Source organism: Ips typographus, linkage group LG7 (genome assembly GCF_016097725.1).
Source record: "Ips typographus isolate SLU linkage group LG7, UJ_Ityp_2.0, whole genome shotgun sequence".
Taxonomy (NCBI): domain Eukaryota; kingdom Metazoa; phylum Arthropoda; class Insecta; order Coleoptera; family Curculionidae; genus Ips; species Ips typographus.
Window position 1 is genome coordinate 6,341,348 of NC_138428.1, and position 213,387 is coordinate 6,554,734.

General features: G+C 35.5%; 12 protein-coding genes, 4 long non-coding RNA genes and 1 pseudogene across 33 annotated transcripts; 9 read left to right on the top strand and 8 right to left on the bottom strand.

The window, feature by feature from the left end:
- Window positions 1-1,197: 1,197 nt before the first annotated feature.
- Window positions 1,198-33,887, bottom strand: Larp4B (La-related protein 4B). 7 transcript variants are annotated; one of them, XM_081983694.1, is made up of 10 exons: window positions 33,544-33,887; window positions 32,707-32,848; window positions 29,047-29,219; window positions 28,839-28,984; window positions 27,081-27,471; window positions 21,483-21,719; window positions 20,995-21,424; window positions 13,588-14,477; window positions 5,947-6,148; window positions 1,198-5,896 (listed from the first exon to the last, which is right to left on the bottom strand). In XM_081983694.1, the coding sequence occupies exons 1-10, from the start codon at window positions 33,670-33,672 to the stop codon at window positions 5,721-5,723; spliced, it is 2,916 nt and encodes a 971-aa protein (XP_081839820.1). In that variant the 5' UTR covers window positions 33,673-33,887; the 3' UTR covers window positions 1,198-5,720. The 7 variants fall into 7 exon arrangements, with proteins under 7 accessions (XP_081839820.1, XP_081839818.1, XP_081839825.1 ...); XM_081983692.1 differs by having other exon boundaries at window positions 28,839-28,987; window positions 33,544-33,886; XM_081983699.1 differs by lacking the exon at window positions 33,544-33,887 and adding an exon at window positions 32,987-33,133 and having other exon boundaries at window positions 28,839-28,987.
- Window positions 33,888-34,215: 328 nt separating this feature from the next.
- Polr3E (RNA polymerase III subunit E) lies at window positions 34,216-37,231 on the top strand. Of its 2 annotated transcripts, none has more exons than XM_081983706.1 (9): window positions 34,216-34,393; window positions 35,117-35,291; window positions 35,347-35,532; window positions 35,577-35,842; window positions 35,896-36,100; window positions 36,151-36,258; window positions 36,310-36,410; window positions 36,462-36,787; window positions 36,934-37,231. In XM_081983706.1, the coding sequence occupies exons 1-9, from the start codon at window positions 34,325-34,327 to the stop codon at window positions 37,064-37,066; spliced, it is 1,569 nt and encodes a 522-aa protein (XP_081839832.1). In that variant the 5' UTR covers window positions 34,216-34,324; the 3' UTR covers window positions 37,067-37,231. The 2 variants fall into 2 exon arrangements, with proteins under 2 accessions (XP_081839832.1, XP_081839833.1); XM_081983707.1 differs by having other exon boundaries at window positions 36,891-37,030.
- An 82-nt stretch (window positions 37,232-37,313) lies between these two features.
- Jarid2 (Jumonji, AT rich interactive domain 2) lies at window positions 37,314-57,353 on the top strand. Of its 3 annotated transcripts, none has more exons than XM_081984055.1 (8): window positions 37,314-37,641; window positions 40,097-43,527; window positions 44,121-44,486; window positions 51,197-51,447; window positions 51,498-51,696; window positions 51,750-51,958; window positions 52,013-52,208; window positions 56,221-57,353. In XM_081984055.1, exons 1-8 carry the CDS (start codon window positions 37,556-37,558, stop codon window positions 57,114-57,116), a joined length of 5,634 nt encoding a protein of 1,877 aa, XP_081840181.1. In that variant the 5' UTR covers window positions 37,314-37,555; the 3' UTR covers window positions 57,117-57,353. The 3 variants fall into 3 exon arrangements, with proteins under 3 accessions (XP_081840181.1, XP_081840182.1, XP_081840180.1); XM_081984056.1 differs by lacking the exon at window positions 56,221-57,353 and adding an exon at window positions 55,882-56,184; XM_081984054.1 differs by having other exon boundaries at window positions 51,750-52,208.
- A 2,299-nt stretch (window positions 57,354-59,652) lies between these two features.
- On the bottom strand, window positions 59,653-63,065 carry LOC145732032 (solute carrier family 35 member H1). Of its 2 annotated transcripts, none has more exons than XM_081984059.1 (7): window positions 62,628-63,065; window positions 62,364-62,578; window positions 60,757-60,829; window positions 60,451-60,703; window positions 60,218-60,396; window positions 60,026-60,170; window positions 59,653-59,975 (listed from the first exon to the last, which is right to left on the bottom strand). In XM_081984059.1, exons 1-7 carry the CDS (start codon window positions 62,838-62,840, stop codon window positions 59,824-59,826), a joined length of 1,230 nt encoding a protein of 409 aa, XP_081840185.1. In that variant the 5' UTR covers window positions 62,841-63,065; the 3' UTR covers window positions 59,653-59,823. The 2 variants fall into 2 exon arrangements, with proteins under 2 accessions (XP_081840185.1, XP_081840184.1); XM_081984058.1 differs by having other exon boundaries at window positions 59,653-59,978; window positions 62,628-63,061.
- Window positions 63,066-63,234: 169 nt separating this feature from the next.
- On the top strand, window positions 63,235-63,956 carry Blos4 (biogenesis of lysosome-related organelles complex 1 subunit 4). The gene is made up of 3 exons (XM_081984061.1): window positions 63,235-63,409; window positions 63,461-63,763; window positions 63,822-63,956. The coding sequence occupies exons 1-3, from the start codon at window positions 63,332-63,334 to the stop codon at window positions 63,900-63,902; spliced, it is 462 nt and encodes a 153-aa protein (XP_081840187.1). The 5' UTR covers window positions 63,235-63,331; the 3' UTR covers window positions 63,903-63,956.
- A 373-nt stretch (window positions 63,957-64,329) lies between these two features.
- On the top strand, window positions 64,330-90,328 carry Duox (dual oxidase). Its single transcript, XM_081984057.1, has 15 exons — window positions 64,330-64,742; window positions 66,089-66,169; window positions 69,084-69,433; window positions 69,498-69,702; window positions 69,757-69,923; window positions 69,980-70,216; window positions 70,271-70,462; window positions 70,519-70,772; window positions 75,589-76,756; window positions 80,276-80,585; window positions 80,645-81,019; window positions 84,437-84,880; window positions 87,191-87,579; window positions 89,869-89,997; window positions 90,056-90,328. Exons 1-15 carry the CDS (start codon window positions 64,688-64,690, stop codon window positions 90,182-90,184), a joined length of 4,485 nt encoding a protein of 1,494 aa, XP_081840183.1. The 5' UTR covers window positions 64,330-64,687; the 3' UTR covers window positions 90,185-90,328.
- LOC145732037 (uncharacterized) lies at window positions 66,433-69,104 on the bottom strand. Its single transcript, XR_014178928.1, has 2 exons — window positions 68,712-69,104; window positions 66,433-66,618 (listed from the first exon to the last, which is right to left on the bottom strand). It is a non-coding gene; the product is annotated as an uncharacterized LOC145732037 (long non-coding RNA).
- Window positions 87,602-89,645, top strand: LOC145732036 (uncharacterized). The gene is made up of 2 exons (XR_014178927.1): window positions 87,602-88,143; window positions 88,886-89,645. It is a non-coding gene; the product is annotated as an uncharacterized LOC145732036 (long non-coding RNA).
- Window positions 90,329-94,220: 3,892 nt separating the features above from the next.
- Window positions 94,221-97,259, bottom strand: LOC145732033 (uncharacterized). The gene is made up of 2 exons (XM_081984060.1): window positions 96,908-97,259; window positions 94,221-94,997 (listed from the first exon to the last, which is right to left on the bottom strand). The coding sequence occupies exons 1-2, from the start codon at window positions 97,041-97,043 to the stop codon at window positions 94,318-94,320; spliced, it is 816 nt and encodes a 271-aa protein (XP_081840186.1). The 5' UTR covers window positions 97,044-97,259; the 3' UTR covers window positions 94,221-94,317.
- Window positions 95,071-95,825, top strand: LOC145731608 (uncharacterized; annotated as a pseudogene).
- A 9,838-nt stretch (window positions 97,260-107,097) lies between the features above and the next one.
- On the bottom strand, window positions 107,098-190,237 carry fry (microtubule binding protein furry). Of its 2 annotated transcripts, none has more exons than XM_081983475.1 (34): window positions 190,029-190,237; window positions 189,793-189,966; window positions 188,913-189,147; window positions 185,615-185,983; window positions 185,217-185,562; window positions 179,025-180,180; window positions 176,095-176,236; window positions 175,839-176,036; window positions 175,570-175,782; window positions 175,338-175,514; window positions 175,093-175,260; window positions 167,524-167,843; window positions 167,049-167,472; window positions 166,837-166,994; window positions 154,713-154,838; window positions 154,286-154,653; window positions 154,011-154,230; window positions 149,627-149,790; window positions 149,429-149,574; window positions 145,845-146,131; window positions 145,687-145,788; window positions 145,347-145,634; window positions 144,784-145,293; window positions 140,622-140,854; window positions 140,371-140,568; window positions 139,838-140,318; window positions 131,219-131,655; window positions 131,036-131,164; window positions 130,748-130,923; window positions 127,310-127,502; window positions 126,978-127,250; window positions 118,839-119,027; window positions 118,494-118,788; window positions 107,098-107,425 (listed from the first exon to the last, which is right to left on the bottom strand). In XM_081983475.1, the coding sequence occupies exons 1-34, from the start codon at window positions 190,066-190,068 to the stop codon at window positions 107,289-107,291; spliced, it is 9,072 nt and encodes a 3,023-aa protein (XP_081839601.1). In that variant the 5' UTR covers window positions 190,069-190,237; the 3' UTR covers window positions 107,098-107,288. The 2 variants fall into 2 exon arrangements, with proteins under 2 accessions (XP_081839601.1, XP_081839599.1); XM_081983473.1 differs by having other exon boundaries at window positions 131,009-131,164.
- Window positions 120,075-121,193, top strand: LOC145731889 (uncharacterized). Its single transcript, XM_081983881.1, is given in 3 exon segments — window positions 120,075-120,408; window positions 120,467-120,670; window positions 120,673-121,193. Coding segments are annotated over 3 exon segments (1,059 nt in total).
- On the bottom strand, window positions 123,050-123,432 carry LOC145731627 (uncharacterized). Its single transcript, XR_014178835.1, has 2 exons — window positions 123,294-123,432; window positions 123,050-123,118 (listed from the first exon to the last, which is right to left on the bottom strand). It is a non-coding gene; the product is annotated as an uncharacterized LOC145731627 (long non-coding RNA).
- Window positions 183,929-184,896, top strand: LOC145731625 (uncharacterized). Its single transcript, XR_014178833.1, has 4 exons — window positions 183,929-184,154; window positions 184,211-184,382; window positions 184,440-184,680; window positions 184,738-184,896. It is a non-coding gene; the product is annotated as an uncharacterized LOC145731625 (long non-coding RNA).
- A 509-nt stretch (window positions 190,238-190,746) lies between the features above and the next one.
- Window positions 190,747-211,801, top strand: LOC145731619 (inositol polyphosphate-4-phosphatase type I A). Of its 7 annotated transcripts, none has more exons than XM_081983479.1 (14): window positions 190,747-190,947; window positions 191,153-191,320; window positions 191,798-191,872; window positions 194,025-194,198; window positions 194,271-194,471; window positions 194,536-194,690; window positions 194,742-195,062; window positions 199,396-199,598; window positions 199,650-199,785; window positions 199,832-200,372; window positions 200,421-201,145; window positions 207,415-208,102; window positions 211,010-211,145; window positions 211,206-211,801. In XM_081983479.1, the coding sequence occupies exons 2-14, from the start codon at window positions 191,173-191,175 to the stop codon at window positions 211,336-211,338; spliced, it is 3,636 nt and encodes a 1,211-aa protein (XP_081839605.1). In that variant the 5' UTR covers window positions 190,747-190,947; window positions 191,153-191,172; the 3' UTR covers window positions 211,339-211,801. The 7 variants fall into 7 exon arrangements, with proteins under 7 accessions (XP_081839605.1, XP_081839606.1, XP_081839607.1 ...); XM_081983480.1 differs by having other exon boundaries at window positions 199,650-199,782; XM_081983481.1 differs by having other exon boundaries at window positions 191,153-191,290.
- On the bottom strand, window positions 197,403-198,081 carry LOC145731622 (uncharacterized). Its single transcript, XM_081983489.1, has 2 exons — window positions 197,923-198,081; window positions 197,403-197,816 (listed from the first exon to the last, which is right to left on the bottom strand). The coding sequence occupies exons 1-2, from the start codon at window positions 197,974-197,976 to the stop codon at window positions 197,409-197,411; spliced, it is 462 nt and encodes a 153-aa protein (XP_081839615.1). The 5' UTR covers window positions 197,977-198,081; the 3' UTR covers window positions 197,403-197,408.
- On the bottom strand, window positions 203,946-204,787 carry LOC145731624 (uncharacterized). Its single transcript, XM_081983490.1, has 2 exons — window positions 204,340-204,787; window positions 203,946-204,281 (listed from the first exon to the last, which is right to left on the bottom strand). The coding sequence occupies exons 1-2, from the start codon at window positions 204,677-204,679 to the stop codon at window positions 203,962-203,964; spliced, it is 660 nt and encodes a 219-aa protein (XP_081839616.1). The 5' UTR covers window positions 204,680-204,787; the 3' UTR covers window positions 203,946-203,961.
- Window positions 211,802-213,387: the final 1,586 nt, after the last annotated feature.

Here is a 213,387-nt window from a genome sequence, read left to right on the forward strand (position 1 = left end):
TTGTCTTAAAAAAGTCCAAAATATCTAAGAAATGTTCCAAAATGTCTAAAATGTCTAGAAAATTTTCAAAAATGCCTAGTAAATGTTTGAAGATGTTCAAAGTGTCTAGAAATTGTTCCATAATGCCTAAAATGTGTAAGAAATGTTCCAGAATGCCTAAAATGTTTAGGAAATGTTCAAAAATGTCTAGAAAAGGTTCCAATACGTCTAAAATGTCTACAAACTGTCTAAGTTGTCTTATAAAAGTCCAAAATATCTAAGAAATGTTCCAAAATGTCTAAAATGTCTAGAAAATTTTCAAAAATGCCTAGTAAATGTTTGAAGATGTTCAAAGTGTCTAGAAATTGTTCCACAATGCCTAAAATGTGTAAGAAATGTTCCAGAATGCCTAAAATGTTTAGGAAATGTTCAAAAATGTCTAAAATGTCTAGAAAAGGTTCCAAAATGCCTAGAATGTCTAGAAAATGTTCAAAAATGTCTAGAATTTCTAGAAAAGGTTCCAAAAAGCCTAAAATGCTTAGATAATGTTTCAAAATGCTTAAAATGTCTAGAAAATGTTCAAAGTGTCTAGAAATTGTTGCACAATGACTAAAATGTCTAAGAAATGTTCCAAAACGTCTAGAAAAGGTTTAAAAATGCCTAAAATATCTAAACACACACCCGTCAAGTTTTACACTTGTAGTTCCAAAACAACGTGGTCTAACATGGGCTTAAAAATTTAACACGTAAAATCCTATGTTGCGCGTTAAAAAAAACGCACTGTATGAAATAGTTATGTTCGTTTTTAAAAACCAAGCTGAATTTGCATCAAATGTCAATCACAATTATCCTACTCCCACAAGTGACCTTCCTTATCCGAAACATAGGCTAGCATTGTTTGAAAAAGGTGTATATTATATGGGCATCAAATGTTATAATAAATTAAATGTTGATATTAAGATTACTGTAGAAAAAATGTTTAAACGAAAATTAAAAACGTTTCTTATAGATCTCGAACCATATAGTCTTCAGGATTATTTTAGTTAGGCACATAAGATTGGGGTAGTTCTTTTTTTGTGTGGGTAATGTTTTTGTGACGTCATTTCAGTGTATTTTTGTTTTATACATCTTTGTGTAACTCAACGTAATTATGAAATAAAGCATAATAATAATAATAACTTGACATTTTTATGTGGGATAGTTAAAGAAAGCAAAAAATTTCTTCCAAACATTTTAATAGTAGTAATTTTTATACACAATCTTAAGACGTACAACTATTTTATATATTATTAAGTCATATCACTGTCTAAAGTCTCTATAATAATATAAAACAAAAATCGTATCTCTAGAAGTTAAAAATGAAAGTAATTCCTCAAAGTGAAAAACAAAGAGAGAAGGGCGGCCTAACAACATATTTTGAAAGCCTTCTAATGCATCTTTGTGTGAGGGATTTGTAGTAAAAGTGTCGTTAGAAACCGTCCCGCTTTTATATTGGCTATTAAAAAACAACAAACATAAGAATGGAAGTAAAGTGGTACTAAACAATACAATGAACTTAAATAGTATTAACACACCCCCAAGGAGTAAGAACATAGGAGACACTCGTCAGAACTTAATAAAAGCTAGGTTAAAGCGTTTTTTTTTTTTTGGGGCGCGTTTCTATAATACACACTTTCCGCTCGTCTATATGACTAGTTTCAAATTTGATAGGTTCGTATAACTGAGTGTAGAAACGCGCTTTTTTCTCTTTAAAATATGTATACTCTTCGGTTGGTCTCGTATGTTGTCGTTTGAAAAGGGTGTGCAAAGGAGCACACAGAAAAGTAACAATTCTTAAAAATATACATATAATCATAGCTAACAGTCTTAACGTAAGATTTCTTTTTTCGTGCGCCGATTCGCCGGCGCTTTTGTGATTAAAAAGAAGAAAAATGGACGCTAATCTGTACCGTTGCTCCGACACCTAACAATTGTTTTTTTCTTTTTTGTTATAAATATATACAAACACAGCCTATAAACAACGATATTTTGGCCCTCAAAACTTTTTTTTCGCCTTTTTTTTAGTCTGTAAGTAGAGGGCCAAACTATAGTATAATCATTAATATTCATTTACGATAATAATTATTATTATTACAAGATTAAAACCATGGGTGTAATAGCTATGAAGAAATTTCATTCTAAAAAAAAAACAACTAAAATAATTATAGAGTGTGGAAATAAAAAAGTGGTAGGAAATAAGGAGCGATATAATAATAAGGCCGCGACTAGTGCAACGACTAATTAAAATAACTTATAGTTAACCGCTAGGATACGGTGAAAAGGCACGAATTGCGGGTTAAATAATTTTTCCTAAGAAAATCCAATTTTTTAAAAAAGTTTCACCGGGTGTCCTCTGCATCAGAAATGAACATCGCAAAAAGGCTGCAATCACTCAAATTATTAAAGAAATTAATTACCTGTCTTGTGCCATGTTTTAATATTTACAGTGTTGTCACGTTTCTCTGCATTTATGGCCCACTGCTGTAAAAAGTCAGTCAGGCAAGCATTAAATCTAGATACTCTAGACAGAAGAATATTTCACTACTTACTTGTCAATATTGAAAATTGGCAACTCTGCCTACATATTTTAACAAAAAATATTTGTTATTTTGTTCCTCACGTTTCCTGCTCCGAAGTTTTTCGATTTACTCGTTTAGCACAAAACCAATGTATTGTCATACTGTTTCAACTCCTTTTGATGGAGCAGGATACAGATATATTGGTTTTGCACTAAACTTGCCAATCGAAAATGCCATTCAAATATTCTGATTTCAGCACCTTTTAATTATAAAGTGTGTCGGTTATATGGGGAAAGTTTTAGAGAATTTTATGTGAAACTTATTTCCGGTTTCCAAATTAAATTATCTTTCACCGTTTTCCGGAAAATTGGGAAAACGTCAGAGGCTGCATTTTAAACACGAAAGCCAAAGAGTTTTGAAAGTAAGACATTATTACGTAGAACACGATGACGTAATTAAAAAAAATCTATCATCATTGATTTCCGAGATATGGATGATAACTTTGTAAATTCTTATGGCCGCCTTCAAGATGGCTTACAAAGTTATCATCCATAACTCGGAAACCAATGACGTACGTCATCGTGTTATACGTAAAAAAGTGCCTTAATAATATCTTACTTTCAAAAATAGTGCAAAATAGTAAGTTGGGCTACCCTGTATACAGTTCCAGAGGGAAATTGACCGTTCAAAGTCAGGATTCAGTTTTATTAACCTTTTTTACGCATTTTTTACTCTTTTAACTTTTTCTGTAAATTTACTAGTTTAGCAGATATTCCACAACACTCATTTTGAGGACTAGAAACTCGATATTTTCTTAAAAAGTGCCTCAAAACTTTAATTGTCCATATTTCGGTTAGTTTTTGGCCTACGGTGACGTTGAACCATTCAAAAAATCCCTTTTTTCCTCCTCTTTCCAGTGGTGTGCTCCAAAATCACTTTCGCCCTAGCATTAGGAAAATTTGTTAAATCAAATTTAGGCGAAAATGCTGCTATCTTTGGCTTTCGTGTTTAAAATGCAGCCTCTGACGTTTTCCCAATTTTCCGGAAAACGGTGAAAGATAATTCAATTTGGAAACCGAAAATAGGTTTCACATAAAATTCTCTAAAACTTTCCCCATTTAACCGACTCTGTACCTCTTACCGTTTTCGAGATCCCAATACGTGTAGAAGCAATTTGGGACACACTGTACACGGCCAATGTCCTACGTCAACCGTTCTTTAAAAAGGTCGCGTAGGCTGCGAATTTGAATTTTCGATACTGCGCAGTTTACCTCCGATTCTAGTGTGCTGTGCATCACGTGCTCCCTGCCCACCAATGAAATGAAACTTCATTTATTATGTCAAAACAATATTTTTTATCGGTGTTGCCAATAGTTGCGTTTGTTCCCTACAATATTGTGGTTCAAATCTAACTTGAAGGTTCATACTTTCATTAATAGTTTAGTATTAATTATTCTTTGTATTGCAAAACTTGATTCGTGGTGTCACGTGATTGTCAATATTGACATATGAGGAAAATTTTGGTCAGTACTTGACTGAACTCTTGAAAAGTAGTACCAAACGGAGCAGGCAATGTTGCAATGCAACGTCATTAACCGAATTATTGTACTTGACATGTTTTTAAAGAAGCTGAAGTTTTAATTTAAGATAATTGCTGTATTAATGTTGATAAACTTCCAAAACTTTGCAGTGTTGCCATATCCTGTCAAAAATCAAATTTGTCAACCTTGTTAATGATGCAAAAAATGTGAATAATTAGGACAAGTTACCAGTGGCATTCTCTATTTCGTTTTGCAGTAAAAACTGATGACTTGACAAATTTCTGCTGCAATGTTGCACCTAGAAAACCAATTTTTCTGTTACAAATAACACAATATTTTATAACTTTGCCGTGTTGTCATGTCTTTTATTTGATTGTTTGCTGGAATAAAGATTGTCGATAATTATTAGGACACCCGGTACATTTGGTTAACAGGAATAAATCCGAAAACCACTACAAACCAAATTGTTTGCTCCAAACTACGAGCAATAATTCGTCTAATAAATGAAAAGAAAATGAGAGCTTTGAACGCCTATGATGGCCTGTACAAAACGAAACTAGGGAATATAGAATCTGTCATCGGAAAACGCGCGGTCGAGCAACAGAACAGCGCGCGCAAGCGCATATCGCTAACTACGCCCTCTAGCGTAGACAACAACGGTTTTGATGTAAAAACAGTTGCAGCCTGTCAATCACCAGAGGGCGTTTTTCAAACAGGATGTCTGTTTAGGTTTTTTTTTTCCGTTTGTAGTTGCATTCTGGAAAGCAAATTTTGTGTGATTTACGCACACTAATCAAACACCCTGTAAAACAAAACCTATCAACAAAATTTCAAAAATATTCAACGTTACACCTAGATAGTTTTATAATTCCGTCTATACAGCTTAAACACGATAAAATGGTAATAATAGTAGTCGTTTCTGTCAAAAATAATCCTTTAAGACGTATTACTATTATTATTTAGTCGAATCATAAGGTGAATCAGCCTGTACAACAACCACGCGTTACACACAAGAAAATGGCGTATCCATTAAAGTTTAGAAGACGGCCGCGCGAGGTCGGCACCATCATTCACTTAAAAACAAAAATATCAACAGCTGGAAATGTTATTAGTGGCGTAATTTAGCAAACAAGGCGGTGATGCCCTTAAATTCAAACGACTTTCGAAAGCGGTGTTGCCAACAGTGTAAAGCACTTGCAAATACTAGATTTCCCATTAATTTTGTTGCCGTAAAGCTGCAAAAACACCGCCTGTTTTGACACCAAAAATATGCTCAAAAACATGTAAACCTGTACACACCGACCTCGTAAAATACGAAACGAAAACGGCCGAGGAAAAAAAAATCTGCTTAAACTTTATGAAGTAGAATTAAAGAGCTCGACCAATCACAGACTCGCTTGCTGCGCGCGCCGAGACCCAACTTGAACTGCGCCACCGCGTTCCACAAACGTTTTTCTCCTACAAGTTTTACATTTTAGTTTAATCCGGCCGGCTTTAGGAACAACACTTTTTGCCGCTCATACAGACGCGCACACGCGGAGCTTTGGTCCAGCGACACATAGAACGCGGCCACTCCCGTAAAAAAAAAAAAAAACGAAATTGGAATACGATTGGTCCGCGCGAACGGCAATGCCACGCCCACTTACTTGGGCGTCGCGGCTGGCACAAAATCGCGCAGCTGCGATTGACGCACTTCCGGTTTCCGTCTACCCGGACGTTCGTGTGTGGACGCCTGGCGTCCGTTGTTGTTATTGTTGTTGTTGTTTCGAGGCCCTGTCAATGTTGCAGCTTTCTGCGACTCGCCTTTATAACCTATATCTGTGCAAATAGTTGGAAAATGACACCTATAAAAATACAATGGAAATTACCTCTGGTTTCTCTAATACTACTATCACGTTCGGCTGGCTGCGATGCCTGAGAAGCACGGGCCGTTGTGCCCACTTTGGGGGCGGGAACCGTTTCGGGCGCGGTTTGGGATATCGTCGATTGTTTCGACGCCTTTGCTTGACTGTCTTTGTGATGTTGGGCGGCCTGGGCGTAGCTCATGCGCGGTGGATGACCCTGCATATCCTGTTGATTCGCAAGAACGTTATTACCAATCAAAAAAGTAGCTTTATTGTCGGAAACTAAAAGTCATTGACAAAGCTCTGAAATACAAAAACAGCAAAAAAAACAACATACATAATTATTACACTACACATACAATATTGTTACGGTTTGGGCCTACTATGCTCGATACTTCTGAACGAGCGCTCGCTTCGGGATGAAACCGATGCGCCGCAATATCTGGCCGGGCGCGTGTTAAAGTAGGCCACAGTTAGGAAGCGCCACACCTGGAAGAATCTTTGATATTCGAGGCAAATCGCGAAGCGTTTTGCGGTCATTCTAGAACGTAGTTTGCGAATATAAAAGAAGCGGTGTCGACGACGGCGGAGTAGTGTAGTGGTGTAATTTGGGAACGCGGTAAAGTTTAAATAGTGGAATAATTGTGGAATTGTAGTAGTGTTTTTAGTAGCTGAATTAATTATTGTACGCAGTGTTTTGAAGTGTAAATAAATTTATTAATTGTTAAACTTCATCCTTGTCTATTGTTCACTTTCAGAAAGGGTAAATATCTAAGTGAATATCTTCCAAAAAAAAAACATTTACTTATTAGCGCTTCTATTTCAGTCATTGTCAATTTGACAACCATAGAAATTTATTTGATTTGTTTACTATTAATTCTTTTCCGTTTCTTTGTGTTGTTAATCATTTATAAAGTTTTCTATTTACAACACCACCACAGTTCTTTTAAGAGCTATTGTTTCTACGCTTTTAACATTCTGTAAGTACTTTCATAATATTATTATTTTTTTATGTTGGTTGTCACGATCTAACCAAAATTGGCACAATTACTAACAACCTGTTTTGAAAAAAAAGTGGGAGTGTCTATTATGATTTTTATTTAGCCAGTTGGTTTTTCCTAAATTCGGAATTACTTACTATTACAGTATTTTTTTAGAAAATGCCTGGAAAAATTCTCTACAGACAAGCCCAGCAGTTAATTCTTAACCTTTGTGAATATTTTGAATTGGAAAAAACTAATGGAGGACCTTTAGAAGCTTTATCATCTGTTCAGGAAGAAAATAAGAAATTTTAAGACCTTACATATTCTTACTGATGTATTTTTTGATACTAGAAGGTTGCAGCTGCTTTGAAAATTTCCCGCAACACTGTTTATTCGATTCGGGAAAAGCAAGCAAGTAATCTTATGATTTCCTCACCTAAAAAACGTAAATCGAGACGTTATCGACGGGTCAATACCACTGATTTATCTGAAAGCATTAAAATGGATGTTCGAAATACATTATATGATATGTACAACGATAGTATGTTAATAATAGTAAAACATATCTACTTTTGTAAGAAACATCTATTAACATTTCATTGTTTCCAGAGACTGCGATTTTTGGGTTGCATTATAGATTTTTCATAAAAATCTCTTCAAACATATTAATAATAAAGTCATAGAAAAAATAAAATAAGCGTCTAAAATGTTTTCCAGCGGGTTTCCAACCTGAAAATCAGTTATGAGATACTACAGCATCACTCAGAATGTCTTATTGAATTTTTAATTTGTTGTATTTATTTTAGAGAAACATGTAACCATCCAGAACCTAAATCAAGAGCTTAAAGTTAAAAAATTACTACATATTGGTGATACATCTCTGCGAATTTTGGTAAATAAATTAGGTTTCAAATTTAGACGGAATTCTATGATCCAAACGCAGACTTCTCATAAATAAAAAATGTTATTTCGGTCAAGATATTTTTGATTTGCTTTGGTATAAGGTTGTTTTAGTGAAAATTTGCAGCCAAAGATCTCTACTTTCTGACTGACAAAATACGCAAAATTTTAAACGTGACGAAGCTTTAGACACGCCCTTTTCTATAATATGAACACAACAGGTTTGTTGACGAAAACTTGATTTGATTCATATGATTATAAATGATGTATCCTTGGGTAAACCCACTCCGCGAGAACAGTACACCTCACAATTATTAAAATAAAAACAAAACAAAAAGGCAGTTACTCTGTATAAGAGAGGAGAAAAAGGATCAAAAGCACAAACAGTGCTGCTTGGTCAATTTATGGCAGAACAAGGCGCCTTAAGAACTGGAGTAGAATTCGTCCAAAGAATAATACGCCCCGTCAAGCAAAAACCTCTCAGCCTCACGCCTAAATCCATGCGCAGATGGTTGGCCTCTCACGTGGAGTGGAAGGTTATTGAAAAGTCTCTTGCCACCGTAAATAAGCGACGACTTAATCTTGTGTGACGAATGGGAAGCCTCAAAACGAATCTACTGAGCCGGAGCCCTCGGACAACTGACCCACAAACTTGCCACGGACAAGGCAAATCGTCTCTAAGATTAAAATGCAGCACAATGTGAGGATAGCATGTTCAATGAAGAGGGGTCTACATGAGGCCCTGTATCCAACACGACACAAGCACCTTAATGCTCGCTTCTGCAGGAGAATCACATAATTGAAGCGGCTTCGAGAACAAACCCCCCAGAAAGCTATGCCGTAGCGGATATGGCAGTCAATCAGTGCATAGTATGCACTCCTAGATACATCATGACAACCCGACGCCAATCTAGAGCACAGACCTTCCACATGTTCAGCGAATCGAAACGAGTCGTCAATAATAAGACCAAGAAACTGGTTCACTCCAGGGGCGCACAATGGCTCACCCTCAATAAAAATCTCCTGCAATGAGCATCCAAAATGTAGGATCTTGGTCTTACTGATGAAGTTGGAATTGCACCAATGTTTGATTATGGAGAGGTCACCATCAATAGTGGCAGTCAATGAATCGGCGCTCTTGCCGATCCAAAGAATGGTCGCGTCATCAGCGAAAACAGTCCGTTAAAAGGGAGCGAAACAATATCATTGACGTATATCAAGAACAGCAAAGGTCCAAGAACAGAGCCCTGAGGGACACCCGAAGTTAACATTAACTCTACAGAACCATGGCTCCCGATGAAGACCTCCTGGCTCCGGCCGGACAACAAAGAGCGAAACCACAACAAAGAAGCGGCTCGGAAGCCATAAGCTTCAAGCTTCCAAAGCAAGATCTGGTGGTCTACGCAGTCGAACGCCTTCGACAAGTCGCAAAATACCGAGTTCATGCGACCATACAGATCCTGAAGAAAAGAAAAAATAGCATCATTCGTGTCCATCGCTGGCCGGAAGCCAAACTGAGATGGGCTGAGAAGCTCATGACGCACCAGAAACGACATCATCCGCCTCTGGCCCAGCTTTTCCAGCACCTTAGACAGTGCCAGAAGCAGGGCAATCGGTCGATAGTTAGCCGGGTGGGAGCGGTCACCGGACTTGTAAAGAGGAATAACCTGAGCCCTCTTAAGACATGATGGGAAAACTGCCTTGGAAAAGGATGCGCTGATTGCATCGGCGAGAACAGATAAAACATTGTCAGGCAGCGCAGAAACAACCCTCATAGAAATCCCATCAAATCCGGCACAATTTGACAGTTTAAAAAATTTCAGTATGTCCCCAGCGAGGGCAGCCTCCACCCCGCAGTAAAATGAGTTGAACTCATGTGGCTGAATATCACTAGGTACAGCATACATGTACAACTCATCCATTTAGATTTGAAAGTGATAGTAAATGAACAACTCTGTTAACTGGGTCTGGTGCGATATAGGTGCCACCGTATTTTTATTTTTTTGATGAAATTGATTATTCAACTTAGTTCTACCCAAAAAAGGGTGGATGAAGCTGTTTTTTTGGAAAAAGAATCGTAAAAAAAAACGCTTTGAAAGTGGTCAGGTTACACCAAGTCTAGGAAAAATTCCTCCCCCTTACCACTCGAAATGTGCAACGTTGCCAAACCGAAGGTTCAAGAAAACGATATAAGATGTTGGGTTATGCCAGCAAGGTAGACCTGTGGGGTAGAAAAATGTGTGATGTAGTGTTGAGTAATTTTGTCAGTTTGTAAATACTAGCTATTTATCCTATTGGATTCATTATTGGCGCAGTCATTCGAACCTTTACAATGGATTCCGATACTAAAACTATGATGGACCGTTTCGTTAAATTATTGGAAGCCCAACAGCTAAAAGTGCAACAACAGACATACCAAAGTCAGATAAGGGAGCTTATTACATGTCTTCAAGAGAAGGGAAGAAACACACCTGCGACTTTAGACGTCAATTCGTTTGCAAAGCGTTTTAAAAAAATTTATTTACGACCCTAGAGGTGGTTGCACGTTTCCAGAATGGTTTGCCAGACACAAGACTACGTTTGACGGGGAGCGAAGAAAGTCCTCTCGGATACTGAATGCGTAGAATTATTACTACAAGCCTTTGTCGAAAGTGAGTTCAATCGCTTAAAAGCACGTATCCACACGAGTGTACTTTCAATGAGGTCAATATTTCAATGACGTTATGATATACTCATGACGCGCCCTATGAATATAAGCATAGCTAATGTTATTGATCTTACAAACTTCAATGGTGATCTATTTGAATTCAACGAACTAACCATAGATAAGTTCAAACTTCTTCTGGCAGCTCTATATACAAATCAACCAGCTTTACAACCATACCGTGCGATCATTTTAAAGGAAAGCGAAGTTGACAATGCCAACATAATGAAAGTCAGAGATTTATGTTGTGCACATGCAGAACAGCTTGTAGTAGCTGCCTCTTGAGGTCAATGCAGTTCGACAACAAAATTTAAGGAATCAGAAAATGAAGAGGGGACCTATCAGGGAATGTTAATGATGAGTGTCCATTTAAAGACAGCGAATGCTTCTACTGCAACAAGATTGGTCATATTGCATCTGTGTGTAGGTCAAAAAAAACAAACAATGTTCATCTTATACAGATAAATGACGTTCATTTTGAAAACTGTTCATATCGGCGATACTTCGACATCATGTTGAACGGGACCACAGTATGTATGCAAGCTGACATGTCTAAATTAACGTGGATACCTGGAAGAAAATTGGATCCCCTGCAATGAACGAGCCGATTCAAGTTAGAAAGATGAAGAATTTTGGTACTTGCCAAGTCATATTTAAAGCTAACAGCCAAATTACCACTGAACCTGTAATTGAAGTCAATAATATTACAAACTTGGCAAACACAAAAGTGTTGGTTGATCTAGGCCTGATTTCGTGGACATCACTACCACTGGCAACGTCACTTCAGGTGAATAAAGTTCAAGTCGAGACGTTGTTAAGCGATTTTCCGGACCTTTTTAGTTCAGTTACAGGGGCTTGCAATAAAATGAAAGTTTATCTGTATGGTGAGCGGGTAAATGGGGTTATTCGCAATATTATTGGTTCAGAGTAATCAAGTTCAAGAGGACAAGACTCAACTGGATAATCTTCGGTTAGAGTGCGTACAATCCAATTCTAATGGCAATGAAGTAGTAAATGATAGTGAGGTAGAAGACTTGGAAAACAGTTGTTCTGAAGAAGTATTTCAAGAAGTACACACATCAACGCTTCATCCTGATGATGGTTTGAAAGATTGCGATTCTGGCAGTGCAGCTCCAGATCATATGGTCGTAACATTAAGTAAAAGGGGAGGAAATGTTGGGTTATGCCAGCAAGGTAGACCTGTGAGGTAGACAAATGTGTGATGTGGTGTTGAGTTTTTTATTTTTTTTTTTTATTTTGTCAGTTTGTAAATAAAAAGTTTTATAGTATTGGACCCATTATAGGACGTTTAACATGAAGGGTTTAATCGTTAAATAGCTTAAAAATTAGTAAAATAAGTAAGTATTTTTTACTTTTTACATACAAAATGACACTTTACTATCTATAATTACTGTTAACATATGTTAATATGTTAATGTCCGATTAGTACAAGCGGCAATATTTATTTTTTGTAAATGTATTGAAAAATATGTATGGCTAACCTAGTGCTAACCATAGTGGCCGATTCATATATGTAAATATAATTATTAAGATCTCAAAAAGAGAAAAATATGAAAAACTTCCATTTTACGAAATTAAAAATTAATTTTTCTAATTTTGGCATATAAAGTGACACTTTTTAAAACTGATTAGAGTGACAAAACGTTTTACTTTATGTAACTGGTTATGAAAAGTTCATTTCATCACTCCCTGTTATTATGCATTTCCGTAGAAACATATGGGCGACATCCATCATAACATGTCGTTGTCACTGTTTATACAAGGTGCTATGAAAGTGAATATTTGTGTTAAATCACTTTAAAAGATGGTTTTTACCGCTTTTTGGTCAAAATTAGAAAAAAATATGTATGCAACACGTTTCGAAAATGTCTTATTGTGTAACTCATTCAAATTGTAGGACCTCGCTGCGCTCGCCCTACAAACATTCATTCGTTACACAAAATCAATCTTTTCGTAACTGGTTACATAAATAGCTATTTTAGAATAACTTTTCTAATTTTGAACAGAAAAGCAGTTCTGTTTGACAACGTTGCTAGGGTTGTTAGGCACCAAACAAAATGTTCAATATACACGCCGGTGGTGTTGGTAGAGCTCGAATCAGCTAAGAAAAGGCCACAGGCGTCATCAAACGATGATGTCACGATCTCTGTACGTCTCGCTTTAAATATTGCTGCTCTCGTTACTTTCCAAGTTGTTGCAGCCAGTCAGTGGTGTGCTATTATTTTATCAGTAAAATGAAACGTTTTCTTCGTTTTTAATAAAGAAAATAAAAGACAAAAAGTTTTTCAAAGGAATGGAAACTCCTTCTGCTTCTTTCTTCATAAATTGTAAGACGTTACTGACGATTTCACGGCTTTGGATGTGTATGATAACACCTTTCCTTCCAACCTTTTTGGAAGACATTATGACAAAATAACGTTTTTCATTCATAACACTGTGTGAACTTCAACTGCGACCCTCAACAATACAACCAAAACACCAGACTAAAACGGAACCTAACCTAACCCCCTAAGTCTCCCTGTTCGCCACTACATTTTTTTAAACTTGGCAACACCGTTTAGAGTGCCGGCTAGTAAAAGCATATAAAAAGGTCCATCTGTCCCTGGCCGCTGCCGCATCTGTTTTAATTGTGTCCAAGTAAAAACCGTACTACGTTGCCAAGTGGCTTTTTGACCGCTTAACAATTTATTTTCGGGAATATTTTAATAGGACGCCTCTGATTATATCTAATGCGACGGCAACTGTAGAAGGAGAGAGAAATAGTTTTAAAAACTGCGTCATGGATGATGCGGTGGCCTTTTCTCATCTGATTCCAGCTATACCGACCAAAAACAAGTCATTTATGTTTAGTATGGAGAATGCCAAAAGAAAGAAAATAACGTGAAAATGTGAGTTTGTCCTGCGCGAAAGTCATTCATCCACCCTTATTTTGGTAAAAGTTAAATAAACAATCTGACATAATTTCATCAAAAAAGAACTAAAAATATTGTGGCACCTAAATCGCACCAGAACCCTGTTAACTGATAAGGGTGGTCAAAAATTAAATTATCGACTTACCAAAGGAGGTGGAGACGGAACAGGAACTGGCTGGGGTCCTCCTCCGCCTTTCGAGTCCTGGCGTGTGTATATTGAATGTGCTGCGACCGTGGTGGGCGTAACTGCGGCCGGTTTGGCCTGAGATGCTTCAGTCTGAACCACTGTGGTCATGGTAGCAGCATTGGTTGTCGTGGGAACTGGTGCCACGTCCCTCTCACACCCGTTGAGCAGCACGTCGTCCGTCTTTGTCGATTTGTCCGACATTGTGCACTTGACCGGCGCAGCTGCATTACTCGCGGATCTAATATGCGGAGAAGTGGGTGGAGTCAACGCCACACTGCTCAGTTCCACGACGGCTGCGCTTTCCTCAGTTTTCGGTGAGCTGCTTCTCGGCGACGGCGTCTCTTCCTCCTTCTCTGGCTTGCCACGCCCCTTCACCACACCTTTGACTACGTCAGCCAATCGGTTTTCACCCCACACGGTGGGCGTAGCCTCGACCGTTTGAGTGGAACCTTCGCTGGTAGTGTGATTAGGCGTGAACGAACCGGGCTGGTGGGTTGTCGGTTTTGCTGACGATGTTCCATTGGAAGCGTCCAGGCCTGGAAGAGGAGGAAATGCTTCTTCGACGAGGTCAAATTTAGACTTGGCGAGTGTATTGGAATTTGCACCGAGAACCGGAGCCACCGCCCCTTGCCCGTTAATTTGGTGAGCGGGGGTGATCGGGCCGTTTGTAGTCACTGCCGGATCATCGTCCCGCTTTTTTCGACGGTGCCTCGGCGCTACCACCTCTTTGAGCGTAAAAGTGTTGGCAGGTGGAAATCTGTACATATCTACTTGTCCATTATCCGGGTGGATTACCGGCTGTATCGTTCCCACTGGCACGAGCATCCCAGACGAAGTCATTGGATCTCCTAAAAAAACAGATTTACTGTTATACAGGGTGTTCTAAATTAAGTGCGCACCATTGCCAACTTTTTTATTATTGAAAATAGAAACTTGTGGCATTTTTGCGCTCACTAAAAAGGCAAAAACGCATATACAATTAAACATCGCGTTTTCGACTTATTTCTTCAGAAAATGTTAATTTTTTAAATGGAATGACCTATAAATTTTTAGCCACATCGGTAGACCATAATTTTCTCTAATAAAAAATTTAATATGAACATAAGTCATAAAACTTGATCTAACCAAGGTATCAAGGTATGACATTTTAACATTTAATAGCAGACTTAAGGTACAGGATGTACGGATAAATATTAAATTATGCGTTTGAAGTTAACTATTTGACATTAACAATGTCTGACGCCTTTTCAGTGAGCGCAAAAAATGCCACAAGTTTGCTAATTTAAACAATTTTCTATTTTCAATAATAAAAAAGTTGGCAATGATGAGTTAATTAAGAACACCCTGTATAATGGCAACAACACTCTCTAAGTATGCTTCAGCATATCTTATAACGATTATTTGGCGGAGTTAGGGACAAATAAGTTCTACCAGTATTTTAGAACTGATACCCAAAATTTAAACGTCATTTATTCACATTTTTATGAACAGACCGATCTAACTCTTTGTGGAAATAAACATTAATAATTCTCGCTTACACTCATTCATACACACAAAAAAACAACTTTTTGTGGTCAGTGGGTCATCATTCTATGCGTTCTGTTGCAGTCTAGCTGTGGGCCCGACCGTACGTTTGTTTGTAATTAGTTCATTGTTATGTGTTGTTTTAACCTTTTTATTACATGTTTATGTATTGGTGCACTTACATGTTTGTAACATCTTATATGAATTATGTGCATATTTTAAGACAGTTCGAGGTAAGCGTTTGGTCCGTACATGTTTCACCACCTTACAGAACATTTTATACCTTTTAGCCCTGATGAAGATATATGTTTAATATATCGAAACGTTGGCCAAGAACTGGTAGAACTTATTTGTCCCTAACTCCGCCAAATAATCATTAAATATTCACATATTTGGGACGCCACTACAACGATCTATATCTTATAACTTTCAGCATTTTTCAAAAGATGTACAGGGATGACCATTTTTTTATTTATCTTGATATTTAAATGAGTTCCATACTGATGAAGACATTTTACACCAAATAAGCCTAGAACTGGACACAGAATCCAAATAACAAACGAAAAAAAATTACCATCCTGTTTAAAAAATCATAAGTTTGGGTTGTTAGTAAAATTTGGAACAAATATAGCCACAAATATCTACAAGATTTTGTATTTTGCAATTTTTGGCTAAAATCCAAAACAGACAAGGGAAAAAGGGAAGCAATTTCAGTCAATCCACTCTGTAGATAGTGGCCTAATTTGCTTGTTTTTTTATATGGAAACTGCCAGAACCATTATAATTATTTAACCAAGAAGTGTGTTAATGAAAGCGATTAAGAATCGAAATGCGTACGAAACGAATTAATAATCGGGATGCTATGGAACGCGTTAATAAAATTGAGATTATTAATCGCCAATTAATATAAGAGTTGGTTACAAAATTTTTCTAAAAACTTTGAAAAAAAAACTAATTGTCAGTTGTATTGGCGTTTCAAGATAAAAGATACTCCCTGTGGTGATCAGTTTTGAAAACAGTTTTGGGCAATCTAGCTGTCATTTCTCCGTTTGTTTACATTGATTTTGGTTAGGAATTTAGCACTGGTTTCATCATGACTGTTTCCAAACTGATCACTAGAGGGAGTACCTCTTATCTTAAAACGTCAATACGCAACACGGCAAACCGAAATCATAGGCACCCTTGACAGTGACAGTTAGTTCTCTGGGTAATGCTGAATATCAACTAAATAATGTGCGTCTATTTATCTCTGTTTAATACAAATAAAGAAGGATAGAACTATACTATGAGCCTATTTAGTTGCTTATGATAAAATCGTGAATTAAAGTAAAACAATTGAAAAATCATGCATTCATAGGACTTATTAATAAACGATCTTGTATTCGTTATCGTCCATTAAAAAAGGCTGTTAATACATGGTTACCGGGGTCTTTTTTTAATGGGAGTTTGATGCGGCAAGCAAAATATCGCTATCCTCTTTTGTTTTCTTGTAATTGTCAATGTTTGAATTTTTGACATTTTGGACGAGTCCCTGTAACTTCGTTATTACAAGAGTTTGGGGAAAATATAATTTAATAATAATAATTTGCGGCATCAAACTCACCTTGAAAAAATACCAAGGCAATGCCTTTTTGATTTTTAAATTTCTTAATGGTTGGCCACCCTGTACAGGGTGCTGCATTTTCGATGGTTTTACGGGGTACAGAGAAAACGGTAATAGATAGAAAAAAAGTAGCATACATGTTCTAATCTCTTTTTCTGAGCTGAGATGACTGGCGAAAAGTGGGCTGCGCAAACTTCTTTTGTTTCAAAGATACGGGGGGTTTTTGAAAATTGGTCATTTTGGAACCTCCTCTGTATTTCATTTGCTATTAAAGTTATCAAAAAAGGAAAAACGGTTTCCGGTAGAAGTTTTGACGTAGAATCCAATGGCGTAGTCAGTTTTTTTCTATTCCGTTTAGTTTCTGACATATGACATTAAGTTACATTTTTTTAAATGGAACACCCTATATATTTTAAGTTCATTTAATTCTGTTGATTTTTACTTTTTCAACGGTATATTAAAACATATAAGTTTGTAAACGTTAATCTTGGAAATTAGAAAAAAAACGTTTCCTTAACAAAAAAGCGCTAAATAATATGTATAAAAATACCTACAGTCGAAACAAAATTTGGCATGTTCATATTAATATAACACGTTTTTTGAACTTTATTTTTCAGCATATTTCTGGAATCCTCATTGAATTTCCTATCTAATGACATAATAAAACATTTCAAAATCGAGTTCAGTCAGGGAGAAAAACGATGTCAGAGTTTGAATTGCAAAAAACACAGTTTGAGAGAACAGTCAGGGACAAAATAGCATGTAAAACCCATTTGAAGTCACCGAATCGTGTTTCTAAGCACATTTTTGGAATCCTCATTAAATTTCCTATCTAATGACATAATAAAACATTTCAAAATCGAGTTCAGTCAGGGAGAAAAACGATATCAAAGTTTGAATTGCAAAAAACACAGTTTGAGAGAACAGTCAGGGACAAAATAGCATGTAAAACCCATTTGAAGTCACCGAATCGTGTTTCTAAGCACATTTTTGGAATTCTCATTAAATTTCCTATCTAATGACATAATAAAACATTTCAAAATCGAGTTCAGTCAGGGAGAAAAACGATATCAAAGTTTGAATTGCAAAAAACACAGTTTGAAAAAACAGTCAGGAACAAAATAGCATGTAAAACCCATTTGAAGTCACCGAATCGTGTTTCTAAGCACATTTTTTAAATCCTCATTAAATTTCCTATCTAATGACATAATAAAACATTTCAAAATCGAGTTCAGTCAGGGAGAAAAACGATATCAAAGTTTGAATTGCAAAAAACACAGTTTGAGAGAACAGTCAGGGACAAAATAGCATGTAAAACCCATTGGAAGTCACCGAATCGTGTTTCTAAGCACATTTTTCGAATCCTCATTAAATTTCCTATCTAATGACATAATAAAATAAATAATACATAATAAAGCGTTTCCTTAACAAAAAAGTGCTAAATAATATGTATAAAAATACCCACAGTCGAAACAAAATTTGGATATGTTCATATTAACATGTTACATGTCGTTTATAAACAGTTTTTTTAACTTCCACCTTAAAAATAGTAGAAAATAGAAATGGCCACTTTTCTTATTAAAGTGACGGTAGAACTGTTTGTAACTTAGATTTTTTAATAAGATTTATTAAAAATATTTAATTTTCTGATGTGTTAGTTTATATGATTTCCGATTTTGTTTGGTATTTTAAATATTGGCCTTTTTTTAGCTTAGCAAAGGTTTTTTTTTAAATAACAGGATTAACCTCTACAAACTTATACAGGGTAGTCCGAATTAATTGTAGGATACTTAAAGGGTAGAAAGTACATGAAAAATAAACGCCAAAATGCCTAAACTAGGGTCGAAAAGTGCCACCTAGCGGAGCTAGCAGGCTTTAAGAGTGTGCCCCTAAAATCAGTTTTTTAATTTTAATTCCTAAATGAAAAAAGTTACGCGAATGAAATTTGGCATGCATGTTCACCATTTTTAAGTAACCATTTGGGATTTTTTTTTGATTTTTAAAAATAATCTGAACAGATACGAGAGCCGTTCAAAAAGTTTGACAAGTTCAAATTTCTTTTAGTTGTGTTTTTTTGGCATTCTGATATGGCACATGTGGTAGCCCATACATTGTCCTAAAAAAGCTTGTCTTGACATTTCTTTTTATTTTGCACAGTTTTTCAGATATCGTCATTTTTTTAAGCTAATGCATGATGAAAAAAAGTTGCACTAGAAATTAAACTGTATTTTTTACCTTCAAAATGACAAATTAACGTTATCGTAATAAGAAAAGATAAACTAAAACTAGAAGATAAACAGTAACGCAAATTAAAACTAAGTAGAAATTGAATTATTATTATTACAGTGGCCGACACAATTTTTGTAACACCAGTCAGACCATTAATTTCACAATGCTTATGCTTTTCTAGTAATAGAAAAAATTCCCATAAAGTCCTAGAACGTCCACTTTTTTCAATAGCTTCATTAAACCTTTTGATGTTGGCCAGTAATAGCCGTGTTTGAGTTGAAGCCCCGCATGAAGGAGCAGAGCAAATATGACGAACCCCCATTTGCACAGTCATACTTTAAGCCAAGATTAAGTTAAGGGTGGTTCACACTGTGACAATACAGGTGAAAAAATGACAGCCTGAATCACACTTAACTTAGGCGCGGCTTAAAATACGACGGCGTGTTCGGCAGAGTCGTCACAACGCGTTCATCTAGAATTACAAAGTCGTAACTGCCAAAATGAAACTGTACAAAAGAATTGCTTTTTTGGGATTAACACAACGGATATTTCTTATTTACCAAGAGGAAATATTCGTAAAGGTCAAAATTCATATGTAGTTACTGTTTTTTTTTAAATATTTTTAGTATTATATACAAAAGAGCGTTCTTCCAAAAGGAGTTTATATGCATATACGACTTTGTAATTCTAGATGAACAAACGGTAGAAAAATGATAGGATCTAAAAGATGAGGTGATCTAAAAGTGATAGGAATTATGATGGGGCTTCAGGGAGAATTTACAAAATATTGCTGTTTTCTTTGTTTGTGGGACAGTCGTGCAGTAAATGAACATTTCGTAAAAAAAAATTGGCCGGAGAGGAGTGCATTTCAACCTGAATCTCAAAATGGATCTTGTAGATCCAAAAAATGTTCTTTTGCCTCCTCTTCATATAAAACTCGGACTGATAAAAAACTTTGTGAAGGCTATGAATAAAGATGGTAAAGGATTTAAGTACCTGAGACAAGTGTTTCCTCAGTTAAGTGACGCCAAATTAAAAGAAGGTATTTTTATTGGACCGCAAATTAGAAAATTGATGGGAGATGTTCATTTCACGGAAAATCTCACCTTAGAAAAATTGAGAGCGTGGAACTCATTTGTAAGAGTGGTGAAGGGATTTTTAGGTAACAATAAGGATCAAAATTATGAACAAATAGTTGAGGAACTTTTGGAATCTTACAAATTGCTTGGTTGTCGAGTGTCTTTAAAAATTCACTTTCTTCATCACGCAACTATTTGGTGCGTTTCAAATAACTTTTTTGAATATTTGTATTGTTATTAGATTTCAACTTATTATTAAGTAGATACAGTCGCTATAGAGATTTAAATTACTTGTAAAATATATTTTGTGATAAATAACATATGCATTATAATACCGTTCTACGCTTGTGGTTTGTTTAACGTAACAAGAAAACCTTACGTGCTACAAGTTTTTTTTTTGCTGTTTTCAATTCATATTGGTCCATTTTACCATTCTATGCTATTCAGCTTTTTGTTACAAAAAAAAAAATATTTTTTTTGTCGACCAGTGTTATTTAGGGGCACACCTTTAAAGCCTGCTAGCTCCGCTAGGTGGCACTTTTCGACCCTAGTTTATAAGGCACTTTGGCGTTTATTTTTCATGTACTTTCTACCCTTTAAGTATCCTACAATTAATTCGGACCACCCTGTATATTGTAATACACCGTTGAAAAGGTAAAAATCAAGGTCATATGTCAGAAACTAAACATAATAGAAAAAAACTGACTACGCCATTGGATTCTATATGAAAACTACTACCGGAAACCGTTCTTCGTTTTCTGATAACTTTAAAAGCAACTGAAATACAGAAGAAGTTTGTGCCGCCCATTTTTCGCCAGTCATCTCATCTCAGAAAAAGAGATCAGAACATGTATGCTCCCTTTTTCCTATCTATTACCGTTTTCATCGAAAATGCAGCACCCTGTACATACAAAAACAGCTTGAACTTACCAATCGACGAAATGTTGGCGTTAACAAACGGTACGCCTGGCGGCTGATATTCGTGAGTGGGCTCGAGTGTGGCCCTCGGCGCGTTCTCGTTAGCCGCCATCTTGGAAGACGTTTTACCCGCTCCATAGTTGGGCTGTTGGTGCGCGTGGTGCTGCGAGTTGTGGTACTGATGCGGCTGGCCGGAACCCGTCACCCGTTGATTGGAATGTGACGGTCCCTGATCGTTGTTGCCGCTCCCCGACTGTTGCTGTTGCATCGGGGGACGTTGCTTGTTCCTAGGCCGGCTCTGCGTCGTCCGATACGTCTGATGTTTGAACTGTTGCGGAGCCAGCCCGTTCACTTGGAACACGCTGCTGATGTCGAAGAAACCGGTGGCCGACGGAGGCCAAGCTGCCATATAAGGATTAGGATATTGGTGCTGATATTGAGTCTGTAAAGTGAAATTCCTCTTAACAGTGTTCAAATTAGCAGAACAGAATGTAACGTACATATAACAGTTGATTGAAGGGAGCAGCGGCAGTTGCAGGGTTTACAGTCGTTTGACCTGGTGCGCCATTGGCATAAACGAACCTCTGCTGACCTGGGGGAAATGCAGCAGGGTCGAACACGGCCTGTGGCGGTGGCGTTAACCGAAATCCATTTTTCGGAGGAGCTGGCACGATGGAAGGTCCGATGGTCGTCCTACACATCGGTTTTGCTTTGATGCGAGCCATTATAGGCCGACCCTGTATTAAAATTATCATTTTTACTTGGATTCTTTTGGCCTTTTGTCAAACTAAACTGCTCGTCAAAAAGAATGGGACAGCAAAATTTTTGCTCTTTTTTGAGCGGCTGCTTCTTCAAATTGATTTACTTGATTCCAGGGTTCAGAGGATATACAGGGTGTCCCACGACGAAAGACCTCGATTGATATTGGAAAAAGTATAAATAGGAGAGTTTTGAAAATTTGGTAGGATACTGATGTGGGCATGCCCAATCCAACTAAAATATTTTCAAGATGGTTGCACTTCCGCTTATACCGGAAGTCGATCACAACTTTCTTATTTTAAATAGAACACCCTATATATTATTACATATTTGGATTCCTCACAAAATTCTGACCAACTTTTGTATAAAATGCCCTATGTCTATCTCTAGCCGTTTTCGAAATATTTGATGTTTTTCCAAAAAAGTGACAGTTGCAACGCTCAACATATTTTTGTACTATGTTAAAACCGTATTTCATTTTGCAATGAAACTTTGGGATATTGTAAATGAAGGATCGTTTTATTATACTGAGGGTGCGTAACGACTCATTTGTATACAGGGTCGTCAAAAAAAAATCATAAACTTGCCACTAAAAAAAATGAAAAATCTCAAGTTTTTTAAATGGAAACCCCCATTTTTTATGACGGAATCATTTTGAGCATTAAAAATTACTATAAGTTTCAATTTACTTGCCTATACCTAAATCCAACCCATTTCGTTTTATTTGAGAATAAACATTTTTTATTATAAAAATTCCAGATTTCTTGAAAATTTCTCTCTCTAATTACGTGTAACTGACAGAGAAACGTAGATAATTGCATGCGTGAAGACAGTAAACGAAAAAAATACCAAGTAGGCCATATTTTCAGTACCGTCGACAAAATTAATTGGTATTGGATTTTGGCAACAGCGTACTGAAAATATGGCCTACTTGGTATTTTTTTCGTTTACTGTCTTCACGCATGCAATTATCTACGTTTCTCTGTCAGTTACACGTAATTAGAGAGAGAAATTTTCAAGAAATCTGGAATATTTATAATAAAAAATGTTTATTCTCAAATAAAACGAAATGGGTTGGATTTAGGTATAGGCAAGTAAATTGAAACTTATAGTAATTTTTAATGCTCAAAATGATTCCGTCATAAAAAATGGGGGTTTCCATTTAAAAAACTTGAGATTTTTCATTTTTTTTAGTGGCAAGTTTATGATTTTTTTTTGACGACCCTGTATACAAATGAGTCGTTACGCACCCTCAGTATAATAAAACGATCCTTCATTTACAATATCCCAAAGTTTCATTGCAAAATGAAATACGGTTTTAACATAGTACAAAAATATGTTGAGCGTTGCAACTGTCACTTTTTTGGAAAAACATCAAATATTTCGAAAACGGCTAGAGATAGACATAGGGCATTTTATACAAAAGTTGGTCAGAATTTTGTGAGGAATCCAAATATGTAATAATATATAGGGTGTTCTATTTAAAATAAGAAAGTTGTGATCGACTTCCGGTATAAGCGGAAGTGCAACCATCTTGAAAATATTTTAGTTGGATTGGGCATGCCCACATCAGTATCCTACCAAATTTTCAAAACTCTCCTATTTATACTTTTTCCAATATCAATCGAGGTCTTTCGTCGTGGGACACCCTGTATATCCAGTGATATATATCATGATAAATGTCATGATATATATCTTGATATTTACAGCTTGATATATATCCGATATATTCGATATTTTTATTAATTGAATAAAAACCGGTTTCAGTTATTCAAAGCATCAAAAAATTATTATATTAAGTATCAAGAATATTACGTAAGCTTTACTGAACGATGACAAAGTTTGGTTTTCTAATTTGTCTGATATTAGTAAAGCTGTTACTGTGTGTCGAGAAATAGATAGTTTTCAGAGTCGCATAATAAAAAGTTTATTTTTTTTGTATAGAAATAATATAAGTTATTATAAAAGGATTTGTGTTAAAACAAAATATAGCTTAAGTAAGCATAAAACAAAACAATTTTTTTAGTTTTTTATATTTTTTATAGCTAAGTATATAAAGATTGAAAATGATATATAACGGATATACAGGGTGTCCGGAAAATACGTGTACAACGTTTGACGACAGACTCCTGACGTCAAAATATGTCGATCTAAGCCGACTTAGTTATATCCAAAATTGTCTCGTTTAGCCGGTAGAGGGCGTCAAAAATTTGTAAAAATATTGGTTTTTTACTAAATTACGTGAAAACCTGCTAATGGATTTTAATGAATTTTAGTATGTAGACTAATACTATAAAATGACGTTTTCTAGTAGTATAGTCACCGGCTGTAAATAAGTGGAAGTGTTATAAAAGTGATATAATACGTCAACATTTCTCCTCATTTTTTATATGAACGGCGTTATAACAACCCAGATATTTTTGTCGAGTGACCGGAAGTATTTTGAAGCTATTTTACCTCTTTAATATTTCCCGGTGGATGAGCTGTTTCGCCCGGAAAAAAAATTTACAATTACCTGCATACATCAAAGTAGGTATAATAAAGTTGAAATTATTTATTGTAAGAAACTAAGTAAACCAAAAACATTACTTAAGCAAATGTGTAAAATGACCGCCATCTTGCTGAATACACTTATCAATACTCTTTAAGAAATGAAATTGTACCCAATATTTTTACAAATTTTTGACGCCCTCTACCGGCTAAACGAGACAATTTAAGGCGATTTAAGTCGGCTTAGATCGACATATTTTGACGTCAGGAGTCTGTCGTCAAACGTTGTACACGTATTTTCCGGACACCCTGTATATCTGATATATATCCGATATATATCATGTGATATGATATTTATATAAATATCATGATATTTTCAAGCCCTGCTTGATTCTAATAATTTTTTTGAGGATTAAGGATAGAAGGTATTTTCTTCCTCTTTCTTTTGACCTAAATGATCTTTTTGAAAGGTGCCACGGATCCGAGTATACAGGGTGTGACTGAGGTTCAGTCAAAAAATGAAAAATTCGGTATAACGCCATTTCTCGCAAAAAAAAAATTTACGTTATACAATAGCCTTAATCGAGTCTTGCGGTCAATATCTCTAAACGTTTTCGCCAGTTTGGCGATTAAAGGCCGTTTACAAAATTTATTGCAAAATTTTTAAAATATGGTTACTTTTGATTCTCTTGGTTAAAATTAAACAATTTCCTTAGATCTTTTGTGGAAGAAGAGCGGGATTAGCAAGTTTACACTTAAAACTACCCAATTTAAGTAAAAAAACATACACTGCGAGATACAGGGTGACCCAAAAAAAAATTTGAAAAGAAAATCATATGTTTTATTATAAATCTTAGCATGTTTAGTCATTTTAATGGAAAATAATGATATTGGATAGAGAAGCACATTATTTGTTTAGTAATCCCATTCATATAGACAAAGGGGCGTTTACGATACTTATTGAATTTTTTTTAAAATGTGGTTATTTTTAATTCCCTTGTTTTAAATTTAACAATTTATTTCTTTAGATCTTTTTCGGATGAAATACGACATTAGAAAAATTGCTCTTAAAACTACCCAATTTAAGTAAAAACTTATAAACTGCATTTATACAGAGTGAACCAAAAAAACTCAAAATAAAATCTTATGTGCATGCATTTGTAGACGTGTGTTGAGTACCATAGCAACACGATATTGTCAATAGTGACAATTTATTTCGACGCTTCGAATTTTTGGCATCGAATGACATTATTGATGTCATGATGGGGAATTGATGAATGGAGTAAGTGTATGTTCACGGATGAATGTCGGTTCAATTTGTATGAATTTGACGGGCGATTAATGGTATGGAGAGAAAGAAATGAACGATATATGGAAGAATGCATGGATGCTAGGGTTGCTTTTGGGGGAGGTGGAATTACAGTTTGGGGCGGGATTATTAGGAATGGAAGAACAGATTTAGTCATTTTGATTGAGGATAGTATGAATGCGCAGAGGTACAGGAATATGTGTATACGTGATATCGTTGATCCCTTTTCTCGAAACTTTGGGAACGGTTTTATCTTAATTGACGACAATGCTCGTCCACATCGAGCCAGAATCGTACAAGAAATTTTGAGAGAGAACAACATCGAACGAATGGAGTGGCCTGCAAGGTTACCGGATATGAACGTAATAGAGCACGTATGGAGTAGAATGAAATTGAGAATAAATGGCTCAGAGCATGAATTTCAAAAATTGAATGAGTTGGCAGAAATGGTGAGGGTTGAATGGGAGGCAATTCCCCAAAATTTGATTGCAAAGTTGGTGGATAGCATGCCAAGAAGGGTTGCGGAGTTGCAACAAACTGCTGGGGGACCGACAAGGTATTAAGAACAAATGGGTTTGTAGCCCGCAAAGTCATCGGATATGAATGCTGTGGACTTGGTTTTTTTAAAATTAAAAACCATTATTTTCGATTAAATTTACCGAATAAAGATACATGTTTTATTTGTATGGTAAAACATTTGATTTATCTTTTGTATGATTTTTTAATCCACTCTGTCTATAAAGGTTCGCGGTTTATAAATGTTCACCTAAAATGGATGAATTGAAATGTAATTTTGCTAATCTTGTTTTAAATTCAATAATTTCGAATTTTTTTAATATTGTAAACCCCTTAATCGCCAAACTGGCGAAAACGTCTAAAGATATGAATTGGATTACTAAACAAATAGTGTGCTTCTCTATCCAATATCATTATTTTCCATTAAAATGACTAAACATGCTAAATTTATGATAAAACATATGATTTTCTTTTCAAATTTTTATTGGGTGACCGACCCTGTATCTCGCAGTGTATGTTTTTTTACTTAAATTGGGTAGTTTTAAGTGTAAACTTGCTAATCCCGCTCTTCTTCCACAAAAGATCTAAAGAAATTGTTTAATTTTAAACAAGAGAATCAAAAGTAACCACATTTAAAAAATTTTGTAAACGGACTTTAATCGCCAAACTGGCGAAAACGTTTAGAGATATTACCGCAAGACTCGATTAGGGCTATTGTAAAACGTAAAAAATTTTTTTGCGAGAAATGGCGTTATACCAAATTTTTCATTTTTTGACTACACCTCAGTCACTCCCTGTATACTCGGATCCGTGGCACCTTTCAAAAAGATCATTTAGGTCAAAAGAAAGAAGAAGAAAATACCTTTTAATCCTCAAAAAAATTATTAGAATCAAGTAAATCAATTTGAAGAAGCAGCCGCTCAAAAAAGAGCAAAAATTTTGCTGTCCCATTCTTTTTGACCAGCAGTTTATCTGCGCAAACTTATTAAATCAGATTTTGGCTTACGCTGGACTAATCATTTACCTGAAACTCTTTAACTTCCTCGCGCAGAAAACGATAGGCCTTTTGAGCGTCCTCATCCGACTCGAAAGTCACATACCACGAACTGTTGTGAGCAAACTCGCAGGAAATCACTTTGGGACAGTTCTCGCCCGCAAACAAATTCTTCACCTCTTCCAGTGGCGTGCTGTCGGGAATCTCGCGCAGTATAACGATACAACGCTTATGATTGGGCCGCACTTTGACGCCTTCCTCATCCACTTGGACGTTGGGCGACTCTCGCAATACCTCGGTGATCAGCTTGATGTCTTTGGTCAGCTTCTTCACCTGGTTGAAGTTCGCCACCGTCCAGATCGGTACGTATTGGTCGTTGTCCATTTGGGACAGCAAATATGTGTCATTGGCCAGATTTTCGCTGCAAATTATGTATTTCTATTATTTTTTTGGTGGCTTTAATTGTTAAGTGAATATTGATAAGACATTTTCTCTGGAACAACTTCTTCTCCATTTAACTAACCATGTAACTATTACCATTTCCAAGATACCAATAATGGATCATCCTGAAAGTTACCATCTACGCTGTAACCAGCATTGTGGCAAGCAATTCAACTAATAATAATAATAACAGTCTTTATTTCGAATTGTGATTAGGATAGAGTACAATGTACATTATCAACTAATACAAAGGAAATAGCGTCATGGTAAACTATGAACTATGTAGTACTTAAAGATACTTATATACATTTTCTGCGATTTTTCCCTAAATACAGATTTCAGAGAATAAGCAATATTTATTTAACAAAATAATCCTCTATAGTGTAGGGTTCTAATTCAATTAGTAAATTTTTTACTTCTTTTTTGAAACTTTTGTCCGTCAATGTTTTCAGCCTGTCTGGTAGGTTGTTAAATAGGCGAATACACATATATTTTGCATTCTTCTCAGTGAGTGTTAATCTATGTTTTGGACAGTTTACATCTTTTTTTCTTGTGTTGTATGTATGATTGACTTTGATGTTAAATAGGTTTTGGTTCTTTTTAAGAAAGATGAGACACTCATATATATAAATTGCATAAACTGTCATTATTTTATTTTTTTTAAAGATGGATCTACATGAATCTTTGTATTTCATTTTGAACATTAATCTAATTGCCCTTTTTTGAATTACAAATACATTCTGTATTGAAGTATTTCTACCCCAAAACATAATTGCATACTTCATAATCGATTCAAAGTTGACAAAGTACAATATTTTAAGGGCCGCCAGGTTTAGATACCCGGAGACAATTCGAATTCCATAGCAAATTGAGTTTAACCTGCCTAGCAGAACATTTATGTGATCAGACCAATCTAGGAATTCATCAATCTGCACTCCCAAAAATTGTACCTTGTTTTGTTGAAAAAATAATCACACTTGTTTTTTCCATATTTAAAGCTAATTTATTTTTTTTTAAGCCACTTAGAGGTCCTAATAAACAGATCTTTTCCAGACTGAATTAAAATGCTGATTTCCTCTTGACCTACAAGTAAATTTGTGTCATCTGCAAAGTTGACAATTTTTTCATTTTCTTTTGCTATAGAATTCAGATCGTTCATGTAAATTAACTAACTGTCAAAGGATTTGACCTGCTGTTTTGTTTTAATTGTCAGATTTGAAAATCAAGGATCTTTTCTTCCAATTCTTTTTATCAATAACAATTCCTGATCTAAAAGCAATGTTGCCATACCATATTTAAGTGTAAAAACATAAAATAAAATCCCAGAAAACCAGTTACAATACTCACCGAGAGAAATAATACTCCAGTTGTTGCGATAACATCTGTTTCAGTTGTGGCAAGGGATAGGCGGGGGGCTGTTGCTGATGAGAATTGGAGCCTTCTGGAGGGCCTTCCTGGGCCTCACTGACCCCGTTCATTACGGGGCCGGACGCCTGCTGTATTGACCAAAAAAAACGCTGAAAAATTCTTGAAACTTGACAAACCAAATACTAACCGCCGAAGGCCCCGCTGTCGCTGTTAGGTTATAGTCGTGCGAATGATGATGGTGGAGAGCCGGCGTAGTGCCGGGGGCGCCCTGTAGGGCAGCCCCCGACTGATCAGGGACGGCGCCTGCAAACGCCGCCCCCGAATTGAGTTTGCCAATGTCCCCATTCATGTACACGTAGCCTGCGAAAGAAATAACCCTCTTATTACTCAGCACTGCTACTAAAGTCTCCAAAAATTATTAAATAAGAAATTCTAGTTAATCCCCGTCAAGGGTGTACCAAAATAGAACACAGGCTTTAAGTTATTAACCCAGTGATCGATACGACAAGGTAATGGTTTGTTTATAAGTGAATGTACTTCCGAAAATTACCCAGGCCATTTTACCTATGGTCCTATTGTTAAAATACAAAGAAAATCACGCGTCACTAAACCTTCAGGTAAAAACCCAGTCCGAATTGCAAATATTATGCATAAAATCTCCCTATACTTCAGTCTGGTTAAGAAAACAACTTTATCGTTATGACGCAGACCTTGATAAGAACTAGATGCTACCAGGGTATTCTACAGTAGAGCTGCAGTTTTAGTACTTGACACTGCAATTGAGATAACTGGTCTTAGTAGATAAAGTAGTAATTTTGACCAGATAAAAGCACCCAAACAGCAGCATTCCATCCAAGTTAGAAGAGCAAACAGTGAAGGAGATAATTGGGGGATATTTCTGAGAAAATGATTTATCAGTTTATTACATGTCAATGTCTGGAGATTAAGGTGGAACTGTTATCAACTTAGTCAAGTGTTTTATCCTGCCAAATTCTAATACTCACAAATTATTAAATTTCTAGCTTTAAAGGGTTTCAAGTTATTTGCCAGTTAACAATATGATTTTTAACTTAATTATATAAAGTACAATAATTACACCAAAAGTAATTTGATTTTAAAGGGTTGCTTGAACCTTCAGAAAGACTCATTTTGAGAGTCCATTGTCCCAAAGCAAGAGAGAGTTGTCAACATATCAACACTACATTCTTGAAACGAGGGAACAGAGTTATCAAGAGAAAAACCTGTAGAATGTGACAGAAACTCGCTATTGTCAGCTTCTTCTGTCACATTCTATCAACACTTTTCTTGAGAATTCCGTTACCATTAACAACTGACTGAATATAGATCCTAACCAAGCTGTTCAAATGGACAGTTTACAGGATTTTCTTTCAAACATGACAGTTTTTGAATTAATCAGGGTGGCCCACTGGATCCACTGTATAGCAGCATGAACTGACCCTGTATTAAACTAAACCTTTAATCAGTGCAACAATGAAGACAGGCCCTCAATAGTTAAATTTAAAATTAGTCCAGTTTGACAACTAACTGCAACAAATAGCACTATTTAAAACGGTTTTTTTAATGTAGCAATTATTACAATAAAAGAAAAACAGAAATATTCCAGAAATTGCAATTTTCAATATGTTTAACATAATATCCTTTGTTCACTATAGTGGCTATGAGGCTATGGAATTAAAAGTGAAATTGTGTGCAAATGTTTATGTAAATTTCAAAGTTACTATTGGATAATAGGCAGTTAAGGACAAGATGTAGAAAAAGAGTTCTAATTCAAGTTTAAGTAAAAAATTTAATAGTAATACTCCTGTGGCTGAGCCGAAAGCCACTTTTTGACCAATCACAAACTACCAACAGCGCTATGTTTTAGACAAATTACACAGAACAAGTTAAACTAATAGGACAAGTTTCTAACTTTGCTAAAACACCAAAAATGCCCTTAATACCAAAAGCAGATTAAAGTACTTTTTTGTCACTTGATGACCAAAGTTCTAACACTACTTTGAAACAAACTAAAAACCTCAACATATGGGTGTAAAACTAGTCCACAGTATTTTAAATACTAGTTCTGGGGGTGAGTCAGTAACACCCTAATATTAGGTTATAATTTCTAGAGACAATTGACAGCAACTTCACCTAGATTCCAGCTACAGCAATCAATAACAACAAAAACAAATCAACACTTGTAAAGAACTGGAAGAATAGCACAAATCTGTCAAATCATTCAGTTGGGCGCCATCATTTTTCTTAATGATCTGGGGTGGTAAAACAATAGTCGACCACAAAGTAAAAGTTACACACACACAATCAATAATTAATTTAGAGTATAAAACGGCGTGAATACATACCATGCATGGTATCAAAGGTGGTGATAGTTGCAGGCAGCAAAAACGGAACCTAACCTTATTTTCGAAAAGTGATGGGTGTAATATTTTACGTCAAGGTCATAATTTGCACTGGATCTATCAACTGTTTGGGTTTTGATTTTTGAGGGGTGTCGGAAAAATCCTTTGTCGTCGGTCCGTTTAGGTAGGGAAGCAAGCTTCAACCACCACCCTTAAATGGTCACAAAACGATTCACTAATATAAATTGATTCTCTGGATCCCGGCTGTTGATGTAATATTTATTGACAAAATGAGGAGCTGGGGGAAGCAGTTACGTGATTTGCTGCCACTCTAGGTAGGACACGTAGACGTCGCGGGACTCAGAAAAAAAGGGGCGCCTTCAAAATTTTGTGGTTCACACCGAACGGTGACAAGGTGCAGTCTGGACGGCGCAGGGCGCCCACGGACGCCCGTCGGCTTTACGACCAAAATAAACCACCCAACGCGACGTAATTTCGCCGATTTTTCAGCTACGAACCATGCGGCCGCCCGTTCAACTGCAACTTGTATCCTTAACGGGTGGCACGGGGTATAGATCGGGTGCCGCAGATGTTTTCGTACCCGCGCCCGTTTTACGCGAACCGCCCGAATCGAACACAAAGCCGTCCAATCTTCGAACGCCTAAACTACGCAAACAATATGGATTTTAGGGCTTACCGCTTGTAAATACTTTTGCAAAATTTCGACACAAATTCACACCGTACTGGCAAAATGGCCGTCGCAGGGGCACATGCCACACAAATCTAGAAAACTGTCCAATCAAAACAAGGCGAAGCAGAATTTTGACCGTATTGACTTTTGACAGACGCCAGATTGAACCAAATAACACTACGCAACGTTGCCGCGCTGGTTAAAATCCATTCACCATCACTCAATCACAAATAGTTGTTTCTCATGCTTGAACAAATAAATAAAGATAATAAAACAACATAACAGGATGTTTAAAAGTATTTTTAAAATGTGAAACTTTTTAAACTCTTTAGTTTCTTATTAAAACAACACAAAAATTGTAAACACTGGTAAAACAAACGCGGTAAAAGTAAATCTAGGCAATTAATTTTGAATTTACAGAATGCATTGTTGTAAATTGTTCATTTGATTTTGATCAGAGACTTTTATATTTGAAAATTCTAACAAGACTACATTTTTCGGCATAACATTGGGAATGTGATGTTAGGTAACTGGATTTTACACGGCCATGTTTAGATGGTTTAGGTAAACCAATGGTAATATATATGGAAAGACAATGATAAATTTTTGCATTGATTTTTAGCAAACTAGTGACTGTTAAACAAAATAAATGGTTTTTGCTAGGGGTCTACGTCAAAGTAAGAGCGTTTGGCAACGTTGAAGCATTTGTCAGTCAATTGAACGGCGCAGTATACGCGGGAAATTTGACTGGGTTTACACAATTCACCCACATTCCAACAATAACAAACGCACTTACCGTCCAAACCATGTGAAGCAGGATACTCGTTAACTTCGGGATTCCAGCTGGCGTTGGAGACGTCCTGGACGTCGTTAAAATACGCGCTGGACGTGGACGGCAGAGCCAAGTGAGCCGGAGCTGCTGCTCCCGGAGGATTCACCTGCAAGACAAAAGAAAATGGCAAAAAGTCGTAGGGAAAACTTTGTCGAAACAGACAAAGAACACGTACAACCACAAATATGGACCTGCGAACGTAAACGATCTTTCCATTCGTTCTCGCGATTATTGGCATACTTACGGACTGAAATTATAATGCGGACGAACATATTTCTATACAGTCGATTGCTGTTGCGAGGGAAAGTATGAGTACAAACTCGACTTCCTGCTTATTTTGCTTCAGCGTTTTATTTTAAACAACACCTGCGCAACTTTGTAGTCAATGCGGTGATATTGCAAACTTTTTCTAACACTTTGATGGGATTAGCGAGGAGGACGCAACGGCGTCCCGGAGTTGGCTCCCGCATTTATCGATCGGTCGTAAAAGCAGCCGCCTACACCCTTTTGTTTAAACAAACCAACCAAAAATTTACAGTAAAATACCACAGCTCTAATTATACAAGCAGACCCATAAATCATTCAGTCAACCCAGAACCCCATTCATCCCAGTACAAAATCGATTTTTCGCCCTTCGAGAATGTTTGTAAACACGCCAACTTATTCGTTACCGCTACTACAACTATTTCCAACAACAACAATCATAAACAAATGTAATAATTTATTATAAAAAAAAACAGCGACAACAACACTGAGAAACATAACAAAAGGGCATATAATCCCTAAACATATGGAACCCACCTTTTGGATTATGTAGCATCGGGGATTGAACGCGGTGCAAATATAAGTACCGTCGGCGTCTAAGCACGCGGTCAAAGGGTCAGCGGAGGGCCGGCACGGGGTCCTCGGGGGCCCTTTGCGAAAAGGCATCTGGGCGAACCGCGAACGTCAGGGGCCTAAGGCATGCCGACCTGTTGAGTGGCGAGCGAAACGCGCGATCAGCTGATTGTTGAAAAAGGGTCGGCGTCGCGGCGCCGACGTCGATATACGCGTGGACGTTCCCGTGTGCGAGACGCGACTTTAGCTACGTCGGAATTTATTTGTTCACTCATTTTTATGTTCTTAAAGGGCTTTGCCAAAACTGTCAACAAAATAAACGGCGTCAGAATAAAAAATTAATCAAAAATGGCGTCTGATGTAGGTTTTAAAGTTTTAAAGCAAAGACTGACAGTGGTCACGTGATCGTGTAATTTACATAACATGAAAAAACCACGTGAGATCTCTTCAAATTGAGTGTGAAATAAAATTTTCAGTAAAAACATAAATCTTATTGAATATATTGAAAATTGAAATAATCAGTTGTGCCTGTTTTTTCAATAAAGCACTTTGATTTCCATTTGTTAATTCATTATCAAAATTATAGGCTAACTTTACTGCGTTAACGTCATCGAGCATCACTGTCAAAATATTTAACAACAGCTAACTTCACGTACGTTTTGATTTTACATCTGTTTCCTTGCGTTTGAACTGTTTTTAAATTTTCACGTAATTTCCAACATTTCGGGCGTTTTCCAGGTATTGCATGGACGAGGCAGGGCCCAGTTTGAAGGGCGCAGCCCCGGAAGCTGACAACGATCCGGTAGTACGTGAGGTAAGTAATTCTTTAACATGTCCTGCCTTTTGGAGGTTAGACCATGTGGGCCTTGTTAAAAATTCCTAATTTTTCCTAATTTTCTGTCTGGAGTAGTAGTTTTAGTTGTCGTGGCTTTATTTGCTTGTTTTCGATTTAATTCAGCTTATAATGAATCAAGTATGTCACTAAAATATTGAACTGCTAGACCTTAAGAAATAATTTGCTTTTAAAAGGTTATTTATAGTTTGAATAAGCTGGATTTTTTACTTTTTATTGCACTTTACAGTTCCATTTTTATCTATTAATAACACGGTATGCCACAAATTTTTACACATAAGTAGGTATCCTAAATATTGTGATATGTTTTCTATGTCTATGATTGATAATTACTTATCAGTGCATTTTCTTATGATGGTTTAATATTACAGGTGTAGACCAAATATTAAATTATGCCAAATATTAATAAGCTTAAACTAGTAATTTTTAGCTCCCAACATGTCAGTCACATTGTTAGCTTGTCCTCCAGCTGTCAAAACTAGCTGAATAATTATTACTATTTATAGCTTAGAAATTCAATAACCTGTCAGAAGAGCAACATTGGTATCAGTCTTTTTTTAAAATAGAGAGAGCTAGTAGAGCATTACAATGACATAATATGCCAAAATCGTAATTTGAACAACTGTCAAATGACAGTTAGATCACATAAGAGCTGCTCATCAAAACTCTGTTAATTTCTTTTAGATTCCTATAATACATTCGAAAAAACTAGAAGACATGCTCTACTTATTTCAATTTCCCAACAAAAGAAAAAAAGGTCTGCAAGAACCGCATATAAGAAAATGCAAGTTCAAACCAGACAACAAACAGGTGACTTTGGAAATGGGTATTGACACTGAGTGTTCCAATTTTGATGCTGGTAATTTACTATTTTCAAACTGTCAAATTGGAATTTAATAAGTGAAAAAATGCAGGTCGCGCCGAACTGATAGCTCATGAAATAGATGGAGATTCCTCCTCAAACAGCCAGAAAACGATTTACTTTGAAAACAACATTGTTGATAAAGTTTTCCTTAAATCTAATCGGTGTCTTAGGGATGAAGCCAATTATGCTGTGGCAGCATACAATGGCAGGGAAATTCATTTAACTGGAGTCAAAGGTAATACTAACAAAGTTATTGACTGACTGAAAGTGTTTGGTCAGATGTATTCCAGTTTAGACCCCACTTTCCCTACCTGGACAAGGGACTGAGGAAAAAGAAGGACGTTTTAAACATGGCCAATGAGGATGATGGGGAAGAGGAAGAAAAAGCGGGCCCTAGCAACGCGCAACAAGTCACCGTGAAATTCAAACACCAAGGAGAGTCAAAAACCTCACAAGAATTGACTTACCAAGAACTACAGTTGCAGAGAAATCAAGAGGCTTGGATCGACCTTAAATGGCACACAGAAGGCAGTTCTGCTAGTGACGTCAGTATTTTTTTCAATCTTCCTCATTAGAGTAGACTTAAAATTTTTTACAGGTTGAAAGACTGAAATTGATCTCAGACAGTACTGATGAGACTGGACAGGCTGAAAACTTGTCCAAGGAAGAATACATGAAACTGTTGATTCCTGAAGACAAAGAACAAACTCCCTTAGAACCGACCCTGCCCAGTCACGTGCTTTCTTTGCATGCTTTAAGGGATCTTCCACTTTTGCAACAGTGCAAACTGCTGCTTAAAGAAGGTAAGAAGTATTGATGGTGATTCAAATACTAATATTAATGTTTGTTAAAGCTCAAATAATCCAGTTTCATCAAATAATGCTTCTACTGGCTGGAGTTGAAGGCATTTCTGCTGATTCTTTAATAAAAAGCCTACTGAAAGTTGCTGTCCTAGTTAGAGGTAAGTTTCACTGGATCTTATTAACAAATTATGAATTGTTAAGGTAATTAGGAAATTGGGTGATCAAATCTGAAGTGTTGTATCCAGACAACACATTTTCAGCCACCAGTGGCGTACCAGCCGAGTTGATGTGCAGGGCCCGAGATTACATTGTAAGACCCTAAAAAATCCACAAAATAAACTTTTTTAAAATAAACTTTCAGCTGTACTTGTTTACGAAACATCAATACGTGGAACGCACCAAAGTGTCGTCACTATTAAAAATCCCCGCCGAAGAGCTTAAGGAAATTTTTGCGGGCATTTCAAAGCTACAAACGCACAGTAAAGGTTGGGAACTGACTTTGCCTACTGACCACGATTTCATGTCGAAACACGCCGATTTAGTTCAAAGACAAAACTTGTTTTGGGAACATCGATTTCATCAACTTAGCCAATTTTTGAATCAACCTAGCAGACAAAGGCGGAAGAGCAAAAGCGCGTCAGAAAGCGACGGTGGAGGGGGGAAAACTAGGACCAGCAGCATTAGTTGGTAAGTGACGTTTATTTGTTTATTATTTAAGGCTTAGGGCATTTTTAACTGTCAACAGAATTTGTATTAATCATGACAATGGCAAAAATTATCTTTTCAATAGGAATACGATTTTCGATTAACATACTGTTTGTATCTACATCCAGCTCGGATAACGAATCAGGAACGGAAAGTAAAGGCAAATCCCCAATTTTGTCGCGGAAAAAGATTCGACACGACAGCTGCAGTTCCGGGGCTCTGGTCAATGGGGCTATGCCCGACAGTGTTGCCGCATCTTGAACGAAAACTTGGGTGATTTTATTATTATTATTAATTTATTATGTATTGTTGCCGCTTAAACTGACTGTTGTTGATTATAGAAATAAAGTGTAAATAATTTTGTTACAGGTGATACGAATGCCGTATTGTACGATATTTAATAAATGAATTTTTTCTATAGTTTTATTGCATTGTTTTTTCTGGTACATTTGGCAACGTTGCCCGTGTACGGCTGTCAAACGTCAGTCAATCATTATTGCGTTTGGGATGCAAATGAAAACAAAATGCCGGGGTCAATGTACTATAACGTAATAAAGCCAAATTGAAGCGTTTCATACTATTTAGGGCAAAATCCACTTTTTAGACCTGTTTAAGTGAGTGCTCGTAAGGTTTCCACGTACGTTTGGTGAAAGTAGGGCTCCGCGTCGCGTTTTAGTGCAATAAACTGTTGGTAGAAAAATGTGTGGTTAGGTGTTTGAACTGGGTTTTGGGGACACACTAAAATTTTGCATGTCGTCCTGCTCCTCCACCGCCAAAATGAAGCGAAAGCGGAAGGAGGCTTGCCCTTCTCCTATTCTGGATGATAGTCCCAAAAGGTAAATGCAATTTTTACGGTTTTCTAATGTTTATCTCTACTATACAGGGTGTCCAGTTTGTAGGAGATACAAAGTTGTTTATACAGTGTGTGTTTTCTTAAAAATCAGGGATTTGTTTTCTGGGAAAATGCTCGAAAACGTCAATATTTATTTTTTATTTTGATTTGATAATAAACTAATGTATACAGTGTGACCCAAAAACAAGTTACGACTGTCAACTTACATGTCTAACCTAACCTAACTTAACAGTCTGATAATTCCACTATCAGACTGTTAAACCATTTAACAGTGTGTTAAACATAAACTTCGTATTCACCATTGTGAATTGACGTCTAACATTTAGTTAAATCTAACTAGGTATGTAAAATCGGCTTGTTAAATCCGTAACAGAAGGTTAAACAGGAAGGGAAGAAACTAGGGTTATGTTTAATATTTACATATTCATATTCATAATATTGCCTTTTCCAATTTTTGTCGCCTTTTTAGAGCGGTTTGCTGATTGATTATTAAAGTCATTATGGACAGAATGGATAGAGTAGACTTTCATCTGTTAGATTCATCAGAAAGTGAAGATGAAATGATGGTGAGAGTAGTGAGACCAATTATAAGACCAAGAAATAACTTATTATCGGAATTAAATGGTAAAGAATTTAAGAATAGATTTAGAATGAATAAGCACTCCTTCAGACCCCTTGTAAATTTATTAGAAGGCATTGAGGATGATCCCAGAACCAAACTAAATAATCCGATATCAAAAGACAATCAAGTGTTAATTGCTCTCAGGTTCTATGCAACTGGATCCTTCCAGATAAACATAGGTGATCATATTAATGTTTCTCAACCAAGTGTATCCCGTATTGTGAGTAATGTTACTAAGCATATTGCATCACTCAGACCTATATTTATTAACATGCCACAAACTGATATTGAAAAGCAACAAGTGGCATTACCCTTTTTTGAACTCGCTGGATTACCAAGGGTTATAGGAAAGTTTTTGAAAAAAGTTTGTAAAGAGAATTTAATCTACAATATTTTTTAAGGACCACTTGACTGTACCCACATAAAAAATCAGTCACCTGGAGGAGACAATAGTGAGGTTTATCGAAATCAAAAGGGATATTTCAGTATAAATACTCAGGTGATTGGAGATGCAAAGTTGAAAATAATGGATATTGTTTCTCGTTGGCCTGGGTCAGTTCATGACACCACTATTTTTAATGATTCCAACATTAGAGCCAGATTTGAAAACAATGAATTTTCCCCATATACTCTAGTTGGTGATGGAGGGTATCCTTGCAGAACATATTTGTTGACACCACTCATACAACCTTATACTCTACCAGAGGAAAGATACAATTCAAGCCAAATTAAAACTAGAAATCCTGTTGAAAGGTTATTTGGTGTATGGAAACGTAGATTTCCTTGTTTATCTCAGGGAATGAGGATTGATGTTCAAAAAGTTTGTGAAGTGATTGTAGCAACTGCTGTTTTACATAACATGTGTTTGATGGCGAATGATAATGCTGAGTCCTTTGAAGGCGATGATAATGACATGGTAGAAAACATTGGAGAGGAAGTCCAACAGATACACAATGAGAACCATAACACAAGTGTACGAGATGCGTTAATTGCAAATGTGTTTGCTGTTTAGAAGATATAATATACTATATAATTTTTAGAAAACAAATGTGAGACTTGTTTTATAAGTCAACCGACAACAACCAAATACAAATTTTGATTTGAATTTGAAAGTTTGAAGTTTGAATAAGGAATAAATTGAGGTTAGATCGTCATTACAGCCATGTTGCCAAGAATAACTTCTTACTTATCAGTTTGTTTACTATACGGACCAGCCAATAGCTTGGTGAATAAGTACATTTCTTAACAAGGGGTTATTTGCTATACCATTGTTAGCTAACAGTCTGTTAAGCCGGGTAATGGTGAATACGGCCGTAATTGAGTTATTTTAACTTATTTTTGGGTCACCCTGTATACATTAATTTATCATCAAAAAAATCCTAATCAAAAATAAATCTTGACCTGTCCCAGAGCGTTTTTCCAGAAAACAAATCCCTGATTTTTAATAGAATGTATGGGTGACTTTATGAACACAGTGTATGGAAGAATAGTTGCGTACTGGTACGCGTAAAAATTGTGTAGGTTTGTCTTTGAAAGATATCCAAAACCCTATTTGTTTTAATGTTCTTTACAGTTCATGAAGCCTGCAGAGCGAATGTGACGTCACGATGAATGTAATTTGGCAAAACCATAATTTGACCAACTGTCAAATTACGTCATTGTGACGTCACATTCGCTGTGCTGTCTGTATGAAGCATGAAAAGGAATGCGTCTAACATAACTAGCTCAAAAAATGTTTGGTTTTGTTTTGATACAGTCAGTTATGTTGTTTTTAGAGATTTTTTTCTATTTGACAGCTTTTGTTTCTATTTTCCAGAACTAAAGTCCAGGCGCAACGAAAATTTGCCCAAAACTCGGGAGTTCACAGTCCGATTCTAACCCCAATTCGAGACTTGGACCTTTCAGAAGATGCTCGTACCAGCTCTATGTCTGAACCAGTTGAACTACTACCCATGAAACGACCCAACACTGAAGATTTTTTAACTTTCCTGTGCTTTAGAGGCACCCCCATTTTACCCTCCAATTTGCAGTTCTTCAACACAGCTTCCATTGTAGCTGACGGACAAGTACATGAAATTAAAGGCGGGTGCCCGAAAAACGGCCCTATAGACATTACCAAGTGCGCAGGCAGCTCGTCAGAGAAACCGTTTATCGCTTTTGGAGTGAGAAAACGCGCTGATCCTATAGTAATCAGCAGACAGATGGAAAAAAAGCGAAGACACGCTTTGGCAATCCAAGCGTTGCGACGGAAGTACCAAGAACAGAAAATGGCCAAAATTAGAGCCTTAACAATCAGTAAACTGAGCGAGAAAACCACTAATAAGACCCTCGTTAAAACAAACACAATCCAGAAAACAGAAACAGTTACCAAGAAGAATAATACCATGGAAAAAACCAAAGTTATTGCAACAAAACACGTTAAAGTTACAACGCAAACTTTAAAGACAAAAGTGAAACCGCGCATGTGTTTGAGGAGTTTCAGGGGTAAATTTGTGCAGAAAGAACTGCCATTCAGGCCTAAACGACCTCTACCCGAAAAAACTTCAAATTCCCCACCAACAATAAAAAACACTGAACCTCCAAGAAAACCCATAGAAAGTAAACCAGCGAAAAAAGTGACAGAAGTCAACACCAAATCTAGAGTCACTAGATCAGGCTCAGAAACAGCCAGTACACCACAATCAACCTCAGTAAAACGCCCTCAAATAAAAAGAAGAATCCTTCTCCCAACTTCTGCCATGGTGAACACTATAGTGAAACCAAAACTCAGATCAACGACAGTGAAGAAAACGGTAATCTCCAGACGGAAGGCTCAGCAGCGGCTAAGAACCAGAATTCCGCGCAAAGAACCCCCCAAAAAAAGTGAATCTTCCAACGCGTCTCAAGAAGACCAAAAACCAGGACAGGAACTCTCCAAACGAGTTACCAGAAGAGATACGGACCCCCAAACTGAACCCAAAAAGGAAATAACCAAAAACCTTGAAGTGAAACGCGAAGTAAAAATTGCTGAAACAGCCACCAAGAAAGTGGTGAAGAAAAACTTGAACTTAAAGCGCGACTTTGCACTAAAAACTGAGAGTAAAGAGATCAAAAAGAATGTTGCAATGCATAAAACCAGTGATACGGTCCTGGAAAAAACTGAGTCAGGACAGAAGGTCACTCAAGACGTCAAAACAATGGAAATGACCACAGTGCGGAGGGTGTTAACTAGAAAGTCTGAGGAAGCCAAAGTGAGCCCTTCTAATAAACGAACCAAGAATGCGGAATCCAAACAAGTTCTACGCGATATATCGGTGAAGAAGGATAGTAGTGACGATCCTAAAAGTTCTAAAAACGTTAAGAAAGTTGTGGTGAAGAGTCAGAGTGAAGATTCAATACAAAAAGAGGAAGTTGAAGAAGTTCCAAGAAGGTTAACCCGAGACTATAGTCTTAAGTTGTCAAGTGAAGAAGGTAAGAGTAAACCTACTGGAGAAAATAAGATGAAGAAGAGTGATCAAAAAAGTTCTAGTCCAGTTCAACCAATTAAATCTGAAGATGTTAGTTACAAAACTGAAGAAGCACTTTCTCCAATCCTCTTCAAAGAAGCAGTTAAAATTGACAAAGAAGACGTGACTGAAGTATCCAAACCAGTTACTACAGCAACTCTTACTGTCCAGTCTCAAGAAAGCGTAACTGAACTCGAAAAAAGCCCAACCAAAGAAGATACTCCTCCTCTGGAAGCGTTAAAGAAACCCAAACGACCACAGCCGATCAACCCGAAACGGAAACCACCTTCTGATACCCCAATAACCTCTTCAAGACCTACCAGAAAGACTAAAGAGGCCGCAGCCATCTACATGGAGATCCTGAGCCATAAACTGGTCAACGACCATACTATAGACGACGACAACATCTCTATAGACAGTTTTCCCGAATTACCCAACGTTAAAAGGACTGAACAACGCGAGATTGAGTTGAAAGCGCAAGCCAAAGAAATCAAAAGCAGTCCAGAAGAGGTGGTTATTCAAAGCGAAATTGTGTGCAAAAGAAAGCTCAGTCCCGCTTTAGCCAGTTCTGACGAATCGGATAATGAAGTGCTTCAAATCAAAGTGCAGCGCAAATCTTCATTGGTCAATCCTTCTGAAGAGAGTGAAGATCAGGTAATAAAACGACAAGCTCGAAGAGGTAACACCCAGCAGAGTGAAAACTCAGACAGTAATTCTTCTGATGAATCCTTCCACGTGGATGTTAGAGTACCCAGAAAGAGGAAAAACACTAGAAGTCGTGCCAGACCTGCTTCCAGCGTGTTGGAAACTAACGTGGATATTATCCTGGAAGCAGCCAGGGTTTTAGAGAGTGAAAAACCTCCTAAAGAAATTGTGGACTCTGATGATGAGTCCACAACCTCGAGTATTAACTTAAAAAGCTTGCAAGTCAAACAGAGAAACAAAAAACTATCCAAGAAGAAGACTTCCATCAAGTCAGGAGGAAGTTTCAGTGATTCTGACGAAGAGCCACTGGCAAAGCTCACAGTGAAAGCTGATCCAGACCAAAACCCAAAGAAACCACCAAGAAAAACAGCAGACAAAGTCCTGGCCAATCCAGCCAGCATTATGGAACCCAAACCAAAAAGGGAATGCACTAAAAGACCTTCATATTACTTGCCAATGATGTCTAGCAGCGATGAAGACGAGAAGTCCTACTTCCACGGCTTTAGCACACCCAAAAAAGAGGAAGTGGAGAAACCTAAAGTGTTTGTGCAGGCCACTCTTGACCTTTTAAGCAAAGATATTGGCCGAAAAGGCAAGGTTAACATGTCGAACGAGCAGATAGAGCAGTGGTTGAAAGATTCTGCGTTGGCAGGCAGTAGTGTAGCTAAGGAGAACGACGCCATGTTGAAATTTGGCGAGAAAATCCCGGCTGAAACGTTCAAATCTGAGCCTGTGTTGGAGAAAATTTGTGTAGAGAAACTTGAAGAACCGCAAGCGGGCTGCAGTAAATTTGCAACCTTTGGGAAACCCCAAAAAACGGATGTTAAATCACCTTTGTCAGATCGCAAGTGGATTTTCAAGAAAGACAAAAAAGACACCACCCCTAATAAAAATGCATTTTCACCAGAAAACGAGTGCAGCGTTTACGCCTTTGGGGAGGATAATGAAGATCCTGTGGTCAGCACTCCGTTTCGAAGACCTTCGAGAAGACCGTCAAGTACAGCAACATCAAGGTCGGAAGATGACTTTTTGAAGAATGATGAACTGTCTAAATTGGGTAAGTCTATTAATTTACTTTATGCACTTTTAATCCCTCATTTGAGGGATAAAAGAGACACTTTTAATCCCGCAGAATTTTCATCCGTAAAATTCTCTGCATTCTGTTCAACGCACCATTTTTGGTAAACAAGAAACTGTTTTTTGTAAGCCTCGCGAGATTTTTCTGGAAGAAGGCTAGCGATGGCCTCTTGGGCGGCCTCTTCAATGTTCATTTTCAAAAAATACGATTTTTCTGGACTCAGCGTTTGATAACAACTGATTGACATTTGTTTTGTGCCATAGCAACACTTCCAGGGCACAATAAATTTTAAGTGATTCCACCATGCCAACAACAATCAATAACAACTATCAGTAATACGAGAGTACCGTTGTAACCACTGTTAGTTTTGTAATTCTTTTTATTTTTAGTTTCTCGCATTCTAAAGTGCATAAAATAGTATATAAACCTCGTGACTAAAGTGTCTTTTAATCCCTTAGCGAATTGTATCCTAACCTAACCAAACCTTTCGCAGCGGGATTAAAAGAACCACTTTAGTCCCTAGGTTTATAATATACTATTAGGTGGAATAATTGTGACGTTTTGTGTTACAGGTCACTTTAGAAAACCCAACCCTTCCGACTCGGAGGACTGCTTTAACATTCCCCAGAACCCAGCCAAGTTGATTAAAACTGGCAAAGGTGCGTTTCAAGACGGAATGGTACCTCCTTCCGCTTACCATAGCAAGCGACAGAAACAGTCGAGCGGGGAAAAGTTTCTGGAACCGTTCGACGATTCCAAATACAAGGTGCCGAGCTCGCCCAGCGCTAGTAGCGGCAGCAGCGCGAAACTGTACAAAAAAGGACAGCCGAAGAAGGCTCCTAAGGCTTGGGAGTGCGCCAGTCCGGTTTACGTGACCGATTTCCCCAAACCAAACGAACCAGCTAAGTACGTGGAAGCTCCGGTGTTTCATCCCACCGGTAAGTGAATTCTAGCATAGCTCAAGATTGATCAAGAAAAAGCAGTAAGCTGGGGGTAAGCTTCTTCTTGACTAATCACAAAATACATTGAGTTACACAAAGATGTATAAAACAAAAATAAAATGAAATGACGTCACAAAAACATTACCCACACAAAAAAGAACCACCCCAATCTTATGTGCCTAACTAAAATAATCCTGAAGACTATATGGTTCGAGATCTATAAGAAACGTTTTTAATTTTCGTTTAAACATTTTTTCTACAGTAATCTTAATATCAACATTTAATTTATTATAACATTTGATGCCCATATAATATACACCTTTTTCAAACAATGCTAGCCTATGTTTCGGATAAGGAATGTCACTTGTGCGAGTAGGATAATTGTGATTGACATTTGATACAAATTCAGCTTGGTTTTTAAAAACGAACATAACTATTTCATACAGTGCGTTTTTTTTTAACGCGCAACATAGGATTTTACGTGTTAAATTTTTAAGCCCATGTTAGACCACGTTGTTTTGGAACTACAAGTGTAAAACTTGACGGGTGTGTGTTTAGATATTTTAGGCATTTTTAAATCTTTTCTAGACGTTTTAGACGTTTTGGAACGTTTCTTAGACATTTTAGTCATTGTGCAACAATTTCTAGACACTTTCAACATTTTCTAGACATTTTAAGCGTTTTGAAGCATTATCTAAGCATTTTAGGCTTTTTGGAAACTTTTCTAGAAATTCTAGACATTTTTGAACATTTTCTAGACATTCTAGGCATTTTGGAACCTTTTCTAGACATTTTAGACATTTTCTAAACATTTTAGGCATTCTGGAACATTTCTTACACATTTTAGGCATTGTGGAACAATTTCTAGACACTTTGAACATCTTCAAACATTTACTAGGCATTTTTGAAAATTTTCTAGACATTTTAGACATTTTGGAACATTTCTTAGATATTTTGGACTTTTTTAAGACAACTTAGACAGTTTGTAGACATTTTAGACGTATTGGAACCTTTTCTTGATCCTTTAAGACATTTTGAACTTTCTAGACACTTTAGACATCCAGAAACATTGTCTAGACACTGTAAACATCTTGAACACTTTCTAGACATCGTTCAAACAGACGTTCAGACATCTTGAACACTTTCTGTCTAAATAGTGTTTCAAAGTCTAAAACCCGCAAAAACACTGTAAAAAAGAAAAAAAATGTCGGAAAAATACAAAACTTGGAAGTATCCTGAAGCTTAAGTAAGTTTACCAATTCGGTCTAAAAAGTGTTTACAAACTAACAAAAAATCATCTTTTTTCGAAAAGATTTTATCTTTCCATACTCCCTGTATGCATGGTAGGTGTTTGTTTCTGATACTGGTAGGGCAGGTAGCAGGTAGAGTGACATATTTATTTTTTTTTCATTTTATGATCGTTTGGGATACTGTTTGGCTTCAAATTGAGGTCACTTTGAACAATCATTTATAAAAATACTTCTTTTGATCTTAATTTTCTTGATATAAAGTTAATATTAGCATTTTGATCACCCTGTTTCACTTTCTACGCCCAATTTTACCTGCTACCTGCCGTGCCAGTATCAAAAACAACAAGCACCTACCATGCATACAGGGAGTATGGAAAGATAAAATCTTGTCGAAAAAAAAATGATTTTTTGTTAATTTGTAAACACTTTTTAGACCGAATTGGTAAACTTACTTAAGCTTCAGGGTACTAAACACACACCCGTCAAGTTTTACACTTGCAGTTCCAAAACAACGTGGTCTAACATGGGCTTAAAAATTTAACACGTAAAATCCTATGTTGCGCGTTAAAAAAAACACACTGTATATGTATAAAGGGTAAACAGTAAGCAGTCTTTTAGACTTAAATACTCCTCGGCAAGATTGTAATGGTGACATTTTATAAATTATTCTTAATATTCGCTTTGGAGTAACGAAAATGTTTTGAGCTTTAAAGTTTATTCCCCAAAAAATAATACCATATTTCATTGCTCCTTCGAAATTCGCAAAGTAGAGTGTTCTCTTGGCTGCGTCATCCAGATATTTAAGAGACTACACGAATACAGTAGCAAACTTTATTAAGTTTATCATTAAGATATTCAATATGATGAGACCAGTCTAAAAATTCATCAATATAAATTTCCAGAAACTTGGTTTTGTCAGATATCTTGACTGTCACAAACAAGAATAGACTCAGGCTTAGTGATTCTATTTAATTTAGTTCTAAATAGCATACTGCTGGTTTTAGATTTGTTTAAAAGTAATTTATTTATTTCAAACCAAGAACTTACTAACGAGAATAGCTCATTTGCATTTGCATTTAGTTCACCCATATCTGATCCCCCAACCAGTAAGTTTGTGTCGTCAGCATATTCAGTTAAAGAATATTTTGGATGAACTACTTGATAGTTTAGATCGTTTAGATACACTATAAATAAAAGAGGGCCCAGTATACTTCCCTGTGGAACGCCGACTGTACTTTGCGATATTTCTGATTTATAATTTATTCCGTTTTCGTTCAAAACTACCCTCTGCGTTCTTCCGTTTAATATAATAATAATGTTTATTTATTTAGCCAAATGCTATATACAAAAACGATTAAAAAGTAAACAGTGCAAAAATATAGTACAAAATATTCAATAGAATTAAAATACTATTTACAATACAATACAATTTAAAAAAAAATATAACCGATAAATCCATGAGACGACCAGCTTACACGTTGAACGGCACATATTTCCTCAACATTGTACTAAAATTTTTAAAATTATCACAGTTTTTCAAATCATTTGGTAGCTTATACTCAGATAGTCCTCCACATAAGATGGAGTTTGACATTTGGTTTAATCGATACCTATCAACTAAGATAAAATCGTTACAATTTCTTGTTTGATAATTATGAACGTCCTTAAAATATGTTACTTTATCACAGATATAGGCAGGTAGTAATTTATTTCTTAATTTATAGAGAAAAACATAGACATCATAGATAATTCCTTGTTTAACCGACATGACATTGGTAACACTCGACATCAACTTTACAGGAGTGTATCTGTTACAATTTAAAATTGTTCTTAATGCTCTATTTTGAATTACTTGAAATTCATTTATTTTGTAGTTTGGCAAATTGTATAACAATGCAGAACAAAATTTAAGATACGGTGCCGCCAGACAGTTATACATAAGATATTTGGTATACATAGAAAGACTTCTGCCAACTCTATAAATAAATCCAACTCTTTGTGAAGATTTTCTCATGATATAGTCAGCATGCGGACGAAAAGTTAGTTCAGAATCCAACATAACTCCAAGATATTTAATTCTACTTTCATGTATTAACCTGTCGTTGTTGATTTTAATGTTTATGTTTTCTATATGAAGACTACGCAACATATATTTTTTCCCAAATATGCAAAATTTAGATTTCGAGGTATTAATGCTTAATTTATTTACACATAACCATTCAAAAATGCGGTCCAAATCATTGTTGATTGTCCTAGCCATTTCACTTACATCATTTAAGTAAGATTTAAACAAATCAAGAGCGGTCCCTCTAATCCCGTAAAGCCATAATTTTTTTGAATAGAATGTCCCTATTCAAACAGTCAAATGCTTTCGACAAGTCTCAAAATATTCCCAGTGCCACGTCGCCCCCTTCCAAGAGCTCTAAAACAGCTTGAGTGAATTGATAAATAGCAGTTTGTGTAGATCTCTTGGATGTTGGTTCCCAGAAAAGACATTGCATTCTTTTAAAAATCCAACTAGTCTTACACTCATGACGATTTCGAACAGTTTAGAAAAACTAGGAAGTAGACTTATGGGTCTGTAGTTTTCAAATAAAGTTATGTCCCCTTTATTTTTATACAGGGTGGACCATAAGTAATGGGACATAAAGCTACAGCATATTCTTGATATCAAAATAATACGATTTAGCTAAATTGTCCTATGCCAAAAGTTAAAATTAAAAAAGATATAGGGTGTGAAAGTTAAATTTTAATTTTTGATTTTTTATCATATTTTCACGGTCTATTGATATAAAGCACTGAAAATTTATATAGGGAGGTTTTGCCAGGCGGAAAATAGAATGCTTTTATCTATTGTGTAGTGGCCGATAGGGGGCGCTACCGGCAACCATTTCAGCTGCTTAAAAAGACTCAAACTTTTATTTACACAACTGAACCGGCTATACAACTTTAAAATATGATTTTAATAGGGTTTTTAAGTAAAAAAGGTATACATGTTCTGAGTCTTAAAAGTTGACCGTTTACGAGGTATTTAATATTTTAATATTGCATACATGTCCATATGCTAATAGATTAAAAAGTTAAGGGTGAAAGAAAATTTATGTAATTCGTACAAAACATAAAAAAACTATAATTGGGAGACCTTTTAGATAAATCACACAACAAAAATACCGAAAATAATAGATAATACAGGGTGGTCCAGTTTTAAGTGTCAATAATTCACCATTCGATAGCCAATCAAAAAATAAGTTGACTTCCATTATGTAATTTTTCTGAAAAACGTTTCCTAAGATACAGACCACCAAATTTCAATTTAAAAAATCGTTTTATAGTGTAAAACCGAACATTCAAGACTTGTGAGAGTCCAAATTTGTACTCAATAGTCTAAAAACTTGCTATTAACTACTAGGAATAGTCTTATAATTCGTTTTCTCAGACTGCCTTCCTGGTAAAAACTAAAAACAGTCCGGAAATCAAGACAAAGATTATATTGTACATGAAACTAATTTTTTGCTACTAAAAATAATCTAAAAGTTGATTTCTAAGGTTAAAACTAACTTTACTAGGACTAAAGAGTCCAAAAGTCTATTTTCAGGACTTTATTTAGTGTACAACTCAATTTTCTGAAACAAGACTAAAAGTAAATTAAATTTTCGGACTATTTTACTTCTCAAGACTAATATCCTAGCATTTGGTACCAACATTTTTTACTTTTATTACGGAAGAAACTTCTTTGTGGAAATAATCTTAAACTCGATTTTTCAGTCTTAAAAAGCACTAAAAACAGTCTGAATTTCTTAGAGATACTACAATTTATTGCACCTATGAGTGTAGAAATTTAATAGTAAAGAAGCTAAGATTGAAATGACATTTTCAAGACTATGGACAGTATCCAAACTGGCTTTTAGGCCTGATAAGTCAAAAGATAGTCTTGAAGCATCTTAAAGCACTAAAAACAGTCTAGATTTAAAAAAAAAACTATATTCAAGACTAAAATATTGAAATTTGTCTTCAAATTAAGAAAACAGTTCAAATGCAAATTTGAAGCTTCTGATGTCACTTTTCATTAGTTCAGAGTCACTTTTTGGTGTTCAAGTAAATTTTTAAGGTTTAAATGTATGAATTTGTACTCAAAAATTCTAGAAAAATCAATTTTTAATACTAAAGTCTCTCGATTTGTATTAAAACTGGTTACAAACAATTTTTAAGCTTCTGAAATAAATTTTTATCCTTTCTAAATCAATTTTCACAACTAAAGAATTTCAGTTTATTTGAAAACTATGAAAACTAGCTACAAGGAAATTTTTTAAGCTTCTTAAGTCAATTTTTCGTTTCCAAGACAATTTTTAAGTTTGGTTGGGTTAGTTTTGGGTCTTTGAACGTAATAAGTTAATTATTTCGTAAAAGAAGTATTAAATTAGAATTGTATAAGAGATAATTAATTTTTCATCGTGAACAATAAATTTAAAAGAAACTGTAATTTTTGAAAAATATCCAAAGACGTAGAAAATAAGGCAAAAACATGAAAACCATCTTCCTGTATCTACGCTTCTGGAGGATTTTGGCAAACGTCATTCATAATGAGTATTAATTTCTAGAGTGCTTGTTCCAAATTTGATTCAACGGTCTGACAGTTAAGACAAAAAAAAACGATTTTTTAAACTGAAATTTGAACTGTATTTTCCTTAGGAAGCCTTTTTCAGAAAAAATGACATAATGTATGTTAACTTATTTTTTGATGGGCTATCGAATGGTGAATTATTGACATTTAAAACTGGACCGCCCTGTAGATCGCATTCGTATTCTCAGATTTTTATCTGAATGATGAAATAATTTAAACCACTAGAAATTAAAGAATTAGAAATAAAAAATGTTTCTTTTGGACAACAGGTGTTCTACATAGGCAAAATAAAAACTTACTTTAATAAAAAAAATAATTTACTAATTTGAAAGTTGCTCTTTGCAATACCAAAATGTTAAATATCTCGAAAACGGTCAACATTTAAGACCCAGAACAAGTATACCTTTTTTACGTAGAATACCTATTAGTATCATATTTTAAAGTAGTATCGCTGGTCCAGTTGAAAAAAAAAAAGTTTGACTCTTTTAAAGCAGCTGAAATGGTTGAAAATAGATAAAAGCATTCTATTTTCCGCCTGGCAAAACCTCCCTATATAAATTTTCAGTGCTTTATATCAATAGATCGTGAAAATATGATAAAATCAAAAATTAAAATTTAACTTTCACACCCTGTATCTTTCTTAATACTAACTTTCGGCATAGGACAATTTAGCTAAATCGTATTATTTTGATGTCAAGAATATGCTGTAGCTCTATGTCCCATTAGTTATGGTCCACCCTGTATAGTGGCTTAATAGCCGATAACTTTAATTGATCATTTACGTAAATAATCTACCGTTAGCATTAATGACAGCTAAGTATTTTTTTTTTTGACAGAACAAGAGTTTCAAGATCCTTTAGAATACATCGAGCGGATCCGTCACAAAGCGGAACAATTCGGAATTTGTAAAATAGTGCCACCAAGCGGATTCAAGCCTGAATGCAAAGTATCAGACGATATGCGTTTCACCGCCTACAATCAGTACGTGCACAAGATGTTGCACCGTTGGGGTCCCAATTTCAAAGAATTCGTCGCCATCCGAAAGTATTTGACGACCCAGAGCATTTTTCTAAAAACTCCCCCATTGGTAAGTCGCTCTCGTTCGGTGAGTTCACTTAAACTAATACAAATATACAGATTGGCGGCATGGAAATTGACTTACCTAGACTGTACCAAACCGTGCAGTGCCTGGGCGGTTTGAAGGAGGTGATCGAGAAGAAGAAATGGTCTAAAGTGTCCGAGCACATGAAAATTCCCAAATCAGCTCAAGATCGAGTCACTAAGCTGGACGATATTTACTGCAAATATCTACTACCCTACGACACTCTATCACATGGTGAGTCATCTTCATGGTTGAACTTGCTTCTCTACTTGATGGATTTTAATTAGCTGAACGTGAAAAACTATTTGAAGAAGTTGACACCTTTTGGGCGAAAAAAGAGTCTCAGCAAGCCGATCAGGAAGTCTTTGATTCGGACGATAATGACGTCGACGAGTGCACCGTTAAAGGCAAATCAATGGCTTTGAACGCTTTTTACCGTATCGCTAGAAACACAATGTCGATGTACTTCAAAGTGGCTGAACCCACTGCTTCCGAAGTGAGTTACAATTCTATAACCGTTCGAATTTTAGTACAAATGAAAAATGTGCAGGTGGAGCAAGAGTTCTGGCGTTACGTCACTCAGAAACAGAACCACATATGCGTCCACTCAGCTTCGATCGATTGCGGTACCTGGGGGTATGGGTTTGCCGTCTCCAAGAACAGTCCCTTTGCTAAACATCCGTGGAATTTGAAGGTTTTGTCGAATAATGGCGGGTCGGTTTTGAGGTCTCTAGGACCAGTCATGGGTAAGTTTAATTTTACTCTATTTCCTCTATGTGAAATCATTCCTAATTTTTCATACTCCAACTAGCCCACAAGTGATTAGTCAATCGTTTATTTCTGATTTCTTATTTCTTATTAATTTAACAGGTAAATATTTTACTTTACCATGAAAATTTGACCGGTAAATTACCAGTAAATTACAAATACTGTGTTTCTGGAAATTCAAATTTTGACACGTTTTTCTCCCTGACTCTACCAAATTTTGTAATGTTTTTTTAGGCGATTGGATAGGAAATTTAATGAGGAATCCAAAAATGTGCTTAAAACAGTAATTTTCTCACTACAAGTGGGTTTCACACGCGATTTTGTCCCTGACTGTCTCTGCAAATAGTGTTTTTGGCAGTTTAAACTTTGACACCGCTTTTCTCCCTGACTGTACCAAATTTTGTAGTGTTTTTTCAGGTCTTTGAATAGGAAATTTAATGAGAATTCTTAAAATGTGCTTAAAGCAGCCATTTTCTCACTGCAAGTGGGTTTTACACGCGATTTTGTTCCTCACTGTCTCCACAAACTTTGTTTTTGTTAGTTCAGACTTTGACACCGCTTTTCTTCCTAACGGTACCAAATTTTGTAGTGTTTTTTCAGGTCTTTGAATAGGAAATTTAATGAGAATTCTTAAAGTGTGCTTAAAACAGCCATTTTCTCACTGCAAGTGGGTTTTACACTCGATTTTCTCCCTGACTGTCTCTACAAACAGTGTTTTTGGCAGTTCAAATTTTGATACCCCTTTTCTCCCTGACTGTACCAAATTTTGTAGTGTCTTTTCAGGTCGTTGAATAGGAAATTTAATGAGGATTCCAATAATGTGCATAAAAACTTGATTCGGTTACTCAAAGTGGGTTTTACAGGCTTTTTGTCCCTGACTGTCCTTAACAATATTTGAATTTCAGATTACAATTTCACTGATTTGTAAATTTGTTGCACCAAACCAGTTTTTCATAAATAACTCGAAAACAGTGAAAGTTACAAAAAAATTGCAAGAGACCAAATATGTTCCTAATCAACGTCTTAACCCAACACCGTAAATTTGCAGGACCGTTTTTGCTTGCAGTATACAGGGTGTGTATGAAAAGTATGATGATTGCTCTGCACGCAATTTTTCAGATATATTTTTTTTGTTCAATACCTCTGAAAAGAGGGGCTCAAAACGGTTAATTTGACTGGTTCAAACTCCCTAAACTCCCAAAAACAACCGAGTTACGAGGTGTTCAAATTTCAAATCACAACTTCAACTGATTTGAAAATTTGTTGCGTTACACTACTTTTTCGTTCTGCTCGCAAACGGTGAAAGTTTCAAAAAATTTGAAAGAGATCAAAAATCTTTGTTGAGAACTGCTAAACTAATCCCTGGAAGTTTCACAGTGAGTCTGTGCGGCTACTATACAGGGAGTGCATGAAAAGTGTAGTGATTCAGATTTGTCACACTTTTCAAAATTGTGACAGCCATGACAGAAAAATGATATCTTTAAGCAAATTTCGATTATTCCCATAAATTTACTGGTAAAACTGGTAAATTTTCCTGTCGCACTGAATTTTACTTTAAATTTACGCCCATCACTACTTTTGATTAATATGCTGAGCAAGTATTTTATTTTTAAGTAAATGATTTAAAGTAGTAAACGTGTTTATTACTGTACAGGGTGCTGCATTTTCGATGGTTTTACGGGGTACAGAGAAAACGGTAATAGATAGAAAAAAAAGTAGCATACGTGTTCTGATCTGTTTTTCTGAGCTGAGATGACTGGCGAAAAGTGGGCTGCGCAAACTTCTTTTGTTTCAAAGATACGGGGGGTTTTCGAAAATTGGTAATTTTTGAACCTCTTCTGTATTTCAGTTGCTCTTAAAGTTATCAAAAAAGGAAAAACGGTTCCCGGTAGAAGTTTTCATGTGGAATCCAATGGCGTAGTCAGTTTTTTTCTATTCCGTTTAGTTTCTGACATATGACAGTAAGTTACATTTTTTTAAATGGAACATCCTATATATTTTTACGTCATTTAATTCTCTTGATTTTTACCTTTTCAACAGTGTATTACAACATATAAGTTTGTAGAGGTTAATCTTGTTATTTAAAAAAAAGACCTTTGCTAATCTAAAAAAAGGCCAATATCTAAAATACCAAACAAAATCGGAAATCAAATAAACTAACACATTAGAAAATTAAATATTTTTAATAAATCTTATTAAAAATCTAAGTTACAAACAGTTCTACCGTCACTTTAATAAGAAAAGTGGCCATTTCTATTTTCTACTATTTTTAAGGTAGAAGTTGAAAAAACTGTTTATAAACGACATGTAACATGTTAATATGAACATAGCCAAATTTTGTTTCAACTGTGGGTATTTTTATACATATTATTTAGCACTTTTTTGTTAAGGAAACGCTTTTTTTCTAATTACCAAGATTAACGTTTATAAACTTATATGTTTTAATATATCGTTGACAAAGTAAAAATCAACATAATTAAATGAACTAAAAATATATAGGGTGTTCCATTTAAAAAAATATAACTTACTGTCATATGTCAGAAACTAAACGTAATAGAAAAAAACTGACTACGCCATTGGATTCTACGTCAAAACTTCTACCGGAAACCGTTTTTCCTTTTTTGATAACTTTAATAGCAAAGGAGGTTCCAAAATGTAAAACCATCGAAAATGCAGCACCCTGTACAGGGTCCGTATATTTAGACAATTTGTGATGACTTTTGTAACTAGAGAAAAATTGTTGATATAAATCACCAAAAAATCTTATTAAATAAAATTAAAATATTAAGGTAAAAAATAAATAAAAAATTGATTAATTTCGAATGGTACACTGTATATTGTCTGATTAGTTTTTAAATTTGCTTTTTTCTTTTGATTCCACAAATATATAATATCTTAACATTTGATTGAGCCGTTTTTGAGTTAAATAATGTAAAAATTGTAATTTTATGGATTTTAAAAGTATAGTTTATTAAACAATATACTAACCAACTGTCGTAAACGTAAGTCTCTTTGATTATTTATTCACGGCAACTGTGTTTTAAAAAATAAAAATATATTTTTGGAATCAAAAGAAAAAATCTATCAAATAACTCTAAAATATACCATTAAAACAAATGATCAAATTTGTGTTTTTTTCACCTTTGGTTTAGTTTTTCATTTTATTCAATAACGTTTTCTGGTGATTTTGGAAATGTTCAATAAGTCGTCACTAGCTGTCTAAATATACAAACTAACTTCTTCTTAGAGCAGATTTCTGTGTTAACTAACTACACTACAGATAATTACCAAATTATATCAAGCAACCTAGAAATACCTAAAGCAGATTTTACACCAAAAGTTTTACTTCAAAGAAATTGGACACATTTATTTGATCAAATTTTATGCATCAAATAAATTCATGAATTTCTTGAAGCATAATGTGATTTCGTTTTACACCTATCAAACTTTTATGTCAAAGCTGTCAATGAAAACAGTTTGGCCAACCAAGAAGATTATTCCTACTTTGTTTTCTTATTTTTCTGGTTTTTTGAATATTTTGAAATCTTATACTGTATTTATGTATTGATTTTTTCTGCAGCTTCAACTGAATACTAATAGTCAGTCTCTGATTTTAACCTCACTTTACTTTTCGTTTTTATCTGTTGGCAGTTGGCATTACGCAAAACGGCAAGTTTGATCAAATAAGTTGGATGAAAATAGAACCTGTCCTATTTGGTGAAAAATTTGAAGTAAAATTATTTGAAGGTAAATTTGACATAAAATTTTGTTTTACACTGGTAAAATTTGTCCTTGAAGCAGCTTCATGAATAAATTCATGAATTTGATTGAAGATACTGTTTTGATATACTATTAAACCTGCTGATACCACAAAACAAGCAGAAACCATCCTTAAGAAATCCATACGCAACTGAATCCCACCTCAGACCGTATCCATCACCAAAATAGAGTCTAGTCAATATGTGTGCAGTACACGCAAGCAATTTCCAGGCGTGACAGTACCAACCCTCCATGTGGGCATGGTATTCAGCGCTTGTTGCTGGTACCGTGACCCGCACGGCCTACCGTGGGCCGAGTACCTGCACACGGGCGGCAACAAGATCTGGTACGGCATACCGAGCTCCTCGTGCGAGGTGTTCCATGACGCCATGAAGAAACTGGTACCCAATTATTGCAGGGACAAGGAACTGTGGCTGCCATCCGACACCGCCATGGTACCGCCCGAAATGTTGCTCGAGCGTAACGTGTCGTTGTGTCGCACCATCCAGGAACCCGGCGAATTTATGGTTGTGTTTCCCAAAGTTTATACGTCCAGTATCAGTACCGGTTATGTGGTGTCTGAGAGTGTTTATTTCGCGCCGTTGTATTGGCTGAAAACTGCGCGTAGTTTGTTCGATGATTTGAAAAATAGCTGCGAACCTTCCATGTTCTCTTTGGACAGGTTGTTCCTAAGCATCGGGACCGATAACAGGTCGAGTGTGGAGGTTTTAAGGGCTGTACTACCTTTCATAGAAGAGCTGTGCTTTAAAGAAAAATCCAACCGGTTGAAGGTTAAAGAGTTTAAAATCGCTGAAGAGAAAATCACTTCTAGCGAGTCAAAAAAGAAAATTCAAACCGTGGACGGAGATTTAGAGTGCGAAATCTGCAGGACGAATTTATACGTATCTATGCTGGTGGACGTACAGGAAGAGCTCATCTACTGCCTGGACGATGGTATTAAACTCTTAGAAAAAGACGAGGCTAAAGATCGTTTCAAGCTCCGCTACAATCTGACCATGGAAGAACTAACCAGTTTTCCCTCCAAAGTGACGTCACTTATCGAGAGTAAACTCCAAAAAAAACCACCGCCCGGTAAATTCGCCGGTCTCCCAACACTTTTAAAATGAATATAGATGTCTCTCTCTATGTTTAACCCAAGCTTTAGCTGTGATTGGTGTTTAGAGACAGCGCTTTTTTTTATTTCTCGGACCCTGTGATATTTTTGTTTTGGTTGTACAAACCGTATTTTAATTCGTAACTTATTTAAAACAGACTAGTGTGTTGTTTGGTTTGTCGGTACTGTAAAGTAGGTAATATACCCAAAATGTAATGCTTATATTTGTGTAAATAAATGTTTCCTTTTTTTTCTTTGTTTATTGGGTCTTCTGTCTCACACAAAAAAGGTTTGTTGGGAAAATGGAATTTCGCATTAAACATGACTCCTAACATCAACAAGAATTTAAAATAAGATCAAAACTTAAAAACAACACAAAATCAAACAAAACCTATCTAAACCTGAACAACAAGCATTATACTCTCTCAAAAAAGACAACAACATGAAAATATTTCCAGCAGACAAAGGTAACGCTACAGTCATAATGGACTCTATTACATACCACAACAAAGTCATGACTCTTTTAAATGAAAACAATTACACAAAACTAAATAAAAACCCAACAGAAAAAATTGAAAGGCAAATTTACACTACTTTAAAAAAACATCGAGATCAATTTTCTGATCTTGAGAGGCGTAATCTTAATAGCAAAACACCACATTTTTATGGTGTTCCTAAAATTCATAAAAATAACATGCCATTAAGGCCAATTGTGAATAGTATAAATTCGCCTACTCACTCATTAGCTCGCTTCTTGCTAAACATTTTAAATCCTTTAGTAGGTAACACAGATTCTTACATAAAAAACTCTCCTCACTTTCTTGAAAAACTCAAACATATCGACATTAATCCAAATCATATTCTGGTAAGTTTTGATGTTGTAAGTTTATTCACGAACGTCCCAGTTGACAAAACTCTTTCAATTGTTAGATCTAAATTGCAAAATGATTCAAGTCTTGGGGAACGTACAAGCTTAAGCGTAAACACTATTTTAGAACTCTTAACAATTTGTGTTAAAACAACATTCTTCCAATATGGAGATGATTATTACCAACAAAATTCTGGAATGGCAATGGGTTCTCCATTGTCTCCAATATTAAGTAATATTTTTATGGAACATTTCGAAGAAAATAACATTAATAATTTTAATTATAAACCAACAATCTGGTGGAGATTGATGATGTTTTCACAATATATCCATTCGGTAATGATCATCTCAAACAATTTCTAACTCACATAAACTCAATAGAACCCACAATCAAATTTACAACAGAAACTGAACAAAATAACGAACTTCCATTCTTAGACATTCTAATCAAAAAAGACATAAACAAATTTGAAACAAAAGTATACAGAAAACCAACCCACACAAATAGATATTTAAACTACAAATCCAATCATCCAATAATGGTAAAAAAATTTATTGTAAAAAGTTTATTTGATAGAGCCAAAATTATTTGCAATAATGGACAATTTAATAAAGAAAAATTATTCATTAAAAATGTTCTAAAAGAAAATGACTATCCTGAAACATTTATTAATAAATGTTTTAGGGATTTAGAACTTCCAAAACAATCTGGAAATCAAAATCAAATTTTACCTTTTACTAACCTTTTTATTCCTTACATTCCAGGTATTTCTGACAAAATCAAACGAATAGCTAAAAATCAGAACAATATTTAGAACTCAAAACACATTAAGATCACACTTAACTAAAACAAAACCTCAAAATGAATTTACAAGAAACGTGATATATAAAATTCCTTGCGAATGCAATCAATTTTGTATTGGTGAAACCTCCAGATCTTTAAAAAAACGTATTAAAGAACACCAAAATTAGTTAAGAACTGGAGACTTTCACAAATCTAATATATGCCAACACGCGTTTGATAATGATCATAGAGTCAAATAGAATGAATGTAGTATCATAGACAAAGAAACTTTTTCAAAAAGACGTAAAATAAAAGAAAGTGCATATACATCCTCTATTAATATTGACCAAACTTGGTTAAATATTCTAGAGGAGATAACACTTGGTCATATCAAACGAAACTGAAATTTCTTGTAATTTTGTTTTCATTAAAAAGTCAAAATTTATGTAAATTTTTATTGACAAAACCCTTCTCAGAGTTCCAAATTGAACATTATCAGGTTTAATATTTATTAAGTTGTTGTTTTCTGTGTTCTGCCGTTGTGTTCTTTCTTTTTTAGATTCTCTGAAGACGGTGGTAGATTTTCCACCGATACGTCAGCGTTTTTAGGTAACAAGACCTAAGAGCCTAAGTCAGTGGTCTTGTGTTGGGACGGCTAGGTTAATGTTATTTTCAACTTAGTTGAAAATAGTGCGAAATTCCATTTTCCCAACAAACCTTTTTTGTGTGAGACAGAAGACCCAATAAACAAAGAAAAACTGAGTAACTCGTCTCAACAAACATATAGAACATATCTCCAACAAATGTTTCCTTGTTGAAACGTCTGCAATAGTGACGTAATGACGTCATAGCCCTGTCTATTCGTCCAGACCGTATTGCTCCAATAAAACATCACCCTCACACTACACAATTATATTGTATTGAGATAAGTGCTTAAATATCTATAATCTACTTAAGTGCAAAAGGAATGTAGTAATAACCTTTGAAAAATTATTTACAATAGGTAATACTTATCGTTATACTTTAAGTGGTAAAGGATAAATAAAAACAAAAATCACATAACAAAATTTAGAAACTGTAGCGCTTTTCACGATTTAAAATATCAAACAGCACTTCAGTGTCGCTTTTCTCGTCGTCGTCGTCCCGGTCTTCCTCGTAAGATTCTTCTATTAAATGTTCCCCATCTTCGCGTTTTTCACCTCCATGCTCATACCCTCGACCTGCTGTTTTTAAATTTTTCGTTTCGCTTAAAAATTGTACAGAAACTTACCAGTTTGTCGGGTTTGGGGCGCCGACTTAATCTTGTGAATCACATGACCGGAAATGCCACACAAGCAAATAAACAGCCCGGCCATATTAACAGGAGACAACATGTCCCCGTTTATTTCTACGGCCAAAGCGAGGATGAACACTTCCTGAAATTAACTGTAGAAGCTTTGAAACCGCCACATTCAAAACTCACTTTAAAAATTCCCGCAATGGCTAGAGTCAGACTGGAAGTGTACGTCACTAAAGTGACTTCGCTGAATTCCATGAAAAACGCTATAAATGCACCGAGCAACACTTTCATAGCCAACATGGAGAATTCATCCATTACCGGTAAAGAATTGAAGGAGAGCAGTTTGTTGAAAACCTTAAATCCTGTAAGTTTCTGGTTTTAGTGTTAATATGTAATAGGTAAAATCGGGCAGAAACCTTCAATCCAAAGCGCAAATGGCAACACTGACACAATCATCCAGGGTTGCATGTGATAAATCATGTCGATCGGATTGGTCATTCCCATTTTGTTTTTCTGCAGCAACAATTGCACGCAAGTCCATCTTAAACCGCTCGAAATTGACGCGATGAGCAGTAGAACAAATCCGAGAACGTTAAATTGCGTGGATTTGTACGTGAAGAGGATTAGGCCGGTGGTGATCATGAACACTATAGCGCAGAGGCTCCATGACTGTAATTTTAAGTGAAGCTCCAGTTCTGAGGGTAAAATTGCTTGGAACTTACCTTTTTTTCTAATTTAAACAGTATGGAGAAAAATAGTATGAACACAATGGTTGTAGACTTGGTCATGGTGTACCTAAATGCAAGATAGAATTGACTATTAACTACACCATTTACACATGTAGTTTAGAAAATATCAGTTGGATTTCAGAATCTATAACTTGTATTTCATTATCGTAAATTTGGTTTTAGAAAACGTAAGTTGTATTTCAGATTCGTTACTTGTATTTTAGAACGCGATATTTCAATTTCAGATTTTTTTGTGTTTCTATGTGGTTATTAGTTCATTGTTTTTTTTTTAAATATCACTTTAAGCAAAAAAACCCGTCCATCGGGAGTATTAAATTATATAAAATATACAGGGTGTCCCGTAACTATATGACAATCTCTCAAGGCGCGTTCTCATGAGTCAGGTTTAGTTGACCGATTATAGTTGATCAACAAAAATTGAATATAAGTTGAATCAGTTTTTGTTCACACATTTCAACAGAACATGTTTCAATTTTATTTTCAACTCAGTTGAAAAGCCGCGGTCGACACGATATCACTGTCGAGCTCGATATCCCTATATCAATACAGTTGAAAACGGCGTCGAAAGCAGTTGTATGTGAAATTGTAAATACAATAAGTATTTTAGTAAAAGAAGAATTAAAAACGATTTTATTAATTAAGTAATAGTAAGACCATCAGTTTCCATTTCTTTGATAATTGAACCCAAAGCACTTTCTCTTGCATCTCTATTTTTATATTTATCTAGTCGATGGTTCCATAGACAATCATGCTTATGATAAAGTTCTAAGAATTTTAACATCACGCTTTCAGACCACTTGAGGCTCATTTTTAAGATTAAAAATATTTAATACGTTCAAAATAAAAAAAAACACAACTGACAAAATAAGCCCAAAATGCACGTGTGACTGCCGGTTGAAAACAAACTGAAGGTTCAACTTGAATCAACTGTAGTGATAGGTTGTTCCTACGTGTCAAGACGGGTTTCAACTTGAAAGGAATTGGAAAACAACTCATTACTTGAACGATAAAGTTTGACTGGGTCAAACTTTTTTTGATCAACTAATTAGTTGTTCAATTTTATTGAAACAAAAGTTCTCACTACATATTTTATTCAATTTTTGTTGATCAACTATAATCGGTCAACTAAACTTGACTCATGAGAACGCGCCTTCAGGGGCATACAGGGGAGGTCGAAATAATACGATTTGTTCATATATATTTTTTTTAAGTCATTCCCAAGGGAAATATTGAGCCCCAAAGAACTGCCTTCCAATTAACGTTTTTGGCCGTAACTTTTGTAAGGATTATTGGGTTTAATGTTATATTGAAAGATAGTTTCTATTTGACATGAAAACCAGGTATTTCGTCTTCGAAAGGCAGGAACTAACTGGACCTAAGACACAATTTGCTTTGACAGCTGTCATTATTTTCAGCCGCAAACGCCATTAATGTATACTGTTGACTATTTTTTTTTAAACAAAACAACTTCAGTCACCATTTGCCAGGGGATTCTAAATAACTAATTCCTTTAATTTATATCAACAAAATGATCTCTGCTGAGTAAATCACATTTTAGAACATTTGGTTATATAACTTACAAAGATACAGTAATCAATTCCAATCCCCAATTGGAAAAGCCAATATCAATACCACTGAACAGTCCTGTAGGGGCTACACCCTTTACATACTCCTTCCAGCCCACCTCAACACGAGCCTTATTAGCCTTCCTGATAAAACACAGCCTAACTAAGGCTGCTAGTAGGAACTTGACCACCATATGGACAAGAACAGTGGTTAGGGGATAGGGAAATCTCTGCAACCACCCCAAATAACTACAAATTGAATCGACGTACACCACTTACTTGTAACAGCCATCGTTGATAGAATGTCAGCCCCACTGAGGGTATGTAATAAATCCCGATTAGAGCCCCCGTAAATACGGCAGACCATAAACAGGAGGGGGTGCAAAATTTGCGCTTCATCGGCTCAAACTCGACAGTTTCCTTGTACTCCGGGACGTCGTCCTCGTTCCGGTCTATTGCCGTGTACTTTACGTTGTTTCGTCTCCCGAACATGTTGGCCCCTTTCCTACTAACAGCCCGGACATTTCACACCCACCTTCTTCGGGATGTTTGCGATTTGATTTCGGTTTAGTGGTGTTTGCGGTTATTCGCTGGTCGCCTATTAACGTTTCCGTATTTTTGTGGTGTCGATTAAATGGTGTTATCGACGTGTTCCTGTTGGAAAAATTGATGAAAAAGTTGAAAATAGTTGTAAACAAAGGGACTGATTGTCAGTTGTCAAATACAGATGATTTTGAGGTTTGACAGTGTTAGCTTTATACACAACCTTCCAGTCCTGCAGTTAGAAAGAAATAGAATATGCTCCTACTGTCCATTTTTGTACTCTTCCTTTTTTATGTGTGTCAACTATGTCAGCTTAACCTCAATTGTCAGTTAAGAGACAAATTTTCAAAAAAGTTTTTTTTTTTTTATATTTTTAATATTTTTATATTAATACATACTTTAAACTATAGTTAAATTGTGGGACCAACTTATATAGAGCAATGTTGACCCAAGAAGTCTTGGAAAAAACAGTTAAGGACTACAGCACCTACTTAACCAACACAAATCTAGACAAGAAGGTAAATTATCGCATTTTTTAACATTTTTGGATTACAATTTTTCTTATACAGTTAGAGCCAATCAATAAAGCTGTAGACGACATGCTAGCTCGTTTAGAAGAGTTCGAAACAATGTTCGCGTTCATACAGCCCGACGTTCAAGACTCTCGCGACCTGCTCAAGTCCATTCTGGACTACAAGCCCGAGTTTGATGATTTGTGTCAGAAGATCGATTCCACAGAGTTTCTAATGGCTCACATTAAAAGCAACCTAGACGCGCTCGAGTCCCAAATTGAGGAGCGTGAAGCCTCGTTAGGGGTGGAACACTCCAACAATGTAGCAGAGAAAGTTAGCAGCATTTTGACTCCATTATTTGTAAGGTTTCCTAAAGGGTTATGATGTGGCCAGTGGGTGCATTTATTTGATATTGCAGAAAAAGTCTGTGGAGAAGAAGAACACTGTAACTGGAGTCGGTGGTATGGAGCTGTTCAAAACTGAGGAGTATTTTAAGTAGCTGCAGTAAAATGTAAGTGATTTTTGCTTGTATAAATTTTTTTTTTTAATTGAATTTGTGGGTGGTTTTTGTTGATCCTTAAATTGACTGATTTGTCCTCATGTGCAGTATTTACCTACATAAATCAGGACACTGTTCTTGATTTGTAATTGGTCAAAAAAGTTACTTTTTTGACCAATCACAAATGGTCTCTGTGATGAGTCCCTAGATCCAGCAGAGCAAATGTTTGTTATCCAACATGATTAAATGTTATACAGGGTGGCCCAAGTTTGATTATATAGAAGCATTGGGATCCAAGAAATACAGCACATACCTATATATTATTTAGACAAAAAACACATTTTTATCTGGCAGCAATTTCTGTGGTAGTTTAAGATACTTTTTTGTTATTTCTGAATATTTTCTTTGTGTCAGAAAAAAATCTATTATGCTAGTTAACCTGGCCTCTTCAGTCTGGTAGTAAAGTCTAAAAATAAACATTTTAACGACGTTTTTCACTGAATTTCGTGCAGTTGTAGTGACACTATAGTCATAGAAAATTCGTCGATCCTTCGCAAATCGTTCAACATTGGTGGGAGCGGATATCTCGATCCGCTGGCAGACTTTCTCTTCAGTCTTCGCCAGTATCTTCAATGTCAACGTCGGAATTTACAATCATAACTTTGAATTGGTGAACGTGATGTAGTGAATGGGCTGTATAATGTAAATATGTTTTTTTTCGGACCCTTTGATTAAAACTCCGGCCTTTTTTATCGTGTATTGTGTGTGAGTGAACTAAAGAAAATATGTGTTTTCTAGATTATTTATGGTTATTGTGTATGGTGTTTTGGTGCTCATTAGGTTAGTGATGATTTTCAATCTGTGCTTGTAATTATTTAAAACACACTTTTCCCCTATTATTTAAAGTTTCAGGGTTTTCAATGTATTAGTAAAATGATTATACATCTAGCAATTTGGTACAAGGTTACTGAGAGACGTCTGAAAGACCTGACACCCAACTAACATTAAAGTAGCGATTTTCTTAAACAATACAGCTGGATTATTAATTACTTAAGACTTGAGAATTAATTAGCACACCTCTGTGTGGCCTGCTATAATGAATTTTAATTGAATTATGTCCGGATTTGGCAATTTTGTACTCTCTCTTCAGGCAGAACTTTTAACAATTCTCAAGGCCCTACAAGATGCGACCGGTTTGCATGTCTGGCCTGCATCCAGGCCGTTGACTTGTTTAGATTAAAACCCGCACGTTTATCGTTATGTAAGGAAACAGCTGTGTTTTTAAAGGATTTTGTGTTATCAGGTTCTGTTTAATGTACTGATGATTTGACCAATTAGAAACTACCCTCATGTGGACTTACGATAACTCCAGTGACCTATATTTCATAATTCAAAATGAATTACTATAATAAGTGTTTCCGATTTTTATAATTTCCTGTAAAACAAGGTTCTATACTAAATTTCAAACAATATTGATGTGATGTCACAAATTGCAATATTATTTGCATCCAAATCAAAAAATTGTTTCAACACCTTTCAGGTTGATAGTGCTTTCAATTTTAAAAAGTTCTTGGATAGTTTAATACTCTGTACAGGCATTGCTGCACATTAACGATTCAAAATGTCCGACAAGTCTTGATATAGCCTCAAAAAGACATTTTAAGGGAAAAACTCAAACTAAATTTTCTAAATGTTAATAAGGTTTATTTTGGCTTTTTAGAATTGTTCCTTTCTATAAAGAATCCAATTACCTTGATGATTTAATTTGTACTAAAAAAATATCTCTTTTTGGCTTGATACTGTCAATTTAGGTTTAATTTTGCTTATTATTAGGGTAAATATTTGAATATAATACAAATTGTGTTAAACGAATTTGCACCAGAACGTGTCACTTTCTTTGATGCTAATTTCGAATTTTACTATGGGGAAACCCATTACAGTAGTGATTTGTTTCAACAAAATTTGAACCACAATACGCTGATCGTAATTACGTCATTAAAACAAATTCCACTCAACACTTTGACGAATGACCTCACAACTTGTACCAGCCTCGGTTTAGGTTCCGGCTAATCTGATTCACGTCCTGGTGGCATAATAAATCATAACGTGAATTTCCGTTTATCCGGCTTCGCACCCACTTGGTTCTATTATACAACGCTGTGTAAATAAAATTAAATTTTTTCCAGGTTCCACTTATGGCCGATTGGAAAAACAGCGTTACGACGGTTGGTTCAACAATTTAGCGCACCCGGAATGGGGTTCCGTAGGTGAGTAAGGATGTTTGTCGGTATCGACTGTTAAACGATTGTGGTATTTAAATCGATACGTTAAAGTGTCGATATTTATCGCACAGGTAAATTTAAAGTAGCTCCGGTCGTTGTCGGTCTAAATTGCTTCTGCAAACAAACGAAAATTAATTAATTAGACTGTCAGGTGTGGGTTTTTTTACCTTTTTTTTTAAAGTGATTAATGGATAACGATTCTGATTAATTTTTGGATGAAAATGTTAATGAAATTTGTTTTTATACCCATTTTATTAAATGACACTACCTAACAAAATTTGGGTAATGTTTGGTCCCAAAAACATGGGTAAAAATTTGTCTAAAATGGACTTGGAAATTTGTCTAAATGGACCAAAATCTTGGGTTAGCTTCCTTTAAGGCTGACCCTCCTAGAACCTCACATTGACCAAAACACCAAAAATTTCTTCTCCTCACTAAAATAGAGAAATAAATATACAGGGTGGTCCAGTTTTAAGTGTCAATAATTCATCATTCGATAGCCAATCAAAAAATAAGTTGACTTGCATTATGTAATTTTTCTGAAAAACGTTTCCTAAGATACAGCCCAACAAATTTCAATTTAAAAAATCGTTTTATAGTGTAAAACTGAACATTCAAGACTTGTGAGAGTCCAAATTTGTACTGAATAGTCTAAAAATGTGCTATTAACTACTAGGAATAGCCTTATAATTCGTTTTCTCAGACTGTCTGTATCTGAAACTGGATTTTAAGAACTAAAAACAAGACAAAGATTGTACATAAAACTCATTTTTTGCTATTAAAAATAATCTAAAAGTTGATTAAAAGGCTAGAACTGACTTGGACTAAAGAGAGTCTATTTTCAGGACTTTGATTGGTGTACAACTCAATTTTTTGAAACAAGACTACAAGCAAATTAAATTTTCGGACTATTTTACTTCTCAAGACTAATATCGTAGCATTTGGTACCAAAATTTTTTACTTTTATTACTGAAGAAACTTGACTTTTGGAAATAGTCTTAAACTCGATTTTTCAGTCTTCAAAAGCACTAAAAACAGTCTGAATCTCTTAGAGATACTACAATTTATTGCACCTATGAGTGTAGAAATTTAATAGTAAAGAAGCTAAGCTTGAAATGACATTTTCAAGACTACGGATAGTGTACAAACTGGCTGTTAGGCCTGATAAGTCAAAAGATAGTATTGAAGCATCTTAAAGCACTAAAAACTCTAGATTTTTAAGAAATACTTGAGTTTTTAGTACTGAGGTGTCTAGAAGTCGATTTAATAGTAAAAAAGCTTAGAATGATATTTTAAGTCTATGGAGAATGTAAAAATTGTTTTTTTAAGTTTGCTATGTCAATAACTTCGATTTTCCAAGCTGAAAGTAGTTTTAAAGCACTAAAAATAGTCCAGAATTCTAAGAAAATGAAAAGCAAAATAAAAAGTACGAAAAGTTAGTTTTCAAGACAATTTTTATGAATCTAATGTCAATGTCCTGTATCTAAGAATATTTTCAAGACGAAAATATTGAAATTTGTTTTCAAATCATGAAAACTTACTTCAAATGCAAATTTTACGTTTCTGATGTCACTTTTTGGTGTTCAAGTCAATTTTTAAGGTTTAAATGTATGAATTTGTAATAAAAAATTGAAGAAAAAGTGGTTTTTTATGTAAACAAGTCAATTTTGAATATTAAAGTCTCTCGATTTGTATGAAAACTGGTTAGAAACACAATAAAGCTTCTGAAATCAATTTTTATCTTTTCTAAATCAATTTTCACAACTAAAGAATTTTAGTTTATTTGGAAACTATGAAAACTGGCTGCAATAAAATTTTTTAAGCTTTTTAAGTCAAGACAACTTTTAAGTTGGGTTGGGTTAGTTTTGGGTCTTTGAACGTAATAACCGAATTATCTCGTAAACGAAGTTTCAAATTAGAATTGTATAAGAGATAATTAATTTTTCATCGTGCAACAATGAATTTAAAAGAAACTGTAATTTTTGAAAAATATCCAAAGACGTAGAAAATAAGGCAAAAACATGAAAACCATCTTCCTGTATCTACGCTTCTGGAGAATTTTGGCAAACGTCATTCATAATGAGTATTAATTTCTAGAGTGCTTGTTCCAAATTTGATCCAACGGTCTGACAGTTATGACAAAAAAAACCGATTTTTTAAAGTGAAATTTGAAGGACTGTATTTTCCTTAGGAAGCCTTTTTCAGAAAAATGACATAATGTATGTTAACTTATTTTTTGATGGGCTATCGAATGGTGAATTATTGACATTTAAAACTGGACCACCCTGTAGATAAACTTAAAAAGTGCCATTTTCCGATTTATTCCAATTTTTCGAGAGCCGCTTCTCACTATTTGCGACCCAAGGAACCCAAAAAAAAACACTTTTAGTCGATGGAACCAAACATTAAGACACAGTGGGTATAGTTTGTGATTGGTTGGTTCTTGACCAATCACAAACTATACCTACTGTGTCTTAACTATTTGTTAGATCGTTTTTCGCATAGGATGTCATGGCCAATCACTTACCAGTAAATAGGTAGAGGAGATCGGTACGTGTAACTACACGTTTTACAGGTATGCACCTGTTAATTTGCTTAGATGCATGTCGGTCAAACGGATTTAACATTAACAAGGTTACGACAGGCGGTTTTATCAGATCATATCTTCACACGCACGCATTAGGAATATTATTAATGCAATTAAACCGCGGATTACTCAACTCATTATTACTGATCCTCGTTACGCAAAACAGATATATCACACTAATTGACGATCTATATGCGATCATGGTTGTGGTGTTTTTACTCAATTCAGCAATTTCCTAATAATTTAGGAGTATTGTTACATACAGAAGGTTCAAATAAGAAGGTCAGAAACACACAAACGTCTTCATTACAGACAGTCATCTGATTCGTCGAGCGCCTCCAGCCTACGCGGATGGCGTTTACATGCTATCGGGCCAGGATCGTCCCAGTCCCCGGACATTGTCCAAGCTCTTCATGAAAGGTTCGGACGGTCTCGGTTCGATGACCAATCGGACGGCGTTGCTGGCCTTTTTCGGTCAGTTGGTCAGCTCTGAAGTGGTAATGGCTAGCGAGAGCGGTTGTCCTATCGAAATGCACCACATCGAAATTGATAAATGCGATGACATGTACGACAGCGAGTGTACTGGCACCAAGTACATTCCATTTTATCGAGCCAGCTATGACAGACACACAGGACAAAGTCCTAACAGTCCTCGAGAACAAGTATGTTCTACAGTCAAAGCCACAACAAAAGCTTGTTGAGTCAATTTGAATTTTCTTCCTACAGTTGAATCGAGTTACCAGTTGGATTGATGGTAGTTTTATCTATAGTACCAGTGAACCCTGGGTAAGCTCCATGAGATCTTACCAAAATGGTAGCTTCCTTACAGACAGTTCTGGAAGGTTGCCTATACGAAACTACAAAAAAATCCCTCTATTCAATCATCCGGTACCGCACATGATGAAAATGCAGAGTTCTGATAAACTGTTTTGTATGTTAGATTGAGTTGGTTGAAACAACTATCTAATATTTGATGTATTGACAGTATTGGGTGACCCTCGGACCAATCAAAACCCAGCCCTGCTTACTCTGGGTATTCTCTTTTTTCGTTGGCATAACGTTGTGGCGGCACGCGTTCAACGCACCAACCCCACTTGGAGCGATGAAGAAGTGTTCCAGAAAGCACGGCGCATTGTTGTGGCAACACTGCAAGTATTGCACTTCCCCCATCCTTCCAAAGTCCTTCCAAGCTAAATAATTGTTTACAGAACATCATAGTGTACGAGTACTTGCCGGCTTTTTTGGGGGAATCACTGCCAGAGTATCAGGGCTACCAACAGAACGTGCATCCGGGTGTGACGCACGTTTTCCAAAGTGCGGCTTTCCGTTTCGGCCACTCTCTCATACCTCCCGGATTGTATCGTAGAGACTCCAAGTGCAACTTTAAAAAAACCGCGATGGGACATTTGGCTTTGCGACTGTGCGCCACCTGGTGGGAGTCGAACGTTCGTATTTCTGTGTGTTCTAGAGAAATGCAGAGTAAAAGAAGGGGTTTTTAGGATGTTTTAGCTAACAACTCGGTGGAGGAGTTACTTATGGGAATGGCCTCTCAATTGGCCGAGAGGGAGGACTCGGTGCTTTGTTCGGACGTCAGAGATCAGCTGTTTGGACCTATGGAGTTCTCAAGACGAGATCTGGGTGCCTTAAATATAATGCGTGGACGCGATAATGGTCTTCCAGACTATAACACTGTAAGTCATATATGTTTTAAAAATTTCAATTTCATAAACATTTAAAAAAAAAATAGATTCGGTCGTACTACGGCTTGGTTAAAAGAACCAATTGGACGGACATCAATCCGGTACTATTCAAGCAAAAGCCTGAACTGCTGCAGACCTTAATTAATTCCTACAAAGGAGATATAAACAACATTGACGTGTACGTGGGAGGGATGTTGGAGAGCTTGGGTCACCCAGGAGAGTTGTTCCGTGCCGTCATCAAGGAACAATTCACCAGGCTAAGGGATTCTGATCGGTTTTGGTTTGAGAACGAAGCCGCTGGGTAAGTTTTTAAATTGTGTGATTAATTGCCGGTATTTCCATCTGCTAATCAACTTCCTTAGTTGTGTATATCAAAAGTGGAGTATATTTGATACATCAATTAGCTAATATAGGGGGATAATAGGAACTAATAAATATGAAACATATGCGCCCAGAAAATGCAAAGCGGTTTGTGCGTCTTGCTAATTCAGTTTGGGTATTTAAATCAAAAAGGAGTTTTTAAAATAGAATTTTTAATAAAATTTATTATATGCATCTGGATGCATATTACTTTACCTAAATAGATTTTGAAGAAATCAATATATAATTTAATATAAATTATAAAAGTTTTCTATAAAATTTAAAAGTTTTCTAAATTGATCGGTTTGTTTGATTTTTTTTTTACATTGAATTTGCATAGAAATTCTGTCAATAATGAAGTAATTCAAAGAACATTTTTAAGATTTTTTAGAATGGATGTCAATCCTCTGTCAGTTTTATAGTATTCTAATTGGTTGCTACATTTTTTCCATTTAAGAGAGGGTTATTTTCTTCTCTAATACATCATACTTTCCTTCCAGAACTTAAGCATTTTTTTAAATAATAATTTTTTACAATTTTGAGAATTCTAAACTGATTTTTCCTTAAGTTTCGTTTTTTTTTTTGCTTGCTAGTTACTGCATCCGTTGTATTATTTTTCTAGATTGGAACATAGTTGGACAAGTACTGTGTCTCTAATAATTACATAGAGACACCTGATAATGATAATTGGTTTTTTAATTTCATTATCACGAAAGACAAGTCTTTCAATTTTTTAAATAGATTGTCTTTGGAGGGCTCATCAGCCAGAGATTCCAAAAAAAAGACAAATCAGAGTGTAGAAATTGGGCTTAAAGGACTGATACTAACTTTTCTTATTAAAAATTGATTGAAATTGTAGTAACATATTTACAAACAAAACCTGTAACCATATTATTTGACAGCTTTATCATATTCTGATTGACAATTGGTTGCTTCAAACTTCCTTAACTTGAATGTCAATTCATATAAACCATTAATTCGGTTCCCAATGGCAATGTTCTGCATTCCTTTACTAATAAACATTTTCCCTGCTCTAAACAATACATCAAATCCAGATCTTTCAATTTTTTTGTACTGACATTAAATTATGTTTTAAATCTGGCACAAACAAAACATCTTTCAATGTTAAATCTACATAACCAGTTATACTTTTTAACATTCCTTCAATATTTCCTATCTCTGTGGCAAAAACTACGACTCTATTCGTAGCAATCTTAAGTGGTTTGTCTAACTTACCAGAATCCAGAATCCAAGTACCATTTAACATTCCCTAGAGCAGCTTCTCCACTGGTCACCATGCATGCAGAGGTCAGGAATGCAAAACCATCCTCCTCTTCTTGGTCCTGGTCAGCTCTGTCCACATTAGAACCCCCATTGTTGTTTTTCCAGCAATTTAACCTTTTATGTCCAGCCTTCCCACAGTTGATAACAGTTGAATTTAAAGTGTTGTCTCTGACCCATATTTTGACCATTCCCTTCAGTCCAACTATGCCCTCTCTTCATATAATTTCCATGAGGTTTTCCTGATCCCTTTCCACGAGTATTAAAAGCTGAACTCGAATTTGTATTCACATAACTATCATTTTGATTCATTCTCTTGACTTCCTGATTAACAAACTCTAATGTGAGTTTGTTTGGTTCCAAAGTTTCAAGAGCAGTACCAAGTGGATCATAATATTTAGGCAAGTCAACAAAAGATGGCAAACAATGTCAGTTTCTTCTAATTTGGCACCCACTGACTTCAATTCACGAATGGTTTCCTCAAACTTTACAAAATGAGTTTCCAACAAGTCACCTTGAGATAGTTTCATTGATAATAGCTTTTTCCTAGAAAATAATTGACTTGCAATTCCTTTGGAAGCTGTGAAGGAATCAGGAAAACCTCATGGAAATTATATGAAGAGAAGGCATAGTTAGACTGAAGGGAATGATCAAAATATGGGTCAGAGACAACACTTTAAATTCAACTTTTTGTGTTTCAATATTCCTCAGTCTGTAGCCCTTATGTGTGTAGCCTATCATAATGCAAACTGTCCCTCTGGGATCTAAACATTTCCTAAAGCTGCTGTGGGACTTCTATTTGTCAGGTAAACTGCACAAAGTAGTGCCTCACCCCACATTTCTCAATTTTTGATTCCAAAATCATTGCTCGTGCCTTTTCAAGTAAAGTCCTGTTCAATCTCTCTGCTTTCCCATTGAGCTGTGGTGTGTAAGGTATGCTGGCTTTAATTTGTATACCTTTTGACCTACAAAAATTAGTGGAATCCCCGGAAAAATATTCCTTTCCATTATCACAACAAAGAGAAGCAATTCTAGTGTGAAGTTTAGCAGAAACATCAGCAACAAATTGCTTCCATCAGTCAAAAACCTCACTGTTATGTCTAATTAGATATACAATACAAAAAAGTGTAAAATTATCTAAAAAGGTGACTAAATAACGTTTCCCATCATGGGTCTCAGGTGTTAAAGGGCCACAAATATCAGAGTGAATCAATTCCAAAACCCTACTTGATTTTGGTTCACTTTTCTTATTTCAAATAATCTGTCAATGACAAAACCTCCTTTTTAATACCAATTCGACAAATAAACTTTCCTTGAAATACGGATACCACTTATATTTGACAATTGATCTTTGGGATACACTTTAGTGACCAAATAGTTATATTTTATGGTCACGAAATACGTTCCTACGGTTTAGAACGTCTTTCGTCGTTGTCCGACACCTAATTTCCAGCCTCTTCAGTCTTCACACTCTTCAGGTGTTAGATTTCTCTCACTCATGCATTTATGCATGGTTTTCTGCCACTCCTGTTTTGGCCTTCCTCGTTTTCTTCTGCCTGTTGGTTGCCAATGAAGTACTCTTTTAGGCCATCGGGTATTTGACATTCTTTCCACGTGTCCGTACCACGTAAGTTGCTTGTTTTCGATATCCTGTGTTATTGCGTCTTCTATTCCCATCCGTTGTTTTATGATGTCGTTTCTTATTCTTTCTCTTCGTGAAATGCGTATCGATCTCCTAATTGCATCCATTTCAACTGCCTCAACTCTTTTCTTGTGTCTATCTGAAATTCTCCAGGTTTCTGATCCATATAGGAGGGTGGTTTTTACCATTGCCTCATAGATATTAAATTTCCGCTTCTTGGTTATTTCTTTGCTCCATAGGATTCCATTCAGAGCTCCGATTACTTTTTTGGCTTTGACTATTCGCTTTCCGATTTCTTTTACATCTGTTCCTGTGTTGTCGAATGTAATGCCCAGATATTCATATTCCTGACACTGAAGGATTTCTTGGCCGTTGTCCAGTTCCAAATTTCCGTCCTGAGTTCCCACACATAGATACTTTGTCTTGGCTATGTTGACTGTTAAGCCCCATTCTCTGTATTCCTCTATTAGCTTTCGCATCATGTACTGCACATCCTCTTTATCATTGGCTACTATGACTTGGTCGTCTGCGAACTGTAGGGTAAACAAGCAGCTATCATCAATTTCTATTCCCATTCCCTGGACCTTTCTTTTCCAGTTTTTTAGTGCCATCGCTATGTATATTTTAAAAAGAGTGGGAGAGACACAGCATCCTTGACGCAATCCTTTATTCACCATAAGCTCTTCAGTGACACATTTGCCTACCCTAATTCTTGATTTTGATTCCCTATATAGTTCTTTAAGGGCTGTTACGTAGGTGTGATTAATGTTGGATTGCTCTAAGACCCTCCATAGTTTTGATACTGGGACTGTATCGTAGGCTTTTTGTAGGTCAACAAATGTTAGGTGCGTTTCCAAGTTTCTAGCACTTCTTTTCTCTATAACTTGTTTTAGAGTAAACACGTTGTCTGTACATGATCTTCCTGCTCTGAAACCGCATTGTTCTTCCTCTTCTTCTCCTTTATAATCCTCTTCAATGAGATCACGTAAAATTCTACCATATAGTCTGCTCAATGTGCTTGTAACCGGAGATGCCCCGATAGTTATTGTAGTCCAGTTTATTTCCTTTTTTGTGAATGGAGGAGATGAGAGCCATTTTCCATTCCTTAGGGACGGAATGTCCGTTCAAGCATTTATTAATAATAACTGTTAAATTTCTAAAGAGCTTTCGAGTTCCCTATTTTAACATTTCGGAATATATCCCTTCTGGACCGCTAGATTTACCTGGTTTAAGGTTCATAACAGCTTTTCTCACTGTTTCCTCAGATACCTCAACTTCCTCTCCTTGTACATTGAAGTGTCTTGGAGACTCAGTTAAATATTCTTGTCTAGATTCCTGAAGTAGGTCTTTGTAGTGTTTTAACCATTCTTCGGGTTTAATCACTTGAATGTTCGCCCCGTCTTTTCCTGGGTTCTTGACAGTTGATATAAATTTCCATACTTCTGAACATTTTCTTCCTCCTATATAGCTGTTAATTTCTTCACACTTCCTATCCCAAGACTCGTTTTTTGTTCTGTTAATTTGCACTCTTAGTTGCCTTTTAATATATTTGTACCCTGCAAGGTCTTCTTCATTTTTTGTAGTTAGCCATTTCAGATATTTTTGTTTTTTTTCTTGAACCATTGTCTCTATCTCCCCATCCATATTATGCCAAATAGTTATTACCTACTTTATTAGCAGATGAAAATACCTGCCCTAAGTCTACTATGTGCAGCATTTGCCTAAATCTCAATACAGTGGGTAGTTTGTGAATTGTGATTGGTCAAAAAGAGCAATTTTTAGCTTGCTGGTTTTTCGTTAATTTTAAAGGGTGCTTATTTTTTTGGTTTAACAGTTTCTTTACATCGAAAGAAATCGCCGAGCTACGCTCAATCACTTTATGGGACGTAATCGTAAACAGTACGCGTATTCCTGCCGATGTCGTACAGAAAAACGTTTTCTTCTGGAAGGAAGGCGACCCCTGCGGTCAACCCGGCCAACTAAACGTCACCCAAATGGAACCGTGCACCATGATTACCGGTTACGACTACTTCGAAGGCAACGAGCTGGTATTTATCTACTCGTGCGTTTTACTGGGCTTTGTGCCCATAGTATGCGCCGGTGCCGGTTACGGCGTCGTAAAGCTACAAAACCGACGCAGAAGACGTCTCAAAATCAAACAGGAAGAACTGAAAAACCAGAACGGTAAACTACCCGTAGATGCGGTGATGGTGCACGAATGGCTTCATGCCAATCATAAACGACTGGTTAAGATGAAGTTTGGTCCTGAGGCTGTGGTAAACGTGACAGGTCGCAAAGGAGAGAATTTACGCGCTGTCAGCTTCAAAACGACAGACTCCGTGCTGGTGGAGGAGTCTTTGGATGTAACGAGCGCCAAAAAACCGATGATATTGTTGCACGTGCCCAAAGACCACGATCTGGTGCTGGAATTCGATTCGGTGGGCGGCAAGAAGAAATTTATGGCTAAATTGGAGCTTTTCCTCAATTCGAATAAGAAGAGTTTGCTTGTAACGCAGGTAGTCAGAGAGCTGATGCTGGCCAAAGCTGAAACAAAGCAGAGACGCGAAAGAAAGCTAGAGCACTTCTTTAGAGAGGCGTACGCTTTGACTTTTGGGCTGAGACCTGGCGAGCGTCGTCGAGGCAGCGATGACTCTGACGGCGAAGTGGTGACAGTGATGCGGACGTCACTGACCAAATCAGAGTTTGCTAGTGCACTAGGCATGAAAACGGACGCGGTGTTTGTAACGAAGATGTTTAATATCGTGGACAAGGATGGAGATGGTCGCATTTCGTTCCAGGAGTTTCTGGACACGGTGGTGTTATTTTCGCGCGGACGCACCGACGACAAACTGCGCATTATTTTTGATATGTGCGATAACGACCGTAATGGCGTCATAGATAAGGTGGAGTTTTCTGAAATGCTGCGCAGTCTGGTAGAAATTGCTCGAACTACCAGCTTGTCTGACGATCACGTCACCGAGTTGATTGACGGCATGTTTCAAGTGAGTATTTAATTAAATATTCTTCTCACGGAGCCAGTTTACCCGTGCATTATGAAATCAAAAAACCTTTTGCATTCATATATGGAAATCTGTTGAAAACAAAAAATGGGAAATCACAACCGAAACAGAGTAGACTCTTCCACTTTTTTAAAGAGGTTCGAATTTAAATTAACAATTATTTGAATTGTAGATGTAATGCTTTTTAAAAAAAACTGACGTAATGTTAAATACACGGCTCTATAAATGAGTATTAACAGAAAGAAACTTAAAAAACCGAAAGTGTGGGTTCCATGTTAAAAAAGTGAAACGCAGAAACTATCTCAGTGTCATCTGGGTGCGTATTCTTGAAACGAAGGAAGTGAGTTATCAAGAGAAAGAATGTGACAGAATCCCGCCATTGTGAGTTTCTCCTGTCACATTCTATCAACACTTCTCTCAAGAATTCCGTTCTTCCGAAAGATGTTCTTTTAGAAACTCACAGTCAAAACGCTAACTATTCACTGCTAAAGCATTCTGGGTGTGTATTCTTGAAATAACCAAAAGAAAGACCTGTAGAATGTGACAGGAACCCGACATTGTCAGCATCTTCTGTCACATTCTATCGACAATTCTCTTGAGAATTCCGTCTCTGCTTTCAAGAATTAGGCCCCTGCATTCAGGATTGGATCTGTCATTAGTTTTATCATCTCAATAGACATAGTCGCACCATGGCATAAATTCTGAATGGTTTATCCTTAAAATAGACCTAGTTAGAATATAATTCAACAAATTTGAACTAAAAAAACGGTCTATTGAAAGCCAGTTCCAGTAGAATTTAGAATGTTCTGGTAACTACAATGTGATCCTAGAGGCCTCTGGCAATTTTAAATAATTTCTGGAAAGTTTAGAACACATATTGAGGCTTCTAGTAATTATTCTGGTTTAGTAGGATTTAGAGGGCTCTGCCAATTCTTGAATGAGTTCCAGTAGAATTTAGAATGCTCTGGTAACTTCAATGTGATTCTAGAGGCCTCTGGCAATTTTAAATCATTTCTGGAAAGTTTAGAACACATATTGAGGCATCTAGTAATTATTCTGGTTTAGTAGGATTTAGAGGGCTCTGGCAATTCTTGAAAGAGTTCCAGTAGAATTTAGAATGTTCTGGTAACTTCAATGTGATTATAGAGGCCTCTGGCAATTTTAAATCATTTTTGGAAGGTTTAGAACACATATTGAGGCTTCTAGTAATTATTCTGGTTTAGCAGGATTTAGAGGGCTCTGGCAATTCTTGAAAGAGTTCCAGTAGAATTTAGAATGCTCTGGTAACTTCAATGTGATTCTAGAGGCATCTGGAAATTTTAAATGATTCTTGGAAGGTTTAGAACACATATTGAGGCTTCTAGTAATTATTCTGGTTTAGTAGGATTTAGAGGGCTCTGGCAATTCTTGAAAGAGTTCCAGTAGAATTTAGAATGTTCTGGTAACTTCAATGTGATTATAGAGGCCTCTGGCAATTTTAAATCATTTTTGGAAGGTTTAGAACACATATTGAGGCATCTAGTAATTATTCTGGTTTAGTAGAATTTAGAAGGCTCTGGCAATTCTTGAATGAGTTCCAGTAGAATTTAGAATGTTCTGGTAACTTCAATGTGATCCTAGAGGCCTCTGCCAATTTTAAATCATTTCTGGAAAGTTTAGAACACATATTGAGGCTTCTAGTAATTATTCTGGTTTAGTAGGATTTAGAGGGCTCTGACAATTCTTGAAAGAGTTCCAGTAGAATTTAGAATGTTCTGGTAACTTCAATGTGATTCTAGAGACATCTGGCAATTTTAAATAATTTCTGGAAAGTTTAGAACACATATTGAGGCTTCTAGTAATTATTCTGGTTTAGTAGGATTTAGAGGGCTCTGGCAATTCTTGAATGAGTTCCAGTAGAATTTAGAATGCTCTGGTAACTTCAATTTGATTCTAGAAGCATCTGGCAATTTTTGGAAATGTTTAAGTAGTATTTGGAGGCTTCTACCATTTTCACAATAATTCTAGAGGCCTTTGGCAAAAAAAGAGTTTTGGTAGGTTTGGTAAACGTCTGTTTATCCATAATTTTCAAAAAACTCACCTTATTTGGTTAAAAAACAATCCTAAATCCTGGTATTCTGTAAACTTTGACAAAACCTTCAAAACAAATGAGTTATTGACATTTTTGGCAACTTTTAACTTCAATTGCGACGTTGCTAGCCGATTAGTAAATTTGACAACGCAGAGTTTGAGCGGGCTGTCAAGTTTTTCAATTTTCATGTTACAGGCCATTCATGGAAGTTTCACCCCCCTGCCGATAGTAAACAAATCAAATTAATTGACATAATTTTCAAACTGACAATGACTGAAATTAAAGCGTTAATCAGTGAATGGTTTTTTGTGTTTGACATTCACTTAGATATTTACGCTTTCTAAAAGTTAACGATAGACAAGGATGAAATCAATAGGTCTGTTCGCAGAACGGAGATTCGTTAAATATGAAGACGATGAGCAGATGACAGAACTATCACACAGTTTTATGTCCCCAGGAATAAAGATCTAGCATTACAATCTGTATCTACAAGAAGGTAGGAAAGAAATAGCATAAGACTGCTCAACACCATCATAAAGCTGCTCACAACAATAACCCAACATCTTTCAAATACAGTGAGCATCAACTGGATGAACTTACAGGCAGGGAACGAAAAAGGTAGAGCGAAGTTCACATTTGTTACTCTGACAAACTACGGTAAAGAAATAAGGAAAGCCAAGAGAAACAGTTTGAGGAGCTTTTGTGAGACCATCATCTCAGTCTCTGCAGCAGCCAGACTGCACAAGAATATGAGACTCAGAAGAATAGATGAAAGCTACACAAAGGAGGAAGAGTAACGAGCTCTACTCTTACTGGAAACGCACGAAGACATTAGAGAAGATGATAGAGAATTATATTAGAACCGAGATACTGGATAGGATGCCTTTGCACCCCGGACAACACGCTTACAGTGCGGGCAGATTAACAGAAACTGCTCTTTTCGTGTTAACCAAAAACGTCCAGAGCTCTAATTCATGAAAGCAGAGATCAGAATTCCGAAGAGAAGTGTTGATGTAATGTGGCAGAAGAAGCTAAGAGAACTAATAATCAGAGGAATATGTCCAGCTATTGGCCATTACCCTTAAAATGTCAATGCGACGTGAGCATTCAACCAATAAAAGCCAACAATTTCCGATTTTCAGTTGGAAACCAGTAGTCGGATTGCGAACGCTCGATTCGAAGTGAGTTGGTATCAAATCGTGATTTTTGTGATACTTTTTGATTTCGAAACAAAGTGAAATATTTGATAAAGCGTTCTCTTTAGTGTCTGACTTGTATCAAGTTCACAAAACAGCATTTACAATCAATTTTGTATCAACCGACTGCAGTTTGAAATTGCCTCTACGAACAGACCTAATATTGCTCTTCCTAAAGTAAACTGGCTCCGCGAGAACTGTACCTGAATTTGGTATAAAAAATGTTTATTCCAGGATGCAGGACTGCAAAACAAAAACTATCTGACCTACCAGGATTTTAAGGAGATGATGCGCGAATATAAGGGCGATTTTGTGGCCATAGGTCTGGACTGCAAGGGGGCCAAACAAAATTTCCTCGACACGTCCACGAACGTGGCGCGCATGACTAGTTTTCACATCGAACCTAGCGTAGACGCAGAGAGGGCGTGGCTCGAACTCAAATGGGACACTCTTACCACTTTCTTGGAGGAGAATCGTCAAAACATTTTCTACTTGTTCCTCTTTTATGTGGTCACCATCGCTTTGTTTGTCGAGAGATTTATCCGTGAGTGTTTTTCCCAGTTTTGGCTAATTGTAGGTCCTAGAGTTGGTTTTTTCCCGTAGATTACTCATTTATGGCCGAGCACACCGATCTACGTCATATAATGGGAGTGGGAATTGCAATCACGCGAGGATCAGCCGCTTCTCTGTCATTCTGCTACTCGATCCTACTGTTGACAATGTCCAGGAATTTGATCACCAAACTAAAAGAGTTCCCGATCCAGCAATATATTCCGCTCGATGCCAACATACAGTTTCACAAAATAGCCGCGTGTACGGCGCTATTTTTTTCGCTGTTGCACACTGTCGGTCATATAGTCAACTTTTATCACGTGTCCACGCAACCTTTGGAGAATCTAAAATGTTTGACCAATGAGGTTCGATTTCCTTCCGACTATAAACCTGGGATCAGTTTTTGGTTGTTCCAAACCATTACTGGTAAGTGCTTGTTTATATATAAAAATATTTTTATGTTTCACCTAATGAATACAAAATACCTTGGAAACTGTGTAGGTTATAGTGTCCATAACGCTCTGAAACCTTTTTGAATATTAGCAGTGGCAGTTTTATTTTAAAAACTTCGTATTCCCTATTTTCTTTTAGATTTTGTCCAGTTTTTACTTTGTCCAGTAGTACCTACTGACTACAGCGCTGCAGTGGGTATGGTCCTAACTATTATAAATCTTTTCAGTGTGTGAAGGAAAGTTTAGTTTCTGTAGAGAAAATTGGCATATTTGGTATCTTTTTACAAATATTTGCTCAACTGAACTTAATTCCTGAAGTATGCTTTTGAAAAAGTAGAAACTTATTTGGGACACTCTGGAACTACATACTTCTAAACTCATCCATCCAGAGATTTGAGAAATTATCCGAAAAACGCACAAATTGAATAATAAAAACATTTTAAAACGGTATTACACGAAAAACTTGATTGCTAATTGGAAAAAATCAATAAAGTTTTTAATTTAACTTGACACTGACTTTCAAATTAATGACAGCTTTCATTGTTACAGTAATACCTTGGTCGCATTCGTTTCCAAGCTCAATAGAGCCAGCAGAGCGTTTTTGACGTCACAATGACGTAATTTGACAGTTGGTTAAATTATGCTTTTGCTAAACTACGTCATCGTGACGTCAAAAACCTTGAAAACGAATGCGGCTCTTGTTATACTTTGATGGTCCTAATTAACCGGTTTGTTATATGGGAGTTTCACATACAGTGTGTCCAGAAAGTATGGAAGAAATTCGATTAAAATTCAGGGAATTATCGTTCAGAAAAATGCTCGATTATTATTTTTAAACGCGCATTTTTTGAGACAAAAATTATATGTACAGGGTGTCCTAAAATTTAAATACGACCTTCCAGTTGACATTTCCAAATGAGAACCCCCATTTTTTGTTGCATTTATGGATTCTACGTAAATTTTTGGATTTTTTTTTTATATAGCATACCCTATGTTGATATTCAGCTGTTTTTGGAAAAATTAGTATACAGGGTGTCCCAAATTTGAATAGCAAACCAAACTTTCAATTTCTTAAATGGGATGACCCATTTTTTATTTGATTTTTGAATTTTGGGCTACTGGATGTAAAATGTCTGTATCGATACTCAACTGTTTTTGCTCTAGCAGCCTTGATTGGCCGCCCCTCAAATCGAGCAGAAATTCCTAATTTCAGCGAAATTTTCCTGCACTTTTCCAGAAAATCGCGAATAACTCGCTTATTTGAACCATCCTGTATATACGAGCCATATAACAAAAGAACGGTAATAAATGGTGCCGTCACGTGACGTTGAGCAAACACGGCAAAGTTTCCCGGTTCGGCCGCTAGAGGGCGTCAAATTTGATCTTGATTTTTTTTGTAGTTTTTGCGAAATATCGCAGGAACTCTTAAGGATTTACCTTTAATGCGATTTTTTGGTACCAGGCACCGTTTGTCCCTGAAAAATTAAAAACAAAAATTGTCAAAAAATTTAAAGGGTTTGAAAGAAAAATTTTTGAATTTTTAAAATAAACCTCTACTGCCTAAATTCCTTCAGATTAATGGTACAAAAATGACGTAAAGTGTCATTTGTAAAAATGTAATTTTTTAAGGGTGCCTGAAAACCGTCAAAAATGACATAATTTCCAGGTCATCCCCAAAAACGGGACAGTTAGGGCAAAATGGGTGTCAAGGTGTTTCAAATTGGTGGCTGGGTACAGAGTGTCTCAAAAAAGCGAAAAACAATTTTTAGTTTTCGGGAATTATCTGAAAAACTGTGTTAAAAACAAAATTGTCACGCCCTCTAGCGGTTAAACTATCACACTAATGACACTTTTTGAATATACCGTTGAAAAGCTTTTGGTCTGGACTGTATTTTATCTTCAGTGACATTTTGTCGTAACTGTTAAAATAATTGAGTTATTTTAGGTTAAAGCAAAAGTTGTTAAATCACTTAGTTTGTGAAGCTTGAGATAATTCATTAGTATACAGAGTGTCCCAAATTTTAGCAACAAATCAAACTTTCAATTTGTTAAATGGGACGACCCATTTTTTATTTGATTTTTGGAATCTACGTCAAATTCTAGGCCTACTTGATGTAAAATGTCGCATTGCGCAAGCAGCGCGTTTTTGACGTCACGATGACGTAATTTAGCAAAAGCATAATTTAACCAACTGTCAAATTACGTCATTGTGACGTCAATAACGCTCTGCTCGATCCATTGATCTTGAAAACGAATGCGGCCTCTGTATCGATCTTCATGTGTTTTTGCTCTAGCAGTCTTGATTGGCCGCCCCTCAAATCGAGCAAAAATTCCTAATTTGAGCGAAATTTTCGTGCACTTTTCCAGAAAATCTTTAATAACTCGCTTATTTGAACCATCCTGTATATACGAGCCATATAACAAAATAACGCTAATATTGGTGCTCTCACGTGACGTTGAGCTAACACGGCAAAGTTTCCCGGTTCGGCCGCTAGAGGGCGTCAAATTTGATCTTGATTTTTTTTGTAGTTTTTGCGAAATATCTCAGGAACTTTTCAAGTTAAGGATTTACCTTTAATGCGATTTTTTGGTACCAGGCACCGTTTGTCCTTAAAAAATTAAAAAACAAAAATTGTCAAAAAATTTAGTCTTCTACTGCCTAAATTCCTTCAGATTGATGATACAAAAATGACGTAAAGTGTCATTTGTAAAAATGTCATTTTTAAGAGATCCACGCATTGAAAACCGTCAAAATTGACATAATTTCCAGGTCATCCCCAAAAACGGGACAGTTCGGGCAAAATAGATGTCAATTATCTCAAAAACTGTGTTAAAAACAAAATTGTCAAAAAGCTTGAATTTGACGCCCTCTAGCGGTTAAACTATCACACTAATGACTTTTTTTGAATATACCGTTGAAAAGCTTTTGGTCTGGACTATATTTTACCTTCAGTGACATTTTGTCGTAACTATTAAAATAATTGAGTTATTTTAGGTTAAAGCAAAAGTGGTTAAATCACTTTGAAGGTTTGTGAAGCTTGACTTTGACGCCCTCTAGCGGCCAAACGGTGCAACCGATTAACTTAAATGAGCATATTTTTGGAAAGCTTACGATCTGAGCTATTTTTTAAATTCAATCACTTTTGGTGGTCAACTGTCTAATAAGCAAGTTAAAGACAATTTTTGGAAAAAGTGCACGAAAATTTCGCTCAAATTAGGTTTTTTACAATTTTTATTTAATTTTCTAAACAAACGTACCGGTAAAGCTATACTTTACTTTTTCAATGCCAGAAACAGTAAATAATTGCTTAATTAGGTGAAACATAAAACACAGGCGTTGTGGAGAGTGTTCTCTGTAACGCCCTTGGTACATAAATGGCTTTTATTGCAGGCCTAACTGGGGTATTACTCTTCGTCATAATGTGCGTTATTATCGTTTTCGCGCATCCGATCGTGCGCAAAAAAGCGTACAAGTTTTTCTGGTTCACGCACAGCCTGTATGTGCTATTGTACGCGTTGTGCCTGGTTCACGGCCTGGCCCGATTAACCGGACCACCACGTTTCTGGATGTTTTTCCTCGGTCCTGGAATCGTTTTCACTTTGGACAAAGTCGTGAGCATGCGCACCCGTTACATCCCGCTCGACGTGCTGGAAACGGAACTGCTACCCTCTGACGTCATCAAGATTAAATTTTACAGACCGCCCAACTTAAAGTATCTGTCCGGTCAGTGGGTGCGGGTTGCCTGCACCGCTTTTAAGGATCGCGAGTTCCATTCATTCACTCTAACATCGGCTCCGCACGAAAATTTCTTGTCTTGTCACATCAAAGCTCAAGGTGAGATCAGTTGGAGATATGTTCTATATGTTTGTTGAGACGAGTTACTCATTTTTTTCTTTGTTTATTGGGTCTTCTGTCTCACACAAAGAAGGTTTGTTGGGAAAATGGAATTTCGCACTATTTTCAACTAAGTTGAAAATAACATTAACCTAGTCGTCTTGTTACCTAAAAACGCTGACGTTTCGGTGGAAAATCTACCACCGTCTCCAGAGAATCTAAATAAGAAAGAACACAACGGCAGAACACAGAAAACAACAACTTAATAAATATTAAACCTGATAATGTTCAATTTGGAACTCTGAGAAGGGTTTTGTCAATAAGAATTGACATAAATTTTGACTTTTGTCATTCCAATAGGAAAGGTTATCTATTGTTGTAGTGAAAGGTGGGTTTTATAATGAAAACAAAATTACAAGAAATTTCAGTTACGTTTGATATGACCAAGTGTTATCTCCTCCTCTAGAATATTTAACCAAGTTTGGTCAATATTAATAGAGGATGTAGCAACACAGGAGTCATGGTTTAATCTAATATATGCACTTTCTTTTATTTTACTTCTTTTTGAAAAAGTTTCTTTGTCTATGATATTACATTTATTCCATTTGACTCTATGATCATTATCAAACGCGTGTTGGCATATATTAGATTTGTGAAAGTCTCCAGTTCTTAAATAATTTTGGTGTTCTTTAATACGTTTTTTTACTCATTAGCTCGCTTCTTGCTAAACATTTTAAATCCCTTAGTAGGTAACACAGATTCTTACATAAAAAACTCTCCTCACTTTCTTGAAAAACTCAAACATATCGACATTGATCCAAATCATATTCTGGTAAGTTTTGATGTTGTAAGTTTATTCACAAACGTCCCAGTTGACAAAACTCTTTCAATTGTTAGATCTAAATTGCAAAATGATTCAAGTCTTGGGGAACGTACAAGCTTAAGCGTAAACAGTATTTTAGAACTTTTAACAATTTGTGTTAAAACAACATTCTTCCAATATGGAGATGATTATTACCAACAAAATTCTGGAATGGCAATGGGTTCTCCATTGTCTCCAATATTAAGTAATATTTTTATGGAACATTTCGAAGAAAATAACATTAATAATTTTAATTATAAACCAACAATCTGGTGGAGATTGATGATGTTTTCACAATATATCCATTCGGTAATGATCATCTCAAACAATTTCTAACTCACATAAACTCAATAGAACCCACAATCAAATTTACAACAGAAACTGAACAAAATAACGAACTTCCATTCTTAGACATTCTAATCAAAAAAGACATAAACAAATTTGAAACAAAAGTATACAGAAAACCTACCCACACAAATAGATATTTAAACTACAAATCCAATCATCCAATAATGGTAAAAAAAGGTATTGTAAAAAGTTTATTTGATAGAGCCAAAATTATTTGCAATAATGAACAATTTAATAAAGAAAAATTATTCATTAAAAATGTTCTAAAAGAAAATGACTATCCTGAAACATTTATTAATAAATGTTTTAGGGATTTAGAACATCCAAAACAATCTGGAAATCAAAATCAAATTTTACCTTTTACTGACCTTTTTATTCCTTACATTCCAGGTATTTCTGACAAAATCAAACGAATAGCTAAAAATCAGAACAATATTTAGAACTCAAAACACATTAAGATCACACTAAACTAAAACAAAACCTCACAATGAAAATGAATCTACAAGAAACGTGATATATAAAATTCCTTGCGAATGCAATCAATTTTGTATTGGTGAAACCTCCAGACCTTTAAAAAAACGTATTAAAGAACACCAAAATTATTTAAGAACTGGAGACTTTCACAAATCTAATATATGCCAACACGCGTTTGATAATGATCATAGAGTCAAATGGAATGAATGTAGTATCATAGACAAAGAAACTTTTTCAAAAAGACGTAAAATAAAAGAAAGTGCATTAAACCATGACTCCTGTGTTGCTACATCCTCTATTAATATTGACCAAACTTGGTTAAATATTCTAGAGGAGGAGATAACACTTGGTCATATCAAACGAAACTGAAATTTCTTGTAATTTTGTTTTCATTATAAAACCCACCTTTCACTACAACAATAGATAACCTTTCCTATTGGAATGACAAAAGTTTTTAGGTAACAAGACGACTAGGTTAATGTTATTTTCAACTTAGTTGAAAATAGTGCGAAATTCCATTTTCCCAACAAACCTTTTTTGTGTGAGACAGAAGACCCAATAAACAAGGAAAAAGTGAGATCAGTTATTCAATTGCTCTACAAAGTGTAACTGAACATACTGTACAGGACCTTGGACTTGGAAACTGCGTAACTACTTCGATCCATGCAATTACAATCCCGAGGATCAACCCAAGATCTTGCTGGAAGGACCCTTCGGGGGCGGTAACCAAGACTGGTACAAATTTGAGGTGGCCGTGATGGTAGGAGGCGGAATTGGGGTGACACCTTACGCCTCCATTTTGAACGACTTGGTGTTCGGCACGTCAACTAATCGATATTCGGGCGTGGCCTGTAAAAAAGTCTACTTTTTGTGGATTTGTCCCTCCCACAAACACTTTGAATGGTTCATTGACGTGTTAAGGGACGTCGAACGGAAAGACGTCACCAATGTACTGGAAATTCACATTTTCATCACCCAGTTCTTTCACAAGTTTGATTTACGGACAACCATGTTGGTAAGTGTCCTTTTATGGTGCGTTTATACTCATTTAAGATGTATCATTTAAGATTTATCATTTATGATTTTTAAGTGCGTTTATACTCATTTAAGAAGTAAAGAAACACATGTAAGATGTAACGAGAACGTTTAAAACACACCTGATTACCATAGTTGACATTTGATAGCTTTGAACACATGCGCAATACGATTTTCACGTAAGAATCCTTACTTCTTAAATCTTAATTAAAATAAAGGGTGTTTTTTTTCGAGGTAGAAAGATAGAACTTCAAGTTGGCATTACTGTTCAAGATGGCGACCGATTTAACAGCTGTCAAGTGATTTATTCTCAGTTTGGTTTGGCAGTTCATCATGAATAGACTCACGCCTGAACAACGCTTGCAAATAGTGCAATTTTATTTCGAAAATAATGGTTCTGTGCGGAATACGTATCGCGCACTACGTCCATTTTATCGTCGACAAAATCGTCCATCAGAGCAGTTAATTCGATTAACCATGGAACGTTTTCGCACCACGTTTACTCTTATTGATAACTCGCATCCCCAGAGACGTCGTACGGTGCGTAGAGCTCGAATCAGATGAGAAAAGGCCACCGCATCATCAATGACGCAGTTTTTAAAACTATTTCTTTCTCCTTCTACAGTTGCCGTCGCATTAGATATAATCAGAGGCGTCCTATTAAAATATTCCCGAAAATATATTGTTAAGCGGTCAAAAAGCCACTTGGCAACGTAGTACGGTTTTTACTTGGACACAATTAAAACAGATGCGGCAGCGGCCAGGGACATTTGGACCTTTTTATATGCTTTTACTAGCAGGCACTCTAAACGGTGTTGCCAAGTTTAAAAAAATGTAGTGGCGGACAGGGAGACTTAGGGGGTTAGGTTAGGTTCCGTTTTAGTCTGGTGTTTTGGTTGTATTGTTGATGGTCGCAGTTGAAGTTCACACAGTGTTATGAATAAAAAACGTTATTTTGTCAAAATGTCTTCCAAAAAGGTTGGAAAGAAAGGTGTTATCATACACAGCCAAGGCCGTGAAATCGTCAGTAACGTCTTACAATTTATGAAGAAAGAAGTAGAAGGAGTTTCCATTCCTTTGAAAAACTTGTTGTCTTTAATTTTCTTTATTAAAAACGACGAAAATGTTTCATTTTACTGATAAAATAATAGCACGCCACTGACTGGCTGCAACAACTTGGAAAGTAACGAGAGAAGCAATATTTAAAGCGAGACGTACAGAGATCGTGACATCATCGATTGATGACGCCTGTGGCCTTTTCTTAGCTGATTCGAGCTCTACAGAAGAAGCTATTGCTGCTGTAGAGCATAGCATTGAGGAAGACCCGAATGAGTCTATCCGCCATCGAGCACAGGAACTGGATCTGTGTCCATCCACTTTATGGACGATTTTACGGAAGGATCTTGGTTTGCGTGCTTACAAAATCCAACTTGTGCAAGAATTGAAGCCAAACGATCATGAAGTAAGGCGTAGATTCGTCGAATGTTACATCCAGAAAAACTGACTGTTTGGTGCGCTTTATGGGCTGGTGGAATCATTGGTCCGTACTTTTTCAAAAACGATGATGGCCAGAACGTTACAGTCAATGGTGATCGGTATAGAGCCATGATTACTAACTTTTTCATTCCTGAATTGAACAACCATGATGTCCAGGAGCTGTGGTTCCAACAAGACGGCGCAACATGTCACACAGCTCGTGCCACAATCAATTTATTGAAAGACACGTTTGGTGACCGCCTAATTTCACGGACCTGTGAATTGGCCTCCAAGATCTTGTGATTTAACACCGCTAGACTACTTTCTGTGGGGCTATGTAAAGTCATTGGTCTATGCGGATAAGCCACAAACGCTTGACCATTTGGAAGACAACATTCGCCGTGTTATTGCCGATATACGGCCACAAATGTTGGAAAAAGTCATCGAAAATTGGACAACCAGATTGGACTACATCCGAGCCAGCCGTGGCGGTCATATGCCAGAAATCATATTTAAAATGTAATGCCACAAGATTATCTTTCGAATAAATAAAATTCATGTCAATCGAATAATCCATCGTTGTTTTATTGCAATTTAAAGTTCTATACCTGGAAAAAAAACACCCTTTATAACCAATTTTCAAAGCCACTTCTTACATGATACATATTATGGGTTAACCTCACTTTTCATTTCTTACTTCTTAGATGATACGTCTTAAATGTTAAATCTTAAATGAATATAAACCCACCATTAATGTGATTGGTAGTTTTTACTACATTTTTATCGTGTACAGTACATCTGCGAGAATCACTTTCAAAGGCTTTCGAAAACGTCAATATTTACTGGCTTAAAGGCCGTCAATCATTTTGGCCGTCCGGATATGACGTCCTTCTTAAAATTCGTTCAAAAAAGGCACAGCTATGTAAGTAGTGCTTGAAGCAGGGTGTTTTAGTAGTTTTATTTATTTTGTTTTATACCAGGTAAGTAAAATAGGGGTCTTCAGCTGCGGGCCACGGCCACTAACTAAAAGCGTTATGTCGGCCTGCGATGAAGTCAACATGGGCCGCAAACTTCCCTATTTCATTCATCACTTCGAGAATTTCGGTTAAATTTTCAATGAAACGAAATCACACTGTATAAATACCGCTACAACGATATTGTGATTATTAAGTTGTAAATATTTGTAATTTTTAAATTAATTTTTGTTAAGTGTATTTATATTATTTTTTTGAATAAAAGAATTGAACCAACAACTGTTTATCTAGTTGCCATTGTGAAAAATTGTATACAGGGTGTCCGTTTTACGAGCTCAACCATGGGGATTTCTTGATCATTTGAAGAGATACAAAGTCGGTTAAATTAGGGCAAAGATGCGCATTTTCGAGCTTTGTAAGATGTCGTTTTAAAAATTACAAAATTCCTACTACTATATATACAGGGTGGTCCAGTTTTAAATGTCAATAATTCACCAATCCATAGCCAATTAAAAAATAAGTTGACATTCATTATGTCATTTTCCTGAAAAGTGCTTCCTAAGGAAAATACAGTCCTTCAAATTTCTGTTTAAAAAATCGTTTTTTTTTTGTCATAACTGTCAGACCGTTGGAGCAATATTGATCAAATTTGGAACAAGCACTTTATTACACGTTTTTACGGTCAAAGATCCAAAACTAACCCAACCCAACTTAAAAATTGTCTTGGAAACGGAAAATTCACTTAAGAAGTTTAAAAAATATTATTGTAGCCAGTTTTCATAGTTTCCAGACAAACTGAAAGACTTTAGTTTTGAAAATTGGCTTTGCAAATCGAGAGACTTTAATACTGAAAATTGACTTGTAGACATAAAAACTAAGTACTTTTTCAAGAATTTGTTAGTACAAATTCATACATTTAAACCTTAAAAATTGGCTTGAACCCCAAAATGTGACTGCACTAATGAAAAGTGACACCAGAAGCTTATAATTTGCATTTAAAGTAAGTTTTCATAATTTGAAGACAAATTTCAATATTTTAGTCTTGAAAATAGTCTTAGATGCAGGACATTGACATTAAAATCATGAAAATTGTCTTGAAAACAAACTTTTCGTGCTTCGTACTTCTGGACTATCTTTATCTTGAATTCTGGACTATTTTTAGTGCTTCAAAAGTGCTTTCAGCTTGGAAAATCTAGTTTCAAGACTATCTTCACCAAGTTATTGAGATAGTAAACTTAAAAAACCAATTTTTACATTCTTCATAGACTTAAAATGGCATTCGAAGCTTTGTCACTATTAAATCGACTTCTAGACACCTCAGTGCTAAAAATTCGGGTATTTCTTAATAAACTAGACTGTTTTTAGTGTTTTAAGGCTGTTTTCAGTGCCTCAAATCGAGTTTCAAGACTATCTTTACAAAGTTTTTGACTTATCAGCCCTAAAAGTCAGTTTGTCCACTGACCATAATCTGGAAAATGTTATTTCAAGCTTCTTCACTATTAAATTGACTTCTACACTCATAGGTGCAATAAATTGTAGCATCTCTAAGAAATTCAGACTGTTTTTAGTGCTTTTTAATTGAAAAATCGAGTTTAAGACTATTTCCTAAAGTCAAGTTTCTTCAGTAATAAAAGTAAAAAATTTTGGTACCAAATGCTACAATAATAGTCTTGAGAACTAATTTTTAGAAATAAAATAGTCCGAAAATTTAATTTACTTCTAGACTTGTTGTCCAGTCCAGAAAATTAAGTTCTACACCAATTAAAGTATTGAAAATATACTTTTGGACCCTCTTTAGTCCTAGTAAAGTCAGTTCTAGCATTAAAAGTCAACTTTTATACTATTTTTAGTATATTCAAGGTGGTCCAGTTTTAAATGTCAATAATTCACCAATCGCTAGCCCATCAAAAAATAAGTTGACATTATGGCATTTTTCTGAAGAACGCTTCTTAAGGAAGACACAGACCTCCAAAATTCAGTTTTAAAATCGTAAATAATTTTTTTTTGCTACAATCATCAGACCGTTGGATCAAATTTGATCAAATTGGGAACAAGTACACTGAAAATAGTCAAAAAACTGGATTTTTTGACTAATGTGTACTGGCGTTCAATTTTTTAGTCTATAGGTAGTGTTTTTTATTCAATTACACTGGTAACAGTCCGAATTTTCGGACTAATTTAATCTAAATCTAAAAATTAGTGTTTAAGACTTGATATCGTATAGCATTTAATGTCAAAATGGTTTACTTTCATTAATGAAGAGTCTGAAACTGAACTTTTACTATAAAAAACAGTTTAAAATTCGATTTTTCAGTCTTAAAGCACAGTGAAGCGTCTAGAAGTCAATTTAATACTGACAAAGCTTGATGTTTAAGGCTATGGTGTTTAAAACTTGGTGAAAATAACTCTAGAACTGAAAGCTGAAAGTCTGAAAGCAATTTTAGAGCCCTAAAAATAGTCCAGAGTTCTAAGAAAATGAAAAGCAAAGTAAAAAAACCTGAAAAGTTAGTCTTCAAGTCAATTTTCATGAATCTAATGTCAATATCCTGTATTTAAGACTATTTTTAATACTAAAATATTGAAATGTATTTTCAAATTATGAAAAGTTACTTCAAATGCAAAATTTAAGCTTCTGATGTCACTTTTCATTGGTTCAGAGTCACTTTTTGGTGTCCAAGTCAATTTTCAAGGTTGAAATGTGTGAATTTGTAGTCAAAAATTCTAGATAAAGTAGTTCTTCATGCTACAAGTCAATTTTCCCTACTAAAGGTTTTCAACATCTGAAAACTATAACGACTGACTACAAAGACAATTTTTAAGCCTCTCAAGTCAATTTTCAATGTTTCAAAGTAAATTCCCTGGTTTCTAAGTCAATTTTCAAAACTAAAGTCTTTCAATTTGTCTGAAACTATGAAAACTTACTTCAAATGCAAAATTTAAGCTTCTGATGTCACTTTTCATTGGTTCAGAGTCACTTTTTGGTGTCCAACTCAATTTTCAAGGTTGAAATGTGTGAATTTGTAGTCAAAAATTCTAGATAAAGTAGTTTTTCATGCTACAAGTCAATTTTCCCTACTAAAGTTTTTCAACATCTGAAAACTATAACGACTGACTACAAAGACAATTTTTAAGCCTCTCAAGTCAATTTTCACCGTTTCAAAGTAATTTCCCTGGTTTCTAAGTCAATTTTCAAAACTAAAGTCTTTCGATTTGTCTGGAAGTATGAAAACTGGCTACAAAGACATTTTTTAAGCTTCTTAAGTCAATTTTCACCGTTTTCAAGACAATTTTTAAGTTGGTTTTGGGTCTTTGAACGTAATAACTCAATTATTTTTGAAACGAAGTTTCAAATCAGAATTTTATAAGAGATACTTATTTTGTCAAATTGAACAAGTAAAGTAAAAAAAATGAAATTTTTGAAAAATATCCATTGACGTAGAGAATAAGGCAGAAAAATGAAAACCATCTTTCCACCACCACTGGACAGATCTCACATAATGAGAATTAATTTCTTATGTATTTCGTTTCTCGTCTTCGACTCGGATGATTTTTAAAACCACTCTCACTCATGCTATTTGTTAAAACAAATTACTTAGAAACTCGTTTTTCCGAATTTTTCCGGAAAAATTAAATGCACTAGGGATATTACCCCCGAATATTTCGCAACACGTAGGAAGTCAAAATTTGTGGGTACACTTGCGCAAAAATTTCATCAGACATATTTTTTTATTGATTATATAGAAAGATGGATTCTTCAAGCTTTGAAGAAGAAGCAATAGTATTATTGGCTGCTTTAGAAGATGAGGAAGGTGAAAAGTAAGGCATTCTAACAATTTTTTATTAAATATAATTATGTGGGAACTTTAAATTCAGTAGCGCCTTCACATTTACAGGACAGGAAAATGTTTAACGTCAATTGAGTAATAAAAAGTTCCATTTTGTGCTAAAGTTGGTGTTTTTTTTTTAGAAAAAAGCTTTGGACACATTACATAAATTTAGAAAGAAAAGAAAAAGGCGAATTTCATACACTGGATAAAAAGCGTTTTTATAAATATTTCAGAATGGACATTGCTTGTTTTGATGAAATATTAAATCTAATTAAAAATAACATCGAAAAACGATATACCAATTTACGAGAACCTATTTCAGCAGAAGAAAGACTACAAAGCTATTACTTTGAGATAAGTATATTTTTGTTAAAAAAACTACAAGTTTGAGTTATAAGGATTAAAGAGTGTTAAGTAATCAGAGGCCGAATTTTCCTGAGTTTAATGGTTTTTGTCACAGGAGTCAGAGTTAGTGAAATCAGAGTCGTAACTGTTCGAAGTTGACGTTCTGGACAGATCCATGTACGATTTTAATACTTGTTGCTGTGAGGACTGCTCTTCATAATGCATTATTTCTTGTTGGGCAATAATTTGCGCAATTTGTAATTTTGTCTCGGCCTTACGTTTACCAGAAAATTTCTTTATGGTACGTGCGTATGATAAGAACAATAAATCCAGATCATCATTCGTTTCAGTTGTTTTTTTGTTTTTAAAATAGCTAATTACTGCTTCCACTGAAGATGTTGCTTTCGGAGTCGATGACTTTGTGCTCTTCTGTTTTTTTGATGTTCTAGAGGGTGTTGTGTTATCATCAGTACGAATAACAGCATTACTTTCCAAGGTTTCAAAAAAATCGCCAGTTTTCGTTTCTTGATTTATTTTTGTCTCCTGTGTGTTATCATTCACATTTAGTGCTTCTGTAGACTCTGTTTCACTTAAGTATTCAGGCACATTTGAAGAAGTTTTTGCAAAAGTCAGAAATGGTCGAAAAATCTCCATGTGCTCTGACCATTGCCATTTTTTGCTTTGTTTTGCAGCTTGTCCCGTTTTTGTTTTGTTTATCCTTATAATTCTGACATACGTATCACGTAAATTTTTCCACCTTTTCTTGGCTTCTTCACCTAAAACATTAGATTTTTAGCAACTGGAGACAGCTTTAGTACAATAGGGCACAGCTATCGTGTGTGAAGCTATATGTACAAGAATGGAGCCTCTTTATCTACCAAAGAAATATGGAAAAGTTCTGCTGAACAATATTCAAGATTGTGGCAATTTCCAAACCGTATTGGTAGTATTGATGGCAAACAAGTCACAATAAAATGCCCACCGAAAACTGAATCAAATCATTTTTGCTATTTAAAACAATTCTCTATAGTACTGATGGAGATCGTTAGTGCTGACTATAAATTTATTTGTGTGGGCAAAAATAGTGATGGGGGCATATTTGAGAATTCACATATGGGACAGAGATTTGAAGCTAATTTAATGAATGTTCCAGACGATTAAAATCTTCCTGGGCAAAACGAACCTTGTCCGCATGTTTTAGTTGGGGAGCCTTATCTAATGCGACCTTTTCCATATAAGCAATCCAGAACAGACAGACGTAAAGAGAATTTTAATACTCGTTTATGCAGAGCTAGAAGAGTGGTCGAGAATGCCTTTGGCATTTTGGCCCAAAAATGGCGAATATTTTTAAGGCCAATTGAAACAAAAGTTGAAACGACGGAAATGACCAAAAAGATTTCGATTTACACGCAACAGAGTTTGAGGAAAACATAGGAACAGCATTTAACAATATACAAAGGAACCCAAGACGTGCAACAAATATTGCATTTGCTACTCGAGAAAAATTTGTTAATTACTTTAATTCAAATAATCAATGATTATTTGAATTGTTCACCGCCCTCTGTACAAGAAAGCCAAGAAGGTGCATGCCAGAAATTCCAATATGGCCGAAATAGTGGTTGACAGTTTGCATTTGTTTGTATTGTGGAAATTGAGTTTTTCCATGATTAAATCAATTCTTAGGGTTTAAAGTCAAAACTTGGGATTACTTGCCAAAGTAATTTTTGTTTGCTATTGTATATTGTTGTTTATATGTTTATTGTTCTAGTGAAAGTGTTGTTTGTGTTCATTTTATTGTATTATCACTATTGTTATTGTTCCTTCATTGTTCTATAATTTATTGTCGGTTTTTTAACTTAAATTCTATTGCCTCTACAATATGTGTCCACTTGTTGTTTGCCAAATTGTAAAAGCAATTTAGTAAAAGGCCCAAAAGTGTCAGTCTTTTACTTTCCAAAAGACCCTGCTCGAACCCAACAGTGGTTGAAAGCTTTGAACTGGAATGATTTTACTCCAACACAATACTCAGTGGTAAGTACAATATGCTTTCTCATTCCGTAAACTTATTGCCTCTTACATACATAGGTATGTGAGTTACATTTTGAGAGCAACAAAGGTTTACTCTGAAGAAACAGGACAGCTTTTAGAAGTTCCATTGGCACATTTACATTTTAAAAGTCTTGGTAATAATATAAAACCCATTTGCCAGTTTTGCTTACCTAGCTTCAAGGATTTCCAAATTTTCTTTGAGCAGTTTTCACATTAGTTTGTAGTACTTTCCAGGACAAAGGGTTCTAACTAAACTTGCTTTGGCTGGACTTTATTGGGTATAAAAAGCCATATCTATACATATCTGGATCAGGAATGAAGCGTTCTTTGATTTTTCACTCACAACTTCTAATCAACTACACGAAAAAATAAAAAAAAAACATATTTTCTACTGCATCTGCATAGGTTTGTGTACAAAACGAAAACCGCTAACGCCGCCATTAAAAGTGACATTCTAGGCTTTCTTGTACAGAGGGCGGTGCATTGTTGCGTCATCCTATTTTCAAATAAATTAAGCTATATCATCGCATTTACATATTAGGATACAGAAAGAAGAAGTAAGAAATTAATTCAAAATATACAATAAAAAACGTGAAAAATAATACCTATTTTTTATGTTTCAAAATTAAATACCTACCTGTAATATGTATCTCTTGCCCAATTTCATCCCATAACTTATCTTTCTTTCTTATATTTTTGTAATCTTCATGACTTAAATCGTATAAAATTGGATATTTCTTCACAAACTCTATTATCTTTTCAGTGGAAGCCATCTTTGATTCGCAACGAAAACGCGGCTTGTCGCGAAAGAAATAAAATTCGCTGCAGTTTCGTTGTCGCCAAGCGAAATTTTTGCCAGGGTTGCCAACTCAGGGTTTTAGACTGAGTCTAGGGGCAAATCTAGGGTTCATCATGTTTTAGGGTTTTTTTAGGGTCTTTTATTTTTGCTTTAATCTAAAATATACCATGGCATAAACATAAACCTTCTTAAAACGATTATAATCTGTGGACACTAATCATTCACCTCCGAAACCACATCAAAATAATGCATGATTGACATTATTGTAGGCGCGTTCCTAAATTTACCTCACAGATCAGCCCGAGCACTACAAATGAGTCAAATGACTACTGTCATTAACGTCACAATCTCCTATCTAGGGTTTTCTAGGGTTATCGGGTTATTTGGAAATATTTTAGGGTACTAGAATTTCTGGAGTTGTTTTTAGAACCCTGTTTCGCGCCAGTTTGTTGTTCCTCGCTATACGCCAAAGACTTTGAGTCGACGAATGTAGACATGTAGGGAATTTCCCTATTCGTAGGGAATATTGCCTATAAATTAGGTGCTTATTAGATTACTAAAAAAAGTTTAAAAATCCAATAAAAAATTTCAAAAAACGGTCTCGGCGGCACTTACCATACCATTTATGACCTTAAGCGCTTAAGCCTTAAGTTCCAACCTTAAAAATACATATAATAAAATAATATTGAAATTTCCATACTTGTATACAAATAAGACTTATTTGTTTGGATTTTTTGTTAGTTTCTTGAGTTTAGTAAATTCACAATTATGTGTCCTAATTTATTTCGTTTTCTTTTTCATTTTATTTGTTTAAGGTTTGTGTTGTTTGTTTTTATTAATATTGTCTCTGTTAATACCATATATGATATTCAAAAAAAATGTAAATTTTTATTTTTGCTTAGTAGTATAAAGATTTATTATTTTATATTTTTTAATTAGACAAATTTTTCAAAATACCATTTGGATTTCCTTTAATTAAATTATTATGGTTTTGCCAAAATATAGTAAAAAATAAAACTTACAAAAACATCAATTATTTATGATAGTGAAATGTTAACCTGAATTTTAAGATGTAGCATCATAGGCCATCTTGTTTTATCAGAATGAGTTAAAATCAGACAGACATTATAAACACTCTAGTAAACACTGACACAAAATGCATCTAATACCCCACTGGGCCACTGTACAACAGCGTAGGGAAAAGTAGGGAAATTTCTGGTTGACGGTTGGGGAAATTTGTGGGGTTCCTAACCTAATTGTTCTTTTTGAGAATAAAAAATGGTTTAAGTCACTTGCTGTATAAATAACTATTAAATCACTCTGAATGACATTCGCCTATTTACAGATGTAAACAAACAAACATCAATGTTACATCTACGGGGCGCGGTGCAAATTTAACTGTAATTTTAGTTTTTTTTTTTTAATTTAATAAAATACTGTATAAAACACGTGACTTAAACCGGTTTATTCACTCGATTAAATATGAATGAATAAAAAATTGTTTAAGTCACTTGCTGTATAAATAACTATAAACTTGCACTTAACATTATTAAAAATTGAAATTTGGCAAAAAATTAAGTTTCTAAAATGATGATCTTTCTCTTGGAAATATAAATGAGCAGGTTAAGTTAGAGATAATGCTAACAAATCTCTTTTTCTGATTAACCTAAATAGTTCAGCATAGCTTGTATAATAATAACATTTTCTAGATACATTTTTAACTATGATTGCTCTAATAATCGTCCGAATTATTATTTCTATATTATATATTATTTTATAGAACGTCCCATTAACTCAAAGCCAAAACTAAAGTAACAATAGTTTTTATTGAATTATTTTGTCATTTATCAAGCAAATGATAAGTTATTATACATCACTAAAATCAGAATAAAACGTACTATTTGGTACATGACGTTGTTTTGATAAACAAATTATTGACACTCCGACTGGAATTCAACTGTATTTACTAATTCGGTGTAATATTATTATTAAAATGCTCTTTTTAAGTGAAAAAAACGAGATATGCTAGAAATGTATTACATGTACAAATTACTTCAGAAACATACCTACGCGGTATCCAGAAAAACAACATCCTGCGCAATAGTATATTTCATTACCAGTACAGAAATGAGGATTTTTCCGTGCGCGCGTGACAACGGGAAGTCTGCAAGAACGGAAAATCCATTTCTGGACGAAAATATCGCAAAGAATTATTAAGAAAATCGGGAATATTTATTTTTATTTTTAAAACAGTAAAAATGTAAGTACATACAACTCAAATTAACAAAAAAAATACAAGTAGGTAATTCTAAGAAAATTAATTTTGGACAGAACCGTTATTATTAATAGTAATATTTATTGTACAATTCGTATTATTGTTGAAGCTCAATCCCTTTTGCATTTCTTTTTGTTGAACTAAAGACTCTGCTAAAGATGTTGAAGCGGACTGTTCGTGTGTGCTTTGGTTCTCTTGATTGACTGTTACAGATGTTGTAGTTTCCAAGTTACAAGGGCTAAACAACTTCCGTGATACTTCAATTTTTCTTTGTATGGACTCTTCTATATATCCTTCTGCTACATTGGAAGAAAGCCATCCTCCGTGTCTTTTCAAAGTGAGCAAATCACCGCTGTTTTCCACCAACATGGTTGCCGAAGAGCGCCTTAGCCCATGTCCGGTATATTCTTCGGGATTTTTTAGTTTTAGGTATTTTGCAATAAGTTTTGGAATACCACTGATAGTATGGCACCCAACATGTTGAGCGTAACATCTTTGGTTTCGGTATGCAACAAATAATCTTCTACTCTTCATATGTTTAGGGCGGAGATTTGCGTATTTACGGTAAATTGTACAGGGATCGAATTTGCAATTTTCATTGGTAATGGTAAAACTTCTTGACCTGTGAGTTTTTCCATCTCGTAAGAACACGACAAGGAAACGCCCATTATCTTCCACATCATCTAAACTCAAACGTATTAAATCATCTCTGCGGCATGCACCGAAGATGCCAAACACTAAAATTACTTTTGCTAGTAGATATTCTCCATCTGAAGCTTCACATAAAAATGGATTTCTTTGGTATATATCCTACAGCTTGTCGTTTCAAAAAAGCAATCGTTTTTGACAATTGATGGTGAGTATTTTCTTTTATTGCCAAACAACTCTTTAACATAGAGAATCGACTCCATAAAGTGGAGGATTTCATAGTGTTGGCTTTTTCAGAAAAATATACTAAAAGAATATCGTCACTCACAATTTTGATTCGTTTCTCCGCCATTCGGTAAAACTGTTATATTCTTGTTCATATCTCAACCTGGATTTCACTGGTAATAAATCTGCACTCACTTCTGCCGCTCGTTGTAAGATATTTTCGGGAATATCCCGATTTTCTTCACAATCTGAATTCATTTTTGCAAAATGTAATAAATACATAAATACTTAATTTTCACTGACAGAAAATAAAATTTGTCATTAATAAATAAATCGTTGCTATAGACACATTACTCGTTTCTTTTTTTCCTCGGGTTGCCATAGGATATCTAGTATCATGGATATCTATGTTTATTATTAAGCGCACGGAAAGAGGGATCGGGAAAACATTTCCGTGCGCTGTTCCGAAAATGTCATATTTACTGTATTTTATAAACAGTTGAAAATGTAGTATTTTCTGTTAAGTATAATAAAAAATTACTTTCTGGTACTTCATCGAAATGTAACAGAGTTTGGAGCATTTTCTAAGCCTAGGAGACGTGTTAATAGACAAAATGTTAATGAAGCGGACATTTTAGCGGTGAGTAAATTGTTAACACTTTCAGAAAAGTAACTCACTTAAGTTTGGCACAGATTAAACCGCACATAAATTTCAATTAATATAATAATAATAATAATGTTCCTTTATTTCAAATTACATATTTGTAGTACATAAAATGAAATAGCGTCAATAAATCAATAGGTGGTTGCTGCTTTTACCTATCTTACTGTAATCTCCGCAATGCCAACATAAACCAAAAGAAACGGTTACTCGTTACTTACTTAGATCAAATTTCTACCTTGTAGTTTGTTATAATATTTCTGTGTACAATATGGCTCCATTTTAATTAACAATGATTTTAGCTCTTTCTTAAAAAATATTACGTTGGTTTGATTCTTAAGTGACATTGGCAAACTATTATATAACTTAATACAAGAATAATATGGACCGTTTTCAGTTTTTTTCAGGCAGTGAGTTGGTAGAGGCACACTATTAGATCTGGTATTATATTGACGTACTTGGGTCATGTTGAACTTATCTTTATGCTTATATACAAACATTATACTTTCAAAAATGTACTCATTTTCCGTATTATTTGAATAACCCTTTTTTGTATTACAAAAACCTTCTGTATTCTAAAATCACAGGTCAAGTGCTCAATCTCCCATGACAAAGACTCATCAAGTGTAATTCCAAGTTTCATTATTTACATGTATTGAATCATTAACAGTTAGACGTTTATTTTTGGTTTTAAAAATTGCTAACTTTGTTTTTTCGGTGATTCTGTTTGAGCCAATTAGAGGTTTGGTGTAAGGCATCCTGAGCCTTGACCACAAGGCCAGGCAGGTCTGAGCCAGATAGTAGAATGTTGGTGTCATCTGCATAGCTCGTTAACATAAATTCTTCTCCCATATTGTACATGCTATTAATATAAATAACAAAAAGAACTGGACCCAAAATGCTTCCCTGAACAACCCCCGTATTGCTTATACCTATTTCGGATTTTGCCGAATTTATTACCACTCTTTGCGGCCATTTTGACAAATATGATTTGATCCATTCACTTGCTTTTCCCCTTATCCCATATTTTGATTTTTTGACTAGCAGATTCTCGTGATTAACACAATCGTATGCCTTGCTCAGATCCAGAAAAATATCCATGCTGATTGTTTGCCAACAAGCTATTGCAATTCAAGAAATTTAGAATCCTAGTACTCATTACTTTTTCGAATATTTTGGAGAAACTGGGAAGTATAAATATCGGCCTGTAGTTGTTAGGGTCTTCTGTTTGTCCCTTATTTTTGAATAAAAGCTTTATATTGGCAATTTTTAGCTCGTCAGGGAAAATGCCAGCACACAGTGAGTTGTTAATAAGATACCTCAATATATCCAGAAGTTGTATTATACTGGATTTAACAATACATATAGGGATATTGTCATCTCCCCAAGTGTAATTATTTTTTAGTTTACCGGCGATTTCTAACAATTCATCTTTCGTTACAGGCTTGAGAAACATTGATTGATTGTTTTCATTTATGTTACACTGAAATGGCAATAGTTTTTGTTTGCTTAATAAATTTGGTACTACAATTAAAAAGTGTCTATTTATTTGGTTTGATAATGCGTAGTCACCTCCAGTAACATCATTAGATTTATTTATTTTCCCTACCAGCTCCCTACATAGCCTTCCACATGGTTTTCATCTTATTATCAGACTGTTTTATCTTTTGCTCATATTTCTTAATTTTTTCAGTTTTTTATTAATTATCATATTTATTTTTCTTTGTTTTGTATGCGGATTGAGCACAAAGTATCCAACTCTCTTTTACAAGCGAGAGTTTAATCATTATTTCTTATTTTGGAAGCTTTACCACGAGAGTAAGAGGAAAACATCTGTTAAATAAACTCTGATACATGGAATTAAACACTTTCCATTGTGAGCTGACATCCTGAAAAAACGCCTAAACATGGGTTCTTGAGTTGCCTCATGTTTTAAAGTAAAAAGTTATTTTCTGGGCTGTATGATCTGATGATATTCCACCAGGTTGGTAAAGATGTTGTCGAGGCAGCTGTTGCGCGTTGATCCCATTCTTGTGGGTTCATTTACGTTTCAACTAGGTCCAAGATAAACCATCTACATCCACAAGAGCGATAGAAGAAGAAATTGACAAATCTCACCAGTCAGTTTGGAGAGTCTTAAAAAAACAACAAAAATATCGTCCCTTCAAAATTCACATATCCCAAGTGTCGCATCCAGAAGATGCTGAACAGCGAGTAGCATTTTGTAGAAGTGTTATGCTCCGTTTGGAGCAAAATCCTTCCTTTCTCGCCAACGTGATCCTCACTGACGAGTGCAAGTTTACTAACTGAGGCATGCTCAATCGACACAATGAACATGTCTGCTCCATTGAAAATCCAAGGGAACATCAAAGTCGTCGGCCACAAATTCGCTTCGGATTAAATGTATGAGATATCACTTGAAAAGAGCATTTTAATAATAATGTTACACCAAATTTGTAAATGTAGGCGACGTTATGTGACATCCAGTCGGAGTGTCAATAATTTGTTTATCAAAACAAAGTCATATGTACCGTTATTTACAAGGCCCTCTTTGCAAAGAAAGTATTTTTCATATTTCCTCCAAACTGCAAATCCGAATGTTATCATCTTAACCAGAAAAGAAAGCTGAATCTAAAAATGCAAAAATCCAAGATGGCGCCCATATGTAAAAACAAAGCTGATAATGGTTTCGGAAAATCGAAACGTTGGATTTTAAATTTAACTCCGGCATCTTGTAGAGGAGATGCTGTGACGATGTGTCAGTAATTTTTATTTGTCTCTTCAAATAAGTCCAGGAAAAATTAAAAATGTTTTTTATTATACAGGGTGTCCGCCGGGAAGGTATACTACTTTGTTTGTTTATAATTTTTGATTAAATGAAAGAGAATGGATCTTATATTGATAAATGTTTTATTTAATGTCGGCAATTATGTATGGAATACAATATCAGATAAATGTCCGCCTCTGTTAGCCTCACAAATGCGAGCCCTTTTGAGCACATTTTTCATTACATTCTCACACATTTCACGCGGTATTTCATTAATTTTATCACGAATATTTTGTTTGAGTTGCTCAAGCGTTTCTGGTTTGTTTGCATAAGCCTTGCTTTTTAGATATCCCCACAAAAAGAAGTCCGGAGCAGTTAAATCAGGCGACCGTGGATGCCAATCAACATCACCATTTTTTGAAATAACTTGTTGTGGAAAGATGTCTCGTAGTAATTCCATTGTAATCCTGGCTGTATGCGATGTGGCACCGTCTTGTTGATACCACATGTTAATCAAGCCCAAAACATGCAGTTGTGGCGTTAAAAAGTTTTCAATCATATCACGATATCGCTCCCCATTCACAGTTACCGTTACGCCGTTTTGATTTTCTAAGAAGTAAGGTCCAATGATTCCTCCTGACCAAATTGCACACCAGACTGTCACTTTTAATGGATGTAAAGGTGACTGATGAATAATTTGAGGGTTTTGCATTGCCCAGAACCGACTATTCTGTTTGTTCACATATCCATTTAAATGAAAATGTGCCTCGTCACCCATTATGATTTTTTCATGAAAATCGGGGTTGTCATGGACGAGCTGCAACATCCTATTGGCATATGTACGGTGGCGTAAATGGTCTTGTGGAAGAAGCTCTTGTGTCAACTGAATCTTAAATGGAAACAAATGCAAATCCTTGTGCAAAATTGTGGCCAAACTTGTTCTTTAAAGACCAAGCTCTTGAGCACGGCGTCGAATTGAGGTTGATGGATTGTTTTGAACACTTTCTTGAGCAGCAGTAATGTTTTCAGCCGATCTTGCAGTACGTTGTGGCCTATGCTTGGGCCTATCACTTACAGACCCTCTTTTGTTATGTTGGCACGTTGTGTCTCCCAAAAATTTCACGTAACTTTCTCATCGTCACAGTAATCGATGATTGATTTTGATAAAATGTTTTAACGATTAAAACACGTTGGTTTATCGAATATTTTTCCATAATAAATTTGCCACGTGTGTACTTCACGACTGCCAAATATGAACTGTCAAGACTAACATTTACCACAATGGCGGCAAAACCAAGTAGTATACCTTCCCGGCGGACACCCTGTACTTAACAGAAAATACCACATTTTCAACTGTTTATAAAATACAGTAAATATGACATTTTCGGAACAGCGCACGGAAATTTTTTCCCGATCCCTCTTTCCGCGCGCTTAATAATAAACATAGATATCCATGATACTAGATTTCCTATGGCAACCCGAAGAAAAAAAAGAAACGAGTAATGTGTCTATAGCAACGATTTATTTATTAATGACAAATTTTATTTTCTGTCAGTGAAAATTAAGTATTTATGTATTTATTACATTTTGCAAAAATGAATTCAGATTGTGAAGAAAATCGGGATATTCCCGAAAATATCTTACAACGAGCGGCAGAAGTGAGTGCAGATTTATTACCAGTGAAATCCAGGTGGAGATATGAACAAGAATATAACAGTTTTACCGAATGGCGGACTCAGAAACGAATCAAAATTGTGAGTGACGATATTCTTTTAGTATATTTTTCTGAAAAAGCCAACACTATGAAATCCTCCACTTTATGGAGTCGATTCTCTATGTTAAAGAGTTGTTTGGCAATAAAAGAAAATACTCACCATCAATTGTCAAAAACGATTGCTTTTTTGAAACGACAAGCTGTAGGATATATACCAAAGAAATCCATTTTTATGTGAAGCTTCAGATGGAGAATATCTACTAGCAAAAGTAATTTTAGTGTTTGGCATCTTCGGTGCATGCCGCAGAGATGATTTAATACGTTTGAGTTTAGATGATGTGGAAGATAATGGGCGTTTCCTTGTCGTGTTCTTACGAGATGGAAAAACTCACAGGTCAAGAAGTTTTACCATTACCAATGAAAATTGCAAATTCGATCCCTGTACAATTTACCGTAAATACGCAGATCTCCGCCCTAAACATATGAAGAGTAGAAGATTATTTGTTGCATACCGAAACCAAAGATGTTACGCTCAACATGTTGGGTGCCATACTATCAGTGGTATTCCAAAACTTGTTGCAAAATACCTAAAACTAAAAAATCCCGAAGAATATACCGGACATGGGCTAAGGCGCTCTTCGGCAAACATGTTGGTGGAAAACGGTGGTGATTTGCTCACTTTGAAAGGACACGGAGGATGGCTTTCTTCCAATGTAGCAGAAGGATATATAGAAGAGTCCATACAAAGAAAAATTGAAGTATCACGGAAGTTGTTTAGCCCTTGTAACTTGGAAACTACAACATCTGTAACAGTCAATCAAGAGAACAAAAGCACACACGAACACTCCGCTTCAACATCTTTAGCAGAGTCTTTAGTTCAACAAAAAGAAATGCAAAAGGGATTGAGCTTCAACAATAATACGAATTGTACAATAAATATTACTATTAATAATAACGGTTCTGTCCAAAATTAATTTTCTTAGAATTACCTACTTGTATTTTTTTTGTTAATTTGAGTTGTATGTACTTACATTTTTACTGTTTTAAAAATAAAAATAAATATTCCCGATTTTCTTAATAATTTTTTGCGATATTTTTTGTTTATGTTGATTTCAGGTACCTAAGTATAATAAAAAATATCGTTCATTACTCGTCCAGAAATGGATTTTCCGTTCTTGCATGACTTCCCGTGTGTTTTGAGAATTTGTCACGCGCGCACGGAAAAATCCTCATTTCTGTACTGGTAATGAAATATACTATTTCCAAATATTCGTTTTTTTCGGAAAAAAGTAGTCGGAATTTTGTAATTTTTAAAACGACATTTTACAAAGCTCGAAAATGGGCATCTTTGCCCTAATTTAACCGACTTTGTATCTCTTCAAACAACCGAGATCCCCATGGTTGAGCTCGTAAAACAACCCCATATAGGCTAGAATTTTAATTAGGTTCATTCACCATGTGTGATTGATTTTGCTATTTTTTAGTTTTTGAACCAATTTTCATGTTTTGATCAATTTTCATGATTTTGCTTATTTTTTAGTTTTTGGACCAATTTTCATGTTTTGATCAATTTTCATAATTTTGCTATTTTTTAGTTTTTGGACCAATTTTCATGTTTTCATCAATTTTCATGATTTTGCTATTTTTTAGTTATTGCTATTTTTTTTTTTTTTTTTTTTCCGTATTAAACAAAATCGATTGGTCTACGGAAGGTGGTCAAATAAGTCTATGGAACAAATTATTTCAAAAAAATTTTATATTTTTTTACGTGTACAAACTACATTTGCTATAACGAGTACTAAAAAAAATACGGTTGTCATGAGATATTTGGTACAGTTTACAACTTAAAAAATACAAAAATAAAAATGGTATCATTTCGATTACATGGATACAAAAAAAAAAAACTATAAATATTAAAAAGTGATTCTTTTATTTGGTGCTGGACTCTCCTGTCTTACTCTCCTTGTCAAAACTGTCATTCAAGTCGGAAACGGCTGCTGACACTTGATATACTCGTGTAAACACACCTTGCAGTTCCAGATCTTGATTCGATATCACAAAACATTCTGGAAAAATTTTTGAATTAGAATGGGAAAAGAAGTTTGGTTAGGTTAGGTACTGTCTTAAAAATAAGACAATTTATTTATTTAATTTATAGAAAAGGTACATTTTTGTAGGGATGTCAAGTGTTTACCATTATAGTTAGTTTTAGTAGGATTGTACGTAGTTATTAAGAAAATTAACAGTATTACTTGATGAACTTCAAAGGAGGTGAAAAAGGTGGTACGTGGAGCTAAAAGGTGGGAAAAAAGGTTTTTTTTTGTTTTTATGGTGGTGGATTGTCAGAGAGAGTCAATTTTAAAAAAAGAGAAATTCAAGCAAAAATCAGACTATTGAAGATCAGGGGATCTTAGAAAGCTTTTTCCTTCCGGAACGGAAGTTACTGGGTGTAATACCGAGTGCTACCAGCAATTGTACCGTCTAGTCCACGTTATGACATGGAGCAGATTGTGATAGAGGACCTATTCCAGAAGTGGTTAAATCGATAGCCGAGGAGGCAGTTAAAAATCCACCTCAACAGAGAAGAAGAAAATTGGTCAACTGATGGTTTATTTTGGACAATTTGGACTCTTTGACGAAGAGTATTAGTTGTAAGTAGTTTGTAATTTTTTGTATTAAAAACATTTGTAGTTCCAATGATATATTTGGAAGCAGGATTTTTAGGTAGAAAGTAAGTTAGATAGGTTTAGTTATTTACCTTAAAAATAACTTGGCATCCCTATTATACAATTTTTATTCAAGCTTATTTATTTAAATTTTCTTTATTTAATAGATTATTAGAATGAATGGTCAGGGTGAATCTGATGCCAGTTATGATGATATTATCATGCAACTAGGAGGTGAGGGAGATTTTGAGCGTTGATTGTAAGTTATTTGAGTTTGGTTTGGTGGTTTTCTTTTTAAAATATTAATTATTTCCCTTGAGGTACGTATTCAACAATAATTTTATACATATCTTTACCTATAAGATCACAAAGAAATTTTTTGATGTCTAAAATAACAGCCTATACCCAAAAAGAGAAGCTTTTGTTGGCTAATTTAGTAGACAAACACAAATTAGTGGAGGACAAACGAACCGACGCTGCAACTGTACAAAAAAAAAAACAAGCAGAATGAACAGAAATTTCTACAGAGTATAATTCCCAAGGATCTATAATAACTGTGCCCCGGAATGCTGTCCAACTTAAGAAACTGTGGAATAATTTAAAACAGAAGTAAGATGATCAATAGAAATATTTATGTGGGTTGCTCTATATGCTGCCCCATATGCGGATGTAATTCTTTCTTGCCCCTGGGATAGCACAGCTACTTACATAAAAGAAACGGAAACTAAAAGTAGTTTGTCTTTTGCTTTTTACTGTAGGTTACAGTTTTTGTCTTTGATAATATTGTTTGTTGACTAAACTGATTATAATAATAATTATAACATTTTCTTCCACAACCAGAACAAATTGATGTTGATGCCATTGTTACACAAGAAAAGAATAAAGATGAGAAATCAAGTGGCAATTGCAATAATACATTCGTTCTTAAGGAAAATGTTTCTTTCACCTATATTAAAAAAAGGTAGCAAGTGTAAAAGTGAGAGTATATTTCAAATAATATATTGGTGCATAATTTAAGCGCCAACAACTCCCTTTCGTAACCGAAAATGTGCTATAATTCAAAGTGACGCCATTGAACAACAAGCTGAACTTCATCAAATAAAAATAAAAGTCGAACAACAACGTTTTCAAAAAATTCAAGCAGAAAGGGAAAAGGCAAAAGCAGAGGCTGAGCTTGCCAAGTTACAGCTTGAACATTATAAAAATAATAATTATCACTAATTTCTAGTTTATATTATATCACTAATTTATATACAGGGTGACCCAGATAAAGGTAATTACATAAAGATTTCGGAAAAACTAAGAAATAAAATGTTGCTTGAATGGAAGAAAAGTTGCAGACTGGCTTTAAAAATAATCCGAGTTTAAAAGTTTTTAAATCAGTACCGTTTCGTTCGTATAGGGTGAAAACCAAGCAAAAATGTTCTTCTCTAGTAACTTCCATTTAACCAACTTTGTATCTCCAACGGTTTCCAATATTATGTATTATGTGTGCATCATTTTAAACGGGATACATTGTGTCATTTTTCTGAAAAACGTTTCCTAAGGAAGATACAGTCCTCCAAATTTCAATTTAAAAATTCGTTTTATAGTTTAAAACTGAACATTCAAGACTTGTGAAAGTCCAAATTTGTACTGAATAGTCTAAAAACCTTTTTACTACTAGGAATGGTCTTATGATTCGCTTTCTCAGACTGCCATCCTGGTTGAGTGTCTGAAACTGGCATTCAAGAACTAAAAAAAGTCCGGAAATCAAGACAAAGATTGTATTGTGCATGAAACTCATTTTTTACTACTAAAAATAATATAAAAGTTGACTTTTAATGCTAGAACGGACCTTACTAGGATTAAAGAGAGTCCAAAAGTATATTTTCAAGACTTTAATTGGTGTACAACTCAATTTTCTTCAACTTTCAACAAGTCAAGAAGTAAATTAAATTTTCGGACTATTTTATTTCTAAAAATGAGTTCTCAAGACTATCATTGTAGCATTTGGTACCAACATTTTTTACTTTTATTACTGAAGAAACTTGACTTTTGGAAATAGTCTTAAACTCGATTTTTCAGTCTTAAAAAGCACTAAAAACAGTCTGAATTTCTTAGAGGTGCTACAATTTATTGCACCTATGAGTGTAGAAGTCAATTTAATAGTGAAGAAGCTTGAAATAACATTTTCAAGATTATGGTCAGTGGACAAACTGGCTTTTAGGCCTGATAAGTCAAAAACTTTGTAAAGATAAGAGAAGAAGAGTCTTGAACCTCGATTTGAGGCACTGAAAACAGCCTTAAAACACTAAAAACAGTCTAGTTTATTAAGAAGTACCCGAATTTTTAGCACTGAGGTGTCTAGAAGTCGATATAATAGTGACAAAGCTTCGAATGCCATTTTAAGTCTATGAAGAACGTAAAAATAGTTTTTTAAGTTTGCTATGTCACTAACTTGGTGAAGATAGTCTTGAAACTCGATTTTCCAAGCTGAAAGCAGTTTTAAATCACTAAAAATAGTCCAGAATTCGAAGAAAATGAAAAGCGAAGTAAAAAGCACGAAAAGTTAGTTTTCAAGACAATTTTCATGAATCTAATGTCAATGTCCTGCAGCTAAGACTATTTTCAAGACTAAAATATTGGAAATTTGTCTTCAAATTATGAAAACTTACTTCAAATGCAAATTTTAAGCTTCTGATGTCACTTTTCATTAGTTCAGTCACATTTTGGGGTTCAAGTCAATTTTTAAGGTTTAAATGTATGAATTTGCAGTAACAAATTCTTGAAAAAGTAGTTTTTATGTCTACGAGTCAATTTTTAGTATTAAAGTCTCTCGATTTGCATGAAAACTGATTACAAACACAATTTTTAAGCTTCTGAAATTATTATCTTTTCTAATTCAATTTTCAAAGTCTTTTAGTTTGTCTGGAAACTATAAACTGGCTACAATAATATTTTTTAAACTTCTTAAGTGAATTTTCCGTTTCCAAGACAATTTTTAAGTTGGGTTGGGTTAGTTTTGGGTCTTTGACCGTAATAACGTGTAATAAAGTGCTTGTTCCAAATTTGATCAATATTGCTCCAACGGTCTGACAGTTATGACAAAAAAAAACGATTTTTTAAACAGAAATTTGCGAGTTATTGAGGATTTTTTGTAAAAGTGCACTGAATTTTGGTTCAAAATGGGGTTATATTATACTATATTATATAGTATGGGGGCCATATTGGATTTTGACTTGTCAAAATGACTTTTTTTACTAAATTTGACCTGGGGAACACGAATTTAATGTCGGTTTTGCTCTAGCTGCCGCCATTTTGTCACCCACCTTGTTAATAGTACATTTTTGACAGTTTTCAGGGCGTGGCACCCCAAAAAAATGACATTTCGACAAATGACACCTCACGTCACATTTCCACCATTAATTTAGAGTAATTAAAGCAGAGAAAGTCAATTTTTAAAATTCAAAATTTTTCCAAAAAAATTCCTGGGGTCCCCCCTTAGAAAAATGTCAAGAATATAGTTTTTTATTTTTTTCCGTCAAACGGTGATTGTTACAAAAAAATGTTATTTTTAATAAAAGTTGCGTTTTACCGAGTTGCATAAGGGGAAAAAATTTTACAGCCCTAACTCAAACCGTTTTGGAGATATTTACAAAAATGTCTGAAAATTTTAAGTCAACTTTGACGCCCTCTAGCGGCCAAACGGTGCCACTTAGCCAGGTCCGCTCAGCGTCACGTGATAGCCCCATTCATTAGCTATCTTTAGTCATCTGACATGTTTATACAGAATGTTTCAAATAAGCGAGTTATTGAGGATTTTTTGTAAAAGTGCACTGAATTTTGCTTCAAAATGGAGTTTTTCTTGGCCTACTATACCGACCGCGGCCATATTGGATTTTGACTTGTCAAAGTGACTTTTTCCACTAAATTTGACCTGGGGAACACGAATTTAATGTCGGTTTTGCTCTAGCTGCCGCCATTTTGTCACCCACCTTGTTAATAGTACATTTTTGACTGTTTTCAGGGCGTGGCACCCCAAAAAAAATGACATTTCGACAAATGACACCTCACGTCACATTTCCACCATTAATTTAAAGTAATTAAGGCAGAGAAAGTCAATTTTTAAAATTCAAAATTTTTCCAAAAAAATTCCTGGGGTCCCCCCTTAGAAAAATGTCAAGAATATAGTTTTTTATTTTTTTCCGTCAAACGGTGATTGTTACAAAAAAATGTTATTTTTAATAAAAGTTGAGTTTTACCGAGTTGCATAAAGGGAAAAAATTTTACAGCCCTAACTCAAACCGTTTTGGAGATATTTACAAAAATGTCTGAAAATTTTAAGTCAACTTTGACGCCCTCTAGCGGCCAAACGGTGCCACTTAGCCAGGTCCGCTCAGCGTCACGTGATAGCCCCATTCATTAGCTATCTTTAGTCATCTGACATGTTTATACAGAATGTTTTAAATAAGCGAGTTATTGAGGATTTTTTGTAAAAGTGCACTGAATTTTGGTTCAAAATGGAGTTTTTCTTGGCCTACTATACCGACCGCGGCCATATTGGATTTTGACTTGTCAAAGTGACTTTTTCCACTAAATTTGACCTGGGGAACACGAATTTAATGTCGGTTTTGCTCTAGCTGCCGCCATTTTGTCACCGACCTGGTTAATAGGACATTTTTGACAGTTTTCAGGGCGTGGCACCCCAAAAAAATGACATTTTGACAAATGACACCTCACGTCACATTTCCACCATTAATTTAAAGTAATTAAGGCAGAGAAAGTCAATTTTTAAAATTCAAAATTTTTCCAAAAAAATTCCTGGGTTCCCCCCTTAGAAAAATATCAAGAATATAGTTTTTTATTTTTTTCCGTCAAACGGTGATTGTTACAAAAAAATGTTATTTTTAATAAAAGTTTAGTTTTACCGAGTTGCATAAAAGGGAAAAAATTTTACAGCCCTAACTCAAACCGTTTTGGAGATATTTACAAAAATGTCTGAAAATTTTAAGTCAACTTTGACGCCCTCTAGCGGCCAAACGGTGCCACTTAGCCAGGTCCGCTCAGCGTCACGTGATAGCCCCATTCATTAGCTATCTTTAGTCATCTGACATGTTTATACAGAATGTTTTAAATAAGCGAGTTATTGAGGATTTTTTGTAAAAGTGCACTGAATTTTGGTTCAAAATGGAGTTTTTCTTGGCCTACTATACCGACCGCGGCCATATTGGATTTTGACTTGTCAAAGTGACTTTTTCCACTAAATTTCACCTGGGGAACACGAATTTAATGTCGGTTTTGCTCTAGCTGCCGCCATTTTGTCACCCACCTTGTTAATAGTACATTTTTGACAGTTTTCAGGGCGTGGCCCCCCAAAAAAATGACATTTCGACAAATGACACCTCACGTCACATTTCCACCATCAATTTAAAGTAATTAAGGCAGAGAAAGTCAATTTTTAAAATTCAAAATTTTTCCAAAAAAATTCCTGGGGTCCCCCCTTAGAAAAATGTCAAGAATATAGTTTTTTATTTTTTTCCGTCAAACGGTGATTGTTACAAAAAAATGTTATTTTTAATAAAAGTTGCGTTTTACCGAGTTGCATAAAGGGAAAAAAATTTACAGCCCTAACTCAAACCGTTTTGGAGATATTTACAAAAATGTCTGAAAATTTTAAGTCAACTTTGACGCCCTCTAGCGGCCAAACGGTGCCACTTAGCCAGGTCCGCTCAGCGTCACGTGATAGCCCCATTCATTAGCTATCTTTAGTCATCTGACATGTTTATACAGAATGTTTCAAATAAGCGAGTTATTGAGGATTTTTTGTAAAAGTGCACTGAATTTTGCTTCAAAATGGAGTTTTTCTTGGCCTACTATACCGACCGCGGCCATATTGGATTTTGACTTGTCAAAGTGACTTTTTCCACTAAATTTGACCTGGGGAACACGAATTTAATGCCAGTTTTGCTCTAACTGCCGCCATTTTGTCACTGACCTAGTAAATAGGGCATTTTTGACAGTTTTCAGGGCGTGGCCCCCCAAAAAAATGACATTTCGACAAATGACACCTCACGTCACATTTCCTGTATAGGACTGTATTTTCCTTAGGAAGCACTTTTCAGGAAAATGACATAATGCATGTCAACTTATTTTTTAATTGGCTATGGATTGGTGAATTATTGACATTTAAAACTGGACCACCCTGTATACAGTGTGGAACAGCCAAATGGAATAAATTCGATAAGGAATAAATGAGAGCGTGTTGCGAAAAACGCTTGGACACGTCGATTTGCATTTTTAGATGCGAATTTAAAAAAAAAATTAAATTATGTAGAGGGTGTGTCCTGTGACAGTGGCCGATACCAACTTTCTTATTTTAAATACAACCCCCTGTATATTATTAGTTTTTTGGATTCTTCAGAAAATTCTAGACATAATTCATGTACAATGTCCCATACCTATCTTCAACTGTTTCGGAAATATTAAGCGTTTTCAAATGTATCACAAAAATTAACATTAAAAAAAGAAAATTATTTTATTTCACAAATAATGTAAAAAAAACAAAAAAACATTAATTTCAATGTAAGAGATGGTCAAAATGTTTGCGAAAATAAGTATTGAGTGTAATGTAGCGAATTTGTGAAATAAAATAATTTTCTTTTTTTAATGTTAATTTTTGTAATACATCTGAAAACGTATTGTACATGAATTATGTCTAGAATTTTCTGAAGAATCCAAAAAACTAATAATATGCAGGGGGTTGTATTTAAAATAAGAAAGTTGGTATCGGCCACTGTCACATGACACACCCTATATAATTTTTATTTTTTTTAATAAATGCGCATCTAAAAATACAAATCGACGTGTCCAAGCGTTTTTCCCAACACGCTCTCATTTATTCGTTATCCAATTTATTCCATTTGGCTGTTCCGCACTGTATACAGGGTGGTCCAGTTTTAAATGTCAATAATTCCCCAATCCATAGCTAATTAAAAAATAAGTTGACATTCATTATGTCATTTTCCTGAAAAGTGCTTCCTAAGGAAAATACAGTCCTTCAAATTTCTGTTTAAAAAATCGTTTTTTTTTGTCATAACTGTCAGACCGTTGGAGCAATATTGATCAAATTTGGAACAAGCACTTTATTACACGTTATTACGGTCAAAGACCCAAAACTGACCCAACCCAACTTAAAAATTGTCTTGGAAACGGAAAATTCACTTAAGAAGTTTAAAAAATATTATTGTAGCCAGTTTTCATAGTTTCCAGACAAACTAAAAGACTTTAGTTTTGAAAATTGAATTAGAAAAGATAATAATTTCAGAAGCTTAAAAATTGTGTTTGTAACCAGTTTTCATGCAAATCGAGAGACTAATACTAAAAATTGACTCGTAGACATAAAAACTACTTTTTCAAGAATTTGTTACTACAAATTCATACATTTAAACCTTAAAAATTGACTTGAACCCCAAAATGTCACTGAACTAATGAAAAGTGACATCAGAAGCTTAAAATTTGCATTTCAAGTAAGTTTTCATAATTTGAAGACAAATTTCCAATATTTTAGTCTTGAAAATAGTCTTAGATGCAGGACATTGACATTAGATTCATGAAAATTGTCTTGAAAACTAACTTTTCGTGCTTTTTACTTTGCTTTTCATTTTCTTCGAATTCTGGACTATTTTTAGTGATTCAAAACTGCTTTCAGCTTGGAAAATCGAGTTTGAAGACTATCTTCACCAAGTTATTGACATAGCAAACTTAAAAAACAATTTTTACATTCTTCATAGACTTAAAATGGCATTCGAAGCTTTGTCACTATTAAATCGACTTCTAGACACCTCAGTGCTAAAAATTCGGGTATTTCTTAATAAACTAGACTGTTTTTAGTGTTTTAAGGCTGTTTTCAGTGCCTCAAATCGAGGTTCAAGACTATTTTTACAAAGTTTTTGACTTATCAGGCCTAAAAGCCAGTTTCTCCTCTGACCATAGTCTTGAAAATGTTATTTAAAGCTTATTCACTATTAAATTGACTTCTACACTCATAGGTGCAATAAATTGTAGCATCTCTAAGAAATTCAGACTGTTTTTAGTGCTTTTTAAGACTGAAAAATCGAGTTTTTTTTTTTCAGTAATAAAAGTAAAAAATGTTGGTACCAAATGCTACAATGATAGTCTTGAGAACTCATTTTTAGAAATAAAATAGTCCGAAAATTTAGTTTACTTCTTGACTTGTTGAAAGTTGAAGAAAATTGAGTTGTACACCAATTAAAGTCTTGAAAATATACTTTTGGACTCTCTTTAATCCTAGTAAGGTCCGTTCTAGCATTAAAAGTCAACTTTTATACTATTTTTAGTAGTAAAAAATGAGTTTCATGCACAATACAATCTTTGTCTTGATTTCCGGACTTTTTTTAGTTCTTGAATGCCAGTTTCAGACATTCAACCAGGATGGCAGTCTGAGAAAGCGAATCATAAGACCATTCCTAGTAGTAAAAAAGTTTTTAGACTATTCAGTACAAATTTGGACTTTCACAAGTCTTGAATGTTCAGTTTTAAACTATAAAACGAATTTTTAAATTGAAATTTGGAGGACTGTATCTTCCTTAGGAAACGTTTTTCAGAAAAATGACACAATGCAAGTCAACTTATTTTTTGATTGGCTATCAAATAGTGAATTATTGACACTTAAAACTGGACCCCCATAATACATCTGAAAACACTTAATATTTCCGAAACAGTTGAAGACAGGTATGGGACATTGTACATGAATTATGTCTAGAATTTTCTGAATAATCCAAAAAACTAATAATATGCAGGGGGTCGTATTTAAAATAAGAAAGTTGGTATAGGCCACTGTCACATGACACACCCTATATAATTTTTATATATTTTTTTTAAATGCGCATCTAATGCGCTAAATGCGTTTTTTAAAACAGCACATGCATATAGGTATATATCTATATCAGCATGTGCCATACTGCAATTATTAATTATATTGAAGATCTATGGTTTATACTTGAACAATTTGTGGTAACTATACTTAAACAGTATCTATTTCCTGAAAAGCTGACGAAATAAACCACAAACTTTTTGATTTTTTTATTGTGTTTTGATTTGAGTTTTTAAACCCTCTACTTTCAATTTTAGACAGTTTTATTTTGAAACGTCAAAAATGAAACCAAGCAATGCTCAAGTCAGGTCAATAAATAACCCAATAAATAACCTAATTTCCTCTTATCTGTGCAGCAGACGACAATATGTTACCATTAATAATAAACAGAGTAAATGCTCATTTTTGACTACCGGTGTTCCACAAGGGTCTATTATTGGACCTTTTCTCTTCTTGGTCTTTGCTAATGATTTATTAAACTTTATTGAGCAGGGTGCTTCTGATGTACGGGTCACAGCATATGCGGATGACACAAATATTCTGATAATTGATCGGAGTACTGACGCTGTAATTAAGAAAACAGAAATAATTTACGATCGAATTTGTTTATGGTCCCAAAAAAATCACTTAAAGTTGAATATAAATAAAACTAATTTTGTTCATTTTTCTAATAACAGAAGTTCACTTGGAGAAATTGGTATTTTCGAGGGAAAGGATAATGCTTTATCTTCTTGCTCTACTTCGTGGATGATGTTGGGCATTACTTTTGATTGTGGGATGAATTGGCAGGATCATATAAATATACTCAGTGGTAGGCTGCGCAAAAGCTGTTATGCTCTTAAATTTATGGCCAATCACTTTAAAATTGATGTGCTCCTATCTCTGTATTATGCAAACTTTCATTCACACCTGCGTTATGGCATACTAAACTGGGGTCTCAGTGCTCATGTGTCGCGAATATTTTTAGTTCAGAAGTACGCCATCAGGATAATGACTGGGATAGGTCCACGTCAGTCCTGTAGACCTATGTTTAAAAAACTTGGAATTCTTCCTCTGTCTTCTGTTTATATTTATCAAGTATGTGTTTTCGTGTTCAAAAATAAAACCAAATTTGAAACTTATCGTACATCGCATTCACACAATACACGTAATAAGGACCAGTTGCTGCCGAATTATCACAGAACTGGGTTATACCAGAAAGGCATTTTCTTTAACGGGTGTAAGTTTTATAACCGCATTGACGATTCCATTAAAAATTCACCTAACGTCAATGTGTTTAAGTCTAGATTAAAGCGGCTCTTACTTGAGAGAAACTGTTACAGTGTGGAAGAGTTTTTAGATGTAACGTAATTTATGTAGTTTTGTATTAAGTTTGTCAATTTGATGTATTCGCATTATTTGAGGATTCTTGTAAATGTATTGACGTTTTCCTCAGTTGCATGTTTTGCATGCTTAATTGGAGAAATAAATGATTTATTATTATTATTATTATTAATACCTAACTTGAGCAAGTCTCGATGTAAATTGCATTGTTTATAAATACGGGCATATAAATCTCATCTTCAGGATGATAATAATCATGACAGTACTTACCAGGTTTTTCCGTCACTAATTTGCGGCAATAAATATTCACCATAGACAGAACGTCGTTGTTTCGGTCTCCCACGTCCTCACTCTCCCTCAAGAAGGCCTCTTTATTGCACTTGTAGAACAAAACTGTTGACGTCCACTTTTCGTTGTCAATCAGCATACAAAGATTATCAACCAAATTGTCGGAGGTGACGATACCGCTGACAGATGACGTCACACCTCCGTCTGCCTCCATATCTTCCAACGCTCGAGTCAAAGCCGATTTGATTGCACCGATATCTGGACTGACGTCACGGAACTAAAGAGCTGGTGTTAATGAGAAGTACTAAACTAAAACACACACGCTACCTCTCCGTTTCTTAAACTTGAATGTAAAGAAGCCACCATTTTGTTCCCCGCTTCAACGAGCAAAATGAGTTGGAAGTACAGTTTGTATAACGCCTTGCCCAAATCAACTAAATACTGTTCGTGTTGGAAATCAGATTGCTGTCCGCTGAGCATTTCCAGTTTCAAAGTTGTCTTGACCGCGTCACAATACTACCAGAGTACCAAAAGAAGAACCAATAGTATATTATTCAACGAGCTTTTTATGATAGCCATTAATGGCCATAAAAAACGAGGATAATACTATACTTTGTCCACGACCACTGTCCATTACCACTAATGCCAAGTGCAGGCAAATTAGAAGTTGATACTCTTTTATGTAGATAATAAATAATATAGGTAATCTCTCAAATCCGCCATAACAACTGAAATGTCAAACTCGATACGATTAGGATCGCGTTTAGAATGGCCGTCGGTGTACAAGTCGTGACAGAATTTGGGAAAAAATGGATCACGTGAACAATTTATTTACATAACTATATGGTGGCATGTGACAAAGGCCACGGTGCGCACACCAGCCCTATTTCTGAACGCACCCCCAGCGTTGCCGCCTACGACCACAAGGGCACTGACGTTGTCAATGTCAACTTAAAAAACCACAGAACTAAGGACGGTCATACACCAAAAATATTTCAAATATAAATTATGGAATTTACCTAATGATTTGGCAAACTCCTGTACTGTGTTATTGCGGTGTATTTGTTAAGAAAATGGTATTCTGAATTAGCAGTATAGTCGGATTTTTACCTTTTGAGAATGACGTCATCTTTTTACATCTTTGTTTCTCGCATATCAAACATGTGAAATAAACAATTTTAACAAAAAAGGCACGTTATTAATTTTGTCATCCTGTCAAATTAAAAACGTTGACATTTACTGTCACTTTGATATAAACAAATATCAAAGGTATAAAAATGATGCGCTACAATGAGCAAGCCCAAATGCTAATTCTAAATGTGCTGCTTTTTTTGGAATACGAAAAGAAACAGTTTCCAGATGTCATCCCAACTGATTATTCCAATGTGTATGATAGAGCCATCACAGGCTTTAAAAGTGAGTACTGCTACCCTATGTCGAATAAAAAAGGCTGGAATTCAGGCTGACGACTCCTATTTCACTAACATTTCTAAGAAAATGTCCGTCAGTAAAAACAAAATAACCGCTTTTATGAAGAACAAAATAAGAGATCAAATTTATTCAATGTATGCTAAAAAAGAATATGTAACAATGGCAAATGTGCGAAAATTGGAAAAAATTGGAGAGCATTTTAACGCTTCCATTTCTGCTTTGCGAAGATGGTGTAAAAGCATCGGTTTTAAATGGAAAAGGACAAGTAACCGCCAATATTTGATGGAACTTCCAGACATCCAAATGAAGCGAATGAAATTTTTGAGGGAGTATACAAAAAACCAGGAAGCGTCGAATGGATTAGCACCTGTTTTTTTGGATGAAACGTGGATTTATAGCAAAGGTTCCTTTCGAAGTAGTTGGCAAGATGACACGATGTTTACAAGTTCTACTAAACGTACTCAAGGTAATTTATTGAAGAGTCCACATGAATACAATGACGATGACTTCTGCTACTATTTCAGGTGATCGTTATATAGTACTTCACGCAGGAAATGAAAATGGCTTCAATAATAATGCGAGTTTGGTTTTTAAAAGCGGTTCGAAAAAAGGCGATTATCATGACAACATGAATCGAAAAAACTTTGAAAATTGGTTTAAAAATCAACTTATCCCAAATTTATCGGAAAAATCACTTATAATAATGGACAATGCGAGTTACCATTCTGGACTTTAGAAGAATGGTAACTCCAGAAATCTTGGACAAAACAAAAATTAATTACCTGGTTAAGGAAACAAAATTACGATTTTGAAGAAAAAGCGATGAAAGATGAAATTTGGACTTTAGTTTGTTCAAAATTGATTCCACAAAAAAAATATTACCTGGATGAATATGTAAAATCTTTTGGCCACAAAATTTTAAGATTACCACCATATCATTGCCAATACAATCCTATAGAGATGGTCTGGTCCGAGTGCAAGAGAAAATATGATGAACATATGATAAGTTTACAAGGGACAGCAGTGGAAGTATTGACAACTTGGGAAAGGGTTTTAAGAGAAATGCCAGCAGAACATTGGAAAAACTACATTCAACATGTCCACAAGCTCATAAACCATTCTTGGAACACCATAAAATACTGTGATGTTTCAGACATTGAACCACTCATTATTACTGAAGCCAATAATGATTCAGATTCTGAATTAAGCTCGGAATTAAGTGACTCCGAGATTGAAGATAATCTCATTTAGCTACCCACTCATGTATATCTTCTTAATTCTTTATTTTTGGGGTTATTTTGGTTTTACTGACCAACATTTTCTTAGAAATGTTGGTGAAATAGAAGTCGTCAGCTTGAATTCCAGCCTTTTTCATTCGACATAGGGTAGCAGTACTCAATTTTAAAGCCTATCCTGCTCTATCGTACACATTGGAATACTCAATCGGGATGCCATCTTGATATTGTTTCTTTTTGTTCTCGAAAAAAAAACACATTTAGAATTAGTACTTGTTTGTAAATTGTATGGTTTAGCTTGTAATTTTACTACGATAGCACGTTAAATTTTGCCGTTGTGTATTAAATATATGTATGCATATAGTAAATTTCTTTGTACTGTTCTCGCGGAGTGAGTTTACCCGTGCGTCACGAAGGCTACGTTATTTATAATCATATGAATCAAATCAAGTTTTCGTCAACAAACCTGTTGTGTTCATATTAGGCATTTACGAAAATTATACCTGCTAATTCCACCGTTTACCACAATCGGTGTAATTTTTAAGGATCTGGTTCATTACGGTTGAATGAATTTTAGAACGCGATTGGTATTCCTATTCCTGATATGTCTTTGACATCTGATCCAGATGTTAATTTTTGAAATGTTTTATAATATCGGCATACTCTCCCTCCATCTCGCAAACAGAACATATTCCAATATCCATTTTAATTTAACAGGTCAATCTCATAAGCTAGCTAAACTGAGGAACAAACCGACAAACGGTCAAACAAACTAATGTTTGAGGCTATGATTCTAAATTTAACGGAAAACCTGTCAAAAGTCCCTTTTTTCTTAATTTACCGACGGAACTTCTCGATCCATAAATCATAAACCGGGTACATATATTCGGTATATGGGTAAAATTTCAGAACGGCAATAGTAGTTACCAAAAACAATTTTCGAACGCTGTAGGTTAAACAGGTATATACCGGTAGAATATTCGTAAATGCCTATTATAGAAAAAGGCGTGTCTAAAGCTTCGTGACGTTTAAAATTTTGTGTGAATTGTCAGTCAGAAAGTAGAGATCATTGGCTGCAAATTTGCACTAAAACAACCTTCTACCAAAGCAAATCAAAAATATCCTTACCGAAATAACATTTTTTATTTATGAGAAGTCTCCGTTTGGATCATAGAATTCCGTCTAAATTTGAAACCTAATTTATTTACCAAAATTCGCAGAGATGTATCACCAATATGTAGTATTTCTTTAACTTTAAGCTCTTGATTTAGGTTCTGGATGGTTACATGTTTCTCTAAAATAAATACAACAAATTAAAAATTCAATAAGACATTCTGAGTGATGCTGTAGTATTTCATATCTCATTTTCAGGTTGCAATCCACAAATTTTATTTTAAACCCGCTGGAAAACATTTTAGACGCTTATTTTATTTTTTCTATGAGTTTATTATTAATATGTTTGAAGAAATTTTTATGAAAAATCTATAATGCATCCCAAAAATCTCAGTCTCTGGAAACAATGAAATGTTAATAGATGTTTCTTACAAAAGTAGATATATTTTACTATTATTAACATACTATACATATCATATAATGTATTTCGAACATCCATTTTAATGCTTTCAGATAAATCAGTGGTCTTGACCCGTCGATAACGTCTCGATTTAGGTTTTCTAGGTGAGGAAATCATAAGATTACTTGCTTGCTTTTCCCGAATCTAATAAACAGTTTTGCGGGAAATTTTCAAAGCAGCTACAACCTTCTAGTATCAAAAAAAATACATCAGTAAGAATATGTAAGGTCTTAAAATTTCTTATGTTCTTCCTGAACAGATGATAAAGCTTCTAAAGGTCCTCCATTAGTTTTTTCCAATTCAAAATATTCACAAAGGTTAAGAATTAACTGCTGGGCTTGTCTGTAGAGAATTTTTCCAGGCATTTTCTAAAAAAATACTGTAATAGTAAGTAATTCCGAATTTAGGAAAAACCAAATGGCTAAATAAAAATCATAATAGACACTCCCACTTTTTTTTCAAAACAGGTTAGTAATTGTGCCAATTTTGGTTAGATCGTGACAGCCGTCATAAACAAAATAATAATATTATGAAAGTACTTACAGAATGTTAAAAGCGTAGAAACAATAGCTCGTAAAAGAACTGTGGTGGTGTGGTAAATAGAAAACTTTATAAATGATTAACAACACAAAGAAACGGAAAAGAATTAATAGTAAACAAATCAAATAAATTTCGATGGTTGTCAAACTGACAATGACTGAAATAGAAGCGCTAATCAGTAAATGTTTATTTTGGAAGACATTCACTTAGATATTTACCCTTTCTGAAAGTGAACAATAGACAAGGATGAAGTCAGTAATGCATGTCTACTTCTAAATCACAGGGGGATGACGCACGGGTAAACTCAGACCGCGAGAACAGTATGTATTTCTTTTTATTCTTTTTCGTAAGATTAAAGCTTGGTTCACATGAATCCGGAACATTCGCGGAATGCGGACAGCGGAAAATCGTTCAACCAATCAGCGTTCTTCCGTAAGCGTTCTGTCCGTCTATCCGGACCGGATTGCATATTTTGATATTTTCCGCGCGTAAACGTCGTAATCATGACATTCATGACAGGGACAGAAACCAAAACAGAAACAGCAAAGCAAATATGTCCGTGGAGATGAACGAAAACGATTTTAACACTACGCTAATTGATTTTGTCCAAAGTTACCCCATTTTGTGGGATTCTAAGCACCCTCAGCACAAGGATAATAATGCCTTGAAGAAGGCTTGGCTTCAGATTGCCAATCGAATGAAAACAACAGGTATTCGGTACAGTCAGAGAGAAAAGCGCTGTCAAAGTTTGAACTGACAGAAACACAGTTTGAAAAAAGAGTCAGCAACAAAATCGTCTGTTAAACTCACTTGGAGTGAGAAAATGACAGTTTTAAGCACATTTTTGGAATCTTCATTAAATTTCCTATCCTATAGTCTAAAAAAACACTAAAAAATCAAGTATAGTCAGTTAGAAAAACAGTGTCAAAATTTGAACTGCTAGAAACACAGTTTGAAAGGACAGTAAAGGACAAAATCGCCAGTAAAACCCACTTGTAGTGTGAAAATGACAGTTTTAAACACATTTTTGGAATCCTTATTAAATTTCCTATCCAATAGTCTAAAAAAACACTAAAAAATCGAGTATAGTCAGTTAGAAAAACAGTGTCAAAATTTGAACTGCTAGAAACACAGTTTGAAAGGACAGTAAAGGACAAAATCGCCAGTAAAACCCACTTGTAGTATGAAAATGACAGTTTTAAGCACATTTTTGGAATCCTCGTTAAATTTCCTATTCAGTTACTTGGAAAAACCGTATAAAATGTGGTACAGTCTGGGAGAAAGGCAGTGTCAAATTTTGAACTAAAAGAAACACAGTTTGGAAGGACAGTCAGGGACAAAATCGCTGGTGAAACCCACTTGTAGTAAGAAAATGTTTGATTTAAGTACATTTTTGGAATCCTCAGTAAATTTCCTATTCAATAGCCAAAAAAAAAAACAAAAAACATATCGGTACAGTCATGGTGAAAAATAGTGTCAAAGTTTGAATTGTTAGAAACACAGTTTGAAAGGACAGTCAAGGACAAAATCGCCTGTAAAACCTATTTGTGGTGTGAAAATGACAGTTTTAAGCACATTTTTGGAATCCTCATTAAATTTCCTATCCTATAGTCTAAAAAAACACTAAAAAATCAAGTATAGTCAGTTAGAAAAACAGTGTCAAAATTTGAACTGCTAGAAACACAGTTTGAAAGGACAGTAAAGGACAAAATCGCCAGTAAAACCCACTTGTAGTATGAAAATGACAGTTTTAAGCACATTTTTGAAATCCTCGTTAAATTTCCTACTCAGTTACTTGGAAAAACCGTATAAAATGTGGTACAGTCTGGGAGAAAAGCAGTGTCAAATTTTGAACTAAAAGAAACACAGTTTGGAAGGACAGTCAGGGACAAAATCGCTGGTGAAACCCACTTGTAGTAAGAAAATGTTTGATTTAAGTACATTTTTGGAATCCTCAGTAAATTTCCTATTCAATAGCCAAAAAAAAAAACAAAAAACATATCGGTACAGTCATGGTGAAAAATGGTGTCAAAGTTTGAATTGTTAGAAACACAGTTTGAAAGGACAGTCAAGGACAAAATCGCCTGTAAAACCTATTTGTGGTGTGAAAATGACAGTTTTAAGCACATTTTTGGAATCCTCATTAAATTTCCTATCTACTAACCTAAAAAAACACTACCAAATTGAGTACAGTCAGAGAGAAAAACAGTGTCAAAGTTTGAACTAACAGACACAGTTTGAAAGGACAGTCAAGGACAAAATCGCCTGTAAAACCCATTTGTGATGTGAAAATGACAGTTTTAAGCACATTTTTGGAATCCTCATTAAATTTCCTATCCAATAGTCTAAAAAAACACTAAAAAATCGAGTATAGTCAGTTAGAAAAACAGTGTCAAAATTTGAACTGCTAGAAACACAGTTTGAAAGGACAGTCAAGGACAAAATCGCCAGTAAAACCCATTTGTAGTGTGAAAATGACAGTTTTAAACACATTTTTGGAATCCTCATTAAATTTCCTATCCAATAGTCTAAAAAAACACTAAAAAATCGAGTATAGTCAGTTAGAAAAACAGTGTCAAAATTTGAACTGCTAGAAACACAGTTTGAAAGGACAGTCAAGGACAAAATCGCCAGTAAAACCCATTTGTAGTGTGAAAATGACAGTTTTAAGCACATTTTTGGAATCCTCATTAAATTTCCTATCCAATAGTCTAAAAAAACACTAAAAAATCGAGTATAGTCAGTTAGAAAAACAGTGTCAAAATTTGAACTGCTAGAAACACAGTTTGAAAGGACAGTCAAGGACAAAATCGCCAGTAAAACCCATTTGTAGTGTGAAAATGACAGTTTTAAACACATTTTTGGAATCCTTATTAAATTTCCTATCCAATAGTCTAAAAAAACACTAAAAAATCGAGTATAGTCAGTTAGAAAAACAGTGTCAAAATTTGAACTGCTAGAAACACAGTTTGAAAGGACAGTCAAGGACAAAATCGCCTGTAAAACCCACTTGTATTAACACTATTCCGTCAACCATTCCGCAACTGTGTCACTCGTCACATGTGAACGACAAGTAGTTTTCCGTGCGTAAAATGCATTCATTCCGCACCCCGCGCTCCGTTATAATTCCTGATACATGAGAACCGAGCTTTAGTTACAAATTACTATTTTCGCTTTATTATGCAAAGTTCAATAACACAGCACAAAATCAATGAACATTAATAATATATTATGTTATTAGGAGTAGAAGAGATCTTTAAGTGAGTGCAAGCACACCTATTCACTGAATGAATGATGATTAAACTGAAACTCTCATGATCATGTGATTTTCAGGGCACTTGATCATCAGTCACTTCCGAACGCACTAATTTTTCAAAGGATTTGTAGGTTAGAATTTGTGATCTAATTCCAGACATGCGTGTTTTTTTCACCTGCATGACGTCATTCTCAAAGGGTAAAAATTTGACTATACATGCAAGAAATACCGCATATCCCATGTTTTATGCTTGGTGTGCAACCACCTTTAGGTCGAGAGGGAATAATGATCATTATTCCTCTTCATTAATCACTCTGACGCTATATGACCTTCATTTAGCTTCTGTCAACACGCTGAATATTAGTACATTATTGGTTGGTCGTGGACAAAATTGTTTTTATGATTAGTTGTAAATTTAAGTTTAATCTAACCATGGCTGCTTGTTCGCGTTTATCGCAAAACGTTTCCAAATGCTCCTGCACCTCCAACATTCCATACTTTAACGTTTCGTAAAACCTGGAGTTGCTCAGCGCCATCGTATTGAACCAGATCACGTTGACCGGCAGGATGCGATAGCTGACCACGTCCATCATAGAATTTAGGCGAGTCGTTAGCAGTTTGATGGTGGCCTGACTGCCCGACGTCGATTGCAGCATGTTAGTGCACGCTTCTCTAGTTGTTTCCATGGTGGAATGCGCGATGTTCTGCATATTTTACAATTTACAATGATCCAGCGTAAAGGTGCGTTTACAGAGTAACATACAGTGACGAGTTTCTGCAGCTGATGGAAAAACTGCAAACAATTTGCCGGCGTGGATAAATTGTTGGCTTGGACAAACGCGTTCCAGCTGTCCAGGACGTCGTTTTTCGAGTTTTTTATGTTGCTAGGCATTCCCGGTAAGTTCGGGGAGGCGTTACAAGGAGTTACTTCTCCCAAGTCTCCAGCACTAGACCCACTTGGGTAGAGAGTGAATAGTAACAGTAGAATTAATGTTTCAATCAATACAGGGTGATTCCAAAGTTGGGGCTTTCCTTTCACCTACGAATAGGGCTTCAAAAAATAAGTTTTTTTTTCCTTTGACGGTTTTTCGAAATATGAACAATAACGAAGATACAGGGTGTCAAAGTTTTACTGAAAAAAAAACAAAATTAAAAATAACTTAAATTTAATTTTAACTAACTACAGGTTATTCCTTATCAACAGACATAAACAAAAACAAAAGATTTCAGCCGCATTTGAACTAATTTTTAATAGTTTGACATTTTAAATTAAAACAGCATTTAATTTTAGGCACGCATTAAGACGGTTTTTATTTTTTTACTGGGAAATGGTGCGTCGTAGCAAAAAATAATAAAAGGGGTTTTATTTTTAGAATTGAACCAGGAATTCAATAATAAATTTTATTTTGAAAAAAAACCAGTAGGGTAATATTTTTTTTTTGAAAATGTTTGAAAAAAATTATACGCACGCCACTGGTAAACGCAAGAAAATTGTTGTTTCTTGGAAAATTTCCTTTCCACGTAGCTATTGACACCTACAAAATTTTGTTTAATTACTTCACGTGGTTTGGCCAAAATCATTAAATTATTATTTTTTCAGTAAAACTTTGACACCCTGTATCTTCGTTATTGTTCATATTTCGAAAAAGCGTCAAAGGAAAAAAAAACCTTATTTTTTGAAGCCCTATTCGCAGGTGAAAGGAAAGCACCAACTTTGGAATCACCCTGTATATAGAGTGTTAAAAAAAAAGATATACAGGATGTCCCAAAATTGAGATACGACCTTTCGTTTCACATTTTCAAATGAGAATCCCCATTTTTTGTTGCATTTCTGGATTCTGCGTAAATTTCTGGGTATCTTTTATGTCTCATATCTTATGTCAATATTCAGCTGGTGTTTGGTTTATTGTCGCAAAGTTTGTTTTTTCCTAGATAATCCATTACTATACAGGGTGTCCCAAATTTGAGCAACAAACCAAACTTTCAATTTCTTAAATGGGATGACCCATTTTTTATTTGATTTTTGAAAGTTACGTCAAATTCTAGGCCTACTTGATGTAAAATGTTTGGCCGCATTACGCAAGCAGCGCGTTTTTGACGTCACGATGACGTAATTTAGCAAAAGCATAATTTAACCAACTGTCAAATTACGTCATTGTGACGTCAATAACGCTCTGCTCGCTCCATTGAGCTTGGAAACGAATGCGACCTCTGTATCGATCTTCAAGTGTTTTTGCTCTAGCAGTCTTGATTGGCCGCCCCTCAAATCGAGCAAAAATTCCTAATTTGAGCGAAATTTTCGTGCACTTTTCCAGAAAATCTTCAATAACTTGCTTATTTGAACCATCCTGTATATACGAGCCAAATAACAAAAGAAAGCTAATAAACGGTGTTCTCACGTGACGTTGAGCTAACACGGCTAAGTTGCCCGGTTCGGCCGCTAGAGCGCGTCAAAATTGAACTTGGGTTTTTTTTTTGTAGTTTTTGCTAAATATCTCAGGAACGCTTCAAGTTAGAGATTTAAAAATTTTATCACAAACGCACCTCGAGGGGGTGCAACTTTTACCTTTAATTCTTTTTTGGTACCAGGTACCGTTTGTCCTTGAAAAATTAAAAACAAAAATTGTCAAGAAATTTAAAACCTTTGATTTTAGTTAGAATAGAGAGAAATAAACTTGTTATCCCCAAAACCGTGACAGTTGGGGCAAAATGAGTGTCAGGGTGATACAGGGTGTCCCATTAGACATTGGAATTGGTGGGGGACGGGACAGGAAGAGGACGGATCTTTGCCTTCGTCAGGGAGACGGACCGTCTGGGTGGCGTAGGTCAGGGGTGGTAAGGTGGGAAGGGTTTGAGGGGAAACGGCGAAAAGGGCCTTAAGGCCTACCCGTCAAACCTCTTAGGGTCCCCCCGCATTATTACTACTACAGGGCGTCCCAAAAAAAGTGAAAAACAACTTTTAGTTTTCGGGAAATATCTCCAAAACTGTGTAGTAACTGTGTTTTCAAAAAGCATGACTTTGACGCCCTCTAGCGGTCAAACTATCACACCAATAACCTTTTTTGAACATACCGTAGAAAAGTCTTTGGCCTGGACTATATTCTACCTTCAGTGACCTTTTGTTTGTAACTGTTAAAATAACTGAGTTATTTTAGGTTAAAGCAAAAGTTGTTAAATCACTTTAAAAGTTTGTGAAGCTTGACTTTGACGCCCTCTAGCGGTCAAACTATCACACCAATAACATTTTTTGAGCATACCGTAGAAAAGCCTTTGGTCCGGACTATATTTTACCTTCAGTGACCTTTTGTTGTAACTGTTAAAATAACTGAGTTATTTTAGGTTAAAGCAAAAGTTGTTAAATCACTTTAAAAGTTTGTGAAGCTTGACTTTGACGCCCTCTAGCGGTCAAACTATCACACCAATAACATTTTTTGAGCATACCGTAGAAAAGCCTTTGGTCCGGACTATATTTTACCTTCAGTGACCTTTTGTTGTAACTGTTAAAATAACTGAGTTATTTTAGGTTTAAGCAAAAGTTGTTAAATCACTTTAAAAGTTTGTGAAGCTTGACTTTGACGCCCTCAAGCGGTCAAACTATCACAGCAATGACCTTTTTTGAACATACCGTAGAAAAGCCCTTGGTCTGAACTATATTTTACCTTCAGTGACCTTTTGTTGTAACTGTTAAAATAACTCAGTTATTTTAGGTTTAAGCAAAAGTTGTTAAATCACTTTAAAAGTTTGTGAAGCTTGACTTTGACGTTCTCTAGCGGCCAAACGGTGCAACCGATTCACTTAAGTAAGTATATTTTTGGAAAGCTTAAGACCTGAGCTATCTTTTCACTTCCAGCACTTTTGGTCGTCAACTGTCAAATAAGCAAGTTATGGAACATTTTTGGAAAAAGTGCATGAAAATTTCAAATTAAAAAAGAAAATTCAATTTTTTTATTTAATTTTTAATAACTGTTTTTTACTAAGTTTTCTATTATTATTGAACACTATTGAAAACAGCTAAATATCGACATAGGATAGGCTATGGCATGAAAAATACCCAGAACTTTAAGTAGAATCCATAATTGCAACAAAAATTGGGGATTCTCATTTGAAAACGTCAAATAAAATTTTTCCCCCAAAAATTCCCTAAATTTTAATCGAATTTATTCCATACTTTACGGACACAGTGTATAACGATATCACTTACCTGGTATCAGAACGGGCACTAGAAATGACCTGCTGCTCTCTGAGATTCAACGAAGAAGGCGGAAAAATTCCACTACTCTCCGCGTTACTGTTATCAAACTCTGGAGCGTTAACCATTTCATCCAAAGGCGACTCGGATTCGACCTCATCATCGGATGATTCTTCAGTCAGTAGGGGCTGCAAGGCACCAGTAACGTAACAACCTTACACCTTACCCGACAAACAACAGAAGCAAACAAACAAAAACAAAAAGCAGACTCACATTATGATTAAACGGGCACACGTGTACCTTTCTCACAGTTAAAACGGGAGTTTTTTCACTCAAACTGTCCTCGAGACGCACGCCAGGCTGCTCGTCCTCGCCCTGGCCAAACTGATGACGGCGCACGCCCCAATTAAAGTTGTCGGTGCTCTCACCCTAAACGGTACAACGTTAATGTCTCATCAACATTTCCAAATCAACGAAAACCACCTCAATGCTTTCGCTTTCGTACTCCAAAAAGTCAAAGTCCTTGAAAACTCCAAAATCGGTGGCGGCATCGTCCCGTCTCGATCCGCCGCTCATGTCATTATTTCCGGCGGACACTTCTTCCGTACTGGACGCCATGCTCGATTGACGCTCAATCAAATCGGACGTTTGACTGAATATCACGGACGGGCTCTTGGGCAGACCCACTCGTTGTCCGCAGGTGGTCAACAAATTAACCAGGCATTCGCGGACGCGACTTTGACACATCCAAGGTCGTTTCCAACCGCTTTGGGCCGTCCCATCCGCCGGACTTATCGAACAGGACCGTCTCGGTGTAACTGTTGATTTACTCTTGTCCGAATCAGTTTCGGTTTTGTTGAAGAAACGCCGTCCAATCACCGGCGTTTGCGACACGTCAAATGTGAATTCCATTGTACGACCTGAGTTTAGATTACTTATACAATTTCGGTATTATAAGTATATTATGATACTAGGCGTAGAAAAAGGCACAATAATCGCATTCTACGTCCGTGTAGCATATTTGGAATGTTTTGCCCAGAAAACCCCATTTCTCGGTCAATTAGGGATAAAACTAGCATATTTGTCTAGAGCTCGATTTTTTGGAAAGGATTTTAATGGTAAAACTCTTGTTACTTTTAAAAACTCATCAGATTTTTTTTTGTTTTTGAAAATATTTAAATCATGGTGGTTATCTTTCATGTTTTTTAAAGAAAAATTAAGCCCCAACATCAATGAAAAAAAAGAAGTAAATTCGGAAGGCGTAACCGTAACCACGATTGAAAGCAATAGGTGTCGCCTAAACAGCCATGATACGCCATCTGTTGGACAACTTTGGAAATGGCTTCGTGTTAACTGTTATCCTGTCATTAGAGAGATATGGTAGAAAACTTTAGTGACTGCTTTTTAATAACTCCAGGCTGTAAAGGTAAAAAAAGGTCAGGCAGTGTTTATACAATTTTTGTAGTACTATGGAGATGTCAACTATAAGGCTGAGTTGTTAATTTAAATTCTAACCTGAAAATTGAAACGAAAATCACCGAATGTGATACGGAACTAACCGAAGTACAATAAGGACTCTTTAAAGCCAAGCATGACCAAGTCTTTAAGCCTGGTTTATAAAACAAAATTTAAATTTAGTATTAACTTTAAGAATAAGACTAGTGGTTTTAAATCAAGACGTTCATAAATGAAATTTAACTTTAACGTTAAATTTAGCTGTATCTAGTGACCTTGGATTTACATAAAATTCTAAATTCTCTTAAAGTTAACGCTAAAGTTAAATCATCTTGCTACTGCGCAAGCGCCTCCAATGACACAATCAGCTGATTTGTGTTTTGAATTTGAATATTTGGTTATGGTTTTTCCTGGCAGCTAAAGGTTACGGTTTAAACGGTTAAACTGAAGCCTAGTAATATTTGGTTTTTCCAATTTCAATTTTTGTGTTTGTGTATTCCAAAATCACAACACTGGGTATGTGGGAATCCCGAATCTCACTTAATATTTTTGAGAGTTTTTGATGTCAAATGAGCGCAAATGACAACTTTGGCGTTTAGCAGTCATTGATTTAAGACTTGAAATATTTCTTTTATGAACACCATATTTTTTTAGAGTTACAGCTAAATTTAAATTTACTACTAAATTTAAATTTTGTTTTATAAACCAGGCTTTAATTTACGGCAGGCACAATCATTAGTGGCTCGTCTTAATTAAATTGAAAAACGCATGCGCAGATGTCAACATAAGGAAGCCACTATTAGGGACAAGGCATCATTTGCACATCCATATCTCTCTAGTATGCCAGTTTGTTTACGTTAATTTTTATGACAAATTTAGCTCTGGAACCTTCAGGAAAACTGTATTTCTGAATAAGAACATGAAAGGATTGTATTGTAGAGCCAATCAAAGCAAAGTAAGTGTATTAATTTCATCTGTTTTTTTCTAAATGCAACGGTTTAGTCTGAATCAAGTTCTGGACATTTTTTTTACCTCCTAGGACAACAATGAAAATCCATTTTTGTACTAGTAACATAATGTAAAGTGTATCCCAGGGCTAGCGGCAGTGACGTAATAAATGATGACGTCAGATTGAAATTCACTCTTGTCATAGATTAGTTCCAAACAATGAATAAAAAAATATAGCAGAAAGGGCAATAGCAATCAAAGAGGGGGACAAAAATCGTTCAGTATGGCGGCCGAAAACTGTCAGAAAATCAGTGACGATAATCAGTCTACTATTGCCCACTAATCACCAATCCACTCGTCAATAATAATTCAACTAATTTAAGTTTGCAAAAATTAACCTTTAACCGAAAAGCAAAACAAACAAAAACAACAAATCTTTGCGGTTTTTAGCTAACTTCACATACCACGAACTATATATAAACAAAACTGTTTTACGGCTAACTTAGGAAGTTTCATTCAATTGCGCAGTAGGCGAATGTGGGGGACAAAGATGGCGACTTCCGTCTCGGTCGCTTAATGCGCAAACGGAGTATTTCACCGCCTACTATACTAGAAAGCCTAGAATGTCACTTTTAATGGCGGCGTTAGCCGTTTTCGATTTGTACACAAACCTATGCAGATGCAGTAGAAAATATGTTTTTTTTATTTTTTCGTGTAGTTGATTAGAAGTTGTGAGTGAAAAATCAAAGAACGCTTCATTCCTGATCCAGATATGTATAGATATGGCTTTTTATACCCAATAAAGTCCAGCCAAAGCAAGTTTGGTTAGAACCCTTTGTCCTGGAAAGTACTACAAACTAATGTGAAAACTGCTCAATCAAAGAAAATTTGGAAATCCTTGAAGCTAGGTAAGCAAAACTGGTAAATGGGTTTTATATTATTACCAAGACCTTTCTTTTAAAATGTAAATGTGCCAATGGAACTTCTAAAAGCTGTCCTGTTTCTTCAAAGTAAACCTTTGTTGCTCTCAAAATGCAGGCGGCCTCAAAATGTAACTCACATACCTACCGATGTATGTAAGAGGCAATAAGTTTACTGAATGAGAAAGCATATTGTACTTACCACTGAGTATTGTGTTGGAGTAAAATCATTCCAGTTCAAAGCTTTCAACCACTGTTGGGTTCGAGCAGGGTCTATTGGAAAGTAAAAGACTGACACTTTTGGGCCTTCCACCAAATTGCTTTTACAATTTGGCAAACAACAAGTGGACGGCATATTGTAGAGGCAATAGAATTTAAGTTAAAAAACCAACAACAAATTATAGAACAATAACAATAGTGATAACACAATAAAATGAACACAAACTACACTTTCACTAGAACAATAAACATATAAACAACAATATACAGGGTGGTCTAGTTTTAAATGTCAATAATTCACCAATCCATAGCCAATTAAAAAATAAGTTGAAATTCATTATAACATTTTCCTGAAAAGTGCTTCCTAAGGAAAATAGAGTCCTTCAAATTTCTGTTTTCATGCAAATCGAGAAACTTTAATACTGAAAATTGACTTGTAGACATAAAAACTACTTTTTCAAGAATTTGTTACTACAAATTCATACATTTAAACCTTAAAAATTGACTTGAACCCCAAAATGTAACTGAACTAATGAAAAGTGACATCAGAAGCTTAAAATTTGCATTTGAAGTAAGTTTTCATAATTTGAAGACAAATTTCAATATTTTAGTCTTGAAAATAGTCTTAGATGCAGAACATTGACATTAGATTCATGAAAATTGTCTTGAAAACTAACTTTTCGTGCTTTTTACTTTGCTTTTCATTTTCTTCGAATTCTGGACTATTTTAGTGCTTCAAAACTGCTTTCAGCTTGGAAAATCGAGTTTCAAGACTATCTTCACCAAGTTACTGACATAGCAAACTTAAAAAACAATTTTTACATTCTTCATAGACTTAAAATAGCATTTCAAGCTTTGTCACTATTAAATCGACTTCTAGACACCTCAGTGCTAAAAATTCGGGTATTTCTTAATAAACTAGACTGTTTTTAGTGTTTTAAGGCTGTTTTCAGTGCCTCAAATCGAGTTTCAAGACTATCTTTACAAAGTTTTTGACTTATCAGCCCTAAAAGTCAGTTTGTCCACTGACCATAATCTTGAAAATGTTATTTCAAGCTTCTTCACTATTAAATTGACTTCTACACTCATAGGTGCAATAAATTGTAGCACCTCTAAGAAATTCAGACTGTTTTTAGTGCTTTTTAAGACTGAAAAATCGAGTTTCTATTTCCAAAAGTCAAGTTTCTTCAGTAATAAAAGTAAAAAATGTTGGTACCAAATGCTACAATAATACGTCTTGAGAACTAATTTTTAGAAATAAAATAGTCCGAAAATTTAATTTACTTCTAGACTTGTCCAGTCCAGAAAATTGAGTTGTACACCAATTAAAGTCTTGAAAATATACTTTTGGACTCTCTTTAGTCCTAGTAAAGTCAGATCTATCATTAAAAGTCAACTTTTATATTATTTTTAGTAGTAAAAAATGAGTTTCATGCACAATACAATCTTTGTCTTGATTCCGGACTTTTTTTAGTTCTTGAATGCCAGTTTCAGACACTCAACCAGGATGGCAGTCTGATAAAGGGAATCATAAGACCATTCCTAGTAGTAAAAAAGTTTTTAGACTATTCAGTACAAATTTGGACTTTCACAATTCTTGGATGTTGATTTTTAAGCTATAAAACGATTTTTTAAATTGAAATTTGGAGGACTGTGTCTTCCTTAGGAAACCTTTTTCAGAAAAATGACATAATGCAAGTCAACTTATTTTTTGATTAGCTATCAAATGGTGAATTATTGACACTTAAAACTGGACCATCCTGTATAATAGGAAACAAAAATTACTTTGGCAAGTAATCCCAAGTCTTGACTGAAAACCTTAAAAATTAATTTAATCATCGAAAAACTCAATTTCCACAATACAAACAAATGCAAACTGTCAACCACTATTTCGGCCATATTGGAAATTTTGGCATGCACCTTCTTGGCTTTCTTGTAGAGAGGGCGGTGCTAGAAGGTGTTTGTCAAAAATTCCAATATGGCGGAAATAGTGGTGACAGTTTGCGTTTGTTTGTATTGTGGAAATTGAGTTTTTTTGAGGATTAGATGAATTTTTACGGTTTAAAATCAAAACTTGAGGTTATTTTTGTTTGCTGCCGTTCATAAGTTTTTCAAGCCACATTCTAACAGCAATTCAGGAAAAAGCTCAACCGTGTCAGTTTTTTACTTTACAATAAACCGGATCTAACTCAACAGTGGTTGAACACTTTGAAGTGGGATGATTTTACTCCAACACTATACTCAATGGTAAGTACAAGTGCTTTCTAGTACAGTAAACTTATTAGGTACTTGTTACATGCACAGGTATGTGAGTTTTAAAACATCCTTCATTGTGAGAGCAACAAAAATAATTTTAAATGAAACTCAAATTCATGTAGATGACATAATTCTCATTTCAAAATCTTTGGAGCACCTAAAAGAAATAAAATTAAAACTAACCAATCGATTTGAAATGAGAGATTTGACTTCTACTCCATTAAAATTTCTGGGTTTGAATATTACTAAAACTGAACATTACTTGTGCATTGATCAAAGAGAATTAATTCAAAAAGTTATTAACATGTTTGGAATGAGACACAGTAAAACAAGTAATATTCCAGTACAACCAAATTTAAAGTTAGAAAGATGTATGCCAAGAGAATATTCCCTACCGCGAGCTAGTTGGATGCCTTATGTATATTATGTTAGGTACACGTCCAGATATATGTTATGCTGTAGCATATTTCAGTCAATTTCAGAATTGTTTTAATGAAGAACACTTTAAATACTTGAAAAATGTTTTGAGATACTTAAAGAAAACTCAAAATTTTGGACTGAAATATGTTAAATCAAACAAGTCAAATAACAATATCATTATATCTAGTTATGTCGATGCTGATTTTGCTAATAATGTTTTTGATCGAAAAAGTATTTCAGGATTTTTAATTAATGTCTATGATAATATAGTTTTATGGAAATGTAGAAAACAATCAGTTGTTGCCTTATCGAGTACAGAGGCTGAATATGTATCTTTATCGGCATGTGTGACTGAATGTATTTTTCTTTTCGCTCTTTTGTGTGATATTTTGAACAAGAATGTTTATCCTGTTGAGATTTTTGAGGATAATCAATCTTGTATTAAGATGGCAAGTACTTTAGAGACCAAACACATTGATGTTCGTCATCATTTTTTAAGAGATTGTGTTGAAAAAGGACAAATAATTTTAAAGTATGTTTGTACAGCAGAGCAAGTAGCTGATGTATTCACAAAAGCTCTACCGCTACCAAAATTTAGATATTTTATTGAAAAAGTAAATGTTGTAGATATTTTGAACTTATAAGTTATTCAAGAAATTGTTATAGAAGTAAGTTGTTGTATTGATATTCATTTTACTATTATATTGATGTGTATGTATTGTAAAATTGGAAGGGAGTGTTAAAATAATCAATTTTACAGAACATATTAGATAAACATTATGTCATCTAATGACAATTTAAGATACTCAGGTTAAGGAAGATAGACGGTAATTATTATTCGAGTGTGCTTATGTCTTTCCATTGTTTTATGTGAGTAAAAATAAAGTTGTAAAAAATCTAATAAAAAGTATCTTCAATCTCTTTGACCAGTTCATAAAGGGATAAAGGAAGCTGTAGAAATTAACATGTTCTTGGTAATAACATAAGAACCATTTACCAGTTTTGCTTACCTAGTTTCAAGGATTTACAGATTTTCTTACATTGAACAGTGTTTAAACTAGTTTGCTGTGTATTGTACTTTCCAGGACAAGTGTTCTAACCAATTTGTTTAGGCTGGACTTGATTGTGTATAAAAAAGCTCTATTTATAGTCTATACATATCTGGATCAGTTTTTCAATCACAACTTGCATACGTTTGTGTATAAAACAAAAACCGCAAAACGCCGCCATTAAAAGTGACGTTTTAGGCTTTCTAGTATAGAGGGCGGTGGGTATTTGCTACCTCCTGATACTTGTTCTTTTTGCTCGAAGGACAATCCTCACAAGAGTGAGGTTATGTTGGTAAAAAGCAAAATATAAACAAGAGCGGAAAAATTAAATCAGTGCCGTTAGTTACTCGTAAAATTACTTTATTTGAATTGTGCAAAGTGTTGGTAGTGATTCTGGATTGTGTGTGTTATTTTCTTGATGGTAAACCTGCAAGGTAAGCAGCAACTCTCTGTATGTCACATGAAACATCTATCAGCCACTGTTCGCTCTTCACTGACTTGTTTAGACATTTTCGGTTACCGAAAATATCAAAATATGAAAAACACAAATACAACTCGCACAAAATAATAAACGAATCGATCAATTTAAGTTGCAATGGGAAAAGTTTGAAGAACCTGTCAAACTTAAACGGTAAGGGCGCGTATATTGTTATCAAGTCCAATTACCAAAAAGCAGATAAGTAACGGATCGTAAAAAGGTAAGGACACGTATATTGTTATAACGTCCAATCTCCAAAAAAGCAGATAAGTAACGGATCGTAAAAAAAGGTAAGGGCACGTATATTGTTATCGTGTCCAATCTCCAAAAAAGCAAATAAGTAACGGATCGTAAAAAGGTAAGGCCACGTATATTGTTGTCATGTCCAATCTCCAAAAAAGCAAATAAGTAACGGATCGTAAAAAGGTAAGGCCACGTATATTGTTATCATGTCCAATCTCCAAAAAAGCAAATAAGTAACGGATCGTAAAAAGGTAAGGGCACGTATATTGTTATAACGTCCAATCTCCAAAAAAGCAGATAAGTAACGGATCGTAAAAAAAGGTAAAGGCACGTATATTGTTATCGTGTCCAATCTCCAAAAAAGCAGATAAGTAACGGATCGTAAAAAGGTAAGGGCACGTATATTGTTATCGCGTCCAATTACCAAAAAACCGATAAGGGTAGAATCGTAAAAGGGTAAAGGGCACGTATATTGTTATCACGTCCAATTACCACATAAACAGATAAGAAACGGATCGTAAAAAGGTGTGATACCGTTAAAATGGCGTCGGGGACAGGCAATGAGTAAAAAGAACAAGTATCAGGAGGTAACAATAATACAAATTATAACCCGTTTGTGCATTAAGCGAGGGGGACGGAAGTTGATTGCGCATTCGCCTACTGCGCAGTTGAATTGACGCAAAGTCATTGAAAGTTTGGAGTTTCAAACCCGCAAAAATTTGTTGTTTGTATTTGTTGTAGTATAGTGTTAGTTTGTTTTGTTTGTTAGTGGTTCTTTAACAGTTGAGTTTTGCAAATTTAAATTAAGTTGTACAGTGGACAAGATTAAATTTAGATCTGATAGTGCCAACCGGAAGTTGACGGCCGCCATATTACTCCCCCCCCCCCTCCCACTTGTTTCTGTCACCCACTTTGTTTGCTATTGCTCCTTCCTGCTATGTTTACATTTTTTTTATTCATTGGGGACAGGGCAACGCGGAATTTTAACAATTGGTTAAAGAACATTCGTCAATGACGTCAAAATTCCGTCTCAAACAGTTCACAACTAATAGACAAGGAACGATAATTATTAGACCTTAGCCTTTCTACGCCTGGCAGATTTTAGACCACTCACCTGGCAATTCCTTCTTAGCAAACAAATTATCCTCTGTAAAAGTGGGAGGATGAGGCAACAACGTAAAGTGACTCTCCCAGTGCGTGGTCAGACTGATAGGCGGCGCCACCAACGAACTGGACCGACTCACCACCAACTTGAGGATTTTAAGAGCTTCCTTCCAGTGCGGACCCTCCACATACTTGATTACCATTTTCAGTAAATCAGCGTTGATTGGCTGCGCGGCCGGCGTTGCCAAATCCACGTAGTGCAGCACGCAGTGCACAATGTTGAGTACAGGCAGTTGCAAGTTGCCGGGTCCTTTTTCCAGCATTTCAACGAGGAAAGATAAAATTGCAAGTCCCAAGTGTCCGTACGTATCCAGCAGATATTTAATAACGCACTTGGTCCACTGGAAACTTTCTTTGCTAAACGTTCTGCGACTGTACAAGTTCATCACCGTGCCTAAAGGTTCCAGTTTCTTGCTTTTTTCAATGCTAACCTAAAAGTGGTCGGTGATCAGTACTTTATTTCCACCAGCAACTAAAACTAACTTGAGCTATATTCTCGGCTGCTCGGATACACAATTCATTAGCGTCCTCGTAGTTCAGCAACATGTAGGGCAACAAAGCGATCACATTCATAGGGAAAGCAATGCTTTGTGACGCGTCCACGACCACAAAATTTAGTAGAGGAGTGAAGAGGGACAGCAACTCTACCGCAGGCTCGTAAATGTTGGGATGAGTGCAACCCTGTACGTCATTACAACCTTAAATAACTTCTTACAGTTGAAAAACTACTCAACCTTAAGTAGTAAGGCGTGCACGCCTGGGAAATTGTTCCATCTGAGTTGCTGCTGTAGTTTTTCGACTTTGTCGCGGGCGTCCGGTCTGTCCAACGGCAGCCGATGCATCACTCTGGACAGTAGTTTGACGGCCAATGAGAATTCGTGCTCATAGTCCGACTCCAACAAGGATACGGCCAACCAGAAGAGTTGAGCCAGGATGGTTAGTTTGTCATCTTGGCTAGCGGTGTCTCCTGTTTATTTATTAAATTCAAAATAAATGATTTATAACGTGTCACCTTTATGCCTGCTTTATACCTCTCAATTAACAATTAAACTAAACTTTCATTTAAACTAAAATTAATTTATCAAAGCTGAAAGTGAACTTACAAGCGAGCCCATTTATACTTTCAAATTACACTAAACTAAAATTAATTTTAAATTAAAGTTAAACCAACTTTATTAAAGTTCGGCTTAATTCGTTTAAATTCGTTGACTTTCGGAACTATCACTGTCATACTTGTCATCACTCATGATGTAAATTGCTGTCTCCTATTGCGATACGTAGTCTATTAGACTTGAATCGTCTATTTCCATAATTGGATTTTTTACCGAAAAAGTGGTTTAAGAACAAATTTTTTAAATTATTTTAATAAAAATTTTCTTTATCCACAAAACACGCGTAATGACGATGACAATAGAAACGTCAACGTCAAACATCAACGTCGAACGTCCAGTAAGTCAAAACAGTCATTTATTTTTCTAATTATTAATTTGTAGTATAAACCTAAACAAGATTTCTTAGTTTAAATATTAATTTTAGTGGAAATTTAAATTTAATTTAATTCTTAAATGGGAAGTATAAAGTAGGCATAATGGACTTTATTGACAATGGTACAAGCTGACAACTCCGCAAAAAGTTGACGTTTGACATTTCAACATCCATAACCATAAAGAATAATTGTTTATGGTTGATTATCTTTTTGTCTTCATTGAATTGCCGTTCTATTTTTTCTTTTCTTAATAAAGAGCTTAATCATTTCAATTATTTTTGAATTTTCAGAGTTTCCAGTTGTTTTCCGAAAAATTACCGGAAACTTTCTGAAAAATGTTGTATACTTAACCTCAACACTTTTCAAAATAATATGAATTTAAAAAAAAATATTATTTAGAAATTTATGCAAGTATAGTAATCTGATTTAATTGTCACAGTCTGTCACAGTAAAAACTGTTAAAATCGAACTTAACAACAAACAACTCAGTTTTAACAGTAAATAACTCAGTTATTCGACGTTTTAGGTAAAAACGCTATACAGGGTGGTCAAAAGAGAATTTCAAGGGCTACAAATTGGAATATTGAACCACCCTATAATTGTCAAAATAACCGACTTATTGACAATACAATGGAGTAGTTTACAGGGTGATTCATTGAATTTTTAACATCCTTGTAACTTGTTTTCATTTAAAAAAAGAAAAAAATACCAAATATGAATCGTATAGATATTTTCGTCTACTTTATTCCTAGATAGTCCATCAGTATACAGGGTGTCCAAAATTTGAATAACAAACCAAACTTATAATTTTTTATTCGATTTTTGTAATCTAGGTCAAATTCTAGGCCTAGTTAATGTAAAATGTTTGTATCAATATTCAATTGTTTTTGCTCCTACAGCCTTCCTTTGACCACTCTCTTCAAATTCCCAACTTGAGCAAAATTTTGATGCACTTTTCCAGAAAATCGTCCATAACTCGCTTACTTGAAACACCTGTATAAAACCACAGTATAACAAAAGAAAGCTAATGAACGGGGCTATCACGTGACGTTGAGCGGGCACGGCTAAGTTGTCCCGTTTAGCCGCTAGAGGTCGTGAAAGTTGACTCTTGTTTTTTGCAGTTTTTGATCAATATCTCAGGAACGTTTCAGGTTAAAAATTTGAAGTTTTTATCACAAATGCACCTCGCTAGGATGCAACTTTTACCTTCTATACACTTTTTTGGTGCCACGCACCGTTTGACTTTGAAAAATTAAAAACTAGAATTGTCAAGAAATTTCAGGTGTGATCCTTCTGATTTTTTTCGGAATTTTTTTTATTTTCAAAATTAACCTCAACTGCTTAAATACCTTCAGGTTAATAGTACAAAAATGACGTCAAGTGTCATTTGTCAAGCTGTCATTTTGTAAGGGTGCCACGCCCTAAAGTGTCAAAATTGACATAATGTCAAGGTCATCTCGGAAACAGTGACAGTTAGAGCAAAATGGACGTCAGATTTGTGTTCACCAAGTTCAAATTAGTTAAAAAAATTACTTTGATTAAGGAAAATCCAAAATGGTCGCCGTTAGTATATAGTAGGCCCAAAAAATCCCTAATTTAGATTAAATTTTGGTGCACTTTTCCAGAAAATCGTCCATAACTCGCTTACTTGAAACACCCTGTATAAAACCACAGTATAACAAAAGAAAGCTAATAAACGGGGCTATCACGTGACGTTGAGCGGGCACGGCTAAGTTGCCCCGTTTAGCCGCTAGAGAGCGTAAAAGTTGACTCTTGTTTTTTGCAGTTTTTGATCAATATCTCAGGAACGTTTCAGGTTAAAAATCTGAAGTTTTTATCACAAATGCACCTCGATAGGATGCAACTTTTACCTTCTATACACTTTTTTGGTGCCACGCACGGTTTGACTTTGAAAAATTAAAAACTAGAATTGTCAAGAAATTTCAGGTGTGATCCTTCTGATTTTTTTCCGAAATTTTTTTATTTCCAAAATTAACCTCAACTGCTTAAATACCTTCAGGTTAATAGTACAAAAATGACGTCAAGTGTCATTTGTCAAAATGTCATTTTGCAAGGGTGCCACGCCCTAAAGTGTCAAAATTGACATAATGTCAAGGTCATCTCCGAAACGGTGACAGTTAGAGCAAAATGGACGTCAGATTTGTGTTCCCCAAGTTCAAATTAGTTAAAAAAATTACTTTGATTAAGGAAAATCCAAAATGGTCGCCGTTAGTATATATAGTAGGCCCAAAAAATCCCTAATTTAGATTAAATTTTGGTGCACTTTTCCAGAAAATCGTCCATAACTCGCTTACTTGAAACACCTGTATAAAATCACTGTATAACAAAAGAAAGCTAATGAACGGGGCTATCACGTGACGTTGAGCGGGCACGGCTAAGTTGCCCCGTTTAGCCGCTAGAGGGCGTGAAAGTTGACTCTTGTTTTTTGCAGTTTTTGATCGATATCTCAAGAACGTTACAGGTTAAAAATCGGAAGTTTTTATCACAAATGCACCTCGATAGGATGCAACTTTTACCTTCTATACACTTTTTTGGTACCACGCACGGTTTGACTTTGAAAAATTAAAAACTAGAATTGTCAAGAAATTTCAGGTGTGATCCTTCCGATTTTTTTCAGAAATTTTTTTATTTTTAAAATTAACCTCAACTGCTTAAATACCTTCAGGTTAATAGTACGAAAATGACGTAAAGTGTCATTTGTCAAAATGTCATTTTGTAAGGGTGCCACGCCCTAAAGTGTCAAAATTGACATAATGTCAAGGTCATATCCGAAACGGTGACAGTTAGAGCAAAATGGACGTCAGATTTGTATTCCCCAAGTTCAAATTAGTTAAAATTACTTTAATTAAGGAAAATCCAAAATGGTCGCCGTTAGTATATATAGTAAGCCCAAAAAATCCCTAATTTAGATTAAATTTTGGTGCACTTTTCCAGAAAATCGTCCATAACTCGCTTACTTGAAACACCCTGTATAAAACCACAGTATAACAAAAGAAAGCTAATAAACGGGGCTATCACGTGACGTTGAGCGGGCACGGCTAAGTTGCCCCGTTTAGCCGCTAGAGAGCGTAAAAGTTGACTCTTGTTTTTTGCAGTTTTTGCTCAATATCTCTAAGTTTTTACCACAAATGCACCTCGATGATCACAACTTTTACTTTCTATTACACTTTTTTGGTACCACGCACCGTTTGGCTTTAAAAAGTTAAAAACTAGAATTGTCAAAAAATTTCAAGTAAAATTTTTTTATTTTTTACAAATTAACCTCAACTGCCTGAATACCTTCAAGTTAATAGTAGAAAAATGTAAAAAACGAATTATTTTTGAATTTTTAGATTTTCCAATTTTTCTGGAAAACATATGATTCTAATTTAAATCAAAATTAAACTTACCCAACATTTTCAAACTTTGTGCCGACCTGGACCGTGCTAGATTCGAAGCGAACTTAGCCCTATTCAACTCGCTTTCATTAACGCTACTGCGATTCTTCTTGTCGTCCCCCCCAGGGACGCTCCTCCTCAATCCGTACGTCACTGAGTAGCTGGTGCTGCGCGCATGTCCCACCGAAATCGAGTGATTTAAGACGGGCGGCGTGTTAAGCGTCACACCGTCCTGTATTTTTTTGAAAGCACCCCCGTCCTTGTTGTTCAAATTGGGGGTGGACTTGAATATCTCCTTGGTCAGGTCCAAGGGACGAAAATCTGACTCGAGAGATTCCACGGCCGCCTCCAACGTGAGCAGCAGTTCGGTGACGTAGCCTTGCATGTCCTCGCCTTGTTCCGCCACCGTTTCCACCAAACGACTTAGAATGTCCGAAAGCATGCGGGATGTTATTGGGACGCGTAGGGCGCGGAATATTTGCAGTGATCTGCCTGCGTAGTGTCTCGACGAGCAGCTCAAACCTGTTGAAATTACCGTTAAGTAGTCAGAAACCAGTTTGGAAAGAGTGCAGTACCGAGTTGTAGAGCAGTCTGAGCCCAACGTTCATTAATGTGGGCGTTGGTCAAAGAGTCCCTAAAAACCCTAAGGACGTACTGAAGAAATACATCAATTTGTTCAGCGCTTTTAATGGTAAAAACTTTGGCAGTTATATCCTCGTAATTCCATAAAGGTGCCTGCTTCGACGCTAAAAAGTCTACTAAAGACTTTATCACAGCTGACGTAGTCAGTTCGCTTTTAATCGACGCTGCCGGTTCGGGCAAAACTATTATAGGAGGCAAAGACGAGCTGTCTTTTTCATCTCCTACAAAATTTCAGCAAATAACTCTCACTAACTCTTACTAATAGAAACCCACCAGACTCCTCATCTTTCGAGGAAATACTCTGCAAATTCGTTTTGTTGGCTACACCCACCACAAACTGGTTGTACAGAAAGTCATCAAAGGTGGCGTCAGCCTCTAAACCCCACCCCTTTAAAGTTTAAACCACAAAAAAACAGTGACACCAAACCTACCAGTAAACACGTGACTGACTACCGGTAGAGCTGGAGTGGTCAAACCTAGCTCCAGTTGTTTGGTGCGGCTGTTTAGTACAATGTGCGAGACGGTCAGATGATCGTTATGTTGCGCCAGCACTACTAAAAGGTTGAGAAGCAATTGTTTGCAGTGCTGGTAGACGATGGGCCTGGTATGGTCCAGACCCAACAGAAGAATGTGCAACATTAAAGGAACATGGATGGCCCAATCGATTTCGATACCATCTACTACTATGTCGCAGAGGAGCATCACCCCCACGTTACACCTACAATTTCAGAATGATTTCTAAACTGTTTTATATAACTAAGGTTCCAAAAATCACCAATTTTGTAATTTAGTAGGTAAAGTCACTGTCAAAAACGGTTCCAAAAACTATTATATCGCCTCAAAATGAAGTTGGGCCAAATTTATACGTATTTAATAGCCTACGTGAGAGGAATATCCTCCATTTATATGACTAAGGTTCCAAAAATCACCAATTTTGTCATTTAGTAGGTGAAGTCACTGTCAAAAACGGTTCCAAAAACTATTATATCGCCTCAAAATGAAGTTGGGCCAAATTTATACGTATTTGATAGCCTACGTGAGAGGAATATCCTCCATTTATATGACTAAGGTACCAAAAATCACCAATTTTGTGATTTAGTAGGTGAAGTCACTGTCAAAAACGGTTCCAAAAACTATTATATCGCCTCAAAATGAAGTTGGGCCAAATTAATACGTATTTAATAGCCTACGTGAGAGGAATATCCTCCATGTATATGACTAAGGTTCCAAAAATCACCAATTTTGTGATTTAGTAGGTAAAGTCACTGTCAAAAACGGTTCCAAAAACTATTATATCGACTCAAAATGAAGTTGGGCCAAATTTATACGTATTTAATAGCCTACGTGAGAGGAATATCCTCCATTATTAGGTTTACCAGTGTTTGAAAAATCAATCCTCCATTGATTGTTTCCAAACGTAGAAAGTCTCAGTTTCAGTTGTTAAGTCTCACTTTTAATACTGGCAATTCTAAGAGATTCTTTAAACGTCTAAAAAGTTTTTAGAGGCCTATTCCGTCTTTAAAATAACAGTAGAGGCTTCTGGCAAGTTTTATATTGATTTTAGGTTTTTGAAAATTATCTAAAGAGCATCTCTTTCAAGAGAAACCTTTGGCAAATTTAATAGGAACAATAAAATAGTTTTTAGAATCTTCTAGCATTTAAAAAATATATTTTAAAACCTTCTGGTTATTGTAAAAAGATTATAGAGACCTTGGGCATTGTGGAAGGAATTTTGGAAGCATCTGACATTGAAAATAATTTTAAGGACCTCTGGCAAGTTTTTTAATAATTTTAGAAATTCCTAAGGTAATTCTAGAAGCCTCTGTCAAATTAAGAGACGTTTCAAAGGTTTAAAGAATTTATAGAGACCTCAGGCATTTTGAAAATGATCTAAGTAGCATCTATGGCATTTTTTAGTGACTTCTAAAAAACTCTGACAAATTTAAAACACTCCTGAAACGTTAAATAGCTATTTATGTAACCAGTTACGAAAAGTTCGATTTTGTGTAACGAATGAATGTTTGTAGGGCGAGCGCAGCGAGGTCCTACAATTTGAATGAGTTACACAATAAGACATTTTCGAAACGTGTTGCATACATAATTTTTTCTAATTTTGACCAAAGAGCGGTAAAAACCATCTTTTAAAGTGATTTAACACAAATATTCACTTTCACAGCACCTTGTATAAACTGTGACAACGACATGTTATGATGGATGTCGCCCATATGTTTCTACGGAAATGCATCAAAACAGGGAGTGATGAAATGAACTTTTCATAACTAGTTACATAAAGTGATACTTTTCGTAACTAGTTACGAAAAGTAAAACGTTTTGTCACTCTAATCAGTTTTGAAAAGTGTCACTTTATATGCCAAAATTCTTTTGCAGAAGTTTACTTTTAAGTTTTTTCTCAACTTTGGCAACTTTGTCACTATTTTTTTGGTTGTTATAGCATCTTAAGTTTGATTCATTCTTTGTAAATTATTTACTTTTATTGTATCATCAACGAGAAGAATAAAGACATTTTGCAATAAATGGTCCCCTAAAGAAAATATTTACTAAGATGTGCAAAGAGGCGCAAAACAGTTTTTTGGTTGCTTTAAATAAAACATTCCCTAATTAGTGATGGGTAAATTACCGGTAAAGTAAATATTTTACTTTACCAGGAAAATTTGACCTAGTAAATCACTGGTAACTCAGAAATTCTGTATTTCTGGCAGTTCAAATTTTGACACCGTTTTTCTACCTGACTGTACCAAATTTTGTACTGTTTTTCAGGTTATCGGATAGTAAATTTAAAGAGGATTCCAAAAATGTGCTTAAAACATTTATTTTCTCACTCCAAGTGGGTCTTAAAGACGATTTTGTCCCTGACTGTCCCTTAAATTGTGTTCGAATTTCAGACCACAATTTCACCTGATTTAAATATTTGTTGCATCAAACCAGTTTTTCCTAAATAACTCAAAAACCGTAAAAGTTACAAAAAAATTTCAAGGGACCTAAAATGTATCTAATTAACTCCCTAACCCAACACCGTAAGTTTACAGGACCGTTTCTGCTGTCAGTATGCAGGGCGTACAAGAAAATTATGAGGGTTCACTATTTTTGACACCCCGTACAAAATTTTTAAGATAGATTTTTTTATTCTTCACCAATGAACAATAACTAATTTGATAATTTGTGGCATCAAACCAGTTTTAGCTAAACAACTCAGAAACGGCGAAAGTTACGAAAAATTTGAAAGGGAGCAAAAATATTCGTAAAGAACTGCTAAACTTATTCCTGGAAGTTTCAGAGTCCGTCAGTGCTGCTACTATACAGGGGGTGGATGAAAAATGTAGTGATTCAGATTTTTTGACCACTCTGTATGCAATTTTTAAGAGAGAATTTTATGCTTTACACCACTGAAAAGAGGGTCTCAAGACGGTTAACTTGACAGGTTTAATCTCCTTGAACTCCAAAAAATAACGAGGTTACAGGATGCTCAAATTTCAAACCACAATTTTAAATAATTTGAAAATTTGACGTATCAGATCAGTTTTTGCTAAATAAATCAGAAACGGCGAAAGTTACAGTTCATCAGTTTTGAAAAGTGTCACTTTATATGCCAAAATTAGAAAAACCATTTTTAGAGATATCTAAAGTAATTTTAGATTTCTCTGGATTTGTAAAATGATTGTAGAGGTCGCTGATCGCTTTTGTATTACATCTAGCATGAAAGGATTTTGAGAAAACACATCTAGGAAAATTTAAAGATGCTTTTAAATTTTAAAATAATCCTACAATCTTCTGGTAAAGAAATAGTTTAGAAAAACTTCGTACACATGGCAACATGATGACATTCTAATTTTGCTTAACTCTCCTTTGGCTGTAGTTTATGGCCATAGATATCCTCTAGAATGCACTTTTAACTGTTTCAATTTAATAATCTTAAAGATTATTCCTTATGTTCACAGAATGTCGTGATTTTCTAACTTGTTGCAGATTTATTACACATTTTTTCTACGACACTTACCTGTGAAATCCGGAAATTGGCTGGGACGTGTCCGGTAAATATTCGGTTAGAGGAGCGAAATAACCCCCAAATTCGGGCATGGGAAGTGGATGAGGCTGCGGAATGTCGACTTTTTCTCTTAACACTATTTCATCACAGTTGGACGCCTGTTTGTAAATCACTTTTTAAATAAAATTTACAGTGAATCAATCTCCAAACCTCTTCCAAGGAATTGCTCAACTCCTCGCTGGGATTGCGCAGTTTATCGCCACGATTCAAACCGAAATCCGCGAAAAGATTCGAGGAAGGTTCATTTTTGTTTATTAGTTTTGAAGGATCTTCGCCGCTGTGGCGTTTTGTGTGAATCATACCCTTTTCAATACCTAAACGCGATGTTTGACTAGTTATACAGGGTGGTCCAGTTTTAAATGTCAATAATTCACCAATCCATAGCCAATTAAAAAATAAGTTGACATTCATTATGTCATTTTCCTGAAAAGTGCTTCCTAAGGAAAATACAGTCCTTCAAATTTCTGTTTAAAAAATCGTTTTTTTTTTGTCATAACTGTCAGACCGTTGGAGCAATATTGATCAAATTTGGAACAAACACTTTATTACACGTTATTACGGTCAAAGACCCAAAACTAACCCAACCCAACTTAAAAATTGTCTTGGAAACGGAAAATTCACTTAAGAAGTTTAAAAAATATTATTACACCGCATATACAGGGGTTAATTTGCTACCACTTTAACAATAGCAGACTTTACACTAAAAAGTAGTTTTAATCTAACCTGTTCTTTTTAGTCACCCCAAGACGCTTATTTTGAAACCCAAAACAAATTACTGTTTACAACATTAATGTAACCGTTAAAATGTAATCCTTATCCTTATTTTGTTTGTTATTCTTAAGATTTCTAAGAGAAATGCATATCTGCCCTAAAATACTAGACTACACTGCTAAATGCTACACTTTAAAAGGAAAATTATTCGAAAATTTGCTTCCTTCATCTGTCTGTACACTACGTAATTTCAGAAAATGTTCATAACAAGAAGAATAAAGATAGATGTTCGTGACAGTTTAAACTAAAAGCTGGCAACACTGTTAAATTAAATCGAAACTTGTGAACAACAGTCACGTGACTCGGAAAATGTCAATTTTAACTATGAAAAGTTTATAAATTACATTTAAGAACTTGGAAAATCTTAAACTGTGAAAGCATGTATCCTGATCGTGACAACTTAAATTTGCAGCTGGCAACACTGTAAAGTTAAATTATCATCAGTCAACAACAATCATTTGACTCGGAAAATGTCATATTTAACCTCGGAAAGTTTGTCGATTACATTTAAGCAGTTGGAAAAGCTGGAATTAGAAATGCACGTCACGTGTGTTCGTGACTATTTAAACTGGAAGCTGGCAACACTGTAAAGTTAAGTCAAAACTTGTCAACAACAGTCACGTGACTCGGAAAATGTCAATTTTAACTATGAAAAGTTTATAAATTACATTTAAGAACTTGGAAAATCTTAAACTGTGAAAGCATGTATCCTGATCGTGACAACTTAAATTTGCAGCTGGCAACACTGTAAAGTTAAATTATCATCAGTCAACAACAATCATTTGACTCGGAAAATGTCATATTTAACCTCGGAAAGTTTGTCGATTACATTTAAGCAGTTGGAAAAGCTGGAATTAGAAATGCACGTCACGTGTGTTCGTGACTATTTAAACTGGAAGCTGGCAACACTGTAAAGTTAAGTCAAAACTTGTCAACAACAGTCACGTGACTCGGAAAATGTCAATTTTAACTATGAAAAGTTTATAAATTACATTTAAGAACTTGGAAAATCTTAAACTGTGAAAGCATGTATCCTGATCGTGACAACTTAAATTTGCAGCTGGCAACACTGTAAAGTTAAATTATCATCAGTCAACAACAATCATTTGACTCGGAAAATGTCATATTTAACCTCGGAAAGTTTGTCGATTACATTTAAGCAGTTGGAAAAGCTGGAATTAGAAATGCACGTCACGTGTGTTCGTGACTATTTAAACTGGAAGCTGGCAACACTGTAAAGTTAAGTCAAAACTTGTCAACAACAGTCACGTGACTCGGAAAATGTCAATTTTAACGTTGAAAGGTCTGTAAATTACATTTAAACAGTTGGAAAAACGAAACTTGAAAAAGCACGTCAAAAAATGGTGATTTGCTTTTTAAGTTGCGCGAACGAATGACGAATTAAAATTTACAGCTGGCAACATTGAAAAGTTAAAATGACACCTGTCAACAACAGTCACGTTACCCAGAAAATGTCATCTTGAACCTTGAAAAGTCTGTAAATTACTTGTAAGCAGTTGGAAAATCTTCAATTGTAAAAGCACGTTACGTAATCGTGACAATAGAAATTTGCAGCTGGCAACACTGTAAAGTTAAATTGACGCTTGTCAACTACAGTCACGTGAAAATACGTGAACAACGTTTGACGACAGACTCCTGACGTCAAAATATGTCGATCTAAGTCGACTTAGTTATATTCAAAATTGTCTCGTTTAGCCGGTAGAGGGCGTCAAAAATTTGTAAAAATATTGGTTTTTTACTAAATTACGTGAAAACCTGCTAATGGATTTTAATGAATTTTAGTATGTAGACTAATACTATAAAATGACGTTTTCTAGTAGTACAGTCACCGGCTGTAAATAAGTGGAAGTGTTATAAAAGTGATATAATACGTCAACATTTCTCCTCATTTTTTATATGAACGGCGTTATGACAACCCAGATATTTTTGTCGAGTGACCGGAAGTATTTTGAAGCTATTTTACCTCTTTAATATTTCCCGGTGGATGAGCTGTTTCGCCCGGAAAAAAAAATTTACAATTACCTGCATACATCAAAGTAGGTATAATAAAGTTGAAATTATTTATTGTAAGAAACTAAGTAAACCAAAAACATTACTTAAGCAAATGTGTAAAATGACCGCCATCTTGCTGAATACACTTATCAATACTCTTTAAGAAATGAAATTGTACCCAATATTTTTACAAATTTTTGACGCCCTCTACCGGCTAAACGAGACAATTTTGGATATAACTAAGTCGGCTTAGATCGACATATTTTGACGTCAGGAGTCTGTCGTCAAACGTTGTACACGTATTTTCCGGACACCTTGTATATTACACCCATTATTTTTTAAACTTCATTTTATTCAGCCAGTTTTCATAGTTTCCAGACAAACTTTAGTTTTGAAAATTGAATTAGAAAAGATAAAAATTTCAGAAGCTTATAAATTGTGTTTTTCTAATTTTGGCATATAAAGTGACACTTTTCAAAACTGATTAGAGTGACAAAACGTTTTACTTTTCGTAACTAGTCACGAAAAGTATCACTTTATGTAACTAGTTATTGAAGTAAGTTTTCATAATTTGAAGACAAATTTCAATATTTTAGTCTTAAAAATAGTCTTAGATGCATTGACATTAGATTCATGAAAATTGTCTTGAAAACGAACTTTTCGTGCTTTTTACTTTGCTTTTCATTTTCTTCGAATTCTGGACTATTTTTAGTGATTCAAAACTGCTTTCAGCTTGGAAAATCGAGTTTCAAGACTATCTTTACCAAGTTATTGACATAGCAAACTTAAAAAACAATTTTTACATTCTTCATACACTTAAAATAGCATTCCAAGCTTTGTCACCATTAAACTCGACTTCTAGACACCTCAGTGCTAAAAATTCGGGTATTTCTTAATAAACTAGACTGTTTTTAGTGTTTTAAGGCTGTTTTCAGTGCCCCCAATTGATTTTCAAGACTATCTTTACAAGGTTTTTGACTTATCAGGCCTAAAAGCCAGTTTGTCCACTGACCATAATCTTGAAAATGTTATTTCAAGCTTCTTCACTATTAAATTGACTTCTACACTCAAAGGTGCAATAAATTGTAGCATCTCTAAGAAATTCAGACTGTTTTTAGTGCTTTTCAAGACTGAAAAATCGAGTATAAGACTATTTCCAAAAGTCAAGTTTCTTCAGTAATAAAAGTAAAAAATGTTGGTACCAAATGCTACAATAATAGTCTTGAGAACTAATTTTTAGAAATAAAATAGTCCGAAAATTTAATTTACTTCTAGACTTCAGTCCAGTCCAGAAAATTGATTTGTACACCAATTAAAGTCTTGAAAATATACTTTTGGACTCTCTTCAGTCCTAGTAAAGTCAGTTCTAGCATTAAAAGTCAACTTTTATATTATTTTTAGTACTAAAAAATGAGTTTCATGCCCAATACAATCTTTGTCTTGATTTCCGGACTTTTTTTAGTTCTTGAATGCCAGTTTCAGACACTCAACCAGGATGGCAGTCTGAGAAAGCGAATCATAAGACCATTCCTAGTAGTAAAAAAGTTTTTAGACTATTCAGTACAAATTTGGACTTTCACAAGTCTTGGATGTTTAGTTTTAAACTATAAAACGATTTTCAGAAAAGGAAACGTTTTTCAGAAAAATGACACAATGCAAGTCAACTTATTTTTTGATTGGCTATCAAATGGTGAATTATTGACACTTAAAACTGGACCACCCTGTACATCATTTTCTGTTCATTACTTACTTAAATCATGCCTGCTGCTACTATCACTCTGTCCAGCAACACCATTTGTACCATCAGAGTTGCTGGAAGCCTTCCTCATCACAGTCAACCGATAAAAGGGCGGAGTTTCCGTCCTTTCAATCAAACAATTCAGTGTTTCGACAGTTTGCAGTTCCAACATCATTTCATCCAACAAACGAACAGGTTGCACACGCGCCAAGTACAGTACCACGCGTTTCGCCTGAAAACATCATCATCAAGGCTCACCAGCCCACTCTAACCAAATGCAAACGTACGAAAGGTAGCAGCTCGGAAGGCGCCATCCCCGAAATGATAATCAAATACCGGATGATCACTTTCATGTTATTAGGCCACGAAGTGCACAAAGTGCCCCACACCTCCTCCACCTCCTTGGAATGACCGTCACCAAATTTGGCGGTGATGTAGAAAATGTTGTTGAGGACCATTTCTGTTGCCTCGGCCGAACCCCATCCTTCTCGCCTTTCCGTTCCTATTTCGTTACTGGCATAGAATTGGTACATGTTGGGGTGGGAAGGAGGTATGTTAGGGTCTACAAGTTCCATGTTGTGCAACCACGGTAATAAATATTGAAGCAATAGCTGACGTACTTCCGGTCTGGCAGTTTGAAATCTGTAGGTGATTTCTATGAGGTGAAACAATTTTTTTTACACAAGTTGCGTTAGAGGAAGGGGAGGGGGTTACCAGAGAACATTGGCATGGTCAGTTCCGGGTGGAGCAAAGATAATTGTCTGGACAAGTGCGTTTGCGAACGGCAGTAAGATTGGCTCAAGATGGCGTCCAATGTGTCGCGACCTTTGTCTCCTTCAGCTAAACAGTTTACAAGTTGCATAGTTATACATACAGTGACGGCTCGTAGTAAATTTGAAAGGTAGTGCACAAAACTAGGGGCAATTAGTAAAACATTTTTTGAGACCACGACCAAACTTCCTTTTCATAATTTTGCTAATTTTTTAGTTTTTGAACCAATTTTCATGATTTTGATCAATTTTCATAATTTTGCCCATTTTTTAGTTTTTGAACCAATTTTCATAATTTTGCTCTTTTTTTAGTTTTTGAACCAATTTTCGTGATTTTGATCAATTTTCATAATTTTGCTAATTTTTTAGTTTATAAACCAATTTTCGTGATTCTGATCAATTTTCATAGTTTTGCTAATTTTTTAGTTTATAAACCAATTTTCGTGATTCTGATCAATTTTCATAATTTTGCTAATTTTTTAGTTTTTGAACCAATTTTCGTGATTTTGATCAATTTTCATAATTTTGCTAATTTTTTAGTTTATAAACCAATTTTCGTGATTCTGATCAATTTTCATAATTTTGCTAATTTTTTAGTTTATAAACCAATTTTCGTGATTCTGATCAATTTTCATAATTTTGCTAATTTTTTAGTTTTTAAACCAATTTTCATGACTTTCAATTTTTTTTTAAAGTGAAAAATTTTAAAGTGCTTTTTTTGTGCTTATTTCACTTAATTTAAGGTTCTTTTGCATAAATATGCTTTTTGCTGTGCATTGGAACCCTTATAAAGCAAAAGAAAAATTTGCCAAAATTGCACTTTTGACAAAAATTGAATTTTTTACTTTTTGAAAAATCGTAGCTCTTTTAAGGACGAAACTGACAGTTGCAATGGATTCCCTGATCCCGAATTAGTCGAAAACGAGTACCATCAACCCTATGCTATTTCGAGCCAAAATTGCAAATGCGGAAATAGCAAATGGCCTCCACAAGCGTCATTTTGACATTTTCGTAAAAAATCAAGTTTGTACTCGTTTTTACTATATCGAGGATGAGGAATTCAGTGGTAACGTTATTTTTTTTACAATTTGTATTTAAACCCATTTTTTTAATAAAAAGACAATCTTTTTAAACTGAGTGACAGATACAGACTGACTGACTGCAGAAATGGATTCCTTGACCCCAAATTAGTCGAAAACGAGTACCATCAACCCTATGCTATTTCGATCCAAAATGGCGGAAATTGCAAATGGCCTGCACAAGCCTCATTTTGACATTTTCGTAAAAAATCAAGTTTGTACTCGTTTTTTACTAAATCGAGAATGAGGAATTCAATGATGACGTTCATTTTTGCGTAACTCTCCCCCAAATCCAGATTTTTACGAAAAGTTAAGTTTCTCGAGCTGAGTAACATATACGGACAAACTGACTGCAGAAATGGATTCCTTGACCCCGAATTAGTAGAAAACGAGTACCATCAACCCTAACCTAGATCCATCCAAAATGGCGGCCATTTTGATTTTTTCCTTATAATGTAATTTCCGGCGTAGGTTTGATCGAATTTTTGGACGTGAACGAGGCAAACAACAGTTTTATCATTCAATTTTTTTGAAAATTTTTAAAGTGCTTTTTTTGTGCTTTTTTCACCTAATTTAACGTTCTTTTGTATAAATATGCCCTTTGCTGTGCATTGGAACCCTTATAAAGCAAAATAAAAAATTGCCAAAATTGCACTTTTGACAAAAATTGCATTTTTTTTACTTTTTGAAAAATCGTAGCTCTTTTATTTAAATTCGCAGGAAATTCGTTCCTACGCCATTCGAAAAAGCATAAAAAATACTACAAAATGGGTTAAAAATGGCCTCTGTAGCTCCTCATGTTACCGAGATATTGAATTTCAAAGAGTACCGAAAAAAAATTTTTGAGACCACGCCTAAACTTCCTACAATTTTAAAATATGCAATTGCTTTCAAATATTGCACACTAACGGTAGGAAATACTGGAGGGATCGTTTATTTATTATTAAAAGCTTATTTATTTCCAAGATTAATAATACTTGGTATTAATAGAAAATTATTTCAATCATTATAAAATTTATAATGAAAACATGCATTTTTGGACTAAAAATTTGGGAGTGCACGTGCACATGTGCACTTATTGAGGAGCCGCCCCTGTATACATATACAGGGTGTCCGACGAGGTAAGGGACAAAATTTCACTATACATTCTTTAGGCAAATGCTTCCTTACCAAGATATATATTTTTTAATTTAATAGTGTTACTGTGCCAAATAAACTGCTCGTCAAAAAGAATGGGACAGCAACATTTTTGCTCTTTTTTGAGCGGCTGCTTCTTCAAATTGATTTACTTGATTCTAATAATTTTTTTGAGGATTATAAGGTATTTTCTTCCTCTTTCTTTTGACCTAAATGATCTTTTTGAAAGGTGCCACGGATTCGAGTATACAGGGTGTGACTGAGGTGTAGTCAAAAAATGAAAAATTCGGTCTAACGCCATTTCTCGCCAAAAATTTTTCTACGTTTTACAATAGCCTTAATCGAGTCTTTTTCGAACGTTTTCGCCAGTTTGGCGATTAAAGGCCGTTTAAAAAATGTATTGCAAAATTTTTAAAATGTGGTTACTTTTGATTCTCTTGTTTAAAATTAAACAATTTATTTAGATCTTTTGTGGAAGAAGAGCGGGATTAGCAAGTTTACACTTAAAACTACCCAATTTAAGTAAAAAACATACACTGCGAGATACAGGGTGACCCAAACAAAAATTCGAAAAGAAAATCAAATGTTTTATCATAAATCTTAGCAAGTTCAGACATTTTAATGGAAAATAATGATATTGGATAGGGAAGCACACTATTTGTTTAGTAATCAAATTCATATCTCTAGACGTTTTCGCCAGTTTGGCGATTAAGGGGCGTTTACGATATTAAAAAAATGGTTCTTTTTAATTCCCTTGTTTTTAATTCGAAATTATTGAATTTAAAACAAGATTAGCAAAATTACATTTCAATTCACCCATTTTAGGTAAACATTTATAAACCGCGAACCTTTATAAACAGAGTGGGTTAAAAAATCATACAAAAGATAAATCAAATGTTTTACCATACAAATAAAACATGTATCTTTATTCGGTAAATTTAATCGAAAATAATGGTTTTTAATTTAATAGAAACCTCTGGCGATTTCTAGAAACTTTGCAATATTATTTAGAGGCCACTGGCACTTTCTAATTGGATCTAGAAGCTTTTGACAATTTAAAAGCACTTTTGGAAGGTTTGCAGTATTTTTTAGAGAGCCTTCTCACTTCCAGAATGGTTCTAGAGGCATCTGACAATTTAAAAGAATTCTTGGAAGGTTTGCAGTATTTTTTAGAGAGCCTTCTCACTTCCAGAATGGTTCTAGAGGCATCTGACAATTTAAAAGAATTCTTGGAAGGTTTGCAGTATTTTTTAGAGAGCTCTGTCACTTCCAAAATGGATCTAGAGGCATCAGACATTTTAAAACAATTCTTGGAAGGTTTAAGACACTTTCAGAAACCTCTGGCGATTTCTAGAAACTTTGCAATATTATTTAGAGGCCACTGGCACTTTCTAATTGGATCTAGAAGCTTTTGACAATTTAAAAGCACTATTGGAAGGTTTGCAGTATTTTTTAGAGAGCTCTGTCACTTCCAAAATGGATCTAGAGGCATCAGACATTTTAAAACAATTCTTGGAAGGCTTAAGACACTTTCAGAAACCTCTGGCGATTTCTAGAAACTTTGCAATATTATTTAGAGACCACTGGCACTTTCTAATTGGATATAGAAGCTTTTGACAATTTAAAAGCACTATTGGAAGGTTTGCAGTATTTTTGAGAGAGCTCTGTCACTTCCAGTATGGATCTAGAGGCATCGGACATTTTAAAACAATTCTTGGAAGGCTTAAGACACTTTCAGAAACCTCTGGCGATTTCTAGAAACTTTGCAATATTATTTAGAGACCACTGGCACTTTCTAATTGGATATAGAAGCTTTTGACAATTTAAAAGCACTATTGGAAGGTTTGCAGTATTTTTTAGAGAGCTCTGTCACTTCCAGAATGGATCTAGAGGCATCGGACATTTTAAAACAATTCTTGGAAGGCTTAAGACACTTTCAGAAACCTCTGGCGATTTCTAGAAACTTTGCAATATTATTTAGAGACCACTGGCACTTTCTAATTGGATATAGAAGCTTTTGACAATTTAAAAGCACTTTTGGAAGGTTTGCAGTATTTTTTGGAGAGCTCTGTCACTTCCAAAATGGATCTAGAGGCATCGGACATTTTAAAACAATTCTTGGAAGGTTTAAGACACTTTCAGAAACCTCTGGCGATTTCTAGAAACTTTGCAATATTATTTAGAGACCACTGGCACTTTCTAATTGGATATAGAAGCTTTTGACAATTTAAAAGCACTATTGGAAGGTTTGCAGTATTTTTTAGAGAGCTCTGTCACTTCCAAAATGGATCTAGAGGCATCGGACATTTTAAAACAATTCTTGGAAGGTTTAAGACACTTTCAGAAACCTCTGGCGATTTCTAGAAACTTTGCAATATTATTTAGAGACCACTGGCACTTTCTAATTGGATATAGAAGCTTTTGACAATTTAAAAGCACTATTGGAAGGTTTGCAGTATTTTTTAGAGAGCTCTGTCACTTCCAAAATGGATCTAGAGGCATCGGACATTTTAAAACAATTCTTGGAAGGTTTAAGACACTTTCAGAAACCTCTGGCGATTTCTAGAAACTTTGCAATATTATTTAGAGACCACTGGCACTTTCTAATTGGATATAGAAGCTTTTGACAATTTAAAAGCACTATTGGAAGGTTTGCAGTATTTTTTAGAGAGCTCTGTCACTTCCAAAATGGATCTAGAGGCATCGGACATTTTAAAACAATTCTTGGAAGGTTTAAGACACTTTCAGAAACCTCTGGCGATTTCTAGAAACTTTGCAATATTATTTAGAGACCACTGGCACTTTCTAATTGGATATAGAAGCTTTTGACAATTTAAAAGCACTATTGGAAGGTTTGCAGTATTTTTTAGAGAGCTCTGTCACTTCCAAAATGGATCTAGAGGCATCGGACATTTTAAAACAATTCTTGGAAGGTTTAAGACACTTTCAGAAACCTCTGGCGATTTCTAGAAACTTTGCAATATTATTTAGAGACCACTGGCACTTTCTAATTGGATATAGAAGCTTTTGACAATTTAAAAGCACTTTTGGAAGGTTTGCAGTATTTTTTAGAGAGCTCTGTCGCTTCCAAAATGGATCTAGAGGCATCAGACATTTTAAAACAATTCTTGGAAGGTTTAAGACACTTTCAGAAACCTGTGGTGATTTCTAGAAACTTTGCAATATTATTTAGAGGCCACTGGCACTTTCTAATTGGATCTAGAAGCTTTTGACAATTTAAAAGCACTTTTGGAATTCAATTATAATTTATAGCGTGTTGCTATGGTACTCAACACACGTCTACAAATGCATGCACATAAGATTTTATTTTGATTTTTTTTTGGTTCACTCTGTATGAATGCAGTTTATAAGTGTTTACTTAAATTGGGTAGTTTTAAGTGTAAACTTGCTAATCCCGCTCTTCCTCCACAAAAGATCTAAAGAAATTGTTTAATTTTAAACAAGAGAATCAAAAGTAACCACTTTTTAAAAATTTTGCAATAAATTTTGTAAACGGCCTTTAATCGCCAAACTGGCGAAAACGTTTAGAGATATTGACCGGAAGCCTCGATTAAGGCTATTGTAAAACGTAAAAAATTTTTTTAATCTCAGTCACACCCTGTATACTGGATCCGTGGCACCTTTCAAAAGATAATTTAGGTCAAATAAAAGAAGAAGAAAATACCTTTTAATCCTCAAAAAAATTATTAGAATCAAGTAAATCAATTTGAAGAAGCAGCCGCTCAAAAAAAAGCAAAAATTTTGCTGTCCCATTCTTTTTGACGAGCAGTTTAGTACAATAATACAATGATAGATAATATGAAGAGTGTATATGTAGAACAATTAGTAGTCATTTTTTTGTTAAATAAAATTATTATTTCGGAATTATTGTAGTTGCCTGCACAATAACACTATTTAATTTTAAAAAAATCATAACATTTTTATAGGACATTTTCGACTCGAATTTACTTAAAGCATGTAGTGAATTTTTGTCCTTTACCTCACAGGACACCCTGTACAGGGTGTCCCACGACGAAAGACATCGATTGATATTGGAAAAAGTATAAATAGGAGAGTTTTGAAAATTTGGCAGGATACTGATGTGGGCATGCCCAATCTAACTAAAATATTTTCAAGATGGTTGCACTTCCGTTTATACCGGAAGTCGATCACAACTTTCGTATTTTAAATAGAACACCCTATGTATTATTACATATTTGGATTCCCCCATTTCCCTATCTCTAGCCGTTTTCGAATAATTGGATGTTTTTCCAAAAAAGTGACAATTGCAACGCTCAACATATTTTTGTACCCTGTCAAAACCGTATTTCATTTTGCAATGAAACTTTGGGTTATTATAAATAAAGGACCGTTTTATTAAACTGTATACAGGGTCGTCAAAAAAAATCATAAACTTGCCACTAAAAAAAATGAAAAAATTTTTAAAAGTTTTTTAAATAGAAACCCACATTTCTTATGACGGAATCATTTTGAGCATTAAAAATTACTATACGTTTCAATTTACTTGCCTATACCTAAATCCAACCCATTTCGTTTTATTTGAGAATTAACCTTTTTTTATTAGGCTGCATGGTTGGGATTAGCAGGTACTCTAGTTGGTCATGCTTTTGACACACGGTGATATTGGAGACCTGCAGGGCATGTTAATAACACTAGTTTTGAGTGTTTTGACTGCCAATATGCCGTCGCTAGGGTTCGACAAGACAAGAAATCTTGTCTTGACTGATGATTTCTTGTCTTGTCTTGAAAAACAAATTCAAGAAATTGAAAAATCTTGTCTTTACGATTTCTTGAGAACCTCTTTCTTGTCTTGATTCAAGTAATTTCAAGATCTTGAAATTTCTTGATTAAGCGGGGATTTCCCGTCGCCCATGAAGTCTGGTTGTCATAGCAACGATAGGCGAAATGTGATTCCCCGGCGTTAATTTCATTTGCTTGATGATAAGTAGAAAGGAGGAAGGCAGTGAAGTTCGTGTTCGTGGATACTAAAGTAAATTCTATTGTTATTATTTTTGTGAGATGAGTGACTCTAGCAAGTCTGAGCCTTTCGGTTCCGATTCGGGCTCCGAATTCCTACCAGGCAAAGGACAGAAAAGCTATTATAAAATGGACAGTGAAAGTGAAAATGACTCAAGTGATACACATGAGAACGATGACGGATCTAGTGGTACCAAAAAGAAAAAGCAGCCTCACTCTCAAATGTTAGAGAGTGGCAAAAGACAAGTTAAAGATTTTTTTCATGTGGGTGGGGAACAGAAGCAAAAAAACAATGATGATAAGATAGCCAAATGTATACCATGTTTTGAAAAATTTGGAAAAAGTGTTTACCTAAAAATGAAAAATGCCGGCACTTCTGGATTAAAAAGACACTTGAAAGCAAAACATAAGGTGTTATTCGACAAAGAATTTTCTCAGGAAGGGTCCTCGTCCTCTACGGAAATCAGGTGCCTATCACAAAATAGCCAAGCACCCTGTACCAGTTGGAACTCAGCGAGGTCTGATGGAAGTGGAAGTGGTATTTTGGCTTGGGTAAACGAAAGTCAACGTAGACAAACTGTAAGTTGAATTGTTGATTTTGAAATATCATTAGTTTTTACTTAAACCGAAAAGATTCTCTGAAGTGTGCATAAATTTTACATTCTTACGTGTCCCCGTTGAGTCAAGTTAAAAAAAACATCTATAAATTATTGACCAATATCTTATTTAAAAATAAATGAAATCCATAAACAAAGAGAAAATATGCAGGGTAAAGTTATGTTCCAAGCCGTCGCGGTTACGTTATTCAAACCAAGATTACTTAAATCTGTTTATTATTTACGGAGAATGTGATAAAGTTGTGAGTAGAACATGTGAGGTATTTGCCGCTCGTTATCCAGAAAAACCAAAGCCATCACCAAAAGCTGTCAAGCAAATAATTGAAAATTTTAAGAATACGGGATCTGTGAAGAGAAAAGCTATTAAAACAAAACCAATCCTTAATAATACAAATGTAGAAATTGCAATTTTGGGCTATTTTGTTGCAAATCCAACTTCGTCAATAAGACAAGTTTCCGTAGAATCAGGCATATCCAAAAGGTCAATTCAGAGGATCCTGAAGAAACATAAATTTCACCCTTTTTTATTTAAATTAGTGCAACACTTAAAAGAGGTTGAATTTCCGAAGAGAGTGGTTTTTAGTGAGTTTTTGCTGACTAGTCACTATGGAGAAGAATTGAATAATATTATTTAGAGCGACGAGGCCAAATTCACTAAAAATGGAATGTTCAATAGACATAATTCACACTACTGGTGTGACATAAATCCACACGTAATTAGAGAGAGAAATTTTCAAGAAATCTGGAATTTTAATAATAAAAATGTTAAGTAGCACTTCTTCTTGTAGAAGAAGTCTCTAAATACTAGCGAAAACCGCCTAAAAATTGACCGAGGTCTCTTTAATTGTCCTAAACTGTAGAAAAATCATTTAAAATGACCTGAGAAGCCTCTAAATACTATCGAAAACCTCCTAAAATTTTCAGAGGCCTCTACAAGGGTCCTAAACCTTAAACAATCGTTTATAAAGGCCAAAGGTCTCTAAATAGGAGCGAAACAATCGTTTATAAAGGCCAGAAGGCTAAATACTAGCGAAAACCGCCTAAAAATTGGCACAGGTCTTTTTTATTGTCCTAAACTGTAGAAAAATCATTTAAAATGACCTGAAGAGCCTCTAAATGCTATCGAAAACCTCCTAAAATTGTCAGAGGGGTCTACAAGGGTCCTAACCTTAAACAATCGTTTATAAAGGCCAAAGGTCTCTAAATAGGAGCGAAACAATCGTTTATAAAGGCCAGAAGGCTAAATACTAGCGAAAACCGCCTAAAAATTGGCACAGGTCTTTTTTATTGTCCTAAACTGTAGAAAAATCATTTAAAATGACCTGAAGAGCCTCTAAATGCTATCGAAAACCTCCTAAAATTGTCAGAGGGATCTACAAGGGTCCTAACCTTAAACAATCGTTTATAAAGGCCAAAGGTCTCTAAATAGGAGCGAAACAATCGTTTATAAAGGCCAGAAGGCTAAATACTAGCGAAAACCGCCTAAAAATTGGCACAGGTCTTTTTTATTGTCCTAACCGGAAAAAAATCATTTAAAATGACCTGAAGAGCCTCTAAATGCTATCGAAAACCTCCTAAAATTGTCAGAGGGGTCTACAAGTGTCCTAAACCTTGAACAATCGTTTATAAAGGCCAAAGACCTCCTAAATGTTTATTCCCTATTAAAATCAAGACAAGAAAGAGGTTCTCAAGAAATCGTAAAGACAAGATTTTTCAATTTCTTGAATTTGTTTTTCAAGACAAGACAAGAAATCATCAGTCAAGACAAGATTTCTTGTCTTGTCGAACCCTAGCGACGGCATATTGGCAGTCAAAACACTCAAAACTAGTGTTATTAACATGCTCTGCAGGTCTCCAATATCACCGTGTGTCAAAAGCATGACCAACTAGAGTACCAGCTAATCCCAACCATGCAGCCTAATAAAAAAAGGTTAATTCTCAAATAAAACGAAATGGGTTGGATTTAGGTATAGGCAAGTAAATTGAAACGTATAGTAATTTTTAATGCTCAAAATGATTCCGTCATAAAAAATGTGGGTTTCTATTTAAAAAACTTGAAATTTTTCATTTTTTTTAGTGGCAAGTTTATGATTTTTTTTGACGACGCTGTATGCAAATGAGTCATTACGCACCCTCAGTTTAATAAAACGATCCTTTATTTACAATAACCCAAAGTTTCATTGCAAAATGAAATACGGTTTTGACAGAGTACAAAAATATGTTGAGCGCTGCAACTGTCACTTTTTTGGAAAAACATCAAATATTTCGAAAACGGCTAGAGATAGACATACGGCATTGTACACAAAAGTTGGTCAGAATTTTGTGAGGAATCCAAATATTTAATAATATACAGGGTAATTCAAATTCGACCCTCACCATTGGGATCTCGGAAACTATAAAAGATACGAGAAAGTTTAAATTGGGGCAAAGTTGCGCAATATAAAGCTCAACCAAATGCCGTTTTAAAAATTTCGATTTTCCGAGTACTTCCGAAGATATCCGGAAAAAACTGAAAAATTGATTTTTTGTTATTATTTTTTCCTAACCTTATTTGAAAAGATATCCCAAAACAAAAAGCACCTTTTCATTGCCACTTTTTCCCAGCTATACGATGTTGGATTCAAATTTGCCACACGACGTTTCGTTTTTTGGCAGCCATCATCAACTTTCTTTTTTCTTATGGGCGCCATATTGGATTTTTAGCCCACCAAATAGTACGTTTTATTCTGATTTTAGTGATGTATAATAACTTATGATTTGCTTCATAAATAACAAAATAATTCAATAAAAACTAATTTTACCTTAGTTAGCTTTGAGTTAATGAGACGTTTTATGAAGATTATTTCCTTCCTATCAATTTGGACCAATCGCTATCAAGAATTAGTATAACAAATGTAAATTTCAAGTGGAAAAATCACTTGTCAACAACTGTCAACTTAGCTGTCAGCAGTTTTTCCAGAAAAAAAAATCGAAAAAATTTCACACTCCTCACAGCAACATAAAGAATAGTGTTACCCTTTCTAGCTTGAAAGTTATTGTTCTTATTGTTTTAATTAAAATAAAATGTTTATTTAACTCAGGAAATAATCTTACCAAATATCCCTCGTGCATCTAATTTTTCCTGTGGAATAATTGGAATACTCGTTTCTAAGTAGTTTGTTTTAACAAATAGCATGAGCGAGAGTGGTTTGTCTCGTCTTCGACTGGGATGATTTTTAAAACCACTCTCGCTCATGCTATTTGTTAAAACAAATTACTTAGAAACTCGTTTTTCCGGAAAAATTAAATGCACTAGGGATATTACCCCCGAATAAATATGAATGAATAAAAAATGGTTTAAGTCACTTGTTGTATAAATAACTATAAACGCACATAACATTAAAAAAAATCTAAATTTGGCAAAAAATGAATTTCCTAAAATGATGATCTTTCTCTTGGAAACATAAATGAGCTGTTTAAGTTAGGTTAGGTTAGTTGACTTGCTCTAATGATCGTCCGAATTAACGTGTTTGACAAGTACTGTCAAAAATAATGACATTTTATAAAACGGGCCATTAACTCAAAGCCATAACTAAAGTAAAAATAGTTTTTATTGAATTATTTTGTCATTTATCAAGCAAATCATAAGTTATTATACATCACTAAAATCAGAATAAAACGTACTATTTGGTGGGCTAAAAATCCAATATGGCGCCCATAAGAAAAAAGAAAGTTGATGATGGCTGCCAAAAAACGAAACGTCGTGTGGCAAATTTGAATCCATCATCGAATAGCTAGGAAAAAGTGGCAATGAAAAGATGCTTTTAGTTTTGGGATATCTCTTCAAATAAGGTTAGAAATAAATAAAAACAAAAAATCAAATTTTCAGTTTTTTTCGGATATCTTCGGAAGTAACCGAAAAATCAAAATTTTTAAAACAGCATTTGGTTGAGCTTTAAATTGCGCAACTTTGCCCTAATTTAAACTTTCTCGTATCTCTTATGGTTTCTAAGATCCCAATGGTGAGGGTCGAATTTGAATTACCCTGTATAGGGTGTTCTATTTAAAATAAAAAAAGTTGTGATCGACTTCCGGTATAAACGGAAGTGCAACCGTCGTGAAAATATTTTAGTTAGATTGGGCATGCCCACATCATTATTCTGCCAAATTTTCAAAACTCTCCTATTTATACTTTTTCCAATATCAATCGATGTCTTTCGTCGTGGGACACCCTGTATAATAACGTAATTAAGCTCACCTAAATCACTCTCTTGCAAAGGTCCCACGCTGCTAAAAAATCTCTTGTCAAGAAGCTGCAATAGTTGCAGAGCAGTATCGCGAACCTGCTGTCTAGGACAGCCGGTATTCATCAAAGTCACATTGATAATAGCAGTGTAATGATCGCATGGATACTCCCTAAAACAGCAACTCATACAATTACTACACGGAAAAATAACAATAGTAACAAACCTGGCACTAAAAATGGTCGCCAAAGCGAGAAAACAACAATCAGCCACTTTGGACGAGCCAGTATAACACTTATCCACGATCCAGTCCAGTAGTTGAGGCACGTCTGGATTGGACTCCAAAAGTAGAATAACAGTTTCCTGAGCCAGATTGTACACTTTGTCATCAATACTGTTTAGTAAAGTGTCCAGCCACAAGTAATAAGGACTTTCCTCTGTTAAGCTATCAAAACAAGGACCGCAACACAGTAGAGAACTCATGGCTTGCAGGCAGACAAACTGCAAGTCCGCGTGTTTTTTGTTGGACATGTCGCCGTCCGGTTGGGAGATTTTTGTGTTGGGTAGAGTGTACTTGCCCACCCAGTGGGTTAGTAGGACAAAAATGCTTTTTCGCAAGTCACGTTTCAGTAAACTTCGACGAACGTCCACTGAAATTCGCTTATGCCTTAAAAGCTTTATTATTTTGTTAAAAAACTTACAACTGAAATTATTAATCATTCGTCTGAGGAAGTTGCAAAAATGATGGGTCAAGTCCCGCACTGAGCTGGAATTTTTGTCCATCTCATTCTCCAGGTAGTAGCGTACCCCTTCTATGAATTCGACTATGCACGGGTACAAACCTTGGCTGTCTTTGTCGATTGCGCAAGGGCTAACGCCAAAAGTGTCATTCTCAGCTATGTACTCGAGCAAACGAACAATTTGCAGTCTTAAAGCGTCGCGTCTCCGTCTCCTTCGTACGTTTTCCTGTTTCTTGTCCACTGCTTCTTTGATGTAAACTGCGAGCTCTTCCAGCAAGTCTCTAAATCAATTAATAGTATATTTCATTACCAGTACAGAAATGAGGATTTTTCCGTGCGCGCGTGACAAATTCTCGTGTGAGGCGCAGCCGAACACGGGAAGTCATGCAAGAACGGAAAATCCATTTCTGGACGAGTAATGAACGATATTTTTTATTATACTTAGGTACCTGAAATCAACATAAACAAAAAATATCGCAAAAAATTATTAAGAAAATCGGAATATTTATTTTTATTTTTAAAACAGTAAAAATGTAAGTACATACATCTCAAATTAACAAAAAAAATACAAGTAGGTAATTCTAAGAAAATTAATTTTGGACAGAACCGTTATTATTAATAGTAATATTTATTGTACAATTCGTATTATTGTTGAAGCTCAATCCCTTTTGCATTTCTTTTTGTTGAACTAAAGACTCTGCTAAATATGTTGAAGCGGAGTGTTCGTGCGTGCTTTGGTTCTCTTGATTGACTGTTACAGATGTTGTAGTTTCCAAGTTACAAGGTCTAAACAACTTCCGTGATACTTCAATTTTTCTTTGTATGGACTCTTCTATATATCCTTCTGCTACATTGGAAGAAAGCCATCCTCCGTGTCTTTTCAAAGTGAGCAAATCACCGCCGCTTTCCACCAACATGGTTGCCGAAGAGCGCCTTGGCCCATGTCCGGTATATTCTTCGGGATTTTTTAGTTTTAGGTATTTTGCAACAAGTTTTGGAATACCACTGATAGTATGGCACCCAACATGTTGAGCGTAACATCTTTGGTTTCGGTATGCAATAAATAATCTTCTACTCTCCATATGTTTAGGGCGGAGATCTGCGTATTTACGGTAAATTGTACAGGGATCGAATTTGCAATTTTCATTGGTAATGGTAAAACTTCTTGACCTGTGAGTTTTTCCATCTCGTAAGAACACGACAAGGAAACGCCCATTATCTTCCACATCATCTAAACTCAAACGTATTAAATCATCTCTGCGGCATGCACCGAAGATGCCAAACACTAAAATTACTTTTGCTAGTAGATATTCTCCATCTAAAGCTTCACATAAAAATTTGGTTACTTGTTCTGCTGTAAGAATCTTGGATTTCTTTGGTATATATCCTACAGTTTGTCGTTTCAAAAAAGCAATCGTTTTTGGATATTGATGGTGAGAATTTTCTTTTATTGCCAAACAACTCTTTAACATAGAGAATCGACTCCATAAAGTGGAGGATTTCATAGTGTTGGCTTTTTCAGAAAAATATACTAAAAGAATATCGTCACTCACAATTTTGATTCGTTTCTGAGTCCGCCATTCGGTAAAACTGTTATATTCTTGTTCATATCTCAACCTGGATTTCACTGGTAATAAATCTGCACTCACTTCTGCCGCTCGTTGTAAGATATTTTCGGGAATATCCCGATTTTCTTCACAATCTGAATTCATTTTTGCAAATATATAAATACTTAATTTTCACTGACAGAAAATAAAATTTGTCATTAATAAATAAATCGTTGCTATAGACACATTACTCGTTTCTTTTTTTTCTTCGGGTTGCCATAGGATAAATAGTATCATGGATATCTATGTTTATTATTAAGCGCACGGAAAGAGGGATCGGGAAAAAATTTCCGTGCGCTGTTCCGAAAATGTCATATTTACTGTATTTTATAAACAGTTGAAAATGTAGTATTTTCTGTTAAGTATAATAAAAAAATTATTGCGTTTTTCCTTTATTAAGGAAGACACTACAAATGGAGACTGGACACCAAACGCCACAAAAAACCAGCTACTTTAAACAAACCACCAAATTAAAGACAACTCTCCTACTATAGCAGCAGACGGAAACAAAACTATTCCTAAACAAGACGTGAAATACTTAGGAATAACACGATCAAAAACTAAAATTTACCAAACATACACAAAACGTAAGAAAACTGCATCTCAACGTGGGCAAGTGCAGCGTCTCAAGCTATTATCGCATTAAGAATCCTATTATCTTTCAGTACTCCATTGACAGTATGGAACTCACTCGATTGGGGGAAGTTTCCGACCTAGGAGTCATATTTGACACAAAATTTACATTGGTACCACACATCAATCAGAAGGTTGGCCGCTCCATGAAGACCCTTGGTTTTATTATCAGAAATTGTAGAAAATTTTCCTGCAGTTCCACAATTAAGTTACTCTACTTTGCTCTTGTAAGATCCAAACTAGAATATAACAGTATCATCTGGCATCCTATCTATAAGTGTCACGAATATTCAATTGAATCTGTGCAAAAGAGATTTCTGAAAATTTAATTTTCAAAGAAGACGAAGTCTATCCCGACCGCGGAATTGATTATAACGAAGTCCTAACAAGATTTTCGATCCATTCCCTTTGCAAACGAAGAACTGTTCATTCTGTGAAATTTCTGTACAAACTCATGCACGACCTGATCGACTGTCCCTTATTGCTTTCATCTGTAAATTTTCACGTGCCACGTTTAAACTCCAGACATCAAGTAACATTTCATGTTGATACTCCCTCATCTAACGTCCTATATCAAAACCCCATCTATGTAATGTGTAAGAATTTTAACAGTATGAGTAGTCTTTGTAACATTAATTTTAGTGAAATGCACATTTTTGTAAACTTCTTATTGTAGGTGACATTCTGTTGCCTTATTGTATTCGTTTTTCTGTTCTTGTCTTCTTCTTCTTCACTATTTTTTTTTTGCTATTAGTTTAGTTTAGTTTAGTAAGTTTTTTTCCTGTAAGTGGATGTATACAGCTGTCGGAATAAACGGCTTTATTATTATTAAAAGAAATCATAAAAAGAACAAAACACTTCAGAACACTTACATACAAAGACAAAGGAATAAGTACAAAGACCGCAACCAAAATATATAAATCTATATGCAGACCTCTACTTGATTATGGACATATTACTAAGAGCAAATGCAACTGACAAGACAAAAAAACACATACAGGTCACAGAACAAATTGCTCTTAGACTCATAACAAAAATTAGACACCCCCAAAACCCGCTTCACAACCCATCCAATGAATTTTTGTACGGACGAACTAAAATGACAAGAATTACTGAACGACTAACACAACTACAGACAAAATGGAACAACAACCCCCAGAACTGGACCATAATAAACCCTATTTCCCTTCAAAGACCAACTCGACAATCCCGCTTCACGTCTCCCCACTCCACTCTGTTGGAGCATTTCAATTAAGTGTAAAAAACATCTGTATGTGTGTAAATATTAGTGTATACAGGGTGGTCCAGTTTTAAATGTCAATAATTCACCAATCCATAGCCAATTAAAAAATAAGTTGACATTCATTATGTCATTTTCCTGAAAAGTGCTTCCTAAGGAAAATACAATCTTTCAAATTTCTGTTTAAAAAATCGTTTTTTTTTGTCATAACTGTCAGACCGTTGGAGCAATATTGATCAAATTTGGAACAAGCACTTTATTACACGTCACATTACGGTCAAAGACCCAAAACTAACCCAACCCAACTTGAAAATTGTCTTGGAAACGGAAAATTCACTTAAGAAGTTCAAAAAAATATTATTGTAGCCAGTTTTCATAGTTTCCAGACAAACAGAAAGACTTTAGTTTTGAAAATTGAATTAGAAAAGATAAACATTTCAGAAGCATAAAAATTGTGTTTGTAACCAGTTTTCATGCAAATCGAGAGACTTTAATACTAAAAATTGACTTGTAGACATAAAAACTACTTTTTCAAGAATTTCTTACTTACAAATTCATACATTTAAACCTTAAAAATTGACTTGAACCCCAAAATGTAACTGAACTAATAAAAAGTGACATCAGAAGCTTAAAATTTGCATTTGAAGTAAGTTATCAACATTTGAAGACAAATTTCAATATTTTAGTCTTGAAAATAGTCTTAGATGCAGGACATTGACATTAGATTCATGAAAATTGTCTTGAAAACTAACTTTTCGTGCTTTTTACTCTGCTTTTCATTTTCTTCGAATTCTGGACTAATTTTAGTGCTTCAAAACTGCTTTCAGCTTGGAAAATCGAGTTTCAAGACTATCTTCACCAAATTATTGACATAGCAAACTTAAAAAACAATTTTTACATTCTTCATAGACTTAAAATAGCATTTCAAGCTTTGTCACTATTAAATCGACTTCTAGCCACCTCAGTGCTAAAAATTCGGGTATTTCTTAATAAACTAGACTGTTTTTAGTGTTTTAAGGCTGTTTTCAGTGCCTCAAATCGAGTTTCAAGACTATCTTTACAAAGTTTTTGACTTATCAGGCCTAAAAGCCAGTTTGTCCACTGACCATAATCTTGAAAATGTTATTTCAAGCTTCTTCACTATTAAATTGACTTCTACACTCATAGGTGCAATAAATTGTAGCATCTCTAAGAAATTTAGACTGTTTTTAATGCTTTTTTAAGACTGAAAAATCGAGTTTAAGACTATTTCCAAAAGTCAAGTTTCTTCAGTAATAAAAGGAAAACATTTTGGTACCAAATGCTACAATAATAGTTTTGAGATTTAATTTTTAGAAATAAAATAGAAAATTTAATTTACTTCTAGACTTGTTGTATACAATCGATGCGAGAACCTAATCTCTCGAAACCAGTTCGGGTTCGTCAATGCGATGGGAACCAGAGAAGCACTCTTTGCTGTCCAAGTCCTTGTCCAGAGATGCAGAGACGTTAACCTTGACGTTTACTGTTGTTTAATTGACTACGCCAAAGCATTTGACCGGGTTCAACAGGGCAAAATGATGGAAATATTAAAGAAGACAGGGATCGATACCAATGACCTGAATATCATAAGTAGCTTGTACTGGAGCCAGTCGGCAACAATAAGAGTCGACGGAGAAACAACTGAGGCCGTCAAAATAATGCGAGGAGTGAGGCAGGGCTGTGTACTCTCACCCCTGCTATTCAACATCTACTCCGAGCAGATTTTTAAAGAGGCGCTCGACGACGAAGAAGAGGAGGGCATCTCAATAAATGGGAAGAAATTGAGTAATATAAGATACGCGGACGACACCATCGTGTTCGCAGATAGCCCACAAGCACTACAACAACTTATCAACAAAATAGCAAGAGTTAGTAAGGAATATGGTTTGGACATAAACATACAAAAGACCAAAATTATGGTCATTAGCAAAAACAAGATTGACAACATCCAGTTATCCATCAACAACCAACCAATAGAGAGAGTACCACACATCACGTACCTGGGAACACGTATAAACGAGAACTGGGACGCAACTCAAGAAATCAAATCACGAATCGCCAAAGCCACAGCCGCCTACAACAAAATGAGCAAACTCTTCAGAAGCCATGATCTTACACTGGAAACAAAAATGAGACTTCTCAGATGTTACATCTTTTCTATCCTCTTATACGGGACGGAATCTTGGACACTCAATGAAAGCACATCCAAGAAAATAGAAGCCTTCGAAATGAGACTCTATCGAAGAATGATGAGGATATCATTCAAAAAGAAATTATGAACACCAACAAGATCCGAAAACTGCAATATCTGGGCCACATCATGAGAAACGACTCCAGGTACTCCTTACTCCAGACAATCCAGGGAAAAATCGATGGAAGAAGAGGTCCAGGAAGGAGAAGAATATCTTGGCTGCATAACCTCAGGAAGTGGACCGGAAAAACATCAACCGAACTCTTCCGCATTGCCGTAAACAAGGTTAGGCTCGCCATGCTGATTGCCAACATCCGTAACGGATAGGAACCACAAGAAGAAGAAGACTTGTTGTCCAGTCCAGAAAATTGAGTTGTACACCAATTAAAGTCTTGAAAATATACTATTGGACTCTCTTTAGTCCTAGTAAGGGCTGTTCTAGCATTAAAAGTCAACTTTTATACTATTTTTAGTAGTAAAAAATGAGTTTCATGCACAATACAATCTTTGTCTTGATTTCCGGACTTTTTTTAGTTCTTGAATGCCAGTTTGAGACACTCAACCAGGATGACAGTCTGAGAAAGTGAATCATAAGACCAATCCTAGTAGTAAAAAAGTTTTTAGACTATTCAGTACAAATTTGGACTTTCACAAGTCTTGGATGTTCAGTTTTAAACTATAAAACGATTTTTTAAATTGAAATTTGGAGGACTGTAAAAATGACATAATGCAAGTCAACTTATTTTTTGATTAGCTATCAACTGGTGAATTATTGACACTTAAAACTGGACCACCCTGTATAGACATTATTGTTATGTTAATTAAGTGTGTTGACCAGAATTTATTTATTTTTTCTCTCGCATGTACCATGGGCAGAAAGGCCACGCGGCCGATAGCCCTTTTTATTGTACCTCGGTACTGTGAAATAAGGCGAGAAATGTTTTCTTCAAAATGAAACAACTATTCACTAATCCCCACTTAAATCTCCAACTCAGACTGAGAATGATTAGATGCTACGTAATCCCAGTGCTTCTGTATGGACTGGAATCATGGACAATCAACAAAATCGCAATGAGCAAGCTCCAGTCTTTTGAAATGTGGATCTTCCGGCGGGTACTAAGAATATCATGGACAAAAAAGATTACCAATGAGGAAGTTCTACGCAGAGTAAAAAGAGAAAGAGAACTGGCGAACGTGATTAAAGCCAGAAAATTAGAATATCTCGGTCATATTATGCGTGGAGATACGGTATACTACGACTGATAATGGAGGGAAAGATCGCAGGAAAGAGATCGATAGGCAGAAGACGTATGTCCTGGCTAAGAAACCTCAGAGAATGGTTTGGATGCACATCCCTCCAACTCTTCAGAGCCGCGGCATCCAAAGTAAAAATAGCTGTAATGATAGCCAACCTCCATAAAGAGATGGCATGTTTTTGAGTGAGAAGGAAAAGACTGACATCTTAAGTATGGTGAGATATGGCGACCGTAAGAGAACGCAGCAGGAAGTATGTGATTTGTTTAATCATAACTCAATCTTGTGTAAGCAAATTGGTGAATAAAAAAAAAAAAAAATCGTATATCGTTGAATTGGCCTTTATGAGTACTCTTAAAATCTGAAGTAATATACAGTGTGTTAGGTTTGAATTAAGAAAGTTGGTATACTTTGTGACTGACCCTGTATACTTGCGAACCTCATTTCACCCTCACGTCATGCGCTGTTATTTACTATAACAAGACGCAAAATTTTGAGAAAAATAAAATCAGCAGTTTTCGAGATATTTGCAATATTCCAGACTTTTTAGACACCCTGTATATATATATAAGGAAGACACTTACCTTAAAGCCAGACTGTTAATGTTACCGGCAGCATAGACTGCTGAATCGCGAATGTCGTTACCCTCGCACCTCAAGTGGGGTACGACCAGTTTGTAGAGAGCCGTAGGCGAAATGTTGGCTGATAATTTGGAGTCACTCTTTTCCTGACTCAAACTGTCAGGTGAAGAACTGCAAGACATTTATTTTTAACACTTTCAGTCCAGTTTCGGACCTTATTAAGTCCACTCATCACAGAGATTGCTAACCTTAAACTCAGATCTGGACTGGCACACCTGACTACAGGATTTGAAATGAGCGGCACCACTTTAAAAGCAAAAGTAATGTAGTTCTTCCACAGATGCATGTAGGCGTCTCTCTCTGTCGGTGGTTTTTTTACGGTGGTGGCGCTACGCAACAAAGACGCGCGATTGTCACTCGGCGGTCTGGAAACTCTTCAATCTAGCAACTGAGTATTGTTAACCAAAATCCGAAACTCACGTGGGATCCACCACCGAATAGAGGGCGTTCAATCTAGTGAACACGATCGGCCACGAATGCATCGTCATCATCGGACAAAGACTTAGAATTTTGTCCTTTTCGAGAAAACCAAACAGGCACGAGCTCCACAAATCGACCACGTTGAAAGAGTACTGGTTCTTGTTCGTGCTTTCCTCCACCATGGTCCAGGCGGACGAATTGCGGTCCACGATCCTGATGAAGCGTTTCAGTGACCGTATGACTAAGGCGGAAGAAATAAGTGAACTTACCACTGAAAGTCTACATTAGTTACAGCTTGAATTGCGGCCTTTTCCGTTGGAGGTAGCAACGGTAAACAACGTTCTAGAACGCAAGCACAGTTCTGGTCCAAAACGTCGATGACTGATAGATTTTCCGAACAGGCTAAGAGTTTAAGGAGGCTCTTCACTTCTTTTAGTATCAACACTGACAGTCTCCTGGATGTTAAGCTGAATAAATCAAAGGTGAGGTTTATTTATAGTAATTTGATAAAGACTAAAAACGAACCGATAATTGCAAAGCATGACTAAAGCCAAAGCCTCCACTAAATGCAGAACAGAAGATAGAGGTTCAGATTTACCGGCAGAATCGGTTTTCTTCGTTAAATTCGGATCTGGGATAGTGGACTTCATTTCGCTGTAATCTTTTGCTGAAATGGAGTTCAACTGATAAACTAAACTGCCTTTTTTGCGACGATTTATTAAATGCACTGTATTCCCCCTATTTGCCTGCTGAGTTTAGTTAGTCAGTGGCAAAATCATGGAAACATAGAGAGAAAACAATTTACAATTACAAGTACAGGGTGCTGCATTTTCGATGGTTTTACGGGGTACAGAGAAAACGGTTATAGATAGAAAAAAAGTATCTATTATATCTATTTTTCGGAGCTGAGATGACTGGCGAAAAGTGGGCGGCGCAAATGTCTTTTGTTTCTAAGATACGGGGGGCTTTCGAATTTTGGTTATTTTGGAACCTCCTCTGTATTTCATTTGTTATTAAAGTTATCAAAAAAGGAAGAATGGTTCCCGGTAGAAGTTTTGACGTAGAATCCAATGACGTAATCAATTTTATTCTATTCCGTTTAGTTTCTGACATATGAGAGTAAGTTACATTTTTTTAAATGGAACATCCTATCTATTTTTACGTCATTTAACTCTGTTGATTTTTACCTTTTCAACGGTGTATTACAACATATAAGTTAAGTAGAGGTTAATCCTGTCATTTTAAAAAAAGACCTTTGCTAAGCTAAAAAAAGGCCAATATCTAAAATACCAAACAAAATCGGAAATCATATAAACTAACACATCAGAAAATTAAATATTTTTAATAAATCTTATTAAAAAATCTAAGTTACAAACAGTTCTACCGTCACTTTAATAAGAAAAGTGGCCATTTCTATTTTCTATTATTTTTAAGGTGGAAGTTGAAAAAACTGTTTATAAACGACATGGTTTACGGGGTGCAGAGAAAACGGTAATAGATAGAAAAAAAGTAGCATACGTGTTCTGATCTCTTTTTCTGAGCTGAGATGACTGGCGAAGAGTGGGCTGCGCAAACTTCTTTTGTTTCAAAGATACGGGGGGTTTTTGAAAATTGGTCATTTTGGAACCTCCTCTGTATTTCATTTGCTATTAAAGTTATCAAAAAAGGAAAAACGGTTTCCGGTAGAAGTTTTGACGTAGAATCCAATGGCGTAGTCAGTTTTTTTCTATTACGTTTAGTTTTTGACATATGACACTAAGTTATATTTTTTTAAATGGAACACCCTATATATTTTAAGTTCATTTAATTCTGTTGATTTTTCCTTTTTCAACGGTGTATTAAAACATATAAGTTTGTAAATGTTAATCTTGGTAATTAGAAAAAAAGCGTTCCCTTAACAAAAAAAGTGCTAAATAATATGTATAAAAATACCCACAGTCGAAACAAAATTTGGATATGTTCATATAAACATGTTACCTATCGTTTATAAACAGTTTTTTCAACTTCCACCTTAAAAATAGTAGAAAATAGAAATGGCCACTTTTCTTATTAAAGTGACGGTAGAACTGTTTGTAACTTAGATTTTTAATAAGACTTATTAAAAACATTTAATTTCCTGATGTGTTAGTTTATATGATTTCCGATTTTGTTTGGTATTTTAGATATTGGCCTTTTTTAATCTTAGCAAAGGTCTTTTTTTTGAATAACAAGATTAACCTCTACAAACTTATATGTTGTAATACACCGTTAAAAAGGTAAAAATCAACAGAATTAAATGACGTAAAAAAATATAGGATGTTCCATTTAAAAAGATGTAACTTACTGTCATATGTCAGAAACTAAACGGAATAGAAAAAAACTGACTACGCCATTGCAGAAGAAGGGTGTAACTTGTACATTAATGGTTCCTTAATTAAATGTGTAACAGAAATTAAATATTTAGGAGTAGTCTTAGATCCACAGTTAAATTTTTCAAAACATATTGATTTTTTATCTAAAAAATTGGGCAAGAAAATTGGATTTTTTTACCGTGTCTCACAATACTTGTCAGTGTATGCAAAAAAGTTAGTGTATAATTCAATAATTTTTCCACATTTTAATTACTGTTTTTCGCTGCTGATTTCTTCTACCCAAGATAACATCAATAGGTTACAAATTTTACAAAATAAGGCTATGCGTATTGTTCTAGGTTGTAATAGGTACACCTCTACTTATGACATGTTACAGACATTAAAATGGTTGAATATTAGACAACTAATTGCTAAAGCAAATATTGTTACTATTTATAAGATAGAGCATAACTACTATCCTGGCTATTTAAGTGATTTTCTGGTACGTAGATGTAGCTCTGTACCATATAACATCCGATCGGGCTGTGATTTCAATATCTCTTTTGTTAAAAGTACTTTGCTACAGAAATCATTGTTATATGATGGATTGCGCCTATATAACTCTCTTCCTGATAAACTTAGAGAAATTAACAACTTAGGATTGTTCCAGAAGAGCATAAAACGCTTTTTGTTTGATGAACAGTTTTAGTATCATAACTTTGGTGTTTGATTGTTTGTATAGATGTTAAGTAGTAAGTAACTTCATGTTTCAATGTTTATAAATGTTTTGTATCTACTAGCAAGAAATGCTAAATAAAGTACTACTTTATTGGATTCTACATGAAAACTTCTACCGGGAACCGTTCTTCCTTTTTTGATAACTTTAAGAGCAACTGAAATACTCAAAAGGTTCAAAAATTACCAATTTTTGAAAACCCCCCGTATCTTTGAAATAAAAGAAGTGCCGCCCACTTTTCGCCAGTCATCTCAGCTCAGAAAAAGAGATCAGAACACGTATGCTACTTTTTTTCTATCTATTACCGTTTTCTCTGTACCCCGTAAAACCATCGAAAATGCAGCACCCTGTACAATGCATTTTTGTAGCATGGTAAATAAAAAACTTACCAATTCTTAATGTACCACTATTGATAGGAATATTCATCAAGGAAGACTTCCAAGCACACAATAACGTCAAAATCATCTTCAAACCGTCTTCCATCAGCTCAGGAAATGTGTCCAGTACATCTTTAGCCACAAACTGCGTCAAACCCCATAAAACGTCCTGACGCCATTCGGGAAAATCAACCACTAAGCTTTGTAGACTGCAATAAGACAGTCCACGTAGTTCCTCGTCCATGTGGACGGTCAAACGACTTAACAAGTCCACCAGCTCGCCACTAGTCATTCCATCTGGAATTAATCTCGGTACAGCCGCCACGCAAGTTCTGAATAACTCAATTCTTGGTTTCCGCTCGCCTGTGATCATTTCGTCGGGTTCCTTGTTCACATTCTGAGTATTGGTCATCATCAACGGTCTGCCGTATTGGGTGTCCAACGCCCTGAGAATGTCCACGAATACACGACGCACGTGCGGAAAGTACGCGTTCATTCCTATACTTTTGGCAGTGTCCTCGGTCAGCATTTTGTTTAAAAAAGTTTTACGCACCCGCAAAGTGTTGCCACTAGGTAGGACACCCACAGAACGAGGCATTGGAGGGTCGCCTTCTTTCTGCTGGAGACTGTCAGCCACCACCAGGAACGCCCTAAGTCCTATGCTCATCCTCTCGGGAGTTAAAATCACCTTGATCGGACGTCCCACCGACAACAAATCGAATACAATCTCCCTCATGGCAAAATCTAAACGTTCTTGCGCGATAAATTGAATGATTTTCACGAAAATGTTGAGGGGAGTGTCTCGAGGCACTACACCTTTAGAACCTTTAGGAAAAAGGGAGTTTACAATGCTCTGCAGACGTGACTGAGTTGCGGAGTTGCTTTCGCACTTTATGCGAATCATATAAACCCACAGGAGCCGATAGAGCGATTCTAATGCGACGCGGCACATTTTTGGGTCTCGATTCTTCAGGTTGTTGAGGCACATCGCTAGGAAACAGTGCCAGTATTGGAGGAAAAACGATTTCTGACTGACGCACAATAAACAAGTCACTAGAGGAAACAGTGCCAGACGATGTTTAGCTTTGGTGCTGGCGTCCACTGTTTGAGAGTACAACATTTCGACGAAGTTCTTCAAGCAGGGTACGTTTACTTCGTTTTTTACCGCCTGAAAATTCCAAGACGTTTTAAAAGCCATTCAGAGCTAAAATGTGCTGATTGTCAGTCAGTAAAACTTGCATTTTCATTAAATATAAGTGGATTTACGTCGTGCAACTTTGATACAATCAACGACGTCTGATATTTTGGTTAGTATTTTAATGATCAACAAAATTATTTAAAAAAGTCCTATTTGATAATGAAGTACCTAAAAAATGACAAAAATAAAGGTCATCTCAAAAATGATACCAGTTAGCGTCATTCCGACACCGGATTTGAGTTTCTTAGGTCCAAATTAGTCTATTTGAAAGAAATTTCATTAAGATACCACCAATATGCTGCTTTACAAGGTGTTTTATTCTAAACCTACCAAAAACAGTAAATTTAACACCATTTTGGTGCACTTTACCATAAAATCGCTAATAACTCCTTTATATTGAACATTCTGTAAAACCACACCATATGACAAAAAGAAGGTAATTAATAGGTCTATCACGTGACGTCGAGCAAACGCCGGTAAGTTTCCGCGTTTGACCGCTAGAGCGCGTCAAAGTTGGTTGTTTCATTTTGTACTTATTTGAACATATCGCATAAACCGTCCAGTTTACAAACTTGAAATTTTTACGATAAACGTATCTCGAATAGACGCAACTTTTATCATATATACATTTTTTTATAAAATGCACGGTTTGGCTGTAAAAAAATAAAAACTGATTTTTTTCAATTTTTTCTGGGGGTGCACCCTAGCGAATTTTTGAGGAAAAAATCGAAATTTTTAAATCAACTATGACCGGTCAAATACCTTTAGGTTGATGATCGAAAAGTGGCGTAAGGAGCCAAAGGGCGATTACGGCCGTTATAAGGGAGCCACGCCCTGAAAAGCACCAAATTTGACACCATTTTGGTGTACTTTACCATAAAATCGCTAATAACTCCTTTATTTGAAACATTCTGTAAAACCACACCATATGACAAAAAGAAGGTAGTTAATAGGTCTATCACGTGACGTCGAGCAAACGCGGGTAAGTTTCCCCGTTTGACCGCTAGAGCGCGTCAAATTTGGTTGTTTCATTTTGTACTTATTTGAACATATCGCAAAAACCGTCCAGTTTACAAATTTGAAATTTTTACCATAAACGTATCTCGAATAGACGCAACTTTTATAATATATACAATTTTTTTATAAAATGCACGGTTTGGCTGTAAAAAAATAAAAACTGATTTTTTCCAATTTTTTTCTGGGGGTACCCTAGCGAATTTTTGAGAAAAAAAAATCGAAATTTTTAAATCAACTATGACCGGTCAAATACCTTTAAGTTAATGATCGAAAAGTGGCGTAAGGAGCCAAATTGCGATTACGGCCGTTATAAGGGAACCACGCCCTGAAAAGCACCTATAAATGACAAAAATCAAGGTCATCTCAAAGATGTTACCAGTTAGCGTCATTCCGATACCGGATTTGAGTTTCTTAGGTCCAAATTAGTCCTATATAACAGAAATTTCATTAAGACAGTACCAATATGGTGTTTAAACCTACCAAAAACAGTAAATTTGACACCATTTTGGTGTACTTTACCATAAAATCGCTAATAACTCCTTTATTTGAAACATTCTGTAAAACCACACCATATGACAAAAGGAAGGTAATTAATAGGTCTATCACGTGACGTCGAGCAAACGCTGGTAAGTTTCCGCGTTTGACCGCTAGAGCGCGTCAAATTTGGTTGTTTCATTTTGTACTTATTTGAACATATCGCAGATACCGTCCAGTTTACAAACTTGAAATTTTTACGATAAACGTATCTCGAATAGACGCAACTTTTATCATATATACATTTTTTTTATAAAATGCACGGTTTGGCTGTAAAAAAATAAAAACTGATTTTTTCCAATTTTTTTCTAGGGGTACCCTAGCGAATTTTTGAGAAAAAAAATCGAAATTTTTAAATCAACTATGACCGGTCAAATAACTTTAGGTTAATGATCGAAAAGTGGCGTAAAGAGCCAAATTGCGATTACGGCCGTTATAAGGGAGCCACGCCCTGAAAAGCCCCAAATTTGACACCATTTTGGTGTACTTTACCATAAAATTGCTAACAACTCGTTTATTTGAAACATTCTGTAAAACCACACCATATGACAAAAAGAAGGTAGTTAATAGGTCTATCACGTGACGTCGAGCAAACGCCGGTAAGTTTCCGCGTTTGACCGCTAGAGCGCGTCAAAGTTGGTTGTTTCATTTTGTACTTGTTTGAACATATCGCAAAAACCGTCCAGTTTACAAACTTGAAATTTTTACCATAAACGTATCTCGAATAGACGCAACTTTTATAATATATACAATTTTTTTATAAAATGCACGGTTTGGCTGTAAAAAAATAAAAACTGATTTTTTTCAATTTTTTTCTGGGGGTACCCTAGCGAATTTTTGAGAAAAAAAATCGAAATTTTTAAATCAACTATGATTGGTCAAATAATTTTAGGTTAATGATCGAAAAGTGGCGTAAGGAGCCAAAGGGCGATTACGGCCGTTATAAGGGAGCCACGCCCTGAAAAGCCCCAAATTTGACACCATTTTGGTGTACTTTACCATAAAATCGCTAATAACTCCTTTATTTGAAACATTCTGTAAAACCACACCATATGACAAAAAGAAGGTAATTAATAGGTCTATCACGTGACGTCGAGCAAACGCCGGTAAGTTTCCGCGTTTGACCGCTAGAGCGCGTCAAAGTTGGTTGTTTCATTTTGTACTTGTTTGAACATATCGCAAAAACCGTCCAGTTTACAAACTTGAAATTTTTACCATAAACGTATCTCGAATAGACGCAACTTTTATAATATATACAATTTTTTTATAAAATGCACGGTTTGGCGGTAAAAAAATAAAAACTGATTTTTTCCAATTTTTTTCTAGGGGTACCCTAGCGAATTTTTGAGAAAAAAAATCGAAATTTTTAAATCAACTATGACCGGTCAAATAACTTTAGGTTAATGATCGAAAAGTGGCGTAAGGAGCCAAAGGGCGATTACGGCAGTTATAAGGGAGCCACGCCCTGAAAAGCACCTAAAAATGACAAAAATCAAGGTCTTCTGGAAAATGATACCAGTTAGCGTCATTTTGACACCGGATTTGAGTTTCTTAGGTCCAAATTAGTCCTATATAACAGAAATTTCATTAAGACAGTACCAATATGGTGTCTAAACCTACCAAAAACAGTAAATTTGACACCATTTTGGTGTACTTTACCATAAAATCGCTAATAACTCGTTTATTTGAAACATTCTGTAAAACCACAGCATATGACAAAAGGAAGATAATTAATAGGGCTATCACGTGACGTTGAGTGCAGCCCAAAAAATTGCCCCATTTGGCCGCTAGAGCGCGTCAAAGTTGGTCCTAATTATAGATACAATTTTCTTATAAAATGTACGGTTTGGTTGAAATTTTTTTTTTCCCCAGCAAATTAGTCAGTATTCTCTCATCGTTATTAAGTTTCCTGCACAAAATCAGTGGGTAGTAACGCCAATAGATTAAGTGTAAATTACAATCTTGGATATTTTTGTGTTTGCAAAAACAAATTTAAATAAAGCCACAGTGTCAAATAAACCAGCTACATTGACATAAAAAATGTGTTTTTTAAATCTAGATATTTCCAACAAAAGCTTAATGCAAATTATATTTAAATTCACATGATCAAAACATATTTTGAGTTATTTGAAGTAATTTCAAATGAAGGTCTTTGTTTCAAATTTTAATTCACCTACTTTTTTCATTTTATATTTTTTTGGTTGCAAGGTTTACTGGTACTTAGATTAATTAATATTACTAAGGTGTCTTGTGTAAATCAAATATCTCACAATGTAAACATAAATTTAATTTAAAGTAAAAAATTACTTTGCAGATTGAGGAGTTTAAAAAACTGGGAGCCACCGACCAGACTGCCATCATAGCAGCGCAGGTTTACTTGGAGCTTTGCGAAGGTTTGTTGTCATAAATTACGACCGATCGACAATGTAAACTTATGTATATGTTTCAGTAAAAAGATACTGGAACCCTAGTTACAAATTCAATCCGGCATTACAGAAAATCACTATCCAAGCTAAACGAAAACCTTCTGAACAGTTCAGCACTTTTCTTCCAATTCCTAGTTATGAAACTTTGAATTTCACTAAGCTACAGCAATTTCTAACTGTGTGCTCTGTTGGAAGGTGGTCTTGACACATTTTTGGTTATAAACACATTCACTTTTTTGTTTGTTCACGCAGATTCCACTTGCGTATTTTATAAAGTTTCTGACGGCCTCAAAGAACCCACTGACATTAGTCCAAAACATTTAAAAGTGAATAAACAAGAGAAGTTGGATGTCGATTTAAGGAAGCACAGGACGTTAATTGAACAGGCTGCATTATTGGGGATTCCTATTACGATTCCAAAAGAAAAGCCTGTTAGTGTGGTAGGTTCTTTAGGATCGAACGGTCACTAAAATGTTTAAAAAGGGTGTAAAAGGTAAGTTTATAAGTTTTAAATAGGGTTTAAAGGGAATTGTAATCCACTCTTTTACAGCTTTGTGCTTCTACGGATTTTACAGATCAATGACTCATTTTGTTATACGCAAATGACGGAAACAAATTGAGGAACGATTTGCTGGGGTAGTAATAGTAAAGTACAACTTTACTGCTCTTATACTGTAAACCAAACACTACAAAATACCAAATTGGAAGCGTACTATGGCAATATAAACTTGTCACACTGTACATTGTGTTGTCTTTTAATTGTGTAACTTTTTCCTAATTTAACCTACTTTGTATTTTTTACAGTTTCCTAGATCCCCATGCATTACATCCTTATCTTGGACAGCCTGTATATAGTTTTCTAGATACAATGCTTTATTATTAATAAAGTTAATCTCTTTTTTTCTCTTTTATGTTGAGTTTTTGCTGTTGATCAAGTTGTTTTTTTAATTAATGATATCCGTCACTAATCAATTTTTAGTAATCAATCAATAATTTGTATGGTACTTCACTCAAAACAAAGTCACTTACCGCAGCCACCGGTACCAAAATCTCCACAAACAATCCAGCCAAAGCGTGTTTAATGTCCTTGTCTTTTACTTCCAAAAAATACTGGGCGCACTCTTGCATAAACTGAAACGACGCCTCAAACTCCTCAATCGGAGCCATTTTAACTCTGAAAAATTTCATCCCCATCAGCAGACTGATGATGCTCTGAGTGGTGGCGGGGCTTGGTTCGCGCGATCTCAACTCCTTCAGTTCGGCCATAAAACGGGTGCGCACCGACATGAACCGGCTTTGTGCTAGCGCTCCTATTACTTCCGCATACAAATCGCATATCATGTGAATGTTGGCGCTGTTCGGGTTGTTCTGGATGCTAAACATCCCTATGATTCACTAACACCTCGACTATTCGTTGAAGAACTTACCCTTCCTGGTGCTTGAAATGTTTGAGCGCCAAATTCTCGATGTACTGCACTAGGTCCTCGTGGCCAGGATGGAATGATAGTTGTTTCAGTACTTCGATCAGCACCAAGCAGAAGATAAATTCCACCGCGAGATCGCGTTTTTCCTTCTGAATATCAGTTTCAGATCGTTCCGGTGTTTCCGTAGTGTTTCCGGCCACAATATTTATGATGCTTTTCTGTTTTATGTCGCTCTTTTTCTGTTCAGGATTGCCGATTTCCGACATTTGTCTTTCGTACCACGAGAACAACGCTCTGAGCAGCGATGGTAGACAGTGTTCAGCCACTGATCCGAAAGCGCTTAAGAGCTGATCGAATTGGGAATCTTCACCTCTATAAACCAATTTAAAAGCAGGGTTTGAAAATATCATGATATTTATATAAATATCATATCATATTTTGTTTTAACACAAATCCTTTTATAATAACATATATTATGCAACTCTGAAAACTATCTATTTCTCGACTGATTCATTGTCGAGAAAATGTACCTTTTCCGTGCATCTCAAATAGTAACAGCTTTACTAATTTCAGACAAATTAGAAAACCAAACTTTGTCATCGTTCAGTAAAGCTTACTTAATATTCTTGATACTAGATACTAAGACCATACAGAAAGAAATTAGAAAGAAAATACGACACGCCAAAGAAAAATGGTACGAAGGAAAATGCGTAGAAATAGAAGAACTCCAAGCAATACATGATGACTTCAATCTCCATAAAAATATTAAAGAACTAGCGGGCATCAAAAGAGCAAACAAAAGCAGTATTCTACTAGACAAAAACGGTAAGATAATTCCAGACACCAAAGGGAAACTAGAAAGATGGAAAGAATACATCGAAGAATTGTTTGAAGACGAGAGACAACAGGAAACAACAGATGGAGACACAGATAAGGAACAGGACCCAAATATAACAAAAGAAGAAGTTATATATGCAGTTAGAACAACAAAAAACAATAAAGCTCCAGGACCTGATGAAACACCAACAGAAATTATCAAATTAATTGCAGAAGACCAAATTGGAGTACTGGTAGATCTGTACAACACTGTATATAACACCGGAATCATCCCTGGAGAATGGCTCAAATCAACATTTATTACACTGCCAAAAAAATTGAACGCTAAGGAATGCAAGGACCACCGGACGATCAGCCTAATGAGCCATACCCTTAAGATATTCCTTAAAATTATACATCGAAGAATTTTTAAAAGGATTGAACAAGATCTTAGCGAAACACAATTTGGTTTCAGAAACGCAATGGGTACTAGAGAGGCGTTGTTTGCTTTTAATGTGTTGTCTCAAAGACTCATGGACGTCAATCAACCAATATATGTAGCCTTCCTCGATTATAACAAAGCTTTCGACAAAGTCCGCCATAATCACCTCATAAAACTCATGAGAGATAAAAACATTGACAGGAATGATATCAGGATAATAACATATCTCTATTTTAACCAGACTGCCAAAGTTTCGGTGCAAAATGAACTTTCAGAAGAGATAAAAATAAAACGTGGAGTAAGACAAGGATGCGTGGTCTCACCATTACTCTTCAATCTGTATTCAGAAGACATAGTACAAGAAGCACTGGAAAATCAAAAAACAACGGGAGTGAAAGTTAATGGGAAGGTTATAAACAACATCAGATACGCGGATGACACAGTACTAATAGCAGAAACCCTGGAAGAACTGCAAAGGCTGATAGATCTAGTAGTACAGATCAGCGAAGAAAGGGGGCTCACACTTAACACCAAAAAGACTAAATTCATGACAATCACAAAACACCAGCAACAGCGAGAAACATTATGGATCAAAGGGGAGCCAGTGGAGAAAGTCCGCAAATACGAGTACTTGGGAACGATTGTAAATGACAATAATGATTATTCACAGGAAATAAGATCAAGAATCGGAAAGGCTAGATTAGTGTTTAATAAAATGAGGAATGCATTAACCAGAACAGATCTTAGTCTACATCTTAAAATCAGAATGCTTAAATGCTACATATTTCCAGTACTATTATATGGAATGGAAGCCTGGACGCTTAAGAAGTGCGACACTGACCGGCTGGAAGCGTTCGAGATGTGGGCATATCGAAGAATCCTCAGAATAAGCTGGGTGAGCAGAACAACGAACAAGGAGGTGTTGAGAAGAATGGGAAAGGAGAAGGAAATAATTAACACAATCAAAATCAGAAAATTGCAATATCTGGGCCACGTGATGAGAGGGGAGAGGTATATACTGTTGCAAACTATTATACAAGGAAAAATACAGGGTAAAAGAAGTATAGGAAGAAGACGCATCTCCTGGTTGAACAACCTAAGGCAGTGGTACAACAGTAGCTCTGTTGATTTGTTCAGATCCGCAGCTTCAAAGATAAAAATCGCCATGATGATAGCCAACCTTCTTAAAGGAGACGGCACGTAAAGAAGAAGAGATACTTAATATAATAATTTTTTGATGCTTTGAATAACTGAAACCGGTTTTTATTCAATTAATAAAAATATCGAATATATCGGATATATATCAAGCTGTAAATATCAAGATATATATCATAATATTTATAGTGATATACAGGGTGTCCGGAAAATACGTGTACAACGTTTGACGACAGACTCCTGACGTCAAAATATGTCGATCTAAGCCGACTTAGTTATATCCAAAATTGTCTCGTTTAGCCGGTAGAGGGCGTCAAAAATTTGTAAAAATATTGGTTTTTTACTAAATTACGATTATTTTTTTTTATTTTTATATTTTTGTCGAGTGACCGGAAGTATTTTGAAGCTATTTTACCTCTTTAATATTTCCCGGTGGATGAGCTGTTTCGCCAGAAAAAAAAAATTTACAATTACCTGCATACATCAAAGTAGGTATAATAAAGTTGAAATTATTTATTGTAAGAAACTAAGTAAACCAAAAACATTACTTAAGCAAATGTGTAAAATGACCGCCATCTTGCTGAATACACTTATCAATACTCTTTAAGAAATGAAATTGTACCCAATATTTTTACAAATTTTTGACGCCCTCTACCGGCTAAACGAGACAATTTTGGATATAACTAAGTCGGCTTAGATCGACATATTTTGACGTCAGGAGTCTGTCGTCAAACGTTGTACACGTATTTTCCGGACACCCTGTATATCACTGGATATATATCCTCTGAACCCTGTTTAAAAGTAAAAATTAAATGAGCAAAATTTCAGTTTGCATGGTTGAAATATTCAAACATTGTATACTACTCTTAAATCGTCAAAAATTCTTACCGTTGTAAAGTTTTTGAAAGGGGTTTCTCCTGCGGTTCTGTCATGACATTCTCAATTTTCCTCTCAGCCAAAATTGTAAATTCTTGAAAAAGACTGCGCATCACAAATTCCCCTGGTCTAATCTCTCCCTCCACGGTCTGACTGAGCATCAGCAAGTGGGACACCCGGTCCTTTTGCGAGCCCCAGGGCAGCAACATGCTGCGATTGACAGCCGCGACACTTGGACCTTTTTTCTCTATTTAAACAAAACAAATACAACACTACTGTTGTAGTTTACCAAAACGGTCTTACGGCCATTTTCCACGGTAACATCGTAACTTTTGGACCTCACATACACCTTTGAACACATTTCCCTTTCAAATGTTACATATCTAATATACTGTGTTCCCACACTGAGAATTTTACGAAATAACAACAAAACTCCAAAATCATTAATAAAGGGGAGATACGGACGATTGATAAGCAATCGCTAGGATATATGTAAATATTAGAATGATATTAACCTGGCACTACTTGAATCAATAGGTTAGCAGTTGATTGGCCCAATAAATGAGGTGTTTCACCAAAAAATACCTGATAATTATTGTGTTTAAAGTAGCTGCAGTTGTAAATCATGCTGTTAAAGGAATTAAAGGTCTACAATTTATGATGATGTATAGAAATCAGTTTATTCCAAAGCCCAAGACTACTTACAAACTTAATGCAATACACCTTTTAAAGGTATATTTTGATATTAAGCCCACATGTACAGCATTTGGCTATATCTCAGTACAGTGATAGTTTGTGTTTTGACAAAAAAAGCAGTTTTCAGCTTACTGCTTTTTCTTGACCAATCACAAACTATAAATAATGATTTAGTGATGTAAAAAATCTGACGTACCAATGGAAATTTGGGGACTAGCAGACACATTCTCAAAGTCACTTCCACCACTCGATGCATGTATTGTAGACTCAGACAGGGTACTTTTTTCAGTGTGAACTGAGGTGTTGTCAGAATGGGTGTCTGAGCAGACACTTTGTGAACAATCGATGTCCGAGTCGTTGGACGTTAAATCTGATTAACAATTTAAGATAATAATTCCTGAAACAAACAACTTTATCAACGAAAACACTCACCAGTATCTTGGCCAGAGGCCTCGTTTTGGTGTTCGGACATGGTTGGGGCAATCAGCGCTGTTTTTTTTTACATGTTACGGTGTCGTAATGTTTCGGTTGAGTGCACCGGTGGGGCAATTAAAAAGCTTTGTGAGTAAACGCCGATCCCCTCAAATATCTGTTTATTTATTATTATTATTTGTCACTGTTTTTTTTATTTTGATTAGGGGGTTTTGACATTTGACAAAGCGTCAGCACAAGTGACGTTTATCATATGGGCTAGCTCCGGCGTTGCCACCACTTGTAATGTTGCGTTGAGATATTGGTGGCTAACTAAAAAGAAAACACAACATATCTTATTTTATCTTTACGTAATAGACCCCCTATACTTAGACTTAATCAAGCCGCTTCACCAGCCGCAGCTTTTTTGAAGATTGGAAAAATATAAAGTCAATCCTATTTTAAGCCTTTACTATTAGAAAAAGATGGAATCAAATAATGTTAAAGATTTAAGCCTTGTTCATAATACAAATCAAGCCGCTTATGTTCAAGCGCCTTGATTAAGCCTACGAAGTATAGGGGGTCATAGATACGTACTCTAGTGACTTCAATTAATTAGCATTTTCAGGCATTTAATCTAAATAGTTATCAGAATATGCAATGCTAATAACACGTTGGATATGCAATTAGGCAACACTGTACAAAAATCAGTACAAAACGTCAACTGTCAAAACAAAAAATTGAGGTCATTTGTTGACGTTTCACCGCCTGTGTATTCTTGGAAATTTCTTAAAGTTCACATTATTTTGTTTAATATTTATTGTTCCTGATCAAAATGTAAGGGGACACTTAAATTTTAAGTTTCCTTACCCAGTGCCCGTATAAGTGAAATGGAAAATTCCAGCAAACTGTCAATCAGCACGCCTACATGACCCCTGAGGTGAGTCCTGTCCAAAGTGGTATGCACTCTACTAAAAAAAGGTGGAAGAACCTAGCGGGGTTTTAATAGTGACAACTCATTTGCATAGTTTTCATCAACCAATTATGTAACTGTACTTTATAACAATAGCCTGTGCCTTTTTTGACTGCATAATTACAGTAGAACCACCATTTCTGGTGCACTAGAAACATGTACTTTTTGGCAGTTTTAGGAAAAACACAGACAATGAGATTCAACAAACAGGAGCTGGTCACTCTGGCCATGCAGCCCTCAACCAAATTTGAAAAGGAGGGAATCCTGTACATTAGAGAAAGACAGGAGGGGTTCTTTCGCAAGTCTGAAAGTAAGTCCATTGTATGTGCATGCACTGGAGGTAAGTGTAGTCAATGTTTTTGTGTTGTCAGTGTTGTTTGTTCTAGGCAGTTGATAGCAAAAAGTCCGAAATTCATAATAATTAAGTGAAGAATGAAATTTAAATAAATTTTTCCTTGAACATTTTTATCATTGCTGAAACTAGTTTTGTAAACAACTTTTTGTTATTGAGAGCCTATTTGTTTAGAGAAAAAAAACTAGACAAACAAAAGATTTGCATTGTATATTTTGTGTGTATAATCCCGAAAACCACACATTCTGTTATAACATTCTTGTTAATGTTTATTTGAACATACTGGCGTACTGAACAGAAAGCATGTCATATTTACATTGTAGAAAAAGTGTGATCAAAACCTTTACATTACTAATATTTTAAACACACCCAATCTCACTAATAATTGAAATCATTTTATTTTTTAATAATCTAGGAATTTCACATTTCCTCTCCCTACTTTTTGTTTTCATCATGTTCTTACAGGAGGCAAGAGGGGCAAATTGGAAAAACGCGAAAAAAGGCTTCGAAACTTGAGTTGCGTGGGGGGAATTACTAAAGGTATTGTCAAAATCGGACCGTTTTACGGCCTCAACTCACTGGATGTGTTCAAATTTGTTGATTAATATGTTAGGTAAAAATGTCCAGTGATGGGGGGCTTGGTTTTAACACATCTAATACACCCTAACACCATATTTTAATTTCTCACCCTTAATAACCACCTTTAACTTAATAACAATCTTAGGTAACAGTAGTAATTGTACAGTGCGTTTTTTTAACGCGCAACATAGGATTTTACGTGTTAATTTTTTAAGCCCATGTTATTTTAGAACTACAGGTGTAAAACTTGACGAGTGGATGTTTCGTTCCTTGAAGCTTAAGTAGTTTACCAATTTGGTCAAAAAAGTGATTAGAAACTGGCAAAAACCATCTTCTTTCAAAAATATTTTCTTTCCATACTCCTTGTATGTATGGTAGGTGGTGTGTGGTTTTTGATACTGGCAGGACAGGTAGCAGGTAAAATTTGGCATAGTAAGTAAAACATGGTGGTCAAAATGCGAATATTATCTTTATATCAAGAAAATTAAGTACAAAAGAATTAAAAGAAAAAAATTAAAAGAATTAAACGGTCATAAAATGCCCTTTTGACGTTCAAAAGATGTCGGGCAGCGATGCTTCGAGGCGCCTCAATAATGCGATCCTTCAGATCTTGCACATCCGCAGGCCTTCCTCTTGAATTATCGTACACTTTCCCTGCAAGAATCCCCAATCAAAGTAATCTAATGGCGAGATATCTGGACTTCGCGCTGGCCATTTAAAAGGTCCAAAACGCCCAATCCACTTTCCCGGAAATGTGTCATTCAAGAATTCCGTCCCAACTGCGGCACTGTGGGCTGGAGCTCCATCATGTTGAAAAATTACTTCTCCGATAATGTTTAATGCTTCAAGAACCGGGCCCACTTCAGTTTGAAGAAGTTCCGAATACTTCTCCGCTGTAAGCAAGCCTTCTATAAAAATTGGACCGATAATTCTATAACCTAGAATTCCCGCCCAAACATTCACTTTTTTACGCATTTGAGTATGTGTTTGTTGGATTACGTAGGGGTTATCTCTAGCCCATATTCTAATGTTTTGTTTGTAGACTGTACCATTAGTACCAAAAGAGCTTTCATCGGTAAAAAGTATTTGGCTTGTAATATTTGGGTAAATATTAATTTTATCCATCCAGTACTCACAAAACTCCATCCTAGCAAAATAATCATGTGGTAACAGCTCTTGGATATTACGTATTTTAAAGGATTTGTACTTTTCTTTCTTGAGCGCTTTATAGCAACTACTTCGAGATTTTCTATTATTTTCAGCCAGATCCGTAATAGTAGCTGATGGGTTCTCTGTGATTTCTAGACAAATGTCCCTTACAAAGTCTTTATTGACTACAAAACTGCTTCTTTTTCGCTGTACGTGAGAATTGACGACACAGCCTGTTGTTTGTACATCCGAAATACCGTTGTCCTGTTAATAATTGGTCGTTCTGGATAAGCGGCTGCAAAGTTGTCGGAAACTTCTTGAAAACTCATTCCCCTTACACAATTAGAAACCATTTCTAGCCGCTCATTAATAGTATAAATCGACATTTTGTGAGCCAAATCAAAATATACCTGTCCTGCCAGTATCAAAAACCACAAGCATCTACCATACATACAAGGAGTATGGAAAGATAAAATATTTTTGAACAAAGATGGTTTTTTGCCAGTTTTTAATCACTTTTTTGACCAAATTGGTAAACCTACTTAAGCTTCAGGGTACGAAACAGCCACCCGTCAAGTTTTCGAGCTGTAGTTCTAAAATAACATGGTCTAACATGGGCTTAAAAATTTAACACGTAAAATCCTATGTTGCGCGTTAAAAAAAACGCACTGTATACAAAAATGATAAAGTTGTTTGCTGTAAATAAAATCAGTTTTTAAGGTGAGTTAGCTGAATGAATTTGTTGTACTGGCTGATCAAAATGCGTTAACAACTAATTTTTTAAACGAAACTAGACTAGATTTTGAGGATAAGTTTGAATGAATAAAAATGACAGGCCTGATCACTTAGTACAATAATACCAGATGCTTTAAATGGTAGATTTGCATGACTGTCAAGCCTCAATAATTAAATCAGCTTGTTTGGATTATTTTTGGATGGAAAATGAGTGACTACCTCATTTTAGTTAACCTGGAACGTTGGTGCCGGCTACGTGGTAACCTGCTGTTCTACTTTAAAACCAAAGAACCGTGGTCGGAACCGTTGGGGGTAGTGGTGCTGGAACAGTGCCAAGTACGGATCGATCCGCCCATGGCCTCGGCACCGCTCACCAACGACGGCCATTTCCCCTTCTATTTAGGTGAGAATGAGCGCGTGGGAACGTACGAACCTTGAACCGACTTTGATTTCGTAATTGTTTTGGTTCGTACAGTGTTCGACGGCGGTTTGTGTCAGGCTTTAGCCTCGACCACCGAATACGAACGATCCAGTTGGATGGAAGCCATCCGATCGGCCAGTTACGAGGGAGTGAGAGCGGAACTGAACGCTTTGAGACAGTGCATCGAACGGAGACGCAACCACAAACCAAACGTGGACTTGCAAACTTGGCGATTACAACAAGGACAGACTTTAGGTGAGCAACGGCCACCTGTTAGGAAAAACTAAGTGTGAAAAGCTTTTGTCGGTAAATTACGCAGACATCCTGGAGGTGCCAATGTACGAGATGGCCTTGGCCTGCGACAATTTGTTGTGCGATGGCCACGGAAGACCGCCCAACCCTACTTTGGTTGTAGACGTGTACATGCCCGCCCAAAAGACTTGGGTGCAGTACGGACGAACCGAGATTATTGAGGTACTAGGTCTTTCTCCGGTTACTTGAAAGTAACTAAAATTGCGTACACAGAAAAGCAGCAACCCCCAGTTCCTGAGCACGATCTGCTTCAGAGCGTCGGACGGACTTTGCGGCGATTCCCGGCTGAGATTCACGGTGTTTGACGTGCAGGAACGCGTGTCCCATACTGCCGTCCCTTTGGGTTCTGCCTGCGTCCTACTAAGTGCCATACAAGACTCGACTAGACTGAGAATTCCGCTAACGTCCCGACAGAATTCCACGGCTGGTTTCGTTACGGTGTCCGCTTGGGCTTTGGAGGCCGAAGACAAAAGCAATTCGAACGAACACACTCCTGCTAGGGTGCCTAGCGTTAATGCTAGCCACGCCCAACAAGTAAGCAATCATTACGTATATAATCGTTACGTCATTGTGTATGTTGTCATTATTTAAAAAAATAGTAGTTTTCCTATTCAGTGTGCAAAGTTATGTTTTCCCACACGCGAAAGCAGTTAGCAGGATAAGCTTCAAGTGCGGGAAAACTACTTTGCACACGTGTTAGGAACAATATTTTTTCTACGAATGAAATATCTATACATTTTGTTTTTAATTTTTATTGATATTAAAAACAACAACTTATAACTATTTATTGTTATTAACAACATTAATGTTAAATGTACAGTTGGTCGCGTTTTTTAAATTGATCGCAGATTGAGCAACTGAAGGTAAAATACTGGTACTTGGAACTGCTTCACTTTCTTTAGGATTGAAGGTCAGAATTTTGTTACTTAATCCTTTTTTATAACTTGTGGATTCATCAATGTATTCTTCAGCTACCGTAGTCGATTTCCAACCCCCCAAGCGTTTTATGTCAGTGATTCCTTCTCCAGAATCGGCCAGGAACGTTGCCGATGATCGACGATAACTGTGCCCTGTGTAGAGTTCTGGATTTGGCAACTTCAAAAAAATAGCTATTTCAGAAGGCATTTTTCCAAAACTGTTTACTCCAACACTTTGCGAAAAACATTTACCCTTTCTGTAAACTAGGAAAAAACGATTGTTTGACTTTTTTGGACGTAGGCCGGTGTATCTTCTGTACAGTTGCAGGTAGGTTCCGTTATGAACTTCTTCTGATATTATAAAGTTTCTTGCTGTATGATTTTTGGAATCCCTAATTTTAACAATTACGAGGTTTCCTTTGTCTTCAATATCTGTAGTGGTTAAATTGGCTAGCTCTTCCCTTCGACATGCACCAGCAAGTCCGAATATAGTGGCAACTTTAATTAACAGGTAAATTTCATCTGGTGCGGAGTTCATAAAACGTAAAAATTTTCGCCTTTTTAGGTTTAAAACCAACATTCTGCTTTTTCAGAAATGCAGTGAGCTTATAAAATTCACCGATATCGATGTCTCTTTTTATTTTTATTACATTTTTGAGCATTGAATACTTTGACCACATTGTGTTAGGTTTGAATTCTTTGCTTAAAGTAACAAAATACGCTAAAAGTACCTCTTCCTTTAAGGTTTTTATCTCCTTTTGTTCGCACCATTGGGTAAACAACTCGTACTGTTTCTCGTATTTTTCTCGCGATTTGAGAGGCAGCAATTGCAAACTAGCCATGTTGGCGGCTTTTAGAACATCTTCCGGAAGTTCATCTTCAGTGATATCCATTATTAAAATAGTTTTTTTAACTTAAATAAGTAAGAATAAACACTGTTGTATGCCTGCTTTATACCTCTCAATTAACAATTAAACTAAACTTTCATTTAAACTAAAATTAATTTATCAAAGCTGAAAGTGAACTTACAAGCGAGCCCATTTATACTTTCAATTTACACTAAACTAAAATTAATTTTAAATTAAAGTTAAACCAACTTTATTAAAGTTCGGCTTAATTCGTTTAAATTCGTTGACTTTCGGAACTATCACTGTCATACTTGTCACCACTCATGATGTAAATTGCTGTCTTCTATTGCGATACGTAGTCTATTAGACTTGAATCGTCTAGTTCCATAATTGGATTTTTTACCGAAAAAGTGGTTTCAGAACAAATTTTTTAAATTATTTTAATAAAAATTTTCTTTATCCACAAAACACGCGTAATGACGATGACAATAGAAACGTCAACGTCAAACATCAACGTCGAACGTCCAGTAAGTCAAAACAGTCATTTATTTTTCTAATTATTAATTTGTAGTATAAACCTAAACAAGATTTCTTAGTTTAAATATTAATTTTAGTGGAAATTTAAATTTAATTTAATTCTTAAATGGGTGGTATAAAGCAGGCAGTAGACTTTAAATTGCACATAAATGCGTTGTTTGACAATGAGCTTTGGTTTCTAAGGAAACAAGCCTCATTTTCAAAGACAGAGACAAGGTGGTTTATTTACCTAAACTGTACGGAAGAATAATGTGAAAAAAGTCGTGTTTTTTATATGAAACCCCTGAATATTATTACATTTTTGAATTCTACGCAAAATTCTAAGCAGATTTTATGTATAATAGTCTATATAAAACCACTGTTGCAAGGTATAATCAGCATTTTAAAAAGTGTGCGGGAAAAAATTTTTCCCGCATAGTGTGCGGGAAAGTGCCACTTTGCACACACTTTTACGTATGCAAAGTAGCTTATTTGCAAACATTCGTAGAAAAACATGTTTTTCGCACATTGCTGGTTAAGTATTGTTTTTTGACTTGACTGACCTTTTAGTTAGTTTTCCACTATAAACACTCTGTCAGCTACTTTTTATTATCATCAAAATTACTGCTTACAATATCAACAATTCCTAAAGTCATTTTTTCCACCACTTCGGCCGCAATCAGTTCCGCGAAGAAGGCCTCGGCCATATCATCCTCTGGTTCCTCGTCCTTCTCGGATTTGCCCAGTCGAAGTAGTCCCAAAGAGCTGCTGACCGAGTCGTAGAGATCGTTCAGATTCTCGGTGGCTGATTTGACATAAGAGCCCCACGTGTGTTTCTTCCTTTTTTTCTTATTGGGTTTCTGGCTGGTTTTTTTCTTTTTTGTCGTTTTATCCGCTTCTGGTAGCAAACCAGTGACGTAGTCCAGGGTGTATTCCAGTAAAGTGCCGACGTCGTTCACGTAAGCGGAAATGCCGGTCGATTGTTTTTTGCGTTTCGCTTCTAATGTCTAAAAGTATAATTAGTTGAATGTCATTTTGAATCAAGCCTAAGGTTATGGGTGATACCATTATGTGATATTGTTACCTCGCTTTTTTAACCACCCTAAAACTTACCGGAAACCACCCTAAAGACAGTATTAACCACACTACACCAAATTTAAGCATCATCCTGTCTGTGATTGTACACTCGCGAAGAAGCAATTTCTGACACTAAAACCCGCTAAGTGAAAATGGATTGCGATTGAAGAAAATCTCTTAAAAAAATAAACTTTTAAGAGTTTTTGTTCTGACAATATGCGATTAAAACGACGCTTCGGAGCAACTGTAAAAATAACCATTCTTAACTGCTAATAACTTTTTAAAGTTTGAAACAAATGACTCACGTTTAGTTTTTCCTGTAAAATATGAATTATTGTAATTTAGTTTTTAACGGAATAACGTCTGTTCAGTGCGAAAACACGGATTCTCGTCGTCTAGCTAAATAACCGTTTACCTTTGCGGTCAGGTCGAAAAATATTGAAAAGCAACAGGTGTGAGACGTAAAAAGGGGAATCGCGTGTTGGGTCAAAATTAAGATAAAACCAGGTAACGCCAGTCAGGAGTAATAATTAGACTTTTAGTGAAAATCGAAAGTTTTTTGAATATTTGACTAAAACAGGTCAAGCAGCAATTAAAAAATAAGGTTAATCTTAAACACCAGCAGTAAATTTACACTTGTAACTGTCTTCTTAAATGAAAGCTAAAGACTATATTATTCGAGGGGTAAACCGCTGGGGCATTATGGTGTACAGACTTTAGGAATTAATAGGCATTACTGGAGGTAAATTGGTATTTTGAAAACTATTAATAGAATAAGGAACGTCTAAATTATATTATAAAAAAAATTCATAAAATAATTTTTTCTTTACATCTACCATTCAAATTTAAACATAAAGTTTGGTAATTTTAATGAATTCCTTTGGAAGACAATGAAAAATTATGAATTTTGTAATTTTACTTTTAAAAATTTTCACGTTCTCTAGCGACAAAACCGTACCCCTAACCATCAACTTTTATACGTCAATAGAAAGCTTATTTCATTGGCTATACATTGACATATAAAAATTTATACAAAGTGTGGCAAATAAGCTAGTTATTGACGAATGAACGAAAAAATGCACCAACAGCCATGAAAAAATTAGTCAATTTTGACACCCTCTAGCGGCCAAATCGTCTAACTTATCCATTGAAATTAAGAGACTGTTAGAAAGCTCATTTCATTGGCTATTCATTGACATATAAAACACTACTAAAAATGGTGCAAAAAAACGAGTTATTGAAGATTGAACAAAAGAATGCACGAAAAAAGTCTTAAAAAAATAGTCAACTTTGACGCTCTCTAGCGGCCAAACTATCAACCCAAGTTGGGACATTTTTAGAAAGGTCATTCCATTGGCTCTCCATTGACGTTAAACTCTAGCCAAAATAGAGCAATTAAGCGGGTTTTTGAATATTAAACAAAAGGATACACCAAAAAATTCTTAAATGTTTTTAAGTAACCCAAATAACTACGGTGAAACAAGTTTCTTTAAAATTGTGGTCGTTCAGATTTGGTCGCATAGAAGATCCCAGTCACTCCCGCCCCGACTGGGAGTAAAAATGCGCCTCCCCAGCCAAACCGATCTGAAGCTACTCTTCTCCTCACCTCACCTACAAACGTACCGCTTCCACTCAGGCTTGGGTGGTGACATTTCTGTACACGAGTACATGGCCGAAAGCAAACTTTGCTTTAATTTCCCTCATCAAATGCTGTAAGTTTTCAACTGTCCCTCTATGCTGTTTTACAATTATTGGGTGAACAGGGATGTGTGGATTCAGCAGGAGAAAGAACTCCTCCAGGAAGTGGCTGGAATGGGAGAGCTGCACGAACCGTGGCATTCGCGTCAAGTCGAGCTCCTCGACCGACATTTACATCTTCTGAGACTATACTCTCAAGTAGTTGTTAAAAATGTTATACTTCTTTAACTAACCAAATAACTTGTAGGCCAGGGAGAATTTGCAGGCACACAAAGGACCGTACTTCAAAAAAAGCTCCCGTAAAACCGACCGGAGCCTGGAATTCGTTCCGATCAACATGCACTTGCAACGCATGTGGGTGCATAATGACACTCTGAACAAATCAGGCTTCTACGATTGGGTGACTGTGGGTGCTTTTACGGCGCACAGCCACCGGTCTAAAAATGGAGGTCTCATAAGGCTGGTGCAGCAGCTGAAAGAGTCCCCACTCAAAGCCAACTCCAACTATCAGATAGCCACGAAGATATCCATGGCAAACGATGCCATACAAGCCATTAAGCAATTGCGAAAGGAGGTGGTGGAGGCCATGAAGACCTTGATGCGATTAGCCAAGGACAAGCAAACGGAGGGGATGTTGCCAGTATGTGAGGATATGATCAGCAAAACTAGGATATTGTTGAGCTTGTGGGATCCTGGACTAGTGGAAGAAGCGTTGAGTTTTATTGAAGAACACAAACTCGTACAAGCGGATGATTCAGGATTGAGTGAGGACTTTAGTTTGGATAATGGTAAGTATTTAAATGAATGATTTTAGTTACTTAGTGAGTGGTTTTCAGTAAACGGACGTCCTAGCTTACTACTGTCCCCTTTTAAGAGGATAACCCAACAACTGACTTCCTTAGACTTGAAAAGTCCTGAACTAGAAGACTTTGCCACTCCTTGTGTGCAAAAAACCATGGAAGAACTCTGGCGGGTTCCCAACTCTGAAGATCCCCCGAAAACCAACCTTCTAAACACCAGCGATGGTCTAAAAACTTTATGCTCCGACATGAAAACTCCGGACGAATGTAACTTTGTGATTTTTCCTGATGTGGAGGACACTTCTAACGCGGATACCTCGCTGGACAGCGGACAACCGGATAGTTTGTCCAACACGAACGGAGAACAGGATTCCTCGAGCACTAAACTGTTTCTGGACACGACGGCCATGTGTAATTCGCCTTCGGCCAACTACTATAAGCCTACGGACGAGCCGGAGCCGTGGGACATCACCCAATTGAATATTGAAGCGAGCGTGATGTGTTTGGTGAGCAAAGTGAAGTTTTTGTGTGGTCGGTGCGGTAGTCCGGCAGTTCGATTGAAGCAACAGCCGGCTGGCAAACGAACGATGGTGGTGACGTCCAGTTTGGTACGAAACGGCAACAAGTTCACGGACGGTTTGGATTTGGCCAAAATCAGCGATTGGGCCGCAGAATTGAGGCCAAGCATGCGTAAATTGCGGCAAGCCATGGATGGTTTACTGAAAACGGCACGGTTGACTCATTCCGTGTTTAGAGTACAGGTAAATTATTTCAGTTTTGGTATTGTTATATAGTCAAAATTTTACCCTTTGAGAATGACGTCAAGCAGGTGAAAAAACACGCATGTCTGGAATTAGATCACAAATTTTAACCTACAAATATATATATACAGGGTGTCCCGCCAGGTAAGGGACAAAACTTCACTACGTGTTCTTTAGGTGAATTCGAATCCGAATATGAACATGGGTCCGCAAATGCTTCCTTACCGAGATATGCTTTTTTAAATTTAATAGTGATTTTGTGCCGAAAACTACAATGGCTCTCATCCACATCATTAAAAGGGCTAGACTATGCTTACAATGGGAAAATGGACACTTTAAACAATTATTATAAACAGTTATTTTCCAAGAGGCATTAATTTTTTTTGTAAAAAAATATTTTTGTGAGGTTATTGTACTTTTCAACACAATAAAACTATTAAACTTAAAAAAATCGTATCTTGGTAAGGAAGCATTTGCGGATCCATGTTCATAGAACATTTTCGACTCGAATTTACCTAAAGAACACGTAGTGAAATTTCGTCCCTTACCTCGCGGGACACCCTGTATATAGGCCGGTTTAGAACGTCTTTCGACGTTATCCGACACCTAATTTCCAGCCTCTTCGGTCTTCACACTCTTCAGGTGTTAGATTTCTCTCACTCATGCATTTATGCATGGTTTTCTGCCACTCCTGTTTTGGCCTTCCTCGTTTTCTTCTGCCTGTTGGTTGCCAATGAAGTACTCTTTTAGGCCATCGGGTATTTGATATTCTTTCCACGTGTCCGTACCACGTAAGTTGCTTGTTTTCTATATCCTGTGTTATTGCGTCTTCTATTCCCATCCGTTGTTTTATGATGTCGATCTCCTAATTGCATCCATTTCAACTGCCTCAACTCTTTTCTTGTGTCTATCTGAAATTCTCCAGGTTTCTGATCCATAAAGGAGGGTGCTTTTTACCATTGCCTCATAGATATTAAATTTCCGCTTCTTGGTTATTTCTTTGCTCCATAGGATTCCATTCAGAGCTCCGATTACTTTTTTGGCTTTGACTATTCGCTTTCCGATTTCTTTTACATCTGTTCCTGTGTTGTCGAAAGTAATGCCCAGATATTCATATTCCTGACACTGAAGGATTTCTTGGCCATTGTCCAGTTCCAAATTTCCGTCCTGAGTTCCCACACATACATACTTTGTCTTGGCTATGTTGACTGTTAAGCCCCATTCTCTGTATTCCTCTATTAGCTTTCGCATCATGTACTGCACATCCTCTTTATCATTGGCTACTATGACCATAAGCTCTTCAGTGACACATTTGCCTACCCTAATTCTTGATTTTGATTCCCTATATAGTTCTTTAAGGGCTGTTACGTAGGTGTGATTAATGTTGGATTGCTCTAAGACCCTCCATAGTTTTGATACTGGGACTGTATTGTAGGCTTTTTGCAGGTCAACAAATGCTAGGTGCGTTTGCAAGTTTCTAGCACTTCTCTTCTCTATAACTTGTTTTAGAGTAAACACGTTGTCTGTACATGATCTTCCTGCTCTGAAACCGCATTGTTCTTCCTCTTCTTCTCCTTTATAATCCTCTTCAATGAGATCACGTAAAATTCTACCATATAGTCTGCTCAATGTGCTTGTAACCGAAGATGCCCCGATAGTTATTGCAGTCCAGTTTATTTCCTTTTTTTTGTGAATGGAGGAGATGAGAGCCATTTTCCATTCCTTAGGGACGGAATGTCCGTTCAAGCATTTATTAATAATAACTGTTAAATTTCTAAAGAGCTTTCGAGTTCCATATTTTAACATTTCGGAATATATTCCTTCTGGACCGCTAGATTTACTTGGTTTAAGGTTCATAACAGCTTTTCTCACTGTTTCCTCAGATACCTCAACTTCCTCTCCTGGTACATTGAAGTGCCTTGGAAACTCAGTTAAATATTCTTGTCTAGATTCCTGAAGTAGGTCTTTTAGTGTTTTAACCATTCTTTCGTTTAACCTACAAATGCTTTGAAAAATTAGTGCGTTCGGTTAAGTGACTGATGATCAAGTGCCTTGAAAATCACATGATCATGAGAGTTTCAGTTTAATCATCATTCATTCAGTGAATAGGTGTGCTTGCACTCACTTAAAGATCTCTTCTACTCCTAATAACATAATATATTATTAATGTTCATTGATTTTGTGCTGTGTTATTGTGCTTTGCACAATAAAGCGAAAATAGTAATTTGACATACCAATAATACAACTTAACGAAAAATAATAAAAAGAAATACATACAAAGAAATTTACTATATGCATACATATATTTAATACATAACGGCAAAATTTAACGTGCTATCGTAGTAAAATTACAAGCTAAACCATACAATTTACAAACAAGTACTAATTCTAAATGTGTTTTTTTTTCGAGAACAAAAAGAAACAATATCAAGATGGCATCCCGATTGAGTACTCGAATGTGTACGATAGAGCATCACAGGCTATTGGCTTCAGTAATAATGAGTGGTTCAATGTCTGAAACATCACAGTATTTTATGGTGTTCCAAGTATGGTTTGAGCTTGTTGACATGTTGAATGTAGTTTTTCCAATGTTCTGCTGGCATTTCTCTTAAAACCCTTTCCCAAATTATCAATACTTCTACTGCTGTCTCTTGTAAACTTATCATGTTCATCATATTTTCTCTTGCACTCGGACCAGACCATCTCTATAGGATTGTATTGGCAATGATATGGTGGTAATCTTAAAATTTTGTGACCAAAACATTTTACATATTCAACCAGGTAATATTTTTTTTGTGGAATCAATTTTGAACAAACTAAGTCCAAATTTCATCTTTCATCGCTTTTTCTTCAAAATCGTAATTTTGTTTCCTTAACCAGGTAATTAATTTTTGTTTTGTCCAAGATTTCTGGGGAATTTCTTCTAAAAGTCCAGAATGGTAACTCGCATTGTCCATTATTATAAGTGATTTTTCCGATAAATTTGGGATAAGTTGATTTTTAAACCAATTTTCCAAATTTTTTCGATTCATGTTGTCATGATAGTCGCTTTTTTTCGAACCGCTTTTAAAAACCAAACTCGCATTATTAATGAAGCCATTTTCATTTCCTGCGTGAAGTACTATATAACGATCACCTGAAATAGTAGCAGAAGTCATCGTCATTGTATTCATGTGGACTCTTCAATAAATTACCTTGAGTACGTTTAGTAGAACTTGTAAACATCGTGTCATCTTGCCAACTACTTCGAAAGGAACCTTTGCTATAAATCCACGTTTCATCCAAAAAAACAGGTGTTAATCCATTCGACGCTTCCTGGTTTTTTGTATACTCCCTCAAAAATTTCATTCGCTTCATTTGGATGTCTGGAAGTTCCATCAAATATTGGCGGTTACTTGTCCTTTTCCATTTAAAACCGATGCTTTTACACCATCTTCGCAAAGCAGAAATGGAAGCGTTAAAATGCTCTCCAATTTGGTCAATTAAATGTTTTCGCAAATTTGCCATTGTTACATATGCTTTTTTAGCATACATTGAATAAATTTGATCTCTTGTTTTTCATAAAAGCGGTTATTTTGTGTTTACTGACCGACATTTTCATAGAAATGTTGGTGAAATAGGAGTCGTCAGCTGGAATTCCAGCCTTTTTCATTCGGCATAGGGTAGCAGTACTCACTTTTGAAGCCTGTGTTGTTCTATCATACACATTGGAATAATCAATTGGGATGACATCTGGAAACTGTTTCTTTTCGTACTCCAAAAAAAGCAGCACAATTAGAGAGCATTTGGGCTTGCTCAATGCTGTAGCACAGCATTTTTATACTTTTATGCACTTTAGGGATTACAAGTGCACTTTTAATCCCTCATTTGAGGGATAAAAGAGACTTTATCCCTGGCGGATTTAAAGTAAATTCTTCCAAATTAAACAATGATTTTATTGAAATTTTATTTATTTGTTAAAGTGTAAGGACGAAAAAGGATAATTAACATAAACATAACTTAAATCTAGTTCTTATTATTATATATATTTACATTTATATTGACTTTGGTGCAGTTTGCAAGGCTAACGAAGGGTGGACAATTGGAAGCAACATTTTTAGTAGTAAACATATTCTGCACATACGTAGCAGTCGCCGTTGCCGTTGTCTCATTTTCTGAAATTGATCTTTCTATGGTTGATGCTGATGCCATATCAACATCGGAGAATATTTGATCGGCAACATTCTTCTTTTGATACAATGAATTTTCAACATAACCTTCAGCAACAGAACTGCTTTTCCAGCCACCATGTTTTTTCAACACATCTATGGTTGATCCAGAGTCGGCAAGTAAAGAAGCTGATGATCTGCGAAAACAATGCCCAGTATATAGGTTTGCGTTTGGTAGTCTCAAGTAGCCAGCAATTCTCCTTGGTAGCTGTCCAAATGTTTTTTTTCCTATGGGCTTCCCATTTTTGTAAGACTTTGTAGGTGGTCTTAGACTATACTTTCTCACTAATTCCACTACATTCGTAGAGTTTTCGCCAGACGTTTTTATCACAAACAAGCGATCCTTTCCTGATTTTGTACCCCGTAGATTTACCAGAAAAAAGCTTTTATGATCCGAGACATCGTTGCAGTCTAGCTGGCAGACTGCAACGGCATGACTCCCATAATCAGCACCACCTGCAACAAAATTGTCTCCTGTCAGTACATTTTGTAGTTTTGTAGACAACAATAATCAATGGTGTTATTTTTAGTAGTACTATCAGGAAAATATTCAAAGTAAAGAAAATAATCTTTAACCTTTTGGGCTAGATATTGTTCATCTGGAGCATTTTGAAGAAAATCTCTTATATGGTCGAAATCCAACTTCTTCGGCTTATAATAGTCATTCTGTCTCTTTAGAAATGCCTGGAGTTTACTGTATTTGCTGATGTCGACGTTTGCTTCAGATATTATCGTGGCTTTGATTATGGAATATTGGCTCCATAGAGAAGATGCCAAGGAGCTTCTTAGACTTCTGCAGGAAGGGTTGGGTTGTTTTAAAACAACTGTTTTAACACAGTTGTTTAAAACACGTTTAAAACACTGCAAATAAAACAGGTGGTGTTTAAATCAGTGTTTTAAAACTTATGTTTAAAACACTGTTTTTTTTTTCAACTAATTAAAAGCTGATTATTATGTGCCTATATTTAATTTATTTAGTGTTTTCAATTCTTTGAGCCTGTGGTCTGCTGTATTGTAATTTTTAAATTAGAGTTTTTCTTGTTTTTTTTTTAATTTTTTTCAGTATGAAAGAACCAAAACTAAAAAAAAAATCAATTTGAAACATACATTTTAATGCTACTTTTTTAAAAGGAATATTTATGCACTAGGCAGCTACCAGCTCTACAAAACTTTATTGAAAATATAGTTAACTACATAGGAACAGAGGTATAACACCTGTAAAGTGTAAACTGTAAAAAAATCTGGACTTAACATGTCACATGGGTAATAAGTTATAAAAGTTAAAAGTCAAGACCTGAAAAAAAAACATAAAAGCTAATCTTCAGCATTACTAGTAGTACTAGTAAGGTAGTGCCCACGTTCCCAAGCTAAAAACTATGAAAACTTTTACGTACATTATTTAACATTTAACATGTTTTTTTGGTTAAAAAACAAGTTTTTTGTTTTTTTAGAAAAAAACAATTTTCACCCAACCCTGGCAAGAAGTAAGCCAGGAGCACCTTTTCATCCGTAAAATTCTCTGCATTCTGTTCAACGCACCATTTTTGGTAAACAAGAAACTGTTTTTTGTAAGCCTCGCGAGATTTTTCTGAAAGAAGGCTAGCGATGGCCTCTTGGGCGGCCTCTTCAATGTTCATTTTCAAAAAATACGATTTTTCTGGACTCACCGTTTGATAACAACTGATTGACATTTGTTTTGTGCCATAGCAACACTTCCAGGGCACAATAAATTTTAAGTGAATCCACCATGCCAACAACAATCAATAACAACTATCAGTAATACGAGAGTACCGTTGTAACCACTGTTAGTTTTGTAATTTTTTTTATTTTTAGTTTCTCGCATTCTAAAGTGCATAAAATAGTATATAAACCTCCCTACGGTCGGGCTACAAACCTTTCGCCGCGGGATTAAAAGAACCACTTTAGTCCCTAGGTTTATAATATAGTATTATTTCATATGTTTGACATGCGAGAAACAAAGATGCAAAAAGATGACGTCATTCTCAAAAGGTAAAAATCCAACTATAACCCTTTCTACAAATTTTTTTTACCGGCCTTCAGGAAGACCCAAAAGCTGCTCAAAGAGTATGCAACGTGCGCTACCGTCGCGACGTGTGTTTTTCCCAGGCCCTAACCGCTTTAGTGACTGGTCTGATGACTCGTTTATGGTGTCATAAACCAGACCCTGCCTACGTCACCACTCTGAATCAACTCGGGCCCTTGGCACATTTTGAGGGCCTGCTCAGTTACTATGGCAACGAAATTGACATGTGGGGCGACATGTCTGTGGCAGTGGAAGATTTGCGCACCGTGCTGTTTGTGTTGGGGCGCAGTCCCAGTCCGGCGGTCGAGCCAGTGCCCACCCCCAAAGTGTCTGGCACGCGAAACAGCCTCACGGTCGTACTGCCAGTGCCCGACAGTTGGTACAGTTTGGTACCTACTCGACAGACCTGCAGCTTCCATGTCACGCCCGTATTTTTCAATGTCGGCATCAACGAAATGGCATCGATTGCGGAGAGTATTGGCGCCACCAAACCACAAGAACGCGCAAATATCGACAACTTTGATCGATTGTACGAGTACTTTTTGCGTTACCGGAAAATCAATCCCATGAGACAAACCGAGAGTGCGTCAAGTGCGAGGCCGTTGGTGGAACTGATGGAGCAACTGCGCAGTGAGGTGCACAGTGGCAAAGGAAAGAATGTCGAGGTGTTGAGATTGTCCGCACACATTTGCCGTAGTATGAAAGGTAAGTTCGAGAAATAGTTGGTTAAGCTTGGTTCACATGAATCCGGAACATTCGCGGAATGCGGACAGCGGAAAATCGTTCTGTCCGTCTATCCGGACCGGATTGCGTATTTTGATATTTTCCGCGCGTAAACGTCGTAATCATGACAGGGACAGAAATCAAAACAGAAACAGCAAAGCAAATATGTCCGTGGAGATGAACGAACACGATTTTAACACTACGCTAATTGATTTTGTCCAAAGTTTTGTGGGATTCTAAGCACCCTCAACACAAGGACAATAATGCCTTGAAGAAGGCTTGGCTTCAGATTGCCAATCGAATGAAAACAATAGGTATTCGGTGCAGTCAGAGAGAAAAGCGCTGTCAAAGTTTGAACTGCCAGAAACACAGTTTGAAAAGACAGTCAGCGACAAAATCGTCTGTTAAACTCACTTGGAGTGAGAAAATAACAGTTTTAAGCACATTTTTTGGAATCCTCATTAAATTTCTTATCCAATAACCTAAAAAAAATCACAAAATTCGGTACAGTCAGGGAGAAAAGTGCTGCCAAAGTTTGAACTGGCAGAAACACAGTTTGAAAAGACAGTCAGCGACAAAATCGTCTGTTAAACTCACTTGGAGTGAGAAAATTACAGTTTTATCCACATTTTTGGAATCCTCATTAAGTTTTCTATCTACTAACCTAAAAAAACACTAAAAAATTGAGTATAGTCAGTTAGAAAAACAGTGTCAAAGTTTGAACTGCCAGAAACACAGTTTGAAAGGACAGTCAAGGACAAAATCGCCTGTAAACCCACTTGGAGTGAGAAAATGACAGTTTTAAGCACATTTTTGGAATCCTCGTTAAATTTCCTATTCAGTTACTTGGAAAAACCGTATAAAATGTGGTACAGTCTGGGAGAAAAGCAGTGACAAATTTTGAACTAAAAGAAACACAGTTCGGAAGGACAGTCAGGGACAAAATCGCTGGTAAAACCCACTTCTAGTGAGAAAATGTTTGATTTAAGTACATTTTTAGAATCCTCATTAAATTTCTTATTCAATAGCCAAAAAAAAACAAAAAACATATCGGTACAGTCATGGTGAAAAATGGTGTCAAATTTTGAATTGTTAGAAACACAGTTTGATAGAACAGTCAAGGACAAAATCGCCTGTAAAACCCACTTGGAATGAGAAAATGCCAGTTAAGCACATTTTTGGAATCCTCATTAAATTTCCTATTCAGTTACTTGGAAAAACCGTATAAAATGTGGTACAGTCTGGGAGAAAAGCAGTGACAAATTTTGAACTAAAAGAAACACAGTTCGGAAGGACAGTCAGGGACAAAATCGCTGGTAAAACCCACTTCTAGTGAGAAAATGTTTGATTTAAGTACATTTTTAGAATCCTCATTAAATTTCTTATTCAATAGCCAAAAAAAAACAAAAAACATATCGGTACAGTCATGGTGAAAAATGGTGTCAAATTTTGAATTGTTAGAAACACAGTTTGATAGAACAGTCAAGGACAAAATCGCCTGTAAAACCCACTTGGAATGAGAAAATGCCAGTTAAGCACATTTTTGGAATCCTCATTAAATTTCCTATCCACTAACCTAAAAAACACTACCAAATTGAGTACAGTCAGAGAGAAAAAAAGTGTCAAAATTTGAACTAACAGAAACATAGTTTGAAAGGACAGTCAAGGACAAAATCGCCTGTAAAACCCACTTGTAGTGTGAAAATGACAGTTTTAAGCACATTTTTGGAATCCTTATTAAATTTCCTATCCAATAGCCTAAAAAAATATCACTAAATTCGGTACAGTTAGGGAGAAAAGTGCTGCCAAAGTTTGAAAACACAATCAGCAGACAAAATCGTCTGTTAAACTCACTTGGAGTGAGAAAATGACAGTTTTAAGCTCATTTTTGGAATCCTCATTAAGTTTCCTATCTACTAACCTAAAAAAACACTACCAAATTGAGTACAGTCAGAGAGAAAAACAGTGTCAAAGTTTGAACTAACAGAAACACAGTTTGAAAGGACAGTCAAGGACAAAATCGTCTGTTAAACTCACTTGGAGTGAGAAAATGACAGTTTTAAGCACATTTTTGGAATCCTTATTAAATTTCCTATCCAATAGCCTAAAAAAATATCACTAAATTCGGTACAGTCAGGGAGAAAAGTGCTGCCAAAGTTTGAAAACACAGTCAGCGACAAAATCGTCAGTTAAACTCACTTGGAGTGAGAAAATGCCAGTTAAGCACATTTTTGGAATCCTCATTAAATTTCCTATCCACTAATCTAAAAAACACTACCAAATTGAGTACAGTCAGAAAGAAAAAAAGTGTCAATATTTGAACTAACAGAAACATAGTTTGAAAGGACAGTCAAGGACAAAATCGCCTGTAAAACCCACTTGTAGTGTGAAAATGACAGTTTTAAGCACATTTTTGGAATCCTTATTAAATTTCCTATCCAATAGCCTAAAAAAACACGACCAAATTGAGTACAGTCAGAGAGAAAAACAGTGTCAAAATTTGAACTAACAGAAACATAGTTTGAAAGTACAGTCAAGGACAAAATCGCCTGTAAAACACACTTGTAGTGTGAAAATGACAGTTTTAAGCACATTTTTGGATTCCTTATTAAATTTCCTATCCAATAGTCTAAAAAAACACTAAAAAATCGAGTATAGTCAGTTAGAAAAACAGTGTCAAAATTTGAACTGCTAGAAACACAGTTTGAAAGGACAGTCAAGGACAAAATCGCCTGTAAAACCCACTTGTATTAACACTTCCGTGCGTAAAAAGCATTCATTCCGCACGTTCCGCATCCCGAGCTGCGTTATAATTCCGGATATATGAGAACCGAGCTTAACAAACTGTTGCCAAATGGAAATAATAATACTGATTGTTTTACTCTTTAGGACTTAGATTCACTAGTTGTAAAAGTGCCAAAGACAGGACAGGTATGTCCGTTACCCTGGAACAATGTAGAATCCTAGTGGAGGAGTACCATTTAGCCGAGCACGAGTTCCAAAAGGCTTTGGACTGCATGAGAAGGTTTGAATTTGTTTTCAATCACATTACAGCAACTGAATCTAATCGAATTTCCTTAATTAGCGAGGGCTGTCGTAGAGAAAACACGATGAAAAACATCGGCACGAGAAAGTACGCCTTCAATTCCGTGCAACTGTTGGCTTTTCCAAAGTATTACAAACCGCCCCCGGGCACATTTGGTTCCGCTCAAAGTTAGATTATTGTGATTTTTTCTTCTCCAGGTGCCAATATATTCTATTATTTATTTTTCGTAACGTCGTTGATTACTCGTTTTTTAGAGCCCTTAGGACTGTCAAAGTCACAAGTCAATTGTTCGATTAATATACGCGGTGTCCCATAAATATATAGTTTGCATTCAAAACAGCTGTAACATTTGCCCTTTTATTGATCGCATCAGAATAATCGTAAAACTAATATAGATTGTAAAATACCTTACTTTAACATATGGGACACTCAGTATATGACTATATTAGTATATTTAATACATGTATACTCTACATTAATTGGTTTTTTGCCATTAAATGTTTCCTATACATTTGTCTGATTTGTTGTTTATAAAATTGTACGTTTTACCGCCCTGTAACAAATTTGTAAGTAGACAATCTACCTGATAAGTTCTAACACTCTAACAATGTCGAAATTATATGATTTCAACTGAACTAACGGAGATTTTTATTCAAGACACTCTGTATTTATTCGTTTTGATCTTCTTCTTCTTTAGCCTATGTCCATCCACTCCTGAATGTAGGCCTCTTCCAATGATTTCCATGTCCGTCTATCCAGGGCAGTTTGAAACCAGTTTCTTCCTGCTATCTTCTGGATGTCATCCCGCCATCGCTTTGGGGGTCTCCCTGCATTTCTTTTTGTGGCTCTTGGGCGCCACTGCATTATTTTATTAGTTCATCTAGATGGATCCTGCCTTGCAACATGACCCGCCCATCGCCACTTTAGTTCGGCTGCTCTTCTCATAACATCGGTTACCCTTGTTCTTTTTCGGATCTCTTCGTTTCTTATTCGATCTCTGAGGCTGATTCCCAGCATGGCGCGCTCCATGGCTCTTTGAGTTGTTCTGAGCCTCTCTGCACTTCTCTCTGTAAGTGTCATAGTCTCCAGTCCGTATGTTGTGACGGGTAAAATGCAGGCCTCATAGACTTTCCGCTTAAGGTTGATTGGGATACTTTGGGATTTTAGAATGTAGCCTAGCCTACCGAATGCTGCCCAGCTGAGTCTTGTTCTCCGGGATATTTCGTTTGTTTGGTTTTGTTTTCCCAGTCTGATAGCGTGGCCCAGGTATATGTATTCCTCAACGTGTTCTAGAGTGCAGCCTTCTATGGTTATTGCCGTCTCTTCGCTGGTCATTATTTTGGTTTTGTTTAAATTCATCTTGAGCCCGATTTGTTTTGATGTTTCCTGCAGTTCCTCCAACATATCTTTCAGCTGATTGATGTCGTTACTGATGACAACAATATCGTCAGCAAAACGTAGATGATTCAGTCGGGTTCCATCTACATTGATACCTTTGTTTTCCCAGGCCAAGTTTTTAAAGGCGCTTTCCAATGCCAATGTGAATAGTTTAGGGGATATGGTATCCCCTTGGCGGACTCCTTTTTCTATTTTAATCTTATCCGTTGATGTATCTTCGTCAATGGCTACTTGCAATGTAGCATTTTCGTAGATGTGTTTTATAAGATTGGAGTATCTTGTGTCTATTCTTGCCTCGTTCATTGCGTTCAGAACCGCCCAGGTCTCAACCGAGTCAAAGGCCTTTTCGTAGTCGACGAACGCCAGATGTAGGGGTACGTTGTACTCGGTGCATTTCTCTATTAGAGTGCGGACGGTTTGTAGGTGATCATTTGTACCATATTCTTTTCTGAATCCTGCTTGCTCGACTGGCTGGTAAAAATCGAGCTTATTTGTCAGTCGGTTGGTCAGAATTTTTGTGAGGAGCTTGTACAGGTGTGAAAGAAGGCTGATTGGTCGGTAGTTTGCAATATTGGTATTGTCGCCCTTTTTGAAGATTAAAATAACTTCAGCGTTTTGCCAAGGTTTTGGTATTTTCTCTTCGCTAATACATTTGTTTAGAAGGACACAAAGGGCATGTTCAAGCGTTATTCCTCCCATCTTCAGCATTTCGGCGGTGATACGGTCTTCTCCCGGTGCTTTTTTGTTTTTCATCTGTTTAAGGGCCTTTCTTAGTTCGCTCCTGTTTACTTCTGGTATATTCTCCGATCCTACATTTAGAATT

Bases quoted from the DNA above. Each gene is read 5' to 3' on its own strand.
- Larp4B (XM_081983692.1), bottom strand. From the start codon at position 33,672: ATGCCTTTTCGCAAAGGGCCCCCGAGGACCCCGTGCCGGCCCTCCGCT. The intron at 29,220-32,706 runs GTAAGTGCGTTT...TTTCTTTCGCAG, and splicing joins TGCTTCACATGGTTTGGACG to GCTACGTGTACATGAATGGG. The intron at 5,897-5,946 runs GTAATTTCCATT...CTATTTGCACAG, and splicing joins TAGTATTAGAGAAACCAGAG to ATATAGGTTATAAAGGCGAG.
- Polr3E (XM_081983706.1), top strand. From the start codon at position 34,325: ATGGACGAGGCAGGGCCCAGTTTGAAGGGCGCAGCCCCGGAAGCTGAC. The intron at 35,533-35,576 runs GTAATACTAACA...GTGTTTGGTCAG, and splicing joins TCATTTAACTGGAGTCAAAG to ATGTATTCCAGTTTAGACCC. The intron at 36,101-36,150 runs GTAAGAAGTATT...TGTTTGTTAAAG, and splicing joins CAAACTGCTGCTTAAAGAAG to CTCAAATAATCCAGTTTCAT.
- Jarid2 (XM_081984054.1), top strand. From the start codon at position 37,556: ATGTCGTCCTGCTCCTCCACCGCCAAAATGAAGCGAAAGCGGAAGGAG. The intron at 44,487-51,196 runs GTAAGTGAATTC...TTTTTTTGACAG, and splicing joins TCCGGTGTTTCATCCCACCG to AACAAGAGTTTCAAGATCCT. The intron at 51,697-51,749 runs GTGAGTCATCTT...GATTTTAATTAG, and splicing joins CTACGACACTCTATCACATG to CTGAACGTGAAAAACTATTT.
- LOC145732032 (XM_081984058.1), bottom strand. From the start codon at position 62,840: ATGTTCGGGAGACGAAACAACGTAAAGTACACGGCAATAGACCGGAAC. The intron at 60,704-60,756 runs GTAAGTTCCAAG...TTAAAATTACAG, and splicing joins TGTTTAAATTAGAAAAAAAG to TCATGGAGCCTCTGCGCTAT. The intron at 60,171-60,217 runs GTGAGTTTTGAA...AGTTAATTTCAG, and splicing joins CCATTGCGGGAATTTTTAAA to GAAGTGTTCATCCTCGCTTT.
- Blos4 (XM_081984061.1), top strand. From the start codon at position 63,332: ATGTTGACCCAAGAAGTCTTGGAAAAAACAGTTAAGGACTACAGCACC. The intron at 63,410-63,460 runs GTAAATTATCGC...TTTCTTATACAG, and splicing joins ACACAAATCTAGACAAGAAG to TTAGAGCCAATCAATAAAGC. The intron at 63,764-63,821 runs GTAAGGTTTCCT...TTGATATTGCAG, and splicing joins GCATTTTGACTCCATTATTT to AAAAAGTCTGTGGAGAAGAA.
- Duox (XM_081984057.1), top strand. From the start codon at position 64,688: ATGTGTTTTCTAGATTATTTATGGTTATTGTGTATGGTGTTTTGGTGC. The intron at 70,463-70,518 runs GTAAGTCATATA...AAAAAAAAATAG, and splicing joins GTCTTCCAGACTATAACACT to ATTCGGTCGTACTACGGCTT. The intron at 84,881-87,190 runs GTGAGATCAGTT...CATACTGTACAG, and splicing joins TTGTCACATCAAAGCTCAAG to GACCTTGGACTTGGAAACTG.
- LOC145732033 (XM_081984060.1), bottom strand. From the start codon at position 97,043: ATGGCTTCCACTGAAAAGATAATAGAGTTTGTGAAGAAATATCCAATT. The intron at 94,998-96,907 runs GTAGGTATTTAA...CTAATGTTTTAG, and splicing joins GCAAGAGATACATATTACAG to GTGAAGAAGCCAAGAAAAGG.
- fry (XM_081983473.1), bottom strand. From the start codon at position 190,068: ATGTCCGAACACCAAAACGAGGCCTCTGGCCAAGATACTG. The intron at 149,791-154,010 runs GTAAGTAATGAA...CATCGCGTTTAG, and splicing joins TAGCAGCAGGCATGATTTAA to GTATTGAAAAGGGTATGATT. The intron at 118,789-118,838 runs GTAGCGTGTGTG...CCAGCTCTTTAG, and splicing joins CAAGTTTAAGAAACGGAGAG to TTCCGTGACGTCAGTCCAGA.
- LOC145731619 (XM_081983479.1), top strand. From the start codon at position 191,173: ATGAGATTCAACAAACAGGAGCTGGTCACTCTGGCCATGCAGCCCTCA. The intron at 195,063-199,395 runs GTAAGCAATCAT...GTGGTCGTTCAG, and splicing joins ATGCTAGCCACGCCCAACAA to ATTTGGTCGCATAGAAGATC. The intron at 211,146-211,205 runs GTTTGAATTTGT...TTCCTTAATTAG, and splicing joins GCTTTGGACTGCATGAGAAG to CGAGGGCTGTCGTAGAGAAA.
- LOC145731622 (XM_081983489.1), bottom strand. From the start codon at position 197,976: ATGATGCTTAAATTTGGTGTAGTGTGGTTAATACTGTCTTTAGGGTGG. The intron at 197,817-197,922 runs GTAAGTTTTAGG...TTATACTTTTAG, and splicing joins TGTCTTTAGGGTGGTTTCCG to ACATTAGAAGCGAAACGCAA.
- LOC145731624 (XM_081983490.1), bottom strand. From the start codon at position 204,679: ATGTATGCTAAAAAAGCATATGTAACAATGGCAAATTTGCGAAAACAT. The intron at 204,282-204,339 runs GTAATTTATTGA...CTACTATTTCAG, and splicing joins TTCTACTAAACGTACTCAAG to GTGATCGTTATATAGTACTT.